This window comes from Pecten maximus, chromosome 13 (assembly GCF_902652985.1).
Source record: "Pecten maximus chromosome 13, xPecMax1.1, whole genome shotgun sequence".
Lineage (NCBI taxonomy): Eukaryota > Metazoa > Mollusca > Bivalvia > Pectinida > Pectinidae > Pecten > Pecten maximus.
Genome location: NC_047027.1, coordinates 9,746,982 through 10,035,339, shown reverse-complemented (window position 1 = coordinate 10,035,339; position 288,358 = coordinate 9,746,982). Strand labels below are relative to the sequence as shown.

Genomic DNA, 288,358 nt, shown 5'->3' with positions numbered 1-288,358 from the left:
AAGGTCCTTCGTACACTACAGAATAAAGTTAAAATGAACTTGACATAATGAAATGTAGTGGAGTCATTTAGAGAAGCAAACGCAGTGGGTTAATCCAATTGTGACAGAAGCCAAATGGCTCTATATGATTATGCCTAGATCCACAGGAACTCAACAAGGTAGCGAAAGTATACCCTCAAATATGTGGAGGAAGCTGCATATATTGTTTGGTCAGCAAATTTTACCATTTGGAATCGCGAGTGCTCCTGCAATATTTCAGAGAATTATTTCACAAGTGTTTGAAAACCATCCATGTGTGAACTACATGTTGTAGTCACTTGTCGAGTTGTTGTGTATGTAGATGATGAGATGTATTGATGAATGATGATCGACGCCGTAGACTCTTCTTCGTACAAGTTCTATACATATATGGTATGTACAAAGAACATGTTCAGTGAGGGCGAGAGTGTCCCCGCCCGGCCTACTGGCCGAACTTTCCCGAGGACCAGTCACCTATCTCTCTCCGGTCCTAACTAACTCTTCTTGTCTCACTGCTTACTTTTATATGCTAGGGACGATGTGAATTACATAATACAAATTACTAAATACTAGGTAAATATATAACTCGTGTCCAAATAGACAGAGTTCTTATGTAAATGGCATTGTATACCCAGGGGCAGTGTCCGTGTCAACAGGTAGTAGCCACGTTTACAAATATACGGTCCTTTGGACATACCGTGCCATCTGAATATAAATTTCCGCATTCTTAATAATTTTTATAAATTTCAAAATAAATCATTATACTTCACATGAACTGCAATTGTATATGCTATCCTCATATCGGCTAACAGCGAGGAAGAACATGGGAAAACTTCTTGCTAGATGTGACGAGGTTAGATTGCGCCTCAACAAGGACAAATGTAAAATACAAACCATAAGTAGAGTAAGTAGGACATTTGTGTTCAGCACAGATGGTGTACGAGGTTTATGGGAATGGTTATTACTTAGGAAAGTTAATGCCTAATTTGTCTACTGCCAATCAACCACTGAGAGTATTTTTGGGAGAGGACGTAGCATGGTAGTGGTTATAACAGCAGGATGCGGCGTTTAATGCCTTATAACGCGCAATTACTACTGCACCTGTACTTAGGTAATATGATGTCGAAAAGGATATTAAGCTATCCGTTGATGTATTATCATACGGTTGGGAGCGTGCATTTTACAGGAACAACAACCTGTCGCGTATGAACCGAGGATATTAAACACGCCAACAAAGAACTATGCTCAGATAAAAAAAAAAAAGGATACGTTAGGAATTGTGTACGGGCTGACGAAATTCCAAGAATATGTGTATGGATAGACTGTTCAGGTTGAAACTGATCATAAGTCCCAGGAGAGCTTGTTCAAAAAGCCATTGTCGAGTGTCCTTCCTAGACTTCAACGTATGATGCTGAAAGTACAGCAGTATGACTTGGTTGTATCTTACTGCCCAGGTAAAGTGTTTTTCATTGCCGATACTCTTAGTCGTTCGGTTGTACCGATTCATGACTCGGAGAATGATTGGTTTTGTTTATTTTGTTTAATGTCCTATTAACAGCTTAGTAATTTAAGGACAGCCTTCCATGCGTGCGACATGTATGCGTGTGGTGAATGCGTGTGTTATGGGAGGCTGCGGTATGTTCGTGTTAAGTCTCCTTGTGATAGGCCGGACCTTTGCTCACACTCCACCCGATTACATTAAACTGACAACGGGCGAACCAGTCGTCCCACGCCTAATATGCTGAGCGCTAAGCAGGAGCAGCAACTACCATTTTTAAAAACTCTGGTATGTCTCGGCTAGGGGTCAGAACCCAAAACCTTTCTCACAGCGGCGAACGCTCAACTAAAGGCCAAAAGTGAGGCATTGTCAAGGGAGACATAAGGAAGAAGAAAGTTGTTTAGAAGGGAGAGAAAAGATAAGATTCCAAATTAAGTCGTCTCTTACGATCATGCAATGGGGGCAGCAGGTACTAGTCTTACGCCCTACCTGCAGGGCAGTCGGAGAATGATGTGGATGTACATGTGAGAAGACCTGACAGTTAATAGACCAGACGATTCATGGGAGAAACAGAACACGATCGATTATTAGTCTTAAACGGACCGTGCTGGAAGGATGGCCTCACGACAAGCATAGACCGTTATTTGGCCCTTATGGAGCTGAGGAATACCCCGATAACTAGTATAAACCTATCACCATCACAACCTCTATATGGCAGAGCTACAAGGGCAACACTACCTGTATTTGGGCTCAGTTAATCCCATTAGGTTTCGAACCTTGTGGCATCAAGTCATCTATGGAGGAGCAGAAAGCACGTCATAAGGTATATTTTGACAGAGGAACACATTCCGTTCCACCCTTAATAGTGACAATTTTTGGGAAGAAATATATGAAAAAATTGATGAAAATGACGATATAACATTAACATATCAAAATCTAAATGGAAATATTACCAATGATGAAATAGAAGAAGATGTATATAATCCAAAGAATATTAAGACTTGTGGTGTAGCTTCGATTGTTGATGAACATGTCGATCTACAAACATTTCGTCCTATATATTCGGAAATGTTCAATGTTATACTAAATACAGGTATAGTTCCAACAGACTGGACAATTGGCATTACTAAACCCATTAATAAAAGCAAAACAAATCAAAGCACTATCACAGAACAACTACTTAAGTATCGTGCCTATGTTAATTATCTACATCAATTATTAGCAATAGACTGCATAAACTAGCATATGAAATTAATCTTTTATCTCGGCACAATCTGATTTTAGAATGGGATACTCAACCATAGACAATATTTTCATATGACTTGTTCTTATCTGTATAAAAAAGTGAGACATCTGATCTATGTTTAATTGGTTTACCACAAGGCACCATTTTTGCTTTCTATATACCTGAACGATTTGGAAGAGTATCTTCAACAAAATAATGTATCATGTTTGCAAGAAACATGCTCTTGGTGCATAATTTAGATTATTTGTTATTTTCGATGCAGATGATACTGTATTGATGTACGAATTACCTCAAGGTCTACAAAGTTATGGTGAACACTGGAAATTATCAGTTAATACCCATAAGACAAAAATTGTTATTTCTAAAAAAAAAACGTAAAAATAGTCATATTACCATTAATGCGCAAATAAATCGCGAGGATTCCTATCCTAATTTTGGCAAATTATTCAACTATAGCGTTTAATTTTCTAAAACAACGACAAAATTAGCTAAACAAACAAGGGATGTAGCATTTGCATTGTATACAAAAAAACACTTTATTTTCTGTACACTGGCAACTTAAAATGTCGATTTGTTTCCCCATGTGCATCACTGTGAAGTCTGAGGATACGAAAACGTAAGTATAATGGGGAAAGGTCTTCATGCAATTTTTAAAGAAAACATTACATAGCTTATGGCGAACTTGGCAAACTTAACATATAATGAAAACAAGAGGCCCAATGGGCCTGTATCGCTCACCTGGCTCTACAGCAACTTTGAAGTTGATTGAGGTCATTTCTAAAGATACTATGTTGATTAACTCTTTATTCAAATATCATTGTAAGCTAGTTTTATTCATATTAAAATTTTTCTAGCCCTTTTTCCAGCATTCTATTGGCCTAATATCAGGTCTTGGGAGGCTCTTGGCTATCGCAAAATTATTGTTTACAGATTTAAGCCGATTTCACCCCTGTGACCTTGAATGTAGGTCAAGGTCATTTATTTGAACAAAATTGGTAGCCCTTCACCCCAGCATGCTACAGGCCCAATATCAAGTCACTGGGCCTCTTGGTTATTGAGAAGAAGTCGTTTGAAGATTATAGCCTATTTAACCCATGTGACCTTGAATGAAGGTCAAGGTCATTCATTTGAACAAACTTTGTAGCCCTTCACCCCAGCATGCTACAGGCCCAATATCAAGTCTCTGGGCCTCTTGGTTATTGAGAAGAAGTCATTTGAAGATTATAGCCTATTTGACCCATGTGACCTTGAATGAAGGTCAAGGTCATTTATTTGAACAAACTTTGTAGCCCTTCACCCCAGCATGCTACAGGCCCAATATCAAGTCACTGGGCCTCTTGGTTATTGAGAAGAAGTCGTTTGAAGATTATAGCCTATTTAACCCATGTGACCTTGAATGAAGGTCAAGGTCATTCATTTGAACAAACTTTGTAGCCCTTCACCCCAGCATGCTACAGGCCCAATATCAAGTCTCTGGGCCTCTTGGTTATTGAGAAGTCGTTTGAAGATTTTAGCCTATTTGACCAAGGTGACCTTGAATGAAGGTCAAGGTAATTTATTTGAACAAACTTTGTAGCCCTTCACCCCAGCATGCTACAGGCCCAATATCAAGTCTCTGGGCCTCTTGGTTATTGAGAAGAAGTCGTTTGAAGATTATAGCCTATTTGACCCATGTGACCTTGAATGAAGGTCAAGGTCATTTATTTGAACAAACTTTGTAACCCTTCACCCCACATTCTACAGGCCCAATATCAAGTCCCTGGGCCTCTTGGTTATTGAGAAGAAGTCGTTTGAAGATTATAGCCTATTTGACCCATGTGACCTTGAATGAAAGTCAAGGTCATCTATTTGAACAAAATTGGTAGCCCTTCACCCAGCATGCTACAGGCCCAATATCAAGTCACTGGGCCTCTTGGTTATTGTGAAGAAGTTGTTTGAAGATAATAGCCTATTTGACCCATGTGACCTTGAATGAAGGTCAAGGTCATTTATTTGAACAAACTTTGTAGCCCTTCACCCAAGCATGCTACAGGCCCAATATCAAGTCCCTGGGCCTCTTGGTTATTGAGTAGAAGTCGTTTAAAGATTATAGCCTATTTGACCCATGTGACCTTGAATGAAGGCCAAGGTCATTTATTTGAACAAAATTTGTAGCCCTTAACCCCAGCATGCTACAGGCCCAATATCAAGTCACTGGGCCTCTTGGTTATTGAGAAGAAGTTGTTTGAAGATAATAGCCTATTTGACTCATGTGACCTTGAATGAAGGTCAAGGTCATTTATTTGAACAAACTTTGTAGCCCTTCACCCCAGCATGCTACAGGCCCAATATCAAGTCCCTGGGCCTCTTGGTTATTGAGAAGAAGTCGTTTAAAGATTATAGCCTATTTGACCCATGTGACCTTGAATGAAGGTCAAGGTCATTTATTTGAACAAACTTTGTAACCCTTCACCCCACATGCTACATGCCCAATATCAAGTCCCTGGGCCTCTTGGTTATTGAGAAGAAGTCGTTTGAAGATTATAGCCTATTTGACCCATGTGACCTTGAATGAAAGTCAAGGTCATCTATTTGAACAAAATTGGTAGCCCTTCACCCAGCATGCTACAGGCCCAATATCAAGTCACTGGGCCTCTTGGTTATTGTGAAGAAGTTGTTTGAAGATAATAGCCTATTTAACCCATGTGACCTTGAATGAAGGTCAAGGTCATTTATTTGAACAAACTTTGTAGCCCTTCACCCCAGCATGCTACAGGCCCAATATCAAGTCCCTTGGCCTCTTGGTTATTGAGAAGAAGTCGTTTGAAGATTATAGCCTATTTGACCCATGTGACCTTGAATGAAGGTCAAGGTCATTTATTTGAACAAACTTTGTAGCCCTTCACCCAAGCATGCTATATGCCCAATATCAAGTCCCTGGGCCTCTTGGTTATTGAGTAGAAGTCGTTTGAAGATTATAGCCTATTTGACCCATGTGACCTTGAATGAAGGCCAAGGTCATTAATTTGAACAAAATTTGTAGCCCTTAACCCCAGCATGCTACAGGCCCAATATCAAGTCACTGGGCCTCTTGGTTATTGAGAAGAAGTTGTTTGAAGATAATGGCCTATTTGACTCATGTGACCTTGAATGAAAGTCAAGGTCATTTATTTGAACAAACTTTGTAACCCTTCACCCCACATGCTACAGGCCCAATATCAAGTCCCTGGGCCTCTTGGTTATTGAGAAGAAGTCGTTTGAAGATTATAGCCTATTTGACCCATGTGACCTTGAATGAAAGTCAAGGTCATTTATTTGAACAAAATTGGTAGCCCTTCACCCCAGCATGCTACAGGCCCAATATCAAGTCCCTTGGCCTCTTGGTTATTGAGAAGAAGTCGTTTGAAGATTATAGCCTATTTGACCCATGTGACCTTGAATGAAGGCCAAGGTCATTTATTTGAACAAACTTTGTAGCCCTTCACCCCAGCATGCTACATGCCCAATATCAAGTCCCTGGGCCTTTTGGTTATTGAGAAGAAGTTGTTTGAATGAAAAAGTTGACGCCGGACGGCCGGACGGACGGCCGGACGGACGAAGATGTTAAATGTTTTGTCCTCAATTAATGACAGGAGGCGACACAATTTCTAGTGCACGAAAATAAAGTTGCATACTTTAAATGACTTAGCTATATAAAACAATATCCTGATAATACTTGCTTTAACAGCATTTGAATATATCAAAACACTTGTGCATTGAATAAAACTGTTTTCAATACATTTCTTAAAAGTCGTTTTGGCGAACAATTCTTTCAAATCTAGTCTCTGCTATATAGTCAACGTCACGTGGACAATTCAATTCTATCTTTAAAAAAACATTTAGGCATTTTTAGGCATTGAGACTTATCTAATTAAGCTTAGTTCCTAATAGCGCATCATTATCAGCAATTTCAGAATGTCAAATTTAAAGTCACCTGTTAAAAGTGGTAGATGGATTGGTATACCACGTACTAATAGTGCTTATTATGCCATAACGGTATTGCGGATGAATATCATTATTTATTTTTAATGCATTATGACACAACTATAACCAGTTGGTGAAGGTAACACTCTATACAAACGTGTAGAATAATTATAATAGTCGAAATTTCTTATTCATGATGGGAACAATAATACATGTTATAATTGTCAATGTATACTCATGCCAGTTTTCTGTATATTTCAGGTTGTTTCTTATTCTTGTATACATTTTTTTCATTGTATCTCGTCCATGTCAAGGTAATAAAAAAGCTATCAGCAGCAGAGAATGTCATCTTATTATTCATTCGGTTGTGACATAATGCTTTTGTGACATTTTGAAATAAATTATTATTATTATTATGAGTCATTTCCGCAAAAATGTAGAATAACTATATTTCATGTTGAGTATGTGACTTCTTGTTACACACTTTGTGTGTCCTGAGTGAATGTAAACTCGAAATATTCGTTAATTGGCTAACGGGTGTTCCTTTCACGGCGGTTGCTGTGTTCAGGCCACGTGAGACGGTCCATAGCCGACGATGCGAAGCCGGATTTAGAACGGTTCATTACTGGTTTAACAACTTCTAACACTGCGGTCGCTGTGTTCAGGCAATGTGAGGGACCGGTGATTGAGTACCTCTGGTGCCCGTATCCCCCTCAGGTGAGTCTTGTCCTATCCATCCGGTACGTCCACAGGGACGGACAGCTCCTTGGAATTGACACGTCCTTTCTGGTCCGATGTCGAACTTCATATGAATCCGGTAAATGGTTGATTGATTGATTGATGGGTCTTAACGTCCGTGTTCCGGTTATAAGCGACCCTCGGACAATAAGATTGGGGAGGGTAGGTCAGGGCAATAATACAAAGCCATTCCGCATTCCATCACCGCTACTCGAGAGGGGACAGACAAAATTATATATGTCCTGTTTAAAAATAGAAAGTAATTAAGGGTTGTCACTGAAATACCTATGTCTGCATTACCCTAGTCGAGATCTTTATTCACCTTTATCATAGCTATCCTCTGTTGTGGCTATCAATAAGGTTACTCTTTTTCGAATACCAGCAAAGTATCTTTAATGTGCGTAACTGATATACACCGGACCCCGGATTAACGTCGATTCCGAAGGACAAGAAATGTAGAGAAAAACGTGAGATAGCGTATTGGCTAGTTACAGAAATTGGGTATAGCTTGTTGAAGGTCTTTTTATTCGTAGGGGGAATTCTAGACACCATTTCATTTTGCTAAATATGGTGCCTTCGAATAGGTAGAAGTATATAATAGTTTGTTATGCAGAATGAAGTTACGGGGAAATTGTAAAGATGATAAGCTGGGATTGAAGTAGAGAGTAAATGTGCAAGATGTCCTTGGCGCGGGGATCCCATCCTTTGTATCTTGGGATTGTGTGACGTATTATGTTAGGTAAGAGTATACTAGGTTCATGCGACAGAACCATGCTCACTTACGATGTTATTGAGTGTTCCAGCAATGAAGTCGTTATGGTAAAATTCACATGGGTCCTCTACATTCATATGTGTTTTAACTATGTCAAGAAATTAGTGTATGTGTAGTATGTTGTTCATCTTACTTGGTTTACGATTGAAAGTTTTGATAACAAATACCACGTTACTAAAATCAATGCCAACCCCTGAGAACACAACTGCTGATTGTGTAGATATCTGATATCATATCAGGGTCTTGTTTGTGTATATATTGTTGGAGTTTACATATGTTGCGATATAATGTGTTTTTGTCGGGTGGCCCCCACGATCCCATCCACGAACTCACGATGAGAAAATTGTTCTCACGACAACCACCGAAAAAAGCAGTATGATTATCCATAATTATCAATAACGACATTCATGCTTTATTTTATTTTTTATTACAATCACATGGGTACACGTCAAAACCAATGTTCAAAACACACAAACATCAATATATTGTTGGCAGAATAGGATATCATCCATTTTTTAGAGAAAACTAAAAATGTGTACAAGCTTGAATTTTATTTCAAAACACTTTGACAATTTCATTGTAACGAAAATTTGGATTCTGGTCAAAATGATATTTAACAGAAAATGATGTAGATGAAAAAAGTAGCTAACTCAAATAGAATGTCTGTTTAATAAAAATGACAAGTTAAACAAAATAGAATAAAATCTGATTTTTTTTCTTAGATGAAAACTGAATAAAACCCTATAGGTTAAAATAAAGTATAACTAAAATACTCATCAAACCCAATCGCAAAAATGTATAATATAGGTAATACAATATATTTATTGGCAGCAACAAAGGTTAAATTTATTATATCACATTTTCTCTAACATAATTTGTGGAAAATACTAACATCTTGCGGTATGTTATACAAGTAATTTTATCAGAATATATTAACAAACCGGAATATGCTGTCATATCAAGGAATTAAAAATAAAACATTTTAGCTACACACTACATACAATTAGTCTGTTTATAGTGCAACACAGTTAATATAAAGAACGAATATCAATATGCAATTAACTGATTTGTCAAACCATGTTTATGTTTGATATGTTACATTAATTTTGCTAAAAATCAGGGAAAGATATTGATATGTTTATAACTATAAAGTGGTATATACCAAGGTCTTCTAAAATCCGAAATGATTTATTCGAATGCATTGGAAAATAATTTATCCCTTTTTTAAAACATCATTCATAAGTTCACACGGGTTAGGTTTTTTATTTCTGATGTTGCGAATCACTTGATGGTGCTTTGAATCACGTTATTGAATTATTTTACCAGCACCATATTACTATCATGTCAAATAGTCTAAAATATTTACAAAATGTAATGTATACACCAAGTCATATTTATAGTTTGATGAAGATTTTCTCATAGCGTTTTTTATAAACTTGAACCACGTGTCTATTTATTTCTTATTCCCGGTATAATATCTCAATGACAAGAGCATTTCTCCACTGAATAAAAATGTCATCAACGGAAACCGTAAACGGTCTTCTTTAATTATAGGCCCGACTGGATCGAAAATTTCCCATTGAAGACGATGGTAGTTGATGTTCTATCTCAACGTTGTAGTAAATGATATGTTTTCCGTGTTGGTTTGTAGATTGTGGCTTCAAATCAGCGGTCACCAAACAGGTAAAGGATCATGATACTCGTTTTGGATATTTGTACCTTTACCCCAGGTTAAGTCATCAGAACTTACAGTCGAAGATTTCGTCAGGTACTCTGAAGAAATATAAAACGATAAAATGTTATTGTTGTCTGGTAAATTCTTTTTCCAGTATTATATATATTTTTATTATCAATATAAGCGTCCTCTTCGATTAACCGCGAGTACAAATAAATCCTTGAAAATCGTTCTTGAGGGAGAGTTTAACTTACCTGAATATTCTTGATGACCTATCTTCTTCTTCTTGTTTTTGTGTTTACAGATAATGATAATGCTTATGACTCCCAACAGAACGAATAATGGAGTTGTAGCTATGGCAATGATCTGTTCAGTAGAAAGCCTGGGTCCCAAGTCTGTGATCGTTGTTGCTGTCGAAGTCACTCCTAAAAGAAATCAAGCACAAAGAAAATATAGTATACCAAAATCAACGTGTACTAAACCAAGAGCATATCTCGTCTTTTAAATGTTTGTCAATACATACTTAAAATATATTAATTGGTTTGGTTGCGCAAATTGCATTAATAATTTTTGTATTGTTTACTTGATCAGGTTGTGCATTCATGCACTTTTCAAAACCATACCAATTAATATATATTATATATATATATTTATTGACAAACATTCGGGAGACAAGCTGTGCTGTTGTAGATTGAATAAATATATGAAATGATTGCTTTTGGACCTATTTCTTTTTTTCAAATTTTTGATGAAATATTATCGTTATAATAATTGTCTCCCTTGACAAATTTGGAACGGTATAAATTGTTTAATGTGAGCATTTTTACAATGTTTATTTTTCAGTTTCTTTTCAAGAAGAAATTGTGTAACTCCAGAGGGACTTTATTGCCAAAATATCAGAACTTTAGTAAAATTATAAAGTGGTGTATTAAAAACATTTTAACACTTCCACCAACAAATTAAAGCAGAATTATCTAAGCCCAAAAGTCTGAAAAATCTGAGGTTTTTTTCCCAAAAAAATATTCTAGTTTAACTCCGACAGGGGATAGTTTTACTCCAGGGTGACTCTGTTGCCAATTATCAGCACCCTAGTACAATTATAAAGTGATGAAAAATACCTTTTAACACTTGCACCAAAAACATAACGCAAAAATTGCAAACATCTGGGTTTTTTTTCAAAAAAATTCGTTTAGTTCAACTCTGGATGGGGATAGTTTAACCCCCTCAGGAACCATACTACCATAAATAACTGTGCCTTTCAACACTTGGACCAAAAAATTAACATTGGAAAACCAACGCCGACGCCGGAGTGAAAACATAATCTCTCCCTGTTCTCCGAAGAGACGAGCTAATAAAACAGAATACTGACAATAAATACATACAATCAAGTTTTGCAAATCAGTCTTTAAAGTTAAATGAACTATTATCAGGTATATTGTGATTTATACAACAAACTGTAGATAAAGATGATCCGAAGCCGTTACTGTTTGGTTAACATGTTTATCCCATAATCCCAAAAATGTACAAATTCTGTGTAGCAACTGTATTTCTTGATGACACCCGTCATTTATCGAAAATAATAACCACCGGAACATTCAGAAACATGTCCATCTTGTACGAACTGACATATCAGTTACGAAACGAGCATAGGGATAAACGTCCTTCCAATAATTTTAAGAAATATCGATAACACAATCAAACTAAACTAGAATGGCAAACTGCCCGATAGTTCGTTTCCCTAATCAGACCTGAAACTGAGACGCCACATTTTTAATCTAATTAAAATCTAGAGGGTCATTATCACTACGTCACTACGTTACATGGAACATGTAACGTAGTGATAATGACCCTCTAGATTTTAATTAGATTGGATTTTAATTAGAATAAAAAAGTTGCTGTCTCTTTTTCAGGTCTGATTAGGAAAACGAACTATCGGGCAGTTTGCCATTCCAGTTTAGTTTGATTGTGTTATTCATGTAACGTAGTGAGAATGACCATCTAGATTTTAATTAGATTGCCACATTTTGAGAACTTTTTTTCTGCATGAAGGGTATAACAATTTCTTATCGACATTATTGGGTTTGGTGACCAGATCTTCCTACTAACTTTCGACATGTTCATGGAGCAACTTGTTCTCATCTCCTGGCTGATATATGTGTGGTCACATTTTCCAAATTATCCCTCGTGTATGTCATTAATATTAGTTTCAAGCGATTAATGTACGTGTTATTTATAGATTCATATGCAATTAACCTGCTGTATATTTCTCTAAATAAAGGTTGAAGTAATGAACTTACCTCCGGTTGATAGCATAGATGAATATATCGTAGGACTCTGGTATAAAAGTGAGACAGATATTGGTAGTATTAGATAAAATGTATATGATACATGCGCGTATCAATGTTAATATGAATTGTAACAAACAGAAATGTAACTGGAAATGTTCATAAACGGGCCTTTCACCTGCTTAGTACTAAAAACATATGGATGTTATATATCAAATTGTACATTCATCCAAATTCTTTCAATTATTACGTGTCAACAAAGGAGATTAAAGGGAGGTAACTCTTGTATGTCTTATAACCGATATTGTGATCATGTTAACATCTGATTTTATACATTATTGTTTATGAAATAAGAAATATAATTCGCTTTTGTTTGTTTGAATCAGAAACAAAGATAACTCAATATCCGAAACGTGGACAATTAATACTTTATAATAAGTGTGCAGATACTTACGAAGTTTCTTCGATTACCCCTTAGCGTTGGTCGTTTCAGTATCATACCATTAAAGGCGAAGGTTTCACTTCCCAGGAAATTAGCCATGGACTGTAGTGTTGTATCTGTATCGTTAGAATGTTGTGTGATCTCTGCCATTGTTACGATACTTCCTATAAAAATTAAAGTTGATGATTGTGGCCTTTAAATATGTTAATGAAACGGAATATATTCATCCATACATTAAGACGTTAAACAACAAGAACTACGCTTAATTGTATGTGTTGACTGTCCCACTGTATGAATATCAGCACTTTTGAAGAGAGTGATGGAAATGAAAGTCATATCTTAAAGTTCTTGAGGTTTTTACACCAAAATCACCAAACGTATTGAAAATGTTTTAGTGCAGTATAGTCTACAACTCATGATATATATATGACTAAGGTTTCATTTGTCTAGCTCTTATACATTGTCATAAACAGACGCACAACCTTATCATTGATTTGTTCTAATCCTAGAACGTTGAAGTTTTTATCCTAAAAACTGCATAAATCCATGTATTGCTTTAAGTCCATAAGGCTACACTACTTATGATAAATTGATGACAGAGGTTTGGTTGCTCTAGCTCCTAGACTTGTCATAACCGGACTTCAAATACAAACTTAGCACATTATTTTCCTTCAACGTCAGGAAATTTGAACGTTTGATCCTTAAAATACAAAACTCGTCAGACAGATAATAAAAAGTGTATTGCATTCAGTAGTATATTCCACAATACACATATAACCTATTTTAGTTGCTCAAACTTTTATAGTTTGTCGGGAACAGCCTAATAAACATTATCTAAACGCGAGACCTTAAAACTGTTTGTTTTTTTCAAAAAAAAAATGAGATTTGTACCCAAAAAAAATGCAGAAATCTATCAGATATTTCCGGATAATTTTGCACAAGAAACAAATTGTTACAGAAAACATTTGTAAAAGCCAAAAAAACAGAATCTCAACTATTGTCGTCTCTAACAAATCATGCAATTTTTAGGATTTGATATTCACTGTTTGATAAAATTCATGTTCAGAGAACTTAATTCAGTTTCGTCATTCACACCATACTGGTGTATCACTAAACATTTGAAATCATAACGTAAATGGTAGATATTCATCAGTAAGCGAATCAAGTGATGTTCATTTACCTGGTATCACTGTTATTCGATCAAAATATACATCGGTATATTTTCTGGCGAGTTTGTTGACGACCAAGGCTCCGAAGTGTTCGTCTCTTTCTCCAACAATATCTGCATAACTTTCATTAAAAGTAAGTGATATATTTGTCGAGGTAGCATTATTACTGTTACGAAGATGTACTTGGACCTCACTTAGTACTTGGACCCGAAACTCCCCATACAGGTCATACTCCTCTGGTGACGACTTTACATGGAATTTAAGGATATAAACACCAATCTGGCCGAACACCAGGTCATTAAAGATGGCGTCTCCAGTTGAATGGTTGAATGTTGATTGCTTGGACCCGGTCATATCCCCGATTATGTCCAAACTTTTATCAAAGTCAACAGTTACACTCCATGAATGTCCCTGCAATTCATCAAATAATCCAAATTAAACATACATTTTCAACACAATTTACCGATATGTCAAATCTGCAGCATCCGAATATTATAATTTGAATGAGCCACGAATGGTATGGACCGTTGATTTCATTTAAGTCTTTGGCAAATATTGAAAATTGTTGAACATTTCATTCATTACTATGAAGCTCACCTAAATAATTTCTGATTACCAACAATCTTCTAGTGTAAATGATAACTTACTCTCCATTTAATGTTACGAATTCGATTTTGCGTCGTGTTGTCCAGCAGTTCAACCTTTATTATTGTTTCATTGTTTACAAGCGTAATATTGGTAGATATGATGTTTATTCCGATATTGATTCTGTGTACAGAGAAGCTCTCAGAAAGAACATTCAAATCGATTGCATTATCAGGGTAAGTCTTGTTAAAATGAATGGTGAAGTCTTCTCCGTAATGTGATAACGCGAGATCCGAGAAGTTGGCCCATCCCCCGACTACATCAACCGATGTTGTTCCTTGTAACTTGACAGACCGGTCAGCTCCTGATATTAGATAAGCTGCGATACGCCAAGGATCTCCAACACTTCCTAGTTTTCCCATCGGTTCATCCTACAAATTATACATATACATATACTCATTTTTTTGTTTTTCAATTAAATAAAATGAAGTTGCTTACAGCTAACAGGACATAAGATATAGCCTATATGGGCAAATATTATAAAAGAAAACAGTTCAGATTATGCCAGTATTAATAATGATACCTCAGCTCTCGATTATGCTCTTCATTGTGTGTGTTAATTGCCAAACTTAACCTTAACCTGTTCAGTGATTTTGTAACTTCGTCTGCGAAAATGCATTAATTACATTGGTTTCATTTCAGAGATGAGCTTAACTTTTATCATATATAATATAAACTAGACCTATTTATGCTTCAATATGGGAAATATTAAAACACAACATACAAGCTTATCAATTACCTGTATATCAAACACGTGCAAGCAAGGTTGTATAGGGAATGGCGCAGTTTCATACGACGGAGCTAGATGTACCGATACATTTAAGCTCTTTGGAACAGTGATCTCGCCGGAGGTGTCAGCGCGTGGTGGGTTCAAACCATCGTTTATTGGAGGTTCAGATACAGCAATGCCGATTATAGTCAGGTTCAGTGCTTTGCTAATATCTTCTCCTCCCTGAACTGTGTTTATGAACAATGCCGACTTGTTCAACAACTCATCTACTGTCAATGTTTGCATAGCTGTAGCATTCAAACCTTAAATAAAAAACGGTCACAGCTTACACGTGTATTCAACCTTGAAGAGAATTAAAAACCACTTAAAACGTGCATGTATAGTATCTATATACATGCACAGTATATGACAAAAATACTTATCTTGCCCATGTATCATTACGATATCATTGATCGTCTCCAATTGAATGGCTTGATTCTTCCTTTCTAACGAAGTAGGTAATATATGTAAGATGAATACAACATACATTTTAAGATGTTGAAATAACACAATAAAAAACTATTACCTTCAGTTGGTGGATCACTGATTTCTAGCACGACTTTGATGTTCCCATCAACGTCTCTTCTCCTCCTCCCGGTCTCCCTGACAACGTTGACCACTCTGACCTTCTCCGGCGGCACATCGAAGAACAAGGCTAGATTATGGACCAATGCCTCACCATAAAACTCCTCTGGTGTCAATGCAGGTATTTGAAATGACACAATTAGGGAAGGATTTGTTACTATTTTAACCGGACTGCTTCCTTTGACTAACACATACAGAATGTTAGTGTCTCGGTCAAAGAAATTAGCCCCCGTGTCGTCATTCTTTTCAGGATTGAATTCACCAGGTCGTGTTGGCCGATCAACTATATACTTTCCGTTCACCATCCTGGCATTCTTTGCTAACACTAGATCATCCCCCACGTACACATCTCGGCGGTTTGACTGGGAGTACCATATACCTAAAACAACGCTTTGGCTATCATCGGAGTTCAACAGTAAGAGCCTTAGTGTCTGTGGGCTTGTAGTCGAGAAGTACAACGAGTAGTTTCTTCCTGTTAAATAATAATTATTAGAATCACCAACATAATCACGACATCATTCACATACCAAATAGAAACATCAAGTCCAGTTACGAATTTGGATTAATCACAATATTCTAAACAGAGCGAGTTATATAATTGCCTGATTTCACGAGACTAATATTTCAAGGTTGTTTTCCCAATCGAAACTAGTTCTTAACGACACGAGTTATTTAGGGGATAGTAAGTTGTTTTTCGTGGCTATACTGGCGATTAGAACATGAAATTTGGTTTCAACTCGAGACCGATAGGTCGAGATTTTACAAGTACGCTGTTAAGTACTCTGTGACCTCCGTTAGTGACGTGTTATACTGTGGCGGATTGACCAATCAAAGAGAAGCTATCAAAGTCGGTCAATTGGCCACGCCCATACTGGCGAAAGCTCGGTCTGTATGTTAACGAAGCGGGGTATTTGGATTGTTGTGAAAGTCCTGTTTCCGAAGATTTAAAGACATATTTGGATTTACGCAGTATGTATAACGACATGTGCATTTTAACAAAGTCAGAGTTGATGTGTTTCTACAGGCTCAACCGTTATGTGAAGTTGTGTGCACTTGTTCCATTTCATTTCGGATTTTCCTTGACCTTAGATGCTTACACACGGACGAAATGAACGTTTCAATCAATAAATGACGGTTAGAATGATGTTAACGATTTTTGTTAAATTTATTTAGTTAATTCATTCTATTCGATTTCTTCACTTTCGATTCCAATATCACGGGTCATCAATCATAAATGGTGCAGAGTGTTGAATTTCGCTACGAGTCGAACTTGACGCCATATTGTTTTGATTAGAAACGGGGCGTGGCTTAACACGATAGAGCATGGTTCTATCGCAGATTAGAAGTCGGTCCGCAACCAATCAAAACACGCGTTGCAAACGAATCGTGTTAGAATGCTTAATGAAATCATTTGCTGACAATGCAAATTAGTAGCCTTTTATTTTAGTAAGCGCGAATCAGCAAACTTACCTGTAGCTACTATGGACATGAACGTAGACAGACGTTTTCGGCAGAAACCTTGACTACAACTGCTGTGGTCCTGGGGTCCATTAATGAGGTCGAGATAACCGTCCCCTAATAAAGCGACAGGTGACAGACGCCGAGTCTCCGTGTCCGCGTCTAAACTCTCTATAATCAGCATATCATAGTCCAGGTTGTGACACTCGTAGGCCTGCCAGGCAGTCCGGTACTGACACTTGTCGTTCCGTATTATACCTTTCGTGAAAAGGAAAATGCATATAGACAACGAGTATATTTTAAATTTGATTATGATTCTGTATCTGGATCATGTTGGGATTTTACTTTTATCATCAATAAGTAAACGTTTGTACTGTTTAACGTCATATCATTATCTGATGATTATAATAGTATCATACCTTTGTGTGGTGCGATGGTACTAACGTTAATACGTTCGCCAGACAGAGTGGTCAGCATCTCTCTCGGTATCCTATAGTCTCCGAGACCCCTCCTCGGATCGCCATCCCACTCCCACTCCGACTGTGATAGGACAGCACCTTTCGTTCCGAGGAAGGATCCGTCTACGTCTTTAATAAGGGCCTTCTTCAGTCCATCACAATCCATGTCTACACAGTCACTTGGGTTTATTTTGCTGTTGTAGATAAATAAATGTGAAACCAATAACGAAATGTCTTAGTTATGTTAAGATCGATTTACATTTTCCTTAAATAAGGTCAATTAGGTGTTGATGTCGACTGCCTAAAACTGCAAGGAAAATACTATTGAAATCGACCCGTACATTAAGGGTTTGATAGTGAAATCTCAATCTCGAAGGAGGGATTCATGGGAGAAATAATCATCAATCGCGTCATGATGTCTTATTTTCCCAATGACAAGCGTGCTTCTTACAAACGATTAAATCTGTAATTAATGGATTGACGTTTGTCGTGACGCCATAATGTTGATGAAATAACGTCATAGTATGGATGGATGCTAGGACGTGGTATATGTCATATACTAGGGGATGACAGAAAAAATGACACCCTAACAGGAGATGTGGTATAGTTCTATATCAAAAATAGGATGCATGCTATTATACCATGTATCATACCATGCAATCTTATTAGCATATATAGCTATGAAACATCAATATGGAACGATATAGGCAATACTATCATTGTAGCATGTTCATTGTATTTTACATTCATAGTAAAATCATATATACGTATACATATCGATTACAATACATTGTTTCTGTGTTATTAAAGCATAGATATATAAATCTTAATTGTGTTCGCAGCGTATTACTTTTGTGAATCAGTTGTAGTAATATGTTATATTTTTCTCACTTTGAGCCTTGTAAAGTTTCCAAATATCAACTATACTGAATGTAAACGTACTCGATGTTTGGTCGATGGATAAAGAAGTACGATTCGTTATCCGTGTCGTACTTGGTGATTCTACTGGTTTCCACAGGGTGTTGTCCATCATCGTTCCATCTGTTTGTTGTCAGCATAATGTCCTTTGTCCCACAAACCGTCTTAAAATGCGCAAACGTTACGTCTGATAACAAAGAAAACACAAATGTTAAACTAAAAATAAGTACAATTTCGGTAAATTAAAAAAGTGTTATTAAGTACACTCGCAGCATCAAAGATTAAACAGAAATATATTTTAACTAAATCAGCGCTTTATAAAATATCATTATCAAGATTAATAAACCTGTAAAACCATAATGTCATGTCATAGTAATATTTTAGTAACAGTGATCCTGACATTGGAGAATTAAATCGAGATTTGAACATGTCAAGGACATTCTTAACGGAAGTTTACCAATGCCGTATAATGATACTTCATGGATAAGATCGATGTTGCATGGACCTGTTATCAATTCGATATAATAGTCAAAAAAAGATTCACTCAGAGAAAGGATGAAAAAAAAAATTCCAGTAGAAACTATGGTAAATTTTACACTATATGACAGTTTAGCAGTTCATAGAATGCGCGCTGAAATAAAAAGCATTTATGATTTAGAATTTTGAATCGTTCTCTATCTGTCATATCTGTCTGCCTCTTCGTTAGTCTGTTTCCCCCGAATTGAATGAGTTACTTCCAGATCGACTTGATAACATTAACGATATCTCCTTTGTAGTTTTAGAAATTATACGAGCTGAACTAATAATTCTTACTTAATCATTCTTACTCACCATGAATGTTCGTCACTCCCATGATTGCAGGGTAGGAATTAAGTGCAGGAAGACTGTTTAGAGAGTTCCCGTTACTATATTGCATGAAGGAAGTAAACGTCATGCCAACGTGTCCTCCAGTAGTCTGATTACTTAATCCAGTAGATTTGGCCTGGTCTGTGGTACAGCTATATGAAGGTGTTGTTCCGATTATCAGGCTGTTCTTGATGGTACAGAACTTCGGTGAGTAAAAATGATCAACAGGGTTTGGTCCATTAACTTGTGTGTATATTCCAAGGGTATTTTCCGCCAAAACAACCCCACTTATATCTACAGACCGTCCGCTGTTGTAATATATTCCTATATTGCTACATTTCCAGATGAAGAAGTTCGATATTGCGTTACAATGGCCTTGAACACTGTCTTCAGACGAAACATCTAGTCCTATCGATGAACTATGGGCTTCGTTTCCAAATGAAGAAGACATTCGACCACATTCGACACCAGGAACGCGATAAGCTACTCTATCAGTACCGCTGACTGTATTCTCCACAAGTGACAGGTCGCTTGACTGGACGGCAAGTATGGCTCCATGATAGGTACTTATACCGCCATTGACTAATACGATGAGGTTGCGTGCAATAGTTGTTTTCCGGGATTGTGTTTCGATAGCTGGAATTTCATTGATACACAGAAATTAAGATCCATAATCCATCCAATGTTTAAACCAGATAATGGGAAAAGGCAGGTAATAACAGTACCATTTTAACATCATGTCTAATTAGATTATGTTTACTCTGCTCGTATAATCATTAGTGTTCCATTTTCATAGCACGTCATCATATAGTTGGATGAAATGATATTTGATAATACAACCTCAAACAAAAGTTTACGAAAAGCTAACAACGATCGAACACAATCGATTAAACCTGGAGAACATATAAACACAACTATAGATTCGTATGGGACTCCTGAAAAAGTAGCATGTCACTTCTCCTAAATTAGTAGACTGAAAATCGAGCAGCTCATGCGCATTGTAACTAGCCTGACTTAAGTCTATTTCAGCTAAGAGTTGGTGTTGCGCTGTATATAATTATAAAGAGACTCAATATTGGACGATAGACAATAACAAAAACATTTAATACAACTACTCCTGTTGATGAAAGCATGCGTAAATATAGTGTTCAATACTTTCAATTGAAATATTTTTTAGGATTTTTTTCTCAATGTAGATACTAATTAAACATAATAAAAACAATTTTGTAAAGTGAATCTTACCTGGTGATACAGAGTGGTGGATAACGTTGTCCATCAGGGAGATACCTATAGTCCCGTATACTCCAATCGCTTGAGAAAAGACCTGGTGGAATGTACACTTTGTAACAGATGACGGTGTCTTGTCAGTTACTCTCTCCGCATTCCGATACGTCAGTCCAGTATACACAAACTCGACATAACTAAAGCTGGCAAAACCTAAAATGATACGTTAAACATCCCAACGTAGATAATATGTAGATGAGGTAAATTCGTAAAAATATATTGTAATAGTTGAGTCGGGTTCCCATGTCGTTTGAGTGAACACATAAAATACATTTACGATAATATGATTATATATAGAAAAACAAAATAAACAAAATAGAAGATTTAAAATAAAATAAAACAACAAACAAACGAAAGAAAACAAGAAAAACCCGGTAGTATAGATTCCTAGGCCCTTTATGATGAGCTTGTTGTGGTTGCATGTACTAGATCCCTGTGAAAATCTGTTTTTTTTATGGATTCTCCTTTTAGAAATTATCACGCCGCCCTATCAACCAATCAAAAGCAACGATACAAATGACATGGTTATTTTACAATCTAATTAAAATCTAGATGGTCATTATCACTACGTTACATGAACATCTAACAACATCCCATAAGGGGTCACGTTCTGATGACCTCTGAGATGTGTGTATTCCACTTTCAGGGCGAATTGGCATTTTGTCGATGTCATCGAAGCAAACATTTCGACACACCATGCATCTGAGGCAAACCCTTTCGGCACAGTATATAGCTATATGATTTATGAGACGAAATGACTTGAAGCAAATTGACAGATTATACAAGCTTTGCACTCTAGTCATGCTAATTCGGACATATAAAATTCACTTCCAAGATTCTGGAAGTGGTCATTTCATTGGCTAATCCAAAAGGTCACCCTGACGTGACCCCTGATGGGATGTTGTTAGATGTTCATGTAACGTAGTGAGAATGACCATCTAGATTTTAATTAGATTGGGTTATTTTACGTTAGGAGATGATAACATCAATTTCTATACAAATGAAAATATCTGTTACAAATGAAATTACATTATGATATAAGAAAATCCCCTTTCATCAATAATAACGACATTTCTTCGAATTGGTGTTAAGTTTTAACCATAGAATATGAAATTATATTAGTACCCGTTTAAAAAAATATAGGTTGCGATAATGAATAATTTTATCACTATTCCTGGTTAGTTACTACTTTAAACGGCGAACGTGTAATGCTTTTAACTACCCAAATGCGCCATAATAACTTTTTACGGATTTTGTCTGATCACGCAGATGACAAAGTTAAATCCTATTTAGGGTACGGCATATATGTCTTCATTAAGTGACATTTGACAGACATTGTCATATCCAGACCTAAAGTAAACTCTGACGTCTCGGTGTAAGTTTAACCAATCACCTTTGTAAAACACGTCTCCAGCCATGGTCGCCCCTACAACAACCCGTCCTTCATGGCCTTCTGTGGAGTAGGACCCGACATTTTCACCAAATACCCGGATATTCCTTGTGAGGAGACCCACTTCCGCCGCCATATTTACTGCCCGTCCATTTATTGTTTCGCTGTATGCTGAAATGTCATTCAAAAAGCAATTTATGTACATTCATAATGCATTTTACATTCGCCCCGAAATATTGTGTCTTTCTGTTGGGGCCGCAGTGGTGACTCCTGATGACAAAATCCCATTTATTTAATTAACTTAGTTAAAAATAACAGATATTTGGCAGTTTGTAACGACAATGCGATGGAACTATTTTGAAACTATTATGATATAATTGTGAAATAGCATATGGACACGAACCGATATGCCTGAATCGTAGAGAATCGTTTAGTGCCAGAGTCACCCCATCGTCAGAAACTCCAGTGATTCGGAATGTCTCTGTTTCCCAGATGTCGTAACTGGTCGGGGCGATGACAATTTCCTCCCCGACCTTCCAGGTCACGTCGTCAGCTAGAGTGATTGAGGTGTCCCCGGGGTTCCCTGTTGTACGTAATTTCGTCCAGGGAACGCCAATATCTTTACCATGTACTTCTAGCCCTCCGTATACAGCTTAAAGTAGAAACATGTCCAGGTAAACGCATATAAACTATACCATGTCTAGAAAATATATCTAAACAAGCAATGACAAAAAGATGTTAAAAAATATTGATCCTGTAATTCATATATCATATTGATGTCAATTAATTGTGCTTCGAACCGATAAAAGATGAGCAAAATAATGTTCTATTTATATCAGGTTTTTGATGAATGTCATTCATCAAATGAACGTATATAATTACCTATTGACTTTGAGTTAACAGGTATGTCTGTGTTTGGGAGATGCTCGCTGGTGCTGTGGTCTCCAGAACGACGAAGTGTGATATCGATGTTACCCAGGAAAGTGACATTCGGTGATCCAATCCGGAGATTCCCTCCAATGATTATAATGTCCGTTGCGCTGACAGTAAAATTTCGGTAGGAACCATTTACAGGACCATGGTCAAACTCCAGCTCGCCGTAGATAACGAGTTTTTTCAGCCTTGGTATCACCGTATCGGCTATCATACATACACCTTTAAAAAACAAACGCAATTTACCTTTGGTAATCTACACATCAAATCCTCAAAATACCAAAGCATTGGTTATAATCAACTAATGACGATTACATTTTCCGAACTCACTCTAATAAATCGTTGTTGTTATATCATGTAATTACATGTGATTAACTCTAACTATCATATTAAAAAACATCTTAAAAGTTTACCATTATTAACAGATATTGTATTATGGATTGTAATCATGGTCCTTTTCAATCCTAAAGAGTAATGTATGTACCCTCCCGGACAAATGCTTAGATAACCCAGAATCGTAAGTTCAATTTACAACGTTTAGCCCGGTTGTAGGACAGTGTCACATAGCTAAGGCAAACATTAGCATACACTATAACCTATTCACTGTTTTCACATGTGGGTCATCATTTAAACAAAGAATTTGATGATACATTAGGAAATTAATTCAAATTTGATACAGAAAGAGAATTAGATATTTTACAACCGGTTTTAAATGTATTGGTTTGTGAAGACATTCATTGTTCTTTTAAACAACCTTTTGAAATGGTGACGTCATCCCCTTCAACCGGAGGTGTGTTGTCTGGCCATGATGTGGGAGATGACCAGTAAACACAGGGGGTAGTTGGAGTAGGAGTCGTCCGGACGGTCGTTGGTACGGGTGTAGTTGGAGTGATACAGTCCGTGAAGAAGCACTTTATTATTCGCAGATTTATATATATGTCCTCTATACCGTTGTCATACATGCGTTCTCGTCGTCTGTAGGATACTGGGAACACAAATAAGTTCATAACGATAAAATGACAAAACTAATTCTATGTTATTATCAAATCAAATAATTGGTAACAATCACTTTGGATAAGTGTACACGATAAAATGTATACAATAGCCGTTTGATTTAACAAACTACGGTTATAGATACAAAAACACGATATAATAATTAAATTATAGTAAACTAAACACTTACCTAAGTATGTGATCAGACCGGATGTCTCGTTGTACAGCCAATCTCCATGGTAGTGTATTTCTGGATCTAATGTTTCATTTGTTGCGGAGATCAGTTTGGAACTATCTATCTGAAACTGGTCTGGTTCTTCAGTCAAGGCCTGGCTTATAATGACGTAATCGCCATACTATGATGAATAAAGAAATTTAGTGGAACTCAAATTGGTTCTAGAAATCAACATCAGCAAAATCTAGGCATTATGATTTACTATTGAAAATAGAGACTAAATCCGCGGGTAATTAACGTTTAAATATATATTAGTTTCGAAGAACACAGAGGTGACTTAGAAATCCTGAATACTTTAAAACTCAAAGTTTGTGTACTGCATTTCTATTTAAACTTTAACTGTTGATAAACATAAACATAATATACGTGATTCGACGTTTTAATCACCTGCATTCGGTAGAAATAACCCCAGTAACTGAAATTAGTCAGAACTCGTGCACTGCCAAAGTCCCATAAATACGATTCACCAGGCACTAAATTCGTCATCCAGCCTCTGGAGGGATCAATAGCACTATTACGATAGTGGTGTCTTGTTGATCCGTACTGGTTGGTGAGGATGATAGGCCAACTTGAGGATACATAGGAGTATGACGATACCGCGAATCGGACCAGTCTGACATCTCCTGGACAAGAACATAACGGGACAGTTGACGTGTTGGAGAACGAGGTACAGTTTGATGGTAACGTCCCGGTACAGGGTACCACTTTACAGGACGTAGAACCACACAGAGACCCATCCATGTCCTCATACACCGATTCCCAAATCCAGTCGTTGTTCACGCGATTATCAGCGTTGACAAAAGTCAGGTTCTGTGTCCTGTACATGAACCCGCCACAGAGAGAAGTGCATCGCTCAGGAATTCTGGTAATTCTCAATGCGTAGCAGTCAGTTTGGTTAAAGTTAACAAAGGTGACATTACGAATCGTAAATCCAAACTTGTAGGGGGACACAACTCCTCCTTTGGTACATCCCTGTGACGGAATACCCGATACATATCCAACTATCACCGAATCTTCAATCAAAGGGCTATCATCTGTGTACTGATTTCCTTCTGTAATTATCTTACCGTCATACCCAGCGTCCGTGTTATTTACAGCGACCAGTCCCCGGATTCGGACAGCTCCCATTTGGTTCACCTCGATTCCTTTGCGACAATTCCATACATGCATATTATTGATCAAGACAACCTTTCGAGACGAACTGTACGAATTTAATGAATACATCATCCGCGGTGTATATTGTGGATAAATCCACAAGCCGTGCCATCCCATAGAATGCGCAGAATTGTTGTTGAATTCAGCAAGAGAAGTATATTGTGGTCTATAATTCCCAGTTACAAAAGAATTAACTTGATTTTCCAATCTGATCCAGTATCCAAAATGTGTGCCACCGGCTGCAGTGTTATGTCGCAATGTGTTATTTGGATTTGTGATCCAAAATGTTGCTGGTGATATATCGTCATTCATAAGTTGGGAACTTCCTCTAACAAATACGCCAAGGTTATACTGGAATATGTTTCCAGTCTCTGTCCCCTCCTCCAAGAATATCGCGGCACCATTAACATCGTAGATAACATTCCGTTCTATGAGTATGTTATGTGTATCCCGAATGTTGATGGCGCGATTAAACGTGTCATGTATGCCACATCCACGAACATACGACTTTGACATGTCACCAGCCACATGAAAGTTGATAGGATGCCGACCAAGTCGGAAGGCCTGACCGACGTGGGAAAACTCTACGAACTCCATACGGCTTGTCGTTAACTGCTTTGTTGGATCTGTTGTGTGAATTACTACTTGAGCCCCGAATTCGTCACTACCCATTTCTTCTCCAAACCTACCCTGAGCGCACGTCTGGATAGCTTGGTAACCTAAATTATTGAAAAATAAGATCATGAACTGCTGATAAGGTAAGGTAACTGTGGATGAATTGGTATTATTTATTGCAGTGTTTTGCAAAATATGACGGAATTTTTAACATCAAATATAAAAGAATGCATAGTAAATTAAATATGCATTAAACAGGTATATGTTAGATAACATTGGTTTGGTTTAGTGTTGTTTTGTGTCCTATCAAAAGCTATGGTAATGTAAATGGAATCCTCCCATGTTTGCGATAAGCATGCGCGCGGTTAATGTGTTAGGAGGCTACGATATGATCGTGTCTTTTTGTGATAGCACGAAACTGTTATCGGAAAAACATTACATGCCAAACATTCAGAGAAGCTGCCTTTTTTCCTTCTAATTGAAAAGTAGCATACTCTGTAACGATATCTTGCAAGTTCTCCGGCAGACTTTCGGACATTCAGTGACATAAAAACAGTGTACACGTAAGAGGACATGGTATTAATAGTACACTATCAACATAAAATAATAAGATGTATAGTCTTAACTTAGTTTCGCAATAAACAAACCTGGATCAAAACCATCTGGGCATGCTTCGATCTTTTCTATCCACTGGGGAGCGCTGCGCCCTTGAACAACCACATTGTGAGTAAGCAAGCCAACTTCGGCGCTAAAATCAAATTCCAAACCAGCAATCACTTCTAAACGTCCAAGGTGTGAGTAAGTTAATGGGCCGATGAGCGTGATGGTTTTCTTGTCTGCAGCGACCGATGCTATCGTCATTTCCTCGGTCTCAGACTGAGAATTAACACCTCCTGTTGTGGATATTATAATCTGGTCACCTGCTTGCCACGTGACCTCGTGTTGAACAATTATTGTCTGGTCCCCGGTATTGACGGATTGTGCCAACTTTGTCCACGTGATATTTTTGTGTATTCCTGTAAACAGAAATCAGAAACGTCAGTAAATATTCGAGTATGTGAAGACAGAATTAGAGATTTGATTACCTACTACACGATACGTATGACACGAATAGCTAAGGGGGGCCGATCTGGTTTCGTGTTTTGACTCATTACGTAAAAAGAACCAAAACAACTACACCTTCAGATAGTCTTATAATGAGGGTGTATTTTTTTCTGTTTACAATAAATTGAGCAAAAATAAAACGTTGATGTGAAGAATTTTGGGAATTTAAACAATTGCAACCTCGTACACAATGCAATGTAGGAATATCATTATTATGGTAACCGATCGGGTCATCTGACGAGCCCTGTTGAATAAGATAAGCCTTGTGAACAACTAAACAAATATTTTCAGAGTAAACATGTATGACCCTTTCCGAGACAAGTGCAGACGCGCGGTAGCCTATGAGAGAAAGCAGTGTCTATCGTTTCTCGTTTCATTTTTATTTAGCATACACAGTTGCTCGAATATTTTTTGGAAATAAAAAGAAAAACTACCGGTATACAATATTTTCGAAGAATTTGTTTACTGAAATACAATAAATTATTTTTGACAGTATAAGTACTCTTTTATATTACCTTAGCCAATCAAATGCAAGGCAAGTACTAAAAAGTGATTAAGGGTTACAGTATTTGCCTCTTTTATTATTTTAATTCGACTGATATTTCGTTAATTCGTAATCTAAATTGTTATCAGTAGACAGATTCATAATTGCGCCGAGAAAAATAAACCTTTCTTTAACAGCATTTCACTCATTTATTTTTGTTCTAAACTGTTTTGGACAGAAGCAATTATGCGAAATCTCACATTTGTTTGAGCATTTCCGCACACTGATTTGCACATTACCATGCGTATACATTATAATAATGTTAGTAACAACTTAAGAAATTTTAATGAAATGTTCCCTAATATAGCCAATGTCTTTACCGTGCAGGTCCAGTGTCCCCTCTCGAACCGCCAGTGACTTTGTCCCATATATCGGTAATTCCTTAGAGCGATGATGACCATATAAAGTAATTATCGCCTTGTGTTGGAATGGTTCATCTTCAGTACCCACCTTAAATGATAAATGTTATGTTGTTCAATGAACAATGTTAACATTGTAAATGATGTTTGATGTTCTACCTCCGCGGAAGAGCAAATATCACATAAAGATAGTAACCATCGATAATTTGGCTTTTACAGTCCCGTCACACTGTAATTTCTCATTTAGACTCGGTACAGTAACATTACAACGCAGTAAAAGCTAGCATTATGTCCCATCTTCCGCTTGCACATTTAAAATATTGATATAAAATTATTGTCTTATTTTTAAGGGAAAAACTAATTAAATCTTCAGAGACAGAAAGAGTCGTTTAGTGACTTAAAAGAAATCAAACCATAAACGCATAAAATTGTTGATTTACAATAATAATTGCTAAACCTTTTTATTATTGAAAACATCCAGTACTTTGTTTTCATTATTAGATATTTCGTACCTGTAGGAGACCACCGTCAGTAATCAGTATGTTTTCAGCTTTCAGTTCCACGTCTTTTTCGTCAAAAACGAGCTCTCCTCCTGTATATATAGATATACAAATATAAGTATGCAGAGATCATACGTTAGGTAATTTGAAGTATGAGTCCTATTCAAAACAATAGCATGGTATTATATTGGTAAAGATTGTAACATCTGTCCTGGACAGTTGCATTTACAGAAATCTTGCTATTTAAGGTACGATTATTATTTCTCTTACCCTGGATAGATATATCCGAAGTTTTAACGAGGTGAGATTTTCTTATCTCATCCTAGAGAAAGGACAAGCTACACGCGCTGTTTAAACGTGCCCTTTAATCGTGCCCTTGTTCTCGATAGGGTGAAGTCACATATGTTCGTCTACTTGTTTACCTGGGTCATTTTTTCTTTTTGAATGTCAGATATCCGTATTATTCAAAAAAGAAATTAAAATAAGTAATAATTATCAGAGTTAACTGAGTATTTGGTGTTCTTTAAGACACGTTTATCGGAATTATGTTCTGCATAAAATCAACATCGTTACAACAGCCATCCAACGTCCACGTGTTGTTGTTTACATACTTTTGGATTTGGTTCATACTACGATTGGAAAACATATTAAGAGAAAAATAGTCATTTATGAGAAGAGATAGGGGAATATCAACCCTCGGGGGGAGATTGTTAAGTTCCCAAACCCTCGGCAAGCCTCGTGTTTGGAGTATTTAACAATCTCCCCCTCAGGTTGAGAGACCCTATCTCACACCAAAAGGGCCGGAGATTCTATTAATTCTTACCTTGTATTAACAGCATTTTGAGGATCGGTGTGTCAGTGTCGAACAAGATGGTTTGTCCTTTTTGAATGACCACGATGTCTCCAGCGGTAGGCAGACCAGACGCCGCCCCTCCCCAGGTAAATACAGACGACCACACATCAACAAAATGGAATCTCGCATTTCTCTAAACAATTGTGAAACAATGCTTTTATTAGGATATATCTTTTTATTTAAATTCCGTAAGGTATTACGTTATTATACCATATCAGTTATGATATCCTTCTGGACACATCAATGATGATGGAATCCTGAATGAAGTCACGGGTATTAAAATTTTAACAAATAGTGATTTTGAGAATCACGTGATAAATCAGTTTTTTTTCTCTTTTGATGTCAGATAAGTATAGAAAAGAAGAAAGCATGTATTATATTCTTAAGTATATCTTTAATTTGTGTCTTTGCTTGTATATTGTCTTTGTTTTAAACGTATAATTTGAAAAGCTTCCAATAAACATAAACTGATAGGTTAACTCATACTTCCTACCTCATCTGCTTTTCCATTACATCCCGTTTCCAATCGAACAGTTGCTCTTTCCGACTTGGAATGAGCTTCTGTCAAACAGACTACTGCTGTTTCCGTCCAAGATGTGATGTTACACAATGTTCCAGCGACCGTTACTGACGACACACATCCCGACTCTGACGTAGGTGTTGGTCTGGCAAAATATCATAAAAAATAACAAGCCTGCTTTTAGGTCGTTAAACTACAATGTGCATTTATGTTTTTTTCACAACGTCATTATTTCAGTTTCGTATTAATTTTGAATACAGCTTCCCTAGTAACAGGTGAATACATTTGTTACCCACCTGAAAATGTATTAATTTTGAGTTCAGTTGCAACACCGGCTCCGTAATGATAATGGTTTGATTAATTATTGTTTAACGTCCTTTCATCAGCTAAGGTCATTTATGGACGGGCTTCTGTGCAGTCGACATGCAGGTGTGTGGTGAGTGGCTATGTGTGTTATATGAGGCTGCGGTACGTTGAATTTAAGTCCCCTGCTAATAGTCCGGAACCCTATCTATTTATAATGCTACCTCACCAAAGCATACTGTCGAGAACAGCAAGGAGGACACCTCACTCGGTCACATTATACTGACAACCGGCTAAACAGTCCCACTCCGTAAATGCTGAGATTTAAGCAGGATTAGAAACTTTTTATACCATTTTTAAAGACTCTGGTATGTCTTGACAAGGGGTATGAACCTAAAACCTTCATCACATGTGCGAACACTAAACTAAAGGCCAAAAGTGACGCATTGCCCGGGGATTAGCAGATATGATATAATTCTTACACCCAACATGCTGAATTAGGCGATGCAATGAATTTTCCACTTTTCACACAGTATTGTAGTCATGTCCTTAATTGACCTATTGAACTTATATGATTTAGATGAATGTTATGTTTAATGTATAAATATGTTGAAAAATCAAATAAATGATCAAGATGAATTTTTGATTATTGCTAGGTGATTCAATGTCATGACATATATTATAAACATCAGTGATCCATTCACTATTAACACAGCCTACATAAATCCCCATCCTTATTGGTAGATACAACACGAAACAAACAAACGTAAAGGTTGTTAAATCAATATCCGATCATTATTACCCGAAGTTCGATCCCGAGATAGTTAGCCGTGTTCCACCTTGGGTACCTCCGCGCTTTGGTGTGACGTCATCAATGACTGGAGTAAGATCGGGATCGTAGGTATAACCTGCCGTCAGTACCTTAGTGACAGTATCCACCGTTACCGTCACGTCGCACTTTTCAAGTGAAGAAACTTTAAAATAAAAGATCGAGGTGTTATTCGTTTGTTTTTTTCTTTTCGTTTTTTCTTGATATACAGGATACAATAGTTGTGTAACCTATGGCCCAAACCTTCAGACGAATGACCTACGTGTATTAAACGATTAACATGAAATCCATATGGCGTATTCACGAGTGTCAAATTATGTTGATCACATAACTCACACTAATGATATAAGACGAAAAGACTTTTAAAATAGCAAATTCCGACTTGGTTGTATGTTTTCCCTACAAAGATACTCGCACGAAGTCATATCTTTACTGTGACGTCATACATTATTGTTACTGCACACACACACACAAGTTTCTTGTGTTACTTATTATATAACTGTATTTCATATTGGAACATTTTAGTCATAATATATATGTTAAACATTGAGTACGTCACTTTGAATATATTACGCGAGTTCCATAATTTGATAATTGAGTTTAATATTTTCCATAGAACAGTAAGGTATGTAATACTATCTTGATCGCATAACTCAAATTTAGAGGAACATAAGATGAAACTTCCAATCAATTCTTATAATATATAAGACAATCTTCTGTATAGATACAATTGTTGGACTTCACCTATGAATGCCCTATGACGCCACAATAGTGTTATTACTCGTTTGTCTAACGATATTGATGACAGCCGCATGGAATAGCAGACTAGGTCAGTTATGTGATAACGTTTCGCATGATATATATCGTTAGACGTTGATAAAACAAAGACTTGATAATTACCTGCCAACGGTGGAGTGTCACATATAAATGACGTTGAGTTCGACGTCTGCCTTTCGGACTTGTTACACATGTTTCCACATATGTTCACCGTCATATTATTATCAAATCCAGAACCAATTATAGTAACCGTCTGTTCTCCGGCTAAACTACCTAAACAGTCGAGGAAAATCAACTTTATAATAAGCTTACATCGAATTTACAAATTCAATCAATATTAAATATATCGACATAACACAAAAGAAATAGTAAAAACTAACTAATGTAATATACCGATCGCTAGAATTCATCACTCATCGCTCAAATTCAATACATACTATCAGTATTGATTTTCATAATATTCAAAGCTCATACATAATTTAAAAAGAAATGAAAAGATCAATAATCAAAAAGTTAATTTTTATAGGACAGTTTATTGTATCATAGCTTATGGTTGAGGGACTTTCTTCTGAATAATCACATACAGTCGTATTAATATGAAAACCATTTGAATAAACATTTTGTGGAAGAAATCTAACATATAACAGTCTTTTAAACATCAGCTGAATCTACCAACGGAACGTCTCAGATTAAAAGGGGAGATCATGATCCTTACCTGATTTTGGTTCGATGGCGTGTACTGACATGTTGTATGTAAAAACCTCATTTCCATTGGAGTACCCAGCACCATGTACGTTTACGTATAAAGCATATGTCCCCGCGCGGTGAACCCCGACAGTGCAGTTTATCTCCGTGTCCCTGACAGATGTAACAATACAATTCTCGTCTCCAATAAAAACGCTTGTCTTGTTTGTGCCAAAATGTTCACCAGTGATGGTAACATTTTGTCCAGTCGTTCCCGAAGAAGGATGAACAGCGATAACTGTAGGAGAAACCTCCTGTGAAAAAATAAAGGTTTGCTGGGGGTGTACGTCTCCGTCAGACCCGATGATACTTATCACTGCATTGCCAGCGGAATGAACTGTACTTGTAAAAACTACATAATTCACTGTTCTATTTTTCACTGTACATGGCGATCCGTCTATTTCTATAGTTACGTTTGGATCAAAGCCGTTTCCGGTTAGAGTGACGTCAGTTCCGCCGTATATACTCCCTTTGACAGGTAGTATATCTAATACAGTTGGTATACTTTTAACAATATGGCTTCCATTGATATGAAGCGCTCTCCCTTTAGGGGCTATGTCGACGATCACTTCGTTTGTACCTAATGGTAAATTGTTTATCAAACATGTTATTTTTGAATCCGAGACACTTTTAACTAGACACTTGTATGTTTCCGAAGACTTCATTAGCACAGATACACTGCTAATGTCATCACCGAAGCCTGTTCCGGAAACTGTGATGGTGGTTGTATTTTCACCTGTGATGGAGTTTGGATTCACATCGGTTACTTTCGGGGTAAGCCGGTCATCGTACTCAAACTGACATGTTGTTGCACATTCCGCCGGGATCAGCATGCTTTCTGTGACTGGGACATCTACGGATATGTCCTGTTTACGACCGACAACGGACATCTGTGTGAGACAAATTATTTCCGTGTATGAACTGGACATAACGTCACAGGGATAACCACCTACGGTTACTTCAGTCATTAACCTGTGATGACCTTCAAAACCAGTTCCGACAATTGTTAGCCGCGTATTTCCTCCCAGAGAGCCGTGCTTGGGGGAAATTTGAGTAATTTCAGGAAACAATGCAAACGTTTTTAAATTGTCTTTATCTATTTTTATGTGAGCGTAACCAGAATTGCTCACCAAAACGTCAACATATTGCGGACGTCCGATTCGTGGTCTGTTCTTGGGATCTATGTTACAGCTAGCGGTTATCACCGAACTATAAGACACTTTGCATATATAGTCTCCAAATGTTATATTGTTCGAAGAACCTTTGTTAGAGAATCCGTTACCTGATATAAGTATAGCATCATTAGTAGTACCGTTTTGTCGACTTATTTGATTCACGATTGGGGATACGCATGTCCAAAATGCGAACTGGAATTTTCTGTTGTTTGAGGAATCGACTGGTAGAGGATCGGAACAGCTGTCTCTTCGTACAGTTGCATAGGTATCTGAAATATATAAGTAAAAACCATAGTAAGACATATATGGATTGGTAATTAATTTTGTGTTTTTCCATTTTTTATTTTTTTTTAAATTTTTTTTGGATAAACTCAAAGCTCAGAAATATTTTATACAAACCAGACGTTGACATCGTGTTTCCTAAGATGTAGTTTGCCTCAAAGCCGCCCTGTGTGACTGTGACATCAGCCAGAAAGGACGTCCGTTCTTCGACCTCCACGGATCCGTGAAACCATGTGGTACTGTAATCGTCAATTGTACCACTCCAGTAGTAGAACATGCCAGCTTTATTGAACTCGTGTGAATATGATCCTGCATTTCAATAAAAAATTTTTTATCAAACTAAAGACCTATACAAAATCTACGAATCCATTATGTAAAAACAGCTACACTGAACGTAATGTCGTCCTATCATTTTTAAGACAACATCTTATAGTATGTCGGCGGCGCTTACCTTTCAATGGGAATAGTTCAGTTTTTTTTTTTTTTTTTTGTAACGACGTACTCTTCTATGCGCGAGTTGCTCATGTGTTGTATGGGTGTGTGGCATGTTCGTGTTTGTCTCCGTGTTATTGCTACTTTATAGCGCTACATCACTCACGCTTACTAGTCGTTTTACTCCTAACAATGACGAGTGTTAAGTAGGGAAGCAATTGTCATTTACTTAACTCTAGGATGACTCGGCTAGGAGAAAAGCCCAGAGTCGTCCATTACAGGATCTTGGCTAAAAGCCAAAAATGACGCAGTGTCAAGGAATACATCACGAAGAAGAAAGTTATTCTTAGAGAATACAGATCAATAACATTTGAAGTTTTTGTTAGTTTTTTGTTTCGTACGAATCATTCAGCGCAGGGAGGCAGTATCATTCTTGCAACCTAATTGCATGGCACCGCTTCGACTGATCATATATTTAATTAGCTATAATAAAGTCAATACCTGTTGATGAACCAACGCCTCCACTAGAGAATCCTCCAGGTTTGCCGTATTTTGACGTCAGGTTGTATGTCTCCTCGACCCTTGGTTTCATTGTCGTGATGTAGAAGGGGAAATCCCAGTCCCAGCGTACCACGTCGCCGACCAGGATCTTCACATGCTGAGGACTCCAGTAGTAGAACTTCCCAAATTCTATGATAACAAGTAAACTTAAACATTATAATCACAATGCCGAAGTACGTGATCTTCATATTCATTAAATTATGACTTGATTAAAGATAATAATACCTACCAATACCATCTTTGTTACAACTTACCTGGATGAATACCGTGATTGGTAACTCTTTGTATTGTTCGTGCTCTTGCAATCTTACAAATAACTAGACTGTCATTTGCTGTAGTGATGTCACAGTCGTTGGTTCCGACCTTAACCTTGGTGTTGGATGTAAATCCTCGTCCTTTAAGAGTGAGGCTGGTGCCACCAAACAACGAACCACTACGTGGCTCCACACTGGTTAGCTCCAGACTGCACGTGATCGAGGGTAGTTCATGTTTCCTGTAAAAAAAAAGTTTTATCATGTATTTTTTTCATATTTTCGGACTTGCTTAAAATATACCACGTGACACATGATAAAGCCATACATCCACTGAATCGATACCGACATTATAGTGCTACCTCACTAAAGTATACTTTCAAAGTCACCAAGCAGATTATCCGGGCGTTGTTACATATATAAGTGGTTAAAGGAAGACAACTCTTGCATAAACATAAAACTCTTGAATTTTCTTGATGAATGTATCATAATATTTTGGTTGAAAGTGTTAATTTACAAGTGACTGTTGTTTACAAAATGAGTGTTAGATAGATCTGGAAAGATGATGGTTGGAGAATGTACTCGAGAGAAAGATTTGGCAATATAGAGACCAATTGTTATTCAGAACTGGTTTAATATTGTCAAGGAGAGCTGTTTGCATTCAGTTGGATTATTGATTGCCTGATACTGAAAACTGATTTACATCTGTTAAGGAGAGCTTTGTGAATTATTTTTTTGGAAGTGTGAACTGTTGGACTTAAGTATTCTTAATTTTACTGAGCCAATGTTTAAGTGATAAAATTGAAAGTACGGGCACTAAATATAAAAATATAAGCGTCTCAGTTTTCTTTGGAAGCTGCTAATACCTTGATTTAACATATATATTTATTATCGTTAAAATAAAACCTGCCTAAATTGTGGAAATAATGCACACTAAATGTGAAAGACAAACTTTAATATCACCAAAGGATGGTAAGGCAAGCATAATTTGAACTCAACATTATCTTACAAGTTAACAGCTGCTCCGTGGTCTCCGGCAATTACTTTTACATGATGTGTTCCTGGGGAACAAGGAGGTAACTCTGCCATGAGGTAGGTGTCGTTATAAAAAGTGATGTTAGTTTTGATTTCACCAATAAATAACGTCACGTTGCTCTCTGTTTGGAATCCATGACCACTTATAACAAGTGTATCTCCGTCTGTAATTAAAAATGAGAATACCCATATTCCAGCTAAAATAGAGATATATTGCTCTGTTGGTATATAGTGATCACGACAAACACCACAACAGACGATTTCATTTTAAATATATTCCACGGGGTCAACAAAAGAATTGATTAACAAGCTGTGCCTATATAAGATTTCTTAATATTTGAAGACATTAAATACAATATCGATATACATTATATTTCCTCTTGTGGCACTTGGATATATTAATGCAAGATAAAATACTAAGACTTGATTAGAATTTGTATGTGTTTACAAAATAGCATTAATTCATGTGAAATATGGTGATATACATAATAAACTAATGTATCGGCACTGCCTTATATACATTTACAGGAATATAGTGGGACATCTAAAAAAAAAGCTAGTATGAAACTTGAAAGCTTAAAAGCAATCTGACGGAAAATAGAAACATAACCTGACACTCCAGTTGAAGTCGGTGATACTTTAGTCACGTTAGGTGTCAGCGACTCGTTATATGTGAACGTAGTGTCAGCTGTAACGGGTAGTTCCCCCTTTTGCGTCACTGTGACCGACAGAGTCTCGGGGATGCTCTAAAATAATGAAGGTAAGTTAAAATGTAAATATATGTTCTTAACGGATTCATCAATGATTACTTGCTTCTCCATATCGTTTTTGTTCACTCAATTTCTTGATCATTGTACTCTAGAATATTTGACGGTAACTTATAAAATGCTTTTGCGTTTATATGTTTTTTATATTTTTTTTATTAGTATTTAACACAGTATAAAAACGTCAATGAAGGTCTTGGATTATAGCTTCGGAAACATTCTAATCTGTTTCCAAGCCATTCCCCCAGCTTTGATGAGGTGCATTTTGCAAGGTACTGAAATGGATTAAAGCAATTTTGAATCATACCATTGGTGGAACTAAGCATACGATGTTGGTTACTGTCACTGATAGTTTCTTGCAGATTTTAGTTCCCACTGTAACTGACGAATACTCATTGAATCCACTTCCGGTAATTGACAGATTCACGAAACCTTGATACAAATAAATATTCTGATTTTAAAAGAAAATTGTCTGAAGATTTCATTAAAAATATTTGATTCGTTAAGTAATTAGCCATTTATTTTGTTTCCATAGTAATGAAAGTAACAAACGCCCTGCAGGTAGGGTGTAAGAAAATCAGTTTGTCCCCTTATTTTAATATCCCAAGAATTGCCTTTACCTCAGATACAGTATTTATAAACATTTTCTCTTTCTACTTTCTACATTGACGTTGATTTGTGAATATGACCTAGATTGACATTGCAGATGTCGTCGATTAAACAGATGACACTTTCAGAAACACCTCATATTATTCTCCTTGTAACTTTACATTGATTTCCGCGTAAATTAATATATCTATTGAATTAAGATTTTCTTAATAGACTGGTATTTATTTTCATAATGAAGGATTAATGATAGACACTGGGAGATAATGTTATAATGTCCTATTAAAGCAGCTAGATTTGTAATATAAATCACTTACCCCCGAGTCCACTTGTTATCGGGCTGATGCTGTCAATTTTTAAATCAAAGGACAACGTGATGTTGGCGTCTCTATGTTTTGCTAGTCCGCTGCCCTGCACATTCACAACAACTGTGTGTTCACCACTAGTCACGTGGTCAATGTCGCACACGATCCATTCTTTTGTTGCCCTTGTAACATTACACACAACTCCTGCTATTGTTACATCATTGTGGTCCGGTATGTCGCTGAATCCGCTGCCAAATATCTTGACCTCTCTATAGGGGGGTTCTGCAACCAGAAGAATGTTTAAGTTTAGTATCAATACTTCTTATCAGTGGTAATCGGTGTGGCTAGGTCCTTATTTTACTTCAAACTGTATACAAGTTACGTATACGGTAATTCAGAAAGAGGTTAAGAATTACAAATATAACTTGCACTCTAGAAATTAAGAGGTAATGGAAATGAATCATACGTGTTGAGTATGGTTGATTTATTAAGTATGCGCATATACATTTATGTATATCACCTAACAGCAGAACATTTTCATTATTATAACCGTTATAAGATATGCTTTTCAATAGTCACATTTTTCTGACTAGTTTGAATTTTTACCTTGCGAACGTGAAAGCATTGTAAACGATGGGTGTTTTAGTGGACAACCATTCGTATGTACAGTTCCCGGTGCATTTTGATGGGACATCGTTTATTATTACCGTGACCTAAAAAGACAACAACGATTTACAAACCACCATGACGTAAACCCTCATTTAGAGATGTTTGCTATATTATTGATAGCCTTGCCTTTTGTCTACTTCTGCGGGAGACACAACCTTCTTCCACCATTTAACATATCAATAAACTTTGTTGATACGGCTTGCATTTTCATACTAAGGCAATTTAGTGTTATTAATATTTTTTTTCCAATATTTAGGAATATCATTAGCTAATGGACTATCGGAATTACATGCATAATATATCATATCTGCTGGTAAAGTAGGTCTGTTAATGGCCCATTGATATCGCTTTTATCCCGATATGTCGACGAAAGAAATGTGTACAGCCAATTACCATACTACTCTAAGGCAACAAGATAACAACTGTCCAGCAGAATTGCTCGGTGCATTTGTGAAGGTACACGAAAGAAAATTTACAATTATGCTGAGAGTTTGAATATTTACCATCTCTTAAACATCAACTAGGTGGAGAAGTCATAAATGGTTCAATAAATTAGCCCGTACCTGAAGTAGTAATACCGAAGGAATGACATGTTAAAACACTAGGAAGCGGGTAATAACGAATAGTTATGTATTATCGTACTACTATACCTGTGGTGTATCGTGGACCGTCTGTAACATCTCGCCATACAGTGGATCTATAAGGTATTGGCCGTCGGTTATTGTTCTAACAAATGATCGCACGTTGCGACCAGTTAAAGAACTGGAATTCACCTGAAAATCAATAAAATAATTATTTGATTTTGACTTATTATGAATAACTAATTAATGTCGAAACATCTGGCTTAAAGATGACACGACACTTATTTTAACGTTCAATCTTAAAAAAATAAAGATTCCGTTTCTTTTCATTATTTAGATAAGTCTTTTGTTATCACTCAGCTGATAAAACGTTATCAAAGGTTGTTTAAAAAGTCACTTAACGCGCTCTACATATCAGGTGTGTCTGTTAAGTCCGTTTTAACCAACAAATCACGTTTCAAAGTTTTGATCCGTAATTATTTAAAAACGAATTCTTGACTTAATAGAGACCACATTTTAAAGGGACTACTCGTACAATATTCATTTACTCGGTAGATCTGAACGGATGATCTGTAAGTTTATTCCACTATCCCGTTGCGATAAAACAAAAACTCATTGGTAAATATTTTATTCTGACGTTGGTTCTGTTATTATGTATAAAATAAATTAGGCGCTCGAGTTTAGTGAACACTATGGCTGAAGTCATATTTGTTATAATGAAAGGAGCCGCTCATCTGTCTCAGAACGGGGAATTTTCCTCAGACCTCAGACCCCGGGAACGTCACCTAACTGGCCCCATTTTCAACAACGTTCCTCAAAATAAGGAAAATATTTATTTTAAAATTGTTCAAAGCAAATTATTGTTGGAGTGAGGAAAAGGTCCTGATGATTAGTTCATAAATTTTGATGAAACTGGGGTCATATCACCTCTCCTCCAGCAATTTCCCGATATAAATATGCAATTTTGACAGTATGTTTACATTAATTCTGTTGTGACACGTACATAAGAGAAAACCAGAGCTAAACTAACAAATAAAGGGCGGCCCAAAATGCTGGTCTTTAGGATTATACTGGATGTGACACGGTGCATCTTATTCATGGCTTCTCTGCTTCCTCTATTATTCAGTCTATCAGAAGTCTTTTCATGAACTAATTGTAAAGGACAGTCTGTCTAGTGTAAAAGAATACCTTTCAAATTGATTGCTGATAAATATTTGAATTAACTCCTTACTCAAAGAGATATGACAATTCTGTTCGACAGCGACATAACTGCTATTGTCATATTGTAAATATAAAAAAAACGAAATAAAAACTATGACATCTAAATGAATGATGAACCAATAATGGAATAATGTATCGACTATACTGATCCCTACTGGTAGTGAGTAAAAAACTGTACGTGATGGGACCTTGCCCAGAAGGCACTGTTGCTTTATAGTAATGCCGAGAGATGGAAAGGTGACGACTACCGGGCACTATTCCTTCTCAAGGGCATTACTGTGAGGTAATGGTGCCATCTCTGCAAGACCATATTGGGTTTGCAACATCACCTCGATATTTCGATTAGCAAATTTCCATTAAACAGAATATTTCGCCACCGAAGAGCCTTTCAACAGAAAGAATAGACACCACTCTCAATCTAATGCCAAATTTGATATCGCCGTATAAGTGTTCATGTTTGTAGTCAATAGGAAGCATCATTCTGTCGTGTGATGCATTTATTAATTTTACTTACCAGAAGTAGGGAAAACCGTCGTCAATAAATGGTAGAAATGTTTTATTGCCAAGTGAGACGAGAGGAGAAAAGGTAGTATCATAAATCAGGTCGTTTTTCACGAAAACAAAGAACAAAAAACAAAAACGACAGGGCTTGCTTAATCATTCTTTCGCACTGCATGGCACTAATGATCGGCACAATAGCAAAGCATATTGGTATGAAACGACAATATGTTGTGTGTACCTGAATCTGTTCTAGATTTCCAGGAATTGTGTCGAAGCGAATTCTCCAACGTCTTTGATACTCGGTCTGGCTGTGATAGGTGCTCACAACAAGGCCGATATCTTTGAATCCTTGTAAAATTGCCGTCATTTCATTGCGTCCAGTTCTTACCGGAATGGCTGAAACAACGAGCGTCATATAGCAATTGTAAATACATTATGCTGATATTCAGTTCATTGCATCTGAAAAAGGCAAACCTACACTTCTATAATCCACAGCTAAATTAAATACGTTATACATCCAAAATTAATTTGAATATGATATATGAAGCAAATGTTACCATTATTGTTGAAAACAGATTGAAATACTACTTACGGCAAATGCGTATTGTTTGATAGTAATTGTAATATGTATTTATACGTACACCTGAAGGTCTGACCTCTCAGAGTCAAATTAAATGTTCCACCCAATGGTGGTGACGCTGCCACTATTCTTCTTACTGATATGTTCGTGTCTGGCAATACCTAAACAGGGAAAAAAGTTCATCATTCAGTTATCTTATGAAGATATGTCCTATGAAGACACATTAATGTTGAGTTTAAAACTAGGCGCTGTAACAACCCACCCTGGAACACACACTCACCTGTTTATGACCATTCGAACACAAATCACACGTCCTAAACTGTACTTACAATTTTAACATTAATTTGACACTGGGAATGAATTGTGCAATGTATTATATTCTTTTTTAGTCTAATTTCTGAATGATATAAGTTGAAGTCATATTAAACAACATTTTAAATGGTGATACCGTACACTATACTCAAATGGCATTTAAGTAAGAAGTTAAACAAAAATATGTTAACCAGACGAATTGGAACGTAAAAAATGATACACACTCTCCATGAAAATAAGGATCCAAACTTTGATAACATATCTGTTCCATCGAAATATGTAATGTATCTCAGCTGTAAAATTGTCTTAATATATAAACAGTTTACCTGAGTATTGTCGACAGTAAATAAAGGAAACTCGTATCCTCCTGGGACTGTAGTGAGAACTACGTCTACGTTACCATCATACCTAGTCACATCAACATCGGTGATTTTGTACCCGTTTGGAGTGCAACTGAGACGTCGAAGGTACGCATCGTCTGCAACAAATATCCCATTGAAATTAAAAAGAACATTTTATCATAAAGTATCGCAAAATGCCACAGTAAGACGTTTTGCACATTTTCATTGGCATTAGTTTCATCAGATTTTGGCATGCTACTTTTGAGGAAACAAACAAAACTTTCATGTGCAAAGAAAAAGAAAGAAACAAAGTGTGTGACTGATTTTTGTTTTATGTGTCCCCTTTTGTAAACATCTTTTTCTAGTGTTTATAAGCCCTAAAGAGCGCAAACTATCGACGGGCTTCACCATTTTCCGTACTTCATGTTCCAGATTCCGGACCGGAAGTTATTTAGCTGTCCCGAGAGGTTTTAAGAGAATGGCTGACTAGATGTCATTATTGTTGTGTTGGTTTTGTAAATACAGGGACACAACCATTAGTGTTATTATGTAGCGTTTTTGAAACTATTTACTACGTTACAAACGTAGACGTTGCATTGTACAGAATGCAGCATCTTAGAGTGTTGTATGAAATGAAAGTGCATCAGGCCGCCTTATCATTTACACTTACAAACAAATAAAAAAATTCACACTTACACGGTTAGCAAATACTTAACCTGAACGAAATAAACACGAATTTGGCAACCAAAATATTTGTTTCGAAATTTTGAAGACATTTTTATATCTTATTGAATTGGATACTTGTGTCAGCTGCTGTTTTCGACAACGCAACACTTGAATACCACCAGCATATCTCATTGACCTCAAAGTTCTGTTGACTATAGTCGACAACAGGGAAGAGGAAAACAAATAAGTCGACTGTAATCAACAATGCTACGGAAAGATTTAAACGACAGGAAAAATAAAAAGTAAGCAAATTTGATTTTGGGGCTTATTTACAAGACTTATCATTTTATTAGTGTTTTTGAGGTGCATTTCATACTTTTTTCGGAACTAGCATATCAATGAATCAGTAATCATTCAATTTTATTTAAATTAAGTGTCACCTGTATCCGTTGTAGTAGCATCTCTTCCGAAATAAACATTATCGACAAAAACATCCCCGGAACGACCTATTTTCATTTGTTGTAGAACAATGTTTGTTGCGTCCGGAAAAACTTTTGTGATGACGTGTTGCAAATTATAGCAGTCATAGTTCCATCTACGGAAACAAAAATAAAAAAAGTTTTTTAAATTTCAAGTTTGTGATTGGAGGCATTGATAAATACAGCAGAATAAACTTAGTTGGAAAAATGTTCCCATAATAGTCATATTACAACTGTACCAATGGGCATTTTGTTGTGTGATCACGCTGAAATTCCATGACCGCTGAGAGATGGCGTAGCTTGACATTTTTGTTAAAAGGCCGTTATTATATCTGTGCAATAATCGCATGAAAGATTGGATCATGGTTGGTTAACACTGGGAAGACATACATAGAACAGTTAAAAACTAGATCCTACAAATACATACCGTTCAGTGTTGGACGGTTTGAAGAGGTCGTTGAAAGAGCGCGAGGTAAATTTCTTGCCGTTTTCATCCGTATAATAAACTGCAGAGAGATGTAACTGATGTTTCCCTTGAATGCCATACAGAACTGTGAAGTAAAAATTACCATAAGGCATTTAATGATTGCCAGAAGACCGAAGTATTCAATGATACCGTTCGGACCATCATATAACCGATCTCAACGATATTATATATTTGCCTTATATACTATTTGGATACTCGCTGAAGAATGCGAAATATAAGTACTTAATATTTTATAATAATTTATAAAGGAAACGTGGCGCATTCTAGCACAAAGTTTCGGATTTCGAATCCATAGTTAAGACCCATATGAATATATGACACCTCAAACATAACAGGATAATTTAACAAAATAACAACCAGAAATTTCACATTGTTATAAAAACAATTAAATTGTATTAAAATAAATTGTTATACAAACGATTCAAATGTATAAAGTACTTACCCAAGGGTACAAATCAATATATACATTCTTTTCCTGATGGATTCGATACGGATTATGCAACACCCAATCTCCACAAAATGCCGGGTACTGATCTGTTCGATAATATGTATGCCATGTTTCACCAATCCCCTCAAAGTCATAATGGATATACTTGTTTTGGGGAATCGTCCAGTATCTTGGACAACGAGCATTAAACAACTTTCCAAGTGCCTCTGAAATCTAAATACATGTGATCTAACAAGCTAATGTGTATGGATCCAATACATAGTCTTAAGTAAAAAATAATGATAAAATAATCATGAAGCGTTGTTTCGCGGTCTTGGGCATGTGACCGAGAAGGCTGTTTCATCGATACTGAAGCATCAAAGTAAGTATTGTACGAATGCACGCCAAATATTCAACAAGGACTAGTCAGATTCAAAATGGAAATGTTACAATTTCGGAATTGTATCTAGCTGTTGAGGTAAAGTGGTCAGATGTTTAGGGGCAAGGTACTGAATTAAATCGCATGTAACGAATTATGCAAATTAAATTAAATTAATTCAAACGTCCGACCTGAAAGACAATAATGGTAATGACGGTTTGCAGTTGTAATTTGAACTCCTTATTAAATAACACAGATGAAAAATCATTTTTTCTGCACTGGCGATTGGTGGGGACAGGATTGGTAAGGTATGGGCTTTGCAGCAATATAGTTTAGGTAATCTATACAGTACATACCCATATCCAAAATTCTGACCGCTAGTATCACTAACTGTATGGTGAAATCTAATTTGTTATATACTGTAATGAATAAACCAAATTGATCTGCTGCCTCCCCAAATATACCACACAAGGGACCGTTTTCTTGTCTTTAATTCATGCCATACCCTTTATTTCAGTCTGTTATTTCTTTCAGCTTGCTGTATGTTGACGTACAAATTTTAAATATACTAGATATTATAACGATAATATCATTGAATACATTGTTTGATTCAGTTCATCTGTCTTTTATGATCATCTACATAGATTGTCCTCTCCACAAAATATGACTATTGATCAAAACAAGTGTTGCAGCCAATAATGTGTAGTTACTTTTAAAAAAGAAATTTATAATTTAATCCACTTTTATTTTAAGATTTTCGGCTTATTTACTGTTTCATTTTCGTGTACATCTTTTTCAATCGTTATATTGCCCTAGTTGACTTCAACTGTCCAAGGTCTGTTAACCAAAGCAAAAATGAAACAAAATAGTTCTTGTTCAAGCAATGTTTCAGCCATGTCTAGTCTACCTTTTTCTCGTGACAGTCATGAACGGATATGTCAAAAGCGTCATTTCTTAATGTTCCGTCGGCTCGGAATATATGACGTGATACAAAATTAAAACATTACAAGTAATTACCTCCTCCTGTGAAGCATTTATGGCAATAGGTGGCGCAGGAACATCAGACATCATCAGTGTTAATTTCCGTCCACTCGGCTTGCCATCTCGTGTTGGGTTAACCTTTACAGAAAACGTACCGGAAAGTTTCTTCACCTCAAGAACAGGTAAGTTACCTATGAATGAAATGACGAGAGTAGGTAAGAAACTTTATTGCATACCATTGAATTACCCGATAAACATTATATGTCAAAAGATAAAGCTTAAAATACTTTAATTGGGATGCAAGGAAGCCGTAAAGTTAGAGGTTAGTTCACTTGGACGGAAGTAGATTTGTAGGGGAAAGAAATTAAAAACACTGAAATATGTTTGTGGGACAATTTCTAGGAGACAACGGAAACAATATGTTCATGACAACGCAAATGCAAATTATAATTATACAGTCTACAAAGTTTGTCCGAGTAAACAGATAATAATTACATTTATAATTATAAAGCCTACCAAGTTTGTCCAGGTAAACAATTTTTTTTTTCTTCAATTTCAACAAATTTTATTGACATTTGATAGTATTAGTCAAAAGGATTAAATTACAGGCCAAGCCCATATAAATTCTCTCCTATGATGGTAAACAAATTATAACTATACAACCTACCAAGTTTGTCCCGGTAAGCAAATTATCATTATAAGTAACGCCTACAGAGTTTGTCCAGGTAAACATAATGTAATCATAAACCCTTCCGATTTTTGTCCAGGTAGACAAGTTTACAGCTGTAAGTAATACTATTTTCGTATATTGGTATGATTCTGAAATTGAAATGTTTTCCTACTGGCTGTGATTAAAGTACAAATCAAGGTAAGCGGCATCAATAGAATGACTTACCTCTCTCAGATATAAATGTGACAGTGTACTTATACCCATCACCATGTGTGGTCCTGTTGACAGACACAATCTCTGATATATCAAATATCGGGAGGTCCTGTAAAGCTTTCTCAATGACTTCAGCCGTTACACCAACTCGAATGCTTGCTGAAAAAGAAATCCGCATATTCTTTTTAAAAAATCGCAGTGGTCAGACAAATATTTCATTAATTGTAAAACAAACTTTTTTCCTGGAGAAATATGCCAATTTGTAACATCTTCCCTAATGATTTTAGTATGTGTATAGGACATTACATATTAAAAACAATTGAAGAACCAACCACCGATAAGATACATAACGCGGAAAATCTGTATATATTCTATAATTGCCAATACTCCCTTTTACCTGTATATACAGAATACATTCCCAGGCGATAACTGCCTTGTCCTGTACCCTCAACGATTAGTTCCTGTTCCTCGTAGACGGTAGTTCCATTGTTGACATTTTGAATTGATATGGATTGTCGCTCCTTTTCAATATCAGAAGTGAGCTCTATTTCCTGTTCTTCTTGAAGTATGTTCCCTGCCATATGATGGTTGACTATGCTATCATAATATCGAACCGCCACGTTTACAACCGGCGAATAACTATTTTGTCGAAATAATACCTCCATGTAGTAGCTGTAACAATAATGTACGTTTTAAAACAATAGCTGGTAAACCCAGATATATATTTTTTATTAATTTAATCAGGGAACATCTTAAAAATAACAATATGTTATTTCAAGTAAATTGCCATCCAATATATTTCTTATGCGACTACAGACGGTGCGGGGACTGTTATAAGTCGGTTACATCATTTTCAATATAAAATGTTCATCAGCTACAAAATAAAACTATCAACCACGATTATTATTATATGAAATATTTCAAGGCTAGATTGAGAATTCTTTTCAATATTTTGTAAGGCATTCAAATACTTTTTGGTCGGTGTGTTCCACTTCACTGAATAAACAAAAAATGATAGGTTGCCACTTTTGTGAAGCTTAAACTTTTAATTTTTTCCCCCAAGAATACTTTGATGTAGGGACCTGGTATTTGCGTTTATGAAAAGGAACGAACTTGACTCCAATTTATCGTCAGATGGATCAATTTTGTTGAAATTTTCCTATCTTTTTGTCAAAAGGCCTGCCATTACGATATTGGGCTAACTATTAACGGTTTGCTTTGGACGAAACCAAATATGGTTTCCGAAACAAATATACTTTGAATCTAAAAAAGGTCACAGATTTCGACTTATCCGGAAAGTCTATAAGTATATTAGCTAACTAATTCGATGAAATGACGCCAATAAATTTGATGGAAGAAATGACGTTGCCCTAGGCTGAAGAAGCGTTGACTTTTCCTTACGGAATACCTAAGTTTTCCTTATGATACGGTTATTCACAGAAAAATGAGGTACAAGTCCTCGAACGATGATGCCACTAATGGATTGTTTACAATGCTTTATCACCGAAATATGTACACTCCAAGTCCCAATGGGCTCAAGAAGTATATTATATGCAAACAATGTATTAATATAACCCTTACCTTTGGTTGGAATGAAGTAATGCCTTGCTTCCTCCATACCTCAAAACCTACAGCAGAAACAATTTGGTAGTTATTTTCAAATTGAAATCAATATCACATTACTTATTGTTCAGCTCTGACAGAATCTATCAAAAACCAAAACAATTAGCAAGCCTAATTACAGTTGATTACACTGTAGATAGATTTAATCAGTGTCGACGATTGACCAATGACAAAAGTTTAAATGACAGAAAAATGTCAGGAATGAAGAGAACGCAGTGCACTCCATCTTACACGTGCAATTACCATTTTGTCTCCGTCTATCAGATTTAGTTTGGCTCCATTGTATGGCGTGAGAATGAATTCGTATTCTCCATCAAATGGGGGCAGGAAATAACCTTTCAGTCGGCTTGCCGTACCAGTAGTACCGTATTCAGATATGTGTGTTGTGTCCGAAACAATCACCCGGTAACCCGGCGAACTTTCGTTGAGACTTTTTATCGTGTCCAGATTTGTTGTAGATTCAGTCCACGATTCAACAGCGATGCCTCGGTTTCCTTTTTTAAGAAACAATACAAATACAATGAAGGTTAATTGCAATACATTTATAAATAGATTTTTTACTTTCAATTATTATAGAAAATTTAAGTCTGATTTATGTAATGATGGGTCATCAAGAAGATGGTTGAATATAAAATACATGATAATAATAATCAATTTCGAATATTTTCATTACATTTGCAAAACGTTTTATGACAATATATTTAACAAAGTATATTTTGTCTTAATATGACTGGATACATCCATGCCTGGGTCCATATCGCACATTGCTTATATACATTTTGCTGTGCTACTAGATACCTTGTAACATAATGAGGTCTTGGTTATAATTACCTGAATACATTGTCTGGGTTGTTTCTAGTTTTCGGTCGGTCCGACAGATTATAGTCGTGTCATTGACATGCATCACGTCACAATCAGTACCTGTAATGAATTTGTATATCACAGTTTCCTCCAATGGACTGTTTTGCTACAATTTGTATGAAAGCATGTTCCGTTTATATCTACTTATATTATGCTGCATTGCGAGTAGAATTATTGTAAATATACGATGATATATAATTTTGATATAACATCGACCAATTAAATCGTTAGTGAATATACGAAAAAAATGCATCGTATAAGCAAGTAAAATCTATTGATAGGAAGAGAAGGGTGATTTGGATGTCAGCCAGGTACTAGGATAAAACGTTGAAATATACAGGCAAACGAATAACTGACTGAGCGTCTACATTCTCAAAATTTGTTGATACAGACACAGAAATGCCTACTTCACAAGGGTGACTTTTTCTTCAGTAAGGAATTCTGGCAATGGGGATTTAGACGTACGGGTTTAATGACCAACATTCCGCAAGTGAATAAAACCAATGCAAGTACGCATACTTAAGTTAGTGCATCCCCTTTATTCTTTGTTCATTTTTAGTTCACCTGGCCCGAAGGGCCGGTGAGCTTATGCCATGGTGCAGCGTCCGTCGTCCGTCGTCCGTCGTCCGTCCGTTGTCCGTCCGGCGTCCGTCGTCCGTCGTCCGGTGTCCGTCAACTGTTTCTTTAAATTGCTACTAGTCCTAAAGTATTGAATGAATTTGAACCAAATTTGGTCAGGAACATCCTTGGCAGAAGGTGAACAGAGTTTGTATACATTTTTACTCTGCACCCCCAGGGGCCTGAGGGGCGGGGCCAAATAGGGGAAATAGGGTTACTCCTTTAAATCGCCACTAGTCATAAAGTTATGAATGAATTTGAACGAAATTTGGTCAGGAACATTCTTGGCAGAAAGGGAACCGAGTTGGTATAAGTTTTTACTCTGAATCCCTAGGGGACTGAGGAGTGGGGTCCGATAGGGAAAATGGGGGTTAATCCTTTAAATCGCTATTAATTATTAAGTTACGAATGGATTTTAACTAAATTTGGTCAGGAACATCCAGAGAGGAAGGGGGAAAGAGTTTGTATGAATATTGAGGGGCCTGAGGGGCGGGGCCAAATAGGGGAAATAGAGATTAGTCTTTAAATTGCTATTTGCCATAAAGTTTTAAATTGATTTTAACCAAATTTGGTCAAGAACATCCTTGGGAGAAGGGGAACCGAGTTTGGATAAATTTTTACTCTGTACCCTCAGGGGCCTGAGGGGCGGGGCCAAATTGGGAAATAGGGGTTTATCCTTTAAATCGCTATTTTTCATAAAGTTATGAATGGATTTGAACCAAATTTGGTCTGGAATATCCTTAGGGGAAGGGGGAAAGAGAGTTTATATAAATATTGACTCTGACCCCTAAGGGGCCTGAAGGGAGGGGTCACATAGGGAAAATAGAGATTTGAGTTTTAAATGGATTTGAACCCAATTTGGTCAGAAACATCCGTGGTGATGGGGGAACAGATGTTGCATAAATGGTTACTGTGACCTTCAATCCTATAACAGTTACTATGTATAGTATCGCTGGGCATTAAGGGATAAACACAATTCTTATGTAAAAATAGGCCAAAGGTTTTTCCCCACCCTAAGGGACTTAGTTTCTTTAAACACCATTATGTTGTAAAAATAATCCATATGGTCTTTCAGAGAGTACATTTTTAGCCCACCATCATCAGATGGTGGGCTATTCAAATCGCCCTGCGTCCGTGGTCCGTCGTCCGTCCCTCCGTCCCTCCGTCCGTCCGTAAACAATTCTTGTTATCGCTAATCCTCAGAAAGTACTGAAGGGATTTTTCTCAAATTTCATATGTATGTTCCCCTTGGTGTCTAGTTATGCATATTGCATTTTGAGACCAATCGGAAAACAACATGGCCGACAGGCAGCCATCTTGGATTTTGACAATTGAAGTTTGTTATCGCTATTTCTGATTAAGTACTAAAGGGATCTTTCTCAAATTTCATATGTATGTTTCCCTTGGTACCTAGTTATGCATATTGCATTTTGAGACCAATCGGAAAACAACATGGCCGACAGGCAGCCATCTTGGATTTTGATAATTGAAGTTTGTTATCGCTATTTCTGAGAAAGTACTGAAGGGATCTTTCTGAAATTTCATATGTAGGCTCCCCTTGGTGCCTAGTTATGCATATTGCATTTTGAGACCAATCGGAAAACAACATGGCCAACAGGCAGCCATCTTGGATTTTGATAATTGAAGTTTGTTATCGCTATTTCTGAGAAAGTACTAAAGGGATCTTTTTCAAATTTCATATGTGGGTTCCCCTTGGTGCCTAGTTATGCATATTGCATTTTAAGACCAATCGGAAAACAACATGGACGACAGGCAGCCATCTTGGATTTTGAAAATTGAAGTTTGTTATCGCTATTTCTTAGAAAGTACTGAAGGGATCTTTCTCAAATTTCATATGTAGGCTCCCCTTGGTGCCTAGTTATGCATATTGCATTTTGAGACCAATCGGAAAACAACATGGCCGACAGGCAGCCATCTGGATTTTGACAATTGAAGTTTGTTATCGCTATTTCTCAGAAAGTACTGAAGGGATCTTTCTCAAATTTCATATATAGGTTCCCCTTGGTGCCTGGTTATGCATATTACATTTTGAGACCTATCGGAAAACAACATGGCCGACAGGCAGCCATCTTGGATTTTGACAATTGAAACTTGTTATCGCTATTTCTAAGAAAGTGCTGAAGGGATATTTCTCAAATTTTCATCTGTAGGTTCCCCTCGGTGCCTAGTTATGCATATTGCATTTTGAGACTAATCGTAAAACAACATGGCCGACAGGCAGCCATCTTGGATTTTGACAATTGAAACTTGTTATCGCTATTTCTAAGAAAGTGCTGAAGGGATCTTTCTCAAATTTCATATGTAGGTTCCCCTTGGTCTGTAGTTATGCATATTGCATTTTGAGACTAATCGTAAAACAATTTGGCCGACAGGCAGCCATCTTGGATTTTGACAATTGAAGTTTGTTATCGCTATTTCTGAGAAAGTACTGAAGGGATCTTTCTCAAACGTTTTTGTAAGTTCCCCTTGGTCTGTAGTTCTGCATATTGCATCTTGGGACCAATAGGAAAACAACATGGCCGACAGGCAGCCATCTTGGATTTTGACAATTGAAGTTTGTTATCGCTATTTATCAGAAATTGCTGAAGGGATCTTTCTGAAATTTCATTTGTAGGTTGCCCTCTGTGCCTAGTTATGCATATTGGATTTTGAGACCAGTCAGAAAACAACCTGCCCGACAGGCAGCCATCTTGTATTTTTGACAATTGAAGTTTGTTATCGGTATTTTACAGAAGGTACTGAAGGGATCTTTCTCAAATTTCATATGTAGGTTCCCCTTGGTCCCTGGTGTTGCATTTTGGGACCAATCCGAAAACAGAAAACAGACAGCCATTATCGCTAAATCTTAAATTTTATATATAGGTTCCCCTTGTTTGAAAAGTACTAGAGGGCTGTTTCTGAATTTACACAGATTAGTAAGACTTAGAGGAAGGGAAAAGTAGAGAAAAGATCAATCTGACATGGAACCTATAAAGATCATTCAATGGTGGGCGCCAAGATCCCTCTGGGATCTCTTGTTGTATATGTATTAACAAATTCAAAATTGAACATGAACATTATTTTGACATTTGGTAAAATCCAACCAGGTGAGCGGTACAGGCCCCAAGGGCCTCTTGTTTCTTTTCGGCACATAGTTAAGAGTGACAACCAATCCAATTTTTATGACATCTAGAACTTTAAATCTACCAATGTGATCTAATGTCTGTTGATACAATTCGATGTTTTTTTTAATAAAGATTTTTTTTATTCGACATGATTGTTTAGTGTAATTTGGTGTATACGAACCGCCAACTTTGACAACAGCTCCAGACCTGGTCTCGTCAAAAGATTTTCCCGATATAGTTATCATCGTCCCTCCCTCCGTACTCCCGGATGATGGAGATATGGAATGAATTTCTGTAATAAAAATGCGATACACGTATGGTTTGTTGGTTCGATTGTTTATGGTCCATTACTACCCGACATACAAGGTATTAAAGGGCTTCCCATACCAGCTCGGTCGCAGGAAAATCTGCACCAATCTAAAAGCACGCAGATTACAATGTAGATTAATTCTTTTCTACAAATTTATACACTTAAGATGTTGCAATTCATCACACATTAACAAACACAACAGTAGACATGTCGCCGGTTGAAAACCGACGGTAAAATTTAAGGGAAAATGTTGCGCTGTGAGAATAGTGTTCTGTGTTCATGCTGCACATATTTTAGGTCACATGACCCCCCACCTGAAGGAACAAAAATTGCGCTATGTATCGTAGACTGGTCCACAACCTTCAGTTTCCTGTACAAGTTTTGTGTGGGGAAAATAACAGTTTCATAGATATAGTGAAATCTTTTAAGGGTTATTAAAGATAGCAGCATTAACTCAAATGCGAATCGTAATCTTTAAGGTGAATTGCTAGCACCCATTCTCAGTATCATGTGACCAGGTGTGGTGTCTTACTGAATCTCCTCGGCAGTATGCTTCAGTGAGGTAGCATGTTCGCGCTTTCACAATGAGACAAACACAAACACACCGCAGCCTTCCAAACGTCACACACGTTTTAATGCATGCATCTTGTACACAGGGGAGGCCGTCCAAATTTTACCATAGCGGTTGATGCGATATTATTAGTTGATAGTGAAAGTTTGGGAGAGTGGAAGAGGTCTGATTTGTATGGCAGCAAACCGTGAACGCATCATTCTATCCCCATCATAACATCAATAATTTGTTCAATGATGATAAAATGTTTCATTGTCATCCAATGAACTGAAAATATAAATAATTGTTATCGTTAATGTATCAATAAACCAGACCTGCGTAGCTCTGGAACATGAAGATCTGGCCATTTCTCGAGACCTTGTAAAGTTTCAAATCAGCCTTTGACCTGTAAGATATGATGCATCAAATAGACCGTAAACATGTTGTTCTGAAAAAGAGTGAAATTAGATATAAATTCAATATATACATTTCAAAATTGATAACTACTGTATAATGCATTACACTTTATTTTCTGTAGTCATACATCCACATACTCCTATACTAAAGTGTTTCCCATTTTACTAACATTTTTATTTGATTTCTTTTTTGATATGCCTTTTTTGACATTTAAACAGTAATTATAACAATTTTATGCATTACCATCGGACTGAGCAACATCAACATAGTCCTTGTTTTCGAATTTGTACGTTTGTATTGTTTGTTTTTGTATGTTGTTGTCATAAATAACAATACCAAATTAAAATTACAGGATAGTGCACCATCCGTTCTATAACATTCGTTCAAGCGAAATTCAAATTTTTCTTATCTTCCAGTGTTCACCATTTGTTGCTCCTAATATCACTGACGGGCCCCGGAAACAGCTGAAGATGTATTATTTATTACTTTGTCAGTATATACCTATTATTGTGTTATGAATTAAAGGAGAATATATATCATATGAATACTATAATCGTGCTCACCTGCCGTCAGGTAGCAACGTATAACTGGCATTGATGTTTCCTGAAAAAATATCAGAATTTAATAAACAATTCAAATTAGCTGAAATGTTCCGATATATAAGGTAGAGGAATACAATCCCCACTTCAACACCTGTGATCTTTTTATCTTTTCCTTAAATTTCATTTCATTTCCTTCTTTCCGTATCTGTTCTTTTTCCTTTCCACCCTGACTAACTTATATTTTTATCTGACGAAATTAGATAGAAATGGTGTGAAGCTTAGCCATTTTTCCTGTTTAAAAATCTTATTCTTCATGTGCCAGCTGTAAATACAAACACCATACAGTGTAGTTTAGCGCGGTTTTTGAAACAGGAACCATTCTGCAGAGATGGGGGCTATGATATGCATTCGGATAAAGCAATCAAATTCCTTCCCCTCTCCTTTCAGAGTTCAGAATAAAATACTTCGCGAAACAATGTTCACATGAGCAATATGTCTGTGAATCACACCACAATTTTGTTGTTATGATTTAAATGTAGAGAGGGACGTCTTTAGTTTTTCACATAATAATACGTATCATCGGCATGATTAAATTGTTTAATATGACAATAAATACATGTATAGGTCAAGACTTACCTATTTTTGATCCTGATAAACTCATTCTGCATGTCATGTAACCAGTGTCATAGTATCCCCTATCCAGACTGATCCCATAGCTGAGGAATAAAATACGGATAATAATTATCTAAGTTGTTAGTCTGCGTAAAATAGCTTGAACGGAACATCAACACATTTAGCGCACAAAAATAAAAAAGAATATTAAAATATATATGGATTTTTTTTCTGTGATGCTCAGTTCAAAACAGGCGTCTGTATCTGGTAAGTATTTATGAAATGATATAAATAATATAATGGATTCTTAATCAGTGTACGTTACTGAAGTATGAGGGGATTTGATATTATAGTCGGGTTTAACTGAAATCCAAAGTGATACGAAGTTTACCCCCCACTTTCGGCTTTTAAAGTGTTACATCTTGTTAATATAGTAGTAGACGCCTTTGCTTAAGAATATTACAATGATATTTGAATAGCTCATTTAAGAATAATTCATTACGATATTTAAGGAGTTGGGGTTTTTTTTCATTCACATAACACATGTCGTTTATTACTGTACTTACATTTGACCATCCGGTGACATCAAATCACACACATCGCCTCCCAACATCGCTCTAAAATTAATGTAAGGCATTGTTTTAAAAGTAAAATCAGTTACAACGTGATTTTGTCATCATAAACCGGTAATTACTGTGGGGGCAATTAGAGGAACTGCTAAATCTGCGAATGAAATCCTGCAATTATCAAATATGCTAATGTTCTGATAATATCTGAACAAAAGTAAGCTGTTGGGAGCGCCAGACCCCCGTATATATACGAAATTTTGCCTACCTTATTAATAATACAAAATCAAACCCAAAGATCATTTGCATGAACAGTCTCTTATTCGAGCAAAGGCAGGATCGTAAAATGCCTCCAGTAGGCAAGACCGTGGAACAGGGATGATGGAAAAAATATTGAAAAATATTGAAAAATATTGTGAGGTACTTACCTTGATATTTCGTTTTTGTTTCCATTTGTGCTAGCATTTAAACCATACTTCGAGGTAAACATTCGCCCTTTAAGAGTCAACAATATCCCTACAACATTCAGAAATATATCGAACATAATTTGATAATATTTTCCATTAATAGAAAGAATATGCAACACCAGGGCACTGACAGGTTAATACCGGGGAGGGGTAGGGGGTTAAATCCTTTATTAATCTCGGAAATGAGGAAAACAAATCTGAAAGTAACGAAAACATCCACCATTAATCAAACGAGCGATTGAGTGGATGCAGTCACTAGTTATAACATATAGTAAAATATATAGTTGGGTGAGGTCTTCTACATTCCATGACTGCACGATTTAGGACAACGACAATTTAACAATCAGCGCTTTAATAATACTTACCGGCCGGACCTGAAGATGGTGATATATCAGTAATGGTCGGCGTCACTGATGACGTTGACTGTTTGAACAAAGAAAAAATGTGTTTTAGTACCAGCGCTCTCAAAATATTGAATTGAATTAATGTTTAAGACAGTAATTTCCTCTTTTTATGTTTTTTTTTTCAAACTTCAAATTCAACATTCTATCATCTTATTTGGACAGATGTATGTACATGTACCTGAAATTTAACGCTGCCTGGTACATATGCATCGTTTCCATCCACAGTAACCTTCACATCGTATGTACCATCTGCCATGCCGGATCTTAATCAATATGAAAGTGTGTATAAACTATACAACAGAAAATACGTCAAATTTTTCCTGCTCGTCACAAAATGTATCTAATGACAACTGAAGTAAAACAACTGATCTAATCAACACGTGTACACGACATGAATACGTATCATGTATACGATCTCAAGTTACCTCGCTAGGTAATAAAGAGAAAGTAAGGTTCACAATGGTAAGGCCGTCTTTAAATGACTATAGCTGTGGTTAGGACGCTAACAAAACATAACACTAAAACCAACCAATTCATCAAAGGATGTTTCAGAGGAATAAATGTAGGTCGAACTGCGCTACTCCCGTCACCCCATGTCGCGAGTAAGATGCGAACTAATTTGGGATCTTAAACAGTCATTCAGTCTAATTAAAATCTAGATGATCATTCTCACTACGTTACATGGACATCGGTAAGAATGAGCATCTAGAGTTTAATTAGATTGATCTCCCCTGAGACTGACAAGTTTTCTTTTGTGACACCCCCCTCCTTTCTTTTTTGCCTAGTGCCTGTATGGCATATCTGGTGTGCTGTTGAGTACCTTCCATAGCATACGTCAGCGAACTTGCACTAATACTTCGGCATTAGTTTCGCTCTGTCAAAAGGAGGTAAACTGAAGCCACCAAAATCACACATACACGGGAAGGAGAAGATCACACCCGTCGTTTATATAAATACGAAATTAGATCCCCGTCATCCAATAATTCTTTAAACTTAATATCGATACAATCTTGAATTCCTTAATCCTACAGAAGAAGAATTAGATCAATTTCACCCGATTTGGACCTAACGTGAGGGCAAAGAGGGCCATATCCACCTTTCCCTCAAAACTGATTTCCCTTTCAACAAATGAGTTTTGAACAATCGTCTTATTTAAGGAAGGAATTGAAATACTTTTTTGAAACTTTCAGTTTTTTTCACACAAAATATTTTACTTACCCTGTAACACATGTTATATGCGACGTGTCTGTGTTTTCAGTGATGACGTCACATGGAAACACAGAATGCGTGTTCACAAAATATACCTTGTTGCCAAGGTGTTCTGTTCCAGGCAAATGATTTAACTGGTTGGTAGAAAATCCCTTCCCCTGAATTGTGATGTGTGTACCACCTTGTAGACTGCCTTTGGACGGCTGAATGCCGGAAACAATCGAACCTTTTAAGGTAAAAAAGTTCTCATGTAAGACCTGGTGATTTGACCGTTAGTCACGAGAAAATTAATGACTTTTGTCTTACATCCATTTAAAAAAATAGCACAAAAATAGCAATATACCTGTAAATATAACTGTATAATATATAACTTTATGCATCCTTAATCCATTGATAACTGACCAAATGTTGACATAATGTCCGTAAAAGTATAGTACTTTATCAATCGAACATTATTACTCTTTGATGGCGGTGTAGAACTTTCAACTTGTATTATAATTGCAGCGTGTTTACATTTATACGCCATGTTCTGATTTATATAGCATGAAATAGATAAGCAGTTAAAGTTAGGATATTTCATGTACCATTATCAAAAACCATGATTTTTACCGATTTAAAGTGCTACCTCACTGAAGCATACTGCGAATGACATCAAATAGGATACCCCACCCGGTCATATTATACTGACAACGGGCAATCCAGTATTTTGATCGCTCGTGGACACCGTCCTATAAATAATTCTACATTTACCTGTGCAGAAAACGGAAAGATCTTCACTATGTCCACAGTTATTTGTTCCCCAGCCGTTAAAATAACATTTGTCAAGGGATGTTTCTGTGCCACTACATCGTACATCGTCCATCCAGATCTGACCATAGCCTTCTCCGAAAGCCGCAGATCCTTGTACAAATCCATTATTTCTATGAAACAATATGCAAAGAATGCATTCTTGGACATTTCCAAATGACATCGAATGTAAAGTAGATATGAATCCTGAACAAAATCCTTTTTCAGGATCGGAGAATCGTCCTACTCATCTTGCCGACTAGCTCAGTTTGTTTGTATTTCCTTCGAAAAAAACTGGCTCTCAAACAAATTAAAATATTGCGTGGTTGTGAGAGTGCCAGATATACTTACAATTATGATCAAAATGTTGTCATCAAAACTGCATAAATGTTACCAAATTAAAATTCAGTTAAATACCAAACATAATTTGGACTTTTTGTTTAGTATCCATCCATATGGTTTCTGACGAGACAAAGCTAATACAAATGTACTCCTTTGTCCTTTTTAGTATTAAAAACAATTACCAATTAATTACACAATTCCCTTAGATGACCGTTTTTAAAAGCGTTAGATTCTATAAATTATTGTTATGCATGCAAAAGTTCGTTTTAATTAATTACATATTTCATTCTTAGGTCTTTTTAATAAAGACTTTACCCTTCACTCGGGTCTACTAAATGACTTCTGCAATGATAAGTTATTCATGGCAGTTTCATGTAAACTGATTAGTGCGATAATGTTGACCTGTCTATAAAGGCAACCTGTCTATAGTGACCGTTTTTCTGACTCCCCCTGGGCGGTTTTTATAGACAGGTTTGACTGTATCTTTAATCATAAATACCCTTTGTATCCGAGCTGCTTGCACACGACTTTAGCGAGGGCGTCGGTAGCAGAGTCATCACAAACCGTCCCCCATTCACCGTTATGGTAGACTTCCAATCGTCCGGAATTATGATTTCCGATAAGACGAACTGGCGCGTGCTGACCTGCAGACATATTTTTGAAACTTCTTAAAACAGATCGGTTCACGACTTGTATTCTCACAGTAAATGAGTTATTGAGCAAAATACCTGCTCTTTGCATCCCATAACCTTTCACGTGATTATACGATGTTTATCAATAAAACGTCCCTGGTATTCATCTATATTGTTAATATATTTACACATGTACTCTTTGAAGACAAAATGTCTGAAGTTGATATTGAGTATTTACAGAATGCAAATATATAAAACCAACACGATATTAAGATGCAAAGATTGTAATCGAAGGGAAGAAATGTCATTTTTATTACTTGTTTCCTACTGATGTATTGGTGTCTCTGACAACTGATGAGCGGCATATGACTGTATTGCTACCCAATCCCATGTCGGAGATACTGGTGTCCTGTAGTAATCACTCTCTGTCAGTTTGATGACTTTAGTATTCATAAATCGAACTTTGGTCAAAATGCTCAGTATGCAAATTAACATACTAAGGTTGAAGATAAAGGTAAAAGGTAAAGAAAATTGTGTCATGACATTGTGCAGCAAAATTGGTCGAAATAAAGCAATGAGTCAACTGGCCAAATGGCAAGGTCGCTGGATCAGAGGTTACGGTAAAATCTTGTACCTTTTCACTGATGAAAATTAATTAATGTCAAACAAAAGTCAAATGACGAAAGGTCATAGGTCAAAGGTCGACGTCAAATTGTATGTTGTATGTTGACACTGATGTTACCATACTGTCAGCTGGCCAAATGTCAATGTTAATTTTTTGTAACTTTTCACAAATCAATTTTGTTATGACATTATACAGATATATGGATGAGAAGGGGACAAAAGAATCGCATCATAGCGCATATGTAATGTAAAGACTGTTGTTTGATGATGCTCTTTATAGACAGTCGTAAGGCGCTTTACTAAAATTGTGAATTTCATACCCCAGGGGTCTCGATTTCCTCCTGGGAAGCGGTACATTTTACCAAGGCTGATATGGGGAAATCAAATTTGAGCTTTAATAGTTGAATTGCCATTGGAAGTACATGTACATATTTGCCATGACCGATCCCTAATTATCAATGCAAAAACAAACCTGTCACACCAGAAACATACATTGTGAATGAATCGGAAACAATCGACGCCTGCATTAATTTTGAAATTTATCAAACCATACTTAGTACGGCTTAATGATCAAATCTCCATGACGTAAACGAGTCGACCTAGTGCTATCAGTCTCAAATACAGATAACTGTATGAACATTGAAATGGATCAACAAACGATTCCAATGTTCTTAACGTATTATCGTTTTGAGCAATGTTATTCATAAACTACCTTAAAGTTTAAACAGTTTACACTTTAAACGTCTTTACTGAATATTTTCTCTAATTATGCATATTCTAATTACCAAGCTCCCGCTGAGATGATATCAAGATGCCAAGGCATGAAAACTACGACGGACAAATGGAAAGCAGTAACATTTTAGCTATAACTAGTGAGCGAATAATACCTAAAAAACTTTATATTAGTTATTTGTACATGTGTTTGCACGGTCAGATTAAAACTTGATATGTCGGAAGGATACAAATGCCTTCACCGGAAACAAGAAGTTATATCTTTTCAGAACTAGTCAGGTATTGATTGACTTTTGTTTGTTACCTATGAAGTAAACCACCAGTTCGAATTTCATTTGAGATAAGGTCACTTTAAGTTTCACCCCAGATAGGAAATTATTTACTGTTTGGCAACATCTTGTGATTTTCCAGTTTTTAATTATATTTTTTTATGATAGTGATATACATGTACCTGATCTTTGTGTTGCATTGATAGGTACGTGATTTGTTAAAACGGATTTGTTCAAGAATCTCAAACATTTGCAAAGAAACCAAGTTCAGTTATTGAAGTTTGTTTAATCAACCACAAAAGCAAATTACAGTTAAGCTGGGCCTTATGGAGCAGTAGTAACTACTCTTCAGTATGTCTAGGGGACAGAACCGAAAGATTTGCTATAAAGACAGCAAGTACAATTATGCATCAGAAGCATACAAACTGTAGTTTTCTTGAGGACAACTAGTTTTCCCACAGTTCACCGATTTATCTCAAGTTTTAATCGTGGGATATTTATCTGTCAACCCCTACGGTATGACAGATTGCACGCGCTAACGTTCTGAACCGGAAGTACTTCTGAAACTACTTCTTGTTTACAATTCGTCGTCTGCTTATAGTAAAACAAGTGAAAATATACACGCAGGCAATACGCATCACTCGACACAAAAGTCTCTATAACAACTACAGATATTTAAACAATGTTCAAAGACAAAAAACTATCCGCGATTCTCTCTAACACATTAATATCTGAATCTGACGTCGTCAAAAGTAAACCTACCTCACATGATGGGGATCGCGACATCATTCACCTACACGAAGTGCAAAAATCGCCCGACAGCATTTCCATGTGCTCAACTCCTACCAAATTATGTAACCCTTAGGTGGTTCCAGTATAGAATCACGCATAGAATATTGGCAACCAATACTTTGTTTATCAAAATTCAATAAAAAATATCATAATTCCCGATGTACCTTTTGGTGATCGCATCAGTAATGTTTTAACAAAACACGACAAATACGCATATGATATTAAAGGTATTGTACAATTATTGACAAAATACTGACAAATACAAACATTCATCGAGAAACAAGCAAAACAGGACAAAATATAGAAAAATGCGACGGTTAATTGCTGCACAACAGTCTGCTTTTCGAGATGCTGTTACCCCTACTGACTTTATTTCAGAACAAAATAAAATTTCGGGTGCAAAATTGCCTCCCATCCAGCATCAAAATAGAGTTCAAATACGTAAAACGTTTGCAATGTAGAATTAAAATAATATAACACCTATGTATGTATGAAAGTTATTTATGTAAAAATGTGAATATCTATTGTCATTAGATATAAATGGGATATTGAAGAATTGAAGATTCATTTGATTAGTTTTGCAAAATAAACATTATGTTACATATTGCTTTCATGTTTTGTAACCTAAAGTTACTTCTGAAATGAGACATAATAAAACATAGGAACATGCATGGATATTGTTGAAGAATTTCCGTTAATAAGTAAATAATGATGCGATGAAGTTATATCATATAACCATGTTACATTGTTTTACTTACCTGATATTTCTAGAGAACTTGATATTAAAGCCGCCACCATCAGCAAGGCTGCGCGCCACATCTCTGTCCACGGCGGTACCATGTTGTAAGACGCGGCACTAAACACTGGCCGCTATTGCACAAAACGTTTCTTTTATAACGTGCGTTGCTGCGATATTCAGCCAGTGACGTGATCCGGTTGGGGAAAAAAAATTTGTTCATGCACGTACATGTAACTTCCTTGTTTGCGCGATTGATTTTAAACAAAACGTAGAATAATATTACTGATAAGAACCGTGTCCAACAAATGTCAGGACTTGTCTAGTAACTAAATTTCTTGTTAGTTTTTTTTTCAGATTTTAACGTATCCGACATTTTTCTCGTCATTTCCTTACATAATACAACGAAATTTCATGATATTCTTGTTTGGGTAGTTAAGCTTTTAACTCGCATATCTTGTTGATTTGGGTTTGTATCACTTACGTAACCATACTTGGTGAATTATGTAAAAGTGTCCGTTACAGTTAAAACCGAGAACTTAGCTGCGATAATTTAACCTTACACCGAGAGAAGTTTAATGTACCCGGTAAGTCGGTTGGGACGAAGTAAGTCTTTTATGTTTTGACCATTTTGTACAAAATAAATCTCAGTGCAAGAGTTTGGCAAAGGTGTCTGATGCAATTGTAATTTATTTTCCAGATTACGTTTGTCGTACTTAAAGAGTAAAACTAATTTATCTTTCAGTCTGTGTCGAACTGTTTAGAGACGGTGGTTGAAATCTAGATTACGTCTTACAGCGAGAGGGATTTATACCAGATAGTTCACGTATCTTAAAAACAATTCATTATATGACATTTTTATTGAGTATATAAAACTTGGGATATATCCAGGGAAAGTACAATGGACAAGCTTGTATACAAACTATTTATAATACAGAAGAGAATATATGGTTAGAACGTATGTCAAAAGATAAAGATTTTTACAGTTTTAAGTCCATTTATCATAAGCTTGAATCACATTACATATTCAAACTGTTGAAACCCCTCTGGACCCCCCCCCCCCCCCCCCCCCCCCCCCCCAGTATAATTGATATATTAATTGTATTCTTAGAGTATGTGTAAGTTCTTGTTGAACAACATAGAATTATGTCATTACTGTGATATGTTATACAGTGATACTATAATACATATAATTGTTCACTGTGATAAATCGACATACATTGTTTGTTCGGGATAAATCGTGGTGCCATTTAATCAGTAATATGAATATAAAGAAAAATCCACATGATTCACCAGACTTTGATTTTTCAACTGGGAATTGTCAAACGAGGGTATTGAATATTTTAGGCTCACGAATTTAAGATTTTTGTCTGAAATGTTTAAAACATATCAACCTCTCAATTACCAATAATTATCCAATGCCTTTTTACTTGTAAAATAATTATGTACAATTATATTATCCTGTTCTGCTTGTTGTTTGTAATTAATATTATATTTATGAGATCGTGGAGTGGGACGACTGTTTTACCCGTTGTCAGTATAATACGACCGGGTGGGTTGTCCTGATGGTAGTATGCTTCAGTGAGGTAGCACTATAAATCGGCAAAAGTTCCGGCCTATCACAAGGAGACTACTTACATGTAACACGAACATACGCACTCACCACACGCATGCATGTCGCACGCACGGGAGGCTGTCCTTAAATAATCTTAGCTGTTGATAGGACGTTAAACAAATAAAACCAAACCAAACAGGAGGAATAAAAAGAATAATAATAATGGTGATGCACATGTCGTTAGCATTAAATTAATTCACTTCTACTGTTTTATGGACGTTCCAGGGTTCGAACAATTTTGTTGATAACTATTTTGCGATTTGACATGACCCCGAGATGCCCGAGTTATAATTCCCTACTGAGATGTCACATCGCCGACACGGAAGTTCTCCTATGAGTGCAATGAGCTTACTTTAAACAGATAACACGTATTAGTTTTATATTTGGTTGTTTATACAGGTAATATTAGCGGATCAAATATCTATAAGTATAAGCCTCTTTCATACGCCCTTAATACGGTCTGATTACAGGCAACACCTCCGTTGAAAATTATCTTGCTATTTTAAAATTAAACTTGAGAAAATAACAACGGCCTCGTTGTTCCTGTTTGATATAATGAGTGATAGAAATGTTCGTCATTTAATATAGATAACACGGGTAGGTGATGGGGCTAATTCCCCGAACACCACCTCTAATAACATGAAAGAAAGATGTTTCTATAGGGAATCCTTTGAAGTTTAAGTTATAGTCTGTTTCAACCAAGAATTCCGACTCGTTTTGTAGATATGATACTAAAGACAATAATGAATTTTTTTAAATATTTTCGTTTACTGTAATCGTGGAAATTTACGCGAGGGAGAAATTTACGCCAGGTACGCGGAGTCCTTTGATCGCGAAAATTACCCGCAGACGTAGTATTTGGATATCAATTGGCGTAATCTCGAGCTACAAACGGGTGGATCGATCGCGAAAATTAACACCACGTGTATAGTTTGCATATCGAAATCGCGAAACTAACCCCCCGCGAAAATAATCACGTTTACAGTAATACAGCACTTAGTGAAAGAATCTGATCATTAAACATTGATTTTTAAATTTAGTAAATGAAACTTAATAATTAAATAATATAATTTGAACAATAATCATTAAATTGTACTATTTGAGATATAAATGAAAAATGATTATCAAATTACACTATTTAAAAATATGAAAGATGATAATTGAAATATATTTTTTGAAAAATAAATCTCCTTAGAGTCAGACTGAATTTTGATTAATTATTAAAACCGCATACTCCCAAATAACTTAAAATTCTAGCTATACACATGTATAAATGGCAATCCCGGATGATCATTCACGCTCTCCTCATATCAAAATGACCGTTGTACTGTACGCTTGACCAGACGGAATCCGTGCGACATCAGTGTATAAAAATAGCTCGCCACATTTATTTTTATCGCGAGATTTGTCACGGAGCCGAGACCGAGGCTACAACAACATGCACTACACATAAACCACACACATGGCCGTTGTTTACATATCGAGTATGCGTGAACTTGCCTAATAATGCTTTCATTTTAACATATTAGCAAAATATTCTCGCAATAACTGATCAATATAAACAAAAATTCAACCAAATAGTTATTTTATAATATAGCAATATCAATGTAACAAAACATCGATAAAATAATATCGGTAAAGTTGTGAGGAAGGCTTCGGGTTCTGTTCCCCTTGCCGAAACATAATACCAGAGTCTTTAAAAATGGTAGTTCTTACTTCTGCTTAGCGCTCAGCATATGGGAGTGGGACGACTGGTTCGCCCATTGTCAGTATGATGTGACCGGGTGGGATCATGCTGGGTGTCTTCGGCAGTATGCTTCAGTGAGGTAGCACTATAAATCGGCAAAAGTTCCGGCCTATCACAAGGAGACTTAACACGAACATACCGCAGCCTCCCAAAACACACGTACGCACTCACCACACGCATGCATAGCGCACGCACGAGAGGCCGTCCTTAAATAACCTTAGCTGTTGATAGGACGTTAATCAAATAAAATCAAACTAATCCTCACTTGCTAAGTTCCACCAAATCGATTCTTCTAACAAAATCCTGAGTTTTTAGCCGATTACAGTCCCTTTTGCGTTTCTTTTTGGCAGAATCTGTCTGCGTTTTGGCAGGCACATGCTTTCGGCGTTCCGTCATTGTTGTTGTTGATTGATAACCCGCCCGTTCCATTGCGGGACTAATTTGGAATAAAACTTTTAAACTTGGTCCGTCGGACCAAGTTATTATTTTTGGGAATTTCCCCTATACTTTCATAAATATACATTTTCCTCCAGTTTTCTCTTTGCGATAATTTGTAAGGTATATACTAAGTCAGAAACTCTAAAGAGGTCACAATGTAAACATTTATGTATATTTCTTTGGGAGTATGTGGCCTTAATGTAGATTTGCTACCTATGTCCTGTAATGCAATAATACAATTTGACAACACATTACCCATTCACTTAGGACTGCATTTTTGAAAACTTAATTTTTACTTTGCAAATATCAGTTATTTTAAAAGTATCTACATGTAATAAGTTATCGGAAGTTGGTTTACTGTGCTATTTTCCTGTACAACATTTCTGGTACAGACTATAACTATCTAGCATCACACCAGACCTCCTAAATAAACATGATTTTATAACCAGAATTCCGGGAAGTCCCTGGTGCGAGGGTATTATACAAACAGGAGCGTGTCCCGCCAGGTTCTTCTCACCTAGAGGGTTTGATCTCCCTGATAGATAAATAGATACGTGGGAACGCGGGGGGTCTGACGTTCCTGTTAATGCTATGATATATATGTTGACGTTTGTTTTCGAATATTTCGGTTTTTGTTATTTATTGAAATTGTAGAAGGAGCGGCTTTTCACCTCAAACCGACACCTTAAAATATTTATACCCAGGTTCGCTGATCTTGGGTCCGCCAGGGTCTAACATTCTGAATCATAATTCTTAGGGAATCTACCAAATAAACACAAACTCAAGATATACAGAGTGCGGGTAATTTATCGAGACAGCACTATGTGAAATATATAGACATAGTGATAACTTATACAACTCTGCCACACTCCAATACACAAACTCTATGACAACATGAAAGTAGTTTCGTAAATGATCGAGAGCTGTGTAAAGGCGGTCTCATTTGAGGAACCCATTCTCCATGGAGTATGACGAAAAATGGACGGGAAAGATATTAACCATTTCTCAATAAAGATACAACGCGGAGGCTTACCAATATACGAATTAAAGGACTAAGATGAAGACCAGATCAAAGAAACATTTACCAGTTCGAGCTACAGAATGTGAATATTCAGGATGACGATATATGGAAAGTCGAAGTCATTTTGAAAAACAAACGAAGGAGTCGAAACAAACAATACTATGTGAAATAGCTAAATTGGTCATAGAAGTATGATTTCTGGATATGCGCATCTGATGAAACCGATTTATAGGGGAGTGAACTACCCAAATAAATTCAAGTTTCAAGACCCTGTGTTTTTGGGAAAGGGTGTACATATACATTAACCGCTTTTAAAAGTACTATTATATGGGTGGTAGATGACTCTCGTTTTGGTTAAAATATTCATTTGCCTATGGTAGAGTAGAACCTGTTTGTAAGAATGAGTGTGGGATGGCTCACCGACCCTGAGTGTTTTTACATTGCGACGGAGAAATAAAATGTTGTATATAGATAGATATAGATAGTAGATTTGGCATTTCACAGGACAGAGTACATTTTGTACATTCAATTCTGACCGAGGAGCTTGCAATGAGAAAGCTTTCGGCCAAATGGGTTCCAAAACTTCTGACAGTTGATCAGAAGCATACCAGGCGCACATTATCGCGTGCTAATCTTTTTAAGGAAGATCCTTCCAACTAGAGATTTGCCACTATAGATGAAACAGTGGTACATCATTTTGCCCCACAAGATCCTCGGTGAGAATAGAATGTACTCTTTCCTGTGAAATGCCAACTGTACTGGATTTATATCTGTCTGTGACTCGTCTGTCAGTCATAACAATATCATGAACTTTATTGACCATTTCTGGGGATTGCAACATTGACAGGCCTTCCATGACGGGGGTCATCCTCAAGGCTCTGTCGGCCGCGCTTAAATTCCGCCACCAACCTTTTCCATTTTGCAAAAGCCGCTTGTCTTGTTTATTTTACAGTGCTACATTGTCGATATGAACAAACCAAATCAGACCAGTCCTTGGTAAACGGCCCAATAAAGTCAGAGAATAGAAGGACTTAAAAACATCCTTGAGTACCTCCTTCAACACGAGGCTCACAACACATCAATCATCCCCGTATTTTCAGGCTGTGTTTATTGCTTGATAAACACATTAAAGTAAACGAAACAGAGTCCAATTTAATGAATGTCTTGATCGAAATCCAGATTGGTATTTCTTTTTTACATTTCGCGAATAATCAAGTGAATATTTTTTTTACAAAATTTTACAGTTAAGCGTTCAGAAATTTCACTATATTACTAAGTAGTGATATTGGTGTGTAGAAACATGTTATCCCGCTTTTTATACGACGACCTAACTAATGGTAATATCCACTGTTTGGAAAGATGACAGTAGCCAAAGAAGTCCAGAACATTAAAGACAGGGGATTCATTCATTCATGTATTTATTTATTTATTTATTTATTTATTTATTTATTTGTACAGTCTCTCACAATTCAATCTAATTAAGATATAGATCCTCACTCTCTGGTGATGTAGTGAGAACGAGGATTTATATTTAAATTATATTTCTCTCAATTTCACAGATTTTGCAGAATATACAGATCTTTATACGCGGAAAGTTGATAAACACCCTCTTAATCAGAGTTTATCTCGGAAACCTAATGTTTAGGACGAGACATTGAAGTACGGAATCAACTCGTGTATGTATACGTATACACACATGCAAACATGCCTGATGTATACACTTGTACTCACACCTCAAAACTAAGCTTTATCTTTCTGATTGATCACACGAAGGTCAATTCCGGGTATCGATGTCGTACTAGAATGTACTCCAACAATGTTAGAGGTTTTACACGGCGAGATACTTTTGACAGGCGCCGTGTAACACAAAAATAATACCCGATAAAAAAAGAGCCGACCAGCGGCCTCTTAACTAGAATGTACCCGACCAAACAAGATTTACACAACAAAACTGAAACAGAAAGGCTAGCTACTAGGAGTGTCTTAAGTATAATGGGATTTCTTTGTTACAGAGTATGATGGATGGTTGGTTGTTGATTTACAGGTTTTCCGTCTCTTTTTCCGGCGGTTGCTGTGTTCAGGCGATGTGAGGGGCCGATAACTGTTCGAGATCACACGTGCCTGTACTTAGTTTAAACAGTATTTATTTATATTCAATACAAGTGTACATACACATTGCAAATTGTACATTGGTGAGGGATCTAGAGACAAACTTAAAGCTTATATTAATCCATTTCCCTCTAAGGTGTCTGTACTTGTGTGTATCCAGCTCCCTCACGACGTTCTTGAGGCCGATGTAACGTTGCAAATGGACCCCCTTGGGAAAATTTTAACGTTGAAAATGGAACCGGGATGCCGTGGAAAACGGAACCAAATATTAATGTTTCTTTACATACCCGTTGAAAATGGATCCCCCGATGAATAGTGAACCACATAAAAGTATTGGATCTCGGCACCAGTTTACGTTGTATTTTGACTTCGCTAGCTGGTTTGCATAGCAAATTTTTGACAGACGTTTTGGGGGACTAGATTAAAATTCAGTAAGAATGACACCAGGTCTATATATATAATGAACACCGGGGCATCATTTTTACCGAAGTTGAATCTACCGACCCCGTTGATTAAAATCTGTAGTTTTTGGATATAGTTTTTAGCTCACCTGCCCGAAGGGCAAGTGAGCTTATGCCGTGGCGCGGCGTCCGTCGTCCGTCCGTCCGTCCGCTCGTCCGGCCGTCCGTCCGGCGTCAACTTTTCCATTCAAGCAACTTCTTCTCAATAACCAAAAGGCCCAGAGACCTAATATTGGGCCTGTAGCATGCTGGGGTGAAGGGCTACCAAGTTTGTTCAAATGAATAAAGTTGACCTTCATTCAAGGTCACAGGGGTCAAAAAGGCTAAAATCTTTAAACGACTTCTTCTCAATAACCAAGAGTCCCAGGGAGCTGATATTGGGTCTGTAGCATGCTGGAGTGAAGGGCTACCAAGTTTGTTCAAATGAATGACCTTGACTATCATTCAAGGTCACAGGGGTCAAATATACTTAAAAATCTTTAAACGACTTCTTCTAAATAACCAAGAGTCCCAGGGAGTTGATATTGGGTCTGTAGCATGCTGGGATGAAGGGCTACCAAGTTTGTTCAAATGAATGACCTTGACCTTCATTCAAGGTCACATGAGTCAAAAAGGCTAAAATCTTTAAACGACTTCTTCTCAATAACCAAGAGTCCCAGGGAGTTGATATTGGGTCTGTAGCATGCTGGGGTTAAGGGCTACCAAGTTTGTTCAAATGAATGACCTTGACCTTCATTCAAGGTCACAGGGGTCAAAAAGGCTAAAATCTTTAAACGACTTCTTCTCAATAACCAAGAGTCCCAGGGAGTTGATATTGGGTCTGTAGCATGCTGGGGTTAAGGGCTACCAAGTTTGTTCAAATGAATGACCTTGACCTTCATTCAAGGTCACAGGGGTCAAAAAGGCTAAAATCTTTAAACGACTTCTTCTCAATAACCAAGAGTCCCAGGGAGTTGATATTGGGTCTGTAGCATGCTGGGGTGAAGGGCTACCAAGTTTGTTCAAATGAATGACCTTGACTATCATTCAAGGTCACAGGGGTCAAAAAGGCTAAAATCTTTAAACGACTTCTTCTCAATAACCAAGAGTCCCAGGGAGTTGATATTGGGTCTGTAGCATGCTGGGGTGAAGGGCTACCAAGTTTGTTCAAATGAATGACCTTGACTATCATTCAAGGTCACAGGGGTCAAATATGCTTAAAAATCTTTAAACGACTTCTTCTAAATAACCAAGAGTCCCAGGGAGTTGATATTGGGTCTGTAGCATACTGGGATAAAGGGCTACCAAGTTTGTTCAAATGAATGACCTTGACCTTCATTCAAGGTCACAGGAGTCAAAAAGGCTAAAATCTTTAAACGACTTCTCCTCAACAACCAAGAGTCTCAGAGACCTAATATTTGGCCTGTAGCATGCTGGGGTAATGGGCTACCAAGTTTGTTCAAATGAATGACCTTGACCTTCATTCAAGGTCATAGGAGTCAAAAAGGCTAAAATCTTTTAAACGACTTCTTCTCAATAACCAAGAGTCCCAGGGAGTTGATATTGGGTCTGTAGCATGCTGGGGTAAAGGGCTACCATGTTTGTTCAAATGAATGACCTTGACCTTCATTCAAGGTCACAGGAGTCAAAAAGGCTAAAATCTTTAAACGACTTCTTCTCAATAACCAAGAGTCCCAGAGACCTAATATTTGGCCTGTAGCATGCTGGGGTGAAGGGCTACCAAGTTTGTTCAAATGAATGACCTTGACTATCATTCAAGGTCACAGGGGTCAAATATGCTTAAAATCTTTAAACGACTTCTTCTAAATAACCAAGAGTCCCAGGGAGTTGATATTGGGTCTGTAGCATGCTGGGATGAAGGGCTACCAAGTTTGTTCAAATGAATGACCTTGACCTTCATTCAAGGTCACATGGGTCAAAAAGGCTAAAATCTTTAAACGACTTCTTCTCAATAACCAAGAGTCCCAGGGAGTTGATATTGGGTCTGTAGTATGCTGGGGTTAAGGGCTACCAAGTTTGTTCAAATGAATGACCTTGACTATCATTCAAGGTCACAGGGGTCAAATATGCTTAAAAATCTTTAAACGACTTCTTCTAAATAACCAAGAGTCCCAGGGAGTTGATATTGGGTCTGTAGCATGCTGGGATGAAGGGCTACCAAGTTTGTTCAAATGAATGACCTTGACCTTCATTCAAGGTCACATGAGTCAAAAAGGCTAAAATCTTTAAACGACTTCTTCTCAATAACCAAGAGTCCAAGAGACCTAATATTTGGCCTGTAGCATGCTGGGGTAAAGGGCTACCAAGTTTGTTCAAATGAATGACCTTGACCTTCATTCAAGGTCACAGGAGTCAAAAAGGCTAAAATCTTTAAACGACTTCTTCTCAATAACCAAGAGTCCAAGGGAGTTGATATTGGGTCTGTAGCATGCTGGGATTAAGGGCCACCAAGTTTGTTCAAATGAATGACCTTGACCTTCATTCAAGGTCACAGGAGTCAAAAAGGCTAAAATCTTTAAACGACTTCTTCTCAATAACCAAGAGTCCCAGGGAGTTGATATTGGGTCTGTAGCATGCTGGGGTGAAGGGCTACCAAGTTTGTTCAAATGAATGACCTTGACCTTCATTCAAGGTCACAGGTGTCAAAAAGGCTAAAATCTTTAAACGACTTCTTGTCAATAACCAAGAGTCCCAGAGACCTAATATTTGGCCTGTAGCATGCTGGGGTGAAGGCCTACCAAGTTTGTTCAAATGAATGACCTTGACCTTCATTCAAGGTCACAGGGGTCAAATATGCTTAAAAATCTTTAAACGACTTCTTCTAAATAACCAAGAGTCCCAGGGAGTTGTTATTGGGTCAGTAGAATACTGGGGTAAAGGGCTATCAAGTTTGTTCAAATGAATGACCTTGACCTTCATTCAAGGTCACAGGAGTCGAAAAGGCTAAAATCTTTAAATGACTTCTTCTCAATAACCAAGAGTCCCAGAGACCGAATTTTTGGCCTGTAGCATGCTGGGGTAAAGGGCTCTCAAGTTTGTTGAAATGAATGACCTTGCCCTTCATTCAAGGTCACAGCAGTCAAAAAGGCTAAAATCTTTAAGCGACTTCTTCTCAATAACCAAGCATCCAAGGGAGTTGATATTTGGTCTGTAGCATGCTGGGGTGAAGGGCTACCAACTTTGTTCAAATGAATGACCCTGACTCACATTCAAGGTCACGTCGATCAAGTATGCTTAAATCTTTAAATGACTTTTAGTGAATAGCTTAAGTGCCGAGAGACATTATATTGGTCATGTAGCATGCTTTCAAATAACTGCAGGATCCATATATGAAAAGATCACTGCATTGCAGGTGAGCGATTTGGGCCCATTGGGCCCTTGTTTATGTATACATGTAGTCTGATTTTGTATCCTAATAGGAAATCTCAAAACACCATCAACTCGTACACGACTTTTTGGCAGTCTTTGTCGTTATATAAAAAAATTAATTCCGTTTTTTTAATGAATGCATGTAGCAATTCTAATAGACAAATAGAATATTTTTTTCAATTATCGTTATAAACAAATTCATACTAAGTAACAGCTACATTATGTAGCTGGCCAAAAGATTAAAGTAATCGTCTCCCGTAGGAAGATTGATCAGCTCGAAGGATGAAGGAGTTAATAATAAAATAAAAAGCTACATCATAATGTTTCCGGGATACATACTGTTAAATATTTTACGAAAAAAAATTATCCGCACTTTCCGCGCGTCGAACACCTTTCCTTGGTGCACACTTTTGCGTTTCGTTTCATTTTGTTTAACATTCCGGAAGTAGTGATCGTCACGTGGTTCTACTGTCAGCTGATGCTCTCTGTTTACAAACAACAGGTAATGTAAAGGTAAGAAATATTATAAATGGAGGTATAATCGTGACTATCGATGTGTGACTTTCTTGCAAATAATATCATGGTTCCTGCCAACCACCATCTAATCCATGACAAAGATAAGTTATCTTCTTACCAATCGATGTTTCGAGGATCCCCACAAGTTTTAAAACTCCTTGCCCAGCCTGTTCCACGCAGGTAAGATGTATCGTCCCATATATAGGAGCGGTAATCCGAAGGGTTCTGACAGTCTCATGTGGATATCGATTTTCATTCGGCCTTGTTGAGATTTTCGACGCATAGGCCTTAATATAATCCTCATTCATATAGTGAGTTATCTGTTATGTTAAACATGTTAAGCCGGTAGTTCGTACAGGTGTACCGTGTGGCTTTTATCAGTACACCGCTTATATTAGGGTCACCATTATGGTCAGCTCCTGACCAGGAAGATGATATAACTACCTGTACCATGTCATTGTTAATAGGCAAAGGTATCAGCTCTAACAAGTCCAATGAAATGTCTCAAAACTTATTTCATCAATGAGGACAGACTCGGTACTCAATGCTGTAATTAATATAACAGACTAATATAAAATACATACAATGTAGTTAATTAAATAGATATACCAATTTAACATAGGTGTAACTGTGATAACAAGGAAGATTATATATAATACATACATGTATTTAATATCAATAGAAGGAAGTTATATAAAGCATGATATTTGAATTTCCTGATAATAATCTTCCAATAATATAGAGTATACAGTTACAAACGACAACAATGATTTGATAAAAGTAGAGATCTATCATAGTTATAATATAAGTAGATAGTTAAATAAGTCACTGATAAATCATACCAAGATTATCAGATTCATATATGGAACCACTTTAATTACTGTCAGAGACTTATCACATATCAGGGTATATATCTGTAACAATGTAGCATAACTCTACTAGGATCAACAGCAGTGGCCTATAGGTTGGTAAGTATATATAGGAACAATATTGTCCAGGCTTCAGTCGAAGTGTGGCCATTGATTAGGTCTTGATTCCCAGGTCAACCCTGACATTAATCGGCCATTCCCCGGCATTTCCTGACATTCATCTGCCATCCCCGTGCCATTCCTGATATATTTATTTGACATCCCTAATATCTTTGATCATCACCTGGCCATCTTTGACATTTACCCACCATCACTGACATTAATTACCATCCATCTTCGAACTATAAATATACCTGCAGATGTTTGTATTTTGATTGATGTGTCTCCATTCACAAATTGGTAAATTTGCTTTTAAATGATAAATGTATATATATCCTACTTAATAACTATGGACCTTATATCAAAGTCCATGCAGCATCTCGGTGTTCTCGTGTAATAGAACAAATTAATCATCACATATACATTTAAGTGCAATAGACTGTATTCTTGACAACTAAATTCTGACAGTGATCTGACAACTAAATTCTGACAGTGATCTGATGTAGTATTGGACATACAAAATACTTTCCTGTAAGTGTTGTCAATATAATGTGAAAATGTGACCGGGTGGAATGTCCTGCTGGATGTATCATGTCCTGGACAGTCTGCTTCAACGAGTTAGCTAGCACTTTAAAGTCAACATCAAATTCATATTTACAGCCTTCCAAAACATGCATGTATCTTCCACACAGGGAAGCCCCCGATCCTTTAATATTACCCAGCACTGTTGATAGGATGTTAAACAAACCTAACCTGTGAGTGTCAGTAGGGTATGTTTACATCAACCTGTGAGTGTCAGTAGGGTATGTTTACATCAACCTGTGAGTGTCAGTAGGGTATGTTTACATCACAACATTGTTATAATTATCATGACTTTACCATCTACAGTCCAATTAGGACAGTGGTAACACTTTCCTTTCACCTAGGTGACTGTGGTTCAACTCCCTGATTGGATGTCAAAAGGTTAAGGGTAACCTACTCGACCACTTGAGTTTTCCCTCGAACTCCAGTTTCCTCTCACACCAACACCCCTTATGTACTTTCATCTGGGCCGACAAAAGCATGGTTACTTGATAAGTCAATATTAATTATTTCACAATTGTTGTTAAAGAAATAAAGTTTTTGTTTTATGAATTAAACTCATTAACTTTGACACATTATAGGCAGTGGATTACTATAGGATGATGAAATATGTTACCATCAACGTATATTGAATAGATTTAGACATAGCTAGGTGGTCTTGTTACCAGACAGACACATATTTCTTGGTATACTCACTCAGAACCTCACAATAAAGTTTATGATAATTGACCACCACACAGGGTTAGTCTGCTAATCCAACATTAAAAAAATTGTGTTATTTTTAGCCCACCATCATCAGATGGTGGGCTATTCAAATCGCCCTGCGTCCGTGGTCCGTCCTCCGTCCGTCCGTAAACAATTCTTGTTATCGCTATTTCTGAGAAAGTACTGAAGGGATATTTCTCAAATTTCATATGAAGGTTCCCCTTGGTGCCTAGTTATGCATATTGCGTTTTGAGACCAATCCGAAAACAACATGGCCGACAGTCAGCCATCTTGGATTTTGACCATTGAAGTTTGTTATCTCTATTTCTGAGAAAGTACTGAAGGGATCTTTCTCAAATTTCATATGTAAGTTTCCCTTATTGCCTAGTTATGCATATTGCGTTTTGAGACCAATCGGATAACAACATGGCCGACAGGCAGCCATCTTGGATTTTAACAATTGAAGTTTGTTATCGCTATTTCTGAGAAAGTACTAAAGGGATCTTTCTCAAATTTCATATGTAGGTTCCCCTTGGTGCCTAGTTATGCTTATTGCGTTTTGAGATCAATCGGATAACAACATGGCCGACAGGCAGCCATCTTGGATTTTGACGATTGAAGTTTGTTATCGCTATTTCTGAGAAAGTACTGAAGGGATATTTCTCAAATTTCATATGTAGGTTCCCCTTGGTGCCTAGTTATGCATATTGCGATTTGAGACCAATCGGAAAACAACATGGCCGACAGGCAGCCATCTTGGATTTTGACAATTGAAGTTTGTTATCGCTATTTCTGAGAAAGTACTGAAGGGATATTTCTCAAATTTCATATGTAGGTTCCCCTTGGTGCCTAGTTATGCATATTGCGATTTGAGACCAATCGGAAAATAACATGGCCGACAGGCAGCCATCTTGGATTTTGACAATTGAAGTTTGTTATCGCTATTTCTGAGAAAGTCCTGAAGGGATCTTTCTGAAATTTCATATGAAGGTTCCCCTTGGTGCCTAGTTATGCATATTGCGTTTTGAGACCAATCGGAAAACAACATGGCCGACAGGCAGCCATCTTGGATTTTGACAATTGAAGTTTGTTATTGCTATTTCTGAGAAAGTACTGAAGGGATATTTCTCAAATTTCATATGTAGGTTCCCCTTGGTGCCTAGTTATGCATATTGCGATTTGAGACCAATCGGAAAATAACATGGCCGACAGGCAGCCATCTTGGATTTTGACAATTGAAGTTTGTTATCGCTATTTCTGAGAAAGTACTGAAGGGATCTTTCTCAAATTTCATATGAAGGTTCCCCTTGGTGCCTAGTTATGCATATTGCGTTTTGAGACCAATCGGAAAACAACATGGCCGACAGGCAGCCATCTTGGATTTTGACAATTGAAGTTTGTTATCGCTATTTCTGAGAAAGTATTTGAGGGATCTTTCTCAAATTTCATATGTAAGTTTCCCTTAGTGCCTAGTCATGCATATTGCATTTTGAGACCAATCTGAAAATAACATGGCCGACAGGCAGCCATCTTGGATTTTGACAATTAAAGTTTGTTATTACTATTTCTGAGAAAGTACTGAAGGGATCTTTCTGAAATTTCATATGGAGGTTCCCCTTGGTGCCTAGTTATGCTTATTGCATTTTGAGATCAATTGGAAAACAATATGGCCGACAGACCGCCATCTTGGATTTTGACAATTGAAGTTTGTTATCTCTATTTCTCAAAGTACTGAATGGATCTTTCTCAAATTTCATAAGTAGGTTCCCCTATGTCCCTTGTATTGCATTGTCGGACCATGCAGTCTGTCCTGAAAACAACCTGCAAACAAACAGCCATTATCGTTAAATCTCAAATTTCTTATATAGCTAGGATTCCCTTGTTTGGAAAGTACTGGAGGGATGTCTCAATTTGCACAGATTAGTAAAATGAAGGGAAAAGTAGAGAAAAGATCAATCTGACATGGAACCTATGAAGATCATTCAATGGTGGGCGCCAAGATCCCTCTGGTTAACAGATGAATTTTTTTTTTTAAGGAGAGTATGCATGATTGATATGTATGTGTTATTCTTTTTGACAGGTAATGCGTCCTTTGTGGCGATCATGTTGCTGTTGAAGATTCTATGATGTGACTGACATGGTAGTTACTGATAGGGTGAGGCCCCCAGAGGGGGAGTTTCAAACAGAGGACAGGGGGGTAAATGAATCTCAAAATAGAAGGTCCATCCAGGGGATCGTCTCAACTCTTCAGTTGTCACACGATGTTCAACTGGTACAATCCTCACTTCAGCAATTACTGGTCCTGGCTCAGAAAAGTAAGTGATAAAAAACAATTACTGGTTCTGACTTAGAGGAGCATAGTGTTAGTATTATACTGTTACTGGTCATGAGCATTTCTTGTCCCTATATAAACACATCAGTGACTACTGTCTCTATAGAGAGAGAGAAAAAAAGATTTCTAAAGCTTTCGTTTTGTTCAACCCTGACTTTATATAAACAATTTCCCAGATTGAATATTAAGCATTTGAACCAAAGAAACTTGATATAAAAATCACAAATGTCCAAAAATAAAATTAATGCATTTCAGAGATTAACCTTTTAACTTTAATAGTGTCTATGAAGGTATATAAACTTGTATCATTATTTGTTTTAAGATGAGATCCACCATTTACTGGCAAATAAAGAAATCCATGAGTGTATAATGTCTGCTGTATCTCACCTCGACCTTCCCAAGGACATACAGAAGGTAAATTAAGACTTTATACCACTGTCCTTCACCTAGAACATCTCAAGGTCATACAGAAGGTATATTAGGATTTTCTACCATTCTCAAGGTCATACAGAAGGTAAATTAGGACTTTCTACCATTCTCAAGGTCATACAGAATGTAAATTAGGATTTTTTTACCATTCTCAAGGTCATACAGAAGGTAAATTAGGATTTTCTACCATTCTCAAGGTCATACAGAATGTAAATTAGGATTTTTTACCATTCTCAAGGTCATACAGAAGGTAAATTAAGATTTTCTACCACTGCCCTTCACCTTGACCTTGGCATGGCAATATGAAAGATAAACAAGGATTTCCACCACTACATCTGACCTTCACAAGGACGTAGTCATAGATAAATATTTATCATTTTCACTGTCCTTGACCTTCCCATCAATGTGCCAATCATATTCAGTGTGTTATCAAAGTTATTCTTTTCATACTTACTCACAGATGTGGAAGGTTACTGTGGATAATGGTGATGATGAAACAGATGAAAGGAAAGAATTAAAATGAAATATTAAGCTGTTATCAATTTAATGAGGACCTTAATTAAGATTATGTGTACAAAGATCCTTTCAGGATCACTGGAATTTCCTTTAAAACTTGTGTAAGAAAGTGTATGTCTTGTTTTTTAGTTTGGATGTGAAGTACTAGCAGATCTTGTGGAGAGAATACCAGGTCTCTGTAAAACGTTTAGCCAGTCCAGTACACTAGGGTAGGTTATGTAACGGTACCATATTTACCACACGATAATAATGTATGGTAGTACACTAGGGTAGGTTATGTAACGGTACCATATTTGTCACACGATAATAATGTATGGTAACAAGCTAACCCATGTCTGTGGTGAGTCAGTATTGATACAGTTAAGAAAAATAGAAAAAAAGTCATAGCTTCCAGGTAGTCCTTGAATTAGCCCAGTCGCCATTTATAGTGAGGCAAGTATATTGGGCCTTGGACTTGTTTAACCCTTTGTCACATGTAAGCGCCTCTGGACGCCTTTACCCCTTGCCACATGTAAGCGCTTCCTGACGCCTCTGCATTATCTCCATGTAAGCGCCTCTCGTCGCCATGCCGGTTCGGTAACCTTAGGCATGGAAAATCCCGTGATTGAGAGCGACACCTATCTGGAAATCCCCGATACTATTTTAAGTAGATATCAATGCATCGACCAATCAGATTTGTACACGTCATTCATACGAAAGTTTTTGAATAAATTAACCTAGAAAGTGTGAGTCATGAGTGTAGAAAAGTGTCACAACAACGAGGCGTGATGGCGTCTGTGGCTACGATTTTGCGCAACATTTTTGACAACAATAATGATGATTTAGAGTTTGATGGCTTCGGACCTGAAGACATTGAGTCAGATATTGATCTTAACGATGTTCTAAATGAACTGTCAACAGATAATGAGTCCGAGAATGAGGGCGAACAGCGACCAGGTGCACTGCCGCCATTAGGTAATGTTGACGTTTCTGAATTGTCTCGAGATTTTTCGTCGATCACAGTAAATGATTTTGTTAGGGAAACGGGGCCAGTACTTCCAGAAAATTTTGATGTTGATACTGCAAGTCCCATTGATTATTTCTACCTTTTCTTCAATGAGAATCAGTTTTTTCCGCCATAGCTCGACACACTAATAACTACGCTCGCTGGCGTTTGGAAAACGAAAGTAGATTTGACCCAAAATGGTAGGATACACATTCCTTCGTCGCGACATCGGATATTATAAGGCTTAACCCTGAACTGTTGAAATATTCTTGTGAAAACTTTGAAAATTCAGTTTGTTTCAATTGGGAGATAATGTTGAATCATTTCATGTACAGGAATTCAAAGAATTATAAATTACATTGTCAAAATATTTTGAAATTTGTCTGTTCTGTTCGTATACAGCTGATTTCATGGTTATGTGTTGTTGGTTTTATAAAGAAAATAGCACAGAATTAAAATTTAAGAAATTCTGAACATAATTGTAACTTACTAAAAATGTTTAAAATAACTATTTCACTTTCAAAATTAGGTTTAGAAAAATTAATCAAAACAAAGCTTAATTTCTGAAAAACTGCCATTGAGATGGTGTATACACATTTCAGTCAGCGCAATAATGTTGCATTGCAACAATGTATCTTTGCACCATCAGCACAGAGTGCTGAAGTGTTATAACCTGCATGTGGCAAAGGGTTAAGGAGTGGTCTACTATCACATAGAGGAACTTAATGTCACCAGACTCTTTTAAGTTACATTATTCACTGTTACCTTGACACCAGAGGGAATCCCCACAGTTAATGATGGTTTAATTGTTGGTCCGTCATTAAGTCTTCATTAAACCTCCATTTGTTAATGATCCCTTAAATGACCTTTCCAACAACACATTTTTAATGATTCCTTAACTAATCTATCATTAGATATTTAATGAATATTAGATATTTAATGAATCATTAAGACTTAATGATACTTTAATGATGGTTTAATTTAATGAACGTTCGAACAACCGGCCCCAGATCAATATCATATTGATCACTTCGACATAGCTGGTCTGTTCTTTGATGAAATTTGGCCCAGTCATAAATATTGTAAGATACATGTCTTAAAGTATAACACTATTGTTATGACCTATCATAAGTATATGATATCACACAATTATCTCTGTAGAAAAAATCATATTGTCAAAATTTGTCGGTTGTATATAGAAATGAATTGGTGAGATTTCAATTATGATTTCATATTTGTTGGTTGCGATAAAGAGAATCTTACACTTGTGGCAGGCTGTGTATTATGGAATTGATCTAACTCAATGTCCTTTGATAAGTTTATATACTACTCACCTTATTTCATTTTCATCAGCACTAAACAGGTACATTAATTTTGGACTCTGTATACATTATAAATCGTTTATAATGTGGCATCATTTAGCTATGACAGCATAGTGATATCATATATTTGTCAATTGTAACAATATCTATGACAATTAAAGAAGTATTTCATGACAGGAAGGGCTTATGATAGATAACAAATGTTAATTATACATTGTACCGAGGTAGCATCATCAGAGACCCCTGAGAATCTGTTCTGTCGTTTGTGTAATGGTATCATCAGAGAATCTGTTCTGTCGTTTGTGTACTAGTATCATCAGAGAATCTTTTCTGTCGTTTGTGTCGTTGTGGGTATCTGACAATGTACTACATAGGAATATCTAACCAACTTCTTATGTGTGTGAGCTTTGTCCCAAAACTCCTGTTGTTATAAGAGAATCCAATTTATGTTTAATATATTAAATGTGGGATAACTTTTATTTTGTTTAAGCATTTAACTGTAAGTATTTAGTTTCTAATTTTCATTTTCAGACAACTCTTGATAATACATGCTAACTCCTTCACTGATGCCGAACTAAACTTGGGTGTCTTGAGGATATTTGCCAAGACATTGGAGGAGGGTACGTATATATTAAATGAAATGACACTATGGAATTCTATTTTTGAATTAAATGTAATGTCTTCTATAATAGGAAATGTAATGTCTTCTATAATAGGAAATTTTCAATGTTTTCTGGTATACACAAGACCTAAGTCACACGATTTTGCTATAAGGTTCACCACTTCTAGTTTACAATGTCATTGATTACATATACATTTACAGTAATTTAGAAAATGGGGTGATCTGCAAAATTCATTGTGCTGCCGATGGCATTAATTAAACTGAGTGGAAGACTCCAGACATGGATGGTTATAAATTAATATCATAATTTTGATTTTTCTGTGACAACTGTAGACATGAGAAGATCTGGTGATATGAGGAATATTGCATGTACAGCTTTTGCTATTATCTTTATAGACAAAATGTATTTCAAGTTTCTTTACTTAGTTTGTTAACAAAATTTCAAGGAGATTAAAGATTTAAAAAGGGATATCTTGAATATAAAAAGTATAGAGAAAGTAACAGTCTGTTTCACAATTTGAATTTTTTAAATTTACAAATGTTCAATTAGGAAAATAAGTTGGAAAATTTTGTTAGAATTTTTATGGGGGATGTCTAAATTCATTTATTGATCTCAAAGTATTTTTTCTGACTCTTAGTTTCTGACACGTGTCTGATAACAATTACAGAAGAGCTGAGGAATCAGTTAATCGTGGATGATTGTGTAGCAGAAATGGCCGACACCCTATACAAGTCCATAGTAACATTCCACGACAACCAAAACATCCTGGTGGCATCTTTTACTGCCCTGAAAAATCTCCTGACAGATGGTGAGCACTGAATATCAATGGATTGTCTGTATCTTGTGTTACAACTCGAGATTTAACAAAAACTTTTAATGTTATAACGTGAAATGTGGTGTAGAGGAGAGCAGATTCCAGTGTGACATCTCCTAACAGTGGATATTAACTACAGAAAGTTTTGTACTTTCTTGATTGTACTTAAAAGTATGGCAGAAAAGGAAGTTTGAAATTTAAAGATTTACAAGTTAAACCAAATATTTTGGTGAATGCCTACCAGCATTATTGAGGTGAAGGGGGTATGCTTTAATGCTGGACTTGGGAAGGTTCACATATTAGAGGTATAAGCGCCGAAGTCTCATGTATTCTCTATAGAGAGGGGGTTATACATGAATGGCTATATCATATGAAAGGAGCAGGGGCAATAATGAGGTGTATTGGCATCCCAAAATGTCAATTTATGATTTCATCAAGATACTTGTTTCATATATGAATATACAAAATTTTGTTACAGTAGTACTTGGGAAGTAAAAATATGCAAATAGAGAGAAATTTTGCTGCTTCATGACCTATAAAAAATGGCAGGAAAGTTAGCACTGTTTTCTAAATTAATTAATTTTGTAAATTATGATGCTATTTTGATGATCAAATTGATATTAGATAACCTCTGTATGCTAGTATGAGCATTAAATTTTGCATACATAATAATGAGTGAACAAGCTAGCTTATACCAAAACATTTCTCAGTATCCCCTTGCAGAGGCATTGATTAAGTTAGGCAAGTGCAATAATTTGATACCAATGTCAGACAAAGGTATGATTGTGGGGATAAAAGACAACTTTATCATGGGAATATTTCTGTTCTGGTTCTGTATGTCATGAGCCTCTAGACACAGGGGCCTGACACATTCCTATGACCTAGAGTGAAAAATTATATTAACCTCAGGGTCTGACCCTACATCACTTATCATTGACAAGTTAGGTAGGGGTCGGACAATGGGGCCAATTTTTCATTCAGGGTCATAGGAAAGTGTCAAGCCCCGGCCCTGTGCCTTCAAATAACTGGCAATATATAAAAATATAAATTGACACAGTCGTGAGTGTAAGATTCTGTTAATCACATGACTCATACAAGTGTTCATGAAAATGTAAGTGAAATCTCTAAAATTAATTTCTGTTATTGTTTAAGACAAGCAAATTTTCACTCAGATTGGTATACGTTTTTCTACAGAGACATGTATCATATCAATAACGTCATAAATACTTCATGGCATCACATAGTGTTATTACAGAGGTGTTATACAATATATCTATGACATATAGTGTTATTACATGTGTTATACAATGTATGTATATCTATGGCATAGTGTTATTACATGTGTTATACAATGTATCTATAACATAGTATTATTACATGTGATACAATATATCTATAACATAGCTGTATTACATGTGATACAATATATCTATAACATAGCTGTATTACATGGTAGAACAAGGATATTATGTGATAATTTTTTTTGTAATCATTTCAGATAATGATCTTCAGGAAAGTTTTCTGCAGGAAAAATGGGAAATGACCTTGAAATGCCTAACGACTTTCAACTCCAATCCTGAGGTCACACAAGCCATTTTGTCACTTCTAGATGTCATAGCTGCAAATGGTAACTAAAAATACTCTCCAAATATCAGATGTGAATTATTGTGTATTAGTATATGTTGTATTAGACAAATGGAGATATTGTACTGAACCAACATGCCCCTCTATATCCCCAATATTGATATGTGACGTGCCTCATCATCCCCAATGACGACATATGACGCCCCCCTCTATATCCCCAATGACGACATATGACGCCCCACTCTATATCCCCAATTACAACTTATGACGCCCCCCTCTATATCCCCAATTATGAGATGTTACGCGCCTCCTCATCCCCAAAGACAATATTATGACGCCTTCTCAAATTTCTCTTCAGGTAACCTGCCAAATCCGGTGTTACTTGTTATGTATTTGACAAATTAAGACATAGTTAAGACATTGCTCTATGATATTTTAACAAATAACATAAATATAACTAAAATCAACATGGCCTTATCAAAGAAGGTTAATGGGAAAATGGTTTCCTCACACACAATCTTAACAATTGTTAACTGACATGCAGACTTAACTGTCAAAGTTGATGTGTGACTTTACCTTCCATGTTCAAATCACAATATTATTTTGGAGATTCTCACAATTAATTTGGTGTAAGGCAATCAACTCTTGGACAAAAATTACATCTTTTACAATGATTTGAAGTAAGTATCAATTGAAATTTCTGTTTTAATTTTTCTAGGGCTTGACCAAAGTTCCAGTGTGGGGAAATAGTAGGGGTGTCATATGCCATCATAAGGGGATGAAGAGTTCATTAATAATGTTATATCGACAACTACAAAATAACAAAGCAACTCATTTCCAGATTTTGGTAAAAGTGATTCTGCTTGATATCCTGAGGTAGTGATACGATATTGGAATTGTTTGACAGACCAGCTGATGGACTTCCTGGTAGCAGAGAACACCCAGAGTTTGGTGATGGAGCAGTGCTTTAACATGAAGAGTTCCAGGGGTGTGGCCACTATTGGCTGTAGTCTCTTGTGTCGACTATGTCAGTCAGGTCAGTATCTCATAGGGTGTGAATTAACAAATACATCATAAATAAAAATAATATCTCCCAAAACCAAACTAGATGGTGTGTTAGAATCAGAATGACCGACCAAAACCAAACTAGATGGTGTGTTAGAATCAGAATGACCGACCAAAACCAAACTAGATGGTGTGTTAGAATCAGAATGACCGACCAAAACCAAACTAGATGGTGTGTTAGAATCAGAATGACCGACCAAAACCAAACTAGATGGTGTGTTAGAATCAGAATGACCGACCAAAACCAAACTAGATGGTGTGTTAGAATCAGAATGACCGACCAAAACCAAACTAGATGGTGTGTTAGAATCAGAATGACCGACCAAAACCAAACTAGATGGTGTGTTAGAATCAGAATGACCGACCAAAACCAAACTAGATGGTGTGTTAGAATCAGAATGACCGACCAAAACCAAACTAGATGGTGTGTTAGAATCAGAATGACCGACCAAAACCAAACTAGATGGTGTGTTAGAATCAGAATGACCGACCAAAACCAAACTAGCTTGTGTACTAGAATCAGGGAGACCATCCTGATGAACAAGATGAAGGTAAATGTGTTCAATGTTTGTTGTAATGCCTCTTGGTTCTGTTTTAACCATGATTCTCACTTTGAGAACAAGGCATTGTTTGAATTTTGTCTAGTTTTACATGACAGATGTCATCTTAATGAAGCATCAAAGAAAAGCCGGCGCTAAGTTCACTAATGTGAAGCAGTGTGTCATGTTTTGACATTTGACCTTCATCAAGGAAAGAAAATTGATCGGGCTGTCTCATGCACTACATGATGTACTTGTCACTGAAACTTACTACGGGGACATAATAAAGTCATCTTAGTGAGGCAGTGTGTCATGTACCAATAGTAGGTCACTATGACTTACATTTTGACCTTTGACCTTTATCTGATGTGACTAATAGTTGCTAAATTGTCTTGTTTATTTTTCATTTTGAAAATTTTCCCAAGAGATATGCCCATTTAATGATTTCTATATGATTTTATGAAGGAGCTGCAAGGGATATCAATCTAATATCTTAACATTTTAGTATCAGATCGAAATGCGTTTAATGAGATATTAAAATGGGATGTTTTTTGTTTAGATTTTGTGAAGGAGTTTATGACAACAGAAAACTTCCTGAGGAAGTCTTTAGTTCCCATGATGTATGAGCACCGGTCAAATTCAGACGTTCAGCAAGATGGCCTCATCCTACTTTGTCTTTTGTGTAAGTTACAAAGTTAGGCCACACCTGGCCGTGTATTTGTCGCCAGTCAACTTTAAACTCTTCTTATGGACAAATACCAGTGTTTGTTTTCAAAATAAACTTCTCAGAAAAGATAGAAGCCAATCTTTGAGTTTCGCAGCGGAAATGATAATATATGTAAGTGTAATATTTATTTTTGTCCTGTATATATTTAATTTTGTGTCCTATATATATATTTTTTTTGTTCTGGCATTTTTTTGGTCCTGTATATATTTTTTTGGTCTTGTGTATTTTTTTTCCTGTATAATAATTATGTTTTCCGTCCTGTATATTTTTTTGGTCTGGTTTATTTTTTTTGTCCTCACAACTTTTTTTTACCTGTATGTTACCACCATACCCGATCATCTCATAAAAAACTTGGTTTTCTATGATTCAGACATCTGTAAAACTTGTATAAACACTCCATCTGAATATTCTGCCCACTCATCAACTTCAAAAGTCGAAATCTGACAAGTTGTAGATAATTTCGTTTTTTAACAAAGTGCTTTATGAGATCATGTACAATGTAATCTGTACCAGGCAGAAAATAGAATTCCAAACACATATTCATTTCTCTACTTTTTTTTTACAGTGAAATACAATTTTGCCCAAAATGATGAACAGAACTCCTTGGATCTTGGTCCTTTGTACGATTGGTGTGATCTCATCAGCATAGCCATGTCCAAACATCTGGATAACATTGATGTACAGGTCGGTTACTTATTTCGAACTTGATACATTGTATGTAGAAATTACCAACAAATCTTTGAAGCCACAGATTTGACATTACCTAGATCTCGGTTAAACAGCATATCATAGTACAAAGATAGAGAATCGGGACCTGAGAATTTTATGCAAATAGGCGGGATATTCAAATAAGCGATATGCAAATAAGTGGGCTCCTCTGTACTAGATAATACAGTATTACCAGGACATGTCTTACATATATTTACTTCATGCATGTCAAGTGATTAGTACCTGTAAATAATGTGTATTTACATGGTAATAGATATATAGAGGATATTGAATGAATTCCCATTTAATATATTAACATATATTTCACGAGTATGGCAGAATTTTGATATTTTCTCGAGCGTGAAGCACTAGTAAAAAATATCGAAATATTCTCTCATACGAGTGAAATATATGTTATATTAAACAAGAAACCATTCAGTTTTCTTTTGATTATCTAAAAACAAAATTAAAAGCATTGAAAAACTAAGTGTCAAAAAGTGCAGGAATCAGTAACATAATTCGTGACGTTACTCCATGTCAACTTGACGGCGCCATTTAGAAAGGACTGATCAACACAATTTAAGCGTTTTCTGCTATTATCGCAAAATCTGTGCATGAATAGCCAACATCAAGTGATTTTTTTGATCAAAAACTAGTCTGAATATTTCAGAAATACAGGAAAATAACCAATTTATCTATCTTCGCTTTGATCGGTAAAATTGGCAAGTTTCAATAAGGTGAATACAAAGGTTGACTTTGATTGGTCAAAAACGAATAACTTATATTTTCACTGCAAAATCTTTAATTCTCACTGCTCATCGCTGCAGTGAAATACAAGTTTTATTAGTTTGATAAATTTCTATATTTCACTGGCAAAAATGCAATGAATTTTCATTTTATACTAAAAAATGAACAGCAAAGCAAAGGTTTTGTCCTACTGACTGAAACTTTGACCATTAAGTGATTCTAGGTGGCAAATATGGAAAATTTAAAGGAAAATTTACAAAAACAGTTTGACCTAAAAACATGCAAAAATATACATTTAGCCCTTTTCATAATTTAAGTAAATACGTTTGATGAATTTAGATTATTAAATATAATATATTATAAATATGAAGTGACCGTAAAATTTTTTTACTTCTTTTTATTTTAAGATAACATTTCCCCTAGCCTGTTTAAATCTGAATCCTGTTCATGTTTGATTTTTGACCCTTGACCTTTGTCAGTGTGAATCATATTGTTTGATTTATGATGTATTGGGTCACATGTACCTGACCTATGACCTTTGTCAGTCTGAATCATGAAATGTTAGATTTATGATATATTGGGTCAAACATATTTAACCTATGACCTTTGTCATTCTGAATGACTTGTGAAGAAGTATGGTCCGATATCCATTTCCAGATCTGTGGGTGTCGGACTGTGTCAGCACTGATGGAGTACAAACCAGAGGTGTGTCACTGGATAGGGGAGGACATCGTGGACGGCCAGTCACAGTAGGTGTTTATAAACTCATGTAAAACTCTCTAGATCAGATGTCTATCTTTGGGATTTAAAGTTGGAAAACACTTCTGAGTGTTAACATGGCTTTAATTCTTTCACTCTGTATTGAAAGAAAGGAAATGGAAATCTGTATAAAAGTTAGATTTAAACAGAAACATAATCAAAGAGTAAATATAGATAAAATATTTCCACTGGAATTAAAACAAAAAACAATTCTTGCTTGTATACAGAATATTGTAACTCACTCCAGATTGATAAAACTAAGATTTATACAGAGGCGTTTATAAAATAGATAAGATATTTTTAGGAAGATAAGATCATGACTTGTATCATTATGAAGAGTAACACTGAGAATCCTGAATGATTAATCTGTATTTTATCTGATGTGTTACTAGACTACCAATCCACACACTTTGTCTGGGTGCCATTTTGATGTTCCGTGAGGAGAGTGAGGTGTTTGTGGTTGCCTGTGAAGCCATTTATTGGTTGGCCGCCGACAATGGTAGGATGAATTCGAATAGCACACTGGTTTACGATCTTGGTTTTAGTAACATAAAGCTTATAACATAAATGATCTTTGAATATTTTATGGAGCGAGGATATAACATATAAAGGCTCACATATATTATTCCTTACGAAATATTTCAAACAAAAGATTTCAGTAATTTAAAAGCTTTTTGAAGTTTTCAGAAGTAAAGCCTTCAAAGTTTACCATGTTAAAGTTTCAGACTTAATAAAAACTTTTAAAAAGTTTACTTGGCCAAGGATTTCAGAACGAAAAATTTCAGAAATAAAAGCTGTAAAATTCACCACCCCAAACATTCTTTAATTAAATCTTCCAAAGGATTGAAAAATATTTAGAAAAAAAATACAAAGTTATCAAGGACAAAAGATTAAGAAAAACTGGCCAATGGCATCAGAAATAGAAATGGTTATTGTTTATGTTACATTTCATTAAATGAAGACCCATACAAGATTCCATGTTGATAGGTATAAAATACTGACAATGTCTCCCACAGATAAACTCTGTACCCAGCTGATGGAGAGAAACTGTCACATCGCTATCATGGACGGCCTTACCATACACATGAGTAAGCTGAGCGCCGTGGGGGCTGGCTGTAAGGCTGTCCGTGGACTCTGTATATTTCAGTAAGTACACCCTAGACTCTGTATATTTCAGTAAGTACACCCTACATGTGCATTGTGAACAAATATATTTGTCGTAGTAAAATTTTATCAGTGTCAAAGGTTTAACAAATTAACTCATTAGCCAAGCTACACAATTTAAACGTAGTTGTTTTGTAGACATTTTCTGAATTCGTTTCAAAAGTCACAGGTAACCAAGCTCATGCCTGTTAATAATTTTTTTATAGTTTAATTAGTCAAATGCCAACAAATGTTACTTCATTGTCATGCAATAAATCACTCTTATACTGCTGTCTTACTACACAGTGAGGCCTACAAACATGTTGTCATTAAAGACGGGATTCAGGCACTTATCACCAAGGCGATGTACAAGTTTCCAGGCAACCCTGAGATACAGATCGAGGTCATCAGTATGCTTGCATGTCTAGGAGATGTAGGTCTGTGTACAAAACATGTGGAGCTATTAAGTGTTTATTCGTACATCAGATTTATTTCTTAAGCAACATTTGAGGAATGAAAATACAAAAAGAAAAAAACATTCATTGATATTATTGTGGATTGAGTTTGATTTATAGGTATCTGTAATAGTAAGTTTATATCCCGAAGTACAATAATCATTGAAATTTAAAATTGGCCATTGCCTGTCTAGAGAAAGTCATTATGAAAGTAGTTTTATACGTGTATATCACTGTAGCACTATAAGAATTATCGATGACTTTACTACTTGCTCTATTTACAACACTGCTATGTATCAACAGACAGTCTGTGTATAATGGTGACAGCTATGGGACAATGGTTATTGTAAAGTGTGTCAATGTGTATTATGAAACAAAAAAAACTAACATAGACAGACTTGGAAGCTGTTACATTATACATGATCAATTTTACCCTAATTATATACAGATCAAATTTAAGTTTCAGATTTTGTTTGTCATTTGTTTGATTTCATATTAAAGTTAATTTATTGTTGAATGTTTCAGATTTTGCTATTATTTTCATTTCATATTAAAGTTAATTTAATTGTTGAATGTTTCAGATTTTGTTTGTAATTTGTTTGATTTCATATTAAAGTTAATTTATTGTTGAATGTTTCAGATTTTGCTATTATTTTCATTTCATATTAAAGTTAATTTAATTGTTGAATGTTTCAGATTTTGTTTGTCATTTGTTTGATTTCATATTAAAGTTAATTTATTGTTGAATGTTTCAGATTTTGCTATTATTTTCATTTCATATTTAAGTTATTTAATTTTTGAATGTTTCAGTTTTTGTTTGTTGAGAATTTTGTTTAATCATTGATTTAATTGTTGAATGTTTCAGATTTTGTCCGCTATCAGTGCTTTGTAGACGGAATTCATTCCAAGATCCTGACTAACCTAGACTTGTTCAAGGATAACGAGATTCTACAGGAGGCCAGTCTGGAGTGTCTGAGTGTCCTGTCTGCTGCGGGTAAATATTACCTCTCTCGGTCCTACTCGGGTATAAAAATACTACCTCTCTTGGTCCTACCTCTCTCGGTCCTACTTGGGTATATAAATACTACCTCTCTCGGTCCTACTCAGGTATATATATACTACCTCTCTCGGTCCTACTCGGGTATATAAATACTACCTCTCCTTGTCCTACTTCATGTATACATTATTATATACCAATGCGATCTGCAGTATAGAGTTCTCTCAGTACCATGCTATTCTTGATACCATATTTTTAGTCAAAGTTTACTTCTGGTAAAACCTGGAAATTCTTTATCAGCAAACAAGATTTTACAGTAATCATGAACTAAAATGATCAATTAACAGCTTATAAAATCATACTGAAGTTAATAAGGTATTTTATACAAAACAGGAAGTAATGTGGAGCTGATGAACGTGGCCGGCACGGTGACACATGTGATAGAAGTTCTCAGGAACTACACAGATTCTATATGTAAGTAAATTACTACATACTGTGATTGTCATTAACATAGTTCCATCATTACAGGATACCTATTGAGTGGATGGCAACAATGGAATGTGTGAAGTTGTCACAGGTTATTATATTGAAATGTTTCAATTAACTTTATTTAGACCTCCTGTTATTGGAACCAAGTTACATCAATGTATATTTAACTTATCAAAGTTTAAAACTTCAAATTGGTAAACTCTGTTAAACTTACCATTGGTGAACTCTGTTAAACTTACCATTGGTGAACTCTGTTAAACTTCCCATTGGTGAACTCTGTTAAACTTACCATTGGTGAACTCTGTTAAACTTACCATTGGTGAACTCTGTTAAACTTACCATTGGTGAACTCTGTTAAACTTACCATTGTGAACACTGCTAAACTGCCCATTGTAGAAGACCAATGGTTTATATAGGCAACCAATGGATTATTTAGGTGACCAATGGTTTATGTAGGTGACCAATGGTTTATGTAGGTGACCAATGGTTTATATAGGTGACCAATGGTTTATATAGGTGTCCAATGGTTTATGTAGGTGTCCAATGGTTTATTAGGTGACCAATGGTTTATGTAGGTGACCAATGGTTTATGTAGGTGACCAATGGTTTATGTAGGTGACCAATGGTTTATATAGGTGACCAATGGTTTATGTAGGTGACCAATGGTTTATGTAGGTGACCAATGGTTTATGGGATAACATACAGATATGGTTTAAGAAAATAAATACAATATTATTGATATCATAAGTTTAGATTTTATTTGAATTGTTTATTAGAGTTGGGGTTGATTTGTTAAATGTAACAGTCGTTTTCCTGTATCTCACCAGACATTCAGAGGAAAGGGTTGATATTATTACAAGTTCTGGCATCTGAGAAAATCTACAAAGACAGAAGTTTACACAGTAGACTTGCCGAAGTCATCAGTACAGCAATGAACACACATAGCAGTGACCTTGGAGTTGTGAAAGAGGTAAGTTCAAGGTCAAGGTACAGTTATTGTATTTTTACAACTAGCACAAGAATGTCAGCCTTAGTAAGACACATTATCGTACCTCAGACAGAATGGCTGCATTTGTATTGTGTGATAATATTAGCGATATGGTTTGTTACTGACTGTAACATAACACCATAGAGGCCGGTCAGTGAAATTCTTAGGGGGTCTATTATAGTAGTTCAGTAACCAACCATATACAGTGTATATATATTATTGTTACTGTTCAACTGTTATTTGGTGTCCATGTTTATTGGACAGAGCTTGCAATTGAGATTCTGTACATTATCTGTCCATCATCCATCTGTATTTTATACATTTTCATTTAAGCAACATCTTCTTAAGACGATGTGTATTCAATCTTGAAAAGTTTTGAATTTACTCTTTGACTTGTAAGACCTTTGATTTACCATCAGTCTGAGGTTGTTAAACCATGAACCCTGACTCTTGGCCTGAAAAAGTTGTTTAAATCATGGGTCTTTGAATTCAAAGATCACAGTTCATAGGTGATCTCAATTTAGTCTTTCCAGCTTTAAAATCTCATGAAAATGGGCCAAAATCACCTAATATAAAAAATGAGAAGCTTCAGGCATAGCATGAATCTCATTAAATAAGTGTCAAATGTCATTTATTCGGTATGAAAAGTTTCTTGAAATGTTTATCTATGATATAAAAAAGACCTTGGAAATGCCACAAATATGTGTTGACTGGATCTGTGTTTGTGAGAAGAATTAGCATTCAAACTTAAACTGACAATACCTAGTGTATTTTTACAGGCCTGTGTAGCTATACAGATTCTATCCGAGGGCGGGGGACGCTGGATGAGTGACAGTTTTATCAAGGAGGGGTGTCCTGAAATTCTCTTCTGCCTACTTCAGCAACATAACTCTGATCCACGTAAGTGTTAAAATGTGAATTAAATTCTGATCCTCATAAATGTATTAATTGTAATTCTGATCCTCAGTAAGTGGATTAAATGTAATTCTGATCCTCGTAAGTGTATTAAATGTAATTCTGATCCTTTTATGTGGATAAAAATATAAATCTGATCCTCGTAAGTGTTTAGATGTAATTCTGATCCTCGTAAGTGATCAAATATAATTCTGATCCTCGTAAGTGGATTAAATGTAATTCTGATCCTTTTATGTGGATCAAATGTAATTCTGATCCTCGTAAGTGATCAAATGTAATTCCGAATAATGCATACTTCAAATGATCGAAAGAGAAAATCAGGAAGCTATCAAAATAAGAATTATGTCTAAACAAGAGAAAGTCTGAATATCTACGAAATTTTTGATGAAAGACCTGGGCCCGTATTCATGAAACTGTACTCATGCTCAAACTCAAGATTTTGTGCTCAAAATAAAGTTTTGTACTCACGGATTTTATTCTCATGCTCAAGTCGTATTCATGAAAAAATCTGTGCTCAAATCGTGCTCAAGATTTGAGCATGTTCTCAAGATTTCTTGAGTATGGTATTGCCCATGCTCAGCACACTTTTCTCCACCATGGCGGCAGGACGTTTTGTAAATAGAGAAATGAGAGAAGTGGTCATACCAAGGCCAAGGCTTATAATGGATCGCCAGAACCCCCTAGAGCTCCTTTCAGATGAAGAAGTGTTCCGGCGTTTTTGATTTCGGCCGGACACCATCGTATATATCGTTGGTCTGGTGGCGGATTCCATTACCCATAGAACACTCAGAAGCGTGTCCCTCCCACCCCTGTTGCAAGTCCTTATTTGTTTGATGTTCTTGGCGACAGGGGCCTTCATACAATTGATAGGCGACTCTGTTCAGATTTCTCAGCCGACAGTCAGTAGAGTTGTGCGGCGAGTTGTCGGTGCCCTTGCAAGAAGAATCCGTAATTTTGTCACATTCCCGAGAGGAGAAAACAGAAACAGAACAAAGCAAGAGTTTGGGGCAATTGCAGGTTAGTCAGTATTGTAACCGTCTGTTTTGTAGATAAAATTACCATGTCTTATTACATTGTAAATAAGCATATCAGCGTCCTCAAATTAGTACAGTTTCATGAATACGGGCCCTGGTATATTGTATATATACATTGTATGTCCCCGTAGAATATTACAGGATAGATTTGATTGTTTTTGTTTTTACAGAGGTACATGACCTCGCCAGCGAGTGTCTGTATGTCCTTGGGTTAGAACAGGTACTGCGCTCTAAGATGTTGTTATCAGCTTGTAAGGCTGGCAACTTACCTGTAAGTACTCACCTATATTTCTATGATTACTTTATAGAATGTGAAAATTACCTTCAAAGGTATGAAATGACCTTTGACCCAAGATGACTGTAGTTGTTGATAAACCATAATAATACAAAATCAAATAAAAAAAACAACTTATCTGTGGATGTTTTTACATAGACTAGACTAAGTATTCTTTTAGGAACTGCTTAGTGCTCAGCATTTTAGGAGTGGGACGACTAGTTTGCCCATTGTCAGTATAATGTGACCTGGTGGGGTGTCCTGCTGGGTATCTTCGGCAGTATGCTTCAGTGAGGTAGCACTATAAATCGGCAAAAGTTCTGGCCTATCATAAGGAGACTTTACACGAACATACTGCAGCCTCCCAAAACACACATACGCACTCACCACATGCATGCATATTGCAAACACGGGAGGCTGTCCTTAAATGACCTATGCTGTTAATAGGACGTTAAACAAATGATACCAAACCTTTTAGGAACTAATGAAAACTTAATATGTCATTTCTTTCCTTACAATTCTCAATGTTGTAACTTCAGGCAGCTGATTGTCTGTTGGAGCTGGGAGCAGATGTCAACTTTGTACAAGATGGCTGTACTCCTTTGTATATTGCTGTGGAAAAACAGAATGAGGACCTTGTTCAGCTCTTACTGAGACAGGTAAATATCTAGTGTGAAACCGGCTTACTTAGGTAGATATCTAGTGGGGAACAGCTTACTTTGGTAGATATCTAGTAGGGATATAGCTTACTAAGGTAGATATCTAGTGGGGAAACAGCTTACTTAGGTATATATCTAGTGGGGAAACATCTTTCTTAGGTAGATATCTAGTGGGGAAACAGCTCACCTAGGTAGATATCTAGTGGGGAAACAGCTTACTTAGGTAGATATCTAGTGTGAAACCGGCTTACTTAGGTAGATATCTAGTGGGGAAACAGCTTACCTAGGTAGATATCTAGTGGGGAAACAGCTTACTTAGGTAGATATTTAGTAGGGAAACAGCTTACTTCGGTAGATATCTAGTAAGGAAACAGCTTAGTTAGGTAGATTATCTAGTTGGGAAACAGCTTACTAAGGTAGATATCTAGTGGGGAAACAGCTTAATTAGGTAGATATCTAGTGGGGAAACAGCTTACTTAGGTAGATATCTAGTGGGGAAACAGCTTACTTAGGTATATATCTAGTGGGGAAACAGCTTACTTAGGTAGATATCTAGTGGGGAAACAGCTTAATTAGGTAGATATCTAGTGGGGAAACAGCTTACTTAGGTAGATATCTAGTGGGAAACAGCTTACTTAGGTAGATATCTAGTGGGGAAACAGCTTAATTAGGTAGATATCTAGTGGGGAAACAGCTTACTTAGGTATATATCTAGTGGGGAAACAGCTTACTTAGGTAGATATCTAGTGGGGAAACAGCTTAATTAGGTAGATATCTAGTGGGGAAACAGCTTACTTAGGTAAATATCTAGTGGGGAAACAGCTTAATTAGGTAGATATCTAGTGGGAAACAGCTTACTTAGGTAGATATCTAGTGGGGAAACAGCTTACTTAGGTAGATATCTAGTGGGGAAACAGCTTACCTAGGTAGATATCTAGTGGGGAAACAGCTTACTTAGGTAGATATCTAATGGGGAAACGGCTTAGTTAGGTAGATATCTAGTATGAAACCGGCTTAATTAGGTAGATATCTAGTGGGGAAACAGCTTACTTAGGTAGATATCTAGTGGGGAAACAGCTTAATTAGGTAGATATCTAGTGGGGAAACAGCTTACTTAGGTATATATCTAGTGGGGAAACAGCTTAATTAGGTAGATATCTAGTGGGAAACAGCTTAATTAGGTAGATATCTAGTGGGGAAACAGCTTACTTAGGTAGATATCTAGTGGGGAAACAGCTTAATTAGGTAGATATCTAGTGGGAAACAGCTTACTTAGGTAGATATCTAGTGGGGAAACAGCTTAATTAGGTAGATATCTAGTGGGGAAACAGCTTACTTAGGTATATATCTAGTGGGGAAACAGCTTACTTAGGTAGATATCTAGTGGGGAAACAGCTTAATTAGGTAAATATATAGTGGGGAAACAGCTTACTTAGGTAGATATCTAGTGGGGAAACAGCTTACTTAGGTAAATATCTAGTGGGGAAACAGCTTAATTAGGTAGATATCTAGTGGGAAACAGCTTACTTAGGTAGATATCTAGTGGGGAAACAGCTTACTTAGGTAGATATCTAGTGGGGAAACAGCTTACCTAGGTAGATATCTAGTGGGGAAACAGCTTACTTAGGTAGATATCTAATGGGGAAACAGCTTAGTTAGGTAGATATCTAGTATGAAACCGGCTTACTAAGGTAGATATCTAGTGGGGAAACAGCTTAATTAGGTAGATATCTAGTGGGGAAACAGCTTAATTAGGTAGATATCTAGTGGGGAAACAGCTTACTTAGGTAGATATCTAGTGGGGAAACAGCTTACTTAGGTAGATATCTAGTGGGGAAACAGCTTACTTAGGTAGATATCTAGTGGGGAAACAGCTTATTTAGGTAGATATCTAGTGTGAAACCGGCTTACTTAGGTAGATATCTAGTGGGGAAACAGCTTAATTAGGTAGATATCTAGTGGGGAAACAGCTTACTTAGGTAGATATCTAGTGGGGAAACAGCTTACTTAGGTAGATATCTAGTGGGGAAACAGCTTACTTAGGTAGATATCTAGTGGGGAAACAGCTTACTTAGGTAGATATCTAGTGGGGAAACAGCTTACTTAGGTAGATATCTAGTGGGGAAACAGCTTACTTAGGTATATATCTAGTGGGGAAACAGCTTACTTAGGTATATATCTAGTGGGGAAACAGCTTACTTAGGTATATATATAGTGGGAAACAGCTTACTTAAGTAGATATCTAGTGGGGAAACAGCTTAATTAGGTAGATATCTAGTGGGGAAACAGCTTACTTAGGTATATATCTAGTGGGGAAACAGCTTACTTAGGTATATATCTAGTGGGGAAACAGCTTACTTAGGTAGATATCTAGTGGGGAAACAGCTTACTTAGGTAGATATCTAGTGGGGAAACAGCTTAATTAGGTAGATATCTAGTGGGGAAACAGCTTACTTAGGTAGATATCTAGTGGGGAAACAGCTTAATTAGGTAGATATCTAGTGGGGAAACAGCTTACTTAGGTAGATATCTAGTGGGGAAACAGCTTAATTAGGTAGATATCTAGTGGGAAACAGCTTACTTAGGTAGATATCTAGTGGGGAAACAGCTTACTTAGGTAGATATCTAGTGGGGAAACAGCTTACTTAGGTATATATCTAGTGGGGAAACAGCTTACTTAGGTAGATATCTAGTGGGGAAACAGCTTACTTAGGTATATATCTAGTGGGGAAACAGCTTACTTAGGTAGATATCTAGTGGGGAAACAGCTTACTTAGGTAGATATCTAGTGGGGAAACAGCTTAATTAGGTAGATATCTAGTGGGGAAACAGCTTACTTAGGTAGATATCTAGTGGGGAAACAGCTTACCTAGGTAGATATCTAGTGGGGAAACAGCTTACTTAGGTAGATATCTAATGGGGAAACAGCTTAATTAGGTAGATATCTAGTGGGGAAACAGCTTAGGTAGATATCTAGTGGGGAAACAGCTTACTTAGGTAGATATCTAGTGGGGAAACAGCTTACCTAGGTAGATATCTAGTGGGGAAACAGCTTAGGTAGATATCTAGTGGGGAAACAGCTTACTTAGGTAGATATCTAGTGGGGAAACAGCTTAATTAGGTAGATATCTAGTGGGGAAACAGCTTACTTAGGTAGATATCTAGTGGGGAAACAGCTTAGGTAGATATCTAGTGGGGAAACAGCTTACTTAGGTAGATATCTAGTGGGGAAACAGCTTACTTAGGTAGATATCTAGTGGGGAAACAGCTTACTTAGGTAGATATCTAGTGGGGAAACAGCTTACCTAGGTAGATATCTAGTGGGGAAACAGCTTACTTAGGTAGATATCTAATGGGGAAACAGCTTAGTTAGGTAGATATCTAGTATGAAACCGGCTTACTAAGGTAGATATCTAGTGGGGAAACAGCTTAGTAAGGTAGATATCTAGTATGAAACCGGCTTACTTAGGTAGATATCTTGTGGGGAAACAGCTTACTTAGGTAGATATCTAGTGGGGAAATAGCTTACTTAGGTAGATATCTAATGGGGAAACAGCTTACTTAGGTAGATATCTAGTGGGGAAACAGCTTACTTAGGTAGATATCTAATGGGGAAACAGCTTAGTTAGGTAGATATCTAGTATGAAACCGGCTTACTAAGGTAGATATCTAGTGGGGAAACAGCTTAGTAAGGTAGATATCTAGTATGAAACCGGCTTACTTAGGTAGATATCTTGTGGGGAAACAGCTTACTTAGGTAGATATCTAGTGGGGAAACAGCTTACTTAGGTATATATCTAGTGGGGAAACAGCTTAGTTAGGTAGATATCTAGTGTGAAACCGGCTTACTTAGGTAGATATCTAGTGTGGAAACAGCTTAATTAGGTAGATATCTTGTGGGGAAATAGCTTAGTTAGGTAGATTATCTAGTGGGGAAACAGCTTAAATAGGTAGATATCTTGTGGGGAAACAGCTTAGTTAGGTAGATTATTTAGTGGGGAAACAGCTTACTTAGGTAGATTATTTACGCATGTGGGTTAATGTTGCGTCCCGTTTTGTTGCTCATTAGTGTATTCATGTAAAATATACATTGTTGTACATTGTTGCAACTTGTACATTCCAATGACGTCACATTGTTTACAGATCGCGCGTTGTGTCTGCACTGCCTGACACGAAGGCTTCATTCTGTGTTTTTTAATGTTTTTGTTAGTTTTCTGATAATTCAATTGATCAGGTATGATTAAACAACCCCAATCAATATGAGGTGTGATTGTAATTTTAAGTTTAAACCGTATGTTGCGAAAAATACTTCAACTTTCACTTTGTCAGTGCATTCGTGATCGCAGCTTCGATCGGCTGTCATGGCAACGACGAGGACGGTGGTTTCATCACAGTGACGAATTTACAAACTTGCATGTGTACAGCCAAAAACTTCTAACTATACCTTATGTCTTTGGAAATCATCTGTAAATAATTAATTGAATTAATTACGATCCATTGCATTCGTTTATTAACGTTTGTTCGTTTCTATATGCCGATTTCGATACTTAAAACACTGAAGAGTTCCAATATTGGAGAATGAACATTAACACTTGCTCTATGAATCGTCCTAGAGCACCCGACTACCCTAAATCAATACTTATGAAACAGGTACGCGCGTGAAGGTAATTGTATGAGAGCAACGAAAAGTGCTGTACATTCTTACGAAAATGACAAACATCGTCAAAATTACTTAAAAAGTAGTCAATTAATCGGCATTTCTTCAATTAACACCAGTTTATAACGCCTTTATGTAACCATACTTGAATAAATAGAAGAATGTACAGCACTTTTTCTCGGTTTCTTAGCACGATGAATAAGTGTATCATATTTGTTTATACAACAAAATACGTTGGTCGGGTGCTCTGGCCATATTTACCGACCAAGTGTTAATGTAGTCCTTCGTGCCGGTCACGTGACCACGCGAGAACACGAGGAACGACGAAAACATTCCGATAAAGACGTTGGACACCTAACATTAAAATCCGATCAAAAAAACAAACAGAACTAACCGGGAAATCATTAAATATTGAATTTATATTAAAACATGATGTTTTTTGTTCTTTTTAATTATAAATGCAACATTAACCCACATGCGTAGTGGGGAAATAGCCTACTTTGGTAAATATCTGGTTAAATCTTAATGTAATCTTAATTAGAAAGTTGAATATATTCAGATGCTCATAAATTGAAAATTATTTTAGTCAGAGGTTTGAAGTCAAAGTAGATCAATGGACAGCGAGTTGGGATGGGTGATGTCAAATGTCAACATGTGTTAGTATGATTGAAAAGGTTTTGAAATCTTGTTCGCAAGGAAATATATGAAAATATTTTACTAGTGGTATCTAGGATGAAGGATTACCTCTTTCACGCATCTTCAACACAGCTCCTTGATATTGAGAACTTTGATGGTGTATTTGACATTTTGCTGAATGGATATATAGAAAGATTTCTGATAAACAAGCAAAACTTATGTCTATGGTTATATATATAGCTGTATTATTTGTCCGAGTGAATACAACATGTCCTCTGGGCCTCTTGTTTTGAGGATTAAGTCGAACAAGCACCTGTATTTCCAGCACATCACCGACATTCAGAGTCCCCTGAGACTGAGTCTGGAACAGTCTAGTCATCAGATTACGGGCATGTTACTGGGGCACATCAACAAAGACCGGGAGGGTACGTAACTCTACACATTATTTTTAAAGTATTTTTTTTATGAACTAAATTTTTACAGGAATAATTTTGTAAGGGAGATGTAAATATATGTTTATCGTTGATGGCGTAAATGTTTAAAAACATTGAGTGTTAATGTGGGAGGGAAACAGAGAACCTGGATAAAAATCATGTGGGAGGGCAGGTTAACCCTTCACATGTTTGATCAGGGAATCAAACCTACAGCCAGCTTGTTGAACTGAAAGGCGAGTGTTATACCCACTACACCATCTCATGACCACCCTAAATATTACTGTTTATTACATTTTTACCAGTGAAATATCAAAAATTATTCATTCTATAAAAGTGATATTTTTCACTAGTGAAGAATATCATATTTTTCACTAGTGAAAAATATCACTTTTGCTGATTTGACCAATCAAATTAATGATTAGAAAATACCAAAATAATTGACCAATCAGAAAGCCTGACATATATGTCAGCAACTAGACAGGGGAAACTACTTTTTTGTTTACAAATTATCGCTGTAGTCCTAGTAAGCATACGGGGTAGGGTTTTCGTTGATAAAAAATGTAATAAACAGAATATCTAACAGTGTCTTCAGTAAAACCAAATATATTTCACTCGTGTGGCTAATATTTTGATATTTTTCACGAGTGCTGCGCACTCGTGAAAAATATCAAAATATTAGCCCCACTCGTGAAACATATTTGGTTTTACTGAAGACACTGTTAGATATCCTCTATTTATCACTCTGCACCTGTATATAATATACCCGTCTGGTGATTGTATGTTTTACAGGTATGATAATGTCATGGGCGGGTCAGGGCCTAGGAACGCTCCAACCGGCATGGTTTGTGATGGCCCTGTCAAACCCAGCACGCATCGGTTCTACAGGTAAGTCCTGTCTCGAGAGTGTCAAACCCAGCACGCATCGGTTCTACAGGTAAGCCCTATCTCGAAACTCTCAGGACATTGCTTGTAATAATGCATCGATCAGTTTGCTTTTCTGTCTCCACTTTTTGAGAAAATTTTTAAAATAGAATGCAAAGGTGTGTAAAAGTTACAACAGAAAGGAAAAGAAGAAAATGGATAATTGAAAATTCAGTAGTAAATGATGATGTGATGTTGTCTGTGATATGAATGACTATATGGAGAAGTAAGCTGATGCCTGATATTTAGACCACTCATATATTGCCTTAGCTTTTTAATGATTAAAAGATGTATTCATTGTCTGGCTACAAGTGACCCTTTCCACTCTCCACTTAGAGTCAAGTTTTAATGTTTAGAAACATAGAATTATGACAGGACAAATATTGTTATTGTATATAATTCTATAAATATTACAGTGTGGGAAATTGTATATAATTCTATAAATATTACAGTGTGGGAAATTGTATATAATTCTATAAATGTTACAGTGTGGGAAATTGTATATAATTCTATAAATGTTACAGTGTGGGGAATTGTATATAATTCTATAGATATTACAGTGTGGGAAATTGTATAAAATACTATAAATATTACAGTGTGGGGAATTGTAAGTAATTCTATCAATATTACAGTGTGGGAAATTGTATATAATTCTCTAAATGTTACAGTGTGGGGAATTGTATATAATTCTATAAATGTTACAGAGAGTGGGGAATTGTATATAATTCTATAAATATTACAGTGTGGGGAATTGTATATAAACATGTAATTCTATAAATATTACAGTGTGGGGAATTGTATATAATTCTATAGATATTACAGTGTGGGAAATTGTATATAATTCTATAGATATTACAGTTGGAAATTGTATATAATTCTATAGATATTACAGTGTAGGAAATTGTATATAATTCTATAAATATTACAATGTGGGAAATTGTATATAATTCTATAAATATTACAGTGTGGGAAATTGTATATAATTATATAAATGTGACAGTGTGGGGAATTGTATATCATTATATAGATATTACAGTGTGGGAAATTGTATAAAATTCTATAAATATTACAGTGTGGGAAATTGTATATAATTCTTTAATTGTTACAGTGTGGGAAATTGTATTTATTTCTATAGATATAACATTGTGGGAAATTGTATAAAATTCTATAGATGTTACAGTGCGGGAAATTGTATATAAATATTACAATGTGGAAAATTGTATATAATTCTATAAATATTACAGTTTGGGGAATTTTATATAATTCTATAAATGTAACAGTGTGGGAAATTGTATATCATTCTATAGATATTACAGTGTGGGAAATTGTATATCATTCTATAGATGTTACAGTGTGGGGAATTGTATATAATTCTATAAATGTTACAGTGTGGGGAATTGTATATAATTCTATAGATATTACAGTGTGGGAAATTGTATATAATTCTATAGATATTACAGTGTGGGAAATTGTATATAATTCTATAAATATTACAGTGTGGGAAATTGTATATAATTCTATAGATGTTACAGTGTGGGAAATTGTATATAATTATATAGATGTTACAGTGTGGGAAATTGTATATATTTCTATAAATATTACATTGTGGGAAATTGTATATAATTTTATAAATATTACAGTGTGGGGAATTGTATATAATTCTATAGATATTACAGTGTGGGGAATTGTATATAATTCTATAGATATTACAGTGTGGGAAATTGTATATAATTATATTAATATTAAAGTGTGGGAAATTGTATATATTTCTGTAAATATTACATTGTGGGAAATTGTATATAATTTTATAAATATTACAGTGTGGAAAATTGTATATAATTCTTTTAAATTAGATATTACAGTGTGGGAAATTGTATATATTTCTATAAATATTACATTGTGGGAAATTGTATATAATTCTATAGATATTACAGTGTGGGAAATTGTATATAATTCTATAAATATTACAGTGTGGGAAATTGTATATGATTATATAAATATTACAGAGAGTGGGAAACTCATTTTAACAAAAATCAAGAAGAGCCAGCAGAAACATTTGTCACGCTCAGCAGTGTTCACAGCCAAGAACAACGACACACGACTTGACAACAAGAAATACTTTCGCTACAAGAGCCGCCGACGTCACCACAGCGACGGTGTTGTTAAAAGTATGCTGTTTCATGTTTACGCTTAATATTCAGAGTGAAATATTAACAGTTTCAAAAACACTTGTAAAGAAAATGAATTACTATGAATTATTTTATAATTATATTTCTTTGTTCTGAAGAAAATATATATGTATAATGTTGTTTTATAATTATTTATGGGAACATCTTGGTGGCTTCCATTGCTTGTACAAGTGGCTGTGCATGTCCTTTTACCTCATTTTTTTGTTTCTTCATTGTCTATAAGAGATAATTCAAATTCAAATGTTTATATCTATTATTTATCAATTTTTTTTAGGTCACCTGAGACGAAGTCTCAAGTGACCTATTCTAATCGCCTTTTGTCCGTCGTCGTCCGTCGTGCGTCGTGCGTCGTCCGTCGTGCGTCCGTAAACTTTTTACATTTTCGACTTCTTCTCCAAAACCACTTAACAAAATTCAATGAAATTTGGCAGAAAGTTTCTATGGCTGAAGGTCAACCAAAATTGTGAATTATATGGTCCCCACCCCCCAGGGGCCTGAGGGGTGGGGCCAAAAAGGGTCAAATTGACTAAAACTTCAAAAATCTTCTTCTCTACTCTCAGATATGGTGGAGTCAAACACTCTTTATAGATGAAAGGGTCTTGTGGTGCTTTACCAAAATTGTGAATTGCATGACCCTGGGGTCTCACGTTTGCCCCTGGGGATGGGGTAAACTTTACTATAGTTTATATAGGGAAATCACATTTTTGACTATTATTTGTTGGATTTGTATTGGAATTCATTCTAACTTGTATCAAATTATCAGCATGGGATGACACTTTGATGGTATGTACATGTTGGCCCTAATTGACCACCAGGGGCTGGTGGGCGGGGCCTAAAAGGGTCAAATTGACTAAAATTTCAAAAATCTTCTTCTCTACTCTCAGATATGGTAGAATCAAATACTCTTCATAGATGGAAGGGTCTTAAGGTGCTTTACCAAAATTGTGAATTTCATGACCCTGGGGTCTCACGTTTGCCCCTGGGGAGGGGGTAAACGTTACTATAGTTTATATAGGGAAATCACATTTTTGACTATTATTTGTTGGATTTCTATTGGAATTCATTCTAACTTGTATCAAATTATCAGCATGGGACGACAGTTTGATGTTATGTACATGTTGGCCCTAATTGACCCCAAGGGGCTGGTGGGCGGGGCCAAAAAGGGTCAAATTGACTAAAATTTCAAAAATCTTCTTCTCTACTCTCAGATATGGTAGAATCAAATACTCTTCATAGATGGAAGGGTCTTAAGGTGCTTTACCAAAATTGTGAATTTCATGACCTTGGGGTCTCAGGTTTGCCCCTGGGGAGGGGGTAAACTTTTCTATAGTTTATATAGGGAAATCACATTTTTGACTTTTATTTGTTGGATTTGTATTGGAATTCATTCTAACTTGGTTCAAATTATCAGCATGGGATGACAGTTTGATGGTATGTACATGTTGGCTCTGGTTGACCCCCAGGGGCTGGTGGGCGGGGCCAAAACGGGTCAAATTGACTGAAATTTCAAAAATCTTCTTCTCTACTCTCAGATATGGTAGAATCAAATACTCTTCATAGATGGAAGGGTCTTAAGGTGCTTTACTAAAATTGTGAATTTCATGACCCTGGGGTCTCACGTTTGCCCCTGGGGAGGGGGTAAACTTTACTATAGTTTATATAGGGAAATCACATTTTTGACTATTATTTGTTTGATTTCTATTGGAATTCATTCTAACTTGGTTCAAATTATCAGCATGGGATGACAGTTTGATGTTATGTACATGTTGGCCCTGGTTGACCCTCAGGGGCTGGTGGGCGGGGCCAAAAAGGGTCAAATTGACTAAAATTTCAAAAATCTTCTTCTCTACTCTCAGATATGTTAGAATCAAGAATCAAATACTCTTCATAGATGGAAGGCTCTTCAGGTGCTTTACCAAAATTGTGAATTTCATGACCCGGGGGTCTCACGTTTGCCCCTGGGTAGGGAGTAAACTTTACTATAGTTTATATAGGGAAATCACATTTTTGACTATTATTTGTTGGATTTGTATTGGAATTCATTCTAACTTGGTTCAAATTATCAGCATTGGATTACAGTTTGATGTTATGTACATATTGGCCCTGGTTGACCCCCAGGGGCTGGTGGGCGGGGCCAAAAAGGGTCAAATTGACTGAAATTTCAAAAATCTTCTTCTCTACTCTCAGATATGTTAGAATCAAATACTCTTCATAGATGGAAGGCTCTGTAGGTGCTTTACCAAAATTGTGAATTTCATGACCCTGGGGTCTCACGTTTGCCCCTGGGGAGGGGGTAAACTTTACTATAGTTTATATAGGGAAATCACATTTTTGACTATTATTTGTTGGATTTGTATTGGAATTCATTCTAACTTGGTTCAAATTATCAGCATGGGATTACAGTTTGATGTTATGTACATGTTGACCCTGGTTGACTGAAATTTCAAAAATCTTCTTATCTACTATATGTTAGAATCAAATACTCTTCATAGACTGACCCCATTAGGACTGATGGGTGGGGCCAAAAAGGGTCAATTTAGTTGGCCGAAATATTTCAAATCTCAGGTGACCGTTAAGGCCCTTTGGGCCTCTTGTTTTTTTTGTATGTATCCTTATGGTGTGTTTTACCATGAATTTGCTGTGTACTTTAAGTTTGTAGTTTCATGAGAGTCATATGTGGGATATTAATAATTTTGTACTAAACATGTTACCCTCGTTAGATAAATATTTTTTTTCATTATTATGTTATTAATGGTTAAACACATTGAATTTATCTTTTTTACAGAGAAGAATTTATCACTAAATGATCCTGTACCTCGTCAGCATTCATACGAAGGATACCATTCCACACTGAATCACCATAAGGAGGAAGGCATACCCATACCCTTCTCAGTCTCTCCATATCAACTATCCCCAGTAAACAGTTATAGTCCTGTATCCTCTCCCCCCAAACATCCAGGATTCCTCTCCCAAAATCCAGGAGTCTCCTCCAACAACCCTAGGTCCCCCAATCAGACCCATGGGTTCCCCTCCAGCAACCCTAGGTCCCCCACCCAGAACCATGGGTTCCAATCCATTAGCTATAGATCTCCCACTCAGAACTCAATAGTCTCTACTCACAGCCTTATATTCCCCACCCAGACCCATGGGTCCCCCTCCAACAGTCCCAAGTCTCCCACCAAAAATCTGGGTTTCCCTTCCCATGAGCTTGGTTCCCCCTACCAGAGTCCTGGGTCCCCACCCAACACCCCAGGGCCCTTCCCCTCACAGAGGCTACAACCAAAGAATATCCCCATTCCTCCTCCGACACAGAGACAGCGTCCACAGACCTTACCAGGACTTACCTACATCACACAAAGTAATGGTAAATGTCACTTGTATATTGTTGGCTGAAGATAAACTAAGGGTCAAAGGTCATCAGACATGCAGCTGTACAGATCATACTGCATTCATGGGCTGATGTTCAGTGAGAAAAGAGATGCACAAGAAAAAGAGCTGGCCTATAGAAAGTTCATAGAAAGTATAGGAGAGATGACATGACATTTAAGTGAAAAAGTGAAATAGCCTTTCTGTAGGGTACAGCTGAGTACATTGTTCTGTAGGGTACAGTTGAGTACACAGTTCTGTAGGGTACAGCTGAGTACATTGTTCTGTAGGGTACAGCTGAGTACACAGTTCTGTAGGGTACAGCTGAGTATGTTGTTCTGTAGGGTACAGTTGAGTACACAGTTCTGTAGGGTACAGCTGAGTACATTGTTCTGTAGGGTACAGCTGAGTATACAGTTCTGTAGGGTACAGCTGAGTACACAGTTCTGTAGGGTACAGCTGAGCATGCAGTTCTGTAGGGTACAGCTGAGTACACAGTTCTGTAGGGTACAGCTGAGTATGTAGTTCTGTAGGGTACAGCTGAGTAGACAGTTCTGTAGGGTGAAGACGAGTACATACCTCTGTAGGGTACAGCTGAGTATACAGTTCTGTAGGGTACAGCTGAGTATACAGTTCTGTAGGGTACAGCTGAGTATACAGTTCTGAAGGGTACAGCTGAGTATACAGTTCTGTAGGGTTCAGCTGAGTATACAGTTCTGTAGGGTACAGCTGAGCATGCAGTTCTGTAGGGTTCAGCTGAGTATACAGTTCTGTAGGGTGAAGACGAGTACATACCTCTGTAGGGTACAGCTGAGTATGTAGTTCTGTAGGGTACAGCTGAGTATACAGTTCTTTAGGGTACAACTGCAGCACACCTTTCTGTAGAGTACAGCTGCAGCACACCTTACTGTGAATACAACTGCAGCATGGATTTCTGTAGAATACAGCTGCAGCACACCTTTCCGTAGAGTACAGCTGCAGCACGCCTTTCTGTAGAGTACAGCTGCAGCACGCCTTTCTGTAGAGGACAGCTGCAGCACGCCTTTCTGTAGAGTACAGCTGCAGCACGCCTTTCTGTAGAGTACAGCTGCAGTACACCTTACTGTAGAGTACAGCTGCAGCACACCTTTCTGTAGAGTACAGCTGCATCATGCCTTTCCGTAGAGTATAGCTGAAGCACGGCTTTCCGTAGGATACAGCTGCATCAAGCCTTTCTGTAGAGTACAGCTGCAGCACGCCTTTCTGTAGAGGACAGCTGCAGCACGCCTTTCTGTAGAGTACAGCTGCAGCACGCCTTTCTGTAGAGTACAGCTGCAGCACGCCTTTCTGTAGAGTACAGCTGAAGCACGCCTTTCTGTAGAGTACAGCTGCAGCACGCCTTTCTGTAGAGTACAGCTGCAGCACGCCTTTCTGTAAAGTACAGCTGCAGCACGCCTTTCTGTAGAGTACAGCTGCATCATGCCTTTCTGTAGAGTACAGCTGCAGCACGCCTGTCTGTAGAGTACAGCTGCAGCACGCCTTTCTGTAGAGGACAGCTGCAGCACGCCTTTCTGTAGAGTACAGCTGCAGCACGCCTTTCTGTAGAGGACAGCTGCAGCACGGCTTTCCGTAGGATACAGCTGCAGCACACCTTTCTGTAGAGTACAGCTGCAGCACGCCTTTCTGTAGAGGACAGCTGCAGCACGCCTTTCTGTAGAGTACAGCTGCAGCACGCCTTTCTGTAGAGGACAGCTGCAACACACCTTTCTGTAGAGGACAGCTGCAGCACGCCTTTCTGTAGAGGACAGCTGCATCAAGCCTTTCTGTAGAGTACAGCTGCAGCACGCCTTTCTGTAGAGTACAGCTGCATCAAGCCTTTCTGTAGAGGACAGCTGCAGCACGCCTTTCTGTAGAGGACAGCTGTAGCACACCTTTCTGTAGAGGACAGCTGCAGCACACCTTTCTGTAGAGGACAGCTGCAACACACCTTTCTGTAGAGTACAGCTGCAGCACGCCTTTCTGTAGAGTACAGCTGCAGCACACCTTCTGTAGAGGACAGCTGCAGGACGCCTTTCTGTAGAGTACAGCTGCAGTACGCCTTTCTGTAGAGGACAGCTGCAGCACGCCTTTCTGTAGAGTACAGCTGCAGCACGCCTTTCTGTAGAGGACAGCTGCAGCACGCCTTTCTGTAGAGCACAGCTGCATCAAACCTTTCTGTAGAGTACAGCTGCAGCACACCTTTCTGTAGAGTACAGTTGCATCATGCCTTTCTGTAGAGTACAGCTGCAGCACGCCTTACTGTAGAGTACAGCTGCAGCATGCCTTTCGGTAGAGTACAGCTGCAGCACACCTTTCTTTGGGGTACAGCTGAGTACACCTTTCTGTAGGTTTCAAATGTAGCAGCTCTTGAAGTTGACGCCATTTTAGTAAGCACTGTCCTTAAATGACCTGATCATGTTGATGTCAAACAATGACACAGGATTTCTCTCACTGAATTATGTTGTGACTTTTTCAGCAGTCAGTCCTACTGAAGACCATCCTGTGTTTGAACTCGGCCCCACATCACCAGATGATATTAAAATACCGGTGTTTGAGGCTAGTTGTAATGACCTTGATGAATGGAAGACAACGACCTTGACTGGAGCTAATGTTCCCTTTAGTCCCTCTGACCCTCGACTTCGACAGACCGAGATAGAGGCTTCGTGTGTGGGGTCAAGACATAAAGGTACAATTTTACTAATATGTGTTGCACTAAGAAACCCTTCCGTCCCCACCATCAACAAGAATTACAAAAATTCTAATTGTAATGATTTATAATGATGGTAGCCTTTTGTTTGACAGGTGAATGGAAGCGGAAGAAACAAAATCTGTCTCCGTCTTTGTCCCGGTTTGAGAACTTGACTCAGCATGTAAGGACTGAATCATTAGAGATAGTGTTAAATGTCTTTTCCTGTCAGATCTGATGAGAGTAATAGTATGATGTTAATGTCTTTGTCTGTCAGATCTGACGAGAGTAATAGTATGATGTTAAATGTCTAAACTTGGAAAGATTTCATAATCACTGTGTGTAATTTCTTATCATAAATGGAACTTGATTTTTGTTCTGGTTTTTAATGAAAATATTTTTGAGAGAGATCTCATTGATTAGTATCTTAATGAATTAGTAGTTGTGTTTTCTTGATAAAAATAATAAGTGTATTTTCATTAAATTGATAGATAATTATGCATCTTTATACAAAATTCAAACCCAGAAAACTAAATATTTAATGATAGTAGATTACAATATGTTGTTCAAATCTTTCAGAGACTCTCTGTACCTGTTTTGACATTCAGTGGTGACCTGGAATTTATAGGCCATAAACGACGAAACAGTGATGGACATGTATCGAGGTCACGTCTAAGTAGTGTGGACTCTATGTCCTCAGGTATTGACCTGTCTTTCTAAGTGTACTTTTTGTTCATACATTGAATTTACTGGTTCATGTTTTTTGTTTGAATTATGGGAACTGATCACATTATGTGTAATGTACAGAGGACTGGGCTAGAATTTGTATTCCTAGCCCTTGGGGGTTTAACTAATTTGTAAGGAATTTCAAGCGACTTTCTCTAGACATTAGGGTTCCACTATCTTGTAAGGAAAGTCATTTGACCTTCTCTAGTCAGGTTAGAGTTGATACCAAGAAATCCAACAAACCTGATTCCCTAGGAGTTCTGCTATTTTGCTATTTCTAAAAATACATCATAGAAATACAAAATGTAGACACTGTGGAAATGAAGGACAGGACATTTTGGCCAATGTCATAAGTTCTGTGTAAAACTGAGAAAAGTAAACCATACAAAATGTTACATTCAGAATATTCTAGTTAATGTAACAATTAATTAATGTACATTTGGTGCACTCAAAATTTAGTACAAATTAAAACACGATGTAAGATATTATAAGTGGGATGATGAGATAGTGTAGCAATAATGATTGGTCTAGAAATTACCATTGTTAAACAGTAGATCAACTACAATTATTATAATTATTATATTAAAATTAGCAGAACAATACCAGAGCTGTAAATATATTTATTTAAACAATATCATCTTTCATGTTGTTATTGCTAACAGATTGATTTGATCCTCGTTAGTAGAAAATGAGGGGTAAATTTATCAAAATTTCTAAAAAAAACCATTCAATAAATGAAACTTCCAGACCAAGAATCTCGAGTGACCAGTAGTGACAAGAACCTGTTACGGCCATCTCTGTTTGACCTCTCATGCAATGCACTGACCTCCCTTGATTCTCTGGTGACTGTGTGTCCGGATCTAGCCATCAGCTTCAGTTGTGTCACCAAACTCTTTATACACGACAATAAGATCACCAGTCTTCCAGACGAGATGTTCCAGGTATGTAATTGGAGAGACAGGTGTTCTGAGTACTTAACAGGAGAGACAGGTGTTCTGAGTACTTAAAGGAGAGACAGGTGTTCTGGGTATTTAACATAAGAGACAGGTGTTCTGGGTATTTAACAGAAGAGACAGGTGTTCTGGGTATTTAACATAAGAGACAGGTGTTCTGGGTATTTAACAGAAGAGACAGGTGTTCTGAGTATTTAACATAAGAGACAGGTGTTCTGGGTATTTAACAGAAGAGACAGGTGTTCTGAGTATTTAACAGAAGAGACAGGTGTTCTGAGTATTTAACAGAAGAGACAGGTGTTTTGAGTACTTAACAGGAGAGACAGGTGTTCAAGATATGTAATTGGAGAGACAGGTGTTCTGAGTATGTTGTATGGAGTGACCTATGACCTTTGTGATGTATGGAGTGACCCATGACCTTAGTGATGTCTGGAGTGACTTATGACCTTAGTGATGTATGGAGTGACCTATGACCTTAGTGATGTCTGCAGTGACTGATGACCTTATTGATGTCTGGAGTGACCTATGACCTTAGTGATGTCTGGAGTGACCTATGACCTTAGTGATATCTGTAGTGACTTATGACCTTAGTAATGTCTGGAGTAACTTATGACCTTAGTGATGTCTATAGTGACTTATGACCTTAGTGATGTCTGGAGTGACCTATGACCTTAGTGATGTCTGGAGTAACTTATGACCTGGGTGATGTCTGTAGTGACTTATGACCTTAGTGATGTCTGGAGTGACCTATGACCTTAGTGATGTCTGGAGTAACTTATGACCTGAGTGATGTCTGGAGTGACCTATGACCTTAGTGATGTCTGTAGTGACTTATGACCTGGATGATGTCTGTAGTGACTTATGACCTTAGTGATGTCTGGAGTGACCTATGACCTTAGTGATGTCTGGAGTGACCTATGACCTTAGTGATGTCTAGAGTGACTTATGACCTTAGTGATGTCTGGAGTAAGTTTTGATTTGACTCTGTTTCAGTACCTACCTAAACTTGAGGGTTTAGATGTTCGAAGTAACTGTCTGACAGTGTTTCCCTCTCAAGCCTTGAAGTGCCCTTTACTAAGTGTCCTTGACCTTTCACACAACAAGGTGAGTCTCAGTCCTTTATTGTGGATGTATCACATATAAACCGAACCAAATCAGTGTTGTAAATGAATAATCAAAATGATGATCTTTGCGATGAAATCTTATAATATGTCCCCTTTAACTTGTTCTTCCTGTTCAGATGAACCATTGAGGAAATGTTGATTAAAGCATACATGCATCACCTAAAGTCGATGTGCAGTGTACTACAGTTATGGCATTGTGACTGACGTTGACCATAAGGACTTCTTGTCCGGGCTTAAAGGTCAAAGATCAATTGAATGCAAAATGAATGATTGCCCATTAAAGGAGAAGGAGAGACATGTTAATGTTCAAAAGACAATGTAGTTATTGTGATATTTACAGTTGATAATGGTTTAAAAACTTTAAGAAATAGTAAATTAAGATAGAAAAACTTCAGGTTCTAAAATATGTTTCAAAAGTCATATTGCTGTAATTATAATAGTGACCGACATTAGACTAATGATGAGAACTTGTTCCTACATATCCCTAGATACCTGTATACCAAAGGTACAAACTTGTTACTTTAGATACAGGCTGTGAGTGGGCTGGAACAGAACACTGCCCTGAAGGAGCTGTACATATCCCATAATAATCTCCGCCAGATTTCATCCACACTGACCGCACACCTACAGGGACTAGAAGTACTGTTGTTGTCAAGGTAATGATAGGGACTAGAAGTAAAGCTGTTGTCATGGTGATCACCTATGGGGCTAGAAGTAAGCTGTTGTCATAGTGATCACCTAAAGGGCTAGAAGTAAAGCTGTTGTCATGGTGATCACCTACAGGGCTAGGAGTAAAGCTGTTGTCATGGTGATTACCTACAGGGCTAGAAGTAAAGCTGTTGTCATGGTGATTACCTACAGGGCTAGAAGTAAAGCTGTTGTCATGGTGATTACCTACGGGGCTAGAAGTAAAGCTGTTGTCATGGTGATTACCTACGGGGCTAGAAGTAAAGCTGTTGTCATGGTGATTACCTACGGGGCTAGAAGTAAAGCTGTTGTCATGGTGATTACCTACGGGGCTAGAAGTAAAGCTGTTGTCATGGTGATCACCTAAAGGGATAGAAGTAAAGCTGTTGTCATGGTGATCACCTACGGGGCTAGAAGTAAAGCTGTTGTCATGGTGATCACCTAAAGGGGCTAGAAGAATCGATGTTGTATAGGTAATTGACTACATGGGCTAGGAGTAAAGCTGTTGGGAAGTTTATCTTCTTCTGGGGCTACAAAATAGCAACAATGAACAATATAAGAATTCCATAGAGCTTTAGAATAATACTGTATTATTTAGTTAAAACTATTTTGTCACTTCTGCATATATATGCAACAATATTGGAAAAAATTGTTAAAGGCAGTTGGTTTAATTTGAGTTAAGGTAACATATTTTGTTTACTAATCAATCTTACAATCAAAAGCCATCTTTTTTATCTGTTGTCCAGTAATAACATCCATGAGTTACCGGAGACTCCACTGAGGATGGCAATGTTACAAACACTCAACTTAAATGACAACCACATTTCATTTATACCCGAGCAGTTCCTCACAGGTTGTTCTAGGCTGGAGACACTGGAACTCTCTAACAATGGACTAGGTAGGACATTAAGGCTCCATTTCATAATTTCTGTGAAAAAAACCTTTTATTTGCTTCCAACTTTTCAAAAAATAACAGAAATTTGAAATATCTGAAACTAATTTTTTTTTCCTGTTTTCTGTGTATAGAGAGGCTGCCTAGTGAGAACATGGTAACAGAGCTTCCACGACTGGCCAAACTCAAACTAGCTAAGAACCAGCTTCTGGAGAAAGAGCCATTCTACATACCAAAGTTAATTCTGGAACTCCCAAGGTCAGATTATACTGTCAAGGTCATTTGCTGAATTCTCTAGATCAATGAATTTCAGATTATATTTAAGGTACTTGTTTGTCTCTGTTGCAACAAAAAATTGTTAAGGGTTATGGTGTGATTTTTATAGAGATTGTGGTGTCAACCTCTTTCTTTAAAGATTTTTTTAGATTTGTTTTACAAAACGTGTAAGATGAACATTAATCATGATACTTGGTACATACTAGTTAGTTCATGTACTGACCGTAGGCCGGTGGTTTTTCTCCGGGTATTCCGGCTTTCCTCCACCTCCAAAACCTGGCCGTCCTTAAATGACCCTTGCTGTTAATAGGACGTTAAACAAAAACAAACCAAATTTTACAAACGTGTATGATGAACTTTAACCAAACTTGGTACATATGTACATACTAGTTCCTTCAGGTACTGTGTATATCTTTGACATCTTTGCTGCTGCTTTGTAGTAGAAGAGAGATTTGTTTTGTTGTAAAATTGTTATCATTCCTGGTTGTATTTTTAATATATGAGGTGTTGTTGTTCATCAACTAGGATAGTTATTATAAGTTTGTTGATTTAAAATTTGGAAATTTTGGAATTCATGACTGGTTTCATAAATTCAGTGGAAAATCTTCCCCTTCCATGCAATGGATTGGTCAGCACATACCCGCTTTATAAACATTAGATTGTGTGATTTTCTGTTACAGTTTACGATCTGTAGACCTCAGTGTGATATTTTGTGTCACAGTTTACAATCTGTAGACCTCAGTGTGATATTTTGTGTCACAGTTTATGATATGTAGACCTCAGTGTGATATTTTGTGTTACAGTTTACGATCAGTAGACCTCAGTGTGATATTTTGTGTTACAGTTTACGATCTGTAGACCTCAGTGTGATATTTTGTGTTACAGTTTACGATCTGTAGACCTCAGTGTGATATTTTGTGTTACAGTTTACGATCTGTAGACCTCAGTGTGATATTTTGTGTTACAGTTTACGATCTGTAGACCTCAGTGTGAGATTTTGTGTTACAGTTTACGATCTGTAGAACTCAGTGTAAGATTTTGTGTTACAGTTTACGATCTGTAGACCTCAGTGTGATATTTTGTGTTACAGTTTACGATCTGTAGACCTCAGTGTGATATTTTCTGTTACAGTTTACGATCTGTAGACCTCAGTGTGATATTTTGTGTTACAGTTTACGATCTGTAGACCTCAGTGTGAGATTTTGTGTCACAGTTTACGATCCGTAGACCTCAGTGTGATATTTTGTGTTACAGTTTACGATCTGTAGACCTCAGTGTGATATTTTGTGTCACAGTTTACCATCTGTAGAACTCGGTGAGATTTTGTGTTACAGTTTATGATCTGTAGACCTCAGTGTGATATTTTGTGTTACAGTTTACGATCTGTAGACCTCAGTGTGAGATTTTGTGTTACAGTTTACGATCTGTAGACCTCAGTGTGAGATTTTCTGTCACAGTTTACGATCTGTAGACCTGAGTGTGAGATTTTCTGTTACAGTTTACGATCTGTAGACCTGAGTGTGATATTTTCTGTTACAGTTTACGATCTGTAGACCTCAGTGTGATATTGTGTTACAGTTTACGATCTGTAGACCTGAGTGTGATAATTTGTGTTACAGTTTACGATCTGTAGACCTGAGTGTGATATTTTCTGTCACAGTTTACGATCTGTAGACCTGAGTGTGATATTTTCTGTCACAGTTTACGATCAGTAGACCTGAGTGTGATATTTTTTGTCACAGTTTACGATCAGTAGACCTGAGTGTGATATTTTCTGTCACAGTTTACGATCTGTAGACCTGATTGTGATATTTTCTGTCACAGTTTACGATCTGTAGACCTCAGTGTAAGATTTTGTGAGATTTTCTGTTACAGTTTACGATCTGTAGACCTCCGTGTAAGATTTTGTGTTACAGTTTACGATCTGTAGACCTCAGTGTGATATTTTGTGTCACAGTTTACGATCTGTAGACCTGAGTGTGATATTTTCTGTCACAGTTTACGATCTGTAGACCTCAGTGTGAGATTTTGTGTCACAGTTTACGATCTGTAGACCTCAGTGTGATATTTTGTGTTACAGTTTACGATCTGTAGACCTCAGTGTGATATTTTGTGTTACAGTTTACGATCTGTAGACCTCAGTGTGATATTTTGTGTTACAGTTTACGATCTGTAGACCTCAGCAGTAATGGATTGGTTGGTATACCTGCCCCTTTACACTGGAAGTCGACCATGCTGAAGGAAGTCCTTTTGTGTAGGAACAACATTACAAAGGTATTGAGAGGCTTTGAAACATACAAAATGCTCACAGTTTTAATGTTAGACAATTGTTTGTTCAAGAAATGATGACAAAAGAAATCAAATTTGGCCATCTGTTTCACCTTTTTGCTCCATGTCTGTTTTGAAAACATAGGATCATTTCTTTTTAAAACAAGAATCATAAATACTTTCAATCGTTCCCTGTAAACAGTCCGTTTTGCCAAAAGAAATTATAAGGAATGAAAAGAAAAGTTTGTCAGTAAAACCTTGTTATACTGCCACCATTTGTACAGTTAAAACTTGTTATACTGCCACCATTTGTACAGTAAAACCTTGTTATACTGCCACCATTTGTACAGTAAAACCTTGTTATACTGCCACTATTTGTACAGTAAAACCTTGTTTTTACTGTACTGCCCCATTTGTACAGTTAAAACTTGTTATACTGCCACCATTTGTACAGTAAAACCTTGTTATACTGCCACCATTTGTACAGTAAAACCTTGTTATACTGCCACCATTTATACTGTAAAACCTTGTTATACTGACACCATTTGTACTGTAAAACCTTGTTATACTGCCACCATTTGTACAGTAAAACCTTGTTATACTGCCACCATTTGTACAATTAAACCTTGTTATACTGCCACCATTTGTACAGTAAAACCTTGTTATACTGCCACTATTTGTACAGTAAATCCTTGTTATACTGCCACCATTTGTACAGTTAAACTTTGTTTTTACTGTACTGCCCCATTTGTACAGTTAAAACTTGTTATACTGCCACCATTTGTACAATTAAACTTTGTTATACTGCCACCATTTGTACTGTAAAACCTTGTTATACTGCCACCATTTATACAGTAAAACCTTGTTATACTGCCACCATTTGTACAGTAAAACCTTGTTATACTGCCACCATTTGTACAGTAAAACCTTGTTATACTGCCACCATTTATACAGTAAAACCTTGTTATACTGCCACCATTTGTACAATTAAACCTTGTTATACTGCCCCATTTGTACAGTAAAACCTTGTTATACTGCCACCATTTGTACAGTAAATCCTTGTTATACTGCCACCATTTGTACAGTAAAACCTTGTTATACTGCCACCATTTGTACAGTAAAACCTTGTTTTTACTGTACTGCCCCATTTGTACAGTAAAACCTTGTTATACTGCCACCATTTGTACAGTAAAACCTTGTTATACTGCCACCATTTGTACAGTAAAACCTTGTTATACTGCCACCATTTGTACAGTAAAACCTTGTTATACTGCCACCATTTGTACAGTAAAACCTTGTTATACTGCCACCATTTGTACAATTAAACCTTGTTATACTGCCACCATTTATACAGTAAAACCTTGTTATACTGCCACCATTTATACAATTAAACCTTGTTATACTGCCACCATTTGTACAGTAAAACCTTGTTATACTGCCACCATTTATACAATTAAACCTTGTTATACTGCCACCATTTGTACAATTAAACCTTGTTATACTGCCACCATTTGTACAGTAAAACCTTGTTATACTGCCACCATTTGTACAATTAAACCTTGTTATACTGCCACCATTTGTACAGTAAAACCTTGTTATACTGCCACCATTTGTACAGTAAAACCTTGTTATACCGCCACCATTTGTACTGTAAAACCTTGTTATACTGCCACCATTTGTACAATTAAACCTTGTTATACTGCCACCATTTGTACTGTAAAACCTTGTTATACTGCCACCATTTGTACAGTAAAACCTTGTTATACTGCCCCATTTGTACAATTAAACCTTGTTATACTGCCACCATTTATACAGTAAAACCTTGTTATACTGCCCCATTTGTACAGTAAAACCTTGTTATACTGCCACCATTTATACTGTAAAACCTTGTTATACTGCCACCATTTGTCCACTAAACCTTGTTATACTGCCACCATTTGTACAGTAAAACCTTGTTATACTGCCACCATTTATACAGTAAAACCTTGTTATACTGCCACCATTTGTACAATTAAACCTTGTTATACTGCCACCATTTGTACAATTAAACCTTGTTATACTGCCACCATTTGTACAGTAAAACCTTGTTATACTGCCACCATTTATACTGTAAAACCTTGTTATACTGACACCATTTGTACTGTAAAACCTTGTTATACTGCCACCATTTGTACTGTAAAACCTTGTTATACTGCCACCATTTATACAGTAAAACCTTGTTATACTGCCACCATTTATACAGTAAAACCTTGTTATACCGCCACCATTTGTACAGTTAAACTTTGTTATACTGCCACCATTTGTACAATTAAACCTTGTTATACTGCCACCATTTGTACAGTAAAACCTTGTTATACTGCCACCATTTGTACAATTAAACCTTGTTATACTGCCACCATTTGTACTGTAAAACCTTGTTATACTGCCACCATTTGTACAGTAAAACCTTGTTATACTGCCACCATTTATACAGTAAAACCTTGTTATACTGCCCCATTTGTACAATTAAACCTTGTTATACTGCCACCATTTGTACAATTAAACTTTGTTATACTGCCACCATTTGTACTGTAAAACCTTGTTATACTGCCACCATTTGTACCTTAAAACCTTGTTATACTGCCACCATTTGTACAGTAAATCCTTGTTATACTGCCACCATTTGTACAATTAAACTTTGTTATACTGCCACCATTTGTACAATTAAACCTTGTTATACTTCCACCATTTGTACAGTAAAACCTTGTTATACTGCCACCATTTATACAGTAAAACCTTGTTATACTGCCACCATTTGTACTGTAAAACCTTGTTATACCGCCACCATTTGTACAATTAAACCTTGTTATACTGCCACCATTTGTACTGTAAAACCTTGTTATACTGCCACCATTTATACAGTAAATCCTTGTTATACTGCCCCATTTGTACAATTAAACCTTGTTATACTGCCACCATTTGTACAATTAAACCTTGTTATACTGCCACCATTTGTACAATTAAACCTTGTTATACTGCCACCATTTATACAGTAAAACCTTGTTATACTGCCACCATTTGTACAGTAAAACCTTGTTATACTGCCACCATTTGTACAATTAAACCTTGTTATACTGCCACCATTTGTACAGTAAAACCTTGTTATACTGCCACCATTTGTACAATTAAACCTTGTTATACTGCCACCATTTGTACAGTAAATCCTTGTTATACTGCCACCATTTGTACAGTAAAACCTTGTTATACTGCCACCATTTGTACAGTAAAACCTTGTTATACTGCCACCATTTGTACAATTAAACCTTGTTATACTGCCACCATTTGTACAGTAAAACCTTGTTATACTGCCACCATTTGTACAATTAAACCTTGTTATACTGCCACCATTTGTACAGTAAAACCTTGTTATACTGCCACCATTTGTACAGTAAAACCTTGTTATACCGCCACCATTTGTACTGTAAAACCTTGTTATACTGCCACCATTTGTACAATTAAACCTTGTTATACTGCCACCATTTGTACTGTAAAACCTTGTTATACTGCCACCATTTATACAGTAAATCCTTGTTATACTGCCCCATTTGTACAATTAAACCTTGTTATACTGCCACCATTTGTACAATTAAACCTTGTTATACTGCCACCATTTGTACAATTAAACCTTGTTATACTGCCACCATTTATACAGTAAAACCTTGTTATACTGCCACCATTTGTACAGTAAAACCTTGTTATACTGCCACCATTTGTACAATTAAACCTTGTTATACTGCCACCATTTGTACAGTAAAACCTTGTTATACTGCCACCATTTGTACAATTAAACCTTGTTATACTGCCACCATTTGTACAGTAAAACCTTGTTATACTGCCACCATTTGTACAGTAAAACCTTGTTATACTGCCACCATTTGTACAATTAAACCTTGTTATACTGCCACCATTTGTACAGTAAAACCTTGTTATACTGCCACCATTTGTACAATTAAACCTTGTTATACTGCCACCATTTGTACAGTAAAACCTTGTTATACTGCCACCATTTGTACAGTAAAACCTTGTTATACCGCCACCATTTGTACTGTTAAATTTGTTATACTGCCCCATTTGTACAATTAAACCTTGTTATGCTGCCACCATTTGTACAATTAAACCTTGTTATACTGCCACCATTTGTACTGTAAAATTTGTTAATATACAGTAACCTAGTGTTAAAAAACAGTAAAAAACATCGCTATGCTGACATGGTTCTAATCAATGCTTTGTTACTATAAGATGTTTTAAGAAATATCATGAAACTATAGAATTTAATTTGAATACTGTGAAAAAAAGGAACAATTTTTGACTGACATGCCAAACAATAAGCTGATATTATAAGCAATATGTTTTATCAAACCAAACGATTATTGTGTTTAGAATGCCCCCAATATATGTTATTACAAAATTTTGTTTTAGCTGAATTTGGATGGTGCTAAAGTTTGGTCAAAACTGGAGGCCCTCAACGTATCCAACAACAATATCAGTGAGGTGAGGCTGTAATACATTGATTTGTTTGTAACACATTTCTTCATTTTACAGTGTATCTAACTGTCGATGTAAAATAAAACAAGATCCACTAGTCATTCAGCTTATTCGGATAACTTTGTCAAAGGGATGATTTCTGTCAACATTTTTATAGGGGATTGTGAACAGGTGTAGGAAGATTATTTACAGTGTGATCAAGTCCAATTCTAACGGTTTACAGATATCTTACTCTAATCAAAATCTACAGATTTAGTTGGTTTCTGTTTTAGATCTTAAACATACTCTGACAAAGTGATTATTCAATGAGGTGAATTATGTAACCATGATCCCCCTTCTCAAAGAATTTTCCCGAAACACGCCGAAGAATTTCAACGTCACTGAATTTGAGGGCAGTACCCACTAGTTATAATTCCCCTAAAATGTTTTCAATGAACTGATGTGGTGATGTTTTGAATCTGAAATTATTATTAGATATTAATAATATTCTTGTTCCCAGCTTCCTAAGGAGATAGGTCAGTTGACCTCTCTGACCTCTCTGGACATCAGCTACAACAAGTCACTGACCTCACTCCCAGATGAACTAGGACGGTGTTCAAAGATGTGGGAGGTATTTGCTCCAAATTTTCAAATTAAATCCTTAATGATGTATTTGTAGTGAATTTAACAACATTATGTACTCTGATTATTCTCCGAGGAATTCTCATACCTGATAACCTCAGTAAACTATAACATACATATATCTCGCTGTTTTATCAGGAGAGATTTTAGTCAAGGTAGTAGTTGGTGTATACCCTGTTCATTGTTATTTTATCCTACAGATGCCATTGAAAGGGATCGGTTTTTCCCTGGACAGGATCCACCGGGGGAAAGTGAAGGACCTTATAGCATTCCTACACAACAAACTAAAAAAGGTGAGTCATCATAGTGTTTGACTACATGTATCAATGATACAAAGGGTTTTTTTGATACTATTAGTCAAAATTTATAAGATAAAAAATTGTAGCATTATGATTATGGATGTATTTTCCATAGATACTGTTAATTAAATTATACAAATCTCAGAATTTCTTTTTTTCATTCCTTAATCTTTCTACTACATTACCATACAATGCAAGGGATTCTTCAAAATCTTCTGATTTTGTTTGTTATCAAGGCCACACGGTACTATCGTATGAAGCTGATGGTGGTGGGGTATGGAGGGCGTGGCAAGTCTACACTACTGCGAGCTTTGATGAAACAGTACCGGAGCCCACAACACGATACACCGACTGTTGGTGTCATAGTTCAGGACTGGAAGTAAGTTAAAATCTATCAAAGACAAAATCAATCAAGTCAGCCCAATTATGAAATATTAAAATTAAATTTCTTTACATAAGTGATATATAGTGACTGTTATTAATGGTAATCAGTCTTTATCATGATAGTGTTTGTTTTCCTGTGACATACAAAAAACTGCAGCTAAGTGAAAGATAAATTTCTGTCATCAACCAAAATATCGTACAGTTGTTTCCTACCTGAGTCAGCTGTCAACACTCTTCCCTCAAAGTGTTGAGACCAACCCCAAGGGGAAAGAGTTTTGACTGATGGCTGATATTAAAGGCATGAAAAAAATCAGATCCAGAAGATCCTGGTAAAATATATCCCTAAACCATGCTGAACCAGACAACAGCAATCACGATCATAAAGATGTTTAATCAAAATCAATTGAATGCTTGTGTGAGTGTAGATGTTCCAGACTGATGGAAATTTTCGACTTTTGATAGCTGGCTTGTTATAATTTTCTAGCAATTTTCCTTGGAAACAGTTAAAAAACACTTAATTGATACTTAATACATGATTTATAGAGTTGCCAACTGCATTCATAGGTGAAGTTTATCTACTGGACCCCATGTTAGCCCTATGGTAACTAAAATTGGTTTAAAGGTAGATATCATAGGTATAGAACAAAGACAGGCATTAAAACAGATTAGGAGTGACCTTGGATTTGGGTGGAAATCAGCTAGAAATATTGGAGTTGATCTGCCAGTGAAATTTTAGATAATACATGATTTATATTTTCAATTAGACATGGTTGCTAGTACTTTTACATTTTTAGGACATATTCATTAATTAAGAATATCACAGTAAGGACGGACAGACATATCTATGGTATGATTTCAAAGAATTCATGTTTATTTTACTTAATACAGGGAACTTTTTTGCCAGCTTTATTAAATCATACACTCATTTAAAACTACTGTAACATTAAGTTCTTGTTTGGAAAGATACACAGAGTATGTTTTTCTTGGTTTCAGATTTGAGAGGCAGAAAAGCTTTGAGGATTTCCACGGCAGTGTGACATACACAATCAACACATGGGACTTCGCAGGCCAGGAGGACTTCTATAGTACACATCAGTGTTACCTCACCGACAGGGCCGTTTATCTGGTAACATAGAAACTGATCTAGTAACCTATTAATGTGGGAATGTAGCTATGAATCTAGTAAAATATAGATGCCTATCTTATGACATTGTCAATGCCATGGTGTTATCTTTTTAAGACATTAATCTTTAATGTCACTAAAACTGTTTGTTAATTACTTCAATTGAAAACCAAAAATTCATTTTTTTTTTGAAATTCATAATGATGATGTTCTATCAAAATAGAAATTAGATAATATTCATTTTACGCTAACATGTTCAGTGCTTGTGGGCTCAAAGTCACAGTCACTTTATTTGATAACCAGGACTTAGGAAATAGGAGACATTTCATCAGGTATGATGTATATTACATTCCATCAGGTGTGATGTATATTACATTTCATCAGGTGTGATGTATATTACATTCCATCAGGTATGGTGTATATTACATTCCATTAGGTATGATGTATATTACATTCCATTAGGTATGGTGTATATTACATTCCATCAGGTGTGGTGTATGTAGATTACATTTCATCAGGTATGATGTATATTACATTCCATCAGGTGTGGTGTATATTACATTTCATCAGGTGTGGTGTATATTACATTCCATCAGGTGTGGTGTATATTACATTTCATCAGGTGTGGTGTACAAAGTGTATATTACATTCCATCAGGTGTGGTGTATATTACATTCCATCAGGTGTGATGTATATTACATTCCATCAGGTGTGATGTATATTACATTCCATCAGGTGTGGTGTACAAAGTGTATATTACATTCCATCAGGTATGATGTATATTACATTCCATCAGGTGTGGTGTATATTACATTTCATCAGGTGTGGTGTATATTACATTCCATCAGGTGTGGTGTATATTACATTCAATCAGGTGTGGTGTATATTACATTCCATCAGGTATGGTGTATACATGTATTACATTTCATCAGGTATGGTGTATATTACATTCAATCAGGTGTGGTGTATATTACATTCCATCAGGTATGGTGTATACATGTATTACATTCCATCAGGTATGGTGTATATTACATTTCATCAGGTGTGGTGTATATTACATTCAGGCTCATATTGTTCAATATTTTAATGTTGTAATCTACTGTAAGTATAATTTCTGAAAAAGTGAAAATCTCCACTGTGTGTGTCAAACAACACCTGTTATTTATCAGGCCTTAATTACATTAGATGAGATGTCAGCACATCTAAGTTAATCATCCTTAAAGTACTGGCAGGTTCAGGTTACTACATTTTACATTCTCTGACAAGTATTTAAAAATATCAGAAATTCCAATAAGAACTTCTTTTGGGATTTTATCAGGTCACCTGAGACAAAGTCTACTGTGACCTATTCTAATCGTCTTTTTCCATCGTTGTGTGTTGTGCATTGTCTGTCCGTAAAAAACTTTCATTTTCAACTTCTAAGAAACCCTGAAGCAATTTCAATAAAATTTTCAGAAACCTTTCATGGCGAAATGTCAACCAAAATTATGAATTATGTAGGGGCCAAAAAAAACTGAAATATTTTCAAGTGACCGTTATGGCCCATGGGCCTCTTGTTTAAAAAACCTAGTACATTTATGGACTTAGTAAAGGGAGATTACTCTATCTGCCTTTTACAATAGGTGGTGATGGACCTTCGGAAGGGGATTGAGGAGTTGAACCTGTTGAGGTCGTGGCTAGCTAACATCCATGCCCGAGCCCCAGGTTGTCCAGTGATTGTGGTCGGTACCTTTGCTGACTTGGTACCAGCTACCAAACGACACCTCCTTCAGAATCAGATACGGACCAAGCTCCGAGATCTTGTGTTCAAACTTGGTAGGTCATGATTATAGGTGAATCTAAAAGCTATTAATGATTTTTGTGACAATAACTTGAAAATGTTATGCTTTCGTTGGTTTTACTTCATGATTTTTTTTTTTTAAATTGAAAAAAAAATAGCAAAAGTTATGAAACAACATATTTGTATCAGTTAAGTGTATATTTTTTGCCAAATTTTAATCCTGAAAAAATTCAAAATATAAAATTCTTCAGAAAAGTAACAATTGATTATATAGATTTAATGTAGAATGTACTGTTATATGGTTCAGATACTACCTAAATACCAAGTAGCATTTAGGTAGAACTCAGTCTTCTGAATCAGCAAAATTATATTTCTTTTTTCTCTTTGCTTGATAAATCAAAATTAATTGATTCATAGTACAAACAGGACTGGCTAAGTTTTAAACTGATAAGCGGTATTCATGTTTCTCTGCAGGGTTTGCTGACATCCAGGACTTTGTCACTGTTAACTGTACAAAGGAGACACCTGAGATGGAGCAATTTCGAGAATTCATCAAGGAGAAAATTGACAGGTACAATGTAACCTAAGCTTCCAGACAGATTTTGTGGATTCAATAGTGGAACCTCAAAAATTGGATAAATAAATCTTATTGAGTCAATAAATACACCACTTCAGCAATAATATCTAATTACACAAGAGTAAGGAGAGAGTGGTATTGTCTATATCATGGAGAGTAATAATAACTGATGCTCCTTGTTATTGTCTAGCGCTACACCATGAATGACCTATAAACTTTTTTGAAAATAATTACACAGTTTAGGGGATACATGTAATTGATATTCTGTCTTGTAAATATCGCACCAAGAAGGGGAGATAGCTTGAATGTTCTATTTTGTTGTTGACAGTAAGACCATGAAGGGGAGATAACTGGATAGTAATATTTAGTTGTTCACAGTTACACAGTGAAGGGAGATAACTGGAATGTTCTATTTTGATGTTCACAGTTATGTAGCGAAGGGAGATAACTGGAATGTCCTATTTTGTTTACAGTTACAGAGTCAAAGGACAGCCTGTGATGGGACAGAAGGTTCCTGCAGACTATGTGGTAAGATAATAAAGCTTTAATGTCTTTGCAAAATAAGAAATGGTCTTGATACAACAACCAATTTTCTCATTAACTATTGTGGATATTAGGATAAAGTGTTAGTTTGACTTAATTACAATGGATGTTTGAATTAATATGGAAGTACTAAAGAGTCCTATTCGCGGTATTGGTTCATCTCAGTGAGGCAATTTGTAAAGTATCAGAAGTAGGTCACGCTGACCTACATTTTTTCTCTCGACCAACTTCGAATACAAATGTTTGTCCAGACTGTTTCTCCTTCACTACTTGTCACTGGAACTTCATACTGGGGTACAGGTTCACCTTACTAACTACGATTTTATCATCTCTATTTTCATGGCATATAATTTCACATCTGATGGGGGATTCTAACAGGCAGAATTGCGATGTTGACTAAAGTTGACCAATTGATGACCAAGTAACTTAAATTAGAACTTTTTACTTAAAGATTTTCTATATAAACTTAGCTATGATATAAAGATTTTCTATATAAACTTAGCTATGAATTAAAGATTTTCTATATAAACTTAGCTATGATATACAGATTTTCTATATAAACTTAGCTATGATATACAGATTTTCTATATAAACTTAGCTATGATATACAGATTTTCTATATAAAATTAGCTATGATATAAAGATTTTCTATATAAACTTAGCTATGATATAAAGGTTTTCTATATAAACTTAGCTATGATATAAAGATTTTCTATATAAACTTAGCTATGATATAAAGATTTTCTATATAAACTTAGCTATGATATGAAGATTTTCTATATAAACTTAGCTATGATATAAAGATTTTCTATATAAACTTAGCTACAAAATGTATGATATAAAGATTTTCTATATAAACTTAGCTATGATATAAAGATTTTCTATATAAACTTAGCTATGATATAAAGATTTTCTATATAAACTTAGCTACAAAATGTATGATATAAAGATGTTCTATATAAACTTAGCTATGATATAAAGATTTTCTATATAAACTTAGCTATGATATAAAGATTTTCTATATAAACTTAGCTACAAAATGTATGATATAAAGATTTTCTATATAAACTTAGCTATGATATAAAGATTTTCTATATAAACTTAGCTATGATATAAAGATTTTCTATATAAACTTAGCTATGATATAAAGATTTTCTATATAAACTTAGCTATGATATCAATGTATTTTATCGTATGTTATAACAGAAACTGGCCGAGGTGTTGGAGGAGGAGGTTCGTAATGAACAGACCAGGTACCCTGTAATCACACATACCCAACTTCTCAAGGTCATTGAAAAACATAGACTTGACCTTGAGGAGGAGGAGTTGAAGCAAGCTGTGCGGTTTCTACACCGAAGTGGCGTCCTGCTGCACTATGAGGATGCTGCTCTCACACTCAAGGATTTGTACTTCATAGATCCAGGCTGGCTGTGTCGCATGATGGCGCAGGTTGTGACAGTAAAACAAATCAACCCTTTCATCAAGAACGGGGTAAGTGAAATTTTATATCCCTCTAGGCCTTCAATAAACAGTTAACTTGTAGATTAACACTTTTATTGGTGTGTTTTGAGTTTGTCATCTTCTGCTGGTTGTTTACAGATTCTACGGAAACAAGACATGAAGCATTTGTTTACAGGGAAGAGGTTTGAGGTAGAGAGAACATTCATCTTCCCTACTGACCTGCTTCCCCAGTACATCAGGCTCCTGGAAAAGTGAGTAGCCTCAACCCATTGTGATGTTTGGCCTCCAACCCTTGGGGCATTGGGTCTCCACCCCTTGGGACAATGGGTATTTCCTCTTTTGATGTTTGGTCTCCACACCTTCTGGACATATTGCCTCCTCCTCTTCGGTCATTGGGTCACCATCCCTTGTGACATTTGGTGTCCACCCCATGGAACATTTTGATCTCCACCCCTTGTGACGGTTTAGCCTTCACCCCTTGTGAGGTTTGGTCTCCATCCCTTGTGAGGTTTGGTCTCCACCCCTTGTGACCTTTGATCTCCACCCCTTGTGACATTTGATCTCCACCCCTTGTGACATTTGGTCTCCACCCCTTGTGACGTTTGGTCTCCACCCCTTGTGACGTTTGGTTTCCTTCCCCTTGTGACGTTTGGTCTCCATCCCTTGTGACGTTTGGTCTCCAACCCTTGTGATGTTTGGTCTCAAACCCTTGTGACGTTTGGTCTCAAACCCTTGTGACGTTTGGTCTCCACCCCTTGTGACGTTTGGCCTTCACCACTTGTGACATTTGGTCTCCACCCCTTGTGACGTTTGGTCTCCACCTCTTGTGACCTTTGATCTCCACCCCTTGTGACCTTTGATCTCCACTCCTTGTGACATTTGGTCTCCACCCCTTGTGACGTTTGGTCTCCACCCCTTGTGACGTTTGGTCTCCACTCCTTGTGACATTTGGTCTCCACTCCTTGTGACATTTGGTCTCCACCTCTTATGACGTTTGGTCTCCACACCTTCTGGACATATTGCCTCCTCCTCTTCGGTCATTGGGTCACCATCCCTTGTGACATTTGGTGTCCACCCCATGGAACATTTTGATCTCCACCCCTTGTGACGTTTAGCCTTCACCCCTTGTGAGGTTTGGTCTCCATCCCTTGTGAGGTTTGGTCTCCACCCCTTGTGACCTTTGATCTCCACCCCTTGTGACATTTGATCTCCACCCCTTGTGACATTTGGTCTCCACCCCTTGTGACGTTTGGTCTCCACCCCTTGTGACGTTTGGTTTCCTTCCCCTTGTGACGTTTGGTCTCCACCCCTTGTGACGTTTGGTCTCCAACCCTTGTGATGTTTGGTCTCAAACCCTTGTGACGTTTGGTCTCAAACCCTTGTGACGTTTGGTCTCCACCCCTTGTGACGTTTGGCCTTCACCACTTGTGACATTTGGTCTCCACCCCTTGTGACGTTTGGTCTCCACCTCTTGTGACCTTTGATCTCCACCCCCTGTGACCTTTGATCTCCACTCCTTGTGACATTTGGTCTCCACCCCTTGTGACGTTTGGTCTCCACCCCTTGTGACGTTTGGTCTCCACTCCTTGTGACATTTGGTCTCCACTCCTTGTGACATTTGGTCTCCACCTCTTATGACGTTTGGTCTCCAAACCTTGTGATCTTTGGCCTCTAACCCTTGTGAAGTTTCGGTCTCCACCCCTTGTGACGTTTGGTCTCCACTCCTTGTGACGTTTGGTCATAACCCCTTTGGCATTTGGCCTCCACCCCTCGGGATGTTGGTTCTCCCTCTCTTGGCACGAGGGGTCTCCAAGCCCTTGGGCCTTTGGCCTCCACCCCATATTTATATGCTATACTGCATGCATACTTTTAGTAAATGTGGAAGTTTTAAGATGACATGATAAATAGCGAGAAATATAAATCTACTCACAGGAACTTAGCTGATCTTGTAAAAAAATTAAGTGGTGAGATTATGTATGTTGGTTGTATATCATAAATCATTTTAACTTGTCATAATTTGCTTTAGGTTTGAAATTGCTCTGCAGTTTTCTGAGGAGGAAGTTTTGATTCCCTGTCATCTACCTGACAAACGGCCAGACCTACTCATACCACATCTCAAAATGAACGGTACATATTATTTCAAAATTTGATCTATGTTTTATTTTTATTTTAGAATCTAGGTCACATGTAACTATTGAATTTATTGAAATTGTCATTTTAAAGTCTGTTCAATTAATTATAAAGTTAGAATAAATTAATAAATAAATAATGTTCATCACTTATCATTGACCTTTACCCCTGTGACATTTGAACTTTCACCTTTGACAGAGAAGATCACTCGCCACTATATAATGCCTCTTGTTCCTCTGGGTCTGTGGTCACGACTCATCACACGTCTGGTTGCCTTCTCCAACAGCTCTCTTACTCTGGTGCGTGTTTGTGAACTGAGATATCTATTTGCTACTTCGAGATGTAACATTATTTGCTAGATTTTGACTTTTCATTTTATGATTGATCAAAAGTTCAGAATTTTCTTGAATATTCCTGATTTGAAATTAATCATATGAATCAGTTATGAGTTTTGTAAGTTCAATATCATATAAAAAGTTAATAAATAATAAGAACTAGGAGTCCCCTACAGATGAAACTGGCATGAGGGGACTCTAGTTTTCCTCTCTGTCCATCTTGTACATAGATATGTTAACACCATTTGACAGTACTCTAGTGGCTTCATTCCTTGAGAGATTATAAAATAATAACATTTAATGTCCAGACCCTGGTGGAAGAGAAGCGTCCTCCTATAATGAAGTACTGGAAGAAGGGTGTATTTGGACACTGGTCAAGCGTAAGTTATGTTTTATAGTCAAGAAGAAGGGTGTATTTGGACACTGGTCCAATGTAAGTAATGTTATATAGAGTCAAGAAGAAGGGTGTATTTGGACACTGGTCAAGCGTAAGTAATGTTTTATAGAGTCAAGAAGAACGGTGTATTTGGACACTTGTCAAGTGTAAGTAATGTTTTATAGAGTCAAGAAGAAGGGTGTATTTGGACACTGGTCAAGCGTAAGTAATGTTTTATAGAGTCAAGAAGAAGGGTGTATTTGGACACTGGTCAAGCGTAAGTAATGTTTTATAGTCAAGAAGAAGGGTGTATTTGGTCACTGGTCCAATGTAAGTAATGTTTTATAGAGTCAAGAAGAAGGGTGTATTTGGACACTGGTCAAGCGTAAGTAATGTTTCATAGAGTCAAGAAGAAGGGTGTATTTGGACACTGGTCAAGCGTAAGTAATGTTTTATAGAGTCAAGAAGAAGGGTGTATTTGGACACTGGTCAAGCGTAAGTTGTGTTTTATAGAGTCAAGAAGAAGGGTGTATTTGGACACTGGTCAAGTGTAAGTAATGTTTTATAGAGTCAGGAAGAAGGGTGTATTTGGACACTGGTCAAGTATATATAAGTAATTTGTTATAGAGCCTCTTGTTTTATCTTAAATTTGAAAAAAAAAATCTATTTTAAATGATATGAAAATATTATGTTTATTGAGAGCAGAATCTATCTTAATTATTATGATATAAACTGATAATTACAAACTTGGTACATTGTCTAAAACAGAGTTCATTTTTCCTGCTTGACTACCACTTCATTGAGGATGAGGAGATTCACCTGATGGTGCCTAATACTTCCAAGGGATCCACGTAAGTCTTGTTAGAATGGATATGATTGATCACTGGAAACAATGTCAATGTAAAAAGGGATATGATTGGTCATTTGAACCAGACTGAGTGTCAATGAATTTGATTTGTCAATTGAGCCAATATCAATATAACTGTGTATGATTGATTTTATGGTACCCATTAAAATTAAGGGACTGGAAATCGTTTTTATTTTATCAATAACACCACTATCAACCAGGTCTAATTCATTGTAATGTTTGTGATCCAGGTTGTTTGGACTCTTGGTTGACCACATCAGCGCTCTGGTAGAGGAATGGTACCCTGGCCTGACGAGTCTGGACCCAGTCCAAGGGAGAGAACTCCTGGTACAGCTTGTACCCTGTACTGGGTGTGCAGGTACTGATATCTATTGTTAGACAAGGGGTTGGTAGGGTGACTAATTATAGGAATTTAAAAAATAAATAAAACAAAAGTAATTATCTCACACATGATTTTGGACCATTTTAGACAGTTTTCTGCTTATTTGAAGTTAATATGTTTAAATTTCCAAGCCAGGATAAGAAGACCTACATTGTAATAACACCATATACAATATATTTTTAGGTCACCTGAGACAAAGTCTCAAGTGACCTATTCTTATCGCCTTTTGTCCGTCGTCCGTCGTCCGTCCGTAAACAATTTACATTTTCAACATCTTCTCCAAAACCACTGAACCAAATTCAATGAAATTTCGCAGGGAGCTTCTATGGCTAATGTTCAACTAAAATTGTGAATTATATGGTCCCCATCCCCCAGGGGCCTGAGGGGCGGGGCCAAAAAGGGTCAAATTGACAAAAATTTCAAAAATCTTCTTCTCTACTCTCAGATATGGTAGAATCAAATACTCTTCATAGATGGAAGGATCTTAAGGTGCTTTACCAAAATTGTGAATTTCATGACCCTGGGGTCTCACGTTTGCCCCTGGGGAGGGGGTAAACTTTACTATAGTTTATATAGGGAAATCACATTTTTGACTATTATTTGTTGGATTTGTATTGGAATTCATTCTAACTTGTATCAAATTATCAGCATGGGATGACAGTTTGATGGTATGTACATGTTGGCCCTAGTTGACCCCCAGGGGCTGGTGGGCGGGGCCAAAAAGGGTCAAATTGACTAAAATTTCAAAAATCTTCTTCTCTACTCTCAGATATGGTAGAATCAAATACTCTTCATAGATGGAAGGATCTTAAGGTGCTTTACCAACATTGTGAATTTCATGACCCTGGGGTCTCACGTTTGCCCCTGGGGAGGGAGTAAACTTTACTATAGTTTATATAGGGAAATCACATTTTTGACTATTATTTGTTGGATTTGTATTGGAATTCATTCTAACTTGGTTCAAATTATCAGCATGAGATGACAGTTTGATGGTATGTACATGTTGGCCCTAGTTGACCCCCAGGGGCTGGTGGGCGGGGCCAAAAAGGGTCAAATTGACTAAAATTTCAAAAATCTTCTTCTCTACTCTCAGATATGGTAGAATCAAATACTCTTCATAGATGGAAGGATCTTAAGGTGCTTTACCAAAATTGTGAATTTCATGACCCTGGGGTCTCACGTTTGCCCCTGGGGAGGGGGTAAACTTTACTATAGTTTATATAGGGAAATAACATTTTTGACTATTATTTGTTGAATTTGTATTGGAATTCATTCTAACTTTGTTAACATTATCAGTTTGGGATGACAGTTTGATGGTAGGTACATGTTGGCCATGACTGACCCCCAGGGGCTGATGGGTGGGGTCAAAAAGGGTCAAATTAACAGAAATTTCAAAAATCTTCTTCTTACAGCCCAAATAAAGTAGAATTAAATACTCTTCACAGATCGAAGGGTCTTAAGGTGCTTTACCATAATTGTGAATTTCCTAGCCCTGGGGTCTCGCGTTTGCCCCATGGGGGGGGGGGGGGGGGGGGGGGGGGGGGGGATAAACTTTACTATAGTTATAGGGAAATCACAATTTTGACTATCATTTGTTTTATTTGTTTTGAAATTCATTCTTTCATTCAAATTTACTGAAATGTTTCAAAAATCAGGTGACCGTTAAGGCCCATGGGCCTCTTGTTTTATGTGGTTTAACATCCTTGCAGCAGTCAGGGACAGGGTGATTGATATTGAACAATCTCAGAAATAGTGATAGCGTTATGATCTGGCAGTAGATAAACTTTTTATCCCTTACACAGATGTGGAAGTCCAGAAGCGTTATGATCTGGCAGTAGATATAGAGGTTACACAACGAGTGATTGTCGGATATGGAATTTGTTCCACACAAGTAAGTAATTTTTTTAAAGTTACAAAAGACACAAGCTTTAGCGAGTGTCTTTTGCAACTTTTAAATAATAACTTACGAGTGTGAAATAAATTCCATATCCAACAATCACGAGTCGTGTGACCTGTTTCTACCACAATAATATCAGCTTGAATCAAAGGGAAACGTGGCAAAGTATAATTTCGCGTATGCAAATAAAGTGTACCGGTGACGTCCGGGACCTTGTGATGTGATGTCATTCGATTATTGATGATGTCAATAACAATTGCAGCTTGGGCCATGATTTGTTTTGTTTAACGTCCTATTAACAGCCCAGGTCATTTAAGGACATGACAGGATTTGGAGGTGGAGGAAATCCTGAGTACCCGGAGAAAAACCAACAGCCTACGGTCAGTACCTGGCAACTGCCCCACGTAGGTTTCGAACTCGCAACCCAGACGTGGAGGGCTAGTGTTAAAGTGTTGGGACACTTTAACCACTCGGCCACCGCGGCCCCTCAGCTTGGGCCAAAGTTCGAATTCTTGACCAATCAAAAGACCGGAAAGTCATACACTAGTGGTAGATAACATATATTTATCCAACAGTCGGGACATTTATACAATGGGTTGAGAGTGGATTAACATGGCGTATTGTGGTAGATAAACTTTTTTATCCCTTACACAGATGAGGAAGACCAGAAGCACTTCCTGCTGGACGATCTACTGGACCAGACCAAACATGGAATGGAGATCTACTGTGATGTACACAAGGGTAACGTCCCTTTATCAGAGCTGGTATGTGTAGCAGTCTTACCAAAGGTCATTTAATGATTTGTTACATGAGGATGGTTATCACCGGGGCCATTTTATTGTGCTACCTCACAAAAATGTCTGAACTTGAACATTGTAGTATAACATTAGTTAAGAATGAAAATGTCCTGTTTGACCATTGATGGATAAAGGTCTGTGGACTCTGAACCTGGGGACAGGTGTCGTTTATGTCTATATGATGGTAATATTATAATCGCACATGTCTTCACTTCGTTGGTCAAACTCAATTTGCAACAATACTGTGTTATCCTATTGTCTTTTGCTCCCTATTCTGGCAGCAACTGAAAAAAATGGCTGTGGAATACATAAACATTTTTTGTTATAATGTCATTTTAATTTAGTAGATTGTAAAGATGTGTTCACCTTTGACATTAATATAATCATCAGTTTTAATGTATTTCATCTAAATGTATGCCTTCAACAACAATTACAACACCAGCCACTATCATCAATGTACCACGAGAATAGTCAGTATTACAGTATAAACCTAAAGTTTCAGTACAACTGCAAATTTCAAAACACAGCCGCGTAATTCACATATTCATTCTTTTCAATTAGTAACTTTACTTTCTCTAAACAAAATGATCAGAAATGTTTTCAAAGAAAATAACTTTATGGATCGATGAAATGTTTAGAATTATTTGAGATTTCAACATTTTAGGCCCCAGATATCATGCTGAATGATTTAAAACCAGAGCTGCAAGTCGACCAATCCAAGTTCGAATTTGATGAAAGGTAATTTTTTAGATATCCTAAATGGTAACCAATGGAAACACTATACAATACCGATATGTTTGATTGTAAGTTTTAAAAGAATTCTGATGATTACAGATAATTCCAGAAATATCTGTGTGGGAGAGGTGGGAGGTACTTTAATGAGTGGTTGGGAAAAAGCCCCATTTTTCTTGTGTTCTTGATACTAAATATGATTTATCATTTTCAGGATGGTTGATTTCTGAAAAAATGCTTCAAACCCCACCCTCACACCCCCACCCCTTCACACCCCTCACACCCTCACACTCCTCACACCATCACACCCTCACGCGAACACACCTGCACACCCCCCCAGCCGGCACAGCCGCACACCCCGCACACCAACCCCAACCGCACACCGAACACCCCACACCCCACACCCGAACCCCAACACCCGCACACCGCACCCTCACACCCGGACACAAGAACACCCGGGAAACCTGGCCCCGGGCCAAGTCCTGGCGTAACTACAGAAAAGGAAAAAAACCCTAGGGGTTTTTCAGGTTTCCCCCCTCGCAGCCCCTCCACCCCCGGTTTCCCTCCCTTTTTTCCGGGGTTTTCCCCCCCCCAAAGCCGGTTTCCCCCTTTTCCCCCCAAAATCGCCTAAACCCCCCCAAACAGCCCTCCCCAACCATGAATGAAAATTCCGGCCATTACAATCCCTTCCCCCGCGTATCTTCACTCCCCCCCCTTTCCCCCCCACATGGAGAATTTTGGGAATTCCCTTTCCCCAACCCCAGGGGGTTCACCTAACCCCCAGACTTCTTTAACCAAAACCCCAAAGGAACCCAAATTTAAAAATTTTTTGTTTCCAAAAACCCTATCCCTAACGAAATTCCAACTGCCATCACCAACCAGTTCGACATTGCAGAAAGTAATTTTTTAGTATCCAAAGCCCATGTAAACCACCTTCAATACCATATGCTGTTGAAGTTTAGAAGGATTGATGAAAAGAAATTCCAGAAATTACGGTGGACACGGCGGGGCCTCAGGCGGAAAAGCCCCCCCTTTCTGTGTCCCGTGTCCTAATTGCACACCGTGTAGTGCAGGTCCTGAACAAGGTCATCCCCACCCCACCCCAACCCCTTCACACCCCTACACCCTCAGCCCCACACCACACACCCCCCTAACACCCTCTACCTCTGCACACCGGCCAGCCCACACCACCCCCGACCCGCGCAACCCAACCTAACACCCCCACCCTCTCCACCTTCTCCTCCCTTCCCTACCGCTGCACCCTCCACCGTTAAGGCCCCCCCCCCCCCCCCTCCACCCAACACCCTCACCCTCCCACCCCCCCCCAACCCCCCACAGCCCCCCCCACCCCTCCCCCCCAACCCCCACCCCCCCAACCTACCCCCCCCCTCACACCCGCCCCCCCCTCACCCCTACACCCCCACCCTCACCCTGCCCCACACCCCCCTCCACACCCCCCCCACCCCCCTCCCCCGAACAGCCCACCCCCTGCCACCCGATGAAAGGACCCAGCCACCCGACGTCACGCCCACCCCCCAACCAACAAACCCACCCCGCAACCCCCGGCAACAACACGATAGTCACACGCCGCACACCACACCCCACCCAGACACCGGCATCACACCCACCCCAGGCCGCCGAAGCGAAACCTCGAACCGTAACCCCGCCCCCCCGACACCCAAAACCCCAACCCAACCCCCACCCCACAAACAACCCCCAACCCCCCACCGGCACCCAAAAAAAGACCCCCCCCCGAAACCACGACCCCCCACACCCTAACCCCACCCCAACCCAACCCACCCAACCCGCCCACGGGCCACCGCTAAACCGCACCCCAACGGGAACAACCCCCACCGCCACCCACCCAATCCCCACCCACCACGCCCCTGCACACCCCCCTCACACCCAGTGAACCCCTCACCACACCGCACACCTCACACCCAAAACCACACGCCCCTCCTCACATTCATCATGCCCCTCACACCCCTCACACCCCCACATCCTCACACCCCTCACACCCTTCCAAACCTCACGCCCTCACATCCCTCACATCCTCACACCCCCAAACCCTCACATCCTCACACCCCTCACACTCTCACACCCTTCCACACCTCACACCCCTCACATCCTCACACCCTCACACCCCCCACACCCCTCACACCCTCACACCCCTCACATCCTCACACCCCTCACATCCTCACACCCTCACACCCTCACACCCCTCACACTCTCACACCTCTCACATTCTCACACCCTTCACACCCCTCACACTCTCACACCCTTCCACACCTCACACCCCTCAGTATAATAATTTTGTAATAACCCTTAGGTTATTCCTATTTCCACAAGATCTCTGATTTACCCTTTGTTCATTTGTTGATTTTAGATAATTATTTCAATAATATTTCAGTTTTAATTACAGGTGAAATATCTTCTTTTGTAGAAGTTTTGTTATCATATTCATTTTCAAATAAAGGCCTTTCCCTAGTGTAAAAGTTTAGTACCATATTCATCCTCAAATTATCCCTCCCCTAGTGTAAAAGTTTAGTACCATATTCATCATCAAATTATCCCCTCCTCTAGTGTAAAAGTTTAGTACCATATTCATCCTCAAATAAATCCCTCCCCTAGTGTAAAAGTTTAGTACCATATTCATCCTCAAATTATCCCCTCCTCTAGTGTAAAAGTTTAGTACCATATTCATCCTCAAATTATCCCCTCCTCTAGTGTAAAAGTTTAGTACCGTATTCATCCTCAAATTAGCCCCTCCTCTAGTGTAAAAGTTTAGTACCATATTCATCCTCAAATTAGCCCCTCCTCTAGTGTAAAAGTTTAGTACCGTATTCATCCTCAAATTATCCCCTCCTCTAGTGTAAAAGTTTAGTACCGTATTCATCCTCAAATTAGCCCCTCCTCTAGTGTAAAAGTTTAGTACCATATTCATCCTCAAATTAGCCCCTCCTCTAGTGTAAAAGTTTAGTACCATATTCATCCTCAAATTATCCCCTCCTCTAGTGTAAAAGTTTAGTACCATATTCATCCTCAAATTAGCCCCTCCTCTAGTGTAAAAGTTTAGTACCATATTCATCCTCAAATTAGCCCCTCCTCTAGTGTAAAAGTTTAGTACCATATTCATCCTCAAATTAGCCCCTCCTCTAGTGTAAAAGTTTAGTACCATATTCATCCTCAAATTAGCCCCTCCTCTAGTGTAAAAGTTTAGTACCGTATTCATCCTCAAATTAGCCCCTCCTCTAGTGTAAAAGTTTAGTACCATATTCATCCTCAAATTAGCCCCTCCTCTAGTGTAAAAGTTTAGTACCATATTCATCCTCAAATTAGCCCCTCCTCTAGTGTAAAAGTTTAGTACCATATTCATCCTCAAATTAGCCCCTCCTCTAGTGTAAAAGTTTAGTACCATATTCATCCTCAAATTATCCCCTCCTCTAGTGTAAAAGTTTAGTACCGTATTCATCCTCAAATTATCCCCTCCTCTAGTGTAAAAGTTTAGTACCGTATTCATCCTCAAATTAGCCCCTCCTCTAGTGTAAAAGTTTAGTACCATATTCATCCTCAAATTAGCCCCTCCTCTAGTGTAAAAGTTTAGTACCGTATTCATCCTCAAATTATCCCCTCCTCTAGTGTAAAAGTGTAGCACATTTAAGTCTGGAGAGGGATTACTTGTGAACCACGTTTAACTAATTATAATTTAAGAATCATGTTTCTGTATAAATGAAGAAGGAGGTTTACTTGTAGACAAATGCTTAACTATTTGTAGATAAATATCAGGGTAATTAAGCGTTTCTTATTTTAGTCCTGACAACCTGTTGGGAGACGGTGGTTACGGGGCTGTGTACCGAGGGACCTACAAAGGACAGGTGAGGAGGGTTAAATTAGTAACACGAAAAATAAATCCTGGTTAATAAATGTGTGAGAAATTCTGAAAATTGGTTGGGAATAAATTGTTCAACTGTTTTGATTGCAATGAAAGAACAAAAAAAATCATATCCTGTGTATCAAAGTTTTAAGCTTATTATTTTTCTGTTTTTTTTTTTTTTTGTATTTCTAATGTTCATACTGTGTTGGTTAATAGACAGATATAGGTGTAGACTGGAATGGCAGGTGTCTGAATGTACTTGTATATATATAATTATGGTGAGGTGGTCATTAAGATATTTTATATTGATTAATGGCCCAATGACATGAAAAAGAATTGTAAGCTATAGAATGATATAGTCATTATTTAAAGAAATTTTAGTTACTGAAAGTTAGAGAGTTTAATTCCAACATTCTAGGTGAAAAGCAAATTACCAATAACTTGACAACCTCATTTTTAGCTCACCTGCCCGAAGGGCAAGTGAGCTTATGCCGTGGCGCGGCGTCCGTCGTCCGTCCGGCCATCCGGCCGTCCATCCGTCGTCAACTTTTCCATTCAAGCAACTTCTTCTCAATAACCAAAAGGCCCAGAGACCTAATATTGGGCCTGTAGCATGCTGGGGGGAAGGGCTACCAAGTTTGTTCAAATGAATGACCTTGACTTTCATTCAAGGTCACAGGGGTCGAATATGCTAAAAAAAATTAAACGACTTCTGCTAAATAGTCAAAAGACCCATGGACTTGATATTGGGTCTGTAGCATGCTGAGGTGAAGGGCTACCAAGTTTGTTCCAATGAATGACCTTGACCTTCATTCAAGGTCACAGGAGTCAAAAAGGCTAAAATATTTAAACAACTTCTTCTCAATAACCAAGACGCCCAGGGAATTGATATTGGGTCTGTAGCATGCTGGGTAAAGGGCTACCAAGTTTGTTCAAATGAATGACCTTGACCTTCATTCAAGGTCACAGGAGTCCAAAAGGCTAAAATCTTTAAACGACTTCTTCTCAATAACCAAGAGTCCCAGGGAATTGATATTGGGTCTGTAGCATGCTGCTGTAAAGGGCTACGAAGTGTGTTCAAATGAATGACCTTGACCTTCATTCAAGGTCACAGGAGTCAAAAAGGCTAAAATCTTTAAATGACTTCTTCTCAATAACCAACAGTCCCAGAGACCTAATATTTGGCCTGTAGCATGCTGGGGTGAAGGGTTCTCAATTTTGTTCAAATAAATAACCTTGACCTTCATTCAAGGTCACAGGAGTCAAAAAGGCTAAAATCTTTAAACGACTTCTTCTCAATAACCAAGAGTCCCATGGAGTTGATATTGGGTCTGTAAATTGCTGGGGTAAAGGGCTACCAAGTTTGTTCAAATGAATGACCTTGACCTTCATTCAAGGTTACAGGAGTCAAAAAGGCTAAAATCTTTAAACGACTTCTTCTCAATAACCAAGAGTCCCATGGAGTTAATATTGGGTCTGTAGCATGCTGGGGTGAAGGGCTACCAAGTTTTTTCAAATGAATGACCCTGACTCACATTCAAGGTCACGTCGATCAAGTATGCTTAAATCTTTAAATGACTTTTAGTGAAAAGCCAAAGTGCAAAGAGACATTATATTGGTCCTGTAGCATGCTTTCAAATAACTGCAGGATTCATATATGAAAAGATCACTGCATTGCAGGTGAGCGATTTGGGCCCATTGGGCCCTTGTTAAAAAATCAAATTCATTGTAAACTTTAATTATATAGTGTTCAGTGTTATGACACAGATAGGTGTGGACAATTTGTTGTTTTAGGCCGCGGCCGTGAAAGTGTTCAACGTGGTCGGAGCAGTACACCCTCACAAGATGCAAAGACAGGAGGTAAGGACCAATTAAAATAAGTAAACCTTTCCATTTTGGCCTGTAAGCTCACCTGGTCTAATCAGAACCTGTAGTCTGTCTTACAATGTATGCTATAGAACAGAATTTGGTCGTTATTTGGCGGAGTTATGGCCCCTTGAATGTAATTTTTGGAGGTTTCCGTGAAATAACGGCAACAACTATTATCAGATTACCCCCTCACGGAAGGGGGGAACGCAGGGATATAAATTCTAAGAATTAGCTAGTTTAAAAACAAATCTAACATCAACTATCAGTATATATGGATGAATTCTTATCAAGTGGCTGTTAAGGCCCATGGGCTTTTTGTTTCTTTTGAATTAGGACATGTTTGTTAAATCAACAATTATTTTATATTTTAATTATTTTGTATATAACCTAAATGTGCTAGCTATGCTTTTTTAAAAGACAATCTATATCAGCAATAATATTATTTTCAGGCCACTGTACTTAGGTGTTTGAATCACCCCAGCATTGTGTCACTTTTAGGGGTCAGCTTTCAGCCCCGTGTCATCGTCCTAGAGCTGGCTCCTAAGGGATCCCTGGGAAATGTTCTCAAATCTGGCCGACCACTAGATCGTATCATGCAACACAGGATAGCCCTACAGGTAAGTGTTAGTCTGCCCCCTGTACCATACTGTGGTGTATAATGGTATTTACATATTTTATCAGATCTAACTTATTCTGGTGTTTTTGGCACTTAAAACATTTAGCTAAGTTGTGATTGCACTAACAGTAGTTTCTGTAATAATATTGCTACAAGCATTGTCATCATCACACTAATCTGTTAAAATTCATCAGTGTGCTAAAATTTGAGTGTTTTATAATATTATATGCTTACATCATCATATCATTCACACATTACCTTATAGCCTGTCATAATCACACTTCATGTTAATCAGTTTTTCAGACATTCCTTTGTTCCAAGAACAAATGCATGATGTTTTTGGTTCCCTGTCCTGGTATATAGTGATAGGGAGGTGTGGTAGAGGGTGATCAATTACAACTGTGTGATGTAGACAGAAATATCTCAATCTTTTTCACTATACATTTACAGGTGGCCGAGGGCCTGGTCTATCTACATCAGTTGATGGTCGTTTACCGAGACATGAAACCGGACAACGTTCTCATCTATAGTCTGGACCTCAACTGTTCTGTAAGTCTGACCTCAGCTGTTCTGTAAGTCTGACCTCAACTGTTCTGTAAGTCTGACCTCAACTGTTCTGTAAGTCTGACCTCAACTGTTCTGTAAGTCTTGATCTCAACTGTTCAGTAAGTCTGACCTCAACTGTTCTGTAAGTATGACCTCAACTGTTCTGTAAGTCTGACCTCAACTGTTCTGTAAGTCTGACCTCAAATCACCTGTAAGTCTGACCTCAACTGTTCTGTAAATCCTGACCTCAACTGTTTTGTAAGTCTGACCTCAACTGTTCTGTAAGTCTGACCTCAACTGTTCTGTAAGTCTGACCTCAACTGTTCTGTAAGTCTGACCTCAACTGTTCTGTAAGTCTGACCTAAGTCTGACCTCAACTGTTCTGTAAGTCTGACCTCAACTGTTCTGTAAATCTGGACCTCAACTGTTCTGTAAGTCTGACCTCAACAGTTCTGTAAGTCTGACCTCAACTGTTCTGTAAGTATGACCTCAACTGTTCTGTAAGTCTGACCTCAACTGTTCTGTAAGTCTGACCTCAACTGTTCTGTAAGTCTGACCTCAAATCACCTGTAAGTCTGACCTCAACTGTTCTGTAAATCTGGACCTCAACTGTTCTGTAAGTCTGACCTCAACTGTTCTGTAAGTCTGACCTCAACTGTTCTGTAAGTCTGACCTCAACTGTTCTGTAAGTCTGACCTCAACTGTTCTGTAAGTCTGACCTCAACTGTTCTGTAAATCTGGACCTCAACTGTTCTGTAAGTCTGACCTCAACTGTTCTGTAAGTCTGACCTCAACTGTTCTGTAAATCTGGACCTCAACTGTTCTGTAAGTCTGACCTCAACTGTTCTGTAAGTCTGACCTCAAATCACCTGTATGTCTTGACCTCAACTCCCCTGTAAATATTACATATTTATTGTACCTAAACTCACAAGAAAGTCTGCCCTCAAATAAGCTGTAATTCTGACCTCAACTCGCAAGTAAGTCTTGACCTCAACTCACCTGTAAGTCTTACCTCAACTCACCTGTAAGTCTTACCTCAAATAACCTGTAAGTCTTGATCTCAACTCACCTATAAGTCAGACCTCAACTCGCAAGTTAGTCTGCCCTCCACTCAACTGTAAGTCTGACCTCAATTCACCTGTAATTCAGACCTCAACTCACATGTCAGTCTTACCGGAAGTGTCCTCTAAGTCTGACCACTACTCATCTGTAACTTCGATCTCTACTTACCTGTATGTCTGCCCTCATCTCACCTGTAACTTTGATTTATAAACTGTTTGTACACACAGATAAATGTTGTGATGTAGATTTATAAACTGTTTCAACACAGATAAATGCCAAGGTTTCTGACTATGGAATCGCACGGTTCGCCACGTTGGATGGACTGTTGGCCCAGGAAGGGACACCTGCCTACCGAGCACCCGAGGTCATCCGAGGAGAGCCCTACTCCTTCACTGTAGGTATCATACCATATATGGAGAGTCCTACTCCTTCACTGTAGGTATCATACCATATATGGAGAGTCCTACTCCTTCACTGTAGGTATCATACCATGTATGGAGAGTCCTACTCCTTCACTGTAGGTATCATACCATATATGGAGAGTCCTACTCCTTCACTGTAGGTATCATACCATGTATGGAGAGTCCTACTCCTTCACTGTAGGTATCATACCATATATGGAGTCCTACTCCTTCACTGTAGGTATCATACCATATATGGAGAGTCCTACTCCTTCACTGTAGGTATCATACCATATATGGAGAGTCCTACTCCTTCACTGTAGGTATCATACCATGTATGGAGAGTCCTACTCCTTCACTGTAGGTATCATACCATATATGGAGAGTCCTACTCCTTCACTGTAGGTATCATACCATGTATGGAGAGTCCTACTCCTTCACTGTAGGTATCATACCATGTATGGAGAGTCCTACTCCTTCACTGTAGGTATCATACCATATATGGAGAGTCCTACTCCTTCACTGTAGGTATCATACCATATATGGAGAGTCCTACTCCTTCACTGTAGGTATCATACCATATATGGAAAGCCCTACTCCTTCACTGTAGGTATCATACCATATATGGAGAGTCCTACTCCTTCAATGTAGGTATCATACCATATAAGGAGAGACCTACTCCTTCACTTTAGGTACCGATATATCATACCATATATGGAGAGTCCTACTCCTTCACTGTAGGTATCATACCATATATGGAGAGTCCTACTCCTTCACTGTAGGTATCATACCATATATGGAGAGTCCTACACCTTTACTGTAGGTATCATACCATATATGGAGAGTCCTACTCCTTTACTGTAGGTATCATACCATATATGGAGAGTCCTACTCCTTCACTGTAGGTATCATACCATATATGGAGAGTCCTACACCTTTACTGTAGGTATCATACCATATATGGAGAGTCCTACTCCTTTACTGTAAGTATCATACCATATATGGAGTCCTACTCTTTCACTTATGATCATTAGACTTATTTATCTGTTAGTGGAACAGTGCTCTAATATACACATTTGATGCACAAGATACAGAGCCTTAACTCGAACAGAAATCAAATACACCCATGTAAATGTATAAGGTAGCATACACCTTAACTCAGACAAATATCAGATGTACACATGTAAATGTACAAGGTAGCATACACCCTTAACTCAAACATCAGATGTACATATGTAAATGTACAAGGTAGCATACACCCTTAACTCAGACAAACATCAGATATACACATGTAAATGTACAAGGTAGCATACACCCTTAACTCAGACAAACATCAGATGTACACATGTAAATGTACAAGGTAGAATACACCCTTAACTCAGACAAACATCAGATATACACATGTAAATGTACAAGGTAGAATACACCCTTAACTCAGACAAACATCAGATGTACACATGTAAATGTACAATATAGCATACACCCTTAACTCAGACAAACATCAGATATACACATGTAAATGTACAAGGTAGCATACACCCTTAACTCAGACAAACATCAGATATACACATGTAAATGTACAAGGTAGAATACACCCTTAACTCAGACAAACATCAGATGTACACATGTAAATGTACAAGGTAGCATACACCCTTAACTCAGACAAACATCAGATATACACATGTAAATGTACAAGGTAGAATACACCCTTAACTCAGACAAACATCAGATGTACACATGTAAATGTACAATATAGCATACACCCTTAACTCAGACAAACATCAGATATACACATGTAAATGTACAAGGTAGAATACACCCTTAACTCAAACATCAGATGTACACATGTAAATGTACAATATAGCATACACCCTTCACTCTGACAAATATCAGATATACACATGTAAATGTACAATATAGCATACACCCTTAACTCAGACAAATATCAGATATACACATGTAAATGTACAATATAGCATACACCATTAACTCAGACAAACATCAGATATACACATGTAAATGTACAAGGTAGCATACACCCTTAACTCAAACATCAGATGTACACATGTAAATGTACAAGGTAGGATACACCCTTAACTCTGACAAACATCAGATATACACATATAAATGTACAAGGTAGCATACACCCTTAACTCAGACAAATATCATATATACACATGTAAATGTACAAGGTAGGATACACCCTTAACTCTGACAAACATCAGATATACACATGTAAATGTACAAGGTAGCATACACCCTTAACTCAGACAAATATCATATATACACATGTAAATGTACAAGGTAGCATACACCCTTAACTCAGACAAATATCAGATGTACACATGTAAATGTACAAGGTAGCATACACCCTTAACTCAGACAAATATCAGATGTACACATGTAAATGTACAAGGTAGAATACACCCTTAACTCAGACAAACATCAGATATACACATGTAAATGTACAAGGTAGCATACACCCTTAACTCAGACAAACATCAGATACACCCATGTAAATGTACAAGGTAGAATACACCCTTAACTCAGACAAACATCAGATATACACATGTAAATGTACAAGGTAGCATACACCCTTAACTCAGACAAACATCAGATATACACATGTAAATGTACAAGGTAGCATACACCCTTCACTCTGACAAATATCAGATATACACATGTAAATGTACAATATAGCATACACCCTTAACTCAGACAAATATCAGATATACACATGTAAATGTACAATATAGCATACACCATTAACTCAGACAAACATCAGATGTACACATGTAAATGTACAATACAGTGGACCCTCGATAATCCGAACACCTTCGTTCCCAGCCCAAACCGTCCGGATTACGAGTTTTCCGGACTACCGAATTTCGTCTACCAGGTCCAAAAAAAATTGTTGTGTAAGAGTTATCTCCCTTGATTATATACAATACGGGACGTTTTAATGACGTTTCATAAACACGTCTAATAGTCAGTCTTTTTAAAAAATAAATATACTTATGTTCTTGATATGATTCTTGTTTTCTTTTATTTTGTAGAAACTTAAAAAATAAACAATGTTTTTAAAAGAACATGTGAAGTGAAAGTTGTTTTATTTATAGCGGGCATATGTGACCTACAAACAACACACATGGGTTACGTCCCAGAGGTTCACAAACGAGTAGAAATTACATACGTTAAATACCTGAAATGAAAGACCCACTATGTACAATGTACGTTTTTTTACGTAAATTATGAACCTGAAATGAAAGACCCGGTTTTTACAACTTACCAACAGTCTGTGTTTTTGTGGGTTTTTTTTACTGTAAGTTAAAAACCTGAAATAAACGAACTGCTATGTACATTGTACGTTTGTTACGTAAATCAGAAACGTGAAATGAAAGACCAACTATGTACAACTTACCATTAGTCCATGCTTTTTTATATGATTTTTACGTAAGTATGAAGATACAATGAATAAGTTGCAATGTGTAGTTTGGTATGTTCACAGTCTTTATATAAGAAGTTATCGCATCACGTTACGCCCATTTATTCTGATTGGATAATAATAATAAAAACTATTCACAATATTGTGTGTTTTTAATCGTGTAAATAAAATTCAGACATACGCCACGTAATAATTAACATTAATTTATGTGGTGAATCGTAACTCACTTTGCTGTACCAGAAACTCCAAGCTACCTATTTAAAAGTACGCGACACCAGCGAGAACTACCCAAGCTGTCCGATAATTATTAAACCCGTATTCACTTAACAATGTGACACTTACTGAAGTAAATCAGCGGTATCTGACGACTTATTAGTGACTGGTCAAATAGATTATTGGGCGAAAAGAAAAGCAATGTACCGTTATAAAAACAGAGCTACATTGTAACACAGGTAAACACCCGGGGCTATGACCTGGCAGCGGTCGCTATGACTACGCACAGTGTCAAGCGATAGTCTGTACAGCTGTCGACACGGGTGACTTGCCCGACATTTTTCTCTCCTCGTGGTGAAAAAATCGTCCGGATTAGCGGGGGAAATTTACTAATGAAAAGTACTTTCCGTTCCCAAAATGGGCTTCCGGAATCGGAAACCGAATTTCCGGACTGGTGAGTACAAATAACGTTACGGAAATCCGTTCCCGTGCTATTCCGTCCGGACTGCGAGTTTTCCGGACTATCGGCGTCCGGATTATCGCGGGTCCACTGTATAGCATACACCCTTAACTCAGACAAACATCAGATATACACATGTAAATGTACAAGGTAGCATACACCCTTAACTCAGGCAAACATCAGATGTACACATGTAAATGTACAAGGTAGCATACACCCTTAACTCAGACAAATATCAGATGTACACATGTAAATGTACAAGGTAGCATACACCCTTAACTCAGGCAAACATCAGATGTACACATGTAAATGTACAAGGTAGCATACACCCTTAACTTTTTGTATTCCAGGCAGACGTGTTTTCCTATGGAATCACACTTTATGCTCTCCTCACTAGTGGACGACATCCGTTTGATGAATTTGAGTTCAAAAGTGAGATGGACAGAGCCATCGCTGAGGTATACATTGTGAAGTGGAAATGGAGAAATCTCAGAGTACCTTTTGTAGTTGGAATATGTAAAATGTATTTCATGATATACCTTATTTTAGATTTTCATTAGCCTATACTATTGTTGTCATGGCAACTATACTAGTACTTAAAATATTGGCATGATTGGCCCTATTTATCCTGAAGTGAGCCCATCCCCTAGTGTGGGAGTTAAGTATAGTCATTAAAGTTTGGTACTGTGAACCACTTGTATCTTATTCTAAAATTGATGATTCTGCCAAAGTCCGGTAGCATTACTGAATGTCTGCTCAGTTCGATATCTCAATTACAGGTATAGAGTCCTATCATCATATCAAAATCGATATTATTAAGTTTTTAGATATTTTATCTTTAAATTGTTTGAAGTAATATTTCAGTAATTCCTATAAATTGTCATCTGTTTATAGGGGGTGACGATGTCGGCTATCACCCAGCGTGGAGCCAGTCCCTGGCCAGACATGGAGAGTTTACTGAACGAATGTCTGTACAACTCACCGGACAAGAGACTCCAGGTGAGGGACAGCAGGAGACAGATCTAGTGATTTTAACCTGTCTGATGAGTCTTGATAAAGTTGTTCAGGGCCTGTTATAATACTTGACAAAGATTTTCAAGGCTGTTATGATGCTTGACAAAGATGTTCAAGGCCAGCTATAACACATGACAAAGATGTTCAAGGCCTGTTATAACACTTCAAAAGACATTCAAGGCCTTTTATCACACTTGATAAAGTTGTTCAAGGCCTGTTATGACACTTGACATAGATATTGAAGGGCTGTTATGACACTTGCGAAAGTTGTTCAAGGCCTGTAATAATGCTTGACAAAGATGTTCAAGGCTGTTATAACACTTAACATGGATGTTCAAGGCCTTTATAACACTTGGTAAAGTTGTTCAAGGCCTGTTATGACACTTGACAAAGATGTCCAAGGCCTGTTATGACACTTTATAAAGTTGTTCAAGGACTGTTATGACACTTGACTAAGATGTTCAAAGCCTGTTATGACACTTTATAAAGATGTTCAAGGCCTGTTATGACACTTTATAAAGATGTTCAAAGCCTGTTATGACACTTTATAAAGTTGTTCAAGGACTGTTATGACACTTGACTAAGATGTTCAAAGCCTGTTATGACACTTTATAAAGATATTCATGGCCTGTTATAACACTTGACAAAGATGTTCAAGGCCTGTTATGACACTTTATACTTTATAAAGATGTTCAAGGCCTGTTATGACACTTTATAAAGATGTTCAAAGCCTGTTATATTACTTGCTACAGTACGCATGTGGGTTAATGTTGCGTCCCGTTTTGTTGCTCATTAGTGTATTCATGTAAAAAATACATTGTTGTACATTGTTGCAACTTGTACATTCCAATGACGTCACATTGTTTACAGATCCCGCGTTGTGTCTGCACTGCCTGACACGAAGGCTTCATTCTGTGTTTTTTGGTGTTTTTGTTAGTTTTCTTACAATTCAATTGATCAGGTATGATTAAACAACCCCAATCAATATGAGGTGTGAATGCAATTTTAAGTTTAAACGGCATGTTGCGAAAAATACTTGAACTTTCACTTTGACAGCGCATTCGTGATCGGAACTTCGATCGGCTGTCATGGCAACGACGAGGACGATGGTTTTATCACAGTGTCGAATTTACAAACTTGCATGTACAGCCGAAAACGTCTAACTATACCTAATGTCTTTGGAAATCATCTGTAAATAATTATTTGAATTAATTACGATCCATTGCATTCGTTTATTAACGTTTGTTCTTTTCTATATGCCGATTTCGATACTTAAAACACTGAAGAGTTCCAATATTGGAGAATGAACATTAACACTTGCTCTATAAATCGTCCTGGAGCACCCGAATACCCTAAATCAATAACTATGAAACAGGTAAGAGCGTGAAGGTAATTGTATGAGAACAACGAAAAGTGCTGTACATTCTTACGAAAATGACAAACATCGTCAAAATTACTTAAAAAGTAGTCAATTAATCGGCACTTCGTCAATTAAGACCAGTTTGTAACGCCGTTATGTAACCATACTTGAATAAATAGAAGAATGTACAGCACTTTTTCTCGGTTTCTTAGCACGATGAATAAGTGCATCATATTTGTTTGTACGACAAAATACGTTGGTCGGGTGCTCTGGCCATATTTACCGACCAAGTGTTAATGTAGTCCTTCGTGCCGGTCACGTGACCACGCGAGAACAGGAGAACCGACGAAAACATCCCGATAAAGACGTTGGACACCTAACATTAAAATCCGATCAAGAAAACAAACAGAACTTACCGGGAAATCATTAAATATTGAATTTATATGAAAACATGACGATTTTTGTTCTTTTTAATTATAAATGCAACATTAACCCACATGCGTAATGTGATTATTTATATGTTATAGTCCAAGGACATTGTTAAACGTTTGAAGAACCCAGATGTCCTCAGTCTAAGGAGTTTTGCCCTTGTGTCCAAATCAGCATCACTGGAATGTTTTACAGTTCAGGTGAGTTATATATATGTTACAAAGTCAGCTTCACTCAGGTGTTTTACAGTTCAGGTAAGTAATGTTCTAAATTCAACATCACTCGAGCGCTTCACAATTTAAGGTGATTATTATATTAGATAGTGTCAGGATCTCTTGACTTCCACAGGTCGGGTAAGAACCATGTGAGATATACAAATCACGGTCACTCATTGACAAGTGCTTCACATTTCCTTAGAGTACACTAAAGTGTGAAATCCAGGGTCATTTGTAATACTTCACAGTTCCAAAGAGTATCAATAATGTTGAATACTATGACAAGTAATTGACGAGTGATTCCATGGTGATTTATCATGTTACACACTAGGTGATTCCGTGGTGATTCATGTTACTAGGTGATTCCGTGGTGATTTATCATGTTACACACTAGGTGATTCCGTGGTGATTTATCATGTTATACACTTGGTGATTCCGTGGTGATTTATCATGTTATACACTAGGTGATTCCGTGGTGATTTATCATGTTACACACTAGGTGATTCCGTGGTGATTTATCATGTTACACACTAGGTGATTCCGTGGTGATTTATCATGTTACACACTAGATGATTCCGTGGTGATTTATCATGTTACACACTAGATGATTCCATGGTGATTTATCATGTTACACACTGGGTGATTCTGTAATCATGTTTTAATGTTACAGGAGAGTGATCAACAGACCCCAGTTTTGTGGTTTACCAGTGGGTCCATGGAGCATGTTGAGCTTTCTCGTATCAACCTTGTTGACCCATCCCTCAAACACCAGGTAAGTAAAATCTGTCTATGGTCTATCCGTCAGTGCGTTCATCCCTCTGTCCCTCCGTAAACAATTCTTGTTATCACTATTTCTCAGAAAGAGCTAAGGGATCTTTCTCAAATTCCATATGTGAATTCCCCATGGTTCCTTGTTATGTGTATTGCATTTTGGAACAGATCAGAGAACAACATGGCCAACAGGCAGCCGTCTTGTATTTTGACAATTGAAGTTTGTTTTGCTTGTTATCAAAATTCATATGTAGATTCCCCTTTTTACCTAGTTATGCATATTCCTGTATAGGACCAACCCTGAAAGCAACATGGCCAACAGGCAGTTATCTAGAAGTTTCATTAACAATTTCTTGAAGTACTAAATGGCCATTATGGGGTCTTTCTCAAATTTGACTGATATATGGATCATTCAATGGTAGACGCCAAGATCCCTCTGGGATCTCTTGTTTTCACTTCCATATCAAAATATGGTTTTACATACAGATTGATTATATTTGCATGCTCGGGCAATAAATTTTTCCAAATTTGATATGAACGTATGATATTCAACATATTGACTGTGGAACTTTGTCATGACCCTGGGACTCACCTGTTTAAAAAGTTCAGTAAAGATAATGACATATGATATAATGAATAATGATTTTCCTCATAATTACTGGAATAATAATATTGTCAATACAATTTAAATTATAACGTGTTCAAAAATATCACTCAAATTATCTCTCGAATATCTACTTTTCTCACAGATTTGTGCTATTGTTACCTCAGTCTGGATATGTCTGTGTTATATATATTAGCTATGTCTTTCTGGTACCTGTACAATCATGTAAATTCAATTTACATGTTAATTGTAGCAATTGCATTCAAGCAGAACCCTTATTATCGAATATTCTAATGACGTCAAAATCTAATATTCTAATTATTTATTCATTAACCTCTGAAAAAACACGGTCTTCGGTATCAACAGGGTACCTACTTTCCACATGGGCGGATCCTTTGTCTCCAGCCGATCACACGTGGGTTCCTGTTAGTTGGCAGTCAGCAGTCACGAATCTGGGTGTATGATACGCACTCCTGCAAGTTCCGCCATTCCTCCAGTCTCCTGCCTGATCATGTGCTCTGTATCAAGCATATACGAGGGTAAGTGTGTGTTGTATGTAAAAACTGTTCAGAGGAGCTATAGCCATACCCCTGGTGTTGGTGTCCGTAGACAGCTAGGTTAAAGTTTTTATAACAGTGTTGTGTCAATACTAATGAGGATACAGCTTAGGTATTTGATATGTGTGTTCCTTGTGACAAGACCTTTCCATTGGTACTACATTTGCGGACCTGCTGAACTTAGCCTTGACCTTTGACCTAATATAACCTTGGCCACTGTATGTAAACGTATGGAATGTGGCTTTCATATTTGACATATGTTTTCCTAGTGACAAGACCTTTCAATTGGTTCTACATTTGCAGACTTAACTGACTTTGAGCGTGACCTTTGACCTACTCTAAAAAAATAGTTCTGAATGTCAACCCACTTCAAGAAATACATTTATATGTATCTTTGGTTAAAGGATTTAGGGCCCGAATTGTTAGTTCTGTGATATTCAACTCTTTGACATGATGTTATACATTTATGATCAAATTAATTTGAATGTTTAAAAGCATGGATAGAATCGGAATTCAACGGAGATTTTTCAAGGGAAAACACTAACTTGTTTTGTTTCTAAAAAAAAAACACCCTTCTTTATATTATATAATTGGATACTATATTATATAATTGGATACTTTTTACAATATTTTAGTTACTTTAGGAATGATAACAAATTCTTTATTTAAATTTAAAATTCTATTTAAAGGTACATGTTAAGACAGCCATGATGTATATAAAATGTATTTAATTTAGGAGGATGCTAACTAAGGTGTAAGAACTTGACATGTATCTAATCCTTTTTGTCATTTTAAGGCAATAGAATATGTTTAAATCAATATTTGAGTTCATGTTTAGTGTGTAATATGATCAGGATTTTGCTCAAAAGAGTAAAAATAGATTCTGAGCATTTTGTTATTTTGTAGTTCCACAGATGACCTTGTGTTTGCTGGTCTGGCCAATGGTTTACTAGCAGTGTTTCCTGTGTCAGAAATCATAGCAGTATGTATATTGATGTATACATCAGTCCCAATACAACCTGTTACATTTATATACTGGAAACTGTGTAATCTAGTAAAAAAATGAAAGAATAAGTAAATCCAAGCCACTTACACTGTACATATAGAAAAATCCCTGGCTATTAAAGGTCAGATTCTTCTATATCAATAACAAATATAAATATATAAAGGCTTTGATCTATATACAAATTCCTCTGTACTACGGCTGTTAGTTTGGCTATATGCTTGACGTCAGAATGACTGATGTACACAGCTGGTAGTGTAAAAAAACTTTCACATTTAGTTGAAGCAATGTTTTACTTATAGAATTTCGATGTCTCTCCCACAACATTGTTTACCCATTACCCCATGTCTCGTAGTCCCTAATTCCTCCTCGTCCTGTCCCACTAATTAAATCATGGTTTTCCCTTGTGAGAACCTATTGTGTGGACTGATCATTCAACTGTGGCATTTTCTTTTTCAGGAGAAGAACGCTGTACCAATGTGTCTCCGAATCGGTGAGATACAGGAGCCTGTCCGCTGTATGGAAGTACAGTCCCACAAATGGTTACTATACGCCTCATGTGGGTCTCGGATTGCTGTGATTTGTACACGCCGGGGGATATCGATGGAGCTGATATTTGATACACTCAATCAGAGGTACAGATTTTACTTTCTACTGCATATTGAAATAAATAGAATCAAAAGTAAATAATTATTTTTGACATTTATATAACGAACATCAAGAGAGTCTCACCTACAATAAAAAATTCAGCATAAAGGTATGAAATGATTAATGACTGACATTCTCTCATTACATGGCTGCCTCTAATGGTGGAATAAGTACTGCTCCTACACTCAGTATTTAGGGAGAATGTCAGTATATTGTGACTGGAAGGGATGTCCTAATACATATTAGTTCAGAAGTATTTGTAATATGTTATACCATAAATGTCATGACTCAATCTAATTAAAATTTATATGGGTCATTCTCACTATGTTACATGAACATCTAACAACATCCCATAAGGGTTCTGATGTTCTGATGACCTTTGAGATGTGTGTATTTCAATTTCAGGGCGAATTGTCTTTTTGGCGATATCGTCGAAGCAAAGCATTTCGTCACAAATTGCATCTGAAGTAAACCATTTCGGTATAGGCTGTATAATGTATATAGCTATATGCTATGTGGGATGAAATAACTTGAAACGAATTGATAGATTATGCAAGCTATGCACTCTAGTCATGCCAATTAGGACATATAAAATTCACTTCCAAGATTCTGGAAGTAGACATTTGTTTGGCTAATCCAAAAGATCACCCTGACATGACCCCTAAGTGAGTGAGACAGTACAAAATAGCTTGGGGAATCACTAACTCTCACTCTGAGTGAGACAGTACAAAATAGCTTGGGGAATCATTCTGTCTCCCACTCAGAGTGAAACAGTACAAAATAGCTTGGGGAATCACTGACTCTCACCCAGAGTGAGACAGTACAAAATAGCTTGGGGAATCTCTGACTCTCACCCAGAGTGAGACAGTACAAAATAGCTTAGGGAATCTCTGACTCTCACCCAGAGTGAGACAGTACACAATAGCTTGGGGAATCACTGACTCTCACCCAGAGTGAGACAGTACAAAATAGCTTGGGGAATCATTCTGTCTCTCACTCAGAGTGAGACAGTACAAAACAGCTTGGGGAATCACTGACTCTCACCCAGAGTGAGACAGTACAAAATAGCTTAGGGAATCATTCTGTCTCTCACCGAGAGTGAGACAGTACAAAATAGCTTGGGGAATCATTCTGTCTCTCACCGAAAGTGCGATAGTAGCTCAACTTTGTACATGACATATCTGTAATCCCCCACCCTCCTATTACAATATATATATATTGTATCTGATATTTTCCTCCTCAGTAAGAAACCAAGCCCTCCAGTATACACTATGGCCCTGGGCACGTCCCTCCTGCTGTCCCACAAGGGACAACCCAATGTACAGATGTGGGAAATGGGACGTACGAGAGGTTCCAGTACCTCACCTAAACTCCGACATACCTTTAACATCGCCAGTATGTTTGAGTAAGTAACACAAAGGTGTAAAACAATGAAATATTTTCAGCATTGCTTCGCATGTTTGAGAGACTTGGACAAAGATTCATCTTACACTTTGGAGTTTGACCTCTTCAGTAACTTGAGACAATGTAATTATGTTGGGAGAGAGCTTAATAAGTTACATGAAGTTGTGCCCAAAATATGATCAAACCAACTAGGAAAATAGATAGGCTTGAAATGCTTTCAACCTCACAAACATCTTTGATTAAGATGGAGATAAACTCTGAATAATTTTCAACCTCATATCTACGTAAGGGACTATAACTGTACCAGAAAGATGTTCACACTTTATTGATATGTTTGGCAACTTAATACATATTCATGATGTTTAACAATATCCCTAAGGGCCATATTAAACCCTACATATAATCCCTAAATCCATTCCTTCCAGTCTGCCAGAAAAACAGGGTCGTGTGACCTCTTTGACCCTTGTACAAGACAATGGTATGGCTTGGGTTGGAACAGGTGGAGGACACATCATACTCATCGACCTCAAATCTATGGCAGGTGTGGCCATCACTCACAGATACTCCAGCGCCATCCGAAGTCTCATTTACCTCCGTCCCAAAGGTATGTATCTACGCTGAGTTCTTTTGTGGAGAGAAATAAATGGAGAACTCCGGTGTCTGTTAAAACAGTTTATCTCAAACTCAACATTAGATGACACCTGGGCAAAATATGAAATTTTTTAATTCAAAGTATAAGAAAAATAAAACAAGGTATTCCAGAATGGTTAGTCAAGTCCTGTTTATTCAAAGACACAGTTTAAGTCTATAGGTCCAACCCAAATAATGTTGCTCACTAGAAATCATTGCTTCACAATCAGTTGTAAAAGCATATACACATGGTAGCGTATTTAAATGTTCACATGATTTTTCATTTCTTAAAATTATCAGGAGATTTCAAGTGGTCAGCAGTTCTCAGTGGAGGGTTGGGGTTCATGGATAAACCAGGAGGTCAAGGGGTCAAAGGTGAGTTGGGAGGTCAAGTATTGTCCTTTACACTTTATCATTATGAGAGTTACATTGTGAGTTGATTGTTACATGATTGTATTACTGTAGGTTGTATGTTATTAACAGGTGAGAGTAGTGAATCTTTAACAGGTGAGAGTAGTGAATCTTTAACAGGTGAGAGTAGTGAATATTTAACAGGTGAGAGTAGTGAATCTTTAACAGGTGAGAGTAGTGAATATTTAACAGGTGAGAGTAGTGAATGTTTTACTAGCTTGTTATACCCCTGTGTAATAAAGATGTGGGGTATACTAGAGTCAGTGTTTATCCAGACAACTCCTCCTCCTCCGACAAGTTGTATCTAAATTGTTGAACTCCACATGTACCTGTAGTTAACACAAACTGGAGTTGTGTACCTGGTCTGTATTTCAGTATTATTATGACAGTTATGCCCCTTGACTGTGATGGTAGATAAAATCTTGTCTGGCCAACTCCTCATGCATTTGTTTGTCTGTAGTTAACACACACTGGAGTTGTGTACCTGTGCTAACTTATTTTATCTGTGTGTTTTCCTATGTCTATAAGAATATCTTCCACACAATTTTTCCAACAGTGTAAGAATCTTGTAAACACAGTTCCTCTAAGAGTGTTGATGTAGTCAGAATCTTGTTTAGAATATCTTCCAACTGTTTGTTTTTATGTAAACTTTTGAAACTTAATATGAAGCCTTGAGCCCAATCATTTGTTTATACACCAATAAGAAGTTGTACACTTGTACTTGATGTTTTCAGATCTGCTATTTTGCCCATCTGAACTAAAGATGGTTTGAGGCTGAATGGGAATCGGGGAGGAAAATAATAACCAGTCAGTTCGGATACAGTTCTTAGTTAGATTTTCTGGCTGTTTTACAGGGCAGAATTGATAAAACTTTTCAATAACTGATCAACAATGATTGTGTTCATCATAATACATTTTCTTATTTAAATTTCCAGATAATGAGTACAGCTGTTTGGCGGTGTGGGACCCTAACTATGATCAGACATTCCGACAGTTCCTCAAATACTTGGAGTCGAGGACAGAGAAGGAAACAAATGCGGACTTTTAATACAATATGTGTAGAGATGCTCACAAGTACATTGTCACAAGTACATTGTCACATGTACAGTGTCACAAGTACATTGTCACAAGTACATTGTCGAGTCTGGACAGATAAGGAAACAATAATGGACAGGTTTTAGTTTCCCCAGGCAGCTAATTATCTTAATTACAGACGACTTTGACAATATGTTGATATTTGTTTAATCAATATCTGTTTATTTTTCATTCAAACGTTTTATTGATTCTGATTTAAGCAGAATAACAAGTTACAAGTTCTATTAATGTATATAAGCCCTTTCCTCAGTAAATCTATTTCAATAACAGGACACCATGAATGGATATATTTTATAACCAAACCATAAAATGATGGAGTGGATAGATAGTAAGAAAGTACAGAAAGTGACAACTATAACAAAACAATTTCATAATAGTATGATAGTTTGTTATTAGATGTATTTCAATCTGACACGTCCTGTCTACTGTTTTAGTTTTTTCTTGGATATTTGACAAGTGCTGTCATATTGTTACCTAGTTCTAACATACCAAAGACATTTCTTTAAATACATGTAAATAAAAGTAATTGTCTGACATTTATGCTGGTAATTGCCCGGTATTGATGTGATTACCACCTCTTACCTTTATGTAATTGTCTTTGCCGTGTCTTCCACAAGTGATTCATCCCCAGTCACTTCGTTATGGGAAAAGTTCTATTTTGTATATATGGACAATTACAAATATTTATTGGTACCTAACGGTATGACTAAAAGGGCTTTGTACAATTTCCATCAATCTTTATATAGTTGGAACTCATTCCCTTTGAATCTTATGTATTATATCTGTTTATCTGCTATCGAGGGAAGAAGGTTTACCAATCGGTATAATGTTTGAATTCATTATATATCCAGAAACCATTATCTCCTCTGATATTTGATTAATTATCTCCCCTGATATTTAACTAATTATCTCCCCATATTTAACTAATTATCTCCCCTGATATTTAACTAATTATCTCCCCTGATATTTAACTGATTATCTCCCCTGATATTTAACTGATTATCTCCCCTGATATTTAACTAATTATCTCCCCTGATATTTAACTGATTATCTCCCCTGATATTTAACTAATTATCTCCCCTGATATTTAACTAATTATCTCCCCTGATATTTGATTAATTATCTCCCCTGATATTTAACTAATTATCTCCCCATATTTAACTAAGTATCTCCCCTGATATTTAACTAATTATCTCCCCTGATATTTAACTGATTATCTCCCCTGATATTTAACTAATTATCTACTCTGATATCTAACTTAAATATTTGCTCTGGACTGATGTCTGCCCTGACATCTAACTGATTATCTACCGTGGACCCTAATGTGTTCCCTGTTATTTAACTGATTACCTCCCCTGATATTTAACTAATTATCTCCCCTGACATATAACTGATTATCTACCGTGGACTAATGTCTTCCCTGTTATTTAACTGATTACCTCCCCTGTTATATGATTATCTTCCCTGTTATATGATTATCTCCCCTGTTATATGATTACCTCCCCTGTTATATGATTATCTCCCCTGTTATATGATTATCTTCCCTGTTATAATGTATTCTCTTATTTTACATGATGATCCTGTCTGATTTTTAACTGATTATCTCCCCCTTTTACATGACTATATTCCTGATATTTAACAAATTTTGTGTATATCCCATCAACTTATGCCTTTATATTTTATATTTTTGTATGCAATGTCTTTGAAATAAACTTATGCCTTGCCTGTTGTTTACATGATCAATTCCCCTGATATTTTAATAATCATCTCCTGTGGTCTAAGTTTTACATGATTATTCCCCCGGACATTTAGCTCATTATCTTCGCTTTTACGTGATTATTTCTTGATCTTACAGTTGATTTCCCCCTGCATGTTTACATGATTATGTCTTGCGAAGACGGAAGTGTTTATAACCTCTTGCCCTGACTTTTATATGACCTCCTCTCATGACTTTTGTATGACCTCTCCTGACCTTTATATGACCTCCTACCCTGACCTTTATATAAATTTCTTGACCTTTTTATGACCTCCTACACTGACATTTTGATGACCTTCTACCCTGACATTTAAATGACCTCCTACCCTGACCTTTTTATGACCTCCTACCTTGACCTTTTTATGACCTCCTACCCTAACCTTTAAATGACCTCCTTGACCTTTTTGTACAGTACAAGATTTGTCCCACAATTTTTAAATGATGACCTTAATTTATCACGTCATCCTTTAAATCTTTTTTTCACCTAAAGGGGAAAAAATATTGTGATATTTGAATATGGAGTTTTTAAGATTTTATTATGCTTTATCTTGATGGTGCTAATTAAGTAAATAATGTTACTTTACATGGTACACATGTATGGCTGATATTTATGGTATGTGTGTTGTTGTGTTACACAGGTACATGTCTCTGATTGTTTAATATAGACCTGGTAGATATATGGACTTCACTATCCCTCACCTCCCAGGTACTACAGAGTGATAGGCCTTTATTTCACCTTTTATATCTGTTTTCATATTTTGTAACTTTACTTTTGATTAAGATTCTTGCCAAAATTGGTCAGAGATTTGAACTTACATTTTGATGTCCTGGCTACAAGGTAACTAGGAGATAGTATGGTAGTAGAATAAAGAAATTTATAATTCTATATCGATTTCAGTGCTAATGTGTTATTATTTAGAGTTTGTGTTCATGTATATTTACCAGAATATGTTTATTATTGACAAGAATTTATATAAGAATGTATATTCATAAAATTCTATGAAAATTAATACTCGGTTATAATGTTTATTTACGAAAATGAGTATTCAGGAGATTGAGTAATTACGAGAGTGTGTATTAGAATGTATATTTAGGAGAACTGTTGTTTTTTAAAGATTAAATAGCCATTAGGATGGCTTTATGTATATTCTTGAGATACTTTATCCAAGTGCTCACCTTTTTGATTTCGTATTTTATTTAATTCTTCCAAGCAACTTTTTACAGGAAGGAAGTGAAGGACATGTTGAGTTTTCCCATTGAAATTGAAGTGAAGTTTCCTTAAATCCGTTGAGTTTTCCCATTGAAATTGAAGTGAAGTTTCCTTAAATCCGTTGAGTTTTCCCATTGAAATTGAAGTGAAGTTTCCTTAAATCCTGGAAAAAAAGTTTGTCTGTCTATGAAATGCTTTTTTATTGCAGCTCTTACATAATTAAGATATTACTGCCGTAGTATTAGCGTAAAGATTGTATGTCAAATGGGCTGGACATTTATACTGAGGTATACATTCCGGTTATTATGTTACTTATTTCAGCATTATTAAATAAATTTAAGTAAATAAAATAAAATTTTGTTATTATTGTCTTCCAACTAAGGAACATATAGCTGTATGGGTGTGGCTAAGTCAGGTAAGGAACATACAGCTGTATGGGTGTGGCTAAGTCAGGTAAGGAACATGCAGCTGTATGGGTGTGGCTAAGTCAGGTAAGGAACATGCAGCTGTATGGGTGTGGCTAAGTCAGGTAAGGAACATGCAGCTGTATGGGTGTGGCTAAGTCAGGTAAGGAACATACAGCTGTATGGGTGTGGCTAAGTCAGGTAAGGAACATACAGCTGTATGGGTGTGGCTAAGTCAGGTAAGGAACATACAGCTGTATGGGTGTGGCTAAGTCAGGTAAGGAACATACAGCTGTATGGGTGTGGCTAAGTCAGGTAAGGAACATACAGCTGTATGGGTGTGGCTAAGTCAGGTAAGGAACATACAGCTGTATGGGTGTGGCTAAGTCGGGTAAGGAACATACAGCTGTATGGGTGTGGCTAAGTCAGGTAAGGAACATACAGCTGTATGGGTGTGGCAGTTAAGGAACATACAGCTGTATGGGTGTGGCTAAGTCAGGTAAGGAACATGCAGCTGTATGGGTGTGGCTAAGTCAGGTAAGGAACATACAGCTGTATGGGTGTGGCAGGTAAGGAACATACAGCTGTATGGGTGTGGCTAAGTCAGGTAAGGAACATGCAGCTGTATGGGTGTGGCTAAGTCAGGTAAGGAACATACAGCTGTATGGGTGTGGCTAAGTCAGGTAAGGAACATACAGCTGTATGGGTGTGGCTAAGTCAGGTAAGGAACATACAGCTGTATGGGTGTGGCTAAGTCAGGTAAGGAACATATAGCTATACACAGGCGGTCGCTAACACAGGTTTGCTTAAGTCAGGCACGCCACCACCTGGTGCCTTCAAGTGTCCTTCCATGTAGACTTGTACTCATTGAGTAATTCTCAGTTGTTTGCAGAACTTTGTCATTTTTAGCTCACCTGCACGAAGGGCCATCCGTCCGGAAGGGCCGTCCGTCCCGCGTCAACTTTTCCATTTAAACAACTTCTTCTCAATAACCAAGAGGCCCAGAGACCTAATATTGGGTCTGTAGCATGCTGGGGAGAAGTGCTACCAAGTTTGTTCAAATGAATGACCTTGACCTTCATTCAAGGTTACATGGGTCAAATAGGCTAAAATCTTTTAAACAACTTCTTCTCAATAACCAAGAGTCCCAGGGAGATTATATTGGGTCTGTAGCATGCCGTGGTGAAGGGCTACTAATTTTGTTCAAATGAATAACCTCGACCTTCATTCAAGGTCACAGGGAGCTAGTAGGCTGAAATCTTGAAACGACTTCTCAATAATCAAGTGTCCCAGGGAGACGATATTGGGTATGTAGCATGCTGTGGTGAAGGGCTACCAAGTTTGTTCAATGAATGACCTTGACCTTTCAAGGTGAGAGAAGTCAAATAGGCTAAAATATTTCCATGACTGATTTCAATAACTGAAAGGTCTAAAGACCTTATATTTGACTTTTAGCGTTCTTGGATGAAGGCTAGCAAGTTTGTTCAAATGAATGAACTTGATCATAATTTACGTTTGAAAGAGTTATTTAAAAGACACCGTTTTCAAATATCTGCCAGACCCTGAGATCTTATATACGGTCTCTGATACACTTGTTCTTAATTATGTTTATGTATGGAAAGGATCACTGGATAACAGGTGAGTTATTCGGGCCCATTGGGCCTTGTTTGATTAACATATCTCTGACCAGTCGTGAACATCAGAGATGCCGGGCCTGGCCTAGATAAATGCTTTGATTCAAAAGTATTAACAAATATTTTATCTTTTAATTTAAAGATCGGGTTTTAGTAAACTTAATGGATACTTGGCGGTCAACAACATGATGTCATACAGGGTCACGTGGTAAAACATGTACGATACAATTACTTACTCTAGACCGGATTTATTGTCAAAGTATGAGTAAGACCCCAATAAACCTAATAACGGGAAGTGAAATATACATTGACGTTTAACCTAAATTACACTTTTAAACTATTTCCGCATTCTCTATAATCGGAGCAAGTTCACCACGGCACGGCCATAATTCCGCCCACTCTATATAAAACACTGACGGTGGTACCGGGGACACAGGAATCGGAGAAAATGAAGATGTTGCCAGCTCTGGTGGTCATCCTGTTAAATGCAATGTATGGTAGGTAAACCTTACTGTAATTTATATAGGTATATCATTTATATAGGTATATCGTATATATAGGTATATCATTTATACAGTTATATCATTTATATAGGTATATCATTTATATAGGTATATCATTTACATAGGTATATCATTTATACAGTTATATCATTTATATAGGTATATCCTTTATACAGGTATATCATTTATACAGGTATATCATGTATACAGTTATATCATTTATATAGGTATATCATTTATACAGGTATATCATTTATATAGGTATATCATTTATATAGGTATATCCTTTATACAGGTATATCATTTATACAGGTATATCGTAGTCCGTGACATACCGTTATGGGGTTGGTGTATGGTAAACGAAGTCTTGTATAAATGGTCTATTTCAATCCATATTTAATACAAACTATCATACTCCTCGCCAAATATATAGATTTTATTTATCATATCAAATGAAATGCTCTTTAATTATTATTTTGTCGTTTTTATATACTTTAAAGAAATAGAATTCAAAGTTAAAGATACAGGATTAATGAGATTTCCATTGTTAATCTTGAGGCTCTGTGTTTATTTGCTCTACATAATGATTACCGGGGAGTGTGCTTTTTACTAGTTGTAATATACAACTACCACCCACCCACCCACCCACCTCCCAATCCCCACCAATCCCCCAACCCCCTCCTCTCCAAAAAGTGCTATACACCCCAGGGTAGGTCTGAATACACTAGGCTATGCGTTAGGGTGTAATAAATTCCAGGTTCCCATGCTAACGTACACAAGAGGTAAAATTGTATCCCTAAGAAATGAGGAGACATAAAACAGGTCATAATTAACCTGACTGGACAACACGTGGATTTCTTTAGAAACAGTTAACAGTTTAAATGACGTCAGACGCTGTTAAAACTAGTCAGACCGATGCACGTCTAACGCCATTTTAACTGTTGTTTTTTCAAAGAAATCCACGTGTTGTCCAGTCATGTTTGTATAAGTGGACATTGATTAGCTAAATTGCCATTTGGTCGGTGTCGAGGGATTTTATTAGTTTATAACTTTTATTGATATCATTGGACAGTTCAGCAAATAAACGGGGACTTTAGAATGTGTTAGGATTGCTGACCTTTGACCTATCATGATCATTCTAGTTAATCGTTAGGGTAAAAAAACGCCTAAAACCGTTAACCCACAGAGACTTGGTCTCAAGATGCATTTATCGATCGTTGGTTGAGAATCTGTGTCGGGTCCCGGTGATAAAAAAAATGATGACGTCATTATACCGTCGGTCGAATCCCTGAAACGTCTCATCTGGTCCATTGGACAATAGGAAAGGCCCAAAGTATTGTAATTCGGGTCCCTATAATCCTCGACACGGGTCACTGTGAGTCTCGTCACGGGTCACTGTGAGTCTCGACACGGGTCACTGTGAGTCTCGACACGGGTCACTGTGAGTCTCGTCAGGGGTCACTGAGTCTCGACACGGGTCACTGTGAGTCTCGACACGGGTCACTGAGTCTCGACACGGGTCACTGTGAGCCTCGTCAGGGGTCACTGAGTCTCGACACGGGTCCCTGTTAGTCTCGACACGGGTCACTGAGTCTCGACACGGGTCACTGTGAGTCTCGGCACGGGTCACTGTGAGCCTTGTTAGGGGTCACTGAGTCTCGACACGGGTCCCTGTGAGCCTCGTCAGGGGCCACTGAGTCGCAACACGGGTCCCTGGGAGTCTCGACACGGGTCACTGAGTCTCGACACGGGTCATTGTGAGTTTCGACACGGGTCACTGTGAGTCTCGACTAGTGATGGGACATCGGTTGAAAATCTGTTTCGATTATCGGATCGCATCGGATAGGACAACCGATGTAGTCAACCGATTAATAATCGGTTAGATCACAAGTGTTTTGTTTCAGTTATTAATCATCATTTTGTTATGTAATGTGTATCAATAATTATCTTTTGTAAGTGTAATTATTCCTATTTCTTAGTTGATGGTGCACATGAATGTATGATTGAATGATAAAGACAGTTACAAGTTACAACTGTACTTTTGGTCAACAGCTATGACTTAAAAAATAGATATTAATGATCCAAGAAGAATGAAGTCCAGTAAAAGTATCTGGATTTCACAGATTTCTTTATAAAACATGAAATTGTCCATGATTATATACTTTTGTTAATAAAGTGACATTTTCATTTTCTACATGGTCTTTGTAACTTTTGTTCGTTGAATTCTAGATGCAAAAGTAGTAGAATACAATATGAGCAGGTACACATATAAAATCAAGAATTACAAAAGAGCAATGATGCGATGCCATAGAGCTTATATCCCATTGAATATGCATTGATGGATATTGCCATTATTTGCATTGGATATTTACATTGTAATTGTACCAGACTACCAGTGTTGTTTTTTTTTGTTTTTGTTTTTATTAATCATGCATGAAAATGCAATTACTAGCGCTTTTAATTTGTCTACCAATGGCCAAATAGTTGGGACTTCCAAAACTGACGAAGAAAGTTTCAGAAACCTATTTATTAGAAAAAATATTATAACTAGCAAAGTTTTATTCAACAGATTACAACTAAGTAACAACTAATTAACAAATCCACTTTCTTTGATTTAACAAAAATATAAATTGGAAACATAACTTAACAGTTCAGTGAATAAATGTTAATTTCAAATATTGTGGTAAACCATAAATTAATCTATTAATATTACAGTATGCAATTACAAAATATAAATAAAAATGTGCTTCTTTGTAGAATGTAGATTGTGTATTGCCTATTGCGAGATTATATAAGTATGCAGGGATTGAGCAATGTGGCTGGACTGTTTCCCTTATACCTAGCAGAAACATACCTCATTACTCAGCTAATATATATAAAATATGCTAAAACTTATCATTAAGAAACCAAATGATTCCTCCAGGGCTACTTATTATCGAAAATAATAAACAGATGGAGTCATTTTATAAGTCTTTCACTATCTAATACTATCAAATACCGAAATGTAGCTACTTGTATTTTTGTAACATTTCTTACAAGGCGGCAAACAGCGACCGTCATGTCAAGGTTTTTTCTAGAAGGACCCCATTCTTTTTTTTATTTTGCGGAATGCATATATATTCCATACTTTTGACTTTGCCTTTCCAACCCCGGGTGGTCGAATTATAAGCTCTGTATCAGTATCCGTTGAAGTGGCAATTGCAACGGAGTCGTCGACGACGAGGCAGCCGTCCGCCATCTTTATTCTAAGGTTATAACATTAGAGTGACTTCCCTTGATTCGGGCGCGTTCGATGATCGATTCTTGAAAAACGGAAATCGATGGTCGAAATCGAAGGGCATTCGATTCGTCAACCGATTATAATCGATGATCGGCACACCACTAGTCTCGACACGGGTCACTGTGAGCCTCGTCAGGGGTCACTGAGTCTCGACACGGGTCCCTGTGAGTCTCGATACGGGTCACTGAGTCTCGACACGGGTCACTGTGAGCCTCGACACGGGTCCCAATGAGTCTCGACACGGGTCACTGTGAACCTCGACACGGAACCCTGTGAGCCTCGACACGGGTCACTGTGAGCCTCTACACGGGTCCCAGTGAGTCTCGACTCGAGTCCCTGTGAACCTCGACACGGATCCCTGTGAGCCTCGACACGGGTCCCTGTGAGCCTCGACACGGGTTACCATGAGCCTCGACACGGGTCCCAGTGAGTCTCGACACGGGTCACTGTGAGCCTCGACACGTGTCACTGTGAGCCTCGACACGGGTCCCTGAGCCTCGACACGGGTCCCTGTGAGCCTCGACACGGGTCACTGTGAGCCTCGACACGGGTCCCAGTGAGTCTCGACTCGAGTCCCTGTGAACCTCGACACGGGTCACTGTGAGCCTCGACACAGGTCCCTGTGAGCCTCGACACGGGTTACTATGAGCCTCGACACGGGTCCCATTGAGTCTCGACACGGGTCACTGTGAGCCTCGACACGGGTCACTGATCATGAGCCTCGACACGGGTCCCTGTGAGCCTCGACACGACGGGGCCACGGTGGCCGAATGGTAAAGGTGTCCCGACACTTTAACACTAGCCCTCCACCTCTGGGTTGCGAGTTCGAAACCTACGTGGGGCAGTTGTCAGGTACTGACCGTAGGCCGGTGGTTTTTCTCCGGGTACTCCTGCTTTCCTCCACCACCAAAACCTGGCACGTCCTTAAATGACCCTGGCTGTTAATAGGACGTTAAACAAAAACAAACCAAAGCCTCGACACGGATCACTGTGAGCCTCGACACGGGTCCCAGTGAGTCTCGACACGGGTCCCTGTGAATCCCGACACGGGTCCCTGTGAACCTCGACTCGGGTCCCTGTGAACCTCGACACACCAGGAACACTCGGTACTACAGAAAGACTTAGTGATAGTATTTGTTTGTTTATACCTCGAACTATTGATTATACATACCCAAGTGTTACTCAAACATTCACTCCAGCTAAATAGGATCGAAATCAGTCTTATCTTTAGTGCTCGATGAATCAATTGTTCAATTAAATAACTTTATTACTTTTGGACTTGAGGTTAATCTGTCAAACAAAACCATGATACGGATGGCACGTGTGGTATACAATAAAAATCATTGGATGGAAAATTGTCATATATATTCATTATAAATCACAGCTACATAATGTACAAGTGTATGATGTTACATATAGTCATTGGTGTATCATATTGGAGTTATAATTACCTGTAGTTGTCCAATAAGTTATATGTAGCTGTCCAATAAGTTATATGTAGCTGTCCAATAAGTTATATGTAGCTGTCCAATAAGTTATATGTAGCTGTCCAATAAGTTATATGTAGCTGTCCAATTAGTTATATGTAGCTATCCAATAAGTTATATGTAGCTGTCCAATAAGTTATATGTAGCTGTCCAATAAGTTATATGTAGCTGTCCAATAAGTTACATGTAGCTGTCCAATAAGTTATATGTAGCTGTCCAATAAGTTATATGTAGCTGTCCAATAAGTTATATGTAGCTGTCCAATAAGTTACATGTAGCTGTCCAATAAGTTACATGTAGCTATCCAATAAGTTACATGTAGCTGTCCAATAAGTTATCTGTAGCTGTCCAATAAGTTATATGTAGCTGTCCAATAAGTTATATGTAGCTGTCCAATAAGTTATATGTAGCTGTCCAATAAGTTATATGTAGCTGTCCAATAAGTTATATGTAGCTGTCCAATAAGTTATATGTAGCTGTCCAATAAGTTATATGTAGCTGTCCAATAAGTTATATGTAGCTGTCCAATAAGTTATATGTAGCTGTCCAATAAGTTATATGTAGCTGTCCAATAAGTTACATGTAGCTGTCCAATAAGTTATATGTAGCTGTCCAATAAGTTACATGTAGCTGTCCAATAAGTTATATGTAGTTGTCCAATAAGTTACATGTAGCTGTCCAATAACTTATATGTAGCTGTCCAATAAGTTACATGTAGCTGTCCAATAAGTTACATGTAGCTATCCAATAAGTTATATGTAGCTATCCAATAAGTTATATGTAGCTGTCCAATAAGTTATATGTAGCTGTCCAATAAGTTATATGTAGCTGTCCAATAAGTTACATGTAGCTGTCCAATAAGTTATATGTAGTTGTCCAATAAGTTACATGTAGCTGTCCAATAACTTATATGTAGCTGTCCAATAAGTTACATGTAGCTGTCCAATAAGTTACATGTAGCTGTCCAATAAGTTATATGTAGCTGTCCAATAAGTTACATGTAGCTGTCCAATAAGTTATCTGTAGCTGTCCAATAAGTTATATGTAGCTGTCCAATAAGTTACATGTAGCTGTCCAATAAGTTATATGTAGCTGTCCAATAAGTTACATGTAGCTGTCCAATAAGTTATATGTAGCTGTCCAATAAGTTATATGTAGCTATCCAATAAGTTATATGTAGCTGTCCAATAAGTTATATGTAGCTATCCAATAAGTTATATGTAGCTGTCCAATAAGTTATATGTAGCTGTCCAATAAGTTACATGTAGCTGTCCAATAAGTTATATGTAGCTATCCAATAAGTTATATGTAGCTATCCAATAAGTTATATGTAGCTATCCAATAAGTTATATGTAGCTGTCCAATAAGTTATATGTAGCTGTCCAATAAGTTATCTGTAGCTGTCCAATAAGTTACATGTAGCTGTCCAATAAGTTATATGTAGCTATCCAATAAGTTATATGTAGCTGTCCAATAAGTTATCTGTAGCTGTCCAATAAGTTATATGTAGCTGTCCAATAAGTTATATGTAGCTGTCCAATAAGTTATATGTAGCTGTCCAATAAGTTATATGTAGCTGTCCAATAAGTTATATGTAGCTGTCCAATAAGTTACATGTAGCTGTCCAATACGTTACATGTAGCTATCCAATAAGTTACATGTAGCTGTCCAATAAGTTATATGTAGCTGTCCAATAAGTTATATGTAGCTGTCCAATAAGTTATATGTAGTTGTCCAATAAGTTATATGTAGCTATCCAATAAGTTATATGTAGCTGTCCAATAAGTTATATGTAGCTGTCCAATAAGTTATCTGTAGCTGTCCAATAAGTTATATGTAGCTGTCCAATAAGTTATATGTAGCTGTCCAATAAGTTATATGTAGCTGTCCAATAAGTTATATGTAGCTGTCCAATAAGTTACATGTAGCTGTCCAATACGTTACATGTAGCTATCCAATAAGTTACATGTAGCTGTCCAATAAGTTATATGTAGCTGTCCAATAAGTTATATGTAGCTGTCCAATAAGTTATATGTAGTTGTCCAATAAGTTATATGTAGCTGTCCAATAAGTTATATGTAGTTGTCCAATAAGTTATATGTAGCTATCCAATAAGTTACATGTAGCTATCCAATAAGTTATCTGTAGCTGTCCAATAAGTTATATTTAGCTGTCCAATACGTTACATATAGCTGTCCAATAAGTTATATGTAGCTGTCCAATACGTTACATATAGCTGTCCAATAAGTTACATGTAGCTATCCAATAAGTTATATGTAGCTGTCCAATAAGTTATATGTAGCTATCCAATAAGTTATATGTAGCTATCCAATAAGTTATATGTAGCTATCCAATAAGTTATATGTAGCTGTCCAATAAGTTATATGTAGCTGTCCAATACGTTACATATAGCTGTCCAATAAGTTACATGTAGCTATCCAATAAGTTATATTTAGCTGTCCAATAAGTTATATGTAGCTATCCAATAAGTTATATGTAGCTATCCAATAAGTTATATGTAGCTATCCAATAAGTTATATGTAGCTGTCCAATAAGTTATATGTAGCTGTCCAATAAGTTATATGTAGCTGCCCAATAAGTTATATGTAGCTGTCCAATAAGTTATATGTAGCTGTCCAATCTATTACATGTAGCTGTCCAATAAGTTATATGTAGCTGTCCAATAAGTTTTATGTAGCTATCCAATAAGTTATATGTAGCTGTCCAATAAGTTACATGTATCTGTCCAATAAGTTATATGTAGCTGTCCAATAAGTTATATGTAGCTATCCAATAAGTTATATGTAGCTGTCCAATAAGTTATATGTAGCTATCCAATAAGTTATATGTAGCTATCCAATAAGTTACATGTAGCTGTCCAATCAGTTACCTGTATCTGTCCAATAAGTTACTTGTAGCTGTCCAATAAGTTACATGTAGCTGTCCAATAAGTTACATGTAGCTGTCCAATAAGTTACATGTAGCTGTCCAATAAGTTATATGTAGCTGTCCAATAAGTTATATGTAGCTATCCAATAAGTTATATGTAGCTATCCAATAAGTTATATGTAGCTATCCAATAAGTTATATGTAGCTATCCAATAAGTTATATGTAGCTATCCAATAAGTTATATGTAGCTGTCCAATAAGTTATATGTAGCTGTCCAATAAGTTATATGTAGCTATCCAATAAGTTATATGTAGCTATCCAATAAGTTATATGTAGCTATCCAATAAGTTATATGTAGCTGTCCAATAAGTTATATGTAGCTGTCCAATACGTTACATGTAGCTATCCAATAAGTTATATGTAGCTATCCAATAAGTTATATGTAGCTATCCAATAAGTTATATGTAGCTGTCCAATCTATTACATGTAGCTGTCCAATACGTTACATGTAGCTGTCCAATAAGTTACATGTAGCTGTCCAATAAGTTACATGTAGCTGTCCAATAAGTTACATGTAGTTGTCCAATAAGTTACATGTAGCTGTCCAATACGTTACATGTAGCTGTCCAATAAGTTACATGTAGCTGTCAAATAAGTTACATGTAGCTGTCCAATAAATTACATGTAGCTGTCCAATACGTTACATGTAGCTGTCCAACAAGTTACATGTAGCTGTCCAATAAGTTATATTTAGCTGTCCAATAAGTCACATGCAGATGTCTGAAAAGATACACGTGACTGTCTTGAAATGACCCTGGCTGTTAATAGGACGTTAAACAAAAAACAAACAAACCAAACAATGACTGTCAAAAAGTTACATGGAGCTGTCCAATAAATTACCAGCTACCTGAAGTTATCCAAATCGCATGTGCCGTTCCCACTGCATGACTCTTATTCTCACTAATGTAAATAAACTCATTAACTTAAAATATTCCATCAGAAAGCATTAAAGAATTCAAGGGACACATCTGAGCTGAGGAACCTTCCTTTAGTTATGTTACAATGCTTTCATATGGAAATTTGAAGTTAAAGATCATGCTTAGATTAAAGATTTTGATAAAACTGGTCCCAGTGTCTGTTGAATGATATTATGTGCTACGCTAAGTCGTCCAGGAAAAGATAACTCGTCTATCCAGAAGTCAGTATGATGTACCGGTATAGATCGTGTTGTTTATCAAACCTAATTTTAACCTTGTCATGCTTATGATAAATGAATAATATTTTCTCCTTAGTGACGCCACTAACTTATCCCACGGTGGTGGAGGCAGAGCTCGGGAAAAGTTACGTTATGACCTTCACCTTTGACCCGATTATTAGTAGCCTGTCACAGTTCCATATAACTGACGTCACTACTTCAGCCGCATTGGTCATTGTTGATTATAATACGACATCGGTCAACCAAGATTGGGAAAGGCGAGCAAATGTCGAGAATAACATCGCAAATGGGAATGTGACGGTGACCTTGACCACTGTCCTGGTCGAAGATGAAGGCTGGTATCGTGTCACTATGGATACTGGTCATTCGGAACAATCAGGACGTTTTCCTATTGTTACATATGGTGAGTTGATGTAATATATATTAATGTTTTTACTTTGATAATAAATTCGTGCTTCATAGTTTTACTTTGTCCAGAGTTCATCATGAAAGTCTCTTAACTTAAATTTGTCCATCGGGAAGCATTTTAGTTTGATGGAAATAACCTGACATAAGGAAAGGGATAGAGTCATGAAACTGCAAATATGGTCATGGAAATAAGGGGGGGGGGGGGGGGGGGGGGGGGGGGGGGGGTGATGCAGGAGAAGAAATTACCGTATGTATGCCTAATTTCCCCACGGATGCGTGGAACATATCCGGCTGATGTTTATTTTATATTTGCTTATTTCAAAGAAACCTAGTTGTAAGATTAAGATTAACGACTGACTAAGTTATAAAAATTACAGTAATCAGCACTTTTTCCATTATTTTCAGTTTTTTACCCCAAAATGGAGTCTCGTAATAACCAACGAATGCGTAAACGATTTATTCCGTTAATATTTGCATACATAAGTGATGGCTGTGATTGAAATAATCAGATTTTAAGTGTATACTCCGGGAATTCTGAGAAAAAGAATGTTGCAGAAATTACCAGTTGTCGCTATGGTTCCAAGGTTTTGTAAAAAAAAAATCCCCCATTACAAATCAACAAATAATATAATCATGTAAATAACATTGTATATAATAACCTGTATCGATTAGATTACAGAACACACTAAAGTTCAATCATGCATCGGAAACGAAATATTTCCGGTGTGAACTCAATTGATATTATAAGGGAATACTTCCTGGTGCGTACCTTTCCAAGGACACACGTACTTATGGTGTACAGCCGAGGGGTCTGGCGCGTGTCGCGCTGTCACAAGGGGACAAACACGAATATACCACAGCCTCCTAACACACACACATACACACATACAGTCTCACACATACACCCTCACACATACACCCACATACACTTCAGGAACGCATCTCGAACACAGGGCTGGGCGTCCTTAAATGGTCATAGCTGTTTATAGGACGTTAAACAATACGAACCCTAACCAAACCAGCCTAAGGTCGATAAACATCTTCTATGATATATATACATGTATGTACAGCGAGTTTGACAAATTGATTATTTATTATTCGGTGATCATGTTGAAAAAAGGTTTTTATCTCAAGTCATCAAATCAACCCCGCTTTATGAACGATTTGGAGTCTTTGTAAGGATAACTTTGTTCTTTGTAAGGATAGCTTTGTTCTTTGTTGGGGATAACTTTATTCAACTTCCCGTGTTGGTATTGCTTTTTTGATATTGTTTTGTAGTCGTTATTTTTTTCACTTTACCAGTGTAGTGCGCAGGTCAACTAATTAAAATGGTGCTATTTTTTTTTTCATTACATTTAACAAAAAAATTCATTTATTTATTTTTTCAATCTTATGTTTTTAGCCCAGCCTATCTCTCTAACATTAACACAAACCGAAGTCGAAGATGAAGACGAACGTTACATCCGGTGTACTGGAAATGTTGGAAGGCCAAACCCAGTGTTACGTCTTCTACAGTCGCCACCTTACAATGACGTCACCAATCACGAAATTATGAAATATAAGCCGACAACGCCACTCCAGAACGGGACCTTCCTAGTCGACCATTTCTTCAACGTGACTTTTCCCTTTTCTGACAACGGTACTCATGTTGTCTGTGACGTCATACACGAAATTGCCCTAGGGACGCAACTTCGACCAATCAGAAGTAAACTGGATCTGGTTATTGTTGCGCAGCCTGTAGGTATGTAACTTAACGTGTTTGTATACAAATAACAGAGACTGACTTTTTATTTCTTTCTTTATTTCTTTATTTTATTTATCCATTCATTCATTTATTTATCCATTCATTCATACATACATTCATTCATTCATTTATTCTTATAACTTATTTATTTATTCATTTATGCATTCATTCATTCATTCATTTATTTTTTTTTATTTATTTATTATTTGAGCGTCAGTTCATTGGTACAAAATTACCACATGTACAAATAACATGTCACATGTCAGATTAGAGATGTGTCGGAGGCCATTACTACATGTCGGTCTAAAACAATTATCTGTATGTCGTTAGTAACATGTAGGGTATAATGGAGTATTGTCAAGGTCATTATAATGACAAGCATGCCTTTGAATCCTTTAATGTATTAAACGGTAACGAAAGTCCAGGTTCAGGGACTAGAAGTACATGGCGAAAACCCAGTCCTCGGCCCAACTCTTCAATTTTAGATAAATGAAGGAATGAATTAATTAAGCACTGGAGTATCGATAATTAGGGGTATATCAGCCTGACTGTTTGGCTGTACCAACACATATAGGTTTGATAATAACATTAAACAAACATATCTGACAAACCTAATGTTGGTTATATGTTGATTTGGACGGGTTTTTGTACATGACCGGCATGACAGGTTCATATGTACATATAAGGGCGATAACTCTGGGGACCTTAGTCACTTTCACAGCTATACACGTGTAGTATGACACGATAGAACCGCGACACCAGGTATTATGAAGCCTGTTTTCCACTGAATGTGAACATAGATATACGACTAATTCCGGGATGGGGATCTGGATTTCGAAGAGACCGAGTGTTGAATTACCCCATTTATAACCATTGGTATACCTATATTTGTGTTTGCTATAAACTCTTAGATGATTTCCCGTCGTTGGTGATTCTCTCGACACACGGACATGTCTCTCGTGCGAGTCTATGATATCACAGCTCGAGGTTATACGTGCACGATATAATAACAGTTTCAGGAACAAGGTCATAAAACTTAAAACAGTCGTGTATCTCGGCTGACACAGACCAGGAACAAATAGTATCAGATGATTGTGTACCTATATATGAGGAAGGAAGAGAAAAAATATTTTGAATTCTCAACGTTTTCGTTTCCTCGTTTTCCGAGATTCCTCTGGCCCCAGCACCAGACGTTAGACGTTAGTGAATTAGTAATTCAGAAACGTTATACTATGGTTGATAAGCAGAAACTGGATAAATCCGTAAACGTGTTTATATTATGAATCATCACGATGTAATCCGAGTTGTACTATTAACAGCCAGGGTCATTTAAGGACGTGCCAGGTTTATGGAGGCGGGGAACCCGGAAAAAAAACCACCAGCCAACGATCAGTACCTGGCAACTGCCCCACGTAGGTTTCGAACTCGCTACCCAGAGATGAAGGGCTAGTGATAAAGTATCGGGACACCTTAACCACTCGGCCACTGCGGCCCCTAGCCTCTATCAACGTGTTTTATACCATATGTACCTGTTTCATGTTGTGTACCATCACGATGTTATCCGAGTTGATATAGCGTTCTGTAATGGATACGTTTGTGAAGTAGTTTTTTCTTCGTGATTCGATCACCAACATTGTATCATTTAAAATAACACAGATGACCAGGAAGGAATTTGAGTGGCCATCTTGGATTTCCGAATTCACCGGAATCATTTACGTTTTATTCTGTAAACAACAAGTAGAATGTGTATTGTTGTATGTAGAGCATACCAATTATACCCTGTTACTCTGTTACACGATCTGTAAGAGGCGACTAAATGTGGGATATCTTCTTCCTTATGTCGCCCTTGACACTGCCTCAATTTTCACCGGTATAGTTCAGAGGTTGCCCCGTGAGGAAGGCTTTCGACTGTGTCTATACTGCCAACCCGAAGTCTATATAAAATACTGCAATGGCTGCCTTCATTTCGATGTCAGTATTTACGTGACAGACTTTGTCATTCAATCGTATTTGAGGTGACATTCCAGTGTGATGACACTATAAAATTGTACGACAGGGGTGTTGAAAAAAAAAAGTTCTTATCTGGCCCCAAGGACCCCCTCCCCCCTCTGGATCCGCTAGTGTATCATAGCCACTACGGGAGGTCGTATTGGCTATTTGGGTTGTGATATCGCCTCCCCAAACGGTGACATTTTTAAAATTCGAACTTTGTACATTCCGGAATCGTTCAGTTAAAAGTATTTGTGGGGATTAGTAATGTATAAACTAGTTAAGCATATTCCTTTTAATTGGACAAACTACATGAGGCTTAACGGTGATAACTGGTGCTCATAATCTCCTGTTTATCTTTATGGTACAATGAACGTGATCCGTCATTCGTGAATTGGTGGAAACATTATGAATTAATTATCACATGCGAAACCAATGCTTGCATATACAGAATATCGATTTTTTTCTGTAGAAACACATATTTATGCACTGCTGATTTTAAATCCATACCCAGATAACGGGAATGCAGCAAACATGTCGTGTATGAACTGACTTGCTTGGAGTTCGAGACAAGTCCCCTTGTATAAACTGACTCAGTGGGAGGCCGTGCCAAGTCTCTAACTCTGTATAAACTGACTCAGTGAAAGACCGTGCCAAGTCTTTAACTCTGTATAAACTGACTCAGTGGGAGACAGTGCCAAGTCCCTAACTCTGTATCAACTGACTCAGTGAGAGGCCGTGCCAAGTCCCTAACTCTGTATAAACTGACTCAGTGAGAGACCACGCCACGTCCCTAACTCTGTATAAACTGACTCAGTGAGAGACGGTGCCAAGTCCCTAACTCTGTATAACCTGACTCAGTGAGAGACCGTGCCAAGTCTCTAACTCTGTATAAACTGACTCAGTGAGAGACCGTACCAAGTCCCTAACTCTGTATAAACTGACTCAGTGAGAGACCGTGTCAAGTCTCTAACTCTGTACAAACCGACTCAGTGAGAGACCACGCCAAGTCTCTAACTCTGTATAAACTGACTCAGTGAAAGACCGTGCCAAGTCTCTAACTCTGTATAAACTGACTCAGTGAGAGACGGTGCCAAGTCCCTAACTCTGTATAACCTGACTCAGTGAGAGACCGTGCCAAGTCTCTAACTCTGTATAAACTGACTCAGTGAGAGACCGTGCCAAGTCTCTAACTCTGTACAAACTGACTCAGTGAGAGACCGTGCTAAGTCCTCTGTATGAACTGACTCAGTGAGAGACCGTGCCAAGTCTCTAACTCTGTATAAACTGACTCAGTGAGAGACCGTGCCAAGTCTCTAACTCTGTACAAACTAACTCAGTGAGAGACCGTGCTAAGTCCTCTGTATGAACTGACTCAGTGAGAGACCGTGCCAAGTCTCTAACTCTGTATAAACTGACTCAGTGAGAGACCGTGCCAAGTCTCTAACTCTGTACAAACTGACTCAGTGGGAGACCGTACCAAGTCCCTAACTCTGTATAAACTGACTCAGTGAGAGACCGTGTCAAGTCCTCTGTATGAACTGACTCAGTGAGAGACCGTACCAAGTCCTCTGTATGAACTGACTCAGTGAGAGACCGTGCCAAGTCCCTAACTCTGTATAAACTGACTCAGTGAGAGACCGTACCAAGTCCCTAACTCTGTACAAACTGACTCAGTGAGAGACCGTACCAAGTCCTCTGTATAAACTGACTCAGTGAGAGACCGTACCAAGTCCCTAACTCTGTATAAACTGACTCAGTGAGAGACCGTACCAAGTCCCTAACTCTGTACAAACTGACTCAGTGGGAGACTGTGCCAAGTCGCTAACTCTGTATAAACTGACTCAGTGAGAGACCGTACCAAGTCTCTAACTCTGTACAAACTGACTCTGTGAGAGACCGTACCAAGTCCCTAACTCTGTATAAACTGACTCAGTGAGAGACCGTACCAAGTCCCTAACTCTGTATAAACTGACTCTGTGGGAGGCCGTGCCAAGTCCCTAACTCTGTATAAACTGACTCAGTGAGAGACCGTGCCAAGTCCCTAACTCTGTATAAACTGACTCAGTGAGAGACCACGCCAAGTCTCTAACTCTGTATCAACTGACTCAGTGAGAGACCGTGTCAAGTCTCTAACTCTGTATAAACTGACTCAGTGGGAGACGGTGCCAAGTCTCTAACTCTGTATCAACTGACTCAGTGAGAGACCACGCCAAGTCTCTAACTCTGTATAAACTGACTCAGTGGGAGGCCGTGTCAAGTCCCTAACTCTGTATGAACTGAGTTACTTGGAGACCGTGTCAATCCCCTCTGTATAACCTAACTCACTGGTAGTCCTTAACAATACTTCTCGCTGTACTGAATATCTTAACCTTCAACACATCCAGGAGGTCAGCGTCACCATGACGACGAAGTATAGGACAGGTAGATTATGACAACTCGGGTGGATAGAGCGCAGTAAACGTGTTATCGTGGTTAAGTGTTTTGACAGGGCGACCCAGAGGTACTTACAGATTTCAGTGATGGCGATGATCACAAATGTAATACAATAAACTTTAACGTAATATATATCGGTCATATTGTGTAGTCGGAAGCTGCACGGGGTATGGAAAAGTGTGGATCAACACATATAATTTATACTGTGTGCACCATGGAGCATAAACAAGCTAGGATTGTGCACATAGTTTTCAGAGACGTGTATACCTGAACCACGGTCCATATACATGTACAAACCCACGTTTCATATACCTGGAACGAATTTCCCAACCATAGTCCGTATAATTGGCACGAATTCGAACCATGGTCCTAAACTTGGCACGAATTCCCAGCCTATGGTCCGTATAATTGGCACGAATTCCCAGCTCATAGTCCAAATACTATACTCAAATACCCCAACCCATATTCTATATTTTGCACGAATTCCAAGTCAACGTTCAATAAACTTGGCACGAATTCCCAACCTATGTTTTATATATTTTGCATGATTCCCAGTCCATTGTCCATACTCCCTACCGACAGTTCATCAACTTTATAATTTGTGTCTAAACACGTATCGCTATTTATCGTTTGTCTGAAGAAAACAAAACCTCAATGTTAATCTATTCCAGTTGTCTCTGACAATCCACCGACACTACACATCCTAACGATACATTATAATAAACAGTCCGGCGACACTACACATCCTAACGATACATTATAATAAACAATCCGGCGACACTACACATCCTAACGATACATTATAATAAACAACCCGGCGACACTACACGTCCTAACGATACATTATAATAAACAACCCGGCGACACTACACATCCTAACGATACATTATAATAAACAGTCCAGCAACACTACACATCCTAACGATACATTATAATAAACAACCCGGCGACACTACACATCCTAACGATACATTATAATAAACAGTCCGGCAACACTACACATCCTAACGATACATTATAATAAACAGTCCGGCAACACTACACATCCTAACGATACATTATAATAAACAACCCGGCGACACTACACATCCTAACGATACATTATAATAAACAACCCGGCCACACTACACATCCTAACGATACATTATAATAAACAATCCGGCGACACTACACATCCTAACGATACATTATAATAAACAGTCCGGCCACACTACACATCCTAACGATACATTATAATAAACAGTCCGGCCACACTACACATCCTAACGATACATTATAATAAACAGTCCGGCCACACTACACATCCTAACGATACATTATAATAAACAGTCCGGCAACACTACACATCCTAACGATACATTATAATAAACAACCCGGCGACACTACACATCCTAACGATACATTATAATAAACAACCCGGCCACACTACACATCCTAACGATACATTATAATAAACAATCCGGCGACACTACACATCCTAACGATACATTATAATAAACAGTCCGGCCACACTACACATCCTAACGATACATTATAATAAACAACCCGGCCACACTACACATCCTAACGATAGATTATAATAAACAACCCGTCGACACTACACATCCTAACGATACATTATAATAAACAGTCCGGCCACACTACACATCCTAACGATACATTATAATAAACAATCCGGCGACACTACACATCCTAACGATACATTATAATAAACAACCCGCCACACTACACATCCTAACGATACATTATAACAAACAACCCGGCCACACTACACATCCTAACGATACATTATAATAAACAGTCCGGCCACACTACACATCCTAACGATACATTATAATAAACAGTCCGGCGACACTACACATCCTAACGATACATTATAATAAACAGTCCGGCCACACTACACATCCTAACGATACATTATAATAAACAGTCCGGCCACACTACACATCCTAACGATACATTATAATAAACAGTCCGGCGACACTACACATCCTAACGATACATTATAATAAACAACCCGGCCACACTACACATCCTAACGATACATTATAATAAACAACCCGGCCACACTACACATCCTAACGATACATTATAATAAACAACCCGCCACACTACACATCCTAACGATACATTATAATAAACAACACGGCGACACTACACATCCTAACGATACATTATAATAAACAGTCGGGCCACACTACACATCCTAACGATACATTATAATAAACAACCCGGCGACACTACACGTCCTAACGATACATTATAATAAACAACCCGGCGACACTACACATCCTAACGATACATTATAATAAACAGTCCAGCAACACTACACATCCTAACGATACATTATAATAAACAACCCGGCGACACTACACATCCTAACGATACATTATAATAAATAGTCCGGCAACACTACACATCCTAACGATACATTATAATAAACAGTCCGGCAACACTACACATCCTAACGATACATTATAATAAACAACCCGGCGACACTACACATCCTAACGATACATTATAATAAACAACCCGGCCACACTACACATCCTAACGATACATTATAATAAACAATCCGGCGACACTACACATCCTAACGATACATTATAATAAACAGTCCGGCCACACTACACATCCTAACGATACATTATAATAAACAGTCCGGCCACACTACACATCCTAACGATACATTATAATAAACAGTCCGGCCACACTACACATCCTAACGATACATTATAATAAACAGTCCGGCAACACTACACATCCTAACGATACATTATAATAAACAACCCGGCGACACTACACATCCTAACGATACATTATAATAAACAACCCGGCCACACTACACATCCTAACGATACATTATAATAAACAATCCGGCGACACTACACATCCTAACGATACATTATAATAAACAGTCCGGCCACACTACACATCCTAACGATACATTATAATAAACAGTCCGGCCACACTACACATCCTAACGATACATTATAATAAACAACCCGGCCACACTACACATCCTAACGATACATTATAATAAACAACCCGTCGACACTACACATCCTAACGATACATTATAATAAACAGTCCGGCCACACTACACATCCTAACGATACATTATAATAAACAATCCGGCGACACTACACATCCTAACGATACATTATAATAAACAACCCGCCACACTACACATCCTAACGATACATTATAACAAACAACCCGGCCACACTACACATCCTAACGATACATTATAATAAACAGTCCGGCCACACTACACATCCTAACGATACATTATAATAAACAGTCCGGCGACACTACACATCCTAACGATACATTATAATAAACAGTCCGGCCACACTACACATCCTAACGATACATTATAATAAACAGTCCGGCCACACTACACATCCTAACGATACATTATAATAAACAGTCCGGCGACACTTCACATCCTAACGATACATTATAATAAACAACCCGGCGACACTACACATCCTAACGATACATTATAATAAACAACCCGGCCACACTACACATCCTAACGATACATTATAATAAACAACCCGCCACACTACACATCCTAACGATACATTATAATAAACAACACGGCGACACTACACATCCTAACGATACATTATAATAAACAGTCGGGCCACACTACACATCCTAACGATACATTATAATAAACAGTCCGGCGACACTACACATCCTAACGATACATTATAATAAACAGTCCGGCGACACTACACATCCTAACGATACATTATAATAAACAGTCCGGCGACACTACACATCCTAACGATACATTATAATAAACAGTCCGGCCACACTACACATCCTAACGATACATTATAATAAACAGTCCGGCAACACTACACATCCTAACGATACATTATAATAAACAACCCGGCGACACTACACATCCTAACGATACATTATAATAAACAATCCGGCGACACTACACATCCTAACGATACATTATAATAAACAACCCGGCCACACTACACATCCTAACGATACATTATAATAAACAGTCCGGCCACACTACACATCCTAACGATACATTATAATAAACAGTCCGGCGACACTACACATCCTAACGATACATTATAATAAACAGTCCGGCCACACTACACATCCTAACGATACATTATAATAAACAGTCCGGCGACACTACACATCCTAACGATACATTATAATAAACAGTCCGGCCACACTACACATCCTAACGATACATTATAATAAACAACCCGGCCACACTACACATCCTAACGATACATTATAATAAACAGTCCGGCGACACTACACATCCTAACGATACATTATAATAAACAACCCGGCGACACTACACATCCTAACGATACATTATAATAAACAGTCCGGCCACACTACACATCCTAACGATACATTATAATAAACAGTCCGGCCACACTACACATCCTAACGATACATTATAATAAACAGTCCGGCCACACTACACATCCTAACGATACATTATAATAAACAGTCCGGCCACACTACACATCCTAACGATACATTATAATAAACAACCCGCCACACTACACATCCTAACGATACATTATAATAAACAACCCGGCCACACTACACATCCTAACGATACATTATAATAAACAACACGGCGACACTACACATCCTAACGATACATTATAATAAACAGTCCGGCGACACTACACATCCTAACGATACATTATAATAAACAGTCCGGCGACACTACACATCCTAACGATACATTATAATAAACAGTCCGGCGACACTACACATCCTAACGATACATTATAATAAACAACCCGGCCACACTACACATCCTAACGATACATTATAATAAACAGTCCGGCGACACTACACATCCTAACGATACATTATAATAAACAGTCCGGCGACACTACACATCCTAACGATACATTATAATAAACAGTCCGGCCACACTACACATCCTAACGATACATTATAATAAACAGTCCGGCCACACTACACATCCTAACGATACATTATAATAAACAACCCGGCCACACTACACATCCTAACGATAGATTATAATAAACAACCCGTCGACACTACACATCCTAACGATACATTATAATAAACAGTCCGGCCACACTACACATCCTAACGATACATTATAATAAACAATCCGGCGACACTACACATCCTAACGATACATTATAATAAACAACCCGCCACACTACACATCCTAACGATACATTATAACAAACAACCCGGCCACACTACACATCCTAACGATACATTATAATAAACAGTCCGGCCACACTACACATCCTAACGATACATTATAATAAACAGTCCGGCGACACTACACATCCTAACGATACATTATAATAAACAGTCCGGCCACACTACACATCCTAACGATACATTATAATAAACAGTCCGGCCACACTACACATCCTAACGATACATTATAATAAACAGTCCGGCGACACTACACATCCTAACGATACATTATAATAAACAACCCGGCCACACTACACATCCTAACGATACATTATAATAAACAACCCGGCCACACTACACATCCTAACGATACATTATAATAAACAACCCGCCACACTACACATCCTAACGATACATTATAATAAACAACACGGCGACACTACACATCCTAACGATACATTATAATAAACAGTCGGGCCACACTACACATCCTAACGATACATTATAATAAACAACCCGGCGACACTACACGTCCTAACGATACATTATAATAAACAACCCGGCGACACTACACATCCTAACGATACATTATAATAAACAGTCCAGCAACACTACACATCCTAACGATACATTATAATAAACAACCCGGCGACACTACACATCCTAACGATACATTATAATAAATAGTCCGGCAACACTACACATCCTAACGATACATTATAATAAACAGTCCGGCAACACTACACATCCTAACGATACATTATAATAAACAACCCGGCGACACTACACATCCTAACGATACATTATAATAAACAACCCGGCCACACTACACATCCTAACGATACATTATAATAAACAATCCGGCGACACTACACATCCTAACGATACATTATAATAAACAGTCCGGCCACACTACACATCCTAACGATACATTATAATAAACAGTCCGGCCACACTACACATCCTAACGATACATTATAATAAACAGTCCGGCCACACTACACATCCTAACGATACATTATAATAAACAGTCCGGCAACACTACACATCCTAACGATACATTATAATAAACAACCCGGCGACACTACACATCCTAACGATACATTATAATAAACAACCCGGCCACACTACACATCCTAACGATACATTATAATAAACAATCCGGCGACACTACACATCCTAACGATACATTATAATAAACAGTCCGGCCACACTACACATCCTAACGATACATTATAATAAACAGTCCGGCCACACTACACATCCTAACGATACATTATAATAAACAACCCGGCCACACTACACATCCTAACGATACATTATAATAAACAACCCGGCGACACTACACATCCTAACGATACATTATAATAAACAGTCCGGCCACACTACACATCCTAACGATACATTATAATAAACAATCCGGCGACACTACACATCCTAACGATACATTATAATAAACAACCCGCCACACTACACATCCTAACGATACATTATAACAAACAACCCGGCCACACTACACATCCTAACGATACATTATAATAAACAGTCCGGCCACACTACACATCCTAACGATACATTATAATAAACAGTCCGGCGACACTACACATCCTAACGATACATTATAATAAACAGTCCGGCCACACTACACATCCTAACGATACATTATAATAAACAGTCCGGCCACACTACACATCCTAACGATACATTATAATAAACAGTCCGGCGACACTTCACATCCTAACGATACATTATAATAAACAACCCGGCGACACTACACATCCTAACGATACATTATAATAAACAACCCGGCCACACTACACATCCTAACGATACATTATAATAAACAACCCGCCACACTACACATCCTAACGATACATTATAATAAACAACACGGCGACACTACACATCCTAACGATACATTATAATAAACAGTCGGGCCACACTACACATCCTAACGATACATTATAATAAACAGTCCGGCGACACTACACATCCTAACGATACATTATAATAAACAGTCCGGCGACACTACACATCCTAACGATACATTATAATAAACAGTCCGGCGACACTACACATCCTAACGATACATTATAATAAACAGTCCGGCCACACTACACATCCTAACGATACATTATAATAAACAGTCCGGCAACACTACACATCCTAACGATACATTATAATAAACAACCCGGCGACACTACACATCCTAACGATACATTATAATAAACAATCCGGCGACACTACACATCCTAACGATACATTATAATAAACAACCCGGCCACACTACACATCCTAACGATACATTATAATAAACAGTCCGGCCACACTACACATCCTAACGATACATTATAATAAACAGTCCGGCGACACTACACATCCTAACGATACATTATAATAAACAGTCCGGCCACACTACACATCCTAACGATACATTATAATAAACAGTCCGGCGACACTACACATCCTAACGATACATTATAATAAACAGTCCGGCCACACTACATATCCTAACGATACATTATAATAAACAACCCGGCCACACTACACATCCTAACGATACATTATAATAAACAGTCCGGCGACACTACACATCCTAACGATACATTATAATAAACAACCCGGCGACACTACACATCCTAACGATACATTATAATAAACAGTCCGGCCACACTACACATCCTAACGATACATTATAATAAACAGTCCGGCCACACTACACATCCTAACGATACATTATAATAAACAGTCCGGCCACACTACACATCCTAACGATACATTATAATAAACAGTCCGGCCACACTACACATCCTAACGATACATTATAATAAACAACCCGCCACACTACACATCCTAACGATACATTATAATAAACAACCCGGCCACACTACACATCCTAACGATACATTATAATAAACAACACGGCGACACTACACATCCTAACGATACATTATAATAAACAGTCCGGCGACACTACACATCCTAACGATACATTATAATAAACAGTCCGGCGACACTACACATCCTAACGATACATTATAATAAACAGTCCGGCGACACTACACATCCTAACGATACATTATAATAAACAACCCGGCCACACTACACATCCTAACGATACATTATAATAAACAGTCCGGCGACACTACACATCCTAACGATACATTATAATAAACAGTCCGGCGACACTACACATCCTAACGATACATTATAATAAACAGTCCGGCCACACTACACATCCTAACGATACATTATAATAAACAGTCCGGCCACACTACACATCCTAACGATACATTATAATAAACAGTCCGGCGACAATACACATCCTAACGATACATTATAATAAACAACCCGGCCACACTACACATCCTAACGATACATTATAATAAACAACCCGCCACACTACACATCCTAACGATACATTATAATAAACAGTCCGGCGACACTACACATCCTAACGATAGATTATAATAAACAGTCCGGCGACACTACACATCCTAACGATACATTATAATAAACAGTCCGGCCACACTACACATCCTAACGATACATTATAATAAACAGTACGGCCACACTACACATCCTAACGATACATTATAATAAACAATCCGGCGACACTACACGTCCTAACGATACATTATAATAAACAGTCCGGCGACACTACACATCCTAACGATACATTATAATAAACAGTCCGGCGACACTACACATCCTAACGATACATTATAATAAACAGTCCGGCGACACTACACATCCTAACGATACATTATAATAAACAGTCCGGCGACACTACACATCCTAACGATACATTATAATAAACAACCCGGCCACACTACACATCCTAACGATACATTATAATAAACAGTCCGGCGACACTACACATCCTAACGATACATTATAATAAACAGTCCGGCGACACTACACATCCTAACGATACATTATAATAAACAGTCCGGCCACACTACACATCCTAACGATACATTATAATAAACAGTCCGGCCACACTACACATCCTAACGATACATTATAATAAACAGTCCGGCGACAATACACATCCTAACGATACATTATAATAAACAACCCGGCCACACTACACATCCTAACGATACATTATAATAAACAACCCGCCACACTACACATCCTAACGATACATTATAATAAACAGTCCGGCGACACTACACATCCTAACGATACATTATAATAAACAACACGGCCACACTACACATCCTAACGATACATTATAATAAACAACCCGGCCACACTACACATCCTAACGATACATTATAATAAACAACCCTGCGACACTACACATCCTAACGATACATTATAATAAACAGTCCGGCCACACTACACATCCTAACGATACATTATAATAAACAACCCGCCACACTACACATCCTAACGATACATTATAATAAACAACCCGGCGACACTACACATCCTAACGATACATTATAATAAACAGTCCGGCCACACTACACATCCTAACGATACATTATAATAAACAGTCCGGCGACACTACACATCCTAACGATACATTATATAATAAACAGTCCGGCGACACTACACATCCTAACGATACATTATAATAAACAACACGGCCACACTACACATCCTAACGATACATTATAATAAACAACCCGGCCACACTACACATCCTAACGATACATTATAATAAACAACCCTGCGACACTACACATCCTAACGATACATTATAATAAACAGTCCGGCCACACTACACATCCTAACGATACATTATAATAAACAACCCGCCACACTACACATCCTAACGATACATTATAATAAACAACCCGGCGACACTACACATCCTAACGATACATTATAATAAACAGTCCGGCCACACTACACATCCTAACGATACATTATAATAAACAGTCCGGCCACACTACACATCCTAACGATACATTATAATAAACAGTCCGGCCACACTACACATCCTAACGATACATTATAATAAACAGTCCGGCGACACTACACATCCTAACGATACATTATTATAAACAACCCGGGGACACTACACATCCTAACGATACATTGTAATAAACAACACGGGGACACTACACATCCTAACGATACATTATAATAAACAGTCCCGCCACACTACACATCCTAACGATACATTATAATAAACAACCCGGCGACACTACACATCCTAACGACACATTATAATAAACAGTCCGGCGAAACTACACATCCTAACGATACATTATAATAAACAACCCGGCGACACTACACATCCTAACGATACATTATAATAAACAGTCCGGCGACACTACACATCCTAACGATACATTATAATAAACAGTCCGGCGACACTACACATCCTAACGATACATTATAATAAACAGTCCGGCGACACTACACATCCTAACGATACATTATAATAAACAGTCCGGCCACACTACACATCCTAACGATACATTATAATAAACACCCCGGCCACACTTCACATCCTAACGATACATTATAATAAACAGTCCGGCGACACTACACATCCTAACGATACATTATAATAAACAGTCGGGCCACACTACACGTCCTAACGATACATTATAATAAACAGTCCGGCGACACTACACATCCTAACGATACATTATAATAAACAGTCCGGCGACACTACACATCCTAACGATACATTATAATAAACAACCCGGCGACACTACACATCCTAACGACACATTATAATAAACAGTCCGGCGAAACTACACATCCTAACGATACATTATAATAAACAGTCCGGCGACACTACACATCCTAACGATACATTATAATAAACAGTCCGGCCACACTACACGTCCTAACGATACATTATAATAAACAGTCCGGCGACACTACACATCCTAACGATACATTATAATAAACAGTCCGGCCACACTACACGTCCTAACGATACATTATAATAAACAGTCCGGCCACACTACACATCCTAACGATACATTATAATAAACAGTCCGGCCACACTACACATCCTAACGATACATTATAATAAACAACACGGCGACACTACACATCCTAACGATACATTATAATAAACAGTCCGGCCACACTACACATCCTAACGATACATTATAATAAACAGTCCGGCCACACTACACATCCTAACGATACATTATAATAAACAACACGGCGACACTACACATCCTAACGATACATTATAATAAACAATCCGGCGACACTACACATCCTAACGATACATTATAATAAACAGTCCGGCGACACTACACATCCTAACGATACATTATAATAAACAGTCCGGCGACACTACACATCCTAACGATACATTATAATAAACAGTCCGGCAACACTACACATCCTAACGATACATTATAATAAACAGTCCGGCAACACTACACATCCTAACGATACATTATAATAAACAGTCGGGCCACACTACACGTCCTAACGATACATTATAATAAACAGTCCGGCCACACTACACATCCTAACGATACATTATAATAAACAACCCGGCGACACTACACATCCTAACGATACATTATAATAAACAGTCCGGCCACACTACACATCCTAACGATACATTATAATAAACAGTCCGGCGACACTACACATCCTAACGATACATTATAATAAACAATCCGGCGACACTACACATCCTAACGATACATTATAATAAACAGTCCGGCGACAATACACATCTCTGGGATACAGTATAATAAAGACGTTTGACAACAAACCAAGCATATAAACCAGACACCGCCATTTAAGTTAAAACGTTTCAGTGAATCAAGTTACAATAGTAAACTACTTCAATTATGTGAGTAACTACTCGGCCGATATGCTGTATGTGTATTAGATAGTCATCACGGTTATCCGTGTACGACCCTGGGAACATAGTAAGTGTATTGTAGATAATCACTCCCGCAGATCATGATCAATAAGAAATGCGGTAAAGAGACCTCTTATGTGAGAACGCCCATGGAATTCGGGATATTCACCAATGCAGTTACGCCAATGCATTTTTTTTAAATATTTAATTTTAATTTTAATTTTTTTTTGTTTTGTTTGTGAAAGCCGGTCAATTGTAATCCCCTCCAATGCATCGGGAGTGGTCTAATGAAAATGTGATTGAGAGGCGACTTATGTGAGAACGTCCCTGCAGAATTAGGGCTTAGCAACCGTGTAGGGGCGTCAATGGATTTTTTGCAAGAGCCAACAATAATTGCGAACCCCCTCCGCATGATTGAGAGTAGCTTCTCTTGTACTTTCTTTTTGATAAGGTAACCGGCCACCTGTAGAATCGGGGATTTTCTCTCGTGTCTTCTAGTATAGTGACATTGGCATTGCCTTTTCCTGTCTTTACCCCCTACTCGTTCTTGCTGTGCTTGTTTGGTTATTTATTTTTGTTTGTTTGCTTTTCATTTTTGACTAACGATTGACAGTGGTTGTCGGTGTCACTCGTTTATACTCCCTATTTGACACTGCCAGTTGCGAGGAAGTTAAACCCCGTAAAACAGTTGGCGGTTTTCTGTGCTTGGATTCGACACATGGTCTAATATGATACATACCGTGGGCTAGCTCGTTACGATTTAGTAGCTAGCGGGACCATTGTGTATATTCTTGTAATATTTGAAATGAAAACGTCCAACTCTCGATGGTTACTGTAGCCACCCAACCCGTGTCGTTTCTATGGTCGACAACAGCTGAACTCTTGGATGTCGAGGTGTGGTCGCGTGAATAAAACTGTCGATCGGCCGTTAGATTCCAAACAGTGTATGTAAAGTCATGGGCACATCTGCAAGATCACATCCGGGTCTCCTGATGGGAAATGTTATGACAGGACCTTAAAGTGTACTCTTCGTTATGGAGAAATAGAATAAAATACAGTTTATAATTAATGTTAACATGCTTCACACAGTCATAAAGTACATTTACTTTTACATATACTGTACACACTTTTATACCGATAACTGTGTTTACTTTATAGATAAAATAAACAAAGGAGTGTCAGCCCACATATCTATGGTATATTATTTACGATGTGGTCGTAGTAATACTTGACCGCAGATAACTTCGTCCCACAAACAATGCCGAATTAGCTGTATAACACTCGCACAAATAGGATTTGATTTGTCAGTCTGAGGTCATGACCAGTCGCTGGTACTCGAGACCTGACTCAGTATCCGGGTAATTATGATTTACGTCCGTGTGAAATCTGGTATTGTGAAATATCATGATAGCGTATTGGTTAGATTGGTCACCAGCGTCAGAGACTTGTATATCAGGTATATACGTCTCTGCCAGCGTGAAGAATTTCTCAGTTGAATTATCTCTCCCGTAGCTCGAAACTTCGGAATCTAGAATCGGTCAAGAATTATAGACATATCGTAGAGGCCAAAATTCATCTGTAATTTTAATATTCCAGAGACAGAGACAAGGTGTGGGGATGGGTTCGTGTGTATTTTGGCGGCATTTTGATGCGAATATTTTTGAAAGAGTTATTGCCCTTTATTTATTTTAGTATTTTAATCTTGTACGGTAACTATTTTAACTATTTTCTCAGCTCTAACAGATTTCTTTATAACTATTTAGGCTTAACGACCACTCTGTCTTGTCTTTAAATTTTTTTCTATTCGTTTTTAATCAGGCATTTTGATGCGAATTGCTTTGAAAGAGTTATTGCCCTTGATTCATTTTAGTCTTGTCAGGAGATCTATTTTTTCAGCTCTAACAATTTTTTTTTTAATTATTCAGGTTTTATGATCACTCTATCTTGTCTTGAGATTTCTTCTCGGTATCTTAAACTGGATTGACAAGCATGACAATTAGCAGTTTTAGGTCACCTGACCCTAGGGGCCAGGATGACCTATCGCCGTGTTTCGTCCATCGTCGTGCGCCATGCGTTCGATCGTGAGATTCAGCTCAAGCTGGCTGGAATGGTTCTGAGATGTTCCTGACCGCCATACATTGCTGCCCTCTTGAAAAAACAAACAAAAAAACACATATTTCAAATCTTTTCAAGTTCCACCAGTGGATCTTCAGATGGTTCTAATCAAGTGTTGTTGTTTTTTGGGTATGTTCGAAATCCAGAACTGGATATCCAGTTCCAGGGTGGAACTTGAGAAAATTGAAATGTATTTTTCAAGATGACGGCCATGACCGTCATCTTGAAAAACACACTTCTCAATTCTTCTCAAGTTCCATCGGGATTTAGGATATAGCTCCAACTTGCCAGGAATTATGCAGAGATGTTCCTGGCCAAATGCTGTTAATTTCCGGGTTGGTTAGAAATCCAAGATGGCCGCTATGATCCCCACTCAGACGGTCCTATTCAAATCTAGCGTGCTGGTCCAAATGACCACATGTACCATGATTATTCTCGGTAAAACTTTGTTGCTAGTGAGTATGTATACGACACTTGTCAGATGACCCATCATTCTCAGCTCCCTCGGCTGTCACGTTTATCGCTGTTTTAGTGACAGCGTGAAGCGAAGGGAAGTAATTCTGATATATCAGAACGTCGGAGCTCTGGGACCTCTTGTAAAAATTTAGTAATATTTTTGTAACATTTCCCTGGTTTTTCATTGTGACACCAGATGTTTGTCATCAATATGGATAGGGCAAATAACATTTTATTAAAATGAAATCACCATAAAATACAATCATTTTTATGTGAAGTGAGAGAAGTATGTTTTTATCCCTAACGGGAAATATGTTAGTATTCAATATTTATTAACACAATTAGGATTTGATTTGTCAGTCTGTGGTCATGACCAGTCGATTAACACATGTACTCGAGACCTGACTCAGTATCCGGGTAATTATGATGTACGATCGCAAAACAAGAGTGTGTATCGTCCCTCATGGACCGGTCATCAGCCCACTAAGTTTTGGGGGTTTTGTTTGTTTGTTTTGTTTGTTTGTTTTGTTTTTTGTTGTTTTTTGTTGTTGTTTTTGTTGTTTTTGTAAAGAATTGCTTTGTTGAGTTATAATTCTAGATTATCTGCCCTTAGTTTGAAATCTATAAGGACATATCGTAGAGACCAAAATCATGAAGCTCGATTCATCTGTGATTTTAATATTCCAGAGACAAGGTGTGAGGGTTGGGTTCATATGTATGTTTGGCGGCAATTTGATGTGAATATTTTTGAAAGAGTTATTGCCCTTTATTTATTTGAGTATTTTAATTTTGTACGGTAACTATTTTCTCAGCCCTAACAGATTTCTTTATAACAATTTGGGCTTTATGACCACTCTGTCTTGTTGTGTTCTTCTCTTCGTTTTTAATAAGTTTCTAAAACAAGATTAGTAAACATGGCAATTAGCAGTTTTAGGTCACCTGACCCTCAAGGGCCAGGGTGACCTATCGCCGTGTTTCGTCCATCGCCGTGCGTAAACGTTTCAAAAGTTTTTAAATTCCATCGTGGGATTCAGCTCAAACTGGGGCGAAATGGTCCTGAGCTGTTCCTGACAACCATACCTTGCTGCCCTCTTGAAAAATAAAACATATTTCAAATCTTTTCAAGTTCCACCAGAGGTATTCAGCAAAAACTTGTCCCGAATGATCTTCAGATGGTTCTGATCAAGTATTGTTTGTTTTTGTTGGGTGTTTCTTTGACCAATCTGCTGGTTTTGCATTTTGACACTAGATGTATGTGATTGACGTGGATAGGGCGAACACATTTTTTTTTGAAGAAATTACCATAAAATACCACCATTTTTATGTGAAGTGAGAGAAGTATGTTTTTATCCCTAGCGGGAAATATGTTAGCATTGAATATTTTACATCGAATGGCAAATTCTACGTAATGGAACACCTGTAAAACTTATCTGAGACAAGGACAACATTGTAAATTCATGAAAGACACTCTGTCCGTTACCTTAGGTGGTTGAGTGATACAGGTATCGTATGCAGCACACGTATCTGGAGTTACGTTATACGGCGTACACACAGTAACATTGGGCTGGACAACAGACGACAAGGACATATGTTTATCTGAGTCTATTATCATGCTTACTGGTCATGACAGCCGACATACTAAATTCAACCATCCATGGCGACCTTTCCTAAAGGTCAAATACAACATAGTTCTGTAAGATGTAATCTGTAAACAAAGCTTATAGGACTATACTGTCAGGAATGTGTATATATATACATGTGTATTGTCTGGCCGTCATATTAGAGGCGTGGGTGTAAAATTCGTATGGTAAAAGGATTAACGTCGTTTTGATATAGTTCATAAAATATAATCGTCGACTATGGTGTAAAATTTAAATGTGTTACAAATACTTTTGCAAGAACATACATTTTACACAGACATGCGGGTACAGTAACTTTTGAATTGTTTTTTTTCATCATCATTGGGTTTTTTTAATTTGCGGTCATAGGTATATCTAATCATTTGTGTTTAACAGGAGAAGACGGATTATAAGTTAGACTTGGTCTGATCCCATTTGCATATTTGCAAATATGTTTAAATTAAATCCAAATGCGTGAGAAATAATAGCTTATCGCGCAGAGATTCCCCACCCAGCAGACAGACGACAACCGCTAATCCCATAGCAATAGCACCTAAATAATACAAAGTCTATCTGACTATAAATGTGTCACTTTTCTCTCATCTCCAGACAGCTTCGGCTGTTAATTGTAAATTTTAAAAACTATCACAATAGATCACTTTCTAGATTTAAACGTATATATTTCATCATCGTAAATTTTTTTATGTAAAATGAGAGGATACCAAAGAAGGCGTCTGTTACTCAGCTGACGGAGTATAGAATTGTTTCGCTGTTTGTAGATCGGACGTTTTCTTATGTTTAGTAATTATTCAAACCATCGCATCCCCAATAAAGAACGAAAAATTGTTTAAATACGAAACAGTCTTCGTAATTTTCATATTTTCCGCTGCTTTTCGCTTTAATCATTTCTTATACTCCCTATGATATAAATTGAGTTTCATTTTGATTATACAATGTAATGTATATATATAACATTATTGCCTAATTTTTATCATTTTTGTTTCTTTAAAAAAATGCGGTCATATGCATATTTAATCATTAATGTTTTACAGGAGAATACAGATCATAAGTTTTAAACTTTTGTCTGATCCCATTTGGTAAATTTGCAAATAAAATATGCTTACATCAGATCAATCAAATTTCTGGACGTTGTTCTCAGGCCGGTTTTGCAATTGAGCTAACGTATATATATGTAAGATAACTATATATAAATGTTGAATTTCTGGCATTTCTAGTTCTTTAGCTATATTTTGATATCTATGATATAAATTGAGTTTCATTTGAAGTATACATGTACATTGAAATCAGAGACTTGTATGTGATATACAAGTCTCTGTTGAAATGTATATATACATATATATAACACTTTTGCATGGGAATCCCCTTTACATAATGTAGTTATATCAGTCACTTCGGCCCGGAGGTGTTCCAAGGAAACCCGGCTTGACAGGTATTTAGTGTTTTGAAATTTTGCGAAGTATATTTCAGTCTTGTCGAAATACTTAATAGTTTATTGCGTCATGTACTTGTTATGTCTGGAAAAGTGTAGCTCGAGTGACCCATCGTAATAAATAAGTAAATAAATAAAACAAGTATAGATTGATTTTTGCAAAGAATGCCGAATTCGGAATGCATATAAAATGTATATACAATGTAGATATGATAATGTTTTTTTTTTCTTATTTCAAATATTTTGTTATTATGATAAATAAATCGTCTGGCCACTGCCATGGCTAGTGTTATTGATGAAAAGTATGTCTTCTTGTTATTTTTTAGACCCGTTATCTCTGTCATTATACATAGTTTGTGACATATTATCGATAACATTCCTTCCCACAATCGGTACAGGTGTGGGAAGTATACCGGTTATGACGAGCTAGTTATTATACGGTGTTCATGTTAATCAATAAATATATACCCCGGGAGTGCGACGTGATTAAAGTTAGCTGGAAGTTGAAGTCCACATGTTCAGTTTGCTTTGTTTACGAACACACATATAAGGATCCTATTTATGACCAACTTTAAACACACCTAGATATATGTAGTCCTGTGATGACACAGGTATGAGTATGCTGGTATTTCACCTAATCAAGGTATTTTTATTGCTACACAGGTGCTCGAAATTACTCCGCTCGACCGGTAAACCAACATAGCGTTCTTATATATAATTTCAATTAAATCTGTGTTTACATATGATTTTAATTAATACAACAAACGAATATAAGTGCACTTGATGCATGTATAATTATAACGGCTAGTTAAGGCACAAATACGGTAAATATGATACTCCGATAGAAAGAAGTCCCCACTCTCTCACCTGGGCGGAATGCGGAAGGATATGGACGCCTTAGGCAATTTACCTGTGTTAGGTGAACCGCCATTACTGTTAGGTTTCAAAACTAAACACGGAAGCGTGGATATTTCGACTGCAGTGTTCGTCGATACGGATGCGATCATGAGAGCAGTATCTTTAATAGGGGCATTGTGCTGTTTAGCAAGTCTGGGTAAGTTTAATAGAGTGCAACTTAAACATAAAACGCGAAAAGGTGATGTCATCTGTGAAGTGTCGCCGAGAATGTGTAAATATGGTCACGACTAGGTCTATTCCGTCATTAGCGTTGTTGTAGTTCTGTAATCTGAACAATGTCCTTGAACAATGGGTTTATCTGATATATATAAGTTCAATAATTTCGAGCTATTCTATATTGAAAACCGAAATGTCTAGATGTGTATGGACAAAATTTCATTAGAGATCCTACAAGGGGAGATAACTGTCAACACACGCACTGCAGTAACGAATAAATGCCTCGCAGCTATTACAACGCAGTGGATTTGAATCAGAAATCTGTTGGAATAGTGTTGGTTATAATATATATAGATGATTTATTTTTGACAGTGCTTTATTCATATAAAGTTTGCATGGGCCAACCACCATTGTCACCAAGTCCCTACGAATCATCAATGACAAAGGTCATATCTTTAAAAGAAAATCTGAATTTGAAATTTTAAGGACAAAATCTTAGTCAAGAAACTTTCCTTTAATTCTGTAATTCTTTCATATAAAGTTTAGGAATTAATAGTGATGAAAGTCATTGGCCCAACTGTCAATAATTGAAAATGCATAATACCAGGTATTCGGGTGTCTGGCTCATAAACTAACAATCGTTTATGATGAGTATGCCATTGCATCATGGATTGGCACCTAAGATCACATCTTGGCTGGAATATCAATGATGATGGGATTTATTAATGTTACATTTACCTTTATAATTTCTATATATATCTATCGCCTAATTATATAGCTTTTTATGTTGGCCAGGTCATGACAGGATGACAGTGATTTTTTCATCCTTTTTGCAGCGGCATTTTTCCCCAATTGGGAAAATTTGGTGTTGGTTTTAAATGAAAAAAAAGTCAATAACACGTCCATATATTTATTTATCTGTTAAATTTTCAACATTCATCTGGCCTAATGATTCTTAATAGCTATCTAAAGGGCCATTTTCCTTGTTTTTTGCCCCTTGAACATGTCCACCAAAGAGTCCAGGCCAGTTGTCATGTTTTTTCAATTTTCTTGAAGGATGTGTCCCAAGTTTTATACCCTTTTGTAACAAATGGCTTACAACTCAAATGTGCACCAAAAAATAAACAATTCTCAAACAATTCTCAGTACTTGCACATGTAGCCACATGTCACATTACTGTGATAAAGACAAGAGAAGGTAGATCCATATTTGGCAGTATTAAATGTTCATCTATCGACGCGTACGCTGCTCCTCTTTTTTCCCGATAAAGTTAATACCAGATTTTCGTCGCGGGTTACATGTACATTGACGTTTGCTACGGGTAAACATTCCGTCTGGACGGTTGATAAAACAGATTCAATGTTGGATGATGATTCATTGGTTGACGGGTTGTTTGGTATATCGCCGCCGGAAGACTTTTTGAAGAAGTCACTCACTTTCGTAAGGCCTTTCCTATCTTTTTTGTCAGTCTTTTGACATAATACTTCGTGTTGTGCGACTCTTGTTTACATGATCTTAAACTTTCAAGCGCTTGTCATAGCATATGTGAGACACGTGTGCGATTAAAACACTCGATCGACACAGACTTTCGCGGTGCGCTCGATTTGAAACATTGAGGAAAACGACATCGTTTCAGACACCGAAACAGAAAGCACGGGAATTTGCGTTATCGAACGCGACCAACATAGAACGAGAACACCGGCGTTGAAAATTTCTTGTGAAATACATTTTGGTCGGCATTTCTTTATACCAATTTATATGAAGGGATATTTTCTGAATGGGAAAATATGAGCAAGAAATTGGGAAAATACAACAAAATTTCTCTAGGGGAAGGGGCCGAAATTCGGCCCCAAATCGACCCTAAAAAAATCACTGGATGAGGTATTCAGTCTTCATGTCAATCGTTCGCAAATTTACATTCATATAGGCATACTGTTTAAGATACGGGTTCAGAAGCGATTTGCCTGTGCATGGTCATCAAATTGAATGAACAGTTATCAAAAGATATGGATTTTATTAGTCCCTACACAGTAGTTGGATGGGTGAGGTGTTTCACCTGTCCTATACATCCTTATAATGTAACACCAAAGTTTGTTACTGTTATATGTATCAGCTTCATTCCTTGAGAGATGGTATCACACTTCACACAATCATATATGACTAAATAGTGATACTGCTATCTTGCACAAGTTCCAGGTTCAGGGTTGTTGTGTCAAGGTCTCTTACTATATTAAGTGGGGCTGCACATGTACCTGGTAGGGGACAAGAATTGCTTGATCAATAGTTGATACTCAATTTGATTGTTATTGAAGTGAGTCTGTTAATCTGGTCAGTGTGAAAATGACAAATTGTAGAACTATACATTTATCAAATGATTTATTTGAAAACATTTTTTTTACAAATATTGGAGATACCTTGTGCTTTTGATGTCATTATTTAGTCAAATTATTCAGATGTGCAACAGATTTTTGTATTAGGACTCATGATCAGTCACTGTCTGTTAATGCAGTTCTTTGTTTTTAGTTTCAGGTCAGTCCATCACCATAACAGGACCAAGTACCTTGGAAACACCAACATCAGAACTCAGACTTACCTGTACTCCAAGCTCAGCCGGTATCACAGATGTTAATGTTATTAGTCTTCTGAAAAATTCTAGTTCTACAGATTATCAAACAGTAGTGTCTGTTAGATATAGTAAAGCCACCTCATCCTCGGTACTTACCTGGGGTAACGTTGTCAGTCAGAGCAGAGCGGGGGTGACAGCCACCGGAAATGTGGACACGTTATCTGGAGCTCAGCTTGTGTTTACAATCGCCACAAATAGGACAAACTGTAATGATGGCGGAGCTTACCAATGTAATATGGGTGTAACTCTAGCAGGTGGTAGTGGTGGTGTAGCGACAGATGAAAAATATATCACAGCTAAAGGTATGTATCCAGTGTCCATGAGACAGACATAAAATTCTAATAAGAATGAAATCTTCTGATCTGCCATCACACTGATAAATTGTTTACCCCCTAAAGAAATATCTGCAGTTTCTATTTGCTGATGTGCTCAAAATATCTTATAAAGTCATTATACAGTGTAGATACGTAGATACCATCCTTTCATAATAGTGTGACCAGGGTTTGTAATGGCAGACTGTGTGTCTGTGCATAATGATATGTCAGTTCAAGTCTTCCACAAAGTTTTTCTGCCTTTTATAAACTTCTTCATGCCTTTGAAACAATAACAAAACACTGTTTAGCTTTTAAAATGTTGTGACAGTAACAGGACTTTCAAAAGCTCTGTGTTAAATTGCAAATTGTTTTTTGACCTCACCTTCCCGAGATGCTGTGATTCATTGTCTGTAGGGCTTATCACCCATCCCTCTAGTCCGATAAATAGACCCATTTTCATTGAAAAAAACCCCGTTATTTTTCTGAATTTCCTAGTTGAAAAAAAAACAGATGAAAAAATATCAATGTTATTTGTTTTTTGTAAGTTAAACCCTACAAACAGCAATAACATTTTTCATATTTGATACCTGGATTTCAGTCAGTAAGACACTTTACAAGTGCCCCTCCCTTATCAATCATCTTGGTGGTTTAGACTACAAACCATAAATACCCCTAGTTTGCAAAATAATGTCAATGAAGGGGTTGTCAGCTTAGCATTCACATAAATGATCTTGCTCCTCCTTGATATTGTCATTGAGTGATACAGGCCCATTGTACCACTTGTTAAGGATTTAAAAACATTTTTCCATGTCAAATAATGATATTTGTTGTATTCTGATTATAGATATCATTTATATAATAGTTTTTATTTCCAATTGCAGTGTTAACATCACTGAGAACATGATTTTAATATTTCATAATGATATGTTCTGTTACAGTTCAACCGATATCCACTAACGACATGACCGTGTTTCCCTTCCCCAATGTGGAGAGTGTATATTACTCCGTAGGATCCTCGTTGACATTCACGTGTACAGGCACTGTAGGAAGCGACAAAAAACCCCACACATGGTGTTACAAGCGTGCCACTGATCAAGGATATACCGTAAGACTATAAACAATTTTCTGTTTCCAATTTAATTACATCTCAAAGAAAATGAGACAAATTTAATGCATTGGAAACAGGGAAAAAAATCCTATTTTTTATATTTGTTATTTATAAGAAAGTTTTTAACACTGATACTTTGGATACATTGATTTAAGACACTTTCATAGATTAATTCAATCATTTATTTCATCAAGTAATTTGAATTTTAAAATTGTCAATACAAAGTGAAAATTTTACCTCAAAAGAAAAATTCTATGACTTGTTTTGTGTCATCTATATGCAATGGAAAGTCTTTTAAAATCCTTTGTGTGTAACTGTTTCCTATCATAAGTTTTCATATACCAGGTACAGTTGTAACACTAGTACTGTAGTGTTAAAGATTAATAACACTAAGATTATTTAAGCATTTTATTGCTGGGCTTATTTAAATTAAAATCTGAAATCATTAATAATATAAAAAAACCCCAGTACAAACCATTTAGACTGAATGTTCATGGCTGTTCCAGTAAAAAGATACCCAAAGGGAGGACTCCAGACTAAGGATATCCAACAGGACAGATTTAATCAAAACAACTTCATTATGATCAGAGTTATGTCCCTTATATATAGTTTTACTTGTCAGTAATGGTATAGTGATAGGTTGAAAGCTGATGGGGACCGAGAATGCTTAACATCTATAATAAGACACATTATCCTGTGTCTATATAAATCATAGAATTTCTTTATTTCTGTAGTCTCACTTTGGATAAATATTTTACTAGATTTTCTGAAGAACTTTCATTTCATGTCAAATTGAGTTTGATTGTACACATGGATTAAAATGAAGTGTTTTATGTTTCTAGGGTTACCCGACTGCATCTGACATTAATCAGAATGATAACGGTTTGATACAGTCCGGGTGTAACTACCAACGTACCAGTACACTTACCTACAATGTGACAAATGAAGACACCAACACCACGTTTATGTGTGAACCGTTCACTGGAACCGTGTGTGGTTCTAACCCAGCCTCACTGATAACATACAAATCCATCAGAAGATGTAAGGGTCAAACATGAATTCAAACATATATATTTACCATTGTATGGCACTGCCACTATATAACCCTACCAATTCAGTTGCGAAGTTCACCAGCTTATGAACTGCCAACTGAAATTTGAATTTGAAAATTAAAAAAAAAAATCGCACGACAAATAAAAAATCGCAGATGGTAAATATAAGCATTGAACGGCTTTCAGTTGGCATTCATAGTCAATATGAATGCCAACTGAAAGCCGTTCAATGCTTAAATGATTGACAAAATAAACCACCTAATGATGTACTTTAATTAAGGATTTTGATAAAAGTTATTATTATTGAGAATAATCTTTGATCATTAAATAATATTCCTAAGTGATATAAAGCTATTCTATAATCACAAGGAGTCACCAGTGACGTTATAGCCTTAGGTTTCATTTAGTATTCCTACAAAACAAAGTTTTACTAAGTGACAAATTTTGTTGTGATGAGTTCTTTTTCTGATACAAATTCAATTCAAAATCAAATACAGTGCAATAAGGTCAATCAATTTTACCTATATATCTAAATGATGATTAAATTCAAAATGGAGTTAATTTTATTGTGTTTTTTTTCAGATTCATCAGGTGGAACAACAGGCGGTCAAGGTGACGCTGGAGGTATGTACAGATATATGTTATCTGTAGTCTTTGTTCCATATCCCATTCAGCATGATGAAATGTCCAGTATTTATCAGTCATCGAAAATCCAATACAAAAGGCAGTTAATATCATTAAATTTGATCTAAAAATGTATCCCAACCATTTATTGCTTCTGTGAAGAAGATGTAACAGATTGCTTGGTAGCCCCATCATCCAACGCTGGAATTTACCAAGAGCTTTGATCTGTACCCCAGGCAATGCCTTATCAGACTGGTACTGGGTGATAGAATGGTATATTGGAACCTATCTTAAATAGAATTAAAAGCTTTGCTAGTGGTCACTCGTGAATAAGGATTTTATTTATTCATTTCAACAAAATATCTTTGAAGGAATTAATTTGAAATGAAAACAATTACACAAGTTCACTGTTGAATTTGTATCTGCGTTTCACCCAGGTACCGGAGGTGGTAAGATAACAATTATTTCTATGTTGTCAACAAGAATTGTTCTCACTGCTGAATCTGTGTGTAGTGCTTTCACTTGGTCAGTAGGTGAATGTGTGAGAGAAAACTGTCTAACAAATCATATATTATTATAATAGTGCTTTCGCCTTCTTGACAGTATGTTCTCCTACTAACACCAGTTTCGTGTCTGCATCCCTCGACAAAAATCAGAACTTTATGTATTTTATAACAGCAAAGATATATATTATATATTTCATGAAACTAATTAATTCATACATAACTTGGTTAGAAACACTTGTATTAAAGTACATAGCTGTTACAAACATGTGTTATAGTACATAGCTGTGTTATAGTACATAACTGTTACAAACACGTGTGTTATAGTACATAGCTGTGTTACAAACACACATGTTATAGTACATAGCTGTGTTACAAACACATGTGTTATAGTACATAGCTGTGTTACAAACACGTGTGTTATAGTACATAGCTGTGTTACAAACACGTGTGTTATAGTACAAAGCTGTGTTACAAACACACATGTTATAGTACATAGCTGTGTTACAAACGTGTGTTATAGTACATAGCTGTGTTACAAACACGTGTGTTATAGTACATAGCTGTGTTACAAACACAAGTGTTATAGTACATAGCTGTGTTACAAACACGTGTGTTATAGTACATAGCTGTGTTACAAACACAAGTGTTATAGTACATAGCTGTGTTACAAACACATGTGTTATAGTACATAGCTGTGTTACAAACACGTGTGTTATAGTACATAGCTGTGTTACAAACACAAGTGTTATAGTACATAGCTGTGTTACAAACACGTGTGTTATAGTACATAGCTGTGTTACAAACGTGTGTTATAGTACATAGCTGTGTTACAAACACGTGTGTTATAGTACATAGCTGTGTTACAAACGTGTGTTATAGTACATAACTGTGTTACAAACACGTGTGTTATAGTACATAGCTGTGTTACAAACACATGTGTTATAGTACATAGCTGTGTTACAAACACAAGTGTTATAGTACATAGCTGTGTTACAAACACGTGTGTTATAGTACATAGCTGTGTTACAAACACGTGTGTTATAGTACATAGCTGTGTTACAAACGTGTGTTATAGTACATAGCTGTGTTACAAACACGTGTGTTATAGTACATAGCTGTGTTACAAACACGTGTGTTATAGTACATAGCTGTGTTACAAATGTGTGTTATAGTACATAACTGTGTTACAAACACGTGTGTTATAGTACATAGCTGTGTTACAAACACGTGTGTTATAGTACATAGCTGTGTTACAAACACGTGTGTTATAGTACATAGCTGTGTTACAAACACATGTGTTATAGTACATAGCTGTGTTACAAACACGTGTTATAGTACATAGCTGTGTTACAAACACACATGTTGTAGTACATAGCTGTGTTACAAACACGTGTGTTATAGTACATAGCTGTGTTACAAACACGTGTGTTATAGTACATAGCTGTGTTACAAACACGTGTGTTATAGTACATAGCTGTGTTACAAACACATGTGTTATAGTACATAGCTGTGTTACAAACATGTGGAACTTTTAATAATTTATACATTTTAAATGAAAAATTCTTCATTTGTAAAGTCTCAAGTGAAATGGAAGCTAATTCTCTACATATCACTTCTGTCTCATGAGGTACTATGTAAATCAGTTTCAGGTATATTTTAGCATCTATATATAGATATGCTGATATATTCATCAAGGTACCACAGCACATTATTATAGTCTTAAGTTTTACAAAATACCTGCAGGCTATATATATACGATACAATGAGGCATATCCCATCAACACTAGTACTGGAGTGGAATATTCTTAAGAGTTATATACCCCATCAAAGGGTTGGAATGTCCTGAAGAGTGACATACCCCATCACAAGGTCGGAATATTCTAAAGAGTGACATACCCCATTACAGAAGTGGAATATACTAAAGTCTAATTAAGATTTTTAAGGGGTCATGAATCCCCAACTCAAGTATTGATAAAGTGAAAGCACTATCCAGGGATCATGAAACCAAGCACCTTGCAGTGTGTTACTGTTGTGTATGTTTTGTTGTCTTTTGTTTTTCACTGCTTTAAATTAGATGAGATCAAAAACACTGTGTGATCTACCTGTACTAGGTTTTCAGCAACACCTGTAGTCTATTGTACGTTAATTTTCCTCTAGTGTCTCTTGTGATACCATTACAATATTGATTATTAGAGTTCTAGTAATAACGGTAAGCTCTTGTACTTAATTTCTTGGTATAGATGAAATGAACTTCTTCCTGTTGGCTTGTCTAATAGTTTCTATAATCAATTAGTTCCTGGTTTATATTACCTCATCACTCAGCCCATTAGTTAAGTGTGACTTGTACATTTTTGATTCCCTGAAACAACTTTTGTAGGATTTTTAAAGACAAGTAATTATAATTAAAAGAACATTATTTTCAAAATTTTTGAGAATCACGTTTATACCTAGAAATGGGTATTATGAGAAGTGTTTTTTGTTTTGTTTTTTGTTTGTATTTTTTCCCAACAAGATACTGAGCTTGAGGATATAGATTCATCATTTTGTACCTGCCCAGCTATATAAATCGCCTACCAGCCATTTGAGGTTTCCTTTAAAATCACAGTATTGCTGTAGATGTCTCGCAGTATTTGTGTGTTCTCCAGTAGTTGATGTTGTGGAAAATGTTCATCATGCTTAAAATTAACTAATACACTAACAACAGCTCCTCTTATTAACTTGTATGTTGTAGTCTTTGTCCTACTGTGGGACGGTCTAGCACAGCTAGAACAATAACACCTTTTCTTCATCAAACTTTCCTTAGATGGACATCCATGTTAGCACAACTGGCCCACAAGATATTTTAAATGTTGGGTGCCAGAGTTACCATATACTTTCAGCATATATAGAAGGAAAACAAGATCTGGAAGATATTTGGGATCCTGCTTGCTTTAATATTTTGCCTATAATTTATTACAGGGATGGTGTACATAATCAAGGTCAAAATCAATAAGTCATGAATATTTTCATGTGAGGTCACCACAATAACGCTAATTTTCCATTATGGTTGGTTGTAAAAGTTGATGTATAATGAAGTGATATATTGACTGTCTGTAGAGTGTTAAAGTGTAAATTTCTCAAGTCTCAGCAGTCAGGGGGTAGGTAAATGTTTGATATATTAATTTTGGAAGGTTTTAGGGGGTAGGTAAATGTTTGATATATTAATTTTGGAAGGTTTTAGGGGGTAGGTAAATGTTTGATATATTAATTTTGGAAGGTTTTAGGGGATAGGTAAATATTTGATATATTAATTTGGAAGGTTTTAGGGGGTAGGTAAATGTTTGATATATTAATTTTGGAAGGTTTTAGGGGATAGGTAAATATTTGATATATTAATTTTGGAAGGTTTTAGGGGGTAGGTAAATGTTTGATGTATTAATTTTGGAAGGTTTTAGGGGGTAGGTAAATGTTTGATATATTAATTTTGGAAGGTTTTAGGGGGTAGGTAAATGTTTGATATATTAATTTTGGAAGGTTTTAGGGGGTAGGTAAATATTTGATATATTAATTTTGAAAGGTTTTAGGGGGTAGGTAAATGTTTGATATATTAATTTTGGAAGGTTTTAGGGGGTAGGTAAATATTTGATATATTAATTTTGGACAGTTTTAGGGGGTAGGTAAATATTTGATATATTAATTTTGGAAGGTTTTCTAGATTATCATTAATTTGGAAGGTATCAACTATCAAGTTAAATTAAAGCTTTGGGCATGTAGTTAATCTTTGGTTTGGGGGAGTATATAGATTATCTTTGGTTTGGAGGGTATTAACATTATCTTTGGGTTCGAGGGTATTAACATTATCTTTGGGTTCGAGGGTATTAACATTATCTTTGGTTTGGAGGGTATTAACATTATCTTTGGTTTGGAGGGTATTAACATTATCTTTGGGTTCGAGGGTATTAACATTATCTCTGGTTTGGAGAGTATTAACAATGTCTTTGGTTTCGAGGGTATTAATATTGTCTTTGGTTTGGAAGGTATTAACATTATCTTTGATTTTGAAGGTAACTTTTTTCTGTTTCGCAATAAGTGTAATTATTAATTGCTGGATTGGAGGGAAAGTAAAAAACATTATGACTTGTGTTTCAGATACAGCCAGTGCTGGGACAATTGCGGGAATTGTCATTGGAGTATTCGCTGGCATTCTCCTCATCATCCTCATAGTGTACTTTGTGGTGTTCAGACGGAGGAGTCCTGGTGAGACATGTGAGTAGGGGCTTTTCCTGAGGGCTTTACGGGGCTGTTAATGGGCCCCATTAACAATTGAAATTATTTCATATTTAAGCCAAATTCCCAAAATTTGCAGTTTACTCCAGAAAAACTCTTTCCCAATTCACCATTTTTCTTCCCAAAATAAGACCAAAGGCCCCATCCCAAACCAGTGAGAAATAACCCTGTGGGTCCCCCACGTCTAGGGACAAATCTGACCTGTTATCCTGTCAATCCAGGCACACATTGATACGAGAAACTCATCAAAAATTTTCCAGAATTATCTTTTCCCCAATTTTATCCGTTGTGATATTCTAATTTTGATTTCCCTCTTGAGATCGTGGGAGAATTTATATTTATATCGCTGTAGCGTGAATACACTTGAACTAATCCATGTGACAAACATGAGGTACAATTAAAAGATTTAATTTACTCTGTACCGGCTATATCTCAATATAGAATGAGAATTAAAATTACAAAATTAAATCTTTACTTTCAGGTTTTAAAATAGAACATATAGATATACATATGTGTATGTATGATACCTGCTATCAGTCCCTTGTATTGAAAACCTTGTTGATGATTTTGTTTTTATCTTACAGACAACACTAAAGAAGATGGATCGCCAGAGTAAGTACTGACACAGCACTACACATGTACACCACCGGTCGTGTATAGTATCACTAATGGCAATAGTCATCAATGATAACAGATATTGTCTGATTTTCCTCATTTCTCATTGGCTAAAACATTGATATAATGTGGAAGTCGGTATTCTAAGCCGACTCATTATATTGTAATTCTGTAAAAATACTAGTCTTTCATTGTCATTTGATTAAGTCCGTCCCCTAATCGACTCATATTTGTGTAATGGCACCATATTACACAATAACTATGGTACATTTTCTACCCCTGTCCATGCTAAATTTTGCTCTTAGAATTATGTGTAATAGGAATTCATTCTAGACTAAGAAACTTTGTCTTTAATTGATATTAACCATTTAATTTTCATCACTAGATCCTTGAATTTGTCTCAAGACCATTCATGATCATCATTCACAAAGTGTCTCCAGAATGGAGATAAATTCACCACTAGACATATATATATATATTACAAACGTCACTAAACCAGAAATACACCACATTACCAGTTTGTAGTTCCTGGGTTCTCAAGTTGTTGGAACATAATCATGAACCTCAACCTAAGTATTGGATACCAGTTCATCAATACTTACACAGCTGTATTTCCCCTCCCAATGTTATTTACTATACTAATTACCAGACCTGGATTAGGAGACCACTTACCACATGTGGCCATATTTCCCCTCCCAATGATATTTACTATACTAGCTACCTGAATTACATCACCTGTTGTGTGTGACCTTTTCTATTACCTCCCTTGGAAGGTTGATTACATACGACAGGTCTGACTGTTTAACATCCAATATGGACACTTTGAGAGCTATATGTAGATTTTATTGTTTTATGTAGGAGTGGAGAAAATGGGTAAAGTATTTTACATTTATCTTTACCCTTATAATTCTATCTAAAAAAAGTACTCAAATGATTTAAATGATGAAATTTTAGGGAGGGGCATATTTCAAAATATACTCTAGATGCAAGACCCCACGAATGTGCTTTTTCACCAATACAACAGTTATACAAATGTATATGATTCTGTATTTACTATGTACACAAGTTTGACTAGATGGCCTAATATCTTTGTCAGTGTATACGTATCGGACCATATATGTCTAGGTATCGAGTATATACATCTAAACCATGAACCTGGTTTATCTGCTAAATTGAAGAACATTTAAATTTTTTTTCATTTTCCTTTATATTTGGAACCGGTTTCAGATTTTGTTAATTTTGATTCTGACGAATAAAAAAAATGCATGTCCACACAATTTCCAGGGAATGTCATTCAACTATCATGCACATCATCTTTTGTCTGTTCAGTAAATTGCATACAATCATATCATTTCTGTGTCCATGGCATGTTCTATCCCATAATACTAAATAAATAGGCTGCTTTTACTTAACATGGTTTGACCGGTCCAGCTGGCACGGAACTGCTCCAAGATGAACAATGCGCACCTGTTACAGATATTGGTAGCATAATATATAGCAATTATAGAGCTCAAAAGCTTTATTGTTATGTGAAACAATAGATTTAAGTTAAGTTTGTTTTGAATATCATAGCATTTCCTGAAGCAGATGTGTTGATGGAAGATCTTGTACAGGCTTGGCTGGATTCATCAGTTTGCTGGTGATCCAGCCTCGGTCCCGATCTCTGACTGATGTTCGTCTTTGAAGTCCAAATGTTCCGAACAGTTGTTCTAAAGCAGGCTTACTGTAGCTACATGTAATAGAGACTACTTGTCAGTTCTTCAATGACTTGATGTCTTGGGTGCCTCGGTAGCCGTGATCATTATAATGTGCTGACAGTCGTCGGTGCAGTCATGCGTGAGCTTCAGACCACTCTCCTCAGAACGTGGGTTCGAGTCGAGCTGACGGCAGGGGATGATGTCTGTTTGGTTCGTTGTTTCCACACCGATGGCTCATTCATTTTGGGGGTTTTCCTCCAACATTTAAAGCAATATTTGTTCCCTCATAGGCGTCGTAATAAAAGCTCTACAGAGCTTATGTTGCTTGTTAACCAAGTCAACGACGATAGATAAAGGTCATTTCAATGTTTCACAGATTCTATGAGTAACTATATCTAGTGATTTATTTCGAGTTTTACGTTGGTAATGATGTCTGCTTTGTTTTGTATGAACATTCGATACTGACATATAGCTAACATTATCAGGATATTAATATATATATCTGGAAAAAAGTTGTATTTCAATTTTAAAAGTAGCTTCATGTTATGAATAATATATTAACTCCTAATATACGTTGTACTTAATAATTTATATACTCACATATATATGGTCAAGAAAGTAAACTGACAAACATATGCTAGTAACCCAGTGTGTGTAGTCCTCCCCAGTATAGTGTACATGTCTGTCTGTATAACACCGTACAAATGATCCAGTACCTCATGTTTTATACCAGTACTCTGTCTGGTGAATGTTTTATACCAGTACTCTGTGTCTGGTGAATGTTTTATACCAGTACTCTGTGTCTGGTGAATGTTTTATACCAGTACTCTGTGTCTGGTGAATGTTTTATACCAGTACTCTGTGTCTGGTGAATGTTTTATACCAGTACTGTGTCTGGTGAATGTTTTATACCAGTACTCTGTGTCTGGTGAATGTTTTATACCTGTACTCTGTGTCTGGTGAATGTTTTATACCAGTACTCTGTGTCTGGTGAATGTTTTATACCAGTACTCTGTGTCTGGTGAATGTTTTATACCAGTACTCTGTGTCTGGTGAATGTTTTATACCAGTACTCTGTGTCTGGTGACTGAAAATTCCAGCAGTTTAACCACATCTAGATTGGTTTGTGATAAGGATCATATATAAATGTTATTATTTCTTATCTTATACTGATCAATGGTAGTGGATTCATGTTTAATATGAAGTAATTTCTAAAAATGGCTAGACCACACAGAATTCTACGATACCGTGAAATTTTCAACTTCCATTAAGTAACGAAATAAAATGTAGTTTCTGCTTTAGTTTTGTATATGCTTTTTTTCAGGTAAATACATTATAGCCATATATACTGGCATGGCACTGCATTCTGTTTAAAAATCTACTGTGGAAATTCTTCAAATTCCATTTGAAACTGAAACTATGATGATTTTCGGATCAAAATAAATTATCATGGTCTCGCACAATGACGGTTTGAAATTTCTATGAAATGAAATTTTTCAGATTCTATGGTATTTGATTTTGGTGACAAATATTCTCAATAACCAGACCATTGTTTGTTTACAGAGGCCCCGCCCACACAGAAGGACCGGTGTACAGTGTTCCTGACAAGAATCGTACACGAGGGGTAAGTCTTGTTTCTTTGTTTACCTACCATCACCATGGTTACCTGTCCATATGGATACCGTGTTTGACTGGTATCTATTACTCATCAATGTTGTACCAACTGACATTGAATGAAGGCCATTTGAGAATTTGTTTTCCTACATCATTACATTAAGGTATAATTATTGCCAGTAATCGGGACACCTGACATTCTCAATGGGCTGTTGGAGTTCTCTTTACTACGGATTTCCTGACAAAGTCTGAAGTGACGTTTTACTTATATAGGACATTAAACAACAACAACCTGACAAAATAAAGGAATTCCGAGATATCTTCTTATAGTATTTTTAGGTCATTTATGTTAATTGACTTTTTTCTCAATTATGTATTCTCCAAGAATTACAGTGAGTGAAAGATTTGTAATGATTCCTCGACTCTATATGTGGTTGTTTGGTCAGTGACGATTCCCACTGGTAATCTTTTACAGACTTCTGAAGATTAATTAAAAGATTCAGGTACACTTACACCCATAGGCTTACACATCTGAACTGCGGCGAATACCTAATGCATTTTGTATTTCATACACTGATGAATGTTACATATGTTCATGAATACTGTGTTCATTGACTGAAGAAGGCTCATTCATGTGAACTGTTTCCTGACAATAACAAATTCATGAATAATGATTAAATCTTTAAATCTGATCTGCTGTACAATCTATCCCACTGTACACGTTATATACCAATCCTTGGGATACCATGCATCCTTATTAAACTTTCCCACAGTATCACCTATCACCTTTGAAATCACCTTAATACATAATCCAATATCTTAGAATTCAATTCTACCTTGAAAAAAAAATATTTCCATCCAACTCCTTTTTGCATGCATCTTTTCATTCTGATTGTGCAACAATATGGTATGGCTGTTACAATATCTGAGTACTTTACATGTTAATGGTCAATGGAATGTTCCTATAATAACAACAGCTACAGCGTTAAATCTTCGTGTGTGTCACTGATGATGTGATGATCTATATACATATATTGTATTATTGTAGAACTGGTATTTTGTGGTTTGTAAGATTACATTTAGGGTATTTGTTTTTGCTGTATCTTAATATTAGACTGATTTTGTTGTCATTTTTCATTCATATAATTTTTTCAGTCGGAATATATTTATAGATACTGTTAAATTTGATTTTTTTTCCTTTTAAAAGAATGATGTAATATATAAAAGGTATAATAATAATATATTTTATTATAATATATACAAATTCACAAGAATTACTGTAAGCAATGCGAAAAAAGTAACAAAGCAAAATTATGACATCGTAATTTAATGTAGAGTAATCACATGCATGTCACAAATTGACCACATCATCAATTTTAACATGTTTCATGGGACATTGTGATTATTTTGAAGAAGTAAGATATTACCTACATGGTATTTTGTTTTTTTCTGAAGTATTTAGAAAACTTTAAGTGTACTATTATTTTGAAAAGATGTTGAAATGTACTTTTACAGTTGTATTAATCTACACAACTGTTGATATCAGAATATATATTATATGTGACTATTCTGTTGTATATAACCAATACCCATGTCACACAATTTCCTACCTGTACTACTAGCTTGTAGGGGAATTTCTATGATGAGGGGAAAACAATTTTAATAGGGAAGTTTACCTCTAATTGATAAAGAAATGAGGCTAGGTTGACCGCTGCCTTGTAAACAGGATTGTTCTATACAAATGTGTAAGTGAAACACAAGGAAACAGGAATCTTTGACTGATGGTGCATGTGTATGTTTCCAGCAATATATGAAGGTAAACCGGTCGTCCTTCAGAGATATCTCTTTTTCCTACAGTCCAAAGCGAACGACTGCGATTACACCCGTAAGTCAGAGTAGATTTGGTTGTCAAGACCGGTGTACACAAGGATATAGCGCTTCACTGAGAACACGGAAAACAGATTGTCATATACTAATTAACACGTTATTATCTGTACTGTATGTCTAAATGGAACGCTGTATATTATAACATCCAAACATAGACGTATATAGTTAGTGGTCAGGTGGAGTTTGGGGCCTTGTAGTACATGTTGATATGTATATGGCTTTAAATGTGTACAATTCTAGAACATAACACACTGGGGTATAATATGAAATTCCTTTTCCACAGTTAATAAGTTTCCTCCCCTCTGGAATAGATCTAAAAAAAAATCTTATAAGAAATCAATTTGTTCTCATGATTAATGTACTCTGCTTGTCACACCACAATCTAGTCATCACTAATCCATTTGTCCCACTACAATCCAGTCATCACTAATCCATTTGTCACACTACAATCTAGTCATCACTAATCCATTTGTCCCACAATCCAGTCATCATTAATCCATTTGTCCCACAATCCAGTCATCATTAATCCATTTGTCCCACAATCCAGTCATCATTAATACATTTGTCCCACTACAATCCAGTCATCACTAATCCATTTGTCCTACAATCCAGTCATCACTAATCCATATGTCCTACAATCAAGTCATCACTGATTCATTCGTCCCACTACAATCTAGTCATCATTAATCCATTTGTCCCACTACAATCCAGTCATCACTAATCCATTTGTCCTACAATCCAGTCATCACTAATCCATATGTCCTACAATCAAGTCATCACTGATTCATTCGTCCCACTACAATCTAGTCATCATTAATCCATTTGTCCCACTACAATCCAGTCATCACTAATCCATTTGTCACACTACAATCCAGTCATCACCAATCCATTTGTCCCACCACTATCCAGTCATCACCAATCCATTTGTCCCACTACAATCCAGTCATCACTAATCCATTTGTCACACTACAATCCAGTCATCACCAATCCATTTGTCCCACAATCCAGTCATCATTAATCCATTTGTCCCACAATCCAGTCATCATTAATCCATTTGTCCCACAATCCAGTCATCATTAATCCATTTGTCCCACTACAATCCAGTCATCACTAATCCATTTGTCCTACAATCCAGTCATCACTAATCCATATGTCCTACAATCAAGTCATCACTGATTCATTCGTCCCACCCACTACAATCAAGTCATCACTGATTCATTCGTCCCACTACAATCTAGTCATCATTAATCCATTTGTCACACTACAATCCAGTCATCACTAATCCATATGTCCTACAATCAAGTCATCACTGATTCATTCGTCCCACTACAATCAAGTCATCACTGATTCATTCGTCCCACTACAATCTAGTCATCATTAATCCATTTGTCCCACCACTATCCAGTCATCACCAATCCATTTGTCACACTACAATCCAGTCATCACTGATCCATTTGTCTCACTACAATCATTAATCCATTTGTCCTACTACAATCCAGTCATCACTAATCCATTTGTCACACTACAATCATTAATCCATTTGTCCCCACAATCCAGTCATCACTAATCCATTTTTCCACAATCAAGTCATCACTAATCCATTTTCCCCACAATGAAATCCAATCCATTTGTCGTACAATCCAGTCATCATTAATTCATTTTTCGTAGAATCCAGTCATCACTATTCCATTTGTCGTACAATTAAGTCATCACTAATCCATTTTACCTATCGGTAATCTGTTTGTCTCACTACTTACCAGTCACCATGTACTGATACTGTTGTCCCAGTACCCAGCCAATACTACTAATCTATAGTTCCATTCTTCAGCCACTGCTAATCTGCCCCGAAATCCATTCACCACTAATCCTATTGTCCCACTATCCAGCCATAACGTAACACACTTCTGAGTTTAATTTGAGACCAGTATTTAAAAACAGCAATGGAGGTTATATACAGGGTTGTATTTTACCTGTATTGAATGTACATTCAGATGTATTGACTTAGACTGCTTGAAGGGGAATAACTCTATTTTATTATGTACTGTATATTATATGTATCTGATTGCTATGTATGACACTCACCAAATAAAACCTGAAGGGAGAATGCATGTGTATGTATGTAAGTTGTACATCAATGAAGAAAGTCCTGTGTCTTGTGCATGGCAGAGCTATCAGTTGTAAACGGAAATTCCTACAGCTTATGTATCGCATACTATCTATTGACAAATTGTCAATTTTCTAAAACAAATATTCCATTATATCTTGCGTGCGGAATGTACTTCAAATTATAAATTCTAACAATGCTCCAACATACTGGGGAGTTTTTTCTCAGAGATTTCTCATTATGAAAGAAGCAATGTTAAGATTTTTTTTTTTTGCAATTTTCTTGAGAATTTTATCTTTTTTTTTTTTATTAGGAAAAATAAATTCAAACTTTAATGATATTGACAGTCACCTGTTAGTATATTCAAACTGAAGAAAAATGTATTCTAATCATAATTTATAATCCAAGAAGTAAAATAATTTGTGGAAAAAATACATTCAGGCCAAAATTCTTTTTGTCTTTTCAGATAATGAATTTATATGATTTATGACTATGCAAAACACATATTTCATAAGAATTTTTTAAAACTTCCACATTAACTGTTAACATGAAAACTTCATTGGGGATGATAAATATAATATACTTTTGGAAATAATGAAAGCAATGTTCCAAATTATTTTAAATATGATCTGCCAACCACTGACACAGATTTTCTTTGATGTATTTGACAGGCATCGCCCCCCGGCCAGCCCCCGTCCCCACCCCGCGAGTGCGAGTCACTGGTGGAGGTCAAGCGCGAACTACATTATGCTGACCTTGACATTGCTAGTCGACCTCCTGGTGTGCCAGCTCCTCGACTCAGCAAACACACACCGACTGAATATGCCACCGTCAAATTTGTTTAGTATCTGTACGGATAGTGTGAGTTGTACGTGAGGAATGTATGTTTGTTTGGTGTAGAAGTTAAAATGTAAGTTTGAGGAAGTATGTGTGGGATTTCTCATCAGAAGGAATAAGATCAACATTTATTTAAAGTTTTGCCTAGTTATGATTGTTTAACTGTTGTGAGTGGCTATGGTGTGTAATTACACATTTTTTGTGTGCAATATATTTTGCGTTTCTATGTGTTAAGTTTCATTTCTTTACGGTCTTCATCGATTGATTAATTTGTTAAGGTGCTTCTTAGAGGTCTAAACATCATGACATCATGTGTACATGTCAGTTCATTGATTTAAAAGTTTTAAGGTGAGACTACCTCAGTGGAATTTCATTTAATACACAACAGAGATACATTTATAGAAAGAGAAAAGTTACTTATATGATTATACATATGTTAATTAAAAACAAAATGAAAATTTTTACAGTAATCCAGCAATTTTAGAAATGTCAATTTGTGAAATAATTTTGGTATTACGTTATCTTCAGATATATCAAAGTGAAAGAAATAGGGTAATGGATTTATTTTTGTGTAGATGTTACAACACTGTCTGTAGAATGGTATATATCTACGTATTATCCGCCTGTTTTTGGGGTACAATATGCCATATTTCACCTGAGAATGAAGATGAGTGACATTAAAGTCAATAAAAAAGTTGTTTACTGCAGTGATTTGTCTACAGTCTGATAATTCACTGTAAAACGATATTCCAGTTATTGGGAGACCAACCTTTGTATGCCCAGTATTCTCCCAGTATTCCATCAGGAATACCAGTGTTTGTGTACCTGATCTGGTTTCTGTTGTTGTTTGGCAGATCATTCCGTCACAATACCAAGTCATTGTATAATGGTATTCCGAACACCATTGTTCTCTAAATTTCTACACTGTAGTTTTAAATTTTTAGAAAATGTCAATAGCTTCTTGTATAAGTACATGGTGCCCTTATACAGTTGAATATCATAAATGTCTGCATTTGTCTATTTTTGTACATTTTTTTAATTCAAAGTTAGATATTACACCTTAAAATATCTAAAGATGCTGATTGTTATTTGTTCTAAATGTCTTCTGTAACGATGACCTGGGTATACTGGGGTAGATGTCTAAACAGTGTACATATAAAGGTGTTGGTTATGTGGGGACTAGGGTTGTTGCTAGGCCAGTGAACTGTTGTTATGATGTCATAGAATATTAAGGAGGTAGTTAGGACTGTACATTTGATGCACACAGTATTGTTATGCTTAATGGCTATTAATGGTTTTCTAGAATTTATGCAAGTATACAACTGACATGAAAGTCGAAAAAATAATAATTTAACACAAATCTTGTATCGTAGCCACTTTGTTACGCCACATTATTTCCTATGACAGAGAGCCTTGCAATGTATTAGAGAATGTCTGGCTATACATACAATTCATTTGTGTATGGTAGCCATTTTGTTACATAACATTATTTACCATGACATACACACTCTGAGAGTTACAATGTTATAAAGTCTATACACATTCCTTTGTATAATATTCCAAGACATCAGAGTTTTGTTGGAACAAAATTAGGACATCTCAATATCATATGTATTATCTATTGTTTAACATCCATTGTTTAACATTCATTGTTTAACAATGAAACATTCATTGTTTAACATTCATTGTTTAGTGTGAGGTACCACTTTTAGTTCCTATGCTTTAGTTGTTTAAGTTTTGAATTTTGATTTTTTTTGGTAAAATGAAGAGATGATACCAAACCTATGTTAAACCAACTGTGTGGTATGTGATGTCTGACATTAATACAATATGATACTGTAAAGCAGGATATCAGTTTTCTTACACATTTTACTTCATTGTTACAACCTTTGTACATATTTTATATGGATCTGTATTATGAAGAAAACCAGTTTAAACATTCATACTCAATCCCCAAACCATAATACTGACAATGTCAAACATAGACATTTATTTTTTCGACAGTTATTGATATAAGATGTATTGTCTGAATCAAGATATCGTCTCAATGTCATTTTCAGATTGAAATTAAAAAAAAAAAACATACCTCTGGTATCTGAAATTCCAAAATTAAAATTAAAAAAGAAAACAATTCACACATTTTTGGAGGCAAATAACAAAAATTTGTTTTCACAGGGGGAGAGAAAAAAGTTGTAGTATTTTTTATGTTGATTGGTGCGATTAAAGCCTTTTTATTGTGGTGCTTGTTATAACAATTAGGCTAAATATGGGCTAGAAGTTATAAATACACTTTCATGATATGTATCAATATTCAGAAAATGTGTTATTTTCAATTTCTTGATATTTGTTTCTTTAACTGTATGACAACTATGATAAGCTGGCCAAAAGTGATAAGATATTTGTTTTTAAGGTGCTCTAAGCAGATCTTCCTAATAACCTCTTTGTTTAACACATATATCTAATTATTTGACCTTGAAGGTAAATCATGGTCTCTGTGACCTTGATAAAGTGCCATATCAATGTGTGCTGGTCTGTGTGTAAGGCGTAGTAAGATTGGAGTAGTATATGTATATAACATGTATTTGGATGTTATTCTTATAGGGCAATAGATAGTATGTACATTAAGTATGGTGATGTGTTAATATAGGCCATGGAAGATGCCACTAGGTGTTAAGTCATTGATAAGACATATGTCGGTAGATAGAATTATTTCAATATCTTTTGTATTACAAAGATTATATAGGAGAGTGATTGTGATGATTGGCTAAACAGTGCTTCATCAAAAATTGCCCTATGGAAGATTACAATAGGTGTGAAGATATATATAATATAATATAAAATGAAAAAGGAAAACATTATTTTTTTACTTTCTGGCCTTAACTGAGGTATTCATTAAAAAATCCTGACAGATAGAAGATTACTACAGTTCTAGTTCAGTTTCTGTTGATTAACCAGGATGTATGTGTAGGGATGGGGATTGGGGTGGGGTCAGGTTGGGATGTAGTGATTAGTAGACCAAGCAATCATGTATATAATTATATAAAGTATTTTACCACTACATATAACATCAAATGTTAATCCATCATTGTCTCATTCTCAGTTTCCTTAGTTTGTTATTTTCCCCAATTTAAATAGCAGGGAATATATGAACATTGTCCCACCACCCAAACCAAACCAGCCAAGCTGTATAAGTGACATCGTTTGACTTACCATAGAATGGTGGACTATGTAGTGATTCTGTAGTAGAAATGATTGACTGGTTTGGTTTCCTAAATCCATGTGATAATTCTATTATAGTTATTTGTATCACTCATGACGTTGGAAAGAGAGAATTGTGTAAAAGAGGAGCATAAAGATTGTTTGACACAATTTTTGACAAAAGATGTGATTATTGAAAGGTGCCTTCTTATATGGTGCAAATTTAAAAAAAATGAAAATTTGAATGGCCTATATTATTACTTGTATATAAACAGTAATCATAGGGAATTATACAGAGATTTTAACATTAAGTATTGTAGCATGTTCAGTACTCGGTATTCTTGCCATAGTATCAAAATAATTCAGAGAAGAAATTTTTTTTAATAAGATAACGTATTTAAGAAAGGAATCTCCAAATGGTATATGATGGCTAAATATTAACCCAGATCTCGAGATTTTGTAAAATAAGATTTATAACTGTATTCAAAAATATATATATTTATATTTACGAGGTAAGGAAGTTGTTATATCTTAATATGAATGTGTCTTCTGTATCATTGGTCTCAACACTAACTTACCAGGGTGTTGTAGTGACAAACTTGTTGGATTGCACAGTGTACATTGTATTGATTAGTCACAAAGATTTCTGATATCTGAACAATGGAAGTTGCTTGCAAATAAGCCGGCTCGGAGAGGTTTTTGTAAATTTTTATCTTTTTTCACTTGGAGAGGTGGCTTATTTGCACAAAATATTTCTGCTAGAATGAATATACTGGCAGTTAAGTTTAAAATACACTGTTACATCAGAATTGTTAAGTACATGTACAATGTATGTTACGCATGTTTTTAAAGTTGTTATATCGATCGGACTTGTTACAATTTTCGTATTTTTTTATCAGTTTATGAATTTATCAATATGTTGTCATTCCATACTAATCTAATGATAGAGTAGTGTGTATTTCAGATAGGCTTAATCAAAACACAGCAATTATCAATCTTAATTAATAGATGAGCATTTATTTTGTTAAGAATTTTTGTGCCATTTCTACCATTTCTACTGATGAATAGCTATAGGTGTCTTAAATATGAGAAACGAATGCAATCTTGTAATATTTTTCCTTTTTTTTTCCTGCACATTTCTGTAAAATATTGTGTTATTGTGAACAAATTCAACACCACAGCCTGTATTGTTGCACATGATATTTTTTGTGTTATGCTAACAAAGATTTTTTACAAGGAGCTAGAGATAAACTAGTGCTACATCGAAATGTTTGATAGATGTTGACCCTCACTATCGAAATGTTTGATAGATTTTGACCCTTACTTGTAGAGAAACATTTTATCTATTTAACAGGAAACAGAAATTAGTTGTATTTACACAAGGTGTACATGTTTTAAAATGACCAATATATTTACAGTGACTGACATTTTGTCTTAACACCTTATATTTTTGTGATCAATCTCAGTATCGTGACACTGCTAATACACTCATTATTTTAATTTTTTAAATCTATTTCATCAAACACCATTTCCATATTAATCTGGATATATTAAACCAACATGTATAATTCTGTAGTTATCGCACCTAACAGTCACATGTTCATCATATCAAATTTAACTGAAAATTATTTATATTAGACAGGAAGGATTAAATCCAGATCCCAGGTACTCAAAACTTAATTAATGGACGTCATAATATTTGTTTTATGAAAATCAAATAATGAATAATAATCAGGTATGTTTATTGGTTAATTCTCTGTGTGAGTATTGGTTAGATTGAATGAGACTGGGCTGGATTTGTAAAGACTGATATTATTAATGGTACCTACCTAAAACTACCTACCTGGTAAACTATATATACCTACCTGGTAAACTACCTACCTGGTAAACTACCTACCTGGTAAACTACCTACCTGGTAGACTATACCTACCTGGTAATCTATATACCTACCTGGTAAACTATATACCTACCTGGTAAACTATATACCTACCTGGTAAACTATACCTACCTGGTAATCTACCTACCTGGTAAACTATATACCTACCTGGTAAACTACCTACCTGGTAAACTATATACACGTACCTACCTGGTAAATAACCTACCTGGTAAATTTTATACCTACCTGGTAAACTACCTACCTGGTAAACTATATACACGTACCTACCTGGTAAATTACCTACCTGGTAAATTTTATACCTACCTGGTAAACTACCTACCTGGTAAACTACCTACCTGGTAAACTATATACCTACCTGGTAATCTATATACCTGGTAAATTACCTACCTGGTAAATTTTATACCTACCTGGTAAATTACCTACCTGGTAAACTACCTACCTTGTAAACTACCTACCTGGTAAACTATATACATACCTGGTAAACTACCTACCTTGTAAACTACCTACCTGGTAAACTATATACCTACCTGGTAAACTACCTACCTGGTAAACTACCTACCTGGTAATCTACCTACCTGGTAAACTACCTACCTGGTAAACTATATACCTACCTGGTAAACTATATACCTACCTGGTAATCTACCTACCTGGTAAACTACCTACCTGGTAAACTATATACCTACCTGGTAAACTACCTACCTGGTAAACTACCTACCTGGTAAACTACCTACCTGGTAAACTATATACCTACCTGGTAAACTATATACCTACCTGGTAATCTACCTACCTGGTAACTACCTACCTGGTAAACTACCTACCTGGTAAACTACCTACCTGGTAAACTACCTACCTGGTAACGTTCCTTTGATTGGTTAGGTATATTAGGGTGTGTATCTGCTTTGTTGTGATCAGAATGATTAAGACTTGTCTTGCAAATATGATATTGACACCTTCATATAATCCTTCTTCTGTTATACCCAAAGTAGTAAAATATTTGTTACATTTCTGCTTAACACCAATTTGTCATTCCATTATAAAAAATCTGTCCTTTTGGAAATTTTATAAAACTTGGTGTTTGTGAAATCTTTCCTGTCTTTTGGGAATTTTATGGAAAAAATCAAGTAAATATTGTACAGGTACATCTTTTTTAGTAAAACAGTCTTTATAAACTCAATAGAACTTAAACACTTATTCCACTTTTCTTTTATTCTCTGCCTGAAATAGACTATCAAGAAGGGTAAATCCAGTCTCTAACTAAAATATAAATGGTTGTTTTATTCCCGACTAACAGTTCCTATACCAAGTATGGATATTGGTGTTAATACTATAAGGACATAGAGATCCTAAGATCTCATCACCAGCAATCATTGTTATGGAGAATATACAATAAATTATTTTGTAAACAAAAATAGTGTTGTTTTTCATGTACTAAGATATGCGCAAGTCTCAATGTCTTTGTGTGTAATGATTTAAGTGGTCCCTGTCCAATCTGATGTCGGTAGATTTCTTACTCGGTTAAAATTGGGTTTTTATAATGGTGTCGGATTAAACAGTAGTGATTCGAAATGGTTTCACTTTCAGAAGCGATAATCAGAATCTCGAAATCAATCAATTATTGATTATACATGTAATCGGATTTCTAAAAGCACAGTATTGCCTTTTTATAGAAAATTTAGGTACATCTCAAGTACATTAATTACATGTCTTCGCCTTTGCAACTTTATCGTTATTTTCATTACTGAACACAAACAAAGCATTTAACGGTTGTTAATATATCGAAATCTCCTTAATAGCTTGTAAATGACCAATGAATATATCGGTAAAATATAAGATCAGCTACTTTTTGGTTTGATATCAATATCGTCCTCGATGATTTTATGGTTTTATTTATCTATATATTTAAGACTGATTTTTCGATATTTTTCGATCATCAGCCCACCACTATTAGACAAAACAACATTCGCAAGCTAATACTTGTATTCTATAACAATACTATTTGTAATTCTACTTTTTAACAATAGTGCAACTCTAAAGGACAATCTATCAAATTTCAAAGTCACTTTGATATTGAATACTGTGTTAATCTTTGTATGGATGAAGCTATCAAAATAGATAAGCATATTCGATATGAAAACAAGACCTTTGATTTACTTGGGTATGACCAATGATTTACTTGGGTACAACCTCTGATTTACTTGGGTACAACCTCTGATTTACTTGGTTACGACCACTGATTTACTAGGTTACGACCTCTGGTTTACTTGGGTACAACCTCTGATTTACTTGGGTACAACCTCTGATTTACTTGGTTACGACCTCTGGTTTACTTAATTACGACCTCTGATTTACTAGGTTACGACCTCTGATTTACAAGGTTACGACCTCTGATTTACTTGGGTACGTCCTCTGGTTTACTTGGGTACAACCTCTGGTTTACTTAATTACGACCTCTGATTTACTTGGGTACGTCCTCTGGTTTACTAGGTTACGACCTCTGATTTACTTTGTTACGACCACTGATTTACTTTGTTACGACCACTGATTTACTAGGTTACGACCTCTTGATTTACTTGGGTACAACCTCTGATTTACTTAATTACGACCACTGATTTACTTGGTTACGACCACTGATTTACCTGGGTCCCGACCTCTGATTTGCCTGTGTCCGACCTCTGATTTACTTTGGTTACGACCACTGATTTACGTTGGACTGACCTCTTTATTTACTTGGTTACGACCACTGATTTACTTTGGACCGACCTCTTGATTTACTTGGGTCCGACCTCTGATTTACTTTGTTACGACCACTGATTTACCTGGGTCCGACCTCTGATTTACCTGGGTTTGACCTCTGATTTACTGGGGTCCGAACTCTGATTTACTTCGGACCAACCTCTGGTTTACTTTGGACCGACCTCTTGATTTACCTGGGTCCGATCTCTGATTTAATTGGTTACGACCACTGATTTACTTCGGACCAACCTCTTTATTTACTTTGGTCTGAGGACTGCAACTAGACATCAGCTGCACATGCACCACCATTCAGAAGGAAGGCAGTGATTGGTTGTTTATATAATCACATTAGAAGAAATAGTCTGTTTATATAGTAAACAGTTGATCAGACTCATCCTAATAGTATAAGGATAAGGGAGGTAACTGTTACTGACCTATAAGAACCGACATCTTAATCACGGGTGATAGATGACCTCAGGGCCTGGTATACGAGGTTATCCTCTCCATCCAGTCTATAGACAGGCCTATAAACAAGAACAATATTATAAAAGTGTTTTTTTTTTGTTCTCTCTGAAATAAATTGATGGAAACCATGGTTTTCCTCTAGCAGATATCACAATTTAAGACCTTTAATATAACATCATTATATTGTTAATCATTTCTATTGATTATTTGTCCTTACAGAAACATGGACATGACAACAATGCTATGGATGAGCCTCGGGAGGAGAAGAGACAGCGAAGGAGGCATCGTGACCATCGTGATCGTGACGACTACGATGATGGACGAGGCCATGCCAACAAGGTGTATGATAACTATAGTGACCAGGATGGTGACATCGGAGGCTCTGTAGACGGTGGACATCCTGTTGGAATCGGATCGGCGGTGTAGGGCAGAAACAAATTATGTTTATCCTTCCAACAAATCTTTACTCGGCTGTATAGCCATAAGGAAGTCTGAATAACGTTGATTGACGAAAATGATTACAGTCAATTTGAAGGAGCGTATTGAGTTATACATATAACAGAACTGGTTGTGTTCAGTAATATCGTGACTAGGAGACAAAGCTGTGCTGGAGAGATCTCTTAACAGTACATTAGGATCAGGATATAAAAGCTGTGGGCATTTATTGCCAGTTATCATCGGCTGAAAATTTTACAAAAATCATTAGGAAGGAGATATTAAACTCTTTGCCACAAAGATGTTGAAGGAATTGAAATTGATTGAAGGGAAGGGTTAAAATCTGTCAACTTCATTTCATGTGAAAGGAAGAACAGGGAAAAAAAGAAAATGGAAGATTGATCAGATATATAACACGTACAGCACAGGGTCAGCAGCCTCGTCTACTGGAAGTTACCTCCCTTCGTGGAAAAAATAGGACTTCAAATTATGGCAATTATTAGTTAAATTACTGTTAGTTCTTTTTAGTTGTGTAAAAACAGCAGCAGTTTCTGTTATCTTTACTAATATGTAGACATAAGAAGTACATGTCTTAATATGGAGGAATATAACTGATTTGAGAGGCAGGTTATTATATATTTGTAAACATAAGTAGATCATATAGTGGGGTAAGGATTTAAAGTTGTAAAAAATATTTACTGAGAAAAATATAAGCTATATTAATTATCTCATACCCTTGTAGATGGATGTAAAGAATTTTGATGAAGTTGTGCTCTGTTTTCATGCTCTGTAACACTTCATGGGCTGGAGATTTACATGAATTAAAAAACACGTATTAGAAAAGGATGGCCCCTTAACTTTGGAAATTCTAGTAAAATCGGTTAGGGTTGAAGGAGACATGAAAATAAAATTGAAAATTCAATTTAAAAAAAATGAATATTGAGAAAACTATACTGTAATTTTGTGTTGAAATTAATATGCTATAATATTTTTAGAAATTATTTTAATAAGAATAATATAAACTATCTCGAAGCTACAAATATTTGTCATTCTTTGTGTGCATTCCAACCATTTTAACATTTTATATGTTTTTCTTTATCACATAACTAAAATCAACAGAATATTTTTTTACGTTTCAAAGTATTTTGTTATGTGATTGTATTTTTGTTTATTTTTACTGTGGCTCTACGGAATCAGATTCCAATACTTGTGCATGTTATCCATAATGAATGTTGATTGTATTGTGGAATTCGTCTATATGGAGTTAATTGTTATGTATATCGTATTAGAATCAAATTAGAAACATAACATTCCTGTGTGTTTGTTTTTTAGAGTTAAAAATAAAACAACATTTTAAATTTTAATTTTAAATGGAAGGTTGAATATATTTGATTTATGAAATTTTAGGTTTAATTACTATGTATACACATTTAATGACAGATAATATACTAAACTATATACTAAATTGTAAATACATGTATATCGTGTACAGCAATTATATGAGGGTGATGAAAAATTGTTATTCATGTGAGAATCACGAGGGATTTAAAAAAGAAATATTTTGTTTTGAGTTTGGATTATTATTGTATTCAGATCAAAACATTTATTATTTTTTGAGAGATGATTGTGATAAGTAATACTGTATGTATTATAGGAGAAGTGAGGGATGGAATATGATAGTCACATAGTGTTGTTAAAAGTTACTCACAGTTGAATAGATGTAGATTTAAATACCAATTACAGTTTAGGAAATTTCATATGAGCTAGATTTACAGGAACATCCCATATTTCAGAGGTACCATTGGTATCTAAATGACATTGGGTATAATTTTGTTTTATGAATGCTATAATTCATTGATATACAGCAAAAGGCAATACATTTTTTACTCAACAAGCCTCATTTTTGGTCATTTTTTTTTCAATAATCATTAATTGATACTTCATGTCATAGTTAGAAAAAATCGGTTCAAAGAGGATTTGTATTGACTTGTTAAGAAGCCTAGACAATACCAGTTACCATGGTAACTCATTTGAAATATTGTTGATGTGCCCTAGTGTATGTTTGTTAAATAATTTTGTTGTATTCTGATTTGTAATCTCAACATATTCAAAGTGCCATCAAATTCATTATATAATTATAGTGTACATACATTTAGATGAAGTACAGAATGATACCATGATATAACGTTACACTAATAATGGAAATGTCTCCAGATAGCAACAGTTTTATTTCTAATCATTATTAAGTATTAACAAATCTCTGCCTTGTCTGGCCATCTATTTTCTATATTCTATCTTAGTTCTATTTTCTGATACTGATTTCTTCAATCCATTCCATTTTATGTTTCAAATTAACATAAATGTTAAATCTTCATTTTCTCACAAAGTGCTGTTGATACATTGTAGTGTTTTTTGTCTGTATAGAAAGTCCTCTTTAGTGAAGAGTTTTAATATATTAAAGCAAGACCACTTTACGTACAATTGAAACATACGTATGACCAAGTCCTGGGAACTCCCAACCCTCACTCCATTCCTGTTAGTATGGACCGGTCCCAGGAACGTGCAAGTCAAAAAAAACACCATCTGTAATTTTGGGACTTGCCAGATGAAATATTCTTTTAAGCCTATACGTGATTACATGGGAAAGACAGCTTCCAGTTGTTCTTTAAGGGTATCAGTTTCTGGTTTGTAATAGAAACAAGATGAGTTAATTGTTTTGGGGGTCCTGAATAAGTAAAATCACCGATGAAAATGAATCTCCCAAGTGATAATCCAACCTTAAGAAGGACTCTTTTTTTTTCCCCAACATCAGTTTTATTTGCAATTTATTCAATGCTTTCGGAACACATGCAGTTCTAGTTATGAACTCTCTTTAAAGGAAAATATCGTTGTGTTTATTAAAAATCCGTGAGAAATTCAGATTATTCCTTGCTGTAGTTTTGCACTTCAAACATTGCTGGGTTCTTTTCTACCTCCTAAATTAAAGATTTCCCTGAATTAATAGAGTGCTAGATGAAGGTCCTGGCAAGATTATGCAAACAAACATTGTTCATTGATTGACTAACCATGTGTTACTGTTGATAACATGACATTAAAATGTAAAAATCCGTCGATTTTCTGTGATTATAACAAACATGTATTACTCTATATAATAATCATTATTTTTGTATGTAAAGTTTTACACTTGCACATATCATTCTCGTAGATGTGTATATAAATTTGTACATGGTGTATAGATGTGTGATTAAATAAGATTAATTAGATTTTTATAATTATATGTGATTATTGTGGTGTTGAAAGTGAAACTCGATTATTAGTAAGATACATGAATTGGTGCGAGAGGAATTTGTGTGAATATAGGTCTTTTGGTGCAGATATCTTAAAGGAAAACAGCGAAAGTAGATAAAATCATACATGAATGTATTAACTGGGATATTCACAATAAGCAGAAAACACAACCAGGTATATAGACAAACTGGTATTTGGATCTAAAGAACATTTCATTCAGGATTTCAGATAAAAAATACAAACAAAAGTAGATGTAAGTTTATGCATTATGATCTAGTTCTGGATTTCAGATAAATAAGGTGTAACATTCTGATTATTTTTATTTGTGGTAAACTTTAACCGAATATACGGATGTATTTAATTAAGTAAGGCATATTTAGTTCTATCATTTTTACACAGAGTAATGTTATATGTAACAATCAGAATAGGAACATGGTATGGCTATTGTTCTCCCTGTGATATTGTCTTTTTAGAGGAGGGACGGGATAATTAAATGAAGGATCCGTGATCAGATGAAACTTAATTTTCTTCCAAACAAAATTCAATACTGTAAATTATATATTTTGGTATGATCCTTAAGCCTATCATCAAATTCTAATTGAGTAGAGCAATGATGAATTGTTTATTTCAGATTTGGTGAAACTGTAACAAACAATGTCACATTTTAGCTTAGAACGAATATTCATACACTGCCTAGACTGCTTTCACGTTATCGCAGCTAATTTTAGCTAATCATTAAAGCGCGAAAATTACAAGACAAGGTCTTGAAACATAAACTAAGAAATCACTGTGATCACATCAGTATCAAAAACGGTTGAACTCGACATTTTTGAATAGAATTGTTTCTGCTGGACACCCCTATAAAAAGGAGAAATCATACGGAGAGGACGTGTGTGTGTGTTGTCTGGCAAGTGTGACGGTATGAATGATAATACTGTGTGTGTGTGAAACTTTATCAGGAGAGGGAGTCGTGTACCATTTACATGTACACTACAAATCACAATAAATCCATAATAAAACAAGGCTTTTCTTACTCAACATTTCGTGTTTCTTGTCACTTTGGGTAGCGCATGCGCCATCTTGTTCACCAGAACATTATTTGCTGATATAATTTGGACCTCGATTCTCATTGGGTTACATTCACATTCGCTCTCCGCACCCCTGGAATATGTCGGACAAAATGAAGGTATGCGACTAGCTCATTGATTAGTAATGGGAAACAACGACCAAACCAAAAGTTCATGTATTTGAAGATAACAGAGAAGCAAAGACGGTGTGGCGACCTGGAGATTCTTTGATTTACAACGAAGGACCAAATTATTTTATTTATCAACATCATGAAGTCGATTTCGCATTATTCCAAAGAACGAAAGTGAACGTAAACCTTGGAGTATCGAGGACATGCTCACTTAACATCACAGTCTCGGTTTAGCCCAGTCATTTGAACATTGCGATTTTGAGAGAGGTTATGGGTTCTGCTTGATAGGGTAAAGTGATCGTTTGTCGGACACCTCAATTCAGTATAACCGTGTGTCGGGATATGAAGGTCGCTGCTTACGAAATTGGTTTCGCCCGAGAGATTACACTTTCTTCATGTTAACATTCTGAAACACCGTCTTTTACCATATGATACATTACAAAGCGAATAAAGCACACAACCAACGATTCGATCGAAAGTCGGACGGATTCGACTTTGAGTCGGACATTTATAGTTGCTTCGATATTAAGTCGGACAGTTAAACGGAGTTAACTTCTTGTGCAACTCTTTTTGTCTATCAAAAGTCAGTTTCTTGTTCTGAACAAGTTTACATTTCAGCATAATCGCAGTACTAGTAATACAAATATAATTTACACTGGTAAGTTCCTACACTATTTACACAAAGCATTTTAAGATTGTTGCAATACAGGTATTATGTATTTTTAGAAACTCTGTTAATTTGCGACCATATTTTCACATATTAACATATATTAAAAGGCATCATTCATAGGGTTAAATGTTATGGTATATCTTTAAAAAATGTGTTTTTTATGCACTTTTGAAATATCTTCGAAAATAGGTCCACCCCTTGTCCTTCCCGGTCTCTTATCATCTGTGACAACCAGATTGGGTTCAGAAATAAACCTTTCCTCAAATATAAATCGTATTTGTAACTGACAAAATACTATTGATTGTTTTTAAATCTATTCCTTGTCTCTGTCTTCATTTTGCTTTCCAAATTGATAAAAGGTGAAGATATGCAGATAGTCCGAGATATATAAATCTATCCAGGACTACAGCAACCTTAGAAGCATTTCTACAATGACGAGACGTATTTTCATTACTATGGGAAGGAAACAATCATCAACACAAGCGTTACAATTAAATATAGATTGATATAACGTAGATCGAATGGTGAGGTGCCGTGCTAGTCTGGCCAAGTATTGCTTGTCAGTATAAAGAAGAATCCTCCACAGTACCTCATTATTTTGGTATAATGCAATCGTCCACAGTGATCCCATCATTTCGATATAACACAGAATCGTCCACAGTGATCCCATCATTTCGGTATAACACAGAATCGTCCACAGTGATCCCATCATTTCGGTATAACACAAAATCGTCCACAGTGATACCATCATTTCGGTATAACACAGAATCGTCCACAGTGATCCCATCATTTCGGTATAACACAAAATCGTCCACAGTGATCCCATCATTTCGGTATAACACAGAATCGTCCACAGTGATCCCATCATTTCGGTGTCCACAGCCAGTGATCCCATCATTTCGATATAACACAGAATCGTCCACAGTGATCCCATCATTTCGGTATAACAGAATCGTCCACAGTGATCCCATCATTTCGGTATAACACAAAATCGTCCACAGTGATCCCATCATTTCGGTATAACACAGAATCGTCCACAGTGATCCCATCATTTCGGTATAACACAAAATCGTCCACAGTGATCCCATCATTTCGGTATAACACAGAATCGTCCACAGTGATCACATCATTTCGGTATAACAGAATCGTCCACAGTGATCCCATCATTTCGGTGTCCACAGCCAGTGATCCCATCATTTCGATATAACACAGAATCGTCCACAGTGATCCCCTGTACGCCAGATGTATGCGTTCGGTGAAGGTATGTGTATTTCAGGAGTTGGCAGTATGTTTATGGGTGGTGTGTCCTGCTGGGTGTCCTCGGCAATATGTTTATGGGTGGTGTGTCCTGCTGGGTGTCCTCGGCAGTATGTTTATGGGTGGTGTGTCCTGCCGGGTGTCCTTGCCAGTATGTTTATGGTTGGGGTGTCCTGCTGGGTGTCCTCGGCAGTATGTTTATGGGTGGTGTGTCCTGCTGGGTGTCCTCGGCAGTATGTTTATGGTTGGGGTGTCCTGCTCGGTGTCCTCGGCAGTATGTTTATGGGTGGTGTGTCCTGCCGGGTGTCCTTGCCAGTATGTTTATGGTTGGGGTGTCCTGCTGGGTGTCCTCGGCAGTATGTTTATGAGTGGGGTGTCCTGCTGGGTGTCCCCGGTAGTATATGTTTATGGGTTGGGTGTCCTCGATAGTATGTTTATGGGTGGTGTGTCCTGCTGGATGTCCTCGGCAGTATGTTTATGGGTGGTGTGTCCTGCTGGGTGTCCTCGGCAATATGTTTATGGGTTGGGTGTCCTCGATAGTATGTTTATGGGTGGTGTGTCCTGCTGGGTGTCCTCGGCAGTATGTTTATGGGCGGTGTGTCCTGCTCGGTGTCCGCTGTAGTATGTCCAGTTAGTATTATAAAAATCGTTATCAGTTCCGCGCAATACTGCAGACTCCCAAAATACACACGCACCAACCTCACGCATACCACACGCACGGTAGGCCGTCCTTAAGTGACATTAGCTGTTGATAGAATGTTAAACAAATAAAACAAAACAAAGCAATTTTTTTGTTCCAATCACAATTTAAAATCGATTACGAAAGAAAAACAAATTTGCATTGTATTCGTCATTTAACAGAATCAATTACATGGTTGTAACTAAACATAAAACTAATACTGGTCTAAGTGTGTGCTTCGGTTTCATTGAAGCATTCACTCTCATGCGAGAGTGCCCCCTAGCGGTCAGCAATGAACTTATATTTTTATAATTTTTTACATTTTCGGCCTTTAGAATCTCTGACGAGGCATAGGTGGACGAATCAGCTGTATGACACAGACACTTACATATACAACGTTGATTTGACAAAATGATATGGCAGGGGTCTGGATACTGGGGAAAACAGACGGCACCCCACCTCACTTTACTCGACTGAAACAATGTCCTTCTTCAAAAGCCTCAGTACCCAGACCCCTGCGCTTACATATCTATTTTAGATAACATTTTATCTGCCAGAGCCTGTGCTGTGTGGGTAGGGTAATTTGATTTTGCTCTATAGTATCATACTCTCAATATGCTGTGATTAATACTAATATATTTTGTATCTTACTTAAAATGCTCTAATACAGATGCACGTTTAATATTGATATTTGATCAAACAAACACATCTGTTCATTGCTGACCTTAAGCAGTATTCACACTTCTATTTTTAACGTTAATCTCAGATTCACAAATAACCCATGAAACCCATGAAACTATATAACCATCGCCCCGGGTAGGAAGTCGTTAGAATGATTGTGTCTGCAAACAAAATTATCTTAAAAAAGTGTACCATATGTACATAGGAAATAACCCTTTTCTATTCAATATATTATAATAATGTGAAAACTGCTTCTGACTTTGCCTCTATAAGAAGTAAGGATTGCACGAGAAAAGACCCTTGGATGACAGGTATATATGACATGGGGAAGCTAGAAATCTATCTTAATATTTCGTCAACAAGTAGCAGCATGTGACAAATTATTTATCTAGTGACAAGACGTATTACTATCGAACTCACTCTTTTCTGGACCTTACTGATCAAAGTCTCGTTCTTGTTGTTTTCTATCTATAAAGCATTAAATCGAAGAAGAAAAGTCAGAAAATTCTTCAATGGGTATACTACATGTACACCTGATTTCCTAGGTAGGGACCCAACACCAAAACACTCCACGAAATCGTCAGTATTGACGGAATGGAGTTACCATAAGAAGAAGAAGAATGGAAGGTCATGCATAAGGCATTGTACATACCTCTCTGCTTCATTCTGTAAGCTCAACACATGCATAAGCGTTTTACGTTATATAGGACAGGGAATGGAACTCGGGTTTCTGGCGTATTAATTCGCCGTCCTACCTACAAAGCCTAAGAAGCATCCGTCCTCTACGTAACAGACCATATTTGGTAAATTGTACAAGATACACGAACCCTTTCACAGCATCATAGCGAAAACTAAACAACCCAAACGACACCATTTTGACACTTAAAATACCATCGTCTTGCCTATTGGACAATAGAATTTCGTAACATGTTTGGTTTATTTCAATTTACACGACGTTTCCTAAATTAACGTAGCATATTCATACCATACCTACGCTCACAGGGATGTGGCATAGATTATCACCCCACTGTCTATATATCCGTTTAAGTTATTTTTGGTATGCATTCGTGCCAAGCTCCTGTGCATACGATTTAATATAATGTTCATGGTTTGCAGCACCAAAATGTATAGTGTCCCGTCGGCAAGACATCCCTGATTCTATATAGAAACTTACCTGTGTTTTCTTCCTCCAGGAGCTATGAGAGAATGTGAAATGTGAAGTTATGAACATAAAAGGAAAAACTTTTTTCACATTAAGAGTCGTTGCTGTATGAAATAGATATCCAATACACCAATACATGTTAACGCTCAAGTCTACTCAAAAGTCTAAGAAATTAGTATAACTTACCTTGTTTGTCAAGGATGGAATAAGAAAAAAGATCGGTATCCTCACACAGTCAAGACATGTTAGTTGTAATACCTGGTTTCTGTGCCTGCAAAAAAATGTTTGGAAATTTTCCTGTGTGCTAACCTGTGAAAATCGTAAGTCATACTTACCTATCCTTAATACCTACCTGCAGCATTGGGAACACTTTATGACACTTCAGACGGTTCACACATTGGTTCGTGGACGGTTTTCGTTTGAACTAATCTCCTCCTTTTCTTTCAAAATGTCTGAAATATTAGTATAACTTACCTTGTTTCGTTCTGGGAGGAAGAAAACAATTGTGCCTGTAAACAATCGAAACATATTAGTTGCAATATAAGGTGGTTTCTGCGTCTGCAAAAAAAGAGAGTCCGTCACAAACATGTACACCTACCTGTGTTTAGATTATCTGTGAACAAAGGACTGTAATTAGTCATACTTACCTACATACCTACCTACACCATTGGAAACTTTTAACGATGCTGCCGACAGTAGATCCGATATCTTGGTTCGCGCACAATTCGCGTTTGACCTAATTCGCTCCTGTAATCGCGCACGTGGGATATTTGGAATGTTTGATAGACCGAGAGTTAAGTGAATTATGTATGTTTGTATAAGTTGTAGTTATTATGGGTTTTTTTGTGAAAGTTGTGATTTTTATGAGCTAAACGTAGATGTGTGACAGAAAGAATTACATAACACTATGTCTTTATACATACCAGGAGGTAAAGTTATTTCTCCGTTGGCTGAAATCAAAACGCGGAAAATTGCTTTTAATTCAAAGAAATGCCAATACCGTACGTTTGTATATTTTTTTGAAAAAAAATCAAGTGGTTCTTCCAAAAAGCTTTATTTTTGTGCGATAGAGGATCGGTATGAGGTTTCCATAGACCATTGTTGTATTAAGGAAGGAAATCTATTTTTTCTTAAATCAATTCACCACAGATAGGGAAATATCCTGGTGTAACAACCTCTCTATTAAAGCTGAAAACTAAAGAAGGAAAACATAAGGTAAGTGTACAATTTTAGCGGTAATTTTTATTTTAGCGGTTTTCGGTAGTTTTATCTACAATATCACTTTGCTAATCTGTTTCAATTAGCTTTTACGCAAAAAAGTTGAATACGCTAAAATAAGTACATTTATGGTATTGAATTAACTACATGTAATGTACGAGGTGTTGACACTGTTTAAGACGATTTAAAGTTTGGATGTATTTTCCACGTACAGTAAGAAACATATATCTAAACTTTAGTGGTTAACTTCTTTTAACAATTGTTGAGCTGGAATTACTCATTGGGTTAATTGTTGGTGCTCTAATTTACCATTCCACCGTTTTTTTCCTTTTTTAAAATTTTAGTGCGAGAAAATAAATAAAATTGCAGGAATTATAGTATCATAGAATGTCAATTTAAAGACATCTAAAGTGTAATTAATTTCTAATTGCACTTTTTATTTTTATTCTGCATACATTAACATTTCCTTCTTGCTAAACAATGACACAAGGTATTTAGTAAATGGTTTGGCTCTCCATTTTGTTATTTAAAAGAGAGAGAGAGAATTATAATTAGGAAAGAATTATGATGTATACATTTGTCAAACCTGCCTTTAAAGTCCAACCCTTTTTACAGATAACTTTTCATCAAAGACAATTAATTCTGTTCCAAATGTACACAAATTATTGTGTATTGACATCGTCACGGAGGTAATCTAACTTCATAGATTTACCTGTATAGACAGGTTCGACCTACACAGACAATAAAGTACTATACAAGGAGAACATACCTGTCAAATTACAAACAATGATGTCCATATCTTTGATCTGCATCACTGTGTCTCTGGTCCCATAAAATGTCAGAGTTATTCCAGAAACGCCGGGCGTGTCGTTCTGTTCAAATGAAACGTGGACCCTCCTCGTTCTCTCCGTAATAAAGGTGTTGACTCTACAATAGATTGGGCAGAAGACATGCAAGGAATTAGTCTTCGCAAATTAATTTTGAATAGCACTATGGTCGATACAGTAGATCACAATTAATAACAGGATTACCAAGGTATACAACACACAATGGTATTATCGCCTTTCATTACATATTGAGAGTTAGATACAGTGGAGACAAACATGAATTAAAACTTCACGGACCTGTCAGTGAAGCCTGTGATGTCAGTACGGGTCCAAAATGTTGATATATATTAGGCGACGGAGGGGAACTCCAAATGCGTCGAAGTAAAAAAACAAACTTTGAATGGGGCTGTTCAATAGTCCCACAATTGACATTCTCATAATCCTGCCTTTATTCCATTATCACTCATATACACGTGATTTTAAAACATTCATAAATGTCTAAAAGATTCCCAACTAAGATTGTATGGTATATTTTACTCTTTCCCCTGTCACATTCATCAATCCACATCCTGTGTCTTTCTCACATTTTCCAAGCCACATCCATCAATCCATATCACGTGTCTAATCACTTTTTTGCCTCATTCCTATTCTGCTTTTTACCACTTTCTACCTCCATTTATATCACGCCTCTCATCACCAATCCCTGGTCACTTATATGACTAAATTTAGGATAGTTTCTATCTTAACAATTTTCCTCTGCCTACTCTCTCTCTTGACATTGCCTCACTCTTGTTTTTTAGCTGATCGTTCGCTTCTGTGAGAAAGACGTAGGGTTTTATCACCTGGCTTTTACTTTTATTACAGTGTCCGTCCCTAAGACGAAGGCTTTAGATTCTGCCCCCCCCCCCCCCTCCCCCCTCCCAAAAATAAAATAATAATCTGGCCCGATATATTCCAGTCTTTAAAACGTTTCTTGTTTTCTGCGCGACGTTAAGAGTTCGTAGTAATATTTGTTAAGTACAATATGACTCGATGTGGTGTCCCACTACTGTGTTCAGATATGATATTTAATGACGCGGGTTTGATTTTTTTTTCTTTGCTGGTGTTAATTACTTTAATCAATTAGATAATTTGTAGTTATATTTCTGTTTGTGATAATCATTGTATATATACACTTACCATCTCTATCAGTTCCATCAGTGTTTACACTTACCATCTCTATCAGTTCCCCGTGTATATACACTTACCAACTCTATCAGTTCCCCCGTGTATATACACTTACCAACTCTATCAGTTCCCCCGTGTATATACACTTACCATCTCTATAAGTTCCCCCGTGTATATAGACTTACCATCTCTATCAGTTCCCCCGTGTATATAGACTTACCATCTCTATCAGTTCCCCCGTGTATATACACTTACCAACTCTATCAGTTCCCCCGTGTATATACACTTACCATCTCTATCAGTTCCCCCGTGTATATACACTTACCAACTCTATCAGTTCCCCCGTGTATATACACTTACCATCTCTATCAGTTCCCCCGTGTATATACACTTACCATCTCTATCAGTTCCCCCGTGTATATACACTTACCATCTCTATAAGTTCCCCCGTGTATATACACTTACCATCTCTATCAGTTCCCCCGTGTATATACACTTACCATCTCTATCAGTTCCCCGTGTATATACACTTACCATCTCTATAAGTTCCATCAGTGTATATACACTTACCATCTCTATCAGTTCCATCAGTGTTTACACTTAACTCTATAAGTTCCCCCGTGTATATACACTTACCATCTCTATAAGTTCCATCAGTGTATATTAGTGATGGGACATCGGTTGAAAATCTGTTTCGATTATCGGATCGCATCAGATAGGACAACCGATGTAGTCAACCGATTAATAATCGGTTAAATCACAAGTGTTTTGTTTCAGTTATTAATCATCATTTTGTTATGTAATGTGTATCAATAATTATCTTTTGTAAGTGTAATTATTCCTATTTCTTAGTTGATGGTGCACATGAATGTATGATTGAATGATTAAGAAAGTTACAACTACTTTTGGTCAACAGCTATGACTTAAAAAATAGAAATTGTCCATGATTATATACTTTTGTTAATAAAGTGACATTTTCATTTTCTACATGGTCTTTGTAACTTTTGTTCGTTGAATTCTAGATGCAAAAGTAGTAGAATACAATATGAGCAGGTACACATATAAAATCAAGAATTACAAAAGAGCAATGATGCGATGCCATAGAGCTTATATCCCATTGAATATGCATTGATGGATATTGCCATTATTTGCATTGGATATTTACATTGTAATTGTACCAGACTACCAGTGTTTTTTTTTTTTATTAATCATGCATGAAAATGCAATTATTAGCGCTTTTAATTTGTCTACCAATGGCCAAATAGTTGGGACTTCCAAAACTGACGAAGAAAGTTTCAGAAACCTATTTATGAGAAAAAATATTATAACTAGCAAAGTTTTATTCAACAGATTAAGTAACAACTAATTAACAAATCCACTTTCTTTGATTTAACAAAAATATAAATTGGAAACATAACTTAACAGTTCAGTGAATAAATGTTAATTTCAAATATTGTGGTAAACCATCAATTTATCTATTAATATTACAGTATGCAATTACAAAATATAAATAAAAATGTGCTTCTTTGTAGAATGTAGATTGTGTACTGCCTATTGCGAGATTATACATGTATAAGTATGCAGGGATTGAGCAATGTGGCTGGACTGTTTCCCTTATACCTAGCAGAAACATACCTCATTACTCAGCTAATATATATAAAATATGCTAAAACTTATCATTAAGAAACCAAATGATTCCTCCAGGGCTACTTATTATCGAAAATAATAAACAGATGGAGTCATTTTATAAGTCTTTCACTATCTAATACTATCAAATACCGAAATGTAGCTACTTGTATTTTTGTAACATTTCTTACAAAGGCGGCAAACAGCGACCGTCATGTCAAGGTTTTTTCTAGAAGGACCCCATTCTTTTTTTTATTTTGCGGAATGCATATATATTCCATACTTTTGACTTTGCCTTTCCAACCCCGGGTGGTCGAATTATAAGCTCTGTATCAGTATCCGTTGTAGGGGCAATTGCAACGGAGTCGTCGACGACGAGGCAGCCGTCCGCCATCTTTATTCTAAGGTTATAACATTAGAGTGACTTCCCTTGATTCGGGCGCATTCGATGATCGATTCTTGAAAAACGGAAATCGATGGTCGAAATCGAAGGTGCATTCGATTCGTCAACCGATTATAATCGATGATCGGCGCACCACTAGTGTATATACACTTACCATCTCTATAAGTTCCCCCGTGTATATACATTTACCATCTCTATCAGTTCCCCCGTGTATATACACTTACCATCTCTATAAGTTCCCCCGTGTATATACACTTACCATCTCTAAAAGTTCCCCCGTGTATATACACTTACCATCTCTATCAGTTCCATCAATGTTTACACTTACAAACTCTATCAGTTCCCCGTGTAAATACACTTACCATCTCTATAAGTTCCATCAGTGTTTACACTTACCATCTCTATCAGTTCCATCAGTGTTTACACTTACCATCTCTATAAGTTCCCCCGTGTATATACACTTACCATCTCTATCAGTTCCCCCGTGTATATACACTTACCATCTCTATAAGTTCCCCCGTGTATATACACTTACTATCTCTATCAGTTCCCCCGTGTATATACACTTACCAACTCTATCAGTTCCCCCGTGTATATACACTTACCATCTCTATCAGTTCCCCCGTGTATATAGACTTACCATCTCTATCAGTTCCATCAATGTTTTCACTTACCATCTATATCAGTTCCATCAATGTTTACACTTACCATCTCTATCAGTTCCCCCGTGTATATACACTTACCATCTCTATCAGTTCCATCAATGTTTACACTTACCATCTCTATCAGTTCCATCAGTGTTTACACTTACCAACTCTATAAGTTCCCCCGTGTATATACACTTACCATCTCTATCAGTTCCATCAGTGTTTACACTTACCATCTCTATCAGTTCCATCAGTGTTTACACTTACCAACTCTATCAGTTCCCCGTGTATATACACTTACCATCTCTATCAGTTCCCCCGTGTATATACACTTACCATCTCTATAAGTTCCCCCGTGTATATACACTTACCATCTCTATAAGTTCCATCAGTGTTTACACTTACCATCTCTATAAGTTCCATCAGTGTTTACACTTACCATCTCTATAAGTTCCCCCGTGTATATACACTTACCATCTCTATCAGTTCCCCCGTGTATATACACTTACCATCTCTATCAGTTCCCCCGTGTATATACACTTACCATCTCTATAAGTTCCATCAGTGTTTACACTTACCATCTCTATCAGTTCCCCCGTGTATATACACTTACCAACTCTATCAGTTCCCCCGTGTATATACACTTACCATCTCTATAAGTTCCCCCGTGTATATACACTTACCATCTCTATCAGTTCCCCGTGTATATACACTTACCAACTCTATCAGTTCCCCCGTGTATATACACTTACCAACTCTATCAGTTCCCCCGTGTATATACACTTACCATCTCTATAAGTTCCCCCGTGTATATACACTTACCATCTCTATCAGTTCCCCCGTGTATATACACTTACCATCTCTATCAGTTCCCCCGTGTATATACACTTACCAACTCTATCAGTTCCCCCGTGTATATACACTTACCATCTCTATCAGTTCCCCCGTGTATATACACTTACCATCTCTATCAGTTCCCCGTGTATATACACTTACCATCTCTATCAGTTCCATCAGTGTTTACACTTACCATCTCTATAAGTTCCCCCGTGTATATACACTTACCATCTCTATCAGTTCCCCCGTGTATATACACTTACCATCTCTATCAGTTCCCCGTGTATATACACTTACCATCTCTATAAGTTCCATCAGTGTATATACACTTACCATCTCTATCAGTTCCATCAGTGTTTACACTTAACAACTCTATAAGTTCCCCCGTGTATATACACTTACCATCTCTATCAGTTCCATCAGTGTTTACACTTACCATCTCTATAAGTTCCATCAGTGTATATACACTTACCATCTCTATAAGTTCCCCCGTGTATATACATTTACCATCTCTATCAGTTCCCCCGTGTATATACACTTACCATCTCTATAAGTTCCATCAGTGTTTACACTTACCATCTCTATCAGTTCCATCAGTGTTTACACTTACCATCTCTATAAGTTCCCCCGTGTATATACACTTACCATCTCTATAAGTTCCCCCGTGTATATACACTTACCAACTCTATAAGTTCCCCCGTGTATATACACTTACCATCTCTATAAGTTCCCCCGTGTATATACACTTACCATCTCTATAAGTTCCCCCGTGTATATACACTTACCATCTCTATCAGTTCCCCCGTGTATATACACTTACCAACTCTATCAGTTCCCCCGTGTATATACACTTACCATCTCTATCAGTTCCATCAGTGTTTACACTTACCATCTCTATCAGTTCCCCCGTGTATATAGACTTACCATCTCTATCAGTTCCATCAATGTTTACACTTACCATCTCTATCAGTTCCATCAGTGTTTACACTTACCATCTCTATCAGTTCCCCCGTGTATATACACTTACCATCTCTATCAGTTCCATCAGTGTTTACACTTACCAACTCTATAAGTTCCCCCGTGTATATACACTTACCATCTCTATCAGTTCCATCAGTGTTTACACTTACCATCTCTATCAGTTCCATCAGTGTTTACACTTACCAACTCTATCAGTTCCCCGTGTATATACACTTACCATCTCTATCAGTTCCCCCGTGTATATACACTTACCATCTCTATAAGTTCCCCCGTGTATATACACTTACCATCTCTATAAGTTCCATCAGTGTTTACACTTACCATCTCTATAAGTTCCATCAGTGTTTACACTTACCATCTCTATAAGTTCCCCCGTGTATATACACTTACCATCTCTATCAGTTCCCCCGTGTATATACACTTACCATCTCTATCAGTTCCCCCGTGTATATACACTTACCATCTCTATAAGTTCCATCAGTGTTTACACTTACCATCTCTATAAGTTCCCCCGTGTATATACACTTACCATCTCTATTAGTTCCATCAGTGTTTACACTTACCATCTCTATAAGTTCCATCAGTGTTTACACTTACCATCTCTATCAGTTCCCCCGTGTATATACACTTAACAACTCTATAAGTTCCCCCGTGTATATACACTTACCATCTCTATAAGTTCCATCAGTGTATATTCACTTACCATCTCTATAAGTTCCCCCGTGTATATACATTTACCATCTCTATCAGTTCCCCCGTGTATATACACTTACCATCTCTATAAGTTCCCCCGTGTATATACACTTACCATCTCTATCAGTTCCATCAATGTTTACACTTACAAACTCTATCAGTTCCCCGTGTAAATACACTAACCATCTCTATAAGTTCCATCAGTGTTTACACTTACCATCTCTATCAGTTCCATCAGTGTTTACACTTACCATCTCTATAAGTTCCCCCGTGTATATACACTTACCATCTCTATAAGTTCCCCCGTGTATATACACTTACCAACTCTATAAGTTCCCCCGTGTATATACACTTACCATCTCTATAAGTTCCCCCGTGTATATACACTTACCATCTCTATAAGTTCCCCCGTGTATATACACTTACCATCTCTATCAGTTCCCCCGTGTATATACACTTACCAACTCTATCAGTTCCCCCGTGTATATACACTTACCATCTCTATCAGTTCCATCAGTGTTTACACTTACCATCTCTATCAGTTCCCCCGTGAATATAGACTTACCATCTCTATCAGTTCCATCAATGTTTACACTTACCATCTCTATCAGTTCCATCAGTGTTTACACTTACCATCTCTATCAGTTCCCCCGTGTATATACACTTACCATCTCTATCAGTTCCATCAATGTTTACACTTACCATCTCTATCAGTTCCATCAGTGTTTACACTTACCAACTCTATAAGTTCCCCCGTGTATATACACTTACCATCTCTATCAGTTCCATCAGTGTTTACACTTACCATCTCTATCAGTTCCATCAGTGTTTACACTTACCAACTCTATCAGTTCCCCGTGTATATACACTTACCATCTCTATCAGTTCCCCCGTGTATATACACTTACCAACTCTATAAGTTCCCCCGTGTATATACACTTACCATCTCTATCAGTTCCCCCGTGTATATACACTTACCATCTCTATAAGTTCCCCCGTGTATATACACTTACCATCTCTATAAGTTCCATCAGTGTTTACACTTACCATCTCTATAAGTTCCATCAGTGTTTACACTTACCATCTATATAAGTTCCCCCGTGTATATACACTTACCATCTCTATCAGTTCCCCCGTGTATATACACTTACCATCTCTATCAGTTCCCCCGTGTATATACACTTACCATCTCTATAAGTTCCATCAGTGTTTACACTTACCATCTCTATAAGTTCCCCCGTGTATATACACTTACCATCTCTATTAGTTCCATCAGTGTTTACACTTACCATCTCTATAAGTTCCATCAGTGTTTACACTTACCATCTCTATCAGTTCCCCCGTGTATATACACTTACCATCTCTATCAGTTCCCCCGTGTATATACACTTACCAACTCTATAAGTTCCATCAGTGTTTACACTTACCATCTCTATAAGTTCCCCCGTGTATATACACTTACCATCTCTATAAGTTCCATCAGTGTTTACACTTACCATCTCTATCAGTTCCATCAGTGTTTACACTTACCATCTCTATCAGTTCCATCAATGTTTACACTTACCATCTATATCAGTTCCATCAATGTTTACACTTACCATCTCTGTCAGTTTACACTTACCATCTCTATAAGTTCCCCCGTGTCGTCAATTGTATAACTCAGTAAAACATCGTTAACGTTCATAGCCGTGAATTCCACCCGACAGAATGGTACGTTGGTCACGTTTTTAAAGATAACGTCTGTGTTGAATGACGGTTCTCCTTTCGTTTCCAGTGACGTTGTCGGCTGATTAACTGTCCGCCTCAAAACATCAGACGGGACAACATCGGTCAGGTCCGTAGATATAATTAAAGACTCGCTGTAGGAGCTATCCATTTCTATTTTCTCACACACTATTTAACAAAAAAGAATGCATAACGTTAAACTGATAACTATTTGGCAGGAAGAAAACAAATGGTAACACCCGAGAATTAAATGCCACACCAGAAAAATAAAAGTAGATAGATGGATGCAGATCCTTAAGCCATTAGTATTTATAATGTAAACTTGTAATCTGACTTTATTTAAGTATAACTTGGGGAATTACCAGCTGCTTATCCTAAACATTTCAACCTGCTGCCAGTTTATCTAAAGTGGTTGGTTAGTGAATACTGAATCTAAACATCCTTAAAAACACTATCAATGACTTAATTTCCACCAATCAGAGGCCTTCATTCTGATCACGAATAAATGCTGACGAGTTACTAAATCAGACCAATCAGAGACCTCCGTTAGATATTTCCACCAACTGTATAGTTAGATATATCCTGTATACAAATTTGGGAGGTTGAATATTTCAACTGTTAACGATCTTACAAAGAGTTGCTTTGGTAACCATGTCAAAAGTGATATGCACAATAACCGATAACTTAATCCGAAATTGTGTGGACTCTAATGAGTAGGACTTGTGTGGCCAATGTTTGGCGGACGACAGACATATTGATTCCGTCGTTGACGTCGTCGTCCCTATCTATTTGGTAACCAATGGTATGAACCTCCATTGTTTCTATCTTATTGTTAGTAAAGGTATACAATGGTATGAACCTCCGTTGTTTCTATCTTATTGTTAAGTTTATATCCGGCGGGTCAGTTATGGGGGTATGTGTGTATTCGCCTCTCTATGGTCAGCGATTCTATCTATAATCACAGAATTGTAATATCCGTGTTACCAAACGGACGGTTACAATATCTGCTCCCTACTAGTGAGGTGACACCTAAAGGAGTGTCACAGAAAGAATGAAGTGTAGTTAGGGAAGATAACTCTGGATGAGCACGAAAGCCAGAAAAAAATAAATCCTGAGGGTGATATAGAAATGTCCGTCTTGAGTTCAGAGGTTCCATGCACGAGTCCTGGTTTACATCAAAATCGTTTAATGTCAATATTTCGACCAATAATAAGCAGCAGCGTGGTGATATGGCAAGAAAATCCGTGAGGTTGAATTTGCATCTAAAATTTGACCGATTGAATTCCTGAATGTGGTTGCTATGGCAATGAATCCCATGTGGTTGAATTCGAATTCCCCTATTTACAAAAATGTACCATTTTGCATCCAAATCCATTGTCTAAACTTCGACAAATCAGAAGCCTTGATATGGCAATGATACCCATGCAATGGAATTCGCAGTCCCCTAATACCAATACAATGTATATACCATATACCAATGGTAATCGAAATCAAACAATATCTAAATTTTCACCAGTCAGAGGCAAATAAGTCTGTGGCGGCCATCTTGGCTGACCGATCGGAAAATAAAAGATCAGTTGCAAACCCCATGACATTGAAGAACATTTGTGTCAATTTTTTTTTAAGTTGGGCACTAAATAGATTATTGGTTATCTTATAACACTGGTAACCCAAAAAAAACCTTTATTTCCTTTCCTTTAGCATAAATACCTTCACTTGCTCTTAATTTCCTCACTTTCACTTAATTTATTCGCGCGACATTTAAAACTCTCAAATACGTTTAAATATTAATACTGGCGCGAGGAAATTGAAGGTTTGAGGGTTACCACTGTAATAATTTTCATAATTCTTCAGTTTTCTGGAATATGACACATTAATTGATTATGAGACATCAATTGGCATCTATGCAAGCATACGTTAGGGTCTCTCGTGTGTTGTTGTTCAGTGAGGTAGTCACCCACTACTATAAGGAGACCCAGCCTCAAAACGATCCTGATTGCAATATATACACGTGGTGATAAAATAACCAAACAATCAACCCTAAGTTCATCTTAGTAACAGATGTACTCGCGGTATTCTAATCGATAAATAATTACATATACGATCAAAGGTCAAAACAAATGTCATGTATATCATTATGATGTCAAAATCAGGGCTTCTAGGGACCACAGAACCAAATCAAAAATAGATTGTGGGTTTTTCCCGTTTGGGCAGAAGATTTAATAGGAAGGTGAATGCATCCGGGCCTACTGATTGGATATTTAGGTGACTGGTGACGTAACATCCGCCACCTCTCGATAAAATACGACCCTTTTTCAAAACCCTATTGTGGCCGTTCTATGAAAGATATAGAAAAACTAAAGATACGCTTTTCTTCAGAACTATCTCTTCTTATTATGTTTGGAGTTTCAGATTTTTGGATTGAAACGCTGATTTTTAAGGACCGGTTAAACAGAAGCTACCGGTCAAAGTGACGATTTTGGCATGTTTGACCCAAAATATCTCATAAATACGAATTTCCACAGGGATACCAAATACATCCAGACCTAGATCGAGCCGAGTTTTACAATGGTTCAAAAGACCATCAAAATTGTATGTGCCATTTTTTCCGCTCCCAAATCGCTACAATAGCCGGCAAAATAGGCGAATTAGCTCATACTATCATTACGTTCCGTAAGGAACGATAACGAGTTATCGTTCCTTACTACACTTCATTCTTTACAGGGGACCATTTTCAAAGGTCGGTAAATCAATTTCTATGAGGTTCCAATCTCAACGACGTCCCGACTGAACCATTCGAGGTGTAAACAGGCAACAGTTCAATATTCAACGCTACACGCGCGTTCCAATATTGTTTATAGACATAACATTGTTATTCAAAAGAAGTATAAATGACATATACATTGAATGCAGCGTTCATTTTCAGGAAAGACTCACCTGGCGTGTAGCAGGCCGTAATGGACACTTGTGATATATAAGCCGAGGTATGGTTATATACTGGTGTCAGAATCAATCTAAGTGCTACACCGCCGGTCATGTTATTAAAGCTAACGTTTCTATACTCGGCCGAACCTCCTGTAAGTCCCATAACCTGTACAACAAACACGTAATTGATTGTCAAGTTTTATGTAATTTCAAAGTTTACGATCGCTTAAATGTTACGAGTCTCAAGGTATTTTTGCTCTTAATCTCGGATACACAGAAATAGATATATTGAGAATAGTATCGACAGAGAAAACAACGAATCTGTTTAAACACTTTCTAAGAAACGTCGAAGTTTCTTAGGATATAGCCGTTTAGACATAATATCCTCTGTGCACAAATCAATACATGAAATCGACATCATGGAGGTAGCAAAAATCACCATGGTAGATGGATCTCAATTTAGATTTTTTTTCGGGTAAGGAATTTTAATTTGTCAACTTTGGATTGCAGTAATTGCTAATTAAATCACCAGTATGTCGGTTATAACACTACGATACCTGGCCAACCTAAACCAAGGACAAAAGTATATAAAAGTCTTACCGTAAATGGTGGTGGGATGACTTCACCTTGAGGGTCAAGAACCTCGATGTCCGCATTGCTGATCTGATTCAACTCAGTGTCGAGTGATATGAATGTTACCGCATCGCCTTTAGCGATTATATGGACCGTTACTGACGCCATTGAGGAGATGGGAAGTATTGAGAAATTTCTCGTTTCATAATCAAAATAACCATTTGTTTCACTTGTTATATTGATGTCAACTGAGGGAACAGTAACTCCCACACACGGATTACCAACGGTTGTGGAGTTCATCGAAGCTGTTGTGTAGGGAGCTACTGGCGGTGATACAGCTGTAATAGTTGTCGGTGTTGTAGTTGTAGAAGATGGTGTCCAGTTCATCGTGGCAGTAGGAGCCGGTGTCAAGTTCATTATCGTAGTCGATGGTGGTGTTGTTGATATCGGTGTTGTCGTCGGGAAAGTAGGTGTCGGTGTTGTAGTTGTTGTAGTAGGTGGCGGTGTTGTCGGTGTGGTAGTAGGTGGCGATGTCGTAATTGTGGTAGTAGGTGTCTGTGGTGTAGTAGGTGGCGGTGTTGTCGGTGTGGTAGTAGGTGGCGGTGTTGTCGGTGTGGTAGTAGGTGGCGGTGTTGTCGGTGTGGTAGTAGGTGGCGGTGTTGTCGGTGTGGTAGTAGGTGGCGGTGTTGTCGGTGTGGTAGTAGGTGGCGGTGTTGTCGGTGTGGTAGTAGGTGGCGGTGTTGTCGGTGTGGTAGTAGGTGTCAGTGTTTTAGTTGTGGTAGTAGGTGACGGTGTTGTAGTTGTGGTAGTAGGTGTCAGTGTTTTAGTTGTGGTAGTCAAAGGTGAAGTTGTAGTTGTGGTAGTCGGTTTCGATATGGTATTTATGGTAGTAGGTGGTGGTCCTGTAGTTGTGGTAGTATTAGTTTGAGTTGAAGTACTGGTGGTAGGTATCGATGTTGTAGTTGTGACAGTAGGTGCCATTGCAGTAGTTGTAGTAGTAGTTGTCAGTGTTGTAGTTGTGGTAGTCGATGGTTGTGTTATTGATGTGGTATTAGGTGTCGGTGTTGTATTTGTAGTAGTAGGGGTCGGTGTTGTAAGTGGCGGTGTTGTAGTTGTGGTAGAAGATGTCGGTGTTGTAGGTGCCGGTGTTGTAGATGTGGTTGTAGGTGTAGGTGTGGTAGTAGGTGTCAGTGTAGTAGGTGTGGTAGTAGGTGGCGGTGTTGTAGTTGTGTTAGTAGGTGTCGGTGTTGTTGTGGTAGTAGGTGGCGGTGTTGTAGTTGTGTTAGTAGGTGTAGGTGTTGTAGATGTGTTAGTAGGTGTCGGTGTTGTAGTTGTGGTAGTAGGTGGCGGTGTTGTAGTTGTGGTAGTAGGTGTCGGTGTTGTAGGTGGTGGTGTTGTAGTTGTGGTTGTAGGTGTCGGTGTTGTAGTTGTTGTAGTAGAAGTTGTCGGCGTTGTAGTTGTGGTAGTAGGTGGCGATGTTGTTGTTATGATAGTAGATTCTGATGACCTGTTGCTTGTAGTAGTAGTTGTCGGTATTGTAGCTGGTGTAGCAGGTGTCGATATTGTAGTTTCGGAAGTCGGCGGTGGTTTCCAATTAATTCTTGTAGTAGGTGTCAATGCTGAAGTTGTGGTAGTCGATGGTAGTGTTGTAGTAGTAGGTGCCGATGTTGTAGTTTTAGTAATAGGTGCCATCGATGTAGTTTTAGTTGTAAGTATCGGTGTTGTAGGTGTGGTATTAGTAAGCGGTGGCGTTGTTGTGGTAGGTACCGGTCTTTCAGTTGTGGAAGTAGTTGTCAGTAATGTAGTTTTGGTAGAAGTTGTCGGTGTTGTAGTTGTGATAGTAGGTGGCGGTGTTGTAGTTGTGTTTGTAGGTGCCGGTGGTGTATTTGTGGTAGTAGGTGTTGGAGTTGTAGTTGTAGTTATTGTCGGTGTTGTAGTTGTGGCAGAAGTTGACGGTGTTGTAGTTGTGGTAGTAGGTATCGGTGTTGTTGTTATGGTAGTAGGTGTTGGTGTTGTAGTTGTAGTAGAAGTAGTCGGCGTTGTTGTTGTGGTAGTGGGTGTCGGTGTTGTAGATGTGGTAGTAGGTGTCGGTGTTGTTGTTGTGGTAGTAAGTGTCGGTGTTGTAGATGTTGTAGTATGTGGCGGTGTTGTAGTTATGGTTGTAGGTGGCGGTGTTGTTGTTGTGGTAGTTGTTGTCAGTGTCGTTGTTGTGGTAGTAGGCGCCGTTGTTGTAGTTGTTGTTTTCGGTATCGGTGTTGTTGATGTTGTAGTAGGTTCTGTTGTTGTAGCTGTGGTAGTAGGTGTCGGTGTTGTAGTTGTGGTTGTAGGTGGCGGTGTTGTTGTTGTGGTAGTTGTTGTCAGTGTCGTTGTTGTGGTAGTAGGCGCCGTTGTTGTAGTTGTTGTAGTAGGTATCGGTGTTGTTGATGTTGTAGTAGGTTCTGTTGTTGTAGCTGTGGTAGTAGGTGGCGGTGTTGTAGTTGTGGTTGTAGGTTGCGGTGTTGTTGTTGTGGTAGTAGGTGTCGGTGGCGTTGTTGTGGTAGTAGTTGACGGTGGCGTTGTTGTGGTAGTTGTTGTCAGTGGCGTTGTTGTGGTAGTAGGCGCCGTTGTTGTAGTTGTTATAGGTATCGGTGTTGTAGTTGTGGTAGTAGGTATCGGTGTTGTTGATGTTGTAGTAGGTATCGGTGTTGTTGATGTTGTAGTAGGTATCGGTGTTGTTGATGTTGTAGTAGGTATCGGTGTTGTTGATGTTGTAGTAGGCGCCGTAGTTGTAGTTGTTGTAGTAGGTTTCGGTGTAGGTTTCGGAGGTTCAGTAGGCGTTGTTTGGTCCGCCGTTGCTGTTGTAGTTGACTTCCAATGAGATGTTGACATTTTACGAGTTGTGGTAGTAGGTGGCGGTGTTGTAGATGTGGAAATATGTATCGGTGTTGTTGTTGTGGTAGTAGGTGGCGGTGTTGTTGGTGTTGTACTAGGTGGCGGTGTTGTAACTGTTGTAGTAGGTGTCGGTGTTGTTGTTGTGGTAGTAGGTGTCGGTGGCGTTGTTGTGGTAGTAGGCGCCGTTGTTGTAGTTGTGGTAGTAGGTATCTTTGTTGTTGATGTTGTAGTAGGTTCTGTTGTTGTAGCTGTGGTAGTAGGTGGCGGTGTTGTAGTTGTGGTTGTAGGTTGCGGTGTTGTTGTTGTGGTAGTAGGTGTCGGTGGCGTTGTTGTGGTAGTAGTTGACGGTGGCGTTGTTGTGGTAGTTGTTGTCAGTGGCGTTGTTGTGGTAGTAGGCGCCGTTGTTGTAGTTGTTATAGGTATCGGTGTTGTAGTTGTGGTAGTAGGTATCGGTGTTGTTGATGTTGTAGTAGGTATCGGTGTTGTTGATGTTGTAGTAGGTATCGGTGTTGTTGATGTTGTAGTAGGTATCGGTGTTGTTGATGTTGTAGTAGGCGCCGTAGTTGTAGTTGTTGTAGTAGGTTTCGGTGTAGGTTTCGGAGGTTCAGTAGGCGTTGTTTGGTCCGCCGTTGCTGTTGTAGTTGACTTCCAATGAGATGTTGACATTTTACGAGTTGTGGTAGTAGGTGGCGGTGTTGTAGATGTGGAAATATGTATCGGTGTTGTTGTTGTGGTAGTAGGTGGCGGTGTTGTTGGTGTTGTACTAGGTGGCGGTGTTGTAACTGTTGTAGTAGGTGTCGGTATTGCAGTTGTGGTAGTAGGTGGCGGTGTTGCAGTTGTGGTAGTAGGTGGCGGTGTTGCAGTTGTGGTAGTAGGTGGCGGTGTTGTAGATGTGGTAGTAGTTGGCGGTGTTATAGTTGTGGTAGTAGGTGGCGGTGTTGTAGATGTGGTAGTAGGTGGCGGTGTTGTAGATGTGGTAGTAGGTGGCGGGCGGTTCAGGTGTGGAGTAGGTGGCGGTGTTATAGTTGTGGTAGTAGGTGGCGGTGTTGCAGTTGTGGTAGTAGGTGGCGGTGTTATAGTTGTGGTAGTAGGTGGCGGTGTTGTAGATGTGGTAGTAGTTGGCGGTGTTAGAGTTGTGGTAGTAGGTGGCGGTGTTGTAGATGTGGTAGTAGTTGGCGGTGTTATAGTTGTGGTAGTAGGTGGCGGTGTTGTAGATGTGGTAGTAGTTGGCGGTGTTATAGTTGTGGTAGTAGGTGGCGGTGTTGTAGATGTGGTAGTAGTTGGCGTTGTTGTGGTAGTAGGTGGCGGTGTTGTTGTTGTGGTAGTAGGTGTCGGTGTTTAGTCGTGGTAGTGTCGTAGGTGGCGGTGTTGATGGTGGTAGTAGTGGCGGTTTTGTTTGTTTGTAGCTGTGGTAGTAGTGGTGGCGGTGTTATAGTGTGGTAAGTAGGTGGCTGGTGTTGTAGATGTGGTAGTTAGGTGTCGTTGTTCGTTGTTGTGTTATGGTCAGTAGTGTCGGTGTTTAGTTGTTAGATTGTGTGGTAGTAGGTGTCGGTGTTGTAGTCGTGGTAGAGTAGGTGTCGGTGTTGTTGTTGTGGTAGTTGCTGTCGGTGTTGTAGCTGTGGTAGTAAGTGTCGGTGTTGTAGCTGTGGTAGTAGTTGGCGGTGTTATAGTTGTAGTAGAAGTTGACGGTGTTGTAGCTGTGGTTGTAGGTGGCGGTGTTGTTGTTGTGGTAGTAGGTGTCGTTGGCGTTGTTGTGGTAGTAGTTGACGGTGGCGTTGTTGTGGTAGTTGTTGTCAGTGGCGTTGTTGTGGTAGTAGGTGTCGGTGGCGTTGTTGTGGTAGTAGGCGCCGTTGTTGTAGTTGTTGTAGTAGGTATCGGTGTTGTTGATGTTGTAGTAGGTATCGGTGTTGTAGTTGTGGTAGTAGGTGTCGGTGTTGTTGTTGTGGTAGTAGGTGTCGGTGTTGTAGTTGTGGTAGTAGGTGTCGGTGTTGTTGTTGTGGTAGTAGGTGTCGGTGTTGTTGTTGTGGTAGTAGGTGTCGGTGTTGTTGTTGTGGTAGTAGGTATCTTTGTTGTTGTTGTGGTAGTAGGTATCGGTGTTGTTGTTGTGGTAGTAGGTATCTTTGTTGTTGTTGTGGTAGTAGGTATCGGTGGCGTTGTTGTGGTAGTAGACGCCGTTGTTGTAGTTGTGGTAGTAGGTATCTTTGTTGTTGTTGTGGTAGTAGGTATCGGTGGCGTTGTTGTGGTAGTAGACGCCGTTGTTGTAGTTGTTGTAGTAGGTGTCGGTGGCGTTGGTGTGGTAGTAGGCGCCGTTGTTGTAGTTGTTGTAGTAGGTGTCGGTGTAGGTTTCGGAGGTTCAGTAGGCGTTGTTTGTTCCGCCGTTGCTGTTGTAGTTGACTTCCAATGAGATGTTGACATTGTACGAGTTGATACCTCTTCTGTTGGTTGTTTAATAGTTATCTCTCCTAGGTACAGAAAGGATTTATTATCAGTTGATCAATTTAGATATAATTTAAATCTTGTCATGTTCGAAGGATTATATTTTTACCATTGATTGGAGATGAAATATCAAAATATTTACCTCAAAAGATAGAATATGATTGTCCGTGTTATGATATCGATGAAATATATATCCAGTTTGCGAAGTCACAGAAAATTGAACCGATCAAATATGATTAATGGGAGGCGACATATATTCTTATATTGTTCAAGCCATTGTGGCATCTGCTCTTTTGCCTTCTAGATTTCGATACTTTAGGTCTTTATCATTCCTCACTAACAAATCCAAGAAACAGGAAACCGAAGTATGGTGAAGGTTAATTAATATATTGGCAAATACCGATCCATCTCAACATCTCCACAAGAGCTATCCTCCACCCCTACAACTCACAACATATATCGTGTGATCATTCCCATGATTCCCAACATCTTACCATGTGCATTCGAAAATCACAACTTACCACAATTGATCTCGTCTGATCCATCCCCGCAGTCATCATGTCCGTCACACATCAAGGCCCGAGGATAACACTCCCCAGAGTACACACATCGATAGTATTCTATCTTATCTTCACAGGAATCGGTGTCTGAATACAACAATTATAATTCAATATCATGCATTGGGAACGCCTGACACATATTTGGTTACTGTAATGTCTGTCTGACGTCTGACCAATATTTTGTTACTGTAATGTCTGTCTGACCTCTGACCAATGTTTGGTTACTTTAATGTCTGTCTCACGTCTGACCAATGTTTGGTTACTGTAATGTCTGTCTCACGTCTGACCAATGTTTGGTTACTGTAATGTCTGTCTCACGTCTGACCAATGATTGGTTACTGTAATGTCTGTCTCACGTCTGACCAATGATTGGTTACTGTAATGTCTGTCTGACGTCTGACCAATGTTTGGTTACTGTAATGTCTGTCTCACGTCTGACCAATGTTTGGTTACTGTAATGTCTGTCTCACGTCTGACCAATGTTTGGTTACTGTAATGTCTGTCTGACCTCTGACCAATGTTTGGTTACTGTAATGTCTGTCTGACCTCTGACCAATGTTTGGTTACTGTAATGTCTGTCTCACGTCTGACTGATGTTTGGTTACTGTAATGTCTGTCTCACGTCTGACCAATGTTTGGTTACTGTAATGTATGTCTAACGCCTGACCAATGTTTGGTTACTGTAATGTCTGTCTGACGTCTGTCCAATGTTTGGTTATTGTAATGTCTGTCTGACGTCTGTCCAATGTTTGGTTACTGTAATGTCTGTCTGACGTCTGACCAATGTTTGGTTATTGTAATGTCTGTCTCACGTCTGACTGATGTGTGGTTATTGTAATGTCTGTCTGACGTCTGACCAATGTTTGGTTACTGTAATGTCTGTCTCACGTCTGACCAATGTTTGGTTATTGTAATGTCTGTCTCACGTCTGACCAAAGTTTGGTTACTGTAATGTCTGTCTGACGTCTGACCAATGATTGGTTACTGTAATGTCTGTCTCACGTCTGACCAATGATTGGTTACTGTAATGTCTGTCTGACGTCTGGCCAATGTTTGGTTACTGTAATGTATGTCTAACGCCTGACCAATGTTTGGTTACTGTAATGTCTGTCTGACGTCTGACCAATGATTGGTTACTGTAATGTCTGTCTCACGTCTGACCAATGTTTGGTTACTGTAATGTCTGTCTCACGTCTGACCAATGTTTGGTTACTGTAATGTCTGTCTCACGTCTGTCCAATGTTTGGTTACTGTAATGTCTGTCTGACGTCTGACCAATGTTTGGTTACTGTAATGTCTGTCTCACGTCTGACCAATGATTGGTTACTGTAATGTCTGTCTGACGTCTGACCAATGTTTGGTTACTGTAATGTCTGTCTCACGTCTGACCAATGATTGGTTACTGTAATGTCTGTCTCACGTCTGACCAATGTTTGGTTACTGTAATGTCTGTCTCACGTCTGACCAATGATTGGTTACTGTAATGTCTGTCTGACGTCTGACCAATGTTTGGTTACTGTAATGTCTGCCTCACTTCTGACCAATGTTTGGTTACTGTAATGTCTGTCCCATGTCTGCCTGATGTTTGGGTAATGTAATGTCTGTCTGACGTCTGACCAATGTTTGGTCAATGTAATGTCTGTCTCACGTCTGACCAATGTTTGGTTACTGCAATGTCTGTCTAACGCCTGACCAATGTTTGGTTACTGTAATGTCTGTCTCACGTCTGACCAATGTTTGGTTACTGCAATGTCTGTCTAACGCCTGACCAATGTGTGGTTACTGTAATGTCTGACTCACGTATGACCGCAGTGTTAATGTTCATATATGAACGTCAGATGATAGTTAATCCCATTGGAAGGTCACACCTGGACACGATCGTCTAACATCACTTCGTGCCATATTATATTGACAACGCTTTAACCTGTCCCTACAACCTCTCTTCATTATAGTCTTTAACCATAATGCTTTTTTTTACGTTGACTACTTTAATATTGAATGAAAGTTATAGAGTTCTAAGTTGAGCTTTTTAATTAAGGATAACTGTTGTTCAAAATAATAATGTGATTTGGCCAATCGCAGTCTAACAACAATTTCGAAATCTCGATAAACTAATTTCTGGAGAAAAACTTTCTTTGAAATTCTTCAGCACTCTTCAGTCTCGTCCAACCTGTATATTCTAAGGAAAACACATACACTGATTATGAAGTAAAGGCGACATTATATTCCACCAATTAAGTGATCACGTTAATCACTTTTTGAAGAACTGGGAACCGAATGCTGAGCTAGGATTAATACACCAATTTTATTTACGTGTCTGTCATAGGACAGCACTTTAACAATCACAGATGCGCCTGACTGGTATGACTAGGGTGTACTTACTTGTACAGTTTGCTTCGTCCGAAAGGTCGTCACAGTCAATATAGCCGTCACAACGGAAGGAGGATGGAAGGCAGTTACCGTTGGTACAAAGGAAGCTCTCTGGATATTTATCCACACATTCATCTGTAACGGTTACACAAGAATCAGTTTCAAAGTGAATAAATGGAGTGAAATAAAGCACAAAACTCACCGAACAAAAGGACCTGATTTATCATCACACATCTAGTATCCGGGGTTACTGGACCTGATTTATCATCACACATCTAGTACCTTGGGTTACAGGACAAGACCTATCATCACACATCTAGTACCTGGGGTTACGGTTTTGATTTATCATCACACATCTATTACCTTGGGTTACAGGACAAGACCTATCATCACACATCTAGTACCTGGGGTTACGGTTTTGATTTATCATCACACATCTAGTACCTTGGGTTACAGGACAAGACCTATCATCACACATCTAGTACCTGGTGTTACGGGACCTGATTTATCGTCACACATCTAGTACCTGGGGTTACGTGACCTGATTTATCATCACACATCTAGTACCTGGGGTTACGGGACCTGATTTATCATCACACATCTAGTATCTGGGGTTACGGGACCAGATTTATCCCACACATCCTGTAACTTGGGTTACAGGACAAGACCTATCATCACACATCTAGTACCTGGCTTTACGAGTCTTGATGAATATTTCCATTTGAATTCATACTCTGATTAATGTTAACACTTTGGGTCCATACGAACTTTTGATTCTATGCTCATAGCTATACTTTAAGCCCAGGCTAACATTTCATTAAACGTTTACAGTCACCTAAAGGCCAGGGGAACTTTTTATTAAATACTTACAGGTACATTTCAGGCTTAATGAACATTTCAGTATATACATACAGCCACATTTTAGGCCTAATCAACATTTCAGTATATACGTACAGGTACAATTCATTTCATCAGAGGAATCTAAACAGTCGCGGTATCCGTCACAGACGTAACTCTCGTGTATGCAGTGTTCGTTGTTACACTGGAACTGCCCAATACCACAATCTAAAACAAAAACAAAAACAAAAAACAAACAGGGTTGCTGTGTACTTTTTGATACATTTGACAATTTATACATATAATGGATTTTGATTTTATTTTTTCATTTTCAGCATATAAAAATTTGTTTTTGAGGAAACAAACTTTTCGTCCTACTTAATCTGAAAAACACTTAATGCCCTAGGTTAGTCTACCTATGCTATCAAGAATAAACCGACTCTGAGTTATCTAATCACACATACTACATGTTTGTTCATCGGATCCATCGGGACAGTCTAGAACCGAGTCACATTGGAACTCCGCCGGGATACAATAACCATTAGCGCACGTGTACTGATCACCATCACAGCCGGAACAAGTGTCGCCGAAACATTGAAACATCCCCCGGGTACACGTGCTGTTTTAAAGGAAAACAAAGGAACATATTCATCATTTAGAGATCGTTAAAAGAGTAATATCCTACGCTAAGTTACTTTTTGTGTTTAAACAATAATCGTAAATAGCAATGTACGTTGGGATATTTTGGAATTTCTGACCGTTCAACAGTTGTCGTCATATTAGTTCGGTATCACTAGATGATCAATAAATCTAAAGGTATCAAACTCTGGCCCCATACGGAATTCACTAATTAATATATTATATTAATCAAATGTCAGTTCAACACAATAAGTGTTATCTGATGGTAGTTGGTACCAAGGTAAAGGTTTTATATACTTGCGCCTTTGTAAACAACAAACGTTATATTTAAGCGACATCAAAGCATATGTTAACCCTAGACGTAGATTTACCATTCTGGTGTCGTCTATGATACCGAAGATGCTTACCCTACTGGAACGCATGGTCTTATTAACCTTTTACGTTTTCACGGGTCTCCTAGCAAATATTGAGGTTCTTCAAATTTTTCCCTGTTGTCAATTTTGAATTGGATTTCGGGTTTTGTTTAAATGTGAGTATAATTTGTTGTTTTGTTAATATTTTGTCCTCGATTTATCTCGTGTTTGAATTAGACCTGTAGTTTGACTTGTATGTCGATATTCTCTGCATGTGTTCTGCTTTTACATCATCGTCTCATTTTCTGTGTGTCCCTGTAATTGATGTCATTTAAAGTGGGTATGTGACCTACACTTTAGTTGTCGCCTTTATCTCGGTAACTGCGTATTTCCATATACGTGACGAAATTAGAGGGGTTGTCGTATTGGTATTAACTGAAGTGCCAAGATACTTCATACTATTTTTGGTTACTCACCAAATCTGACAGTCGTGTTTTACAACTGTTCCCGGTATGTATTCCTGTCCCAAATGATAACACGGACATTCGTCAGCCGAGACACACTCCCCGTCATCTGTGGAATATGCATGCTTTATTGAAGGAAAGTGAATTGATGAGAAAAACCGACACTTATTTTAACAGAAGTAAATGGAATAAGTATATAAAACTGGGCGGTAGTGCGGTACAGTGGTAACACAATAGCCATTCCGCTAGGTGTACGGAATCTGATTCCCTGATCGGATATGAAGAGGTATGGAGTGACCAGCCCGACCACGTAGGTATTCTCCACGTACCCGGTTTCTTTCATTCGGGCCCAAAAACGCGATTAATATAGTTGATATAACCTGTTTCCTCATTATTTTGAAATAAACAAAGTTTACATGAAACAACAGAACCACCCTCTACAGAAATCAAGTACACTTTTACACACCAAAATTTTACGAATAAGTATCACAGAGTAAAATATGAATAAACATACCATTATGAACGTATCCATCTGGACAGAAACAACCCTCCACACATGGTAAACTGGTACAGTAGCCGTCAGGTTCATCACCGATGTTTCTACAGGTCTGGTGACACGGTGAATGGCAGGGCATGTATATCATACCCCCGTCACACATTATCGCTGTAATGAGGTACACAAAATGTATTACTTATCAAAGTCATCATTAATAAGACTACAGGTCAATTAAGCGTCCGACAACACTAGTAAGACTACAGGTCAATTAAGCGTCCGACAACACTAGTAAGACTACAGGTCATTTAAGCGTCCGACAACACTAGTAAGACTACAGGTCATTTAAGCGTCCGACAACACTAGTAAGACTACAGGTCAATTAAGCGTCCGACAACACTAGTAAGACTACAGGTCATTTAAGTGTCCAACGATGCTGTAAATAGCATGGAATGGTGTTGACAACATTTACGATATGTTCAACAAGTGAAACCATCTCATGTACTAAAAGCCGATTTCCATTAAAATTGAAATCATGTGCAAGCAATGTTTATGATGGTAATATCAATGAATCATAATGAATTGTAACGGCAAGATATACTATTTCAAATAACGACAACAGGTCAAAGTCATCCATTTCAACAAATTTAGTAGCCCTTTGTCACAGCATGCTACAGGCCTAATATTGGGTCTCTGGGCCTTTTGGTTATGAAGAAAAAGTCAATTAAAGATTAAAGCATATTTGAACTCTGTGACCTTGAATGATGGTCAAGGTCATCCATTTGAACACACGTTGTAGCCATTCATCCCAGCATGCTACACACCCAATATCAGGTACGACGTACGACGCACGACGCACGACGCCGGACAAAAGGCGATCGTAATAGGTCACCTGAGACTTTGTCTCAGGTGACCTAAAAACAAATTAACACATTGTAGGTGTACTGGTGTATTTGTTGGACTATGACGTCTACAATACAAGTACAGGATTAACAGCTAAGACCTAGAGGGATACTTAACACCTCTACTTTCGATGCTGAAAGTTACTTACGGCAATCCCAAGGACTGCGCCATCTCACAGTGACGCCTGCGCGGTTGCATGCCTCCGCGAAGTTTGATATGGATGAACACATGCATTCACAGTCTCCACCTGCACTACACCTGAAAAGTTTGTACAAAAGATCCACAAAATAGCACTATCGATACATATTGAGAGTTAGATACAAAAGTGCGAAAATCAATTAAACCACATTAGATGGTCTAAAGTGTTCAAATGATTATGTTTATAAATGTTTGAGGAGATATCTATTAATATATGTTGGAGGAAATATCTTTTCATATGTGTTGGAGGAGAAATTTGTTTATATATGTTGGAGGAAAAATGTGTTTATATGTGTTGGAGAAGATATCTGTTTATATGTGCTGGATGAGATATTTGTTTAAATGTGCTGGATGAGATATTTGTTTATATGTGCTGGATGAGATATTTGTTTATATGTGTTGGATGAGATATCTGTTTATATGTGCTGGATGAGATATCTGTTTAGATTTGTTAGGAGATACGTGTTGAAGGAGATGAAACTGGAAAAGTCGGAAAGAAGTGTTATAATCCGCAAGGGTCCCTGATATCATAATTTCAATATTATTTGATTCCAATAGAACGTTACTTATAATTGTGTACATTCAAACCAATTAAAACATGACATGCAGGTTTCAGCAAATCTCATAAATGATCTTCTGGAATTCCTCACCTATGACCGCCACCATCTGTAAAAAAAGATATCCTCACAGAAGGGTACAGTACAAGCAGCTGCTTGATGTAGTTTACGTCATTATTCCGTATATACCTATTCCTATTACTAAATACATCTTAATGGACCAGTCGATATTAATTGACAATTCTAGCAGAGACAATATTTGCTGTCAATTCTTGTTGATATTAGTTGGCGGCTAATATACAACTGTCTATAAATTGAACCATACCCGCATGCGTCGAACAGACAATCTACAAAGTGCTGCTGTGCCTTCACACTAACGTGGGCTCTGCATTCCGAAAACAGCTCTCCCTCGATTATGAGTTTACATCTGTCATTTGCCCAATCAGAACGGCTAGCCTGGTCCCCCTACAAGTTATAAGTAAACATTTGTTACAACATATCTATACACAGACGGAGAATGCAAATATAAGGTTACCAGAGAGTGTATAGTTATCTATAATTTCATGGGTCAAAGAAGCAATGTAAACGGTAATTTTCAGGATAACACTAGATCTTTGCAATGGTATGTCTGCGGGATACGAATTACTTGAAATGTTAATACGAGGCAAAGAAGCTATTCAAACTGAGTGGAAAAAATGTCCAGTTTTAGAGGCAGTCAGCCAATTTATCAGGACACATAGAAGACGAATACAACCACATGATATATAAACATCACTAGAAAATACAATAAGATACAGTAAAAATAATATTTTTGGCAGTTGTTGAAAAAGACAACCAGGATCCCTTCGGCTGGCGTGCATGTACAGAACCATGTTCTATGATGGAAAGCTATGTGACCAACGGCGAAGACAACTTGTGCCGTTGATCGCATAAGCGAAGCGGTTACATGGCCGGCACTGTGACTGATGTATGTAATGTTAAAGTATAATATATGTAAAGGTCACTGGGAAATAAGACGGTACGTACTGAACATTGAACGGCCGCATTGGGATCCTTCACAACATCGGCACAAAGGGGGTTTATCCTCCAGGAGTTGGCAAAGCTGGTGACGTCAGAGGAATACGTTATACCATTTTGTCCGAGAAAGTCGTTGTTATCATTGCCATCAAAATTCCCACATAGCCCTTCTACGTTCCGTGACCAGTCGGCGCCGAGATAGATGTACAGCCGTGTTCCTGTCAACACAAAGTGCCACTGTAGTCGGCATCATGGAAGATTTAGGAACTCCGGCTTAATTCACGAATAGATAAAAAATGAATAAACATCAATGGAGAAGTGAAAAACAACACGAGGAGGGGTTGATATGATCCTCCGTGTTGAAGGCACAGACTGGGTGTCATACACACTACGTGTAATGTTGTGTAAATGCATAAAATCCTACATATGCTGACATTTAACGACACTCATCAGTCATTACAAGGTGTAAGTCAAAGGAAGCGGGTGCTCTGATGGAAACTTTTAGTCTATTAAAAGGTTTGCGTGAAAAAAAGGCCAGGGTGAAAGTATAAGTTATTGAAATCATCTTCGAGCAGTCAAAATTACCAGACTTACCATTATCCCACATGACGGTGAGCTTTATGTGAGCTGTATAATTACCAGACTTACCATTATCCCACGTGATGGTGAGCTGTATGATTACTACACTTACCATAATCCCACATGACGGTGAGCTGTATACCAGACTTACCATTATCCCACATGACCGTGAGCTGTATGCCAGGAACGAAGACAGTTACCCACGGGAACACAACGGATATTTCCAAAAGATCATCACTATAGCTATCTCCTGTCATGGCGTCTCCGGAGACCTGTACAGGTTGTCCTCTCAACATCCTGACAGTGACGTTACCCTGTAGCTGTATCGTTACTATCCTGGTACAGGTCACACCCGAGCTACCACACGGAACGTTTTGTGCTCTGATATCAAATGTGGCGCCATTGTATTCTTTGGCGAGTATATACTCGCAACTTCCTTGGAAGAAATAATGTACGTTGTCGAAAGTACTGAAATGTGGGTCACCAGACGTCCAACACACAGCTGAAAGAGACAGTTACACAAAGTATTAGTGTAAGTTATAGTAATTTGTGTTGGGTACTGCGATGCTAGTTATCGTATCCATTCAGGAATGGAGAAATAGGAAAAATACTGTTAAAGCTACTAGTAACTACTAAGAATATTAAGACATATTGATATATTTATTTAAAGATGTGCTCTCGCCTTTTTTCGCCATTTTGTTCTCTTCGTAAAAAAATCATTTATTCTTTTTTATTATATATTTTCCTGGATTGTCTAAGTAATGGACTTTGCGTTAAATGTTTTCATTACTTTGGGCAAAATTAACAAGATTTGTAATTCGTGTGTTCTGTATGTCTATACCCAGGATGATAACGTGTGTATACATATGTACAGTACAACACATTATAAAAAGGTGACCATCGAGACTTCAAGAACCCATAAGTATATCTTGCAAAAGAAGAGCAATCGTCAATTGTGTTATGTATTTTCCTAATATTTCTGGACAGTCCATTTAAAAAGTCTAAGAAGGAAGTTCCATTCTACTTGATTTTATCACTGTTTAGGATTTCCGATGGAAGCAGTTTTTAAGAAAACAGTATGGGTGATGAGGTACCGTTTTGTCACGTGATTATCTTTTTATTTTCAAATATAGCATTTTTTGACCTGACACACCGATTAAACGTATATAAGCTGGGTACCCGAGATAAAGTCTTCATTAATTCATTTTATATACTTATATACTTCACAAATTTAGTAATAACGAAAACCTCATAACTCAGGCAATCAAGCGAAATACAGGGAAGTTATGCTCTATAATTAAAACTTCTGTTTCTATTTTTGTTTCTTTCGCATAACGTTATGCAATTCACGAATATTTACATTAAAATAAGGACGTGTTAGGTCTAAACACTTTTGTATCATCTAAGTAAGATATGCAACAATCGTTTCCAATTCAGTACGAGTACCCCCCCCCCCCCCCCCACCCCCCAACCCCCACCCCCCAAACTGCTATACCCAATATCATCTGTCTCTCTAAGTCAGACACATACCCGGACAATTCTCTTCCTTGATTTTCATCCATTTTCTGTCAATACACCGACTGCAAAGATTGATAGACTTATGTTAAATATATTGATAGGAGATTTTTACAAAACAGGAAAGCATATATACCAATGTTTTGTTTATAGATACAATTAATGCCGAAATGTAAATGTCTTTATACTCCTCAGTAACGCCAGCGACTAACAGTGTAGGGGCCAAGAAGTTAAGTTCGCGCCAAACGTGTATGGTCGGTGCACCCAAAAGTGTAGCGACCAAGAGAATCAATTGTCGAAATCACAATAGGCCGAACCAGATGTAAAACTTTAGAACCGGATACGCCTTAACAGCAAAGTTTTTGAAGGATTTTTGCAACTTATCATAATGGCGATTCGTCCACAGACTTTCTCATTTACTACGCTCATCTTAATGATGTCTAATTCCATTGGTCATTATAAACTATCAACTCACAATGTTTTGCACGATTCCTCGTATGTAGATCCCGGGGCGTAGAACTGGCCAGATCTACTACACGGACATTCTGAAGAATCTACACACGTACCCTACAAGTAATGAAAATTATCGCATGTAAAGTGCACAATGTAGCTTTAAATAAAATTAAATACATGTACATGTACCAAGTAATTTTAAAAGTCATCAAACCCCTAGAGATACTCAGTTCCCATTAAAACATTTAAACACACAACACAGAAGAACCAAACACCAGAACACTCATACGCTAACAAGTGTACTCATAGACATCAGTGGAGATAACTGTTGTAGTTGTATTTCCCTTGCTCCTTTCAAATGGTATCGATGTGAAAGATCTGTTAAACATTTTTAGTTCGTGTCATTGATTTTGATTATACAATACGTTTTGTTAACATTCAGTATTAATCTTATTTTCTGGTCAAAGTTATCATCATGACAGCGAACACCCTAACAAAACGTGTGCTTGTTTTGTCCATTAACAGGGTGATACCCAGGCATTAAAGGGGTTTTTATTTATCAATGATTGTGTTGTATTATGTGTTCAAAACTATCATCATCAATATTTACGAAAAGATAAACTTACATCCGGAGTTTTGTACATGTTATCGGGACAGGCACATCTGTCATGAGTCAACAGGGTGGTGCATGGTTCATCCTTATCCAGATCCTCGCATGTCTCTTCACAAACAGAGATAGCTTTTCTGTATATCTGGTCCTTTGGACACGTGACCTCACATTCGTCAACATCACATATCCAGGTCCCACGAACACAGGTACTGAAAGGGCGAATGTGTGGGGATTCTGTTAACGTGTTAATGTTGGCACACTCAAAATTCAGCGCATTATCAACATAAGCTTAGATTTGAATTGACGCACAATTTTACTGTAAACATAGTATAAATAAAGTTTACTAATCACAATTATAATTTAGTGTAACTCTTCAACTGCGAAATACGCCGAAGAAGGCTGTCGTTAATATTGATGTACGTTTCCAGCAAGGTCGCTGTTACAGTCAGGGTTTTATAGAGATGGATGTGAAGGCGACATCAACAACAGTAGGCGACGCATATAGAGAGGAGAGCGGAAAAGGCGAGGTAAAGACCTCCAGTTTCAATGTCCATAACAATAAAAATCCATACGTAGTGATGTCAACCGTTACAGTTCTTTTATGGAATTGTTTGAACTACATTCGAATACGTTTACATGTACATCAGTATGTATTTACCAGTTTGTGCATCCTTGAAATCTGACTTCATTTGGTAATACGTATGCGTTGGAGTAGGTATCAAAACAGCCCGCATCTCGAGGGTAAACACATGATCCCCCCTGGAGTTCGCTGTATACCATACCCACGTGACATTCACACCCTGGTACACACATTTCCTGACAGGAAGTATCCGGATACTGTAGATCATGGGAACGTCCAGAACATATTGATGCACAGTCCGTGTAGGTACTCCCGGAGGGGCACTGGCTGTATGAAGCTACACAACAACAGAGAATATCGACATTATAACCGTAATTCTAACTCAAGATTGATTCAGCATAACTATATTAAAGAAATCAGTGTATTCCTGATTCATTTAACCCTATTTGGAAAGCATTTGAATTTGTTGGTATAATGGTGTTTCCGTTGTCTGTAACTTAGTTCTAATTTTGGAGTGTAACATTAGCCGCCGGATTAACAGACATGTGACATCAAAAGGAGAAGACGCTTACCCATCCAGAACACATGGTCTTATTGTCATTTTACATTTGACCTCATTTTATGTTCTAACCAGCGACACAATTCAAACACGTACAAAATCTGTATAGCGTAAGAACCTTTCGTTTCACCAGATAACCATGTCTATGTTAAATATAATCGGTTCTCTTTTAAACTAGCTTGATATTAATAACAATTGAGTCCCTCAAAATGCCAATGGCACTGCATATTGGGAGTGGGATGACTGTTTCGACCTTGGCAATATAATGTAACGGGTTGGTGTCCTGCTTGTTGTCTCCAGAAGTATGCTTCTGTGAGGTAGCACTATAAGGTCGGTATCCATTTCGCAATAGACTTCTTTCACATGGACAACATCGACAGCAACAGCCTCGAAGAACACACACATTCCCCTTAGTAGGCCTTAATGAACCTTAGATGTTAATGAGACATTAAACCAAACCTACTACATTACAAGTCCACCCAACTTACCACACATTGTCCAAGTAAGATAGTCCATCCAGTTAACAACATATTCCAGACCGAGTTGTGCGCATGTCGAAGCCATAGCACCCGTCCAGTAACAAGCGATCCTGGCAGCATGCTCTGGCTTACCACCACATACGTCTTCCTTACACTTCTCATAGTAGTACTGGCCGTCAATACTGGTAACACACGTCGCAAAGGCAGGGTGTGAAATAAGAGGGTCGCACAAATATTCAGCAGTAATCTGAAAGATGAATCAAATTACTTAAAACCTTTCTCACTCATTTTGACCCTCGATGTTGATGTCTCCTTGACACCCTTCATGCAAAGGGCAGAGGTTGTAGAGGGGACGTTAAAACAATGTAACAATGAGATACATTTTCTACGGTGGCTGATTTGTGCCATTTCTTAATTTCGTCTTTTCAGGACGAAAAGACGAGAATTAAGTTTGTTAATTTTCGTCTTTTCGCCCCGAGAATTAAGATTTGTTAAATTTCGTCTTTTCGGGGCGAAAAGACGAGATTTTTGAACACGAAAAGACGAGAATTAAGGTTGCTAATTAGCGTGCATTAATTTCGTCTTTTCGCATATGACTTGTCGTACAGGATGTGAGAGATCAACTTTCAGTTCTTAATGCTAGGAAGCCTGCAGGGCCTGATGAAATGATACCTAAAGTTATAAAACTCCTTACACCATCTATAGTAACTCCGCTCACTATGTTATTTAATAAAACCATGTCAACTGGTTCTGTTCCTCTGTCTTGGAAATTGGCTAATATTAATGCTATATATAAAGGCAAAGGTGATAAAAATGATGTTTCAAACTATCGCCCAATTTCTATCACTTCCTGTTTCAGTAAAATATTAGAAAAAATAATTTTCAAACATTTATATAATCATTTATTAGAGTTTGAATTATTAACAAAATACCAGTCTGGGTTCATTCCAGGTGACTCAACTGTTTATCAGTTATTATCCATGTATGATACAATTATAAACAAACTTGATAAAGGAATGGAAATTAGGTCAATATTTTGTGATGTGAGCAAAGCGTTTGATCGTGTCTGGCATCCTGGTTTGTTATTTAAACTTGAAATGTATGGCATTAAAGGTAAGTTACTTAATTGGTTCAAGAGTTATCTAAGTAATCGTAAACATAGAGTGATGACAGAAGGTTACAGCTCCACGTATAGACAGGTAAGTGCCGGTGTCCCCCAGGGATCAGTCCTCGGTCCTTTTCTGTTTCTAATTTATATAAATGATATTGTTGAATGTATAACAAATGAGAAACGGCTATTTGCTGATGATACTTAAATTTCTAAGGTAATACAAACCAATTCACTTGATGCAGCTAATAGTCTAGCTAGTGATCTCGAAAACATAAATATATGGTCCAAAAAGTGGGATATTAAATTCAATCCTTCTAAGACAGAATCAGTAACCTTTAGCAGGAAAAGGGATATAATATGTCCAGATATCATATTTCAAAATGAAACAATATCAAATGTGCCAAATCATAAGCATCTTGGAGTATTCTTATCGCAAGATGGTAAATGGCATCACCATATTAACTATATTTATACAAAAGCTTATAAATGTATAAACTTATTGAAATCTGTAAAATATAAAATGAGCCGTAAAACACTTAACACTATATATACAGCCTATATTCGACCTATATTGGAATATGGTGATATCATGTTTGATAATTGTACTCAGCAAGAGGCTACTCTACTTGAATCTATTCAATTAGAAGCGGCTCGAACCATTACCGGACTGCGTAGAGGAACCTCACATTATAAATTATATAATGAACTTGGTTGGGACACTCTTGCTGCAAGGAGGAAAAAACATAGACTTATTCTTCTTTATAAAATTCTTACAGGCACTGCCCCAAATTATTTAAATGAATTAGTAGAACCACACTATAACAATATGAATGACTTGTACATGTTACGAAATCAAAGAGTCTTCACTACTCCTATGAGTAGAACAAATATATATGCCAAAAGCTTTATTCCAGCAACACTTAATGACTATAATAAACTTGCAGCAAGGGTTGACTTGACAAATATCACATCGCTGTACCAATTTAAACAAATTTTATCGAACACAGTAAGGGATATACCACTTGACATTGCTCGAAGCCCTGCTTATATTAATGCAGGTAATAGAAAATATAATATCTTACTCTGTCAGCTTCGAAACTCGTCTAGCAATATAAACTCTGATCTTTACAGAGATCATCTTATTGATTCACCATCGTGTACATGTGGGAATGAATATGAAACTGTTTTTCACTTTTTTCTAAGTTGTAGGAACTACAGTGAACCTCGAGATATCCTTAAAGAAAAATTGTTTGATGTAGATCACAGTCACTTTAGCCTTGACATACTCTTATCAGGCTGTGGTGAGTGTGATCATCAAACTAATTTATCTATCTTTGAAGCTACTACTGAATATATCAGAGATACTAATAGATTCTGAACCCTAAAATTGAAAATACTCGTCTTTCATCCATATATATACATTTATCCTGCAAGCAAGTATATAGTTATAGTTATTTACTACATGCCCCCCCCCCCCCCCCCCCGATCCGATGGACGTATATTATTCTATTTTATATTATAATTATGATAGTATGAATGTTATGAATTAGTACACTTACTAGATGAAATATAGTATGGACAACCTTATTAATTAGTGGATTAAAATTGGTTGCATATTTACTGCTTCATATTTCTATTGCTCATAGTCGTGCCCTATATTAATTATTTTTCTTATAATCATTTCTCAATCATACTTCTATCAAATTCAAGTAATCACTCTCCAACTATGCAACCTTACGGAATCCACTAAATATATTATCTAACTAATTTTGCCTTTCTTAACTGTCATTATCAAATTAAAAATCAGAATGTTGTATCCATGACTGGTCCCCAAAGCTTATGGGTGGATGACCAGCAGCTACCTAGCTGTTATGGACTTTACTGGTCGGTATCCCACAGGCGGAGGGAATCCTGTTTTGGTTACAGGATTTTAAAATTTTCTATAAAAATAAACTGGATGAAATATATTAAATAAAATCGACTAATTATACTCGATTCAGAGTTGTCCCTACTTAACTGATATCTCACTATATAATATATTATATGAATGATGTTAACATGTATATACTCATTGTTACTAAATGGAGAGAACTTACATAGGTTATGCCTGTTGTTCAATCCTTTTTCTTTCAGAAATATCTTCTTTGAGAAATAAAATTTGTTGAAATGAAACTTGTCGTCTTTTCAGGGCGAAAATACGAGAATTAAAGTTTGTTTATTCTCGTCTTTTCGGGGCGAAAAGACGAAAGAACGAGAATTTAGATATTTCATTTTCGTCTTTGCGGGGCGAAAAGACGAAATAACGAAATGAAATCAGCCACCGTACTTTTCAAAAGTTAATATCAACCAAACTGAGTGTATATAGGAATCGGTAGCTTCGATGCTGATCATTTTAAGTGACTCTATGGAGATAAGAAATAAAACATCGAGACAAAGCGTATAAATTTGACGATGTGCGTGCACAAATGGCCTATTTATTTCACATTTATAAATCATAAATATGAAGAAAATATGAGTTATTATTGAAAATTCACGTTTTTGTTTTTCGAACAAAGCCAGGTATTTTCTTCCAGAAATGAACTACGTTCACTTATTTTTCAGTTTTAATAGTATGCACATACATATGACCTTTCATTAGATAACGGGATAAGGTGAACGATTCCTTCATAGTATGATCAGCATTCTGTTAAATGAATATGTATAGAAGTAAAATCAATCTATGAAAGTAAAATTGGATAGAATTGTACAAAATCACACAATATATTGCAAAGAACATTCACGATAAAAGAAAGAAATATATATAGATGTATATAAAATATAGAAAAATAAAAACCCTATATAGAACAATATAAATAAGCTACCCTTTACTGTACTAATATACAATATAATAATATGTATTTAATATCTCACCTTTTGTGAACCCAAACAAGACTGAGCATATTCTCGGGAGATATCAGAGCACTCTTTAAAGTCATCCGCAAAGATGTGTGGCTGTGCCTCCAGACTTCCCGAGACGGTCTCAAAGTCATTCGAGGTGATATCATCGTACGTACCAAACAAGCCATAAACCTGTGAACACAGTTGCTACATCTCATTATCGACTCAAATTACAATAGGCTATTGTATATTTTATACAATGCAAATTGAAAAAAGTTTAATATCGTTATAACCTCAAATGGTTTATCTTCAGTGAGTGAAATCATTATTACCATCCCGAAGTTCTATCGTGTTCCGTCTTCCTAGTTTGTATGTAAATGTATAATAAGCGATATATATTAATTTTTATGTTAGTTTATATCTATTTAACGTTGGTTTCAATTGATGTAATTTGTTGTGTTACATAGTATATGTTGTCAGCAATGCAATATATATATAACTTGACCAAGGGTTAATCACCTTATCAGGACAGTCCACAAAGTTATTTAATAAGTATCGGAATTGCATTTTAACCTAAACGTGAGACATTCTAATTCAGAATTGAAGAGACATGTCAGCAACAAGATGTTCCAATATCTCACAACGATTGGTGGATTTTCCGAGACACGACGGACGTCGTGTACAAACTAACATCACAACAATTCTCCTACAATGCCACTTGGTATATGTGCAACATGGTTTTATCGAATGAAAAATATCCTCTGTTATGTAATAATGCAAGTTATTTATCAAAGCGTCTGGATCGAGCAAAACAGAATTAGGAGATCACTCAACGTTCATTTCCACATACAAATAGGGGATTCGGGTGGCTTCAAGGAGATAAACAAGAATATACCGCAACTTCCCGGCACAGATATGAACTACACCCATATACACCATACCCATGATTCTCGCACAGGGGAGAGGCCGTCCTTAAATGGCCTAAGCTGTTGATAGGAAGTTAAATAAAACGAAAATAATTATCAATATAAACATACTATGCAGATATTTTGATTACCTTGTTCATAAATATCCTATCCAATGTGAGATAAAGTGACTTGTTGCTGTCGTATAGGAGAAGAAAGCCGAATCCCTTTACAGTTATAAATGACGTGGTAGCCTGCTTTACTATGATATCACCTGACCGGTATGGGTAAGTGTTGTAGTCTCTCGGATAGGTTTGTCCATTGACGACGATTTCACTCTCCTTGATAGTTATGGTAGTCGACTTGTATATGATGATAACTGAACTAATGCAGTGTCGATCGGTATAAGTAGTTGTCCAGTCACAAGTGTCGAATGTCACTTTTATTGTCAAATCCAAGTGTGCTGTGTATGTAGTCTGGGGCCTCGCCTGCAAAGAATCAAAAACGAAATCTTAATGAATTGATCATACCATTCAAGTATAATTTAATAAGCATAAGAACGCACAACGTAATTTTCGGTAGACTCACTCTGTGATAGATATTTATCTTGAATATAAACTATACTCTAAAGACGTTTTGTAAATTAAGTCCTTTCCAGTTCATGCTTCGCGTATTATGTCTCATAATCAGTTAAATTTGTTGTTTATACAGATTATACGATCCCAGATTGGTGGCAATTAACTTGGATACCCTGTCTTACCGTCATAAAAATGTACGTGCACGCATTTGGGTCGATATCGTAACATTTGCCGTCCAGAGTACAAATGTGTGAGAGACCGAGCATTTTAGCAGTCCTACTACATCGCTCTTCTGTACAGCTCCATCGTCCAAGTCTACACTCGCTTAAATACAAAGGCAAAACCATTATGCTTTCACGACGAGATTTGTCATAATAGGAAAAGTCGGGATCGCGGAGGAGGACGCGAACAAATGGGAAATTAGGAAAGGGGGAGAGGTGTGGAGGAGAGGTGTGGAGGAGAGGTGTGGAGGGGAGAGGGGAGAGAGGAGAGAGGAGAGGGAGACAGGGAGAGAGGTGTGTGTGGGGAGAGAGGTTGGGCAGAGAGGTTTGGGAGAGAGGTGTGGGGTAGAGAGGAGAGGGAGAGAGGTGTGGAGGGGAGAGAGGAAAGGTAGAGGTGGAGGAGAGGTGTGGAGGGGAGAGGAGAGGGAGAGAGGAGAGGGAGAGAGGAGAGGGAGAGGTGTGTGGGGGGAGAGAGGTTGGGCGGAGAGGTTGGGGAGAGAGGTGTGGAGTGGGGGAGAGAGGAGAGGGAGAGAGGTGTGGAGGGGAGAGAGAGGTTGGGCGGAGAGGTTGGGGAGAGATGTGTGGAGGGGAGAGAGGAGAGGGAGAGATGTGTGGAGGGGAGAGAGGAGAGGGAGAGAGGTGTGGAGGGGGGAGAGAGGTTGGGAGGAGGGGATTTGGAGGAGAGGTGTGGAGGGGGGTGTGGAGGGGAGAGGGGGAGAGAGGAGGGAGAGAGGTGTGGAGGGGTTGGGGAGAGAGGTGTGGAGGGGAGAGGGGTTAGGGAGAGAGGAGAGGGAGAGAGGTGTGGAGGGGGAGAGAGGTTGGGCAGAGAGGGTGGGGAGAGAGGTGTGGAGGGGAGAGGGGTTTCGGGCGCGCGAGATGCGGCGAGCGGTTGTGGAGGGGGAGAGAGGTTGGGCAGAGAGGTTGGGGAGAGGTTTAGGAGATGTTGGGGAGAGAGGTGGGGGAGAGAGGAGAGGAGAGGGAGAGGGTGTGGAGGGGGAGAGGTTGGGGAGAGAGGTGTGGAGGGAGAGAAGTTGGGGAGAGAGGTTGGGGAGAGAGATGGGGGAGAGAGGTGGGGGAGAGAGGAGAGGAGAGGGAGGGGGTGTGGACGGGGAGAGGTTGGGGAGAGAGGAGAGGGTGATAGCTGTGGAGAGGAGAGAGGTTTGGGAGAGAGGAGCGGAGAGGGAGAGAGGCTGGGTATCATTATGACTTTGAGTGACATACAGAAGGTATGTTCTTTCATTATATGAAATCTCAACAAACCATCAGAACAGCCTAGGAATACTAAATGGCATTACCTGATTACTGAACATTATATTTGTCGATTAAACCCCTTATCTTTTTATCCAATTATCTTCGACTGACAGATAAGTTAACTAAAATTTACTACTGTAGTATATAGTGACCGATCAATACAGGGGAAACCAGAAAAATGGCTAAAACTTTAATCATGAGAAAATGCATAATATCATATTCTAATAAAGGTATGCATTTTATTAGAATATAATTATACATCTTTCATATCTGCAATTCATCTACTATAATTATTTTATTGAATAGCGTCTGTTAACTGAGGATGTGTTTGGATAGCTGTATACAATTTCTTTTCAAGCTGAAGCAGTACATACCATAGATTACAATCAATGCGCATGGTTTCCCCGGGAGAATAGCTTTCTTTGTTGTAGTGGCAGTTGCATTCCGTTGGTAAAACACATTGACCATTTTGGAGCACGTAGTTGCTGGGACACTCACATCCGGAGACACACGGTCCGGTGATGAGTTGTGTATTAGATATGTTAACAAATATGTCGTTGCACGTGACCGACCAAAAAGAACAACACTCACTGTAGACAAATCCGGTTGGACAGGATCGGGCTGTAACCAAATAAATTCTGTCAAATTGTATGGACAAGTTGCCCTGCAGATAAGACCTAAGAATTGTATCGACTGCCCCCATTCAACAGGACAATTAAACCAGGTGTGATCTATTCATTGCCCGGGATTATATGTGTGAATTATTGTGTTCTGATAGGTTTACTCCCCACCGTATATCATAGAGCATCAAACAAAACGTAAGATGTTCAGGATGATATTTCTGTATATCGATGCAACTACTAAAAGCGAAAATTGATTTAACCTGATTCTTAGCCAACTAAAAAAGACTGTGCACCCTTTTCTGTATAGAAATTATGATATCAATTATATATCGTATATGGACGCAGACATACATAATGCTTTGTTTCAATTCCGCGTCAAAAACCGGTATAGAACTCCGACCATTTTATAACTCGCTTAAATCTATATAGACCTTGAAAACTCACTTAGAACTCCAACATTGTGAAAATTCGAAAGAACTATCAACTATTTGGAATCTCCAAAGATCTGTCAACTATTTGAAAATACTCGACATTTTGCAAACTTGCTTGGAATTGTTTAATACTCACGACATAAGGACGAACTCCTCCAGTTTACAATGATACCGTGAACTGCGCACTCCTGGGCGAAGCCTTCAAGTTCCGCACACAAAACCGCTTCTTTATCCTCCGGCGGGGCTTGACAGTATTCGTTCATGCACATCTGATACCAACCAGCGTAAGTGAACTGGAAACGACACACACAGAGAATACTAATCCGAACACATCCAAGGAAGACGTCAGGGTACCATTATAGCATCAGATAAGGGTTCGAAGGTGTTATCTTTTAACCTTTAAATCACCAACATTAAGTGTATTTGATACCATGTAAATGTGTTATAAAGACACGCAATACATGTATTACATTTCAAGAGCAATGCATTTAGACAAAAATAAGAATGCGCATCATGCAGTTATTTCGTCTACCAAGGACTCGTCAGAAAAGTAAAACTTAGAAAGTAGCATCACATAGTTAATTTACCTTTTCAAAACAGTCGGTGACATCACATAGTATACTTACTTTTTCACGACAGTCTGTGACATCACATAGTATACTTACTTTTTCACGACAGTCTGTGACATCACATAGTATACTTACTTTTTGACGACAGTCGGTGACATCACAAATAATACTTTTTTACGATAGTCGGTGACATCACATAGAATACTTTCTTTACGACAGTCGGTGACATCACATAGAATACTTTTTAACGACAGTCGGTGACATCACATAGTATACTTACTTTTTTACGACAGTCTGTGACATCACATAGTATAAACTTACATTTTTACGACAGTCTGTGACGTCACATAGTATACTTATTTTTTTCACGACAGTCTGTGACATCACATAGTATACTTACTTTTTTACGACAGTCTGTGACATCACATAGTATACTTATTTTTTTACGACAGCCTGTGACATTACATAGTCTAATAACCTTTTCACGACAGTCTGTGACATCACCATGGTACAGTCTGTGACATCACCATGGTCTACTTACCTTTTCACGACAGTCCGTGAAGATATCGGACAAAATAATATTACACGCATTCTGTGCGTCGTTTTGATTTGGCTCTGAACAGTGATTTTGAATCTGTGGAGCAATCGGGCACTGAAAGACAAATACGATGTGGATTTACAACAAATTAACATATTAGAATGAATGTGTCTGACTCATCCATGAAAACTGTTAACAAAAAGATATTTCATATTTCACGGGGGCTAAAGTTCGCGGTTGTCCCAGTCGGAAGTAGTTCGTTGCTGTACAATTTCGCGCTACATCGCCTTGAAAACATTGTGAAAGTCAACACTTGGGTAACTGTGTTTGTATATACTGAATGACCGCGAGTATAAATGTATTAATTCTTTCCTCGCAGCGGATATTACCAGCTCTACAGTATGTATTCAAACCATTTTATAAGAAAAAATACTTACGGCACTGTAGCCGTCCTGAGCTATCCATGAATTCACAAATGAGGCAACATCATTGGTCATGATTCCCAATCGGTTCATAAGGTCATCTAATTTATAACAAAGATCAACAGACGATCGCTATATATATATATATATATTTATATTTATATCTTTAAAGGGCTACCATGTAATTAATGTTATCAATTTAACTAACACAGAATTGTCGTTGTCCATAGCCACAACTTGACAAACATACAGATATTTACAGTTTGTATTTGTTAGTTAAGTGCAGAACCAGTAAATACCAATTTATACACAAAAGAAACAATTTGACCCGGATAATCTCACTATGCAACAAATCCATGCGGTCATTCAACAAACAAAACATTTCCAATATTTCAAAAGAACTAGCCTGTCATGCGTCAGTTTTGCAATATTTCGAAATGATGAGGACATACCTCGATTGCTTTTTTTTAAATATATGTTTGAATATTCCATTAATAAGTAACGTTATTTGTGTATGGGAAAAGTAGAAATAGCTTAAGACGATTTTACTTAAACAACACAAGATATCAATTCAAGAGTTAGAAATGAATTTATCTGCATCATATTGCTGCTTCATCCTTCAAGGACTCTTCAATAACAGAAGGCGGCCAACAATACAGGTAAAAACGTCACTGGGGTCAATAAATGGTAGGTAATACAGGTAAAAACGTCAATGGGATCAATAAATGGTAGGTAATACAGGTAAAAACGTCACTGGGATCAATAAATGGTAGGTAATATAGGTAAAATCGTCACTGGTGTCAATAAATGGTAGGTAATACAGGTAAAAACGTCACTGGGATCAATAAATGGTAGGTAATACAGGTAAAAACGTCACTGGAATCAATAAATGGTAGGTAATACAGGTAAAAACGTCACTGGGATCAATAAATGGTAGGTAATACAGGTAAAAAACGTCAATGGGATCAATAAATGGTAGGTAATACAGGTAAAAACGACACTGGGATCAATAAATGGTAGGTAATACAGGTAAAAACGTCAATGGGATCAATAAATGGTAGGTAATATAGGTAAAAACGTCACTGGGATCAATAAATGGTAGGTAATACAGGTAAAAACGTTACTGGGATCAATAAATGGTAGGTAATACAGGTAAAAACGTCACTGGTGTCAATAAATGGTAAGTAAAATAGGTAAAGAGGTCAACGGGGTCAATAAATGGTAGTTGGTACAGGTTAAAGAAAAATAAATGCATCAAATAAGCAGAAAATGTACAAACACATACGACAGGTTTCAGCATACGCAGTAAATGACAATCGATAAACCCAGTTTAACAGGCCATTGACTGGAGCATATTTATTATAAAATGAATTATTAAAGGGAAATACCACGTAAACCAGAGTAACCAATGAGGTTTTGTAACTTTTATACAGTCGTTGTTGTCACATAAACAATTTCCCCATGTTTTGAAGGAATCCCTGTATCCCATATAAACGACCTGGACACAGTAACATACCTATATGGAATCCGTTACTGTTTCCACACAGTCCGACGATCATCAGTAGAGTTTGACTGTAGGAGTTGTCCAAGGTTAGATAGACAGTTGCCTTGGAATCAACCTTTAACCTTAAGTTAGTACCGTACGTTGATGCAAGTATGTAGTCGCCATTCCGCCTCAACATGTAAGCTGTAAAGCGAAATATAACATATAGGATCAACACCAAATATTTCCGGATATGGAGGTGAAAAATCGGGCATCTCAAAAAAGATCTAAACTGGTTAATAATCTGTAAATCAAGGACTTATTCTGTTGTATTTGCTTTTCTTTTCATATTATGTGTTTTTCTCCATTTTAAGGTAGAGTTATAGTTTGGATTACACGTTGATCAATTGTCGCTTTACTATAAACATAACCATATCATTAAAAGTAAATATATATACGTACTCGTTGTAGGAACAGGAACTTGATCCTCTAAAACGATTTCCTTGCCATCGACGTAACATCTCCCCTCAAATAATTCGAGAGTTTCTTGATGGTGAACAAGCACTGTTATTTTCTAAAGTAAAACGTAAAAGCAAGATTACACGTTTAAATGTACATATTCATATCAAATCTAGCAATCAGTGGTACGTCAATGCTATCAGATATCTGAAAATGTTATTTAAAGTATCTGATCTGATAATGAATGAAATGTTCAGGGGCAGAAAATATAGCATGCCTGCAAGTGATAGATTATTTCAAGTTGACCAAGCCACAGGCTATACAGACTTCAAACATGTATCACTATTGGCATTGGTATATAGATGTTTGATTAAATACCACGTCAAAGTCAATGTAACTGAGAGAGTGTTTTAATTATATGTACAGTGTATGTGAAACTGTGTGTAAATGATATGTGGATGGTTTTGAACTGTTGCTGTTTTCACGCAAATCAAAATTACAATATAGCAATTATAGTCATTTTAAGATACAATAGAACATTTGTTTCCGTGCGTGGACAGAAGTAAAAAAATTAAAAAATGGAATGTAATATTTTGGAAATTAGTGAGAACTGAGGTGGATATTGTATCAATTCACTATAACTACAAAGTTGAAAATATATAAGGTAAAGATGGTCTGTCGGAATTTTAACTTGTACAACATACGGACTAATGTATTGATAATCGCTGCCAGAACCGAAAATTGACGATACAAGAGATAGATGAACAAACGTGTTGCGAGAGAAATGTATTATGACAGAAATGTATTATGACAGAAATGTATTATGACAGAAAACTACATTAATCATCGAGGATTTTTCATTTGTGTCTTCCCTTTTGTTGGTGCCCTCTAGGATACCGTCTTCATGATAGTAGCATTTACAACGACGATACATTTCAGTACAATATCTGTAGTTTCTCTACCAAACTCGCTATTCCCGTTGATGTGAATCTTAACCGTTACAGAAGACAATACGCATGGATTGTATTGTTTAACGTGTTATATACCAATCGTAATATAACTTTCTGTTACGAGTTTTCAGTATAATTTGATCCGTTTAGGTGTCCTACTGTTGATAGCACATTAAACAATACAAAACAAAAGTACAAGAATGATAGCCGTTTTACCTTTGTACACGTATGAGGGGAATCGCAGTTGACAAGTTCCATGTAAACCTTCCACTGACCAGCATAGTCCGCGGACAGTACATATTTACAGTTCCCCCAGAAATTGTAATCTCTGCCATCAAATGTACGATAGTAATATCTCCCGAAACTAAGACAAGTTCGGTATCCCACGTCGTTGTCCTGGTTTATAACACTTATTGGTCTGTTGTAATCTGTAACAATAATTCCACTATATGACAAACAGACCAAATATCAAAAATAACCAATTTATCAGTGAATTAAGTGCGTTCCTCAATGACACTGAAGGGTCAAAAAATGGTTTTAGAAATGAGTTACATTTGTATTTTCAAGTCTTCTCGTCTCATATTGATAACTTTGCCGGAATCATTCAGACAAGTTAATTGCCGATGAAAAAAAATAAAACATCTGTTAGGATTTTACTGACTTACTAGCACAGGCGTCGCATCGGTTCCCAGCAGTTCCCCATCCATTGCTTGTTGACGATTCACAACACTGTTGCATGGTGACCTTCTCCTGGTTAAAGCCCTCGGCCTTCGGACCATGACACGTTGTAGTACCGTAACAATACTGGAGCTGGTCATAATAACCTTTAAACACGTGTATGTCAGGGATATATTATCATACTTTACAATGTCGTACTGATCACACCTGTAAAAAGATCACTAGTCATCAAACTTTATTTATCTTACGATACGGTAGCTTTACAATAAGGATCCGAGGAATCGAGAGACTCCTTCCATTAAGTGGAATGTAAATATCGGGATATGCATGTATTCCATGTAAGAATATGACAACGAATGTATAAAACAAGACCATGCTGTTATGAATTCGACTTTAGAATGCATGTAAAGTAGGTCATTACTACTAACATATGAATTGAGCATTAAGTCCAAAACGGAAACAAAGGAAGTTTAAACTTCTTTGCCCGTATGTTAAAACAACAATTAATGATCCATATGATAGGTGTATGGATGTGCTTTCAGAAAAGCTAACTTATAATTGAATTTCCGTCCACAAACGCTAATACATAGTGACCTGCTTTAAAACGGAATTATTCTTTCTCTTGATACTTTCTACTCCATTATTTCGTGGACTTTGAAAGACAAAACGTTTGTTCATTCTGAAACATTCGCTCCTTAAAACGTCTCTGCTATCAACGCATTTACCTTTTTTTTTTTACTTTTTACACTACTATTCCCATTCCATAATTAAAGAACGCCGTCGTTCTCTTGTTAGGAGCACTTCACATCAGGAAAAGCTTACCAGATTATGTAACACATATATAGTCATTTAACATGTAAAAGGTGATGATATGTTGTCGTAAATAAGCAAACATGGCATTCACTGAATAGTTCAATCCAACATATTCTTAAGAACCTACTACCGACGGAACTAGAGGCTATTCAACATCAGCATCCTATCCTTTACTAACAATATGACAATAAGGTACAACTTGGATGAAGAAAACACGTGCTGTCTACTTTCCGATCTTTAGTTTTCTGTTACTAGAAACGTATCTGGTTCACTACTCATTATTTTGATACTCGAGGACTTCGAGGATTTATATGATTTCTGGGTTAGATACACAGGGTTTCGAGATATGTAGGTTTATGAAGTCCATTAGGAAGTTGTATGGTTGTCCTAATGATTTCATTCAAAAATAATGCGATGCTCTCCGATAAGTCCGTTGTCAGAACTCTGGTTCTAATTGTGAGGATACGATATCACCAAAATTTGACCTAAATTCGCAAGGCCGGTACTGGCGACAAAACACAGGACGTCCACCCTGCAGAACACCTAACAGTAGTACATTTTACTATAACCTATGTATCTATATAATTATGAATGTAAAGATTTATCTCCATATCACGCTGTCCCGTTTGACCCCGGTTTTTTGTTTTAAAATACGAGTTTACGTACACGCCTATTTTCGCAGTTCCTGCTTATGCTGCATTATTTTGTAGGTAATTTGTTAAAAATATCTTTGATTATCCGAGTTACCTACCGTTACTGTCATATATTGTTATTTATTTAGACGTGATGAAGATAATGTAGTCGGGCCTATTTCTGTGCTCTAAAATTTAAAAACATTAACGAACTTACACAAAGACGAATTCGCACACACGATAGAAAATAATGTAAAGAAAACGTGATAACGCAATCATGAATTTATGGAATTCTTTCAACGAGAAAAGCGCACAAATACGATCACCACTAAATATTATATTTACAGTATATATAATATACAGATTACAAATAATACAGGTCTTACCTCCTGACATGTCTTCACATGCGTATCCCGTGTATCCTGGAAGACACTGACACGTATCAGGGGCCGAACATTGACCATTTACACAGGCCGCGGTACAGATAGCTGAAACATAGCGTAATTGACCGGATAACAAATATAAAAGTAAATTTAGAAGGACATAGAAATTAATTTCATTTTGCTACTGAAATTATTAAAATTGATATCAAGTTTGCTAATTTTATCAAAATTTACTTAAGTCTGACCTAGAATAATTTAGCAAAGCGATATGTTTTAAAAAAGGACAAATGAGAACGGTTTATTTTGAGGTGGTTAATATTGAGATGATTAATTTAGAGATTATTAGTTTTGAGATGGTTAATTTTGTGATGATTAATTTTGAGATGGTTAATGTTGAGATGGTTAATTGATCTATGTTAATTAAGATGTATACAAGGATAACAAACTTACGCTGTTCACACTTCTCGCCATACCATCCAGAACAACAATCTTCCCATGAGTGTTTGTACGATCTGGGTGAAACAATAAAAATGCAGATCTTAACTGGGTTAATATTATATATATATTATTTATATTAAACGCAAAACCTTTGAATTTTATATTGATTTCATATTTGGGAAGGGAAATAAAGAGGAAAAATACACACATATATAAAGGTGCGTTGAAAATGCGTGAAGATCGGTGGCATAACCTGTGACGTCATACCCTTACGACATGACAGTTTACATGAGAGTGCCATTTTGAATTAGCTACTCAACGCGATTTCTAAAATTGTCTGCTGTTAAACTAGCAATGTTTTGTTTTTGAAATGGCTATTATATACAGATTGTAATATGTATCATTGGAACTTCTCTAAACCGATCATGCACAATTCATAGATATTTGGACGGTATAGAGATGGTTTGGTTTAGAAAGGCGATCTATTTAATAGCCGGTCCGATAATATTGGTCTAATGACGTTAGCATCTTTGAAGCAGTGTTAAGATTTTGAATAAACATATGCCATATTTATTTCACTTTAATTGCACAGTGCTGCCATTGACACTGACATAAATTGATATAAAAAGGTACGTCTCGTTGATGTACTTGGACGATTAGACATCGCTTCAGAGTTTTATAACCAAATATGATACCTATCTCTGATGATGAATACAAGTTATCAGACTATCAATGCTTGATGATCACTGGACTGCTTGTTCTTCTATTTTCGACTATTTCCTTTAATTGAGTTGACCTAGTCAGTATTTGACATTTAAATGCTAACGAATATTTCAGCAGTTTATTTCTGATGTGATTCCAACAGATTTCGCTACATGACAGCGAAATGCTAATGGTGAACGAAAGCCCGTTTAAAGTTATAGGATATTTTCACAAATCTACAGCAATGTTGCTCTTATGTTATAAAAATCTTCGCAATTCTTATAGAAACAATTGTCTCTATTGTAGTTTATCCCTGGCTAAATACCTACAATAATGGCTGCATATTTGGGTCAAAGAACAAAGATGAGGTACACCTCAAAGCAAAACTATTTCTACATTAATTAATGTTTGAATTAATCAAAGAATATAAGTAATCAAACAATAGAATTAATCAAACAATAGAAGTAATCAAACAATAGAATTAATCAAACAATAGAAGTCAACAAACAATATAATTAATTAAACAATATAATTGATCAAACAATATAATAACTTACCTGTAGTAAGTACACATCTTATCACTCTCTTCACTACCTGTAATAAAATGGTTTATAGTTAAGTGAATAGTTAATTAACGCCTACGGTGTATATTTCTGATATTTTCAATACCATTATAGCACATTACCCCAGTGAACTATACAAAAACACCAGATGTTCTATTCAGTAGCATGCAACCTCTCTATGTTTTCTGTAAAGTTCGACTCATAAACGATGATTTAAGGTCGCTGACATTATATTGGTATTTTCTATCAATAATTTGTGTGATAGGGGAGGGGGAGGGGGAGGGGGAGGGGCGGGGGGGGGGGGGGGGGGGGTTGGGGTTGACCATTTAATTAATGCCCTTTTGTGACAATCGGTGCTTAACACTATCGACGGTACATCATCTTTATGGAAAGCAATAGGGTTGAATATTTCTATCACAAGTGTTTCGTCCACTATAATGCCGACACGCAATACCTTGAGCAATGGACATCAATTCATCTATGGTGGGTGAACTTTCGTTGACCAGGAGAGTGAAACCCGCTGTAGTCATGTTACTGAAATTTCTGCACAGCGCCCTCTGGCGTTCCACATTTGTTCCCTCATATGTACAAATGTTCCTTGAACACAAAATAGCGTGGGTATGTAAAACAAAACGCTGAAATGTACATACAAAGACTTTCCCGTATTAACCAAACATATAACTTATTTTAAAACTGCCACATTGCTGACAAAGAGTAATTATGATCGATTGAAATGATAAATAACTTTTATATCGTTATACAATACCAGATATTACGGTCATAACACTATTATCGCCATAACATTTACATTTAAAGCGATTGATTCATTAATTGCATCTCGAAGAAACTATATCGTGTTCCTATATCGTGTTAGTTGATGTCTAACATTTTTTCTACTAAGCAACCATTATTAGGACGTTGCTTTGATTTGTTTTCATTTGTTGGTGTTATTTACAAATGTGGCATGCCATGTATTTATACTGCGAGTGTCATTATAAGCATTTTATAAGAATCAGGCTATACGATGTCGGCCAACCTAACATCAATAATCTGCTTTGTTGTTCGGGTCCTTATTGAGCTTTTAACCAGTGAATCATTTAATTAATATTTATATAAAAATAAATAGAAGTATTCCTTTTGGTATATTAGCAAAATATTTAGAAAATAATGTTTTTCAAAAGTTACTTTTCGTTACCGATAACTACAGCGGTACTTAGCTGGAATATATTTACATTAACGTGAAATGAGCTAGATTCCGTCGACGGTGGTTTTGTTCAGTACGGTGTCATTAATTACCATTGATGTTGAAAGGACAATACAAAACCAAAGCTGACCAACAGTTGAGGACGTTGTCAACGAATGATGGGTCCATTGTGGAGTTCATTTTTATATTGGAATGTCCCTACGCAAATGTCAACAATAACAAATATAAAAATTACTTTTCGTTACCGATCATTTCAGCAGGCTTTAGCTGGAAAATGTGTATTTCAACTTCAAATGAACAAGATTCTTTCGACGGTCGTTTTGTGTTATACGGTGTCCTCAATAACCATTGGTGTTGATAGGATGTTTAACAATACAAAACCAACGCTTACCAACAGTGAGGTGAGGACGGTGTCAACGAATGAGTTATTTTTAATATTGGAATGACCCAAACACATTTCATTGGGAAGAATGCTCAAAGAAGTTTTGTATGCCGTGAAGTTGTTTCCAAATGCTTACATGGTAAAAGGAGGTAAATATTTTCGGAATGAATACTTACGTTTTCTGACCATCGGTGAATGCCAGGAGCCATGTCGCTGATACGAACACCAGACAAATCAGTAGATGGTCCCCTAAAGGCGAACCCATCGTCTGACGTCGACAAATAAACGTCGTCTGTTTAGAGCGACAATTTCAAAAAGCCTGCGTAACCAGTCAACGTGTAAACTTGGGTGTCAACAGATTGGAATGGAACGAAGCCGTGGATTTATACCCCAATTATTAAACATTAGCACAACAAGCTGATCCCGATAGTATCTTGGTCTAACGACTGACTATTAAACTATCTCTTTGATCAGATCGCCAAATTAATGTTGTCTAAGAAGCGCTGTAGTTATATACACGGATAAGACGGACATGTCAATGATTTCTCTATGATCTCTAATCTTCAATGTTTCATCTGCTGTCGCGTGTAAGATAGTCTTTTTGGATATCGTTGTCATCACGTGCATGTTTACTGATAACATAATGATGTCCTGTAATTAATACTATCCTAACGAGGGATTGATGTATATTGATCGATAACCGTCTCCTCCTTAGTTCTAATTTGTAAGTTGCCTGATTTATCTGTTGTTTATCGCCTGCTGTTTAGGTCCATCCGAAGGTGTGACGTCATTGTCCTATGTCTGATAGGGGAATACTCGTGTCTACAGATATTTATCATCTGTAATATCGCACAGTTTGTTATAAAATGTTACAACTACAAACAAATCATTATTTAGTGATATGACTGTGATTCTCTTTGGATATGTTCATCGTCAAAGTTATTGATTTAAATAATAACTGCTGTACGTGTTCACCTCTGTACATCAGGCCCGAGAACATGTTTTACATCGGTTTATGAAAAATACTTCACCGCGTATACAATGCTTGTCAGAACATGAATGAAACACATAGTGTAGAGGTATGTCAAAGTAACACCATCAAATATAAAATGACAACTGACTTGAAGTTACATACCAAATATAAAAGCATGGCACGAAGATCAAAGATAAAATCAAACTTTTGGTATGGTATTAATCATACATCCTGTTGTCGACCGACCAACGATTTACTCTGTCTGGGGATGTATGGCCTTTATCAGTTAGAGTTATTTGAGGACGTACTGATGAGGAGATACACACGACGAAATAAAAGTAGTACAGTTTCTTCCCTGGTTTAGTATTTTACTTCCTTTCCTGTATTCCTCTTTCTGTGTTTTGTGTTCTTCTTATAAGACTCTTTCATGTGTTTTTGTAGGTCATTGATATTCTACACAATGGATCACAAATGCGGTGAAACTTTAGGCTTGCCGAGGGTTTTACCACATTCTGTGATCCCGAGGGTTGAATATCCCTATCTTCCACAAACGCTTATTGAATGAATCTTTCCCCCCTCGCCTACCAAATTCCTTTTTAAAATGTCGCTCTACCATCAATTTGCTACATCCTGTGGAGTTTCTTTGTTTAATGTTTTAACAAAAATACATGAAATTCTGGCAGATTGTACCATTTTTTTTTGTCAAACTGTAAGTTTTCACGTAAATATTAATGCTTTGGTTCTTTTTTTAACAAATGTACAATTCGCCATTACAAATTACCGTATCGTGTCCATGATAAAACTGTCAACATCCAGGAAAAAGAAGTTCT

At 37.2% G+C, this 288,358-nt stretch overlaps 4 protein-coding genes and 1 long non-coding RNA gene across 13 annotated transcripts; 3 read left to right on the top strand and 2 right to left on the bottom strand.

Annotated features, from left to right (window-relative positions):
• Nucleotides 1–8,635: 8,635 nt before the first annotated feature.
• LOC117341165 (fibrocystin-L-like) lies at nucleotides 8,636–36,499 on the bottom strand. Its single transcript, XM_033903011.1, has 31 exons — nucleotides 36,313–36,499; nucleotides 35,307–35,545; nucleotides 34,993–35,181; nucleotides 34,177–34,368; nucleotides 32,574–34,046; nucleotides 31,982–32,131; nucleotides 31,055–31,226; nucleotides 29,923–30,094; nucleotides 29,400–29,562; nucleotides 28,589–28,668; nucleotides 28,038–28,167; nucleotides 26,717–27,085; nucleotides 24,687–26,173; nucleotides 24,255–24,420; nucleotides 23,826–24,056; nucleotides 23,021–23,293; nucleotides 22,542–22,790; nucleotides 22,142–22,309; nucleotides 20,707–20,901; nucleotides 19,450–20,100; nucleotides 18,643–18,805; nucleotides 17,662–17,894; nucleotides 17,255–17,500; nucleotides 15,726–16,256; nucleotides 15,170–15,462; nucleotides 14,433–14,801; nucleotides 13,797–14,196; nucleotides 12,629–12,780; nucleotides 12,187–12,223; nucleotides 10,144–10,314; nucleotides 8,636–9,987 (listed from the first exon to the last, which is right to left on the bottom strand). Exons 1-31 carry the CDS (start codon nucleotides 36,390–36,392, stop codon nucleotides 9,887–9,889), a joined length of 9,525 nt encoding a protein of 3,174 aa, XP_033758902.1. The 5' UTR covers nucleotides 36,393–36,499; the 3' UTR covers nucleotides 8,636–9,886.
• Nucleotides 36,500–55,754: 19,255 nt separating this feature from the next.
• LOC117340152 lies at nucleotides 55,755–56,623 on the bottom strand. Its single transcript, XR_004535371.1, has 3 exons — nucleotides 56,577–56,623; nucleotides 56,173–56,260; nucleotides 55,755–55,795 (listed from the first exon to the last, which is right to left on the bottom strand). It is a non-coding gene; the product is annotated as an uncharacterized LOC117340152 (long non-coding RNA).
• Nucleotides 56,624–73,844: 17,221 nt separating this feature from the next.
• On the top strand, nucleotides 73,845–79,858 carry LOC117341482. The gene is made up of 4 exons (XM_033903355.1): nucleotides 73,845–74,010; nucleotides 78,349–78,583; nucleotides 78,923–79,014; nucleotides 79,675–79,858. Exons 2-4 carry the CDS (start codon nucleotides 78,406–78,408, stop codon nucleotides 79,756–79,758), a joined length of 354 nt encoding a protein of 117 aa, XP_033759246.1. The 5' UTR covers nucleotides 73,845–74,010; nucleotides 78,349–78,405; the 3' UTR covers nucleotides 79,759–79,858.
• Nucleotides 79,859–82,386: 2,528 nt separating this feature from the next.
• Nucleotides 82,387–162,977, top strand: LOC117341478 (leucine-rich repeat serine/threonine-protein kinase 2-like). 3 transcript variants are annotated; one of them, XM_033903346.1, is made up of 63 exons: nucleotides 82,387–82,472; nucleotides 83,143–83,283; nucleotides 84,788–84,916; nucleotides 85,781–85,909; nucleotides 87,037–87,159; nucleotides 87,770–87,888; nucleotides 89,317–89,408; nucleotides 89,811–89,917; nucleotides 90,435–90,564; nucleotides 90,868–90,998; nucleotides 91,882–92,010; nucleotides 92,407–92,487; nucleotides 93,330–93,472; nucleotides 94,270–94,390; nucleotides 95,610–95,710; nucleotides 96,253–96,372; nucleotides 101,991–102,090; nucleotides 102,889–102,984; nucleotides 105,027–105,188; nucleotides 107,995–108,573; nucleotides 111,070–111,279; nucleotides 111,396–111,463; nucleotides 111,859–111,979; nucleotides 112,753–112,946; nucleotides 113,952–114,062; nucleotides 114,608–114,738; nucleotides 115,516–115,667; nucleotides 115,796–115,919; nucleotides 118,100–118,211; nucleotides 122,664–122,735; nucleotides 123,229–123,339; nucleotides 123,551–123,643; nucleotides 123,886–124,028; nucleotides 125,027–125,159; nucleotides 126,779–126,971; nucleotides 127,411–127,507; nucleotides 127,987–128,041; nucleotides 129,263–129,547; nucleotides 129,656–129,768; nucleotides 131,544–131,644; nucleotides 131,846–131,946; nucleotides 132,291–132,339; nucleotides 132,666–132,688; nucleotides 133,127–133,209; nucleotides 133,457–133,584; nucleotides 136,160–136,269; nucleotides 136,967–137,040; nucleotides 140,846–140,909; nucleotides 142,703–142,768; nucleotides 143,227–143,394; nucleotides 143,844–143,942; nucleotides 145,270–145,395; nucleotides 149,871–149,978; nucleotides 150,415–150,519; nucleotides 152,422–152,523; nucleotides 153,209–153,310; nucleotides 154,280–154,452; nucleotides 155,377–155,452; nucleotides 155,933–156,108; nucleotides 157,365–157,526; nucleotides 157,951–158,129; nucleotides 158,456–158,530; nucleotides 159,502–162,977. In XM_033903346.1, the coding sequence occupies exons 2-63, from the start codon at nucleotides 83,187–83,189 to the stop codon at nucleotides 159,612–159,614; spliced, it is 7,770 nt and encodes a 2,589-aa protein (XP_033759237.1). In that variant the 5' UTR covers nucleotides 82,387–82,472; nucleotides 83,143–83,186; the 3' UTR covers nucleotides 159,615–162,977. The 3 variants fall into 3 exon arrangements, with proteins under 3 accessions (XP_033759237.1, XP_033759238.1, XP_033759236.1); XM_033903347.1 differs by lacking the exon at nucleotides 132,666–132,688 and having other exon boundaries at nucleotides 132,291–132,362; nucleotides 159,502–159,644; nucleotides 159,687–162,977; XM_033903345.1 differs by lacking the exon at nucleotides 132,666–132,688 and having other exon boundaries at nucleotides 132,291–132,362.
• Nucleotides 162,978–165,047: 2,070 nt separating this feature from the next.
• On the top strand, nucleotides 165,048–231,638 carry LOC117341480 (cell wall integrity and stress response component 3-like). 7 transcript variants are annotated; one of them, XM_033903352.1, is made up of 13 exons: nucleotides 165,048–165,162; nucleotides 174,118–174,444; nucleotides 175,852–176,190; nucleotides 201,857–202,261; nucleotides 203,212–203,378; nucleotides 204,224–204,422; nucleotides 205,016–205,057; nucleotides 205,495–205,506; nucleotides 209,692–209,808; nucleotides 210,414–210,441; nucleotides 211,303–211,317; nucleotides 213,705–213,765; nucleotides 218,418–225,088. In XM_033903352.1, exons 1-13 carry the CDS (start codon nucleotides 165,114–165,116, stop codon nucleotides 218,589–218,591), a joined length of 1,935 nt encoding a protein of 644 aa, XP_033759243.1. In that variant the 5' UTR covers nucleotides 165,048–165,113; the 3' UTR covers nucleotides 218,592–225,088. The 7 variants fall into 7 exon arrangements, with proteins under 7 accessions (XP_033759243.1, XP_033759244.1, XP_033759239.1 ...); XM_033903348.1 differs by lacking the exon at nucleotides 218,418–225,088 and adding an exon at nucleotides 227,097–231,638 and having other exon boundaries at nucleotides 165,063–165,162; XM_033903353.1 differs by lacking the exon at nucleotides 211,303–211,317 and having other exon boundaries at nucleotides 165,049–165,162.
• The last annotated feature ends 56,720 nt before the right edge of the window (nucleotides 231,639–288,358 follow it).

What these genes read in the sequence shown, in the direction of transcription:
- LOC117341480 (XM_033903348.1), top strand. Translation starts at nt 165,114, where the DNA reads ATGAAGATGTTGCCAGCTCTGGTGGTCATCCTGTTAAATGCAATGTAT. An exon ending in CCTGTTAAATGCAATGTATG is followed by an intron (nt 165,163 to 174,117) that starts GTAGGTAAACCT and finishes TTTTCTCCTTAG; the next exon opens with TGACGCCACTAACTTATCCC. An exon ending in AAAATATATCACAGCTAAAG is followed by an intron (nt 202,262 to 203,211) that starts GTATGTATCCAG and finishes GTTCTGTTACAG; the next exon opens with TTCAACCGATATCCACTAAC.
- LOC117341478 (XM_033903346.1), top strand. Translation starts at nt 83,187, where the DNA reads ATGGCCGACACCCTATACAAGTCCATAGTAACATTCCACGACAACCAA. An exon ending in TACACAACAAACTAAAAAAG is followed by an intron (nt 123,644 to 123,885) that starts GTGAGTCATCAT and finishes TTTGTTATCAAG; the next exon opens with GCCACACGGTACTATCGTAT. An exon ending in TGTATCAAGCATATACGAGG is followed by an intron (nt 154,453 to 155,376) that starts GTAAGTGTGTGT and finishes GTTATTTTGTAG; the next exon opens with TTCCACAGATGACCTTGTGT.
- LOC117341165 (XM_033903011.1), bottom strand. Translation starts at nt 36,392, where the DNA reads ATGGCAGAGTTACCTCCTTGTTCCCCAGGAACACATCATGTAAAAGTA. An exon ending in CACGGAGCAGCTGTTAACTT is followed by an intron (nt 35,546 to 36,312) that starts GTAAGATAATGT and finishes TTTTTTTTACAG; the next exon opens with GAAACATGAACTACCCTCGA. An exon ending in TGTTAACTCAAAGTCAATAG is followed by an intron (nt 22,791 to 23,020) that starts GTAATTATATAC and finishes TTCTACTTTAAG; the next exon opens with CTGTATACGGAGGGCTAGAA.
- LOC117341482 (XM_033903355.1), top strand. Translation starts at nt 78,406, where the DNA reads ATGGTAGTTACTGATAGGGTGAGGCCCCCAGAGGGGGAGTTTCAAACA. An exon ending in ACTGGTCCTGGCTCAGAAAA is followed by an intron (nt 78,584 to 78,922) that starts GTAAGTGATAAA and finishes ATTTGTTTTAAG; the next exon opens with ATGAGATCCACCATTTACTG. An exon ending in TTCCCAAGGACATACAGAAG is followed by an intron (nt 79,015 to 79,674) that starts GTAAATTAAGAC and finishes CTTGTTTTTTAG; the next exon opens with TTTGGATGTGAAGTACTAGC.